At 41.1% G+C, this 288,358-nt stretch overlaps 4 protein-coding genes across 6 annotated transcripts; 2 read left to right on the top strand and 2 right to left on the bottom strand.

Annotated features, from left to right (window-relative positions):
- Positions 1–21,459: 21,459 nt before the first annotated feature.
- oxsm (3-oxoacyl-ACP synthase, mitochondrial) lies at positions 21,460–26,382 on the bottom strand. Its single transcript, XM_070984776.1, has 2 exons — positions 25,175–26,382; positions 21,460–24,175 (listed from the first exon to the last, which is right to left on the bottom strand). Exons 1-2 carry the CDS (start codon positions 26,164–26,166, stop codon positions 23,770–23,772), a joined length of 1,398 nt encoding a protein of 465 aa, XP_070840877.1. The 5' UTR covers positions 26,167–26,382; the 3' UTR covers positions 21,460–23,769.
- Positions 26,383–26,581: 199 nt separating this feature from the next.
- ngly1 (N-glycanase 1) lies at positions 26,582–34,867 on the top strand. The gene is made up of 12 exons (XM_070985398.1): positions 26,582–26,774; positions 28,244–28,358; positions 28,511–28,750; positions 29,187–29,349; positions 29,458–29,677; positions 29,917–30,038; positions 30,674–30,819; positions 32,109–32,219; positions 32,309–32,494; positions 32,773–32,958; positions 33,830–34,007; positions 34,105–34,867. Exons 1-12 carry the CDS (start codon positions 26,674–26,676, stop codon positions 34,278–34,280), a joined length of 1,944 nt encoding a protein of 647 aa, XP_070841499.1. The 5' UTR covers positions 26,582–26,673; the 3' UTR covers positions 34,281–34,867.
- Positions 34,868–35,052: 185 nt separating this feature from the next.
- top2b (DNA topoisomerase II beta) lies at positions 35,053–61,917 on the top strand. 3 transcript variants are annotated; one of them, XM_070984291.1, is made up of 36 exons: positions 35,053–35,566; positions 36,866–37,042; positions 38,949–39,039; positions 41,365–41,428; positions 43,837–43,982; positions 44,087–44,184; positions 45,398–45,610; positions 47,034–47,207; positions 47,304–47,405; positions 47,501–47,638; positions 47,747–47,885; positions 49,183–49,340; positions 50,356–50,481; positions 50,571–50,681; positions 50,984–51,089; positions 51,191–51,300; positions 51,918–52,010; positions 52,353–52,467; positions 52,581–52,702; positions 52,979–53,127; positions 53,335–53,566; positions 54,430–54,564; positions 54,737–54,937; positions 55,109–55,304; positions 55,401–55,492; positions 55,818–55,973; positions 56,075–56,158; positions 56,882–57,076; positions 57,159–57,285; positions 57,745–57,897; positions 58,775–58,979; positions 59,195–59,277; positions 60,050–60,145; positions 60,429–60,560; positions 60,656–60,741; positions 61,436–61,917. In XM_070984291.1, exons 1-36 carry the CDS (start codon positions 35,525–35,527, stop codon positions 61,598–61,600), a joined length of 4,812 nt encoding a protein of 1,603 aa, XP_070840392.1. In that variant the 5' UTR covers positions 35,053–35,524; the 3' UTR covers positions 61,601–61,917. The 3 variants fall into 3 exon arrangements, with proteins under 3 accessions (XP_070840392.1, XP_070840394.1, XP_070840393.1); XM_070984293.1 differs by having other exon boundaries at positions 35,055–35,566; positions 36,878–37,042; XM_070984292.1 differs by having other exon boundaries at positions 35,377–35,566; positions 60,432–60,560.
- A 7,193-nt stretch (positions 61,918–69,110) lies between these two features.
- On the bottom strand, positions 69,111–239,407 carry LOC139345849 (retinoic acid receptor beta-like). Its single transcript, XM_070984709.1, has 9 exons — positions 239,188–239,407; positions 175,457–175,837; positions 124,256–124,404; positions 103,433–103,574; positions 90,956–91,116; positions 81,980–82,156; positions 76,444–76,648; positions 72,534–72,692; positions 69,111–71,121 (listed from the first exon to the last, which is right to left on the bottom strand). Exons 2-9 carry the CDS (start codon positions 175,644–175,646, stop codon positions 70,739–70,741), a joined length of 1,566 nt encoding a protein of 521 aa, XP_070840810.1. The 5' UTR covers positions 175,647–175,837; positions 239,188–239,407; the 3' UTR covers positions 69,111–70,738.
- Between the last annotated feature and the right edge of the window lie 48,951 nt (positions 239,408–288,358).

Raw genomic sequence — 288,358 nt, 5'->3', positions numbered from 1 at the left:
CTGTACCTATATTTTGGCTATATATCTTTATATTGAGGCCATTTACAGTATTCATCACTTCAAATTGTGTGTAATATCCCTCTTAGCACTGAACTCCTTGATTTGAGGTGAAATAAGTCACTGAAGTGGCACATCAGCATGTTCAAAATTGCTTTGACTATTGGCGCGAGGCATCAGTCATGGGTTGGCTCAACCTTAACACTCCATATTTAACTCAGACTATTACTGGCTACTTTTAAAACCCCAAACTCCACAGAGTTAACTGGAGAAAAGATGGCATCATTCTGTATAAGTTTCCGGAAGTTGTAACGGGTAAGGCATATCGTCTGCTAATCTGAAAGGAGAATAAATCATTCTGTGGATTATGTTATCATACTTTGGACCAAATATTTTTATTGCAGTGGATCATCTGGATCTATGTCAATGTTACCAAACCATTTTTGGTGGAGTGTTATCAATCTGTAGGTCACAAGGGAAGTAATCAGTGAGTTACCTCAATTTTGTGTGAATCTTAAAAGCTGTTTGTCTTCTGGCATTTATTGTGCCACCTGTTGTGATTTTATCTTGAAATGGTTTGCATCAATGGACTCACAAGAATCTCAGCTTTCTGGCGATGTATAATATGCGTATTAATGTGAATGTAGCATTTGTGTCAATAGACAGAAAGAAAAATAAAAAATAATAAATGCTCTAACATGTTAGAAACAGTTGCTCATTCAGCATACATGTAGCAACATTAGCATTCATTCATTGTGTTTCTCATTATGTTCGTAAGTCCAATTTTGACTTCCCATCAAGTTCTGTTTTGGTTTTCAATAACTAAAGCTAAATCTGGCTCTTCAGTTGCCAGATGTTCCACTTTATATACCAGCTAGTTTCCAATTTGGTCATTCTGCTATTTGGTGCCCGCTAGGTAGTGTGCATTGGGTTTCTAAGAGATTAGTTTGCTGGAAAAAGCTAACTGCTGCTGCTTGAAATGAAATCGATGAGATAGCAGTTTGGGGCCAAAACCAAAACATAAAATATAACTTTATTAATCCTGCACTGTGGAAATTATATTGTTACAGACAGCAGTAATAGTAAGAGTAAAGAATAAAAATGAAAATCAATAAGTAATAAAGACATTTTGAAAATCAACGATGTATATATGTACATTATATACAAAAGTGTCTAAAAATTATGTTGTCTTTAGAAGGATGGCTCAGTTCTCAATGGAAGATTTTGCACATGGTAGGATATGGATGATATAAATACAGTGTTTTGTACTATTGCACAGTAGAGAATATATGATACTGAAGAAAGAATAATATAAGCACAGTAAAAAAGTATGTAATACTGCACAAGATATTTGCACGGATGTAGTGGATATTAGCAGAATGTCGACCCCTTTCACTCATTTGTGTTTCACTAGTAATGTAATGGTAGTGGCACAGAACAGACTTGAGCCCAAACCATGACACATGGAGCAGCGTAAAAGTTTCTGTTTCTGTCTTTTTTCCCAAAATAGGCAAAGTCAAAACTAGAAGGTCAGCCAAGAAACACAAACTTAAGACGAAAAGGGGGCAAACAAGGAATCGTCAATCCAGGCAGACAGAATAAGCAAGGCAGGAGATCAATAGCAGAGACGAAGTAGACAATCTGGTAGTGTACTAATGGAAATGAACCAGTATATAAACAACTGGATTTAGGGAAATGAGAAGCAGGTGAGTAACTGGGCGAGGAAAGTGAGCTGGTAGAGATGGTGGGACAGGGCTGGATCTGTCTGAGAGTTAGTGTGGCAGAGAAGCAGAGCAAGCAACAGGCTGAATAATTAGGAGTTGGATGGAGTTGTGACAGCAAATATGTACTCGACTAATTTGGTATGTTAATTATTATCTTTATTGACAGCTTTCAGTATTCAGTGTTATGTTGGCATGCTGCAAACGCTTCGGAAACAACAGTTAGACAACAGAATAAAAGAAGATCCCACTGAGAGGCAGCTTTATCTGAAAGTCTGAACTGCCAAAATGTCTCCTTATGATTAATAATGATGAAATTCATCAGATTAACTTTGCCCCCTTTCATCTGGTCCCCTGATTATTCCATCAATATGAAAAACATCTGTCTTCCATCCACACTGCAATTCCACCTCCTCACACACACTTGCTGATCAATCATTGGACACAAATTGGAATTATGGTCTCTTGATTCTACGAGTCAACTGTCATAATCAGATTTTCACCAGTCATCTACTAAATCTGTCTTGGGGAAGGAGCAATTTTTGTCCAAGTCTTTCTTGCTTTGGATTTCAACTGAGCATAAGTACAGTATGAAAGACTGAAGGGCAAATGAACTCATTTCATATTAGTTCAGACCTCATCTTCCCCTTATTACAGCACCCTGGAAGCAACACATACATCCTTGTAACACTGATATTCATAATGAGGATTTTCTGTCTGAAGGACTACTTCCTTTTTTTTCGTTAAGAAACTAATACAGTAGTCAGACAGTCAGACATTAGAACTATTTCTAAGTGCTCTGTATGAATTCATGTTCTACTTTAACCTTTGTTACCTCCTTGTCTGGTAGAGAATCACACAGTGAAATGTGAAATGTGATCAGATAAAATACAAAGTACAATGTAACAGAGATGTAAATTTACACACCCTCATCCCTCTGCCATCTACCCTGAATTCTGAGCTGAATACTGTTCTGATCCAGTCTACATCATCACCTGTGTGTATAAGAGAAGAGAAGCTGCACTCCATCCACCCAGTGTGTTCTGTTACCAGCCTTCTGTACCATGTCACTAAGGGTGGCAGTGTCGAACCAATTACATTATTGATGGCAGCATTTCATTCTCGTTATTAAATTCTGTTGAGTTGTTGTGGGAATCAGACTCTGTAGAGAGTGGAACATGGAGATATAGGAACAGAGTTTTATTAATCTCATGTACAACACCTCTGGCTGTGTTTGACAAACTGTTCCAAACTCATGGTCCACTTACTAGCTTCTTCCAGAGCTTCCAAGTGGTCCAGTAGGTAAGATTTTTCAGGACTTTAAGTTCTGGTGAAGTATTTTTACTAGGGCTGTCAGTTTAACGCGTTAATTAGATTAATTAATTACACTGCAAATTAACGCGCTATAAAAATTAACGCCATTAATCATGAGTGGCAAGTCAATGCGCAAGCATTTTAAATTTGGCCCTTTGAGTGACCCGTAGGCTGCAGTGGCAGGTCGCATCCTACCTGCGCCACTAGTAAAAAGCAGGGTGACAACAAACATGGATGCGACACCAGAGAGCGAGGCAAGCCTACTTGGACCTTTGAACGGCAAGTTTATTTATAAAAAGAACAAAGACGGGACTATGAATGAGAACGCAGTGATTTGTACCTTGTGTAAAAAAGAATTTTCCTATCACCGTAGCAGCTCCAGCCTGAATTATCATTTAAACGCTAAACATGTAGTTGCTGCTAGTGCCGCTAGTGCTACCGTGAGCTCACTCCGCCAACCCACACTTGCTGAGTTAGGAAAACGAATGAGCAAAGCCACGACAGAAAAACTGACAAACTCAATCGCAGAGTGGGTTGCTGCTGATTGCAGGCCGATTTCAATCGTGGAAGACGAGGGCCCAAAAGAGGCGTTTCAGATAGCGTCATCTGACTCTAATTTCCAGCTACCATCGAGAACTACAGTGATGAAAAGAATTCACCAGCTGTAATGTGAATGTCAGTGAATTGTAACGTCCTAGAATTCAAATTCTTTATTTGGGGACCTTTAGCAGATATGAGATTAAAATGCGATTAATTACATTAATTAATTACAAATCCTGTAATTAATTAGATTAATTTTTTTAACCGCCTGACAGCACTAATTTTTACGTTGTTGGGTTGGCACATTCACTTAAAGCTCCCCTCCAGTCAGAGGTGTGTTTTGTTCATTGGCCACAGCTGGTGGTCGCTCAATGGGCAGTTTGCACAGGTGTGACATGGAAACTTGAATCCTCCAGACTGAGAGTGGATTCTCACTGAAGATGTTTTGTGTCCAACATTTAAAATTCACAGATTATGGATTGTTCAATGAGGCCCAAAGGGTGGATGTAATTTTAAGATTTTTAACAAGGTAACTGAACCTTTCTGTGGAAAAACTATATTAGATACAGATTACTATTCCAAGCAGAGGATTTTTATTCGGTTTGAACCAGAGTGGATTTGAAACTAAAACCTCTGAATACGTAATCTGTTAGGGGGCTATGGGGCAACGATTTGCTGTAGGGCCTGTACTGGCTGCCCCCAGGGGCGGGGCGTATGGACAGGCAAGCCAGGCAGTTGCTTAGAGCCCCTGGCCACTAGAGGGGCCCCGGCCACTTATTTACAACAACGATTATTGATAGGCCTGGGCTTTCAGCAACCTCTGTTGGTCCCTGGACCTCACTTTGAGAACCACTAATCTATTTTTTCAGTATTCATCTCAAATGTCCCAGAAATTGTGCATTTATGTGTGCAAAAACCAAGATTTGCCGCATGCTCGGGTGGGTTGGGAGCCCGAGGGATTTCTTGCTTGGAGCCCCTAGAGACCCTAGCAACGCCACTGGCTGCCCCACCTACCCCCCTCTGTGAAATGTCTTCCCTGTTACCTTTAAGTTCCCATTATTTCAGTGCAACCATGAGTCCTATGCTGGACTCATGTTTTACTTGTATTCTACACAGCTTCATTAAGAATATGCACTGTGTGAACAATGAAGTTTCTAAATCTATCATGACACAAAATGGTATCTGTATTCGTATTTAGTGATGTAAATTCCCTAACAAATTTACATTAAATGAAACCAAATGACTTGCAGTAAAAGTCACAGGCCATCAGTAAGAGCCTCAGGCATAAGGCCACAGGGATGACAGGATCACAGGAAGGTCTGAATGAGAAAGTATTTTTGTTTACAGTATATGACAGCAGGCTTCTGGTGTTTTATTATGTACATGGAGAGGATTTTTTGAGCCTACAGTAAGAATCCATGATGAAGCATGTAACCTTGTGAGACTGTCCTCCCTCGAAAAACAACAGCCATCAGTCATTTAAAGAAATGCCCAAAAATTTGCTTCATTCAAATCACAAAGCCTCCAGCAGCTGTTGTAATTATGACTCTTGTCTGTTGGGAGCAGAGGGGATGTCAGGTAACAGTATAGCAACTGTTTTATTAGGTGCAAACATGTAAATCCCCAACAATGGAAATATAAGGTTTCCACCTTTCACCAACGGAAGTGTGAAATCTTGTGGTCGTAATATACACCTGAAACTGTTTTGAAAATTAAGGAGATTTATTCACAGTCTTTCAATTAATCTTCCATTTGATGTTTTTTGGCTTTGGTTGAAGTGTGGGAGACAGGAAAGATAAAGTAAGACAACCTTAACAATAAATCCTGTTATGTAATACTTGCAGTATATACTGTATATCAAGGATTAGGAGGAAGAGGACAGACTGCAGGCTCATCAGCACTGAAGTGAGAGTTTAAGAGGCTGTCCTGTCAGTCTGGTGAAGGTGCTGTTAAGGCATATGTATATAGTCTCTGCAACATCCCTGCACCAATATCTTAAGAGAAAGAAGTGGCAGCATAGTCCTTCTACAATGTAGTCCAATATGGTATTACAAAATGTGAGCATAAATGATGTTCAGTTGAATAATAAGCTAGAAAAATGAGTTAGATAATTGTCATCCTTGTCATTTTGTCTCAGGAAATAATGTACAGCTGTATTTTTTGAAATTGCAAATTATGTATCTGCAATTAGGAAAAAAGAGCAACATTGGTCATGATTATCCCCAGGTTTTACATGTGTTGATGCTGATGCTTGAGTCAAGTTGAATTTTAACAGAATAACATTTACAGAATTAAATGCTGAATTCTTTACTCCTTATTGTACTTATTAATACTACTCCAACCAGCTCTTTGTACAATGAAAATACATGATGACAAAAAACAAATCCTTGTTTTGCCTTCCAGACTGAAGAAAAAACTGATAAGGAGAATCTCTTTTCTTTCTAGTTCATATTTTGTCTGTCAGCCTAAACCAATCAATGAACTACAGGCCCCAGTTAACATGACACTGAAGTAATAAAGACCTTACAGCTACATTTTGCCACATGGTCATTCTAAAAATCAGGGCCAGATTATGCAACAGTGCAGGCGTCACCTTAAATATAAATCTTTTGGCTTCTTGGGGGCAGCACAACAAGCTGTAAACACAGCAGATGGGTTAGCAAGTTGCATATTTACACAAGCAGCAGACACAGAGCATTAGTATTCATTCGGAGTTGTGTTTGTGTCCACCTGGAAAACGTACATCCAGCATTCATTCTGTAAGTGAAGGTAGTGTACAATGGGTTTATCAGAGCTTTTTCAGCGAAAACTGCTGCCTGCTCCTGCTGGAAACCAGGCCCATCAGACTGGAGAAGGGAAATTAAAAATTAAGTCATAAAACCAAAATGAGCTAAAAATACTGAAACACTCTGTAGAGCTGAGGGGAACAGCAGAGCTGAGGGATAATTATCTGTGGGTGTATACATTCCTAGAAAACAAATGAGCAGTTTCTCAAATTACCACAAACTAATTGCCACATGGTGAAGCTGGAGGCTTTCGGCCCCCTGACAGTCTGACACAATTGCCCTCTTTCCCTGGTTGGTAATCCAGCCTTGTCTAGACTGAAGGCCTGGTCACACCAGACAGAGGCATGGCTGGGACATGCTAGCACTAGTCAATAGCTCCACTAGTTTATTTCCACTTTCACTGTGCTGTGCCTTTTACTGCCTCTTGTATCAGTGCTTCAATGGAAAGTAGCTAAAGACTGCTTGAAACGTCATGATGCATGATGCCATTTGATGCATTAATTGCACTGATTTGCGTTTGAATCACGTAAATAATTACTTCAAGAAATAAATCAAGCTAAACTTAACCACGTCTAACTAGCTTTATGTCAGATTAGCATCTACCTCTAAACTCAAAATTATTTTTTGAAGGCTGTTCTAAAGACTGTGGAACTGAAGTTTCATGAATAGAGAAGATCGAGAGGAATTAAGTCACTCTCGAAAAGTAATCAATTTAAATCATTTAGAATAAAAACAAGGAGAAGGAGTTCCCAGAGAAACAGGGGAGATCAGTGATTGGTTGTCTGGCATGTACATTCACAGTTCATTCACTCTCGAGTCTGGCTGATGATTGGTCGACTGAATGTACTGCTGCTCTCCCACACTCACTGGACATAAATACAGAAATTTGAGCACTACTGAGTCTGCAAGTCAACATTTGTTATGTTCATTAGATTTGTGTGTGAGGGAGGACCATAGCTATATTGATAAAATCATTAGAGGCTATGGCTACATTTGGAATGACAGCCGTTTCTCACTAGATGTGGCCCAAATTCAGTTCACTGGTATGAATAAGCTAGATGACAGTAAGGGGATCAGTTGGATTAGCAGAATTTATCTTAACTTCAATCTACAGTGCAGATGCACACGCCTACAATCTTTGAGAGAAGTCATGACCCTAACATCTGCATCTGGACGTGTCCCCTTGCAGCTTGCCTGTCAAATGTGGTTGGCAAGTGACCTCTTGTGATCTTAAGTGCTCAGAAGCCAAAACAGCTGGAGAACAATGAGAGAGCAGGCTCAGGAACTAGTGTGCGTATGATCAGGATTGCAGGCGAAAATGGGATTCTGACGGCATGAATCCACACCTTTGTGTTCTCAGTGGTTTACTTGTAGACTGAGTGGTGCTCAGAATATTAACTGTGCTCTCTCAAATCTTATACTTCTATATCAAGAGGCCTACAGACACAAGAGCACATTCACTGAGAAATATTGGCATCACTCTTCAAAGGAGGGGAGTCAGGGTCCACCCAAAGTAACTCGATTTATTACAAGGTGTTTTCTTGAAAAACAGTCACCATGGGAATCTAAAAAGTCACCAAATCTAGCAAGGCTAAGCTGGCATCATTTCATCTAATAAAGAATCTGATTCAACAGGGGAAAAGCTGTCAAGCTAACTGGCTTGTTAGCTCAGTCGCTAAGGGGACAGTAAGTTCACAGAGTTTGTTCAAAAGATGGGCGTGTACCATGAACTCCTGTCTCATAACTGCAAACAATGCCTGTTTTGTGGAGCAGTGTTTCTTCAAATGGAGGAGGTTAAATACAAATGGAACACAGCTGATAAGATATAATAGCTTCCTTCATTTGGAGTTTCCAGCTCTCCATTCCCTCAAAGGTCAGCCCTGTCAAGCCAGCTTGCTTGTTTGTTTAAGGGACAGAAAGGAAAGCTATTTGCCAGATTGGCAATTCTAGATATCTCCACAGAAACACAATCACACATTTGTACAATAACAACTATTAAAAGCGTGTGTCTCCTCATCCTGTTGTTGCCATGTGCTGCTGCTGGCTCTCAGAACAAGAACAGATTCACTATTTTACCTTAATAAGGAAGTGCTACCTCCACACAGGCATGGCTGCCTCATTTATGTTCCTTAGCTTCCTAAGTGCAGATGAGAAATGGATGATGGACAGTGCTGAGACTATAGTTGCCTGGGTAACATGTTAAATGGATGGAAACAGCCCTACATACCTGTATGTGTTCAACTATACTGAACATACAGTAGAGACAGTAAGATCTTGAGTGAACCATAACTCACTGTAGCTGTCCTTCATTTGCTTCATTACAGTTAGAAATCTATTCAAACTTAATTTACAGAAAAAGAACTGGCCTAAAAATGATCGTGCCAGCTATTCAGTCTGCCTTTCAATATTCTAATCCAGAGGAAGAAGTCTTGACCACTACAGGCTGGACTGCCAGTAAACTGCATGTTAAGACTGATGATCCCCAGAGGATGAATGCCAGTGATTGTGGTGAACCACCTTAATATCACCATTAGCGTAAACTATACCAAGATGAGCACTGTCATCCTAAAGTTCTGGTCCAGCAAGTCTAACCTAAACCTAATGGATAGATTTCAATGAAATTCAATATAGGGTATGATGGGAAAATATGGCTGAATCTGCATTATATAAGTTCTGGGTTGCTAAATTCCTGAGGTATGTAGGAATGCTAGCTTTAGCTGATTTTGATGATCTTCCAGTCTTTCCTTTTGCACCACTCTTACACCAAGTATTACAATTGCACATAAGGTAACACGTACTGGGCTGATTTGGTGCAGTGCTGCCTGACTGTGCTGGTGATTCCAGCACTGGTCTGGCCATCCTGACAATGAATGGCACATGTTTAGACTCCTGTGCAGCATGGCTCTTACAGGGTCAGTGTGCTTCAAATGATGTACTCACATTGTTGAACGGCACCTGAATTGCCCTCTGAATTTGAGGAGATGCATCTGGAAATCTACAGTGATTGGCCAGGTGTGCAAGTTGAGAAGGTAAGCATGGTTTGAAGCTCTCTTTTTCATTCCATACACTACTTCTTCCATGGACGTTCCCATATAACACCATGGATACTCGAAGGAAAGGTTGCCGTCCATTCTTATGGTTATTGCTCAACATCCTCTATGGTTTCAGGCTTTCCGCCCCTCCCTTTGTGGCTGTGCTTCTGGGATATAGCCACTGTGTTGTGTGCCCCAAGAAAACAAATGTTTTTGACTATATAATTTGACTATAATGTTTTTCACCATATCTACACATCAAAGTATACTTAGTTTGCACTTTCATACTACCATCCTTTCAGAATTTGAGTCCTGATCTAGCTCTGGTGCAAGTGTATGTGAGAGCTTAATGATTCAAGAAATTCAAGTGTCAGCAGTGTCTTCCTTGTTTTGTCCTGTTTTAAGAGACTGGTGAGGACTTGAGACTTCATGACTTGTGCATCTGGCTCACCTTGCAGTGCATCAGTGTGATGCAGGATAATAAATAGTGATGATGACTAGCTTCTGTAAATATTCTGGATAGTGTGTGATTGTGTTTATAAAATATTGATGAAAAAGCAAAAGACCTTTAAGTGTTGTGAGTGAAGACATGGTTTGTGTTGGTGATACTGGCTTGTGGCACAGTGTTTTGAGAAATGTTTCCATCTGTGCTGTGTGAGAAGCGTCTGTTGAATTCCTGTCAGCTCATAGAGGCTGTCTAAACATTCACACTACAATAGTGCAGCTCCAACAGTGTCAGAACACTGTTTTATGAATAGCAGCACACTGTCAAAAGCCTATTGTCATTCTCACAGAGAATGCAGATGACATTCCTCATCTTCCCTTTGTGATATAAACTTGATTCAAATGTGATGAACCTACAGAGAAGACAAAGTTTTACAGGAGCACAATGAAGAGACAGGTGCAGCAGCCAGATTTTGTTCTTCTATATACAAAGAAGAGCAGATGGTTGAGACGTCTCATCCTTCTCTCTGTTCACTGCAATCTGTTAGTCAAATGATCCACAGAGAAGAAGAGGAACATGTTTCTTGATGATATCCCAGAGAGAGCGAGCCATACAAAAGCAATTAGTCGATACAGGCTCTCACGATCTGCGGGACGAAATCTGATTGGGGTTCATTAGGCACTGTTTACAGAGCTATGCTGTTCATAAGGAAAATGTATTCTGCAGCCGGCTGGTAGCGTTTTATCAGTTTTCTATAATGACAAGACAAATAGATAGTCCCTGAGTGAAGGATGAATGTATGAGAGTGAGAGAATCCATGACAACGCCTCATCTGCAGCTGTTTCCAGACCTTTACCTTAATGGCATGGTTTAAACGTTTATCTGACAAATTACATAAAAGACACGACTAAATATCTGTTTCTCTAAAACAGGAATTAATCACTCTTTTAAAGCCGTAGCATAGTGTTGTCCTATTCATAGTCATTTGGAAATATCATAAACAAGCCTCCATCAGCCTGTTTCGTGTAAGAGTATAGGGTACTTTAATGGAGAGTGAGGGAGTGAGGATCTGGCAGCCTTTATGCTGTACTGCACATTGTTAGCAGCAGGGTCTGCGTGATTTAAATGAGCCACAGCAAGTCTGAAGTGGATAGTGTTCATAGTATTCATTCAAACCAGCAACACAAACTTCAGCAAATGAAAAACAACATCTTCCTTGCACATAGCTCATCATTCAATCGGTATATGTCAAACTTTTCAAACATTTATTTTTAACATCAGCCAACTTTAACATTCGGCTAAAATTCTCCCAAAGAACATAATATGAAAGACATCAGGTCCCTTTTTAAGAAGGAAAAAAAAAAGATTTAAAAAGTAATCAAAGCAAACAAATCTAACAGTGGGATATGAGACATGTGTAGTCTTAGTGTTTATCAAAGTATCACCATCCCTCCCCTTCTCCACAAATAGATCATGAATTGTTATTGTATTATAACTTGGATGTCATTTTTAAGGTGTGGTAGGAATTTAGGATCATAAAGGAATGTTTGAATTTATGCATTAACATTGACCTGAGAAGCTTCAGCGCCCTTCACACTTGGCATGTTTTATGTTGAGAGGCTCCTGCCTGTCTGGGGGTAACGATAAGATTTCAACCTCGCTGATGTTCCCAAGTGACTCACACATTGTCTGCCTCCTGCCTGGAGCCGCAACCATACCAGACTCTGCATGAAATTGGATACTCTGTATAAAGCTGAGTGAATGTAATGTTACTTTAAGCTTTTGGTATCTGACTGTGTCTATGTATGCATACTGTACCAAGACCTTCTGTGATGTCAGATTTTTGTATAATAAGCCCATATATTTAAGCAAGGACGACGAGCTGAATGAGTTTTGATTCTTTTACTCATCAAAGTGAAGACTGACCAGAAGTACAATCATCATGAGGTAAATTAGCCACAGTTGTACAGATGTTGCTGCTGTTTGCATCATTGAATCAAAAGTAGTGTCTAAGGCACCTCTTTTGCACATTTGGTTTACATCACAAAGCAGCACTGACGGAGCCGATGTTTTCAGAGCTTCTGGCAGGAGCAGATGGTGGACTGAGTGAACAGCGAACAATGGCATGGAAAATGTATGAATGAAGTAGATTTCATTTCTTTCTGATTGCACCAAGCTATCACTAACACTACACAATGAACCTTTAAATACTGTGCTGCACTGTGGATTACGCGTATGAGTTTTGTGATAATAAATATGGAGCTCAGTGCTTCTCTGATGACTTGATTTTTCTGGAGCCAGGCTGGAGACACTCATCATATTATGCAGAGAGATTTGCTGCAGTCCTTGACTATAATTGTGCACAGCAAAATATTCTCTTTTGGAAGATGATTAAGACTACAGCAGAATGCAGTACAGCACTACACCCTTCTCAAACGGCTAATTACAGTACATAGTGTACAGAGTGCATTTTGCTGTATAATGACTGATAATCCTTAAATATGAATACAGCTTGTTAACAGCTCATGTGAAGGTCATTAGGTTTGTAATTGCCATTGTAATGACATACAACAGCTGTTGAGGTTAAGAGACTGTAGAGGATGCACAAGCTCTGTTAGGGAAGAATAAATGAGGATAAATTATGTGACTCCAAATGAAAGTCAAATGTTTGGTTTTTTTGGTTTGTGACATTCATGCTTCAAACAATGTGGTTTTACAGAGCGCAGAATCTCTCAAAACATCTTTTATGCACATTTCAATAGCGTGATTTCAGAAGGACAACAACTTATAAAAGAGACAAGGTATGCCAGCTCCTGGTTCTGTGATTTTGGTGATCAAAGAAGGTCCTGTTCAATTTCAACATCATGAACAAAAAATGTACCCATGGCTTACAAGTTCCTGAAATCTCAGTATTTAACCCTGTGTCATGAACACATCATTGTGAGGTCCCCTGCATGTTTCTGTCGATGGACACTCAATGCTCTGCTGCTTGTTGCTATTTTTTGTTGGCTGTATCTCCACACTGGCTGCATTGGTTTCTGTGAAGTTTCTGTCACAGTTCCAGTCTCCATGTAACTCATGTTTGAACATGTTCCATCCCATTGATCATGTATACAGTATGAACTCCTCTCATTCTAGACCCTGTCATCCCTCGCCCATCCTGCCTTTCCCCCCCGTCCACACACCTGTCCCTCATCATCCAATCAATCTTCAGTTCATAAACCTGCTCACCTGTGCTTCCTGTTTGGTAGATTGTATACAGATGAGTTTCCAACACCTATCTCAGCCTGTCAGCTCTGGCTAGCCAGACACTGCAACCAGCAGCAATGATGATGCTAATCAATCACAAAATCAGTCATAAAAACTCAATACAGGATTTAATTAGTATTATTTATCAGCCACACAAGACGCAGACACTCTGGACGCTTGTTTATTTTTTTACTGTGAAAATTCTAAGCATAACAATGTGATGCATTTTCCATGCAAAGCCATCAGTCTGCAGCTCTATTAGCTGTCACAGAGTCCCACACTGAAACTCTCAACAAAGCACGGATCATAGAGTCTGAAAAGCATTCACAGTCTTCATCAAACAGTCATATATACGCAGGAACAGTGTGCTGCTTCCTCTCTAGGTTCTGTGTAAAGTTTACTCCAATCAGATCTCTGGAGCTAATAGCTGATTCTGCACTTTGAGCTAGCAGGAGGTTTCCTTCTTCGGATAATGAACATTTTCCACCCATTACTTTTTTGATTTGTACAGTTTATGGCTCAAAACCAATTGTCATGGCATTGAAAAACTCAGTCTACCGAGCTGACAATTAATGCCTCAAAGTGTGCTACTGTTGAGACTGAGACAAGAGTTCTTGGTCTTTGTCATTGGCAATAGAATATTAAAGCCACGGGTCAGCAACATCTCTCTCTTGCCACAAACAAGGAAGCAGCTTCATTTTGGGGATGGCTGGATTTCACCACTGCTTTCAACACCAGCTCCAGTGGTCATAGAAGACAGAGGCAGTCTTTCAAGACATCCAATGGTCACCTGGTAAGAAACATGTTTTGCTTAGTCCAAATTTTAATCTCTTTGTCAAATTGATGTGTCCAAAAGACCACCGGTGTCATGTGGCATGCATCAGCTGCACACTGTTCCCCCCACAGATCCATGATTGCATGCTGGAAAATGAAGCACTTGCTATTAAGTGGGCCCTTTACTCTCTCAAATACTATCTCCTGTGCAGGGACTTCACCCCAGAGACTGACCATAACGGCCTTCACTGGCTGGAAAGAGCAAAGGATGGTAATGGAAGATGGGACCTGGCAGCACTGCCCTTCAGGTTCACCATTCATCACACCCCAGGAAGAGACATAAATATATGAAACTGACACAGATGTTGATATTGCATTTAAGTTTATCAGCAATTTTGACATAAATTATTTTGAATTAGTGTGCACATTTAGTTCATTTTCTATTGTAAACACTTCTAAAATCTAAAGTTACAGTAATATAATTTTCTGTGCTGCTGTTCCTGAGGATGGCTGGCATCCATCATCAAAAGATGTGGTGGTGAATGAATTAAATGCTTTTACATTCACCTGAGTAACCAGGTTACAATTAGCTCTCTCGAAAACTAATTTCTTAATGTCATGTAAATGAGGAACCTGGCTTCTGAAATCGGGTAACAGGAACCTGATTTATCCACCATGATTTCTGATGGAAAATGACAATTTCTCTGCCATGTACAGTATCTATGCCATCTTCTTAAATGGCTTTTTTCAAGTACACATGTGCATAACAAAGACTGCAGACAGGGAAAGTAACAGCTGTGTGATTCTGTCACTACTACAGTTAGAGTCAGTAATCCATGCTTCCAAAGTAAAGTGTAGGGTAGGGGAGAGAATTGCTCACTGAACCATTCCATGTATAGTATGTATTGCTTGTGTAACCTGGTTTCTCTGAGTAACATGCTTACTTAAAAGAGTACTATATCAATTCAGTATTTCACTCTTTGCCAAACCTGGCATCTACATTACCCACAATTACTCACAATTTGGTCCCTGACAGTTCTGTCAGAGATTCAGGTGTGTTATACCAGTAACGGCTAACGTAGCCTGTAGCTTCTAGCCTGTAATTAAGTTGAGGAGCCATCACTGGCTCAGCTGAGACCAGGTGACAGGATTTATCAGTTTGATGCATTTGTCTGTGGCAGACCTCTTTCTGGGCCTGTTGTCATCAGTACTCACTTTTGCTTGACATTCTAATGCATTATAGTGATTATGATAAGATTATTACATCCTCTTACATCCTGAGGAAGAAAGAGGCCTTTTGGTATTGGTATTGAGTGGTATTTGAGCTGTATGTCTTTTTCCCTGTATGTGCACACATACTTGGCCAATAAAGCGAAATCTGATTCTGATTCTCCTTCTGGTGTTTCTGGTTCTTATACTTCTGTATCATTTGCCAGGTGGTAGCAGGTTGAATAGGCTGTTGCTGTTGCTCAAACATGAATGCTCATCCTTGTTTGTAATCTGGCTTGTTATGTCATCCACAAACTTCACAACAGTTCTCTCCATGTCAGAGGTTGCAGTGGTGGGTGTACAGTGTGAACAGGAAGAGGCTGAGCACACAGCTGTAGAGTGGAAGAGGTGGGACTGCTGGGGTGTGTTTGCGAGGGATTCCAATGTCCAGTTGCAGAGTGTGCTACTCAAGCATAAGCACTAAGTTTGCCATTCAGTTTCATGGGGTAGATTGTGATGAATGCTGAGCTGAAATCAACAAACGTTCTGATGTCAGTGTTGTTATTTTCACTCCTTCCTTGGTAGTCTGTGATGGTCTGGATGGCTTACCACATATATTTGGCATTGCTGGTGTTGAGGTCATTGTCCAGTCTCTGCAGATGTCTCTGCTTTGCCTCCTCGATGCCAGCTTTCTGTCTCGCTCACAGGCCTTGTCACCTAATGGAAAAGCAGTTTTTTGGCTCACCTCTCCATTCATCCAGGCTTTCTGGTTAGGGAATGATTTTATTGTCTTGGTAGGTACATCACTGATGATGTATATTCCTTAAGACTGATGTGGTTCTCTTCAGTAGTGGCATCTCTGAACATGTACCATTCTATGCACTCTGATGTCACACAGTTCTGATGGTTTGACCGTTTTAACCAATGGGGTGGCTGTGGCTCAGGAGGTAGAGCAGTGGTCCACTAATCAGAGGGTTGGTCATTTGATACTTGGCCTCTGCAGTATCCTTGTGTGATATACTGCCCAAGGACACTTCAACATTTTAGTATCTTGCACAAGTGCCATTGGGCAAGAACCCCAAATTGCTCCTGATAGCTGTGCCACTGGTGTTAGTGTTTGAATGATTATCACACACATGATGGGCATGTGATATTATGAGTAGGTGGTACCTTGTATGGTAGCCTCTGACACCAGTGTATGAATGTGTGGGTGGATGTTTGCTTGTGTTGTAAAGCGTTTTGAGTGGTCGGTAAGACTAAATGCAATTGATATACCTCGGAGTAAGTAGGCAGGAGAAGCAGGGAAGTTTGGTCTGACACACCAACATATGGATGGGGAGGGGCTTTATTTCTGCCAAGAAAGTTTGCTTAACATGGTCCAGGATACTGTGTCCATGTCCATGTCCATGTCCATGTGGGGGTAAGGCCAAATACCAACACATTGAACAGTCACCATAACTATTATAACTTTAAGATGACCAGCTGATCCTGGTAATGTGTAGGAGAACTGGTCTAACAGGCCTCACGGTGTAAATACCGTTAGCGGTGGATGTCTGTCAGACTGCTGTACATGTATATGCAGACATTTGCTCAAATACAAGTACAAGATGATCATAAGCAGCAGATGTCATTCTACACATTGCGAAACATTCCTACTCCCTCTGTAGACAGGAAGTTAAAAGACAAAATAACAAAAGAGAGAAGTCCAGAGAGTGCATGGTGCACGGTGTAAGTACCACATTTTTTCTGACTCGTCATTGAAACATTGAAAGCATGCCAACAGCAGCATGTTAAAGTATTTAGGGGGACACAGATGTGCGGTTTCAGTCTCGCTAATGGGTAAAAGCAGAAATAAATGATTATGAACCTGGCACTGTAAGTGTTGTTTCTTTAACACCAGAGTGTGAATGCGTTTGGGTTCAACAGTGAGGACACATCATTTATGTAAAATTAGTTTGTTGTTTTCATCTGAATGGTTTTCACACATACTCAAAGTCTGAGAGCTGGAGGAGAGGCAGTGGCTGTACCCTTTCATATTGCAAAATAACTTCAACTTTGATGTACATTGCTATTAACACCTTTTGTGAAGTTAATGTTCTAACTTCTGTCTGTTGACTCTTCTCTGGTATAGAAAAAAAAAGCTTTCACCAGAGGGAATGATTGGAGATGGGTTTGAATAAAAAGTGATGATTACAGTCGTAGAGTCAGTTATTATTACTCAGCTTTGTGAAGAGATAATAAACATTTCTTTTTGTTTAGGAAGCTGGTTAATTATACATGTGTCAATCAGTGATCACGCCTCCACTCCTACTGACATTTCATTCAAAACAAGAGCTGAACAGCAGACAGCATGAGTACTACTGATACCAGCGCTGGAAAAAGAAAAGTCCTTCATCTCTATTCACCTTCAAGGAAAACCTGATGCAACATCCTGTGGCATGTGTGGCATGTTTGCACCATCCTTGACCTCTCTTGTCTGCAGTGACCCAGGGTTTATTGTTATAGTACTTGACTATAATTGACCATTCTTTACATATCGTTGAAACTGTAGCTTCATTTGAAATGCACTGGGGTCAGCCTGTCATGATGTCTGCTCTCTGGAGAATGTGGCCTCCTTTTGCATACTAGTCACATGGCAGTGTGCCAGCAATGTGTGCCACATACAGGATGGATGACATTGTGCTTTAGTGCTGTGGAGACAACACATGAACACATGAAATACCTGCTCTAGGTATTTGTATGTAGACAAAAACGGCACACCTCCCAACTACGTCTGGGGCCCAAAAATTCCCCGTTGCATAGTTTGTCAATTAGTTTTGATAATTGGAGTAACTGCTACTTCATTAGGGAATTTACACAACTAAAGTACAATATGAACTGACGTGGGTCTTGCATTGTTGCTGTGCAACATTTCAATCAATGACATCTTCAAGAAATATTGTGGGAGCAAAGAACAGTGTGCACATTCTTTATGATGTTTAGCCCTGTACCTGTTGAAGAGGTTTTTGAATGTATGCATTTTTTTTTACCCTAAATAGCCAAAATAGCACAATATTTGGCACAGAAAACCTGGAAAAGTGTCTTTGTCTCCACAAATATTATACAACAAGAAACAATAAAACATACACAGCTTTGGAGCCCTGGGACAATTAATGATTTTGCCTAGAAAATGTCAGAAATGTCCCAGAGCAAAGAATTCCAAAACCCCCCAAAATCCAGCTTTAAAATGATATAAAACAGAAGAAACTGAAACCAGAAAATGTTTGGCCAGAGAGCAATGTTGTAATGTAACTCATTACTTTCAAATCAAGGTAACTAGTAATATGTAATACATCATATTTTGAAAGTAACTTACCCAACACTGTCTATTACTCACCTTGATCATATTTCATCCTGTCACCAGTATCTGGAGCAAGATAAACACATGAACACCCCTTATAGTTTAATAACACAGTATTGATTTGGGTCTGAACACCCACTGAGTCTGTGTTATATATGAGGAAACTGGAATCAGCCTCAGATATCAGCGGGATGAAGGCAAGATGTGTTTGATTCTTTGGGAAAAGGTCAACAGCGTTGTGAACTATGTGGCTGGTAATGAATTCACTGAAACATCCAAAACAACTAGTAGAGTCTGAGGAAGGGGTTGCTAACCTTTTTGGTGTTTGACCCCTTTAAATAAAGCATACTAAACTCGAGATCCCTTTCCAATGAGTGCTGTCAGCTCTTAAAACAAGTCATATAATAATTTCTAGAGAGGCCTGGAGAAAAAGAAAGTCAATATAACTGAGTGGCAAAAACCAAACAAACAAACAAACAAACCCCAACAGAATTTCATGTAACAGAAATATTGTTTTGTTAATTATCTCACAACCTCTCAGATTAACTGGAGACCCTTTCAGGGCTCCTAACCCCTAACTGCATCAAGTAATAAGATGTGTATCATTTCAATTGCATTATACACTGTATGTATATAAATATTATTGCTTAGCATAATGTATTACTGTAATATCCTGGATTCATTTCACGAATTCCAGAACTGAACAAAAGGCTAATGCTACAATGGTCATAGCAGCAGAATGAAGGCCATCCAACATGTGTCATGGAGGGAGAGAGGAGGTCTAATTTTAGAACCTGGTGATAAGCTGTGCTCCATGCGGGACAGGGTGATATCAAAGGGAATGCATGCTGACTCTGTTGCCATGGTGATCATAATTCAGCTTGGATATCTCTTAATTAGGAGGGAGGGATGTAAAAAAAAAAAAAAAAAAAAAGGAGAAGAAGGAATAACATGAACCAAAGTCATTAAATGACATCATTACCGCAATGGGAATCGATAGTTCCTGCCCAGCAAAGGCAGCTGTGGTGGAAAGGGTACACTGAGCTCTCAGAGTACACAGGGCAGTGGAGAGGCAGGGATCACGATGCAGTGCTGCTGCAGAATCCTCACCCTCCAATGCTGTTACACAGTTTTTCATATGTGCACATACACTTCAAATACTACATAAATGCAGGGAATCCCCTCTATGTAATGGCACACTTGATATAATTTACAGCTTGATTTTCAACAAGTCAGTGTGTGTAAGCTTTTGCTGCAGTGGTGCAAAACAGAGCGTGAGAAACTGCTGAAGAACACCAACACACATACATCAGGGTAAGAAACCAGAGCTGGACAGAGAGTGATGTATTAGTCCTGAGGCCAAAATATTCCCCATGAAGATGCCGGGCTTTCCTTTCTAACATGCCAAAATAAAATAAAAAAAAAAAGCTTGGCGCAGCTCATTTATCTATGTCAGATTATTTCAAATTTAAAAATGAATGAATAATTGATTTATTCATTAGCTGGATGTGACATCCAGAAGAGTTAATAAAACGTAATCTCTAAAAATGGCCCTGGAACGACATTCCCCAGTACAGTAATTCATCATCTGGCTCTGGCTTTACATCATGCTATTAAATTCAGCCAGACAGTACAATTATTCATCAAGTGAAATACAGAGCAAGAGGTCCACGCTTGCAATATATGGGACATGAAACAAATTTGGCTTTGTGCACTACTTACAAGACAGCAAAATAGAAAAGCATTGTGTACATATTGAAGAGATATATGAGAGCATGATTGGAAGAGTTCATGAAATAATCATCATAATCTACAAAAAGGTTACTGTTGTTCCTAAATGCTACTTTTGTCCACTAGCTGCAGGCTCTAAAGACAGTGATATTGGTTTGTTGATTCATCTGTCCAACACTTTGGTACAAATCAGGATTTTTCCACAAAGCTTCTGGTTAGATCACTGAGATATTTGGTTTGGATATTCATTTATTCATGACCCCCTGAAGATGAATCTTAATGATATGTTGATCTTCTGGCTTTTATTGCTGCACCACCACCAAAACAAGTATTTCCCATGATCACCACATTTTTCCATGACAGCTTATCTGCTAACCTGGCTCGTTCCATGACATTGGCTTTGGATATTCATGGTCATGGATGTTCTAATGTTTTTGGTGAAAGATAAAAACTTAATAAATGCCACTTGTCATGAAACGCCCTGAAGATGAACCATTTGGATTCTGGACACACCATGTTTTTATGATGTCATCCTTAACACAAACATTACCTTTCTTTGTTCACTACCTTTGGTCTTGTGTTTAGACTGAAAATTGAAAATTGAAAAGATGCAAGGGGCTGGATGAGTGTGTTTGTGTTGCTTCAGATAGTGGTCAGAAGATGAAATACAACCCAGAAAGTCCAGTTTGAGGAATAAATCCATGAGTCTGAAGGTTTATCAGATGCCAAAACACTGCAGTGACCAATTTTACAACTCCAGAGCGATCACTGTGACAATCATTTTCTCGTGCAGTAAATATCAGAACACTGTTCATGTTACAAAATAATCTACTATTGACTGACTAAAGCAGGGCATTGGCAGATTATGCCCATTGCATAGCAAAAGGTTGGACTCGTTTGGGACTGTCTGTATCACTGTGTGGGAGACAGTCCCAGGCTCTGTGCTGCTCTTCACTGCAGATGGGGAAGTTAACCACACATACCCCTGCCAAAGCAACCACTGAGTCCTCAACTCTGAACACTTTGTTCTTGTAAAATACTGCTTGAAAATGCTCTGGATATGACATAAATCTCAACTTTGCATGGCTTTTCCATGTTTCGAGTGTGAAAGGTGCTCAGTGTTCTCTCCTCTATGGTTCTCACCAGCCATAGCTGCAGTGGGCATTTTCCACCCTCCAGTCTCAGGGGGCAGTAATAAGCCTGCTCTGGTTCGGCGCAGCACATTGAGGCGAAGAGGACACCTCACTAGAAAACTTGCTTGGCCAAGCGACACAAATGTGAAACTTATATTTTTTCAAGTGTTTTTTCTTTTTTTAATTTTGAGCTTACTGTGTAAGCCTGGCGAGCAATTTTCATTCAAGTGATCTGAGGGAATGCGGTATGTAATGCATCCATGCTTATTCTCCAGGAAGGTCATTCCTCTGCAGTGCAGTCAGTGCAGTTGTAATAATACGATTAAAAAATAAGAAGTACTTAGAGCACTTAAAGGTGCCCTGTGGAGTTTGTCTCCTGGCTCCAGCTCCATAACATCACAGAGACGAGACTGGTATTGATGTTCCTATTGAACTTTCTACAAGAAAGCAAATACTTTAACACACAGTAAGTCATTCATTCCATCTACTTAAGTGCTGTGGGGTGTCATGGACAGGGCAGTCTGCAGGAGCAGCGTCTGAGGCATTAGTCTTGTTTCATGTCAGCCCACTAGCTACACTGTGAAACCAGTTTCTCTCCTCCTCTCGGTGGAATACTCCTGTCCCTCCAGTAAAATGTAAGATTTGTTTTTCATTAAAATGACAAAGTCTTACTCACTGAAATTTAACCATACATATGTTCTCAACCATCAGATAAGAGGACTGCTCAGTGTTCCCTCATGGTCATTGTCTCCCCAAGGATGCTGAAAAAGAACTGTGTGTCTCATCTCCCGTTTCAAGGAGCAGATTGTTGTTCAAACTCTTAAGCCAGCGAACAATTTGGAAAACTGTCCTTCTCCCTGAGGGGACTGTTTAAGCTATTACTTTTATTTCAACATGACATCATGCCATTTTGTCCCCAATTAACCTGTCTTTCTCATCCCCTCTGCTCTGGTGATCACTTGTTTTCTCAGCACTAAAGTGAAAGGTCAAACCAGACTGAATCCAAAGGAGAGCAGCAGAGTCAGAGGTCTTGCTTTAGAAACTGTAAGATAATACTTCCATTAGGATTATATTGAAGTCAGCTGCACACACCCACAGCGCCACTCATTTCCTAATTGCAATAAATTGTCCAAGCTTTCTGCAGTCCGAGTTCCTGTTTAAAGATTACATGAGTTGGCTTTAGGCAGCTAACAGCAGTCAATTATCGGTTAATATCTTCTAAATACAATTTTTCATATCAGCCTCTTCTATTGAATTACTTCCTCTCAATTTACTCTAATGGATCTAAAAGCCTCTTGTATCTTTCCCCTGCTGTTTCTCTGCTGAGCACTTTGATATTAATGCTTGTTCTAAGGCCAGGGAAGGATAATATGAACTGCACAGAGTCCTGACCTTTGACCTCAGTCCACTGGAATGCTTGTTAATGAGGTGTTAATTTTTCTGTTGTATCAAGGTGTCTCGTGAATGCCTGATATGTGAAATGAGCAGGAATGAATGAAAGCAACAGGCAGGACTTGCTGTGAGCCAACGCCACCTGGTGGAGACACAGAGAACATCTTGTTTCTTCACAACGAGCTCAATCATTATTCCAGGTCCAGTGGTGAAACGCTAATTTCAGCATATTCTGCAAAGAAGTTTAACATTTGTAAAGGGACTGGATCTAATGTGTAAGTAGTGGTGGAAAGTAAAAGAATACTTCTACTACAGTAAGGTAACTGAGTACAATTGAGAGGTATTTGTATGCTTTTCATTCTAATACATTGGACTAGTTATTATTTTTCGGATAAAGATTTTATATAAAAGCATATAATAGTCTTATAAAATAGAACACACTTAGTTAAATCAGTGACAGCCAACATTTATTTTTTGTGGCCCCTTACAAAAAACTGTCTGGCCAGGGCCTCTTGTCATATTTCACGTGTCTCTCAGTTGTTAGCAGTTCCACCTTTAAACTCTTGAGATGCTTTTGTTTAAATAACTGTTCGAGGCACAAACGTGTAAAGTTATCCAGCATTTGTGGAAAACAATGAAAACTGATTGTATATTAGACATTTGTTCTCTCTTCTGTTCTGCCTGATTAATAATCTCACGACCCCTCACACCTTTCGTGTGGCCCTTTGATGGGGCCCCACCACTGGGTTGAGAGCCACTTAATTAAACTCCCTAACTGTACATAAAGTAGTTCAAACTAGCTCCACCTCCAGCAGCTACAGCAGTAAAATGATGCTTGCTCATTGATGCATCATTCATAACCTAATCACGTGTACAGTGTTCATTTCTTTGCAAAGCTGTACTTCTACTTTTGATACTTTAAAGTACATTTTGCTCACCAAAAAGAGACCAACTTGCCGGATCATTACACAATTTACTCTGGCATTCCCTATTGTTTTCACCATTTTTATGTAAAACAGCAAACAAACAAAAAGAAAAACTCAAAAACAGTAGTCGTGTTGATCAATTCCATTGAAACGTATTCAGACGTTAAGAAAACAGATTGCTCATCTAATGCTGGCGAGGCACAGCGAGGCGTTGGTGCCACCAAATCCAAAAGAGTTTGAGAGGGCGACCCGGCGGCCATGAGTCTGCCATGGCTGCGCTGTGCAGGGGACATAATTCAGATCAAACTCTGGCTCGGTCCGGTCCAGGTTGAGTGTCGGGGGCAGGACCCCGTGGTAGCAGGCCAAAGCTGTAAATGCAGCTTCCAGGGCCCCTGCGGCCCCGAGCAGGTGTCCTGTGGCTCCCTTGGTGGAAGAGACAGCCAGGTTCGCAAGGTTTTGCTGGAACAGCCTCTTGATGGCGGCATTTTCAGCTGCATCGCCCAAAGGCGTGGATGTGGCGTGAGCGTTCACATATGTTACATCTTCTGGTGAGACGCCAGCATCTCTGAGGGCTGCAGACATGCATCTGTAAAGACAGTGGTCAGATATAATGGATAATGCCAATGTATTACAACTTTGATCTTCCTTGATTTCCAAAGCTGCTCAGCATACAGCATACGTGGTTGCTTTGCTCCCAAACCTCAGCACTTACTGACTTTGTAACATGGCCTGAAGAGGCAAAATTATCTAGTCATTCTTCCTCTCTTTCTCAAACACACACACACACACACACACACACACACACACACACACACACACACACACACACACACACACACACACACACACACACACACACACACACACACACACACACACACACACACACAAAGGGAACTGTGGCAGGAAGTGATCTCAAATTTAGGCTGGACTACACACGGTCTGGTCTTAACACAAGATAATACATGTTGGAACTATAACAAGGAAGTGGGCACATTTCTTCATGTTCTGTGGGACGGCCTCTTGGTATTGCCATCTTTGGAAAGAGCTGCGAAAAAAGAGTGGCTCAAGTAACGGCTAAGCTTATTTTATGTAATGAGATGAGCAAACAGAGAGTACAGAGTGGCTTAAACTCATGATGGAGACTGCTTGGGTGAATAATGTCCAAATCTGACATAACCTTATGACGTACATGAGGTGCAGCATGTTACAGAGAGTTCGGGGTGCATATAACACTGTTCTTTTTCACTGCCTTTTCTTTCTATGGCTGTCTGCTGTGCTGTTTTTATCTTTTTCCTCCTTTTTAAATTCTTACTGTGTGCACTAAAATACACGTTTGTACTGCCTTTTTGTATAATGTTAAAACAAATAAAAACCTGAATGAGAAAAAAAGTAAAAACTGGAGTAAAGTGTGAATGAATATATATGACTGTATGTGGCGATGGTTTTGTCTGAACTCTTATTCTGTTAATCATCTTGTGACCCCTCTGAATGATCAGCAACCCTGACCCCTGGGTTGGGAACCACTGCTTAAATAAATGGCAGCAGTTTTGTGGATTAATTAAGGCAATTTTGCTGTTATCACCTGTATGCTCCATCTCCATCTGCGGTGGGTGCAGTGATGTGGCTGGCATCCCCTGAAAGTCCATAGCCCAGAACCTCTGCATACATCCTGGCTCCTCTTTTCACTGCCTGCTCCAGCTCCTCCAGAAGGAGCACCGCTGCTCCTTCACCCATCACAAAGCCCTCTCTGTCTGGGTGAAAGGGTCTTGATGCCTGCGTGGGATTGTCATTCCATTTGGTGGCAAGGGCGCGCGCCCTGGCAAAGCCGGCCATCGACAAAGGCCCCACACAGGATTCTGTTCCACCTGCAATCATAGCAACTGCATCCCCGTGGGCAATGAACCTGGCAGCATCACCGATGGCATGTGCGCCTGTGGTGCAGGCTGTCGACACTGCATGGTTGGGCCCCTTCAGTTTGTGTTTGATGCTTATGTGCCCTGCAGCCATGTTGACAAGGATACGCGGCACAAAGAAGGGACTGACTTTATTGTAGCCCTTTTCTTGGAATGCAGTAGAGGTGCGAGCAATTTCATCCAGTGACACCATGCCCATGCCAACAGCCACCCCAGTGTTGAGTTGCTGCTCTGCAGTATCGGGGTACCATCCTGAGTCCTCCAGAGCCAGCTGAGCAGCTCCGAGGGCCATTACAGTGGCAGGTGACATGCTGCTGATCTCCCTACGAGACGCAAACCTTTCCTCCTTAAACTGACCCTCTTCATTCCCTCTGGGAACCAGTGCTGCCACCTTACAGGGAACTGTCTTATACTCCTCTGAGTCAAGGGCGACAAGCCCACTCTGGCCTTCAATCAGGCGGTCCCAGGGTAGAGCAGTCCCTGTGCCCAGAGGACACACAAACCCAATGCCAGTGACAACAACCCTCCTTTTGTGCTTTCCAGAGCTGTGGCATCTGGAGTCTTGGTTTGGACAAACACACACGCTCTTTTGAAGAAGTGTCCTTATGCTCTGTGGTCTCAGATGGAGTCTAGTCCAACGGGATAGTGATAAAGCAGACATGCTGTAATATCTGTCAAATTTGACACAGCTAGCTTGTAGCTTTGGTGACTCCCCTTTCAACTTATAAATAAATAAATGTATAAAACCAGAGAGTTCTCCAGAAGCAAATGGACTTAAGTTTAGAACTTACTTGGCCGAGCACTACTTCAAACTGAGCTAGCTGTCATGAAAACATCCATAAAACGACCCACCGAGTCCATCCTCTCATCTGCATGTAGCTATTTTTAGGTAGCAGTTCTGAACGCCAGAATCTCTTTACTTGTAAATATTACATGAAAAATTTAATTGGCCAATAGAGTAAGAAAATAAACAATAACAGGTTATGAAAAACAATCATGGTGTGATGCAATTAGCTAGATACAATACTTTTAAAGCTGCAAAGAAATATTCAGGCGTTGATGAGTCGGCTACACCCAGGACCCAAAGCCAGACCTCCCAAATGCACTATTAGCATTAGCTGTCTTACTGTAAAGTGAAAGGTTTTTAGTTTGTACAAGAAATACTAGTATGGCTGTGTCACCCGCAGTCACAACATTGTGTGAGAATTCAAATGATGTCTTTCTAGACGCCGCCAAGTTGTTGCTTACATATGCGGACAACATTTTAAGGTAAGGTTGACAACTTAACAACGCAATATACCAGCTGTGACATGTTAGCTAATCTGGGGTTCATATTAGAAATATTCTGTACATTATTAATAAATCAAAAAAATAGGTAACATCGTGTCATCATCAGTGTAACCGCTGGTCAAGTTGACCTCGCTGTACTTGAGTCCCGTTTTTGCTGTTAGCCCACAGTGTCAAACCAAACTTTGTTTCGAAAATGTGGCATTTTTATTTGTCCTTGAATATCAGCACACACCCATTCGTGGAATATCCTGACATAACTTTAGTCCCATTCGCCACGGCGTTGTGGTTCTTTCGGCATTTGAGTGAGTCACCAGGAAGCAGCTTTAAGTATTTAAAATCTCTAAAATCACCTCTAGTTACTCGTCCGAACATTGTCTTAAAATACGGAGTCGAACAAAGGCACCGCACAAACGCATGCTCCTCAAAAACAAGTCATGAAGACCAGAAGAGTGCAGAGCTGAGCAGGTTTAACAGACTTTTTAAGCAGACTTCGAAAGTGCTGATAGATCTTCGGCAGGATGTCCCATTCATTGAGACTGCAACTGAAAAAGGTGACGGCCCCAAATGTAATGCAGTGAAACAGTATGGTAAAGTCTCCTTTACAAGATATTCTGGACAATTCAATAGAATTTACTGAGCAAATATATACAAAGTTATGTTTGTGGACAAGGGGCCTACCCATGTCTGATTTCATAAACCAGACAAAAAAATTGCAAATAATCTAAAATTCTCGAAGTTCAGTGAACTGTATTTCTCAAGTACCCAACGGTGATGGCAATGCATAGGCTTTTTGTCCAGAGTTTTTAGAGATTGTTTGTATAAGGACTCAAGATGTCTCATGGCTGTTTCACCAGCCTGCCCTCAACATGAACTGCAATAAGACATACAGAAAAAGATCATGCGTGCTCAAATATCTCGGCTGTACCTGTGTCAGTCCTTTCACCTTTAATGAGAATATCGGCATTAGGGGGTTGTACCATAGCTTTTGTCTTGACCTAACACTGACCTTTACTTGGTAGTATACCTTCAGTCTCCAGATTTAAAAACAGGTGTGACAATGGCATTTTTCCAGTCATCAGGGAAGGTGCTGTGTTTAAAAGACAAGTTAAATAAATGAGTAATGGGAGAAGTAAAAATGTTTTGGTGTGATTTAAAAAGTATGTTGTCAAAGTGTACTTGTGACTCATTTGTCTGACCTGCCACATCTGTAGAAACAATGTCCAGTTTCCTTTTTGTACATTTTTTTCCAAGCTCATTTACAGAATCAAGTAAAAAATATTAAAGACAGAAGCAACAGCAATATGATCTATGCATATGTGTTATTTATGAACACATAGCTCTGGTTTGTACGTAGTGATTCGTCTCTCCTGCCACAGAGGAGCAAAATATTTTTCCTGAAAAGCCTTGAGATCAGCTCTCCATCCTCATATGGTCTCACCTCCCAACAGGTATCCCAATGAGGAAAAGTACAGATCAATCCGCATAGGCAATCCTACTTTCTCCACCAAGCTGTTGCCCATCAAAGGAGCTGTGGAGTGCCTCTTCGAGATGGGCTTTGAGGAGGTAATTATTAAGTAACTGCTAGATGGCTGCTATAATAAGTTAAAGCCAGTATTCATTTTGTACCACTTGCGTCATGGCCTGGAGTCTGATTTGGTCATCTATCATCTGTCTAACTCTGAGTAAATATTATAACCTCCTACACCTCTTTTCAGGCTGAGACCCACCTGGTGTTCCCCAAGTCTGCTTCAGTGGAACAGCTGAAGCTCATCAGGGAATCCATAGCAGCAGAGAGGGATCAGAGGCTGCGTGGAGGACCGCCTTCCCAACCTGCTGCTGAGACTACTGTGGCCTCAGCCTCTGCCTCAGCCTCAGCTTCAGCTTCAGCACCAGAGAGCTCTGCTGCTGCCTCCAGCCAGCCGTTTACACCACCTCCACCCCAACCATCGTCTTTGGTAAAGATGAGCTCAGCCTTGGTTTAAATGAGGGGAATTGTGGTTGAACATATCCGAAATATTCAGCTGTGTATCACTGTAGCAAAGTCACAGTGGACTTTTTCTGACCTAATCCACATTAGTACTGCTCTTTGTTCCTTGTTCACTCATGCCCGAGGCATTGTGTTTTTATCTGTCTGTCTGTTCTGTTCTCGTGAGCGTGGAAATGTCCTGCGGGAATTCTTCAAATTTGGGACAAATGGTGACTTAAGGATGGACTGTGGAAGGAAGGGCTTAAGGATGAACTGACTAGATTTTGATGGTCAAAGGTTAAAGATCAGTGTGACCTAAAAAAATCCTATCATTTAACCAATAATTGAATTGAATACCACCTGTCTCTACTTTTCATTACTTTTGGTCTGTTTGTAATCTGGGTCTTTTTTTGTCTTTCTGTCAGGAGAACAGCATGAGCTTCTTTGTGACTCTCCAGTCAAACTTCCAACACGTCATGCTGTATGAAAACGCTGAGCTGCAGCAGAAAGCCAGGAACTCCATCCCTCACCAGCAGCTGTCCTCTGCTGCTGAACACAAGCTGAACAAGGCGAAAACAGCAGATCCAGGTAGAGTCCTCTCCCTGATTCAAAAGAATCAGATGTACACCTGGATCATACTGAATCCCTCCATGTAAACTGTGATTCAGAGCAACTGACTTGCTTTCCTGTTTGTAGGATGTAAACTTGGAATAGAAGACTTCCTGGTGCTGGAGTTGCTCAGATGGTTCAAACAGGACTTCTTCTCCTGGGTGGACTGTATGCCCTGCAGCCGCTGTGGAGGCCCGACTCAGAACGCCAGCTCCCTCAGTCCCACCACCGATGACCTCCGCTGGGGAGCCCAGCGAGTGGAGAACCACTACTGTCAGAGCTGCCAGCTCTCCACCAGATTCCCCAGGTCCGTGTGTGTCGTTTAAACAGTGATATGCACCCTTTTTCACTGCTGGTACATTTCACTGTTAAATCACTGACTTTTGTTTTGCTGCTTTCACAGTTAACATATTTTAAAATGCTCAGAAGTAAAACATTTTTCCTCTGAACAGTCACAAAGAGTTTGAATGAATTTGACCACAAAACATATGGAGAATGATGGATTGCTGTCAGTCATGCTTGTTTTCATTGTGTTGTTAATACCAGGTATAACAATCCTGAGAAACTTCTTGAAACCAGGAGGGGGCGCTGTGGGGAGTGGGCCAACTGCTTCACAATGTGCTGCAGAGCCCTGGGCCTTGAGGCCAGATACATCTGGGACAGCACAGGTATGACTAACAGATGTGGCTCATCATTGATCTATTAGGAGGAAAAGCTGTTGGCTAGGATCCTGAAAACCAGTCAGTGTTATTATTTTGACGAGCTTGAGCTTTTTCTGGATCTTTCAACCACATCTCATGGTCATCATCAGCTGAATGTTGCTCAGCTGTCATTTAGGAGGTTCAGTGGTAACTGGTAGTGCTGCAACAATTGATCGACAAGTTCATCAGCAGAAATCTGATTGGCAGCCATTCTGAAAACTGATAAATCCTTTTGGGTGACATTCTCTGGCTCCAGCTTCTCAAATGTGAATATTTTCTTGTTCGCTCAGTCTTTTTTGAAAGTGGAGATCTTTTGTTTGCGCACAAATTAACTTCTCCACATTCTGCCTTCAAGAATAGAATTTTGTGTGACAAACTGAACCGATTTAAATATTAAAATAGTACAAATTTAAGATATTGAGCTGAACATGAGTGTTTGATATCCACTAGGGACATCACATTCACAAGGGCTTCAACACATTTCCAGCATCACAAAGTGCTGTACTGCCACATCTGCTCTGACATCGGAACAGTTCATTCCATGTCTAAAGTGTATGAAAGGCAAAAGGAAAATCAGTTCTGTTCTCTCTGTGTTGTTTCAGACCATGTGTGGACGGAGATTTACTCAGTTTCTCAGCGTCGTTGGCTGCACTGTGACTCTTGTGAGAACGTCTGTGATAAGCCTCTGCTGTACGAGGTTGGCTGGGGGAAGAAACTGGCCTACGTTCTGGCTTTCTCTAAGGACCAGGTCAGACAAATGGACACTACATACATATTACTACTAATATCAGTTTACTTTATTTATTTTTTTGCCTCATTATGATCTTGTTTTTGTAGATCAGTTAAAACAATAGTCAAATAAACAACAGAATATTCATCTGTATCCAATAACGACATGATGCTTTCGTCATGACTCACCTGTTACCAGTGAACCTGTTTACCTGTGGAATGTTCCAAACAGGTGTTTTTGGAGCATTCCACAACTTTCCCAGTCTTTAGTTGCTCCTGTCCCAACTTGTTTGAAACATCTTCCTGTGTCAAATTCAGAATAAATAGATATTTACTAAAATCAATGCAGCTGATGAGGTCATACATTAAATTGGGGTTTTGTATTGTTTTCAGTTGAGTACATGTGAAAAAGAATTAGCAAATGATCACATTCTGTTATTTACATTTTGCAAAGCGTCCCATTTTTGTGGAATCATAGTTGTAAAAGCACCAGATTACAGCCTGTATTAGTTTAACTTTATTCTGGCATGTAGTTAGAGGTGCCCTGTGGAGGCGTCTTATAAACAAACATGCTGAATCCATTTCCTTCCTCATGAAATATTTGCAAAGGTGATTTAAAGACTGCATTGACTGCACACACTGACTTCCTAGCAGTCTTCTTCACTGCCTTTGTTGGCACATCACTGCTACCTGTAGAACAATGCAGTAATGTGACAAGTGACTGGAGTGTTTATAGCGTCACATCCTCGTCTGTGTGCACAAGAGCAAAGCAGAACGCGGAACGAGGACGCAGCATTACGAGTGGTGAAAAACTCCAGTGGGCAGCTCAGTGGGAGATCAGAGTTTCTGATGTTTTCTATTAGTAGATCCTCCTTTTTCTTTGTTTCAGGAGAAAAAAAATATTCTTAGTGATAGTAAGAAGAAGTAGAGGATGTCTGAAAATATTATTCCAGTAATTTGTGTTATTACTGCTGTGCTGATGGTTTGTTTTGAAGGATTATGGGAAAGCCATATTATTCTATTTCTGGATCGGTGAGAGTTCTTTCATGGATTGTTTTGAGGCAAAATATGAAACACTGAGGATGTTCTGATGCTCGATGTGAGCACAAAACATATTTTCATGTTATTTGTTTTGTTATTTTATGTGCTAGTCATAATTTCCTGTTTGTCTGTTGTCTGTTCTGTATGAGTATCCCATTTGAGCCAATGAGCAAAAAGCTGTGTGTTGTTTACTCTTGTTTAGACAATAATTCTCTTCCAGCCTCAACAGACAGTTCATGTGCTTCAGCATGTGTGTGTCTGATGCAGGTGGTTGACGTCACCTGGAGGTATTCCTGCAAACATCCAGAGGTTTTGTTGAGAAGGACCAGGGTTCAGGAGGCCTGGCTGCTTCACACCATTAGCGGGCTCAATGCTTCGGTAAGTCTGAACCCTTTTAACTCTTTGGATAAGACTAATTTGTGTGGTGACTGATGTAAACTGCCTTCTGTGTGCTCTGATACCTAAAGAGGCAGCAGTCCTTGAGTCCAGACAGGAAGAAGGAGCTAACAGAGAGGCTGCTTGTCGAGCTGGTCGAGTTTATTTCCCCCAAAAAACCAAAACCAGGAGAGCTGGGCGGACGCAACTCTGGCTCTCTGGCCTGGAGGATAGCACGGGGGGAGACCCGCGGGGCTAATACAGGGCCATCCACAGAGGTGCAGTACATTATATATGTATTTAGGTGACCTCAACAATATGAATCTACTGATTCATTTATAATTGAGATGTTTGGCTAGGGGTCAATATGTTAGACGGTCACAGCTACAAAAGTGAAATGAATTGCTTTGCTTTTAATAAAAAATACTTTAAACTACATGTATTTTATTTATCGTTTGATTGAGGCCTTAGGGAGACTTTACACTCAGTTTCCAGTTTATTAGATCCACCTAGCTAAAATTAATACCTAATACTAATAATGTGTGTGTTTTCTCAGGCTGCAGGTTATGTGTTTACGCCTACTGAGAAAGAGAAGAGTGACAGGTTGCTGCATGTGCGATACAATGCCACCAAAGACCAGTACTGTCGAGTGTCCAACGACTCTGAGCTCATCCACAGCTGGGATCAGTGTGTGTGGAGAAAGGAGTCTGTCTTCAGAAAGGTGGAGAATGACTGGCAGATGGTACGCTTTTTTCACTGTGAATAGTTTTTTTTTTTCAGTATTCTATGTATTTATGTACCACATCCATGATTCTAACAAGTGCACAACATCAATGATGATGCTAAGCAGCACTGAAATGTTGACCAGAAGATGGCAATAAATAAAAAGTTAGAAGATTACCAAAGTTATGAGGACACAGCCTATGAGGAATGAATGTTTGCACATATTTTGTTCCAGTCCATTCCTTTCATGTATTTCAGTTTTAGTCAAGTCCTATGTCCTAAATTCATTAGGATTCATCCTCTGGGCACCATGAATGTCTGGACCAAATTTCATGGCAACTGATCCAATAGTTGTCAAGACTTTTCATTGAGAGCCAAAAATGTCCGCCTGTTGGAAACACTGGAGAAAAAGTCAGGGGACCACCAAAGTCTGTAGAATTGATCCTTTTGGGAACCATGAATGTCTGAACCAAATTTCACGTCTGCCCATCTGATAGTTGCTGAGATGTTTCAGTCTGGACTAAAGCGGAGGAGCGACAGGCTGATGTGGAGGAGGCCGAGCCGTAGGAACATAAGAGCCTCTCAAATAAAAAGTCCATACTTTGTTCCATTAGAATGCTAACAAGCCATATTTCCATTTAGAAAAATGTTGTATCAGTGTATGAGAACAATGTTGAACAAGCACTTTAAGCAAGATGCTGCTGTTTGAAAACTTTATTGTGAGCATGACTCACATTAGCAACAGTTGGGAAATATCTCATAACATGACCTACAGTGATGTAAAATGACGAGGAAGTGTTGGAAATGGGACTAAACTCTGTTCCTCTTTTTAGATCCTGGAGCAACACGCAGCAGTGGATGTGATGATCAGATTGTGTTTCTTTCTTCAGGTGTACATAGCTCGAACAGAAGGCTCCTCTGTGGGAAGAATCAGCTGGAAGTTTGATTTTGCTCCAGCGGGACTGAAGATAAAGTCTGTTTCAGTCATGGCCAGTAGCCAAACCTTTCACTCTGGGAAAGTCTGCTGGCACTTGCAGGCAGGCCAGATTACTACAGAGTTCTCTGGGGGTATGGTTATATAATAGACACTCTGATAAAATACACTAAACGTCATTGTGTAACACAATCTCTCTTAATAATTTCCTCTCTGTGTTTGAACCTACAGATGGGAAGATGCAGTCATTCCAGAGTCTGTCTGGCTCTTCAGAGTTCACTGTCGTTGCAGAGCTCCGCGGTGGAGAAGGAGAGACGTCGTGGCAGCACTCTCAGCTCTTCAGACAAAGCCTGAAGCAGACAGAGGAGCCTTCATTTGAAATCCTCATCCACTTGGACGATGCTTAAAAGTTGTTTTCACAGAACAAAACTGGACAGCTCGTTCTTTTTCACTGTCGACCGCTTTGACGAGTTCAGAGCTGTTTGTTTGGATGATAGTTTTGTTTGACAAATCAGTGCAATATTTCAATTTGTGGCATTCTTTTAAGATGATTGGATAAACATGGCCTAATGATAAATTAACTCTCTACTATCAGAGTACAAATGTTTTCATACATTTAATTTATTATTTGACGAAGGGCCAATAACATATGTGGTGTACAGTCTACAATATACATACCTGTAAAGAGTTTTAACCACAAAGCCATAGTTTTTGTAAACTTTGCCTCACTGTGAATGTGTCTGTAGTCTGTGATGCGTGGAGGCATTCCACACAGCAAACCAGGGCTGATGCTCTCGTCAGCTGCGGTTGCTCCAGCTCTCCTGCCGGTAATAAACTGTAAATATTGGTGAGTGTCTTGGCTGTGGTGTTTTTACACCTTGCCATGCCCAGTTGTATTCATGTGTTTAATTATAAATAGAGCAAATTAATGTGTGATGGAAAGGGCTGAATGTTAACAAATAAAGATAAATAAAGATATTTTTGCAGGCTGGTAGTCGAGTGTAGTTTGAAGATATGGCAAAGTATGCATTACATTGTACGCTGTGTGGTCGTTCAGTGTTGACGCTTCAGTGGATTTTTGCCGCCATCTTGCGTTGAAAGAGGAGCACGGGCCGGTTCGTATTGGTCGAAGTACCGGTGCCTCTGAAAAGCAGCCATCGGATTGGTCGATTTGTCTGCGAGAGGATTCGCCGTCTATCTTGCAGATGGAGGAGCCGGACAGCGAGTGCTGCAGCTAGCTAATATTCGTTTGTTTCTAAATGAAAAGTATTTAAGTATATCGTTTTCGGAGCATCTCTGTTAAACTCCTATTTTATTCTATTGAGTTTTCACATGGAATTGTAAACGTATTTAATGCATTTGTTTTGTACAGTATTTATTTTGCAGCAAGTAGCCCGGTTAGCATCTTTGTTGGAAGTTTAGGCCTACTGTGCCACCGCTTGTCGATTTTAACAATAGCCGCGATACACTCCCCTCCTCAGCTTGTTTTGCGACATTCAAAGGATTATCTTTAAGGCAAATGGAGAAAGAACATGGGAGATAAACAGGTTTGGGGACCTTTCAACAACTGAGACATTTGTTATGCGGACGGACTTTTAATTTTACCGGAATTTACGACATTTGAAGACAAATATTAGGATCACAAAGGAAGATGTCCAACGGCGCAGCAGGAAGCGGGGGGCTGGCTTGGATGGTAAGTTTGTCATACAACTCACTAACTTGTAGTTTTATCAGCTAAATTTCGCTTTTGTAACAGTGGAAGTGTTATGTTCGCCTAAGCACAATGAACCTATTCGCCAAAAGCACAAGCTAGCATTGAAGTATGTTAGCAAGTCCATATTCTCCGCTCCAGAATACGCTGGTTAAAGAGCAGTTGGCTGCGGTCTCCATTTAAATTCTGACCGGGTTTCAAAGGCTGGAGCTCCGCTGCAGCTTCCTTCAGTCCTCGGTGCTTACCGGTGAAGAGCAGTGGAGCGAACACACTGTGTTCATTCGTGCTGCTTAACTTAGTCAGTTGTTTTGAAGCTGACGTTACGTCTTGAGCTGAACTTGTTTAACTTGTGCAAGTCCTGGAAGTGTGCTATGAGAGATGTGTGCCGTTCCGAATGAGCAGGGACTTTCAATGGCGTAGGGGTCGACACTTCATACAGGAGTAGCGTCAGTGGTACACAGTGTTTGCTCATCATAGCCTCCTTATCTGCACCTTCATTAACATGGACAGAAAAACATGGACACAGGAGTGCGGTTTGACCTGCAGTTGTTTATGTGCTTTTGAGCGAGGTGACTAACAATGACTTGCAGTTAAATCCATGTTGTAAGTAATTACCCTCTTAAAACACAGTAGTGGAAAGAGGCAGTCATACCCCATCCACACAGCAGACGTGTGTGGGTCCACTGAACATGTGTTAAACCTGCATTGCACCCATTGTTCAGAGGCTGTTGTCACAGGTCATATTGTGTACACACCATTTAAGTGTGGGCACAGTACCTTTAAATCCACTGTTATATACTGTATAATAAGACAGTTAGGCATTAGAAACTTTGAAGAACAGCTTTTAGGCACTTTTAACAATTGGTATTTTGTAACGTTTACCTGATTTAGTGTTTTTTGTTGTTGTTTTTTGTTAAGATTAATTTGTGGTGCATGTTCAACTAAACTGTTAGTGTTTTATTTCACAGATGTTTACATTTTTGCATTCCATGAGGCAAAATGTTTTTGTTTCGCATATGAAATATTAAATGTAATGCAAGTCAATCCATTTTGTTATTGATTGTAATTACTTTTCTTTCACACTAAAGTGTAAACACAATATGATCCACCCTACCTTCCAATTACAGTATCATGACCAGTAGTTTGCCTCTGTGGATTATCTGTCACTGAAATCACAGAGCCATAGAGAGGACGAGGGCGTTCTCTCTATGTGAGCGCTGATAATCTGCTGTCAACAGCACCACACAGCAGAGTTATGTCTGTATTAATGACAAAAACAAGTCTGCCAAACAGGAGGCTGCGAATGGCAGAGGTGATGCCGGCAAGATGGAAGGGGCCAAGAAAGACAAGGCAGGCTCCAAGTTGTCTGTGGAACGAGTATACCAGAAGAAGACCCAACTCGAGCACATTCTCCTCCGTCCAGACACATACATCGGCAGTGTGGAGCCCATCACCCAGGTGAGCAGATGGCCTTCTGTGGTTGACTTCAGGGACAGACTGATGAGTCCTTTTCAGACGGACATTGTGTTACAAGAGAGCCTCTGGACATTTCTTTGTAAAAGTTGTTCTGGCAATCTGCCCACTGGGGACTAAGGAACAGTTTCGTAGCATCTTCAGCACAGCCCAGGTGTGATTAAGAGTAGTCACAAAAAGCTGGTTGATGCTTCAGCCACTCCAGAGTGTCATTGCAGACAGACAGATAATGTAGTAATCTTAACCTGTTAAAATAATTTTTTAACTCGTAATGTTTGCATGAGATCTGTTCAAAAAATACATATCCAGTTATAGGCTAAATGACAGACTCACTGAGGCCACACTGGGAAGAGTAAGTGTGTTTTACAAGACCAGTTGGAGGCTGTTAACGCTCTGATAGAGCTGACTGATAGCAGGAGGAAAAAGCCTTTTTTTTAAACTAAAATAAAGATGAAATATTATTTCAAAAAACAGTGTGTCCAGCACACACAAACATATAAACTTACACACATACACAGGCGCTCATTGAAGAGGAATGAGGATATTAACAAATCAAACATCTATAATTCAGTTTTGTGTGTAATGAAGTGTTTGTTACTGATGTAGGTCTGTGTTATAGATAACTGTCAGTGTAAAGCAACACCTCTTAGGAAAGAAAGGGTGATAAAGAATAAATTGATGTGTTTATTGGCTCCAAATAGGAATGAAAATGAGGTATAGGCCTCCATGTGCTTTGGACAGAGTAGCCTTCCCCATAATGAAGGTTAATTAGTTCATGTAATATGATTCATTCTCAGAGTTAGACAAGGTTGAGGATTAGGCATCTAGACAGCAGTTATATGTTCTGAAAAACTCATTAAATACTCCAATGTTGCTCCAGCAGGTGGGTCTACAATAGATGCTAGTAGCCACATTAGCTGTGGAACGCGCTAACGCTGAATTCAACAGGCTGATGAGCAAAATAAACAGTAAAGTAACATAAAAATGGAAAAACTTACAACTTCTAAGTTTGAAATTCATATCAAGCCATCCTTGAGCTTCAGTTTTGAAGTGAGTCCTGTTTTCTGTTGGACCGCAAAGCAGTCTGATGGAAAATAATTAGCACACATACAACATTAGAACAGTTAGCCTAAGAGATTTCCAGTTGCTATTGTGGGGACGTTTCCATCAAATGAATCCATTGAGTCTTCACTTTCTCACATGGTGGGAGGTGATGAAGACTTTTGTGTTGGTTCCTGTAGCCAAAAGAGAAATTGGCATGTGTTGCTCGTAATGTTACTTTCCAGTAACAGAGTCACGCTTATTGCAGCCACAGTAAAGCACATTGTTTTTCATATGCTAAACTTTTTATCACAGTTATGACGGTAATGTAAAATCCGTGTTGTCACAAAACATGACACCGGTGATGAAACCGGTATACTGTCCATACCAAGGACAAGCTGGAGCTGAAGGCACATTGTGGGCCAAAACAGATTTTTTTCATCTTGCAAATTACAACAGATTACCAAAAAAAACAAACAAATTTTTGCTGCTATATACCTAGAAGATGAAAACAAGACAGGCAAAATCTGATATTCTTAAATGGAATGGTTGCATGTAGCCAAGCATGAGATCGAGGAGATCTCAGCATCTAAAAAGAACTTTGGTCACAGATTTGAGAAAATGTTGAGATACTGGCCTGACACTGAAATTAGTGAACTGCTGTCTTTCCTCACTGAGGAGGAGCAAATAACAATACAGCTCATCTTTCTCATACAGTCTCATCTATCTCATCATCTATCGAGTTAAAATATTGATTATTTGCTTGCTTCAGCAGAATTTTTTATGCTCACTGCTGCTAATGTGTTGTCTACTCTGGACTTAAAATTATTGTGTCTTTTGTTTTTTTCAGCAAATGTGGGTTTTTGATGAAGACCTTGGAATGAACCAGAGGGAAATCACGTACGTTCCTGGACTGTACAAAATCTTTGATGAAATTCTCGGTGAGTGAATCCACACTCTTCACCTTCCTTTGGCACTCTGCTCTGCACACTTAATATAAAGGCTCATTTGTCATTTGAGATTGTCCCTCTATAGGTGGGATATTGAAGGCTCATTATTAGTATAAAAAAGCAGCGTCATTCACTGCAGGGCTGTATGGTCTGTGCAATGAATGAATTGCTGAAGCACGTGTGTGATACAGTGTGCAATGTGTGTGAGAAAGAGACACTTGATTGTGAGGTGAATTGATGGCACAGTGGTATTCTACTTGTATTATGGCCTTTCCAATCATTTCTCTGGCTGCATAGAGTCTATGCATCAAACACCAAGACACAATCCCTAAGAAACAGCCGCAAAATTGGGAATGTACTAATTCTCTTAACGCAGGACATCTGTCCACAATTAAAATCATCATAACTCACTGAATTTTCTGCTGATCCTTAAGCCGTTTGGTTTGTCACAAATGCCAGAAATCAAGTTTTTAAGATAGAGGATACTCGGTTAAATTAAAAATGCAGGGTTTCACATCAATATACTTTATCTTATTTCAATAGTAACTTAGGTTCACAATGCTGAACTTCATAATTAGTTTCTGAGCATATTCTGTTTTCTGACTGTGTGGAAAGTGGCTGCAATGATATAATTTTGTTAATTTTCGAAATAAATGAAGACTTAATTAAGTGAAGAAGACACAATTACAGCAAACACTAAAGTTGAAAGATAGAGTGCATTTCTGGCAGGCTGGCGCAGGCAGTCTTCAGAAGCGACTGGAGGAGACAGATGTCTGCCCACATGCTCTGTCGAGTTGTGTTAAAGAACAAAGAATTCTTTTGCATTCTAGTGTTTAGTTGTTACACCACTTCCCATGTTTGTTTGTATTAATCACTACTGTACCATCAGTAAGAGTCAATACAATTTATATTCTATGTATGATGATATAAACTTCCGGAGATGTGTGCTGCTTATTTGTATGTACTACTTGTATATAGTAGTATGTGGATGTTTCCCATAGCAAGATGTGTTATGTCTTGACCACTGTGGGCAAATATAGGAAATGTTTGTCTGAAAGCATTTCCTGTAAAGGTTTGGATGGTGCCCTGTTTGCAACATCAGTGTGCTTAGCCAGATTCATGCCTGTTAAAGTAATGAATTGCACTACTTGTGGTTGTTTTTATAGATGATAACAGGTGTTTTATACTGTTACTTCAATTTTGTGTCCTGCGCTACAAAACTTTCAGCCTCTGTGGCACCAGTGTTACATGCAGAAAAAAGTAAATGTGCAGCCCTGCACTGAATCCCAGCCTGTTATTGGCAGCATTGGTCCAGGACTCGGTGGAGATTAGTTTCCCTCTGAGCTTGTCTGTGTGTGCACTGTTTACAGCCTGAATGGAGACATTTGTCAAAAAGTTGACAGAGAAATAATTTCTGTGTTTGTGGCAGCTCAGTCAAATGTGGAGTCTTATTTTTGTCCCCTGGTAAAGAGCAAGTGCTCAGCCAGCTTTGCTCAGTTAAATAAAGGTTAATGAAACAGTTGTACAGCGTATCTGTTACATGTTAGTTTTAATGACTCAGTGAAATGTGGAGTTAATGCTATGCTTGATGCCTCTGCTAGTAAAGTGCACCACTGTAATCAGTTTTTAAATGACGCTCTTCAACACTGTGCTCACCACATGGGAGTGTTGTTAATGACTGCTTTCATCTCTGCACACTTGCCCCTCTTAGCCTGTGTGTTTATAAAGGTGTTTGATTAATGACACTGTTTCATTGTCTGGATATTACTGCTGCGCCTGTGTTATTACACAAGAGGCACAGGCCAGGAGCGGATATTTAAGGCAAATCACTCTCAGCAAAAAAAGGAAGTTCAGTTCCTTTTTTTTACTTTTAGTTTTAGTTTAATGTAGTACTGCAACAAATTGTTGATTTAATTGTTGATTGTCAAGTCCTTTTAAGTTATCGATCAAAATGTAAAAACAAGCAAAAAATGTAAAACATCTGGTTCCAGCTTCTCAAATGTGAGAGTTTTCTGCCCTTTTCTGTTCTTTAGAATTGTGATTTAAAATATATTTGGACTGTTTATTGTCCTGTTGAACTATTGGTCAAACAAAAGTAGATATTTGAAGATGTAACTATGGGATTAGTGAAATTCTGATGAACACTTTTTGGTGTTTTCTGACATTACAGACTAAGCAATTAATTGGAAAAACCGATGGGAAGATTCACTGATGATGAAAATAATCATTAGTGGCAGCCAGTTCAGTTAATGTGTGAGCACCATGTTGGATATGTCTGTATGCAACCTTTTATTTTGATGCTTTTTTCCTCGACAGTCAATGCAGCAGACAACAAACAAAGAGACAAGAACATGTCAGCCATCAAGATCACCATCGATCCGTGAGTACAATGATTCATAATTTCATTACAAAAACACAAAGTACCTTGATTATAAAAAACTGTCTGTGACCTCCACATGTTGGATTTTGAGTCAAAGTTGATAATTTCTTTCCTGTTCCATGACCACCCTTTCACCAGAATTTCATGTAAATGTATTCATATGTATTATGAGCTCATTACATTGTTAAAAAGTGACAGAGAGCTCCTTTTTGAAGGACAATGATTTTCCTTTTCTCAGACGTATTTTCTTTATCATTAAGCTGTGATGGTGACAGTCTGGCTGGAAGCGTGTCCTTCCCTGTATTGAGACAGCTGTCCTCTTTATGCCGTGGATGTAGTCGGGGCTTGCTGAATACATGCAGTACATGGAAGAGGTTTCAGATGTGGATCCAGACAAAGCTACAGTTTGATGAGCCTTTGCTGAAATGCACTTGTGTGAATCTTGTGTTTTCATGTGGTTCACTGTCAGCCCTGCCACCTGCATCCACATGTGAGCTGAGCTGCTGCTCTCTCTAACGTCTACTGCTGTATAAATGATACCATTAGCCTTGCTGCTTATGTGGTTTTTTACAGATGTTAATGCTCCTTTCCACACATCCCTCAGCCTGTTTGTGGTTGAGCATCAATTATTTTGAGTCACCACAAACCTAACTGCATCATATCATATCAGAGTTGGGGGAGGGCATGGACGGATGTCATATTTTTTGAAAAGATCAACTTTTTTGTGTGTGTTTGAACTCGAACCCTTCACATTTTAAAAAGTGCATTTCCACCCAGATCCAGACCTGCACCTCATCATCATCTCCTGACCATTGACTGTATACCTTCTCTGGCCTGGCTTCTCCCTCCCATTATTTAATAAGTTATAACATTTTGATGAATAAGCATAGATAAAACTTTAAGAGAAAGAACATAATAGCATTATTTGCAAGACATTATCAAGTGCTAACTCTTGTGGTAAAAAGACATTTCAATCATTCCACTACACTATAAGACATTAGGTAAATTTCGCAGCCCGCAAATTTGACAAGAATAGGTACAATAAATCAAACACACCCCTTCAGGCACTCTGCGTGTTCAGTCAGAGCCCATGATGTCACACACTTGATTAGACTGCTGTCCATGTTGTTTGAGTAAAAATGAACATGAGAAAACATCATGACTTATTTTGTCTCTACTTTGGAGAGTTGTGCAATAATCCACACAACTTTAGATGGTCAGCTACAGTAAAGGTTGACCCAAGTTCGGTAAAGTCACTCAGCAGTGAGCAGCTGAAGCAGAGAAGTCTGTGCTGGGCACAAAGACATTGGAACCGGTGATTAGCAATGGATACAGTAAGCAGCTGTTGTGTTGACCTAACATTAACAGTGGTACAAGTGTTTTCGTGTTATATTACTACAAGGTATGAAACATTACACGGCCTCAGAAGTTACTGTAACGTCAGCTCTTTAGTTCAATGCAATTGGCTACATAGCAAGCTAGCCACAATTACTCCAGCAAAGTATGTCATAATGAGGCAAGGCTGCTTGATGAGATGACTCCCTCAGTAACAGTCTTGTTTTGGTTTTAAACACTGTAATGTATGAGCAGTAGTTCTGAGCTTAAACTTATTTTTGACATAGGTGATATATTGGAATCCCACATCCACTCTGTTGTGACCATCTTTTCATTCCACTCACTGACTGTTCTGCAATCAGTGTGCTCTGTATAAAGTTTTACCAGCCTGGGCCATCAGGCCGTAACCCTAACCCTGCAGTTGCAGACTGACTCTCATTTAGTTTAGTTTCACTACATGTCATCTGGAGTGTATGTTTGTACCAGCAGACAATGAAGGCAGAAGCAACTTTAGCTCTCCCAATCTGATCATGGTCAAAACAGTGTAACAGAGCTATGAACTGCTAACAGCCTCAGCAGATGCAGTAGAGACAATGGAGAGATAGGACAGGGATGTTAAGGATTGGATGGGATGATGGAATTTGCCGCACTATGAATATTCTCCCAACCACTATGGTTCAGAGTAGGTTCCTGTAAATGCTTTCTCTTTGATTTTTGTGTCTTCAACTACTGCTGCAATTAACCCTATAGACTGTGACCAGAATCAGTAAAGTGTAATTAAGTGACTTCAGTGCAAATACTGAGCCAATTCACCATCTGGCTAACATTTGCACAATTATTGTTTAAATCAAATATGCTGTAATTAAAGAACAAGTAAACAGCACTCAGAGTCTAGCTATGTACTTGATACTGTTTGATCTCTGTGGTGGCCAAGACATATTTTGGTCAGTACCAAAAAAGTATTGAGATTCAATACCTGGTCTTACACTTGAGTGTATTTCAGACTGTGTGTGTTTACGTTCTATTCATGCAGCCTCTGTAACTCATCCTGCCCATTATTCTGCCTCCACCAGTGAGTCCAACACTGTGTCTGTCTGGAACAACGGTAAAGGAATACCTGTGGTGGAGCACAAGGATGAGAAGATGTATGTCCCAGCTCTCATTTTTGGTCACCTGCTCACCTCTAGCAACTATGATGATGATGAGAAAAAGGTCACAGGTGAGAGGAGCCATTGTACCATCTTTGTCAGTGCTTATTGAAGTTAGTTCAGGACAGTGAATGTTAATTGTTGTCTTCAATGCAAACTGTTTGTTTGGCCCCAGGTGGAAGGAATGGGTACGGTGCTAAGCTCTGCAACATCTTCAGTACTAAGTTCACAGTGGAAACTGCCTGCAAGGAATACAGACACAGTTTCAAACAGGTGAGGATGTCTTGTCTGTTATCTGCTTTGGTAGTTTGATTTAGTGAAGCCACAGAACAAATGACACCAGGGTTGAACGTTCATCATCAGGATTGATTTAAATTAAGACTAGATTCCTAGTGCTATCACAAAGAGTATGTTTACTTTATCAAAGGTGATCTTTTCCACTATACTAAAGGATGAACAGTCTGTGATTTCAGTCTGTTTTCATCATCTTCCTCCTTCAGTGCATATTTACTGGTTTGTGCTGTAAAGACAGTAAATGCAGCAGATTTTGTGTAAGTAGAACCTAGATGTGTTCACAGGCTGTAGAAGCTGCTAATGTGCTCTACTACAATCTTAATGTATTCATAGTCACCCAAGGCATTGTTTGCTTACACACAGTAACAGCTGACTTGATGTGATTGCACAAATACCAATACAGAATCCTGACAGTGAAGTAATTGCTGTTTTGTAGGGTTTTGATATGTGGTCGTATCTGAGGTAAGGCTGTGTATATTATCACCCTCTGGTGTTGAATGGGCACAATTATGTCATTGGGTGTTTCATATCACAGCTGTTTGGGAGATGGACTACATGCAGTCGATATAGTGATGCGGCCATTCTGTTCGGCACGGCTGCATTGCGTTACAGCTGCGATGCAGTTTTCTTCCGTACTCTGCACGGTTACTTATCCCACAAGAGCATTTCAGAAGCCCCTCTGAGTGTTTTGCATTGCCAGTTTTGTTGTTTTGGACTTGATGTCTGTCCTTCTACCATAGCTATGTTATGTATGTTAAATTATTTCTTTTTTAGTCTGTTTTAATTGTATTTATTGTTGATATATGATCAAGAGTATGCACATGGTGTTTTATTTTGAAAATTGACCAGATGCTCTATGCCATTATTGTGTCTTCCTGCCTGGCTTGTCTGCTCCGTTCAGCTTGATGTGGCTTCTGTCAAAAATAAACAGGCATATATGTTCTGTGGAGCAAAACAAAGAGCTGTTTCTGAAACATGCTGCAGCATTTCTAGGAAAATCACAAACATTTTCTGGAGTGCCACGTCACAGCCGGAACGCGACGCCGCCGTGCCTGATGGATTATGGGAGTGGTCTGAGTTTAAGAGGATCATGCATATACCTGTGTATAAAATATTAACAAATCAATGAAATTATGAATGTAAAATTAATCAGTGGATTTGTGGATATGTTACCGTGTTTTACTGTCCTCAGACGTGGCAGAACAACATGAGCAAGACTTCTGACCCCAAGATCAAGTTCTTTGACGGGGATGATTTCACCTGTGTGACCTTCCAGCCAGACCTGGCAAAGTTCAAGATGGAGAAACTGGACAAGGATATTGTAGCACTTCTTACCCGCAGGGCGTATGATGTAGCTGGCTCCTGCAAGGGGGTTAAAGTCACGCTGAATGGGAAAAAATTACCTGTAAGTCTCTTTCTCCATCTCATTACGCACAGTGTTTCTTTGTTTCTTGTGTTCAGCTTGATGTTTAATAGTCATTACAGTTTTCACAAGTGAATGTGTTTTTGAGGTCATCAGCCATCAGCCATTGTGTTTTAGTCCATGCCCAGAAATATTGATCAGATTTTATTACAGCAACAGAATCATGAAATATTCACTCCTCTGTTGCTTTGAGCTTCTATTTTTTAACACAAATACTGTTCCCACTCGCTAGTTAATTTTAGTCAGTTCTGCGTCTACTCTACTTCTACTTTCAGTTGTTAAAACACAACACCTCCGTTACCTGTGTGTTCACATTAAAAACCTTACCAGTTCTACCTGTGCTTGCAGGCTTTCAGTGTGAAATGTTTGGCGTGCAGTACTCACCTTCTCTGCTCTGTGGAGTGCCTCACATGGCGACTACTCTTCTAATAGTTATACTTTTCTAAGTTAGAATGGTCATGAAGTTCAGCCTCACAGGCCCGAAAGAAGAGGCATTGTCATGCAACACAACACTGTCGTACATAACAAAAATAAGTTGAAATTTTGAAAGGGTGAAGGTCAGTTTATGCTGCTGAACAGTTTTTGGGTTACCATTAAAATATGCAGAACATAAACAATTATTTTTTATTGGAACGACCTTCAAGTTAAACCGTGATTGCAAATTCAGACACCTGCATACTTGTTTATATGTATGAGTTTTCATGACAGTTGTACAAATGGTGACAGATGACGCCCCTCCAGACTTTTTGTTTTGATCTTTCATCAGTGTTTCGGCCTCTTCATCTATAATAATAATAAAGAAGTATTTCACCAGTTGCACAGAGGGAGTAAGCTCCACCATTTCTGTCATGGGAAGATATAATGGTAGTTCAATGAATTGTTACAGTTTTCTTAAATGTTTTGTTTTTGTAAACATTATTATCTAGAGTCATTTATAACACATTTTCTGAAGCTGTGGTCCATGACTTATGACAGGCCTGAGAGCATTTGTGATTTTTTTTTTTTTTTTTTTTTTTTACATTTTAAATGATGAGGATTATTGTTTGAAAGATTGAAAGTGAAAACTTGCCCCTTCCTCATTACCACCACTGCAGTGCCCTTTAGCAAAGCCCTTAACCTCAATGGCTCCAGTGGATCTGCTCCTTGGCCAGCAGAGGAGACTGTGGTTGTACTGGGCAGCTTCCAGGTGTGAATTTGTAACTGTGTGAACGCTGTCAGGCATTCTTGACAACGACAGGCCCCCTCTCTGTGAAGCTATAAATAAAAATTGTACTAAAACTTATTTAAAACCACTCTGATGAAACATTATACCACTGATTGAAGTATATATATTCTTTTTTTATTGTAATTGGGGATTTCAGCAATTACTTCTGGAACCTAACCTCTGTCCTGTCTGTCACTAAAGGTCAATGGGTTCCGCAGCTATGTGGATCTGTATGTGAAGGACAAACTGGACGAGACAGGTGTGGCACTGAAGGTGGTGAACGAGACTGTGAATGATCGATGGGAGGTTTGCCTCACTATGAGTGAAAAGGGATTCCAACAAATCAGCTTTGTTAACAGCATCGCCACAACCAAGGTATCTGAATATGAACAGGGAGAACTGACAGAAGCACATTTGTACTGTTTGCTTCCATGTTTCCTCATTCCACATCTAACGCTCTGTGTGTTTCAGGGTGGCAGACACGTTGACTATGTGGTGGACCAGATAGTGGCCAAACTTATTGAAGTTGTGAAGAAGAAGAACAAGGCAGGAGTGTCAGTCAAACCCTTCCAGGTGGGGTTGTGATTTTTCCATTTTTATGCATTTGTAATCCTAATCATTGCAGATGTGTGTTGGAATCTGATTGACCCTCCTCTTTTGTGCTTCAGGTGAAGAACCACATCTGGGTGTTTGTGAACTCACTGATCGAGAACCCCTCCTTTGACTCCCAGACTAAGGAGAATATGACACTCCAGACCAAGAGCTTTGGGTCCAAGTGCCTTTTGTCAGAAAAGTTTATCAGGGCTGTAAGGACACTTCTCTTTCGCTTTCATCTCCTCACTCTGTTTTTGGTTTCTCATGTAAAGAAGCTGGGCGCCAGTCATGAAAGGATTTCGTCTCTTTGTCACCACCAGGCAACCAACTGTGGGATCGTTGAGAGTATACTCAACTGGGTGAAGTTCAAAGCTCAGACGCAGCTGAATAAGAAGTGCTCATCTGTGAAGCACAGCAAGATCAAAGGCATCCCCAAGCTAGATGACGCCAATGATGCCGGTGTGTTAACAGCGTGATTATTTATTAATGTGTGCCCTGAATGTCCACCACAGTCTGAGTTGTGGTCGTCGCCTCTTAAACTGAATCGTAAATGTTGATGTATAGTACAGAGGGGGGGATGATAGACCACATGATTATTGGTCATGAAGTGCTGCTCAAAAGACATGAGGAGGCTTTATGAGTGCACTATTTGCAAATTGTGCGTATGACTTTAATCATGATATATGTGATACAGGGTTAATTAACACTGTTGGGGGTTGAATATGAAATATACCATCAATTTTTTAGTAGTGATCAGAGCCTTTATTTACCTCAACCAGGCCTTTATTTCTAATCTTCTGTTTTTTCTGAGTGTATTTTTGTATATTTTATTAAGACACACATCTCTTGATTCTGGCTGCTGTTAATGCAAATGTTTTTCATGTTTTATTCTTGTCATGATAAATTCAGGATAATGTGTATTTTTACACCATTAACTCCAATAACAGAGTTGTATCATGCTCACTGCTGTGCTGCTCTGGGTTTCTGTTTTTAGCACAAATACTGTTCGTTTCAGTCATTCTGCTTTGCTCTTTTTTCGTTCTGCTATCATCAGTGAAATTCAACACTTTATTCGCCTTTTCACATTAAAAGTCCTTGAGTCCTCCATATCCTGGTAGGCTTTTAATGTGAAATTTGCAGCAAGTGTTGAGCATTATTAAAGGTCATTTCACAGGCAAACAATGGCGAGGGAGCAATTGAAGTTAGTGAGGAAAACAGTATTTTCTGTTCATACAGAAACTTGGAAAAGCAGTGGCTGAATTCCAATTGGCTGCTTTAGTTTCAAGGTCCTGTTATTGTTCACGCCGGGTCGCTGTCACACAGTTATGAAGCAGTCCTTAATGTTTGGAGATGTCCACTGAAGTTAGATCCAGATCCAAGTCTTTTTAATACTGGGTATCTGCCAAAACCAAAGCTAATCACATTCTTACCTGAATGTTCTGTGCAGTGCTCTTTGCTAAGGAGAAAGAGAGGTTATAGTCTGAGCTCAGTGGACCAATGCATTTTGTCAACCTCTGTCAGAATTCAGAGCACCCAAATAAATGTGCACATTCACACACGCTAATTGTTACTTGCATATGCCATGAAGCACTTGAGCTGTAGGCATTTCATTACTGGCGCGCTGAGGTGGGTGAAAAAGGCTTGTTAGGTGACTTTTATCAGAGAATTTATTGAAATTTTGGTTCATGCCCATCCAGAAAATTCTACAGTGATACACGGTGATAAAGTTATTTATTTTCCCATTTCCATGTCGTAGGTGGCAAACACTCCTCTGATTGCACATTGATCCTCACTGAGGGAGACTCAGCCAAGTCCCTGGCTGTGTCTGGACTAGGAGTCATCGGGCGTGATCGCTACGGAGTGTTCCCATTGAGAGGCAAGATCCTCAACGTGAGAGAGGCAACACACAAGCAGGTATGACACTGGATGCTTGTGAAATTTCTCCCTAAGTAATGTGTCAGGGAAGGTAGTAATGACTACATCATCTGCAGATTGTGGACAAAACAACAGCAACAGTGTGACAAATCAGTTGTTGTAAGTTTTGCTTACAGACGGAGCTGCAAAGGTGAGCCATGTTAGAATGACTGGCTCTGAGCTTTAATTCTGATGAGCAGCACCTCAGTATGTCAGCTTTCATGGAAGCTAGAAACAGCTTATACAGCTCCGCACACAGCACACAGTTTGTGTTCACACTGGAGGAACATCACTCACACATCACTTATCCAGTCACTCAGAAAGCTGTAACACAATGAAAGGCTGCCATGTGGAATCTGGCTCCGTGTGAGTACAGTTCAGAAAGACTGATAACCAGGTAGAAGGAAAATAAATGTGACCCTGAGCAATGAAAAAGGTAATATGATGAGATGAGTGCTTCACTGTGTTCCTCAGTACTCCACACTGTCTGCAGCCAAAATGTTATACATAGCTGGGACTATAATGTTATGTAGAGGTCATTGTGCCCCAGCATGCTCGACTGAAAAGAAAGCCAGGATGAAGTTGTGACTCTCTCATTCAGTAGATCAAAACTATTAAACATTTATGGCAACTTTGAGAATGCAAAATGCAGAATTTTCTACATGTGTATTAGTACTAGTGCTAGTACTAGTGTTTTCTACTAGTGTATTGTTGAAGAACTGGATGTGACATGACACAGTGCAGGAACGAAGAGAAAGCATTTGAAGGTGTTCTGAAGGGGAAGTGTGGCCGCGCTCCTTTTTCAATCTGTCAGACCGCACAGTACCTTATAATCTGCTGTCTGTCAGCAAACAGGTGCACACTTAAAAATCTAACACGGGTATCCCCTTGTCCTGCTTCCTATCAATAATATTCCCTTTCACACCATCAAGTGATTCAACATTAGTAGAAAATCAAGGCTTAATGTTTATTATACTCTGTCTTGCATCTGATGTTACCTTCTCTTTGTCAACAGATCATGGAAAATGCTGAGATTAACAACATCATCAAAATTGTGGGCCTCCAATACAAAAAGAGCTATGATGACCCAGAGTCACTGAGGAGCCTGCGCTACGGCAAGATCATGATCATGACGGATCAGGTGACCTGCCTCTTGGACAATCACCGCTGTAGCATAAATAAAAGCTGTTCAACCAGTAGTTTTAACATTTCTCGTCTTCTGTCATCCAGGATCAAGACGGCTCCCATATCAAAGGTCTCCTCATTAACTTCTTCCACCACAACTGGCCATCCCTGCTGAAACACACATTCCTGGAGGAGTTCATTACACCCATTGTCAAAGTAAGAGAGAGAGGCACACACACACACACACACACACACACACACACACACACACACACACACACACACACACACACGCCTCCTGTACTTCACCATCTCAGCAAACATATTAAGTGCACCAGACCCTCTGCTGTGCCCAAAATTCGGATCCTTTCTCTGTCAATCATGAGTCTAGTAATGATGCAGAGTGAAATGCTAAACTGGGGAGATACTGTTTACATCACAGGTGAATTGCATGAAGTAAAAACATAAACGTACAATAAAGCTGTGCCTCACTGATCATGTTTATTTGTTGTGTGCAGGCAACGAAGAACAAGCAGGAGCTGGCCTTCTACAGCATTCCAGAGTTCGACGAGTGGAAGAAACAGACAGAGAAGTATAAAACCTGGCATATAAAGTATTACAAAGGTTTGCAACTCGCTGATTTGAATATATCAATATAATCTCCATTAATTAAAAAATCTAGAAATTCTATAGTTCCATGTGTTGTTTTGACATTTGCATTCCAGGTTTGGGTACAAGTACCAGCAAAGAGGCAAAGGAATATTTTGCTGACATGGAGAAGCATCGCATCATGTTCAGATACAATGGAGCAGAGGATGATGCAGCCATCACTCTGGTGAGTTTAATGCTACACTTACATACAGTTCTGTAGGGGAGCGGAAGTGTGAAAAACACCTTCCAGTGTAGCACACAGTGAAACACAAGGAACTCAGCTCTGCTCTGACATTATTGGCCTCTTGTAGGTGATATCTGTGGCAGGGATGCTCTTTTGGAGTGCTTTACACTGTATATGGCGTTCTATTTTTTATGTTACTTATTCAAGCATACGACTATATGGCAAAGGAGCAAGACACCTATACTGTCTGTGTGTGAAAACATTATGGGATGTTTTTTGCTATCGGTGCCAATATTATGCCTGAGATTTCTTAGCAAAGTAACACCTCACCATGTCAACAAAAACTTGGATCATTTAACAGAAAAGGTTCTCAAATGTCAAATGTTGTCTAAGCACATGCATCCATACAAACATGCTTTATTAACATAAAATAAGTAGTAAAATTGGCAAAATTGTGTTTTAACTCAGAAGGTGTCCGATCAAAAACTAAGCATAGACGAGTACAAAGATGAGCAGGGAGCTGGTGCTGACACTGTGCTTTAAACAGGAGAAACTGTGTTGAATAAGTATGTAGTAAATGGGGGCTGAGTGGCAGTGTTGTGGTTGTTTTGCTCCAGGCCTTCAGTAAGAAGAAGACAGATGACAGGAAGGAGTGGCTCACTAACTTCATGGAGGACAGACGCCAGAGGAGGATGCACGGCCTGCCAGAGGTTTGTGGCTTTACTCAAAGCTGTGGCAGTGATGAGGGAAAGAAAGTCAAGATGTGTGTGTGCAAAGATGTTGTGTTCTTGTGTGTGTGATGCTCTCATGGCAATTCTTTGGCCTGAGCTTCACAAACTCTGATTTGTGGAATTTGTGTGGTTTTCCTCAGATATCCGATGGATGGAAATGGAAATGTCCAAGAATCTGCAATGATTTGTGGATTTCTTGACATTTTATTAAACTTTAAGAGGGCTTATTGTTGTGCTAAAGCTAATCTAAAAGAAGAAATGTTAGCCCACTGATTAAAGTATGTGTATTCATTTTTATTTTTATTGATTTTTTTTTTTCAGCAATACCTGTATGGGACTCAGACCAGACACCTCTCCTACAATGACTTTATCAACAAAGAGCTGATTCTGTTCTCCAACTCCGACAATGAGAGATCCATTCCCTCATTGGTTGATGGTTTGTATAATCACTCTGTCTCTGTGTGGCGTGCTGCTGTGGGAATTTCTTTTCCTTAAGCCATACTGAAAGATTTAATACCACAAACACAAAAATGTGTGCGATCTTTCCAGGTCTAAAGCCAGGCCAGAGGAAGGTGCTGTTCACCTGCTTGAAGAGGAATGATAAGAGGGAAGTGAAGGTCGCACAGCTGGCCGGCTCAGTGTCTGAGAGGTCAGCCTACCATCATGGAGAGGTACAGTCAGCTCAGTGTCTTCCACATGTGACGCCATGTATTGAGAGTGGCTCTAATGAAGGGGGAGATGAGTAGTTAGCAGGCTAGCTTGAGATTTCTATCCAATATTCCACCCGGTGTAAATTAATGGCAATGGTGTAAGCTCTAAAAGACGTTTGGCATATTAATATTAAAATGGTGTGTGTGAGTGTGTGTTTATTAGCCGTTCTACATCCTCAGGCTCAAATCACAGCAGATCTTAATCTGAATCTACTCATTTCCTATTTGTCCCTGTAGCAAGCTCTCATGATGACCATAGTGAACTTGGCCCAGAACTTCGTGGGCAGTAACAACGTGAACATTCTGCAGCCACTGGGTCAGTTTGGTACTCGCATCAACGGAGGCAAAGATGCTGCCAGCCCTCGTTACATCTTCACTATGCTCAGGTAAAGCAACGACACTTTGGATTCTCATCTTTTTGCCCGTTGAGCATTTTACATCATCATCTTCTTCTTCTTCTTCTTTATGCCTTTTTTATGACAAGTTGTACGATTTTTCACAGAATTAGTTACTTGTCTGAAACCTTTATACAAACAATAGAGAAGATTCATTTGAGTATGGAAGTCTAATGACGGTGGCGTCATTTCCCACAGTCCTCTTGCCAAGCTGTTGTTCCCAGCGGTGGATTCCAACCTGCTCAAATTCCTGTACGATGACAACCAGCAAGTGGAGCCAGAGTGGTACATTCCCATCATTCCAATGGTGCTGGTGAATGGTGCTGAGGGAATCGGGACAGGCTGGGCGTGTAAGATCCCCAACTACGATCCACGAGAGATCGTCAACAACCTCAACCGCATGCTCAACCACCAGGACCCCCTGCCAATGGTAAACAGTCTAAGGACTGGAAGCATGACAGAGAAGACATTCATCTCTTATGTCCCCTTTATACTGTGATAGCTTTTATTCTTATCTGTGGTTGAAGTAGACCATAATGGCAGTGCTGCAAACCAGAACAGAACAGTTGTATGTCATTAAGGTAATCACAAGATGTCTGTGTGTCAGTGTAGTGACATACCTTTATTTGTCAGGTTTTCAAAGCTGTCATAAATATTCCATGTTAACATCTCTAGAAAATGTACCATATCACAGCTTTTATTGGATACTTTATATCAATGTTGCCATATAACAAGTTACATACGAAATGGTAGATGATTTACCAATAATTACCCAAAGTATTAACCAATCAACCAATTAACCAAGGATAGTTTGATAGACAGTGTAAGTTAGTTTATTAAACAGAATATGGACAGGAAATTATCTCCTGAGTTCAATGAGCCACCACAGCTTATGAGAGAGAGAGAGTCTTAGATATAAAAGATTACATGTCTCAATGCCACAAAGCAGCCAACAGTTTAATTAAGTCTGATTTCAGCTCATTGGTACATTGAATCTGAATTGTTTACTCCTGCACTGCTTGAAAGAAAAGTTGTAGAGAGTCTGAATGTAGTTTTGCTCAACTGTGCCTATTCCTAACTTTCAATCATATTGTTGTAGAAACAATGCAAAGGAACCTCTCTGGCAGCCTTGACCACATTTTCTTAGTTGATAAGCATGTTGGCAGTAACACAGATTGGCTGTGCTTCCTTGCTTGCTCATGGACATCCGTGGCTTGTTGTTTGTAGTGTGGATGCAGACAATTAGACCAGTATCTCACTTCTCCTCCCTGTCTGATTGCTTCCCCCAAACAGCTTCCCAGCTACAAAAACTTCAAAGGGGTGATTCATGAACTGGGTCAGAATCAGTACCTGGTCAGTGGAGAGGTGTCAGTCATAGACAGGAACACCATTGAGATCACAGAGCTTCCTGTTCGGACATGGACACAGGTACAGTTCAGCCTCTGCTCTCTGCGATATCTTATATTGGATTTTTTCACCGAAGCAAGAAGTTAACTGGTCACCATACGAAACACTTTCATTTCATGATAATAATATAATACAACAAAGAACCAAAAAGAGATAGTATTGTTAAAAAACTGTGTGTCTTCCCTCTTTGCAGGCCTATAAGGAGTCTGTGCTGGAGCCCATGCTGCAGGGCAGTGACAAAACACCAGCTCTCATCAGTGATTATAAGGAATACCACACGGACGCCACAGTCAAGTTTGTGGTTCGCCTGTCTGAGGAGAAACTGGCCCAGGCTGAGGCAGCTGGTCTTCACAAAGTGTTCAAGCTGCAGTCCAGCCTTACCTGCAACTCCATGGTAACCTGATTTCAGTTGAACCAAAGATTAAATCCAAATCATGGAAAGTGTTTTCGGTCTTCTGTTTTGATGGCTTGGCCTCCCTGGTTTGTCCTTTTTTAAAATCAGGCTTCTACTACATTTTCTGGGTTAAGTTATCAATTTCATTAACTTAAACCACTTGATCCTCAGGTGCTGTTTGACCACATGGGTTGTCTGAAGAGGTACGATTCTGTCCAAGACATCCTGAGGGAGTTCTTCGAGCTCCGCCTGCACTACTACAAACTGAGAAAGGATTGGTTAGTGGGCAGCCTGGAAGCTGAGGCTGCCAAGATTTCCAACCAGGCTCGCTTTGTACTGGAGAAGATTGAAGGAAAAATTTCAATTGGTAAGAATGCTGAAATCCCAAAAATATATCAGTCTCATGCCACAGTGAGTGATCGAATATGTTTTCTTTTTAACCTTTGTTTTTTCATGCTAACAGAGAACAAAACCAAGCGTGACTTGATCCGCATGCTGGTCCAGAAAGGCTTCGAGTCAGATCCAGTGGCTGCCTGGTCCAAGGCTCAAGAAAAGGTACTATTACAATGGCTGGACTGAGATCCGCACACACGCACGCACGCACACACACACACACACACACACTTTCACACTGCAACAACATGACCAAAAGTGAAAATTCATTCGGCTTATAATAAGTAATATAAATAACTATGCTCCAAAAACAAATGGCTTCAGTTTTAGGTTTATATTAATCTGTGCTGTAACTATTAACAAACACAAGAGGGAGCTGCTCCTGCAGCATGTCAGTAACTACACACTGATCATGGCAGAAGGTGCAGAAAGCAGCATGAGTTAGTTTCTGTTTGATGATGAGATGTTTGTTGTTTTTCTGTGACAGGCTCAAGAAGAAGATTACAGAGATGGAAATGACAGCGACAGCTCGGTGGACTCGGGCTCCTCATCAGGGCCAAACTTCAACTACATCCTCAACATGCCTCTGTGGTGCCTGACGAAAGAGAAGGTGGATGAGCTGCTCAAGCAGAGGGACCAAAAGGTATTACTAATCATCGTTTTGGAAGACCCACGGCTCCAACAGTGCTTTGCTCAGTTGACGTGATGTGCTGATTCACAAAGTGAATGTGTGCTGATGTACAGAGAGAAGAGCTGAGTGATCTCCAGAGCAAATATCCAGGAGATCTGTGGAAGGAGGACCTGGCCATATTCATCGAGGAGCTGGATGTAAGTTTTGTGTTTCAGCCATTTATTGTTTTCTCAGCACATAACACTTGCTGAGCTACAAGGGATGATATTTGATCGTCTACTTCAGGGGTTGATGTGGTTTGAGCCACTGGTTGCAAATTGTTGTGAAGTTTTAAACAACTGAACCTAAAACCTAATCATGAAAATGTCTCACATTCATACACGCTAGCAGTTTCCGGTGCTGGCTGCTTGTTGTAGCCTCATATTTAATGAACAGACCTCAGACTGATATCAGTCATCTTATCTAACTCTCCACCAGAAAAAACTTAAAAAGTAGAAAAGTATATTTCCCAAAATTATAGAACTATTCCAGCTGCTGTCAATGAGAAGCAACACTTATTGACTGTTTCACATGAAAAGCCTTCCAGCAGCTCAGTGGAAATAATCCCTCCCACTCCTAGAAGATTTTTAACTTGAAATGTCTTCAGGAAGTGTCGAGAGTCATTGACAGAACCAGACAGCAGTCCAGAAAAATTGGAAGTTATTGGAATAAATGAGGGAATGAAAACTGTATCTGCTACAAAAAGAAACTGAGCTGTGGAGTCTGACAGGACTGTGCTGAACTGATGGAATTCGTGTTGTGGGAATGTACATGAGGCTCTGCCATCAGCCATTATTTCAATACTGGCTTTGATTTGAAAATTTGCAGTGTTTAGAAAGTTAATTCATGTAACTTAAGAATTGCTGTGTTTTGTCTGTCAGAAATTGGAGGCCTTGGAGCGAGAGGAGCAGAGTTTAGGCAAGGCCATCAAACTGGTGAAGGGGAAGGTGGGCAAACCTAAAGCGAAGAAGATGAACCTGGAGGAGACCATGCCCTCTCCATTTGGGCGCAGAGTGGAACCTCCAACTCAGCCACTCAAATCTGATGCAGCCAAGAAACTGACCAAAAAGAAGAAGGTAACGGCGGCTGATGTAACACTTAGATGGAAGAGTCGGGAATCGGGGCTCCAGGTTTGTTACAGGTTGTGTTTTCCCTCAGGGTGACACAGATCCTGCGGTGAAGTTGGAGTTTGATGATGATGCTTTGGGCGGTGAGGGAGGAACAGGAGAAAACTCTGTAGCCAAACCAAAGGCTCCACGTGTCAAGAAAGAGAAGAAAGAACCTGGTCAGTGCTAAACTCAGAGCTTCAACTATTGCATCAAGGATGTTCAATTCATTTCCTGTTTAAGGTTTTAGTGATGAAGCGATTGCCATTTCTGTCCAAATGTGAAAGTACTGAATTAAAAAGGTCAAATAGAAAGATGCTAAATGTTTTTCAGATGAAACTTTGAAGACTGAGGTAGAGGGAAATGAAATGGGACTTGCAGTATCAGTAGATAAATAACTTATCTGCACAGGAACATATTTGTCAACTGGAACTATCCAGAAGTGATGCAGCGTTGTGTCTCCTAGACGTACTGTGTTGGACTGGTATGAAAGCAGCTTTTACCCCAGGCCTCTTTGATGCTTTGCAATGCAGTGAAGAAACTGAAATCAATTATTGAACTACTAGGAGCTCCTCAGTTCTAAGTGAGAATACAGACAGTCAACAAACAGTTGGGTAATCTTGTTTACTTCATTGCAGGTGCTCCGAGAGTGAGAAAACCTCCAGGACCCAAAGCTGCCAAGAAGGTGAAGAAGAGAAACCCCTGGTCTGATGACGAGTCTAAGTCAGACAGCGATGTGGAGAGCAGTGAGCCCATCATCCCCAGAGAGAACAAGTCCCAGAGGGCATCAGGTAAAGTTTGGCCCTCATTTGGGCCATTGATAGCGTTAAATGTAGTATGAATGCTCACTAGCAGCACCACCAGGCCAGAATAGTGCAGTGTTCATTGTGGCAGCTATTTTGAGGCTCTATGTTTAAAGGTAAATATTGTTATTTTCCACATTTTCCCTCTTGTGTGTGTATCAAAGCCCGATACATCTTCTTCCTCTGTGCCATAAAGCTGCACTGTTAGCCAAAAACTATTGAAGAGAGAGTGAGCCACGCTGTTGCACTGGGTGTCAGTACCATGAGCACACACACTGGAGTTTATTTTGACTCAATGCTACATACACTGTCCTGCTGCCTTCATTGACTCTTATTAGTTTCTATCACGCAGCCCTCAACAGGAGAAACTCTTACAGGCACCAGTAACTCTTTCAACATACACTTGGTATGTGAGAGAAAGTGAAAAAAGAACACGCTTATCCTTTAAAGGAGAGACAGTGAATCTGTTTCCTGTACTTAGTTTTCAAAGATTTTGAGTCAATGAAAGTTGTCGAGTCGTTTAAGACGTTCCTGAAATATTGTCTTTTTTCACTTACAGCATGCATTCTGTATTTCTCAGCCTTCTGTCTCTCTTTTGTACAAGTTCTTTGATATGGCCCACCGTCAGCACCAGGTGGCTGCTGCAGAGTGATTGGTAGCGTTTCATTTCAATTGAAGCGGCTTGGGGCCAAAAATAACTTGTGAGCAGGGTACACCTTTCCTCAGTCTGATTAGCCTCTGTTGGCTTCAAGTGTCTGAGGGCGCAGGCTGATGCAACCCAGCTGCAACATGAATAATTATTGTTACAGCAGAATCCACAGCAATAATAATGTGGTTTGACACAGACTCTGCTCCCGTCTTTCAGCTTCCAAGCCAAAATACACATTTGACTTCTCAGAGGAGGAGGCTGACGAAGAGGAGAACGGTGACGACGTGGCCTCTTCTCCTGTGAGGTCATTTAAAGACGACTTCGCTTCCTCTGAGACCAAGGAGCGCTACAATGACCATAATGATGATGACGATGATGACGACAACGAAATCTCCTACTCTCCCCCCAAGCAAAAGCCCACGTAAGCCTTCAGGCACAGTCAGGAGCTCATCTGAGCATGTTGAAGCAGAGTGTTTGTGTTTTCCACATAACCATAACGTCCCCAATGTCCAAATCTAACTTGTGTGTGTTGCATGTCAGTCCCTTGTCTCCCGCCTTATTTCCTGTTATGGCTCTGCTGTCTAATAAAAATATACAGAAGACAAATGCTGAATACATTTTTCTGCTCCTCTGAAGGTCTGCACCTGTAGCTAAAAAGAAAGAGACAACCAGCATCTTCTCATCTAAGTCAGCCTTCTCTGAAAAGAGCAATGACAGCAGTGAGTACAAGCTCTGTGTTAGTGTGCGCTCACACATGTCCACAGGTTTTTTCTTTGGGGTTAGGATTATTTAGTCTATGTGATGAACATCTGTCAATCAACAGTAATTGTCTATACTGCTTAGAGCTGCAGCAAGCAGTTATTTTCAATATTGATTATTTTGTCATGTATTAGTTGAGTATGTGAAATTGTGAATAATCACAATTTTACAAAGTTTTGTCCAGTCAGGAGTCCAAAACTCAAGATACTCAATTTACTGTCATTTCAGACAGAAAACCTGAATGCATTTACATTTTAGATGCTCGGACAAGAGAACTTCTGCATTTTCTTTTCAAAAACATTTTGTTGACAGTGCATACTCATTACTGGCTGCTGCATAAATTGCACTGAACTCTGCGTAAAATGAGAAATTTCTGTTGTAGTGTGTTTGATGCTGAACTGTAATAGATTCTCAGTGTCCCTTTAAAACAACAGTATCTGATTTCTTTGCTGCACAAAAGACTCAGTCATAAGAAAGGTAACTGTAGCCCAGGGGAAAAGCACTGAACCATGTGCAACAATGACAGAATGTGAGGAAAGCAAATGTAAATGTTCTGCTTTCACACAATATTAAAGCTTCATTTAAATGAAATTACATTTAGTCTCAGGATGAAATGTGCAAATATGAATGACACACTTTCCAAAATGTTGGCTCAGTCAGAAATGTCGTCATGCAGGAGTGATCTGCACAGAAAGAGCAGCAGGTGAACGTTGGCCTGTGTTTGTGTTGTAGATGGCTCCAAGTCTGACAGTGAAGAAGACAACAGCCCGGTGTTCTCCACTTACTCCAGCAGCTCTGCCTTCGACAAACTATCGCCAGCAAAGAAAGGTAGTGACTCACTGTGTTCACCAGAGGGAGCTCTAATGCAGCATCACAGCCAGCACTGTAACACAGGGGAGAGGGGGTGATATCTGAAGGGATTACTGACTTGCTTTTGAATTCAATGCCACTTAAAGCAAAGCTCGTTGAGTGTAATATGAACGTTAGAAAGGCGTTGTGTAACTCATCAAAGCATGATATTATTGCAACGTATGGATAACGATGGATAAGTCACTGTGTGCAGGCAGCATTTAACGGTCAGGTTTGATCGACCTTTATGTGTGATCTGCAGCAGCTAAGAAGCCCTCTGATGCAGCTCCCAAACCCAAGAAGCCACCAGCACCAAAAGCAAAGAAACCAGATAAATCCATCTGGGACTCTGACTCTGACACTGGGTCCAAGAAGCCAGCACCAGCTCTTAAAGGTACAGCACAGATTCTGAATTTTCTTACAACAAAACAAAGGAAATCAGCTTCACATTGCTGATAGTGAATGGACACTTTTTGTTGTGGTGTGCAGGTAAAGGCAGGGGGAGGAAGAGGAAGGGCTCCGGCTCTGAAGAGGATTACAGCCCGATGAAGAAAGTGACAAAACCTCCCGGCAGAGTGAGTATATCTGCAAAGACACCTATGTGCTAAGGACCTCTTTAAATTGGTTGTTAAAGAGTTGTGACCTGGGGTCTCATTTAGAACTGTTACACCCTAAACAGGCCCTGAAAGAGGTGTACACCACTTCTCACGCAATTGTTATGATCACCTGTATGTAAACAATTTGGACATGGGGGAAATTTGCAACACACACATTTTACTTAACATTTAATGTCACTTATAGTTCCATGTTATCAGAAACATTCAAAGCAGCAGTGTTATTTGTACTTGTGCTTATAGGGAGCCATTCTGTAAGCACGAGATATAAGCTGACTCAAATCTTAAAGCTGAATATTTCATCAGAGCTTTCTCAGCATCACATTCCCAACCCTCAGAGAGCAGGGGGGGGGCCAGACTGTATGGTAACTAACTGATGAAATAATTACCATCATCAGTCGTAGAAATCCAAGATTGCATCAAATAGCATGACTGTGCATATATCACCAAGTACATTTCAGTCCATCTATCATTTTTCTGCGTAAAATCAGTGTTTAAACCCTTCTAAATCCCATGCACTGGACGTTTAACCAAAGAATCTGAATATAATACTTCTTCTACCGCTGCAGTACACGCAGCCCGAGGAACCTTAGACAGCAACCAGTGCAGCGTTAACCTAAATGATAACCAGTGCTTTTACTGTCTCCCTGTGCAGAAACCTCAGAAACCTCCATCCGATGACGAGGACGATGACAGCAACAGTGTGAGTGTGATGAACGCCCCGTCCCGTGACAGACCGGGCCGGGCCAAGAAGGAGGTGAAGTACTTCGACGAGTCAGAGGAGGAGGAAGACGACGACGATGACGACATGTTCGATTAAAACAACCTTTGATCACATTCAAACACACTCTGCTTGTATGGAAGTTTCCTCCTCCCTGTGTTCCCACAGACTTTTGTACATTTCCTGTTTCGTTTTCTTTTCATTAATGGTGATGTTCAATGATTTTTAATGTGTAGGTGTTTTACACTTTTTATTATACATATACAGGTTTCTTTTTTTTAATGCTCATTGAAATGTTCTGTATTTGTCTGAAGCGGCTTTTAGAAGTTTAGAACGCTGTGCTTTAGCACATTTTAATTGTTAAAATACTATGTAACTTTTTGAACCTGAAGTTGAAAGTAAACAATGAAATGTCCATGTGCTGGCCTGATTCTTTCATGACTGAGCAGTGTTACACAGAGGAAGTCAGCTAAAATGATTTTAATGATAATACTTTGATAAATTTCACACAATGAGATTAGTAGTTAAAGGTCCCATGAAATGGAATCAGTAGTTCCTCAGTGAGGGTCAGTCTCAGTGTAAACCGGTGGGTTATTCACAGAGATGAAGGCAGTTTGAGGCTATTCTTCAAACAGGTCTAATCAACCAGATACAGACGATCTGCTGTATTTAGTCCGTTGATGGCTTTAAAATATCAGAGAGGGGAACAGTACAGTCAGAGCTGAAATGAGCAGCAGGTGACTTACTGCGGTTTGTGAGCAGCATGCACATCAGCCAGGTGAGCTGCCTGTCTGTGCAGTGCAGAGGAAAAACACTCCCAGCGCACCAGCATGGCCTCACTGCTGTTCATCAGACTAACCAGCCCACCATGAAAATGCCCCAAACGTTTTCATGCATGGGTCCACGTTTGGTTTATGTTTCGTGCAGTACAAGCTCACACAGACACACAAGGACACATACGTACATCCACATGGACTAGGAAAATGAAATGAACGGTGCTGGCGTCAAAATATTCCAAAAATCTGCCCTTCAAATGTTTGTGAGGAAAGAAATGTTTGTAAAGCCTCAGAGCCTCTTTAGTGAAGTTTACAGAAAAAGAATTTTAAGTTACTTCTAATAAAAGAGGAAATCGATAATGGCCGTGGTTAGCATCAGGCCAGAGCGTTCACATTTTTTGGCTCTGCTAGTTGTCAGTCGACTTTCATCTCTCAGGATTGATGGATTAGTTCATGCTTAGTTGCAATGGTAGCGGATGCTGTGCTGTCTTCAGGCTTCTGAATCAAAGGTGAAAAAACACTTCCTCACCAATCAGTTTGGAGGAAGTGGAGCCAGCGGGGACAAACAATGGACATTTTGTCCAGAGCATTCATATTAAAGAGACAAGACAGCACAGAGTGACACCCTGAAAACAAGCACAAATACTTTGCATGGCATTCTATTATATTAGGAATATAGAAATGTTTCTGTGTCCATCAGTGTCCCAGTCTAGATATAAAACAAGGTCTCTGTAGTGTAGAAAGACTAAAAAGTTGGATATTATGAGGCAACAACTTTTAACCAGAAACTAAACTTCAATACTCACAGAAGAAGTGCAGCATGATGCGTCTGATGTGAGGCGTCTGCAGCACTCAGCTCCTCTGTAGTTACACCAACAGCAAATATGTGATGTTAAAACAACAGAAGTCAGACCTTATCCATTTATTTCCTGTTCCGGACTTAGCATAAACTCAAAACGGTGTGTGTTGAAACCATTAAAATATACAAGTCTTAAACGCTGCTTTCAATGTTTTGGTTATCTTCAGCCATTTCCACTTTCCAGTTAGATTTACGTTTTACTAAAATTGTGACATTTCATTGCATCTCTTTACATTTGTTTTCTGCTATGATAATGCATGAGGTCATGGAGCCGCTTGGTAACCAGCTCTGTGAGAGCAGTCACGCAGGATTGTCAATGTTAGGTTCAGTGAAGCCACCTTAAAGCAGGGATGCCCAAACATTTTCCCTTGGATATATTTATGGTCCCGAGAGGATTAATCTCTTCATTCCAATGAGCCCTGGACCTTTTTGACTCATGTCTTTATCAGGGGAAAATTCCACCTCTAGTTTACACAAAGTTTTTTAAACTTACAGTACACTAATGCAGTTTGAAGCAACAATTCATCCTCAAAAACTGAAAAAACACCAGATGTTGGTAACTTTAATTTTGCATCCAGGGTCCTGTAGATAATTAGCCGAATGTGAACAATGTAACCAAACTTTAAAACTACAATAACTGATTGTTGTATATTCATTAGGCTAGTAGGCTACTACTGTTTATACCTGCACACACACACATGCACACACATATACAAGGTGTTATATATGTCATATATATACCTTTTCATTACTGTACACCTGCCTACCACACTATTATACCTCAGTCTATTATATTTCATATATTTTACTTTATATTCATACATCTAACTTCTGCAGTATTTTATTTCAAATGTCTCAGATCCTCATTTTTACCTTTTGTGTGTTTTTCTGTTCATTATGTGCACTTTGTGTTGGATGAAGCCTAAAAATTAAGAATTGCATTACCTATCACTGCTTCTCTGTAATTGTTGTGCTATGACAATTCATTACTTGAAATCACTGATTCATATTCTGCCTAACATTTCTACATTGTATTTACAGTATTGTATTATGTTCCCTGGGTGATGTTAAGTTATGGAGGCACACGTGAATATTTTAAAATAAATATATTTTATTACTTTGCCAGGACAGTTCATGGTAAAGTTAAACAGTATATGAACATAAAAAGCATATGTTAATGTACAAACGAAGACAATATTTAAAATGGAGAGCTGGAACAGACTGAAGCTCAAACCTCAGAGCAGCTCCTGAGGTCGACGTCACCCTATGGGCCGGCAGCGGGGGCTGATGGGATAAATCCACAACAAGCCTTGAGCCTTCCACCCTCACGCCCAGTAAGATGTGACCATCATGTCTCATTAACACGACTATACAACACTGCATATGACTGGTGGTGGGGTTCTCTGATAGAGATGGAAAAAAGGCGACAGTGGACAGTTTGTGATGTCTACCAAGAACACCTTCAGGACAGACAACAACAGAGCTACTGTTAATGACTTATATTGAAGTTCACAGTCACGTTTTCTGGCTCCTAGGTAAGGTGGTTCATCTAGGGTTAGGCCGATATGTGAGGCTGATATTGAGTTTGTATACCTGTAATGTTTTTGTGTTTTCAATTAGTATCTAGTTAATTAGCAAACTGATGCTGCTTCCATGTCATATTATTCAGGCTGTCACACGAGCCTCCTAGCCTCCTCCTAATATCCACGGATATTGAGAATGTCTGAGACTTGGTGGAAAGAATTACATAAGCGTCAACAAATTGATGACTAACATAATAAAAAGATCTCATTAGACTCATATGGTGTGATTACAAGGCTAGTAAACTGGTTAGCCATGAAAAGTCAGATCAACAGAATATCACTGTCATTAGCATTCTTCCCGCTCTGCCAACGCAGTGCTAATGGTGGGCTTTTTTTTGTAAATGGGGGTGAAACAAACAGATCTGAACACCATGTAGATCCTGTTAGCTGTGATGTTTCAAGCATGAGGCTGCTCAGAGTTCGATTCTGAGGGTTTTGTGATAACTTTCAAATTGTAATTTCATACTGTAATACTGTAGAAAATATTTATCCAGCTTTAATATGTGCTCAGTGGAGGGTGGTTGTCTGGACATTGTTGAAAGGCATTCTGGGAAACCTAATTGACAAGCCAGGTGTAAGTACCCCAGGCTGATATCAAGTATCTGAAGATCGATCTTTCCTTTGACTGATTATTGGCTCAAAACATCATCTACAGCCCATTAAATCTAAAAACGTTTGCCAGTTCTCAAAACCCCATATCGGTCGAACCCTAGTTCATTAGTTGACCTGTTAACCAAATAGCTGTCGATTGATTGGGTTTGATTGATTGACGACAGCAGATTGGCTTCCTGGCTGAGGAGGGGTGGGGGCAGCTCTGTTGTTTGACATGGAACAGGAACAGAACATATCAACGATATTGATCAGGTGCTGAGGTGACTTGGTCGTCCATTTCTCCCAATCATGGGCTTCTCTTTCTCATTGTCCTAAATAATGTACATAGATGTGTGTCTTGTTTGGACCACGACCTGGAAGCCCAGATCAGCCCACCAAGTTCCAGTTCCTCCTCCTTTTTTTTCCCACTCTTGAATGTGAGTTGATGTTCCCAAGGACAAATAACAGAGCATCTTTTTCCACAGAGCTGCCAATTGGAATGCAAAGCACACACCATTTATATAACATCTCTGCAGTGAGCTAGATAGTAGAGTATTACAGTTACGTCGGTACAACATTCAACAGAAAGGAACAAGAGTAATTCAGCATTGTGAAGTTGTGTCCTAAAGGAACATAGAACAGTCCCTGGTGCGGTCAGGCGCCTGAGGGTTGGCCAGGCGCTTCAGGGGCGGATGTGGACATTCTTCGGCTGTGAAGGTTTTCCAGCTTCAAGAAAAAAAAAAAGAAAGAAAGAAAGAAAAACACCAAGATGCCTCCCTTCATCTCTCACCAGGAGAGCAAGACAGAGAGAGAACCAAGGGAGAGCATTTGCTATGTTACATTGAGATAGAAGTAAGTATTCCTTAACACTGCATATCATTCTGACAGACTCCATGACATTATTCACATTCAAACACGTTAAAAAGAAAAACTGAAACAGCTCTGGTTTCCCTTATGATATGTATTTCTGAGCAGGGATAGAATGTAAATGGGTTTTTTTATGTGCTGCTGAGACCCAGAACCCTTCACTGCCCTAAAGGGTTGTCTTACTTTCCTATTTTGGATCAAATGCGAGAAGCTGAGTGAGTCATCCAGTCACTGCAACAGTTTCACACACGATTTATATCTCTGCAAGCATTGTGAGGCATGTGGAACAATATGTATGGGAAGATATCTGTGCCAAAAAACAGGTGGCAAATGTATTTCCATTGGTTTTTAATCAGGTTTTGAACTTGCATTTGTATTTGTAACTTGCATCTATAGTTTCAAGCAAACTTTATCTGCTGATGACGATCATGTGGCTGCTGAATGATCCAGAACATGGTGTTCCCAAGGTTAAGAAAGAGCTGTCGATCCTGACAAAACGTTCAAGAAGAAGAAAATTGTAATTCAATGAAATTTGAAAGAAGTCAGATTTGTAAGATTCGAGGTCAACTGCAAAACAGCACGCTCTCATGTCATTTCACATCATCTTTTTGAAGTTTTAATTTAGTTAGTTTAATTCAGTTTGGTTTCAAACCCGTATGTATAAAGTCAATGCAAATTCATTTTTTCATCCAATCAACTTCTGATCAAATCAGAACTTGACATAAATGACAAAACACAAATTCAGATGAACAGTCAATACGTGCTGGCACAAACATCTTCCCATGAACCTCCTGTAGTTTGAAAAACTTTCAGACTGAGACGTCTGTCGTGCTCCAGACCTACAGGACTTCCTGCATCATTTCATCTGTCATGAACTAACTTTTGTGCTTAATTTCTTTAAAGCTAAACTTTGGCCTCCTCCTTTGGTTGCAGAAGTTCTTCTGTTTGCCTTCATATTGTTCCATTTCAGGACTACAGCTACGTTTGAAAAGTTCAATATGTTTAAGTGCTTCAGTTATTTGTCCCCTGTGCTGGAAGTGAACAGCAGAGTGAATCATTATTCAGCCATCAGGGGCAGCAGGGTAGTGAGGGATCTGGGTCCTGTGAGAGGATAGAATGGAGTTTATTTCTTATTGTTCAGTAACATGTGTGACCTCAGCTGTGGAGAAAAGCAGCTTTCTAGGATCATCTTTTAATTTCAGCGGGACCACCTCATCTGATGTAAGACACACCGCCTTCTTCCCCGTCAATGAGATTAAAAGCTTAGTTGGATCTACTGTCCAAGGAGAAGCTTTACTCAGGGGGGTGAAAGGTCATCTGGAATCTCCTTTGCATCATTAAATGTAGTTTACACTGTCAAGTCTGAAGAGCAAGGCGAACGTTCGGAGAGGATTTGTGGATCCAACCCCACCGTGTGCTTTCTACATAAGTGTACAATCGTCCTGACCCACATGGTCCGGTCATCAGCGTGTTTTAAGGATTGCATTGCCCCCGTGTTTCACCAGTTCAAACAAGACACTTCTGAAAAGGGAGAGAAAAGCGGGTTGAGGAGCTCTGTTCATAAGGCCATAACAGAGCCCATGTGCGTTTGTAGAGCCCGGTTAGTAGTACATGCTGTTAGCGGTAGATACACACTCATTAGGCTGACATTCAGGTGACTGAAAAGTCAAGCTGTCACAGGCTGTGATCAAACCCCAGCATGGCTAGTTAGCACAGAAAGCTGTAACTTAAAGGGCACGAGCAAGCGACGCAAAGCAAAAAAAGGGCGACAGAAAAACTACGGTTTTATTACAGTTTGGGTCTTTTTTGGTCATTTTGGCCATTATGTCTGTCTTTGATTAGTGTCACGAAAGTAATAGCTGAGAACTCAGAACATGATGACTTCACAAAAAATTGGGACGAGAACCACAATCAGCCAGATGATCAGACAGACTGGAAACAAGACAACAGTTTTTCCAGATTAGCTGCCTCTTTATTTAAAACTGTGCTGCACCCATTAAGTGGCTGATAGTCCCCAACTTCAAAAAAAAAAAGAAAAAAAACAGGAAGTTTGGGTAATAATTTTACTATTTTCCTTTTCTCTTCAAGATAAATTTAGCTGTTATGCGATCTCAGCCATTACTTTGGTGACTGCAATGTTCTTACAAACCACAGAGCCAAGAGGCAAAGGTAGGAAAATAAAAGCTAGTCTTTTCTAAACTGTACTTTTCCTTTAAGGTCAAAACTCAGAGGATGATTCTGGCTTATTAGAACTTGGGTCACATTTTTTAGCATTTCTGTCGTCAATAACACTACTCATCAATTTAACTGCCGAGATTTGGGAACATGGCATCACTACAGACTATCAGGCAGGTTAGCCAAACTTAATTGGAAGACAAAAACAAATTGCAAAAATTTGGGGTCAAACCATCCATTGTAAATATTCATCACTCCACGACTTCTTGGTTTAATTGATCTACCATGTGTAACCTAATTTTGCATGTGGACAGTTTTCCTGTGCAATTCGCAACATTTCTGGTGTGTTCACTTTCCAGTTTTACCTGCGGGGGTTTAGATAATCTGGCTAAACCGTTGGCTTGTTTGCAACCTGTCTGATCATCTGACCGCTTGTTTCTTTCCTGATCAGCCTTTGTTGAAGCTACATTGTCACGTTGCCACACCTTTACTCTGGACTTTACTGAACATTGGGGTAACTGATAGAAATGATGACCAAAGCTATAAAAAAGGGACCAAAGTTGTAATAAGAGTATTATAGTATATATGTATTATGAATCTGGTTGAGGTTATGTAACCTCTGAAAGCCGAATTAACACATTCATTCTCTTACAAATGAAAAGCTAAACTCATGAGACACACCGAGTTGAATACACTGAGCGGTTTTGTTCACACAGCCTTACTTGTTCTGGTACGACCTGTAGCTTATTGTGGCTTCCGCTGGCTGATGTTAGCTGACATTAGATTGTTGCATGTGTTTGACTTTATGACTGTGTTTTAGCATTTAGCATTACGCTGTACTGCCTTTTGGGCTGCTGTTCAGCAAAGTTACACAGTCATTTTACAGCAGGATGGAGGCTGCGCTTGTTAACATGCTGGTCTGGAAAAAGAGGATGTAACTTGACGACATCCGTTACAAGAATTTATTTTCATTTCTGTTTAACTGTTGTTTGCCAACATTTACTTTCCCTTGTATTCTCTAATAAATTTGCTTCCCTGGCAATGAAACCTTTTTTTGTACTTGTACTTTTTCCACTGAACAAAGCAATCACGTTAGTAGAAATTAGATTCACAAACAGCAAGAAGACTAATGGTGACGCCAGACATCTTCCTCATAGAAGCAGCAGACACTTGTGGTTTGAGACCAGTAATAATAAGCTTCATGCCTTAGGGAAAGTGACTTTTATGAAGAAGCAAATTGCGGCACAACACTGGCATATTAAACCTCACTACTGACCAGATAATAAAGTGCGACACAGTTTAAGTTGAATCATGGTCCAGATGAAGCAGCCCAATGCGGTAACAGGGAAATGGATAAAAGAAGCGCTCTATATGATCACAGCCTGCTGCAGAAAAATCTCTGGCATCTATCAGCAACCTAATTTTCCCAATTTGTTTTGACAGTGAGGTAAACTGATTTGCTGAGGAGATACAGCCACCAAATGAGTTGATTTCATAGACTGGCTTATTCTAAATCTAATCTTGTACGGTCTCGGCGGTTCATGTCGAGACTGCGAGTTAAACAGACGTGGCCAATCTGATGAGTGTGTATCAAAGGCTTCTGCTGTTGCGCTTCCCTCCTTTGAGGAAACAGTTGAACAGACTCGGCTGTCGATATGGAGAGAAGCTTTGCATTCTGGCGGTGTGGATGTACACGCATTCATGTAGAGACATGAACCAAGAAGTGTTATAAAAGACGGAAACAGTTTTAAATATAGGAACAAATATAAAATATTAGACTTCCATAATGTCTATATGCAATAACATTCTAGATAACTTTTTGAAGGACTTACAATCAGTCCCACTTTAAACCTTGATGTATCGCCTCAAAGATAATATTTAAGACAATGAAAAAAGCACCACAAAATTCATCATAGAAACAGAGATCTAACCATACAATGGTATGTACAATGAATGTATGCCAACAATACAAGAGATGAAGAGATGAGTACAGAGAAAGAGAGAGAGAAGAGTAAAACCACTTATCAAACTCCCATCATGCAGATAAGAATTTACACAGGAGACCTGAGGAGTATCATCTCTGGTTTGTAGGGCCACGCCCTTCCTGTGACGGTGCCTGTCCCAGAGACACCACGCCAAATAAGAGCTCAATTCAGAATTATACACAAAGCACTGATCCTTTGAGGCCTCCGTGTTGACGATTTTCTTTTGAAGGGAGGGAATTTTAGGGGAATGGGCAGAAAAATAGGACGAGGATATAAAGATAACGTAATACCAAGCGAAGGAGTTGGGGTAAAGGGGTTATAGGTGGTTGGTGCCTTGCCAGGCTGTTCCTTCTTTGTGCAAAGGAATGTCAGAGAGTTTCAGGGGCACCTGCAGGCGCCTCCTACGGCTCGTCGCTGGGCGGTGTGGCCGTAGCCCCCTCGGCATCCAAGGACTCTGGCGACTCAACAGCAGCGGTGTCCTCGTTGGGACTGCTCTTACTGCTGGGACTGGCCCCCACCTCAGCTGAAGTGCTGTTGCTGCTGTTGCTGCTGTTGCCGCTGTCACTGCTGCTGTTGCTGCTGTTGCCGCTGTCGCTGCTGCTGTTGCTGCTGTCGCTGCTGTTGCTGTTGCTGCTGCTGCTGCTGCTGCTGCTGCTGCTGCTGCTGCTGCTGCTGCTGCTGCTGCTCTGCCCATCTTGGCCCTCAGAGTTCTCCAGCATCTCCTGGATGAGTGGCGGCATGGAACCTGGGATCTCCATCTTCAGAGAGATAACCCGCTCTGCTCCTGCATGAAGACGGCAAAACATGGGGATCAAAACTGGAGCGTGAAATTTCATTCTCTTCGTTGTTCTTGATCAGGATGGATGGCGTGTTAACATCACACTTGTTGTCTCCCCCATATGCGACCACTTACATTATGTAAGTGAAGTTCAGTACTTCTTTTACAGTAACACTTTTTCACATGATGATGACAGATACAGTATGTTTCAAAGATATTTTTAAAAAAAATCCTTGTCAGCAGTTAATCCAACATCCAACAGCCACATGAAAACATCTGACATTAAATGGCTTTATAAAGTTTATAAAGTGGCTATGACATGTCATACAAACTAGCTTGTTCGAAGCATTCTGAGGCCTTTAGCATTCATGTGGAGTTATGAACAACATAAGTCTAATATTCATTCTCCTTTTTGGTCTGTTTTGGTCTCCACCAACTCCTAAGAAAAAGTATCTGACTCTTATCTGTCAAATGTTTCACCAGCTATTTGCTAACTGTCTTTGTTTGGTGTTGGGTAGGTAGTTTAAATAGTTTATCAGAGCTTTCTCACTTAAGAAAGCTGCCTGTGGCTAAAAGCTGGATTGAGGGCTGAGTTTGTGGGCCATAAAACAAAAACAAAGAGCTAAAAGACACTAAAAAGTCCTGTGTATCTGAGGGTAATTGCAGAGGTCTCCATTACATTGACTGGGTTAGCTCAAACAGGTAAACTGAGAATTACAGTAATAAAGATGGGATGACATAAAGTCGTGTATGACATGTTCTCAGACTGCTCTCCACACCATCAACAGTGCCTTTGTAGCATTCAGTCGCAGAAGGGACTTTTTTTATCAAAGTCACCAGAGGTGTGGCAATTGTGGCAGAACGCTACAAAACCGACCCACAAGAACTTACAGACCTCACCGTGCTGCAAATTCACATCAGTTACAGCTAAGTAAAACGCTCCTCTCTGAATCAGCAGTATAAATAATGAAGAACTGCTTTATAAAATATCGGGTCCTTTGATAAAATGTCAAAGGTACAAGACCATGAACCTAAAAAGCTAAGGCAAGCAGTTATCTATGATTCATAAGGTGCACTTTTAGAAGAAACATCCACTTCTCAAGCTAATAATTCAGCCACTCTGGCCCTGTTTTTTGTTTACAACACCAACAGCTAATGTCACGAATTCCCTGCTGGTCTGATTCGTGCCTCTGACTGTCTTCTTCTCTACAGCAACTGCGTTCCTGGCTTATGGTTATTGTAGTATTCAGAGCCATCTGGCACGCCAGACTACTAAACAAACTATAATTTCTCAGAAACAAACTCTAACATAAAGCTATAGCACTGTTTCATTATCTGGGAGACCTCTGTGTTTCTCCTTTAGGTAGGTTTTTGACTTTAATCATCTGATGGAAACAGTAAGGCGACTGCATTCCTACCTTTAGCGCTGATACTGCGCAGGTCTGTGATCTTCATCAGGGTTTTGGGGAACATGTGCGGTTTGCTGGGCCGACGCTTCCTCACATAGATCTTCAGAGCTTCCAGGAGCGGCTCCTGGAGCTGGTCTACCTTGGAGGGCTCCTCCAGGTCCTGACGGTCTGAGACACACATGCACACACACCAAATCAAGTTAAACTTAAGGCTCAACAATGATGAATCCCCGTCTTGGTTTTATCTGATTCAGACAAGCTAGAGGCTAATACATGTATCACAGCATGAAGCCTGGTTTGATTAAGAAGGAGCAGTTTATCTCTTTATGTCAACTCATTCGCTGCAGAGGAGATATTGCAGAGATGGTTATAATTAGATAATTTGAGCAGGAAACTCATTTGAATCCTTTTGTTGAGTCGGAGTGTTAAGCTCTGATAACTGAGGTTTTAAAGTCATAAACAGCAGGGAAGCAACAACATATCACATCCAATCAGCAGACGTCGTATTCAAAGCTATGCGTCTATTCAGAGAGCACTTTCCTGCACTCCAGTGATTATTTGGATGACTCAGTGGTCAAATGCAGCGGTGCCTCTGCTCTCTGCATCAGGACACTGGCTCGTATCCTCCATCAAACATGGACCTTTTAGTGGGCAGCTTCCTTTGACTCCACAGTCCCTGTACATTCATCATGTTTATGCCTTCTCTTTTACTTTATTATAGGTCATATTCACCCACCAGCAATGCGGAGGAGAACAACTTCAATTTTATTTTCATCATCATTATTATTGTCCACCATTTGAGATTATACAACCCTAACTAACTGTTACAGGTGAGAGATGGAGCATTTTAACCTCCACCCATGGAGGCAATATAACATGTACAAGTAACATCCTCAAGCAGTCCTCACCATGCAGTTTTCTCCTTGGTACGATTACTTAACACTGGGGCTGAACAGATTACAACTCGAGTTGTGTTCTTGTAGCACTGCCATGCTTACATTGGTGAAGGTAATCGTGTACTCGGTGAAATAAATGCTGAGATCTGAGAACTAAAGAACTAAAAGCCAGTCCAACAGGGAAAGAAACACGAGCAGTCAGGCAGGCTCTAAAAACTGCCTGGTTGGTCAAACTTAGCTGGAAGAGAAAACAACCTCAGCTTGTCAGGGTTGTGCTCACTCCACGGTTCCCTGTGAAATGAAGGATTATCGGCCACGTTACAGATGCACTCGTTCGTGGTTTAACTTCCAGACATAGTGGTAGCTCATCTAGAAAAACTGTCAGCTTGTTTACACCCTGTCTGATGGTCTGACTGCTTGTGGTTGTTGGGCCTCATCTGCGTCCTGAGATCTTTCCTTTTGTGAGCACAGGGTTATCAGAACTGATGGAAATGATGGCCAGAGCTCCAAAATGAAACCCAAGCTGCAATTAACTGTGGTTCTCCCTTACGGAAATCCATGTTATTCCACACTGTCAACACTGAGAGAAATATTGAAAAAGTACTTTTCCAGCTGCACCGTTCCATCACAGTGAAATATTCTGGATGCCTCTTGCAACATTTTACATGTATTTCCCCAAAAGTCTGCTTCACATATTGCTCTTTGGAAACTTTGGAACTAAATTAGAATTTAAATGACAGCTTCATATTTTTTTTCCCCAATCTGTCTTAAAACATTATTCATAAGCCCTCATGTGCATATACATAAACACACGTACAAAGACCTCTGGCTGTAACTTCAGTGGAGTTTTTCATTCAGCAAAAATGCCAAACATTCTGTGTCTGAATGAAGATGTCACTTTGGGACTTGAGCAATTGTGATGGGAATATTTCACCATTTTCTGACATACAATTAATAAATCATTAACTAACTGAGAGTAAATCTCATTCAATAAATCAGAACGTAAACCTACTTTAAACAAAGTAGACTGTGCTAAATATAAACAAGGTGCTTTCCAAATGATGATCTTTAAATAAGTTTTATCGTGGTATGATGATGTTTCAGACTCCCACACTAGAAGCTTTCATTTCATGTTGGGTCTGATTGGACACACACTCTATTTCATCAGGCCAGAAGGTGGCAGTGTGTGCACTGAAATCAGCAGCTGCTGGACCTGATGTCAAGGTATGTGATTACAGATGCAATCGGAGGTGTCTCACACTGTCCATGGATTATGCAAGAGCCTGTAATATCTGCCAAGGCTCTGGGGATTGAGGATGTAAATATATAGTGGTGAATGAAAATGCAGCAGCGACGGAGCCTGAAAATGACGGGTAGAGGGGAAAGTGATAATGAGAAGTGAAGCTGTGTAACCTCTGGTGGACTACAGTAAAACTTTGTGAGTGTGTGTGTGAGAGAGAGAGGGAAGAGGACAGAGACTTGTGTGTTAAGGTATATGTAGCCTGACATGAACAGGCAGGATAGACAAACAACCAGGGCAGGATCATTTCCTCAGAGAGGGAAGTTCAAACAAAACAATCTGCGAGTGACGCTGCTATGACATACCTGTACGTCTCCTCTCCTCTCCTCTCCTCTCCTCTCCTCTCCTCTCCTCTCCTCTCCTCCCCTGTCTCCTCTCCTCTCCTCTCCTCTCCTCTCCTCTCCTCTCCTCTCCTCTCCTCTCCTCTCCTCTCCTCTCCTCCCCTGTCTCCTCTCCTCTCCTTTCCTCTCCTCTCCTCTCCTCTCCTCTCCTCTCCTCTCCTCTCCTCCTCTCCTCTCCTCTCATGTTTGGCAGTCAGTATAGTGCTGCCTCACTGATAGCAACCTGTGGTTGACCTGGTTTCAGACTCCCGTGGAGGCTGGCTTACTTTCATCCCAAACTGGGCTGCAGCTCCACTCAATATTTAACTGGAAGAATCAATACGGGCAGAGTATGTTGAATGGAGTGCAGTCAAGCACGGTTTGAATGTGAAGTGAATCAGTTTATTCATTCCACTTGATGTACTCCAAGACTATGAAAAAAAATCTGTTTATATCTTTAAATCAGAATTGATGCTAAATATATGATGTAATCAGGCTACAAAATCCTTTAATTTGATATATCTATCTTACGGAATGCAGATCTAAATCTGAGGGGTCACAAGATGATCAGGTAAAAAGAAAAAGCATCTAAAATGTAAAAAAAATGAACGAGACATACTGCTCACTTTTATAGTCCAAATGAAATGAAATTACGTTTTTTTTTTCAGGTACAGCATGCATATTTGATTGATAATGTATAGCTTATTTGTTTTATGCCATTTGCATACATGATTGAGACCACTGTTTTTATGTCTTCAAAGAAAACTTCTACATATATGCAATCAAATCATTTCATTCTAAAGCCAGTCTGTGTAAGGTTTGCTGATCAGCAGCCACAGGTGGTAAATACAGGATAATTGCACCCTGAATTTCCCTTAATTTCCCAAGAGTCTCTTGAATCAGTTTCTTTAAAGATGTCATCATTAGGTGAGCTGACTGACAGTCGAATGGGACCACAAACAGGAAATAACAAACCCGTCTCCTCCTGGTGAGATTTAGTTGTTGGTTTACTTTTTGTGATAAAACCTTTGAAATGTTCTTCTGAAACGCAGTGGAACAGGAGGAAGAAGGGAGGAAAGTCATCAAGTCATCAAAATTAGATCAGTAATCAATTAGATCAGTCAGTTACGCAGCCAGGTTTTCTAAGACCAGCCTCTGTAAACTGCTGGTCATACCATATCGAGTAAGACTGTAGCACAAAATGTATGAGTGTACTGCACTGAGTAGGGTATGTTCAGGGTTAAGTTAAATTCTGTACTCTATGAGTCACATAAGCAACATGTGATGACGGCTCTAATATTTGCATCCTTTGCTTTCTCTGTGAGTTACATTCTTATCCTCTCCCCTGCTGTTCCCTCCCCTCCCCTCACTATATTCCCAGCGCTCTGCCCCGGCCTGCCCACCTCCGGAGATGAGACAGATGGCGCTGAGGAGGCCTGTCTCTGTGTCGTCCATCTCAATGGGCAACAGCTGGTTGGCAAAAGTGAACACCAAGTCGGTGAGTGGGCCGAAGCCAGCGTTGTGCATCTGCGTCCGGTTGAGGGTCAGCCCGTCTGAAAAGGTCATGGTGTCCTGGTCAGGGGTGTACCTCGTACAGATGCGCAGAATCTGATGAGCAGAGAAGGAAGTCAGGAAGACGGTTAGTCATCAGGGATTCAGTGGGCAGGAAACTTACAGTGAACACCCCCCTTTTTTCTGGGTTTCTCCCATATTTCAGGGCCATCTCACAGTACCCTCCAGGGGAACTCTAACTTGCATGGTCCTCAAACTTCATAATGAATTACTCTCATACATGGATCCATAAGTTTTGTATGGTTTTAAGTTTTGTTTGTCTGACATCAGTCAAGTTACACAATCTACACACACAATCCACACAATACATGCAAATTCAACCCATCTGTCAACCTGGCAACCCACAACCCCGTTCAAGAGGCGTGTGTGCTAACAGCTAACTGTTAACTGATGTCAAAATGTCAAGGCAGGACGGAGTTCCACCTAAAACATCTAAATACTACCCCCACCCCCCACCCCCCCAAAAAAGTATGTTTGATCAAATTTGGAAACAGCAAAGTGTTTAAGCCCATGTCTAAATCTGTCAATCTGAATTTCAAAACCAAAGGAATTTTTTGACCTGTAATAAATCAGAAAATAAAGCACAATTTGATGCTTCACGTTCTTATGAGGCATAACTTTTAACAACTACTTATAACTATTGGCTTTATAAATGGTTACTAAATAATGTATTCATGCTGGTTCAGCCTCTCAGCACCAAACAGCAGACAAGCTGGGAAAGTTACTGGCTGACAAGTCAAAGTTAGCAGCTAGCTGCTGAACAAAGTGGAACATTAGCAGCGTTGTGTGGAGACAAGATGTCAGGTGACGTGTTTCCACCCCCCCGTGGGTAGCCAAAAACGCACTAGAAAAACTTGATGTCAGCTTGAACCACCTGATCCACTTAAAGTGATGTCTGATTTTCATTTTCAGAGCATTACTTACATCTGCTGCATCATTCTGACTGGACCCATTACTGACTCCAGAATGAGACTCGATGTCAGTCGTCTGAAGCCCGTCTGACAAGTTTCTCATGAAGAGCAGCAGCAACAAGCACGACCACAACAATGACCTTCCACACACTCAAAGAGAATAACCTTTGGGTCTCCCTGCTGCACTGCATGTGTGTGTTTGTGTGTGTGTGTGTACACCTAATGAAGCAACTGCTTGTGGATGTGAAGCCTACAGTAGCCTTTGAAGCTATTTGAGTGGGCTGGCTCTGACAGTGAGTGGCAGGCGTGTCTGCAACATGAAACAGAATAAAACATGGCTACTGGCGGTGACTCGCACCGGCTGGCCAGGCCTGCGTTTAGACACACACACACACACACACACACACACACACACACACACACACACACACACACACACACACACACACACACACACACACACACACGTTTGATCTTTCTTCTGACACTCCCTCACCCAGCCATTGTGCACAACATCTACGCCCTTCACCACAGAAATGTGCTGGTGAGCGGATGCTGATGGCTGAGCGAGAGCCAGAAAGTCATCACAGCTGGCCTTCAACTTCTCACCTCTCTGTCCCTGGGAGTTCACTTTACTGCTTTGTCACATCTGACAAGTATGAATTAGTCAATACAAACTCCACAATCCATCCATTCACACAGTGCTGCTACTGAAACTGTACCAGTTAAAAACATACACACACTGAATAACAAACACGACAAGTGCGGCAAACTAATGCTCATTTTCATCAGCATTCATTTATTTTGGATATGAATTAGCTGCTTTGCATTTACACCTCACATAAATATGCATCTTCATGCATAAATCATTGATTTTGCATTCCCTCACCAAAATGCAGATCACCCTGAATCCTCTACCTCTCATTTCGCACGTCCTTTAAGGGCACATAAACCAGACTACAAGGAGAATTTCTTAAATTCTAGAAAAACACCCTTTCAAAGTTTGTAACTAATGGCTTTATCAAGGGTTAATAAATCATTTACTAGTACTGATTAATAAGACAGTAAACATTTGGGTTTCCAGGTGGTTAAAAAACACCTTTAGATGGTGTTTATCCTTTTTGTTATAAGAGAGTTATAAGTAACTATAAAGGCTTTTGAAATCAAACCAACTCATAAATGTTAATAAGATACTAATTCAGGTTTCTTAAACATTCAACTAACAAACTCAGTACTTTTAAATGTTAATTTAGTGACTAATAAAGGGTTTTTATGGTAAATATGCATGGTTCATATGATTTATAAAGGATTAGTAAATCATTTATTAATCACTACTAAGTATCATTAGTTAGTCAGTTAATTTACAATCCCCGTATATTTTTATTTAGTTTGCACGTTTGCAAACTTAGTAAAGATAGAGACAGGAAATGAGGCAACAAAGCTCCCTGGATTGAAATGAATTAGCATATATATAATATTAGTACTGACCATAGGTAAGTAAACTATAGTCTTTAGTTTTCTGAATGTGTTGTTCAAACTTCTAAGCAGGCATCATTTCTGTTCACTGCACTGAAATATGAAAATCATCTTCTAGACACACGAAACTTCCCAAATCACGACAGTGTAAATTAGCCATGCTTCTATTTTTGTCTGTTACATAATCATAGATTTGTGGTAATGCATGTGAAAGTGTGGAAAGAAACAGAATTAAAAGTGTGTGTTTGTGTAAAGGCAACGTGGAGCTGACATCAACCCAGACGCTGGAGGAGCGGTGCATTCATGTGCACCTCTGCCTGACTTCTCTTAAAAGAGTCAAAAAGCTACATCATAATAATGAGATGCAGGAACACATCGTTAGCTAACCTCTAACGTTCACTTTGTGTGGTGACATTATACAGTAACTGAAGAGAACAAGAGAAAGTTCAACTCTAACGCTCCTATCAGTTATCCCAAATATAAGACAGCTGTTTGCAAAGTCAAGGAGAGAAGGTGTTTCTTCTAAAGAAAGCTGGATGGTTCTCCACAGAACCAGCTGCTGCTAGCTCCCTCCATCAGATGCTAGACGTGGAGTCTGAGCTCTAACTAGCCACACTGGGTTTCAAATTTCCACTTAATTTAATCTACAAATTAGAACAAGAGAGAGACAGTCTTGGCAGGTTGTATTACCACTTGTGCACCATTTGCAAATAAGACCGTCTTCATGAAGTTTGTATTAAAAAACTTAAAACTATATATAATTGATGAACACTTTCTAACTTACGTTATAAGCCACTGAAGAGGGATAAAGCAAAAGCTGGCACCTCTCTTCTTATTTATGGCTTATAACTGATCTATAAAACATGAGTAAACAATTTATTAAACAATTAATAAAGCCATTAGTTACAGCTGTTAATTGAAGTTGACTTACAGGAAAGTGGTACCAAGACTTTAATGTTACTGAAATGTCATTACTGTTTTACTCATTTTGTTATATTTCAAATGCAGAAATTTATACAGCCTGAAAAGTCTTCACATTATCACACAGCAGATACTGAAACTGACAATGTTCCCAGGCTTGTACACTAAATATGAAGCTAAAACCCACAGATAATCTAACACATCAGCCGCTCGTACCAGCTTAACTTCTAACAGCCTGCTAGTATCACTAGCAGACTGAGTTAAACTCTGAATTGCAGTACAGTCACAAGTCATCCCTTCTCTTCCTTCCTCTTCCTCTGCTAATCAAATCACTGCCCCTCTTTACCCCCACAACAACCAACAGCCAAGCATGCATGAGAGGAACAGAAGAGGAAGAGAGACAGCCATTTGTCTTTTTCCATCTCATTACTGTGGCTGCATTAGCACTGTCCATTGCTCCATTTAACTACTCCTAAATAACAAACAAACGCCTGGCCGCCGACTGCGTGCCTACAGTCTGTTCCACATCTGTACCCCATAAAGAACACACAGTGTCATTAACCAATGCAGAACCAGCAAATGCCCAATATTAATATATTAATATATATATATATATATATATATATATATGTGTTTGTGTGTGTGTGTGTGTGTGTGTGTGTGTGTGTGTGTGTGTGTGTGTGTGTGTGTGTGTGTGTGTGTGTATGTGTAATCTAATCTCCACTACAGACTGCTAGTCCACACGAAGAATCAACTTGACTGGCGCGATCAATTAATCACACCTTCCTGGTCGTCCAATAAGGTTTAAGAATGGGTCTAATGGGAGCTGGGCTTGAGGTTAAACCTACCACTGCCCCAGAGATCTGAGCCTATTGACCCACCGCACAGTCTAAACGAATTAATGGATTCTTACGCACCGATGAACAACAGGCAAAGTAGAAAATAAATATTAGAAAACAGTGAAGTACACAACCCCCTCTCTGATACAGAGGGGTGTTTATATAACTATGTTATGTCACGGCTGTGAGCAGCTCTGGGAAGGTTTTTAGCTCATTACTAAATATTTTACAGAGCTTAGACTCTACAGAGGAAGCATCTAAACTGTGTATCTTAGTCTGTTAAAGGTAAACTGCTTCACAGTATGATGACTAACGTACATAAAAAAAAGAAGACCTGGACTGGAACACTGTGACACATACAAACATGGGAATATCATTTTGTGCATGCCAAATTTGACGATTACAGGACTGACCTACAAGCCATTGATCGTATAGTCTTCAGATATTCAAATTTCAATTTGGAAATCGATTGGGGCAGACACAGTAACTAATTCAGTTTGTGCTAAAGAATCAAGAGAAAAATGAGCAATGGAAATTCATGCTTGACCTTTGGGAACTGTGAGTGTAACAACTCTGAGCTCACTCACTATATTGTGTAGCTTTCCAAATGATTAAAATAATCAATAATCAAATAAAACTGATAAATAAATAAGGAAATCCAGCATTTCAGAACTTACTGGTGATAAAGAAACTTCTGAATTGGGCCAAAGGTTATATGTCTGGAGTACTCTAAACCTGTTTTCTTCATTATTGCAGTGACGGGCTAGAAAAATGTCCTTTAGTCAATCCGCCTTGAGTCAAAAGTGTGTTTTGCTTCCTGTTCCTTCACTGTGCTGCTTGAGCTTCACTCTGCAGAGTCTGTTTTCACATTCATCTGCTGAAGAGAGAGTGTTTCTCTCTGGTCTTAAGCCTCAGTTCAACACAAGCAGAATTTTGTGACATCACAAGTAGCTTGGAACGAATCAGAAGAAGAATTTCTAATAATGTAATTGAACTTTCTTGTGAAAGGTACATTTCATATTGTCTTTATTTCAGCCTGAATGTGCTGCTGCTGTAATACAACGTTAAGCTAGCAGCTTGTTTCATCTTGACTGGCTAAAGGACTGATGCTGATTGCAGTATGTCAGAAACCATTATGCAGCCACTTCAACAACAGAAGGGCGAGTCGGATTCCCTAAACAGCAGTTGTTTTCCTCCAGAATAAAAGCACCAACACCCACCAGAATGTCCAGGCAGGCAGCTTTCAGGAGCGTGATCTGGTCCGCGATGGTCAGCCCTGTGAAGCCAGGCACTCGTTTGGCAAATTCCACGATCTTGATAATGCACTTAGTGGCCAGCTCGCTGAACTTGTCCCACAGGCCCAGGTCCAGCCTCACACGGTGGTCTGCGCTCGAGTTCTGCAACACGCACACACACACACACACACACACACACACACACACACACACACACACACACACACACACACACACACACACACACACACACACACACACACACACACACACACCAAGAATAAGGCATCAGGTGAAGAGGCAGCTACTTTTGTCATTGCACAGACTGCTGCTAATGATCTCCTCAGTGCACCCTCTTCACTCTGCTCTATATGTGTCACACTTACATACAGTAAATAGGCTCCATAAGACCTGAGCTCTCAAAAACACTGGCAGGATTGTTGTTGTGAATACGCTGAGCTGTGGCTGGGCCCTGCAATAATGAGCATAACAGTGTCAGAGGGATGCTTTGGCAATGATGGGATGCAGAAACAGAGCTGTGACAGGTAGCACAGAGTAGTTTGAAGCCAGAGGTGCCATTAAAACAGCTATACGGTCCAGAACCTACACAAACACCCGAGGGGAGTGGGGATGGGTGGAAGCCAGGGAGCAATGAAGACATAGCCACAGATCGCAATCTGCAGAAAGAGGAAAAAGTCGAGTGGAAATAGTAAAAGTGACACAAAGACACCAGGGAGAGGAAAGAAAGAGAGGAAATGACAGATGAAAGGGTGGAAGCTAAGTATGTGGGAGCAGAGAGGCACTGTGGGAGTGGGGAGGGAAGAGAAGTTGCTGCATGAATCCCGGGAGTTTCTCTCATGGGAGAAGATGTGAACGCTAAGGTGAGACCGATGCATCAATATGTCGATTTATGGCCTTTGATTAAAAATCACATGACGGCCCGTGTCGTCCACCTCTGATCTGCTCTTTCTGACTATTGTTTCGCTGCGTAAAGCTTCAGGGCTTGGCTCAGGATCAGGCCGTTTGAGATGAGAATGAGAAAAATTCTTCTCTTCAAGTGTCTGCAACACTAATTACCCAATGTTATTTGTCAGATTCATTGTAAAATACCCTCAGTCTGCCATGAAGGCTTCATTTAGATGTTTGAAACTTTGGTATTGATTTGATGGATTCAAACACAGAAGCCAACATGGGTCTATGTGTTAATAACAAAAGACCATAACAGCTGCAAATAAACAAGCTATCAGTGTGCAAGTGTAAATAGAATGCAAGTCTCCCATGCAGTCGATGTGTTGCATTAGCCTGGTATGTTAGCTATCAGTAATGAGCAAAAGCAAAAGTTAGCTACATGAGAGCTTCGCCGAGTCCCAGATTATTCAGGAGAGGCCTTTGCATTATGGAAACATGATGACCTTGCTGTGACAGGTCATGGCTATGTAGAGACTGCATTACTATACATAGTTCTGTTGTTGATCATGAGTGTTGAACTGTTAAATTCAGATGGGAAAGACATTCATTGTGGGTTTATCAGTCACGTTCATCTTGGAAAAAAGCCTTTCGGTTGGACCGAAGCAAGCACATCACTTCTTCTTTGAAGCAGTCAGAATAAAAATACAGCCACAGGCCTTGTGTTGGGTCTGGTCTTCAAGGTGTGAGTGTGGGCAGGGTTCAGATCTCCATCTGACCCTCAGACTGCTTACGTTTCCATCATTACCATCATTGAGCTTTTTCTTAGTGATGCCACTGTGTTCCCAGATCTCAGTTGACAACTTAGTGAGTGTAAGATAAATCTTACCAACACAGGCAAGGCGAGGCAAATTTATTTGTATAGCACAATTCATACACCAGGCAATTCAAGGTGCTTTACAGAAGCATAAAAATACATTAAAATCATACATTTCAAAGAAAGAGAGAAAGAAAGAAATTAGAAGAGAATAGAAAAATAAAGATAAAATACATTTAAAGGAAAATTAAAAACAGAAGCTGAATGATTAAAAGAATGATTAAAATCATTGAGCAGATATATTTATTTTAAGTAAACCTGTAGCAAATAATAATGTTTTCAACCCTGATTTAAATGAGCTGACAGGTGTGCAGGGAGAATGTTCCACAGCTGAGGAGCATAATAACTGAAAGCTGCTTCACTGCTACACACATAAATGAAACTATGAAACTATGAAAAAAGTCTGCTTACTTTTCACCTTGACAAGGAGTGGAATCCTCACAGATATCAAGTTTTTTGTCATTACAATAAACAAATATGTCTTAATTCCAAAAATGTCAGCTGGATGATTTTTATGAAAGAATGCATAAGTAAGGCATTCTGAGGTGATTCTGCAGTGGCTGTGACTCACTAAGGATTTTTTCAATTATCATTGTTTGTTGATGAATTTTGTGATTCATCTGAAAATGTTTCATAAAAAAAAAAAAAAGGTCTGTACAATGTTATGAAATAGTGAATAATGATGTGAACTTTCTAAGAGCCAAAGGTGACAAAGTGGAGTCATGAAGAGGCTGATTTTCCATTCAGGGATTCAATGTTGTAACAAATTTGCAGATATTTAAATGTTTCCTCCGTCTGGTCAAAGTTGGAAAGCCTCAGAAACAGCCGTCAGACCACGATGGGACATCCAAACTCTGCAGCAATAACCCAGACTTTTGAAATTCTTCCAGTTCTCTTCTGAAACTGAGATATCAGCTTGACCTTATTTTTGAGTGAACACTGAACAGGAGCTGCTCTGAGACTGAAAGGACAGGAAGGAGAGAAAGAAGGCAAGAAACGGCCGTCGGAGCAGAGGATATTACGATGAGCAGACTCAGAGGGACAGAGGGGAGAATGAGGAGCAGTTGGGGAATTGTTTGGGTGTAGCGAGGGGAAAGCCGTGGTGTGCTGGCTGATGGTGGCGATGGAGCATCTGATGATCATTTGTTTGTTTTCTGATGGTTTACATGGAATGGCCCATCTGTTCTCCATGAGTGAGCCTCCACATGTAGCAAGGACATAGCACACACACTCACAGAGGAGGAGGTGACACACTGAGGAGGGGCGGGCCTTTACACAATGTGTACGCAGGAGAGATACCAAAAAAGACAAGACAGGACTAAAATGTGCTCGCCCTGACCTTTACAACTGGTACATCTGTTTTTTTTCTTTTCTTTTTTTTTTTAGGTTTTGACCATTTCTGACTTTTACAAAGCCCTCAAGATGATCAAAATCACATGAGAAAACTGTATTTTGACCTGTTCTCCAATCTATTTCAGTAATTCAGCTCAATAATGCAGCTCTGTCAGAGTGTATTCCAGCACTGCCGTGCTTTGAGCTAAATGCTAACATCCCCTGGAGGAAAAGTCAGACGATCAACTCAGTCATTTGGATTCATTGAGGGTACCACAAAATTTTGTGTCATTCCAGATGTTGAGATATTTCCGTCTGGACCAAAGTTCTGGACCAACCAACCGAAAGGCCAACGTGCTGCTAGCCTGGCTGAATGTGAGTTTAAACTTTAAACTTTAAACTTTAACCGTCCACTGTTCCACCTGTAGGAGGTTAGCGATATATTAATATATTACATTTATATTATATTATATTATATTATATTATATTATATTATATTATATTATATTATATTATATTATATTACATTTATATATATATACTCTTATATATATTACATTTATATATATACTCTTTCATCCAAAGAGACTTAGAAGAAGCAGGTATAACACACTGTAGTACTTTTACAGACTGCTGCTGTTTTGAAAAGTACATGAATATGAATATTTGAAAGTGACAGTTTATTCTTCACCTTCAAAATATGAGTTTGACAAAATACCAAATCAAGTCTAATCTTTTTCAGTAGCTGTCAACCCATCAGAGGATGGAGTTTGTTGCCATGGGGATGACTCAGAGCATCCTTGAACAGAGATGGTGACGCGATCCCCCCACTTCATATATGACCATGAGCTATCACGTTTTTTTGTTTTTTTTTTTAATCTAATTTCTTGTTATGGGCAAACATCTAAGCACAAACTGACTTGTGTGCACTATCCTAACACTATGTATCAGTTAGCCACTCGTCCAAACCAGTGTTTGATTGGAAACATGCTTTTTTCTTGTAGTATAGGAGCTTTTTAAAGTATCTGTTTTCCTTTTAGAGTCAACTGCTTCGCCACTCTGATTTTTCCATGATGTAGCAGGGCTAGAGCTCAAGCACATAAACAATAAACAAGTATATAAAAAGTGCTCTTGACAGCATCAAAAAGGTTTGTGCCACAGCCTGGGCCAGCAGAAACATTGTGAAATGTTAGGAGTGTACACGGTATGATTCATCGGCCTCGGGAGAGATGGAAAAAAGCCTTTGTGCGGCTGTAATTGACTGTTGCATAGGCTTTTATATTCAGATCATAAATACAACCGCAAAGAGACACTGACAAAAAGGGCATTGTGTCTCCAAACAAACTCCTTGTTTATTCTGAAATTAAGTCAGTAGCATAAACCACAGAATCTCCACTCAAACAGGATGTGCAGACACACAGAAAATATTGCCTTTATGTATTTTAGCGAACACTATCCATGTGACCTGTTTCAAACTGCACCGTTCAGTTGTGAGACTTAACTTGGTTATATCAGACTTCTCAACTTTTTGTTTGGAAAACAACAATAAATCCTGCTTTCCATCTTTGCAATTTTAAAGTGAGTATTGTATAAACAGATAAATAATGCATAAAACTGACAGAAGAAGCAATGGACTCTGGGAAAAGAAAGCATTACATAACTTAAGTATATCAAAACTCAGACAAAAGGAATATTAAAGCTGGACAGGAATAAGAAAATCAGTCTGCAGCATCTCACAAGTCAATCTTAAATTCTGATTTTCAAGTTTTCAACGGTCAAACTGAGGGAGCGTTCAACCCTGTACCCTGCAGCTGTCAGAGGAATCCAGCTAATGAAAAGACAGACTGTAATGTTTCTGTTAAAGCTGGTCACAGGGGTGTTGTGTAATCTATCCATTTAGGCCAAATATGATGCGATTTGTTTGTCTGTATTTTCTTCTTGTCAGGGTAGAAGAGCATCTGGATCATCATTCCCAGTCTAAGGGAATTCATGTATGCGGTCTCCTACACATGATTTGAATCAGACTGAAAATGTAATTTTGTTCTTTAGACTTCATGTCATGCAGGACAATCATACAACAATGTGACTATAAATTGTAAGACTTATTTCCATTGTTGTAAGCAAGCCAACACACACACACACACACACACACACACACACACACACATACACACACACACACACACACAGCTAGCTACACCTTGCTTCATGTGCTGGTTTTAGCCAAAACTGTGATGTTACTGTCAGAATTTTGATTAAACTACATTTGAGTGTTAATTGTTTTTTTCATTTGCATGAATGTAATGGCTCTTGTAAGAAAAAAAAAAAAAATAGTGATATTTATTGGAGGCTCTAGCCAAGATTTAGAAATACGAAGTTTCCCCAACACATCGCTTCATTTCTGACTAGCCACCAAAAAAAGGGCTTTCCTTTTCTCTTAATTTTATCCTTTCACTTTTTCATATTCAATCATTCCATTAAATTTGTGTTAAACCATTATGGTCACATTTGAATTTGGTTACCAAATCCTGCAAAACCCCCAGATAATTACAGAGGACGTGATCTCTGGACATCAAAGCTCAGGCTTGTCATCTGCAGGAAGGTGAGCCAGGTTTCAACACCCCTGAAGCTAGTGAAGGACAAAAAGCAGATGAAAAGTCTGGCCGACTAAAATGACATCCATTGCTGATAATCCGATATGTACTCAATATTTTGGCAAGCTTCAGCATCAGTCTAAGCCCAGCCCCAGAAGCTCCTTCAGTGTGAGGGGACTTGAATGCAGCAGTGCCCAACAGCCCCAACCAGCACACTGAAGAGCCTGTGGAGACAGCTGGAGCAGCCCTCTGCACCACAGCACATCAATCCGCCTGAGGTTGTTAAGGGGAGGCAGTTAGCACCGCGGCTGCTGGACACTGTCATGAGGAAACAATCTATTGTGTGGCCACCCGAGAGAGAGACGGAGATAAAGGGAGACGGAGAACAGCAGAGAGAGAGAGAGAGATCATTAAATATGATCTGGGGTTAAGTGAGAGGCACATTAGGGCCGTGCTTAAATCACAGACAACGAGCTACAGTCGACACAACAGCACTACGGACGCACATTCCACTGATTGACGCCCGATTTGATGGGGAACGAGGAGGTGCCAAGACATGAGTGTGTGTGTGTGCTAGACAGAGAGTGTGTTTCCACAATGCACATATGTTGGGGGGTGGAGGTGGCTGATATTAAAGCAACTTATCTTGCTCTTCCCTCTGGGTGGAGAGGGAAAGGGAAGAAAAAGGGGGAGCTGAGGAGGAAGAAGGGTGAGATAATTCGCAGTTGGATTTTTTTTTTTCAACCCCCCCTGCAATCTCAGTCAATTACACAAGTCCCATAATTCAATAGAGCGAAACAAGGAAGTTGCCGGGGAATTCTAATTTCATTTAAGAACATTTATCTAAACAAATTAGACAAGTTGCGACATTAGAAAAGAAGCTGGCAGTGTAGAAATGAGCAGTGTGCAGTACATCAGCAGGCTCGTGTGTACAGATGCAGAAAGGGAGAAGGCAGTAAAAGCAGCCAGCACCTGTGACGAATAGCAACGGCAGACAAACTGCAATGTGGCTAATATCTCCAGGCTGGGCCGTGTCCTGTACAGCAGCAGCCGCCGCCGCCGCCTGCAGCCGCCGGGCCCCGCCGAGCGCTAATGTTTTATTTTGTCTTTGAAACTGCCAGGCTCGTTTTTCATCACCATCACTGTCAATGAAGCGTTATTCATAGTCGAGCTAAGCCCTCTCACTCTCGCAGCTATCTCCGCTAACCCAGCAATGAACTCCTAAATCACTGCAGACTAGGATTTGAATATTTCACCACATAATTGGAGCTTTAACCTAATCTAGGGGCGCGGGAGCTCCTCTTCTGTTTCCGACGAGGAGGACTCAAAAGGCGCATCAGGATCCAATCGCTTGTAATAATGAGGAACTTCTCACAGTCTGTGAGCAAGCATAATTACCACTGATCCAGATTAAGGCTTTATCTTAGGCCCGACTGCCACTCCAACAAACAGTAAACACTGGCTTATATCACAACCAGGGAGCAAGATTTTTGCTATTATGTCCCACTATTTTCAGCTGTGGATTTTACCTCAATGCCGACTGTTTATTTTGTAAAATCAGGAAGTGTGTCGTGGGAGAGGGAATTGGATGAGGGTGGAGTACAGAGGGGTTACAGCGATTAGGAGCTTTGTGCTCAAATTGAAAGGGGGGAAATAAAGAGTTATGGAGATGGAAGCTTACTGTACATTGAAATGACAGCCGCAGCAGTGTACAGCTGCACGCAGTGGAAAGCTAATAGCTGCACTGCATACCAATTTGCCCTATTTTAGCATCTCCGCTCCAAGTTTATTGTCAGTGACTGAATGATTTTCATCAGTGCGACAAGAGAGATATTACTGCACATTATGGCAGCTCAGTGGATTTGTTTATCTTAGTGTAAACAGTATTTTACATGATTGACAGGTGTCATGAGATCTCCAAAACTAGCACCAAATCATTAAACATACACCTCCCTCCTCCAGCTCTCAAACACTCCCCATAGACTGTTTGTGGAGCGCCAGTGTCAATCACAGCTCACTCCCGCCGACTGTAATCTATATGTAAGTCAGCTTAAAAACAAACACATTAGAAGCTGTCAGCTCTGTGCACAATGCTGCCATGCCTATGTGTCAATCAAAGTGCCGCTATCTCTGCTTGCTATCCAGCGATCAGCCATCCTGCAGCTCCAACCATTTGCGTGTCAAAGCATCCCAAAAGTCAGCCGAACACAGCTTTACAGCAACATATTCGCTCTGGAGGTTTTCTCGACATTTGTATGACCTCCAACTTTTGCACCAAGCGTTGACAAGTGAAGAACCGTCCCTGAGGGGTAAGAGAAGCTTGTTGTCACTCAGATGAGGGGACTACACTGTCCTTTACAGGGTCGGCTGCTTTGAGGCTGGACAAGCAAGGGTCTAATGTGTCCAACTGACAAGATTCTTCTTCAAGGTCCTGCGTGGATTAGCATCCCCTCGCTATCTGGCCTTTCATGGGTTGTTAGTTTAGTTTGAGGGAGGTTCAGGGACGGTACAGAACTCTCAACCTTGACGTCTGTGGGGAGATGACAGGGGGAATAAAGCCCTCACAAACCCTGACAACCATTCCTGACACCCAGCTTAGCGCTGTCGCATATCAGCACACGAATCCGTCACTTCCACACGTGTTCCGATTCACAGGAGCAGATAATGACGCAAGTTGGATTAGCCACATTTTTTTTCCACTTTCAGAAACCTCAAAAACGAAGCTTGAGTTGGTGTCTGCTTCTACCAAACTGATGGGCAGCTGCCTGGCTGGTAAGCATTTCCCTGATGAGGGTTTGATGTTGGCAGCTGCATCGTCTTCCAGCTCTGACATCTCTCTTTTGCTTTCTCCTCTCACTGTTGCAACATATAAAAGCTGGAGAAAACAAACTCTGCTACCATCTCGCATCCATCGCACCAGAGGGAGCCGGAAGTCATGATGTGTTGGCTGCACAGTTCTATTACGATGCATGCAAGTGTTGGTGAGGATTTGCTTGGACAGTCAGGGGTGTACCTCTGAACTCTCCAGCTGCATTAGAGGGGGATTTAGAATACAGTACAAGAGATTGATTATCATTATGAGATCTGCACTCACAGCTAGTTTGCAAGACCGGATCAAAGGAACATATGGCGCCATCGGCAAACAGAGTCATGGAGTCAAACAAACATAGCAGCTCTGTATGAATCAAAAAATGCGGCTGAACACTTTGACCTACTGTATAGATGTCTGACACCTCAAGACAGTGAACTCACCGTGGTGTATTTGCCAAGCTGGCAGAGGGAAGGGAAGGTTTCTTGATGGGCCTTACGAATCTTTTCAATGATGGTCTCCAGCTCTGCCGTCAGCTCGTAGCTCTCTGCCAGCTCCGGCTTTGGGCTCTCCTTCTTCTTCTTATTCCGGTCATTGCGAACAGCTGAAGGAGAACAAAAGATTAGGATTAGCGTCCACAATGTCTTGCAAATGGATGACTGATCATCGAAGCAAATGTGGATGTTGGCGGATTGAAGCCAAAAAGACAACAGAACTTTGCTGCTAGTAAGCATTTCTCTTACTTTTGAGAGATGCAGCAAGTTGTCAAGTTCTAAAATGAGACCTTGCATAAGGACAGAAAGTTTCAAGCTGCAGTCTGCTCTGTCAGCTCAATCAGTCTCTGTCAGCTTAGTGCCACTGGCACAAGTCTCCAGAAAGGGAGAAAACAAAAGTGTCTGTAAAAAAAGAAAAAGAAACTCAAGTGCCTCACAAATGGATTGTGTGATTTGTGTGGCCAGTCTCAAATAATTACCTTCATCAGTTTCCTCTTTGAGCTATTTTGGTGCTTTTCTATGAGATCTAAAGTGTAATCTAATATGACTTTGGGAGTAGGTTTTAGTTGGAAGGACAAAATTAATTCTGGGGTACAATTCTGAGGTAGTTTCCTTTTTGGATTTCCATTTAATGCTATTTTATTCTACCCGACCCCATGTTTTTTGTACTCTGCTATATTTAGCTGACATCTACAGTTATTTTGAAGGTTTTATACCCAATTGAAAATTCTCAGTAAATAAGTTAAGTTCTGTGTAAATTCCTTCCAAAATTTGGCTTTGTAAATATCTTATGAGGAAGGAAATGCATTTATCTTGTTTATTTAGCATCAAGGATACACATGTTGCATTATGGGAAGACACAAAAAAAGCAAACCTAAACTGTTTATTTACAGAAACAGTCCATGTGGTTCCTTTGATATTGCTCTGAGGGTATGGTAATGATTGAAGGTAATCTATATGAGCATATGAACTATTATTTATCAACCTAAATCATCTCATCTTCATATGGTTTATGGCAGCTGGACTGTAAGAAGACAATTAACCTTGCACTGAATAACACACTAGTTGAAATGCTTTAAGAAATCCCAAATTAACCAATGCAGAAAACCTTTGGAGAGAGTTCCCAGCTCTTAACAGGCAGGAGCTGAAAACACAGGCTGTTGTGCTTGTTGTATGTAAAGTGCACCCTGAGAGACCCGAGTCCACAGAGTCCTTTGCTTCATTAGGTGCAGATCTTTGAAGTCTATCACAGCAGGAAATTCAAACAAACCGACCGGGTTTATTACTCAACACACAGCATGATCATCCCAACATCACAAGTCTGATCAGCTGCACACTACCCTTTAAAATAATAAGGAGTGGAGCTGGAGAGAAAGAGCTGGGCCCACTGTCAGTGCCGAGGCACCCAAGGGACCTTCGTTGGTTGACAACAGTCACATCCTCTGCCCTAGTTTGCAATAAAACCCTTTATATTCACGCACTAAAGCCAGCTTGTGATCCCGCATTGCACTAACAGGGTTGAATGGGAAGAGAAGAGACCTGCTGAGTGTGGGTTGGGGTTTAATCCTAGTACAGAGAGACAGATACAGGTACGTGACTATGAAGAGCTTCAAGGTGTTCCAAAATCTGTGAGAAAGCCTTCATTCCATTTTACTTGTCATATGTTCTTTTATTTAAAGAACACACCCACAACAGCACAGAGTTATTACTCTGCAGGTTTTTAGCTAGCTGTAGTTATTGAATGACTCAATTATCATAATCAGACTGTTTATAGCCATGGATCAAATGACTTTGTATAACGTGAAAGGTGTTGCTTGTGGTCACAAACGGCTCCCCTGAGCTCCGTCCTTTAGCTCTGTGTTTAAGTTTCCCAGCCTGAAATCTCTGGGTCAGGTTGTTGAGGAGTAGCATTGCTAATACTGCATTCACAAGATTTTAGATGGCAGAGATAACAGCAAAATAAAAATGAACTATTAAACTTACAATTACAACTAAAATACCTTTTCACTGGAGCAGTGTTTTTTTCTGTTTCACTAGTTCAATCATTGAATCCAGATTTAAGATATGTCTATGATAATAAATAATGAAATCATTCAGTTTGGCTGGTCAACATCATGGCCGTAATGAGAGTTAAATAAACTCAGGTCTACAGCAGACTCATTTATCAGTCTACTGGCCTGATAACAGACTACTATTTTTATCTTAATGCAGTCTATAAACTGAATTCTCAGCGTGTCGTGTACTGACTCAACTCTCTCTTGTCATTAAGGATAAACAGACAGATCTTCAGAGGGGGTTTGACCAAAGCTGTTTTCTCTGGGATTTTTGAGCACTGATGGTGAAATATGCTGAATTAGTTAATGTTACACTTGAATGTTTTCACTTACATAGTTTTGTCTTTGTGGTAGAGTAGACTAAGGACACCGTGGACCTATTTTATCTCCGAACTGGATACAAAGACATTTGTCCAAACTTGGGTGAAACTGGGTATGATCAATATTTACAAAAATATTGGCATAACTGTAATTTAAAGAAGTGTAGCACACTGCTTTCAGCTCAACATCCAGAAACCACCATCACCACCAAGACTAAACAGAGTGTTCATGGTCAGAGGAGTTATGATATTGACCGATTTCTTATCCCCATAATCAGGCATTAACCCCAGCTGGAGTCAACCTCAAATATCTCCTCTGATTTATCAACACTTTATGTCCTTAAACTAATCTCTCCTGGTTGAAAGGATACACATTAAATGTATCAGCATCATTCAATAAAGTAGGAAAATATCATACTGTGTGTCAGTACTTTGAACACATATAGTCTCAGAGCCAAATCAGTCACAGTCTGGGAGTCCATATGCCGTATGTATCTGTTAATGTCTCACATCTCACGCTCTGTCTCCACATCATCAGACCATCTCATCAAAATCCAAATGAAAGAAGAGTCATTCAGTCTAATTCTGTTTCAGAGAATTAGACCAAATGTTTTGGTCAGTCATGACCTCATGCTGATTAGTGTCACTGCCGAGAGGCAGCAGTAAAGTACTGACATTAATCACTCCATACATTCTGACCTACATCTGTGACCTATATGTTCATTATATGGGCGAGACTTTCCACTACATCAACTGTGATCTCAGACAGTTAATAAAGCAAACTTTGACAGTGACGATGTTAATGACTTCATTGGAACACATTAACATTTGATTTCAATAAATAAACAAGTACAACATTGAACTCATCAAACGGAGCAAAGAAGAGAGATCTTGGACACAGAGTGGAGCAGCTTTTGGTGATACCATCAAATGTTAATGGTATTTCCTGCTCCGTGCCTGGCAATGATAATCTTCAAACATGTAAAATGAAACCAGTGATGGTAGAATTGATCCTTACCTTGTCTGTCATCAGGGTTTATAGTGTCAGTGTAGGGGCAGTGGGAGGGGTTTGACTGACAGAGGATAGAGAGCCTTGGGCTCTGCTGCTCCATAGAGAAAAGCTGCTATCACTGAAGACAGCAGCAGCAGATAAAGCGGACAGTTAAGTAGTAGATCAGACTGAAGCTATAGAGACCTTGGAGATATCTCTCCAGTGCACATGGACAAAACAAGTATGGTTCCAATAATGGCCCACTATAAAATCAGATATGAGACAGAGAAAGCCAAAGAATTTTTTTTTTTTTAAAGACAAATATTATCTTGTGGTGATGATAATACAGCAATACATGCATATGAAGAGCACATTATGTTTCTAAATGTGAAATATGATATTTCACATGTGAAATGTTCAAAAACCAGATATGTTTACAGGACAAAGTCACACATGAAATGTTGTTTCACATACACCCTGCATCCCTGTCTGTAAGATCCATCAGATATTATATTACACTGTCTAATAGGTTGTTTGCAGTCACGTGACGTTAAATCCAGGAGTGAAAAGAGTGACGTGATGTTTTTTTTACATGTGAAACATCTGAATTATCACATCTGACATACCATGTGTTTGAATCAGTCACATGAATTATGACACATTATGAAACATATGCCTCTAAAATCACGTGACTCTTGCTTCTACATTGACACTTAGGCTGACAGTAGCCTTCATCAGAACTGCTTGTCTGACATTCAAAATCCTCAAAAACCCTGATTCACACCCACTGCATGCTCTGGTTTGCCGTGTGTGGAGGTGAGAAAGTAAGCAGGGTTTGGACTTCACTCCCTAGCTCTCTTTTTTCTTCTTTACACAACTATTTCCATCTCTTTCCATGTGAATAACCAAGAACAACACGATGAATGCCTGCCAGGAGAGACTGAAAATGTGCAAATGTTATTGCGCCTCATCCCTCTCCACTAATATATCCATCCCAGGTGAGTGATGGAGGATTTTCTTACGATCATGGCACAGCAGAAGGCATATTTTTTATCTTGATCACAATGCTTAGAAAAGAACACCAGCTGTAGAGTGTCATCTAAACGCCTGGCCTGTCTGGGTTAAAAACTTCAACAGCAACAGAGAACAGACAGTCATGGTGGAGGGGCACAGACAAAACCAGGTGGTCCATGAACCTCTCTTTATACACACGACATGGGAAAAACACTCTTTGCCCCATGGAAGGGGGGATGGTGCAGAATAATGGTATAGAAAGGGGGACGACCCACAATCTGTTCAATCTGTGTGTGTGTGTGCGTGTGTGTGTGTGTGTGTGCATGTCATTTGTCATAGTGAGGTGACAAACTGTGTCTGGCGAGGGGGTTGCGGTCCACACAGAGGCTGGCGAGCTACGAGATGTGATTTAGGAAGACAGCGATGTGGCAAGTGAACCCCCCACCCATCCAGGGCAATCAATTACCACTGCACTCCAAGCAAATTACTGCTAGCATGAGCAGATACATCCAAATGATGCATCGGACATGAGGCCATGAAAATATATGGCTTTTTAATACCCACAAAAGGGGCAGAGGGAACCCATGCAGTGTAGAGACTGTCATCATAATGAAATGCCTGTGATCACTACACTCACATGAAAGTATGTATGAAAATTCAGACACTTTTTTTACTGGTCTATACATGTGTGTTTGGCTCCTCAGATTCTATTTTCTCAATAAAATTCTTTCATTGGTGGGGGCATGTTGTTTCAGGTCCCAGTGTGATGACAACAAATGATCCAGGAAGTCCAGTTTGAGTATTAGATCCATGAGTTTGGAGGCTTGTCAGATGCCAAACACTCTGTGTTGGCATCCTTATTCAACCCTCAGGGCTGTGTTTTGTTACACTGTTGTCTCTCTGAACACAGCTTTACTACCCCGGCTTGTGCACGGCTAAATGACTAAAAGAGAAATAGGGGCTGCAAATATTAATGATTGATTTGTAGAAGTGTTTTTAAAATCTATTTTCGTTTCCTACAGAAGGCAGTAAAAAGTGTCCTCAAATAGCTTGCGTTGTCTGACTAATGGTCCAAAATATACAACAGACAAAAGTACATTTCTCACATTTGAGAAGTTAGAACCAGCAAAAGTTTGGCAGTTTTGTTTAATCTATGACTTAAAGCACATTAATGCGATATGTTGGCCACTCAGAGTCACAACTCCACAACAAGCTCGACATCTTTACCCCATTTACACCTGGCATTAAAATGTGATTTGTATCTGGATACGTTATCTAGATGAGGGCTCACGCTGATCGGATGTCAGCGAGGTGTGAATGCAATGCATTCATTCCTAGATTAAAACCTGGGTCTCCTAACTCCACGTCTTCCTGCTAACTCAAGCTGTCTTACAAAAACTAGAAGTGATCGCAGTAGATAGCAAGCCTTCCTCACAAAAACAAGTTAGAAATGACTGACGACAGACGATGAAGTCTGCCAGCACCATCTACCTAACATCCACGCTGAGACCTGATCACAGTGCAGGCAAAATAGAAATAATGAAAATTATTAATACCTGGTGTAAATGCAGACTGTCCATGGATCACACGTTATTTTTCAGATAATGTATCCAGATACCGATCACATTAAATACCAGGTGTCAATGGGGCCCATGTCACACATGTTTGACACATCATGACCTTCTAAAGTTGTTGTGGCTAACATGTTAGCAAGTCGTCAGTTACACATCCAGTAGACATAAAGTAACATTAACATTTAGTTGGAATTGTTTTATGGGGCCCGGTTGAATCTGGGTGTTGATTTTTTATGTTACTAAAATTATATACATATGTAGACTCAATTTTGAGAATATGAATTTGACGTCCTGATGTAAGATTTGCCATTGCACAGACATGCCTCTTTATAATTACAGCTTATATTACATATTACACATTACAACCTGGATGTCGTTAACTGATACTTTAACAGATGCTGATGATGCTTTGTATAAAGGTTAAACGTTCTCCAAATATCAGTCCAATCTGAATACACACACACACACACACACACACAACACCCCCCCCCCAAAAAAAAAACAAAAAACAAAAAAACATAATCTCTTTTCACTGGCGGTCACAATATAGGTCAGAAGGACTAACTCAATTGAAATGATGACACCTCCACCCAGTCACTTTGTCAGGCTTTGAGGGAGTGCTGTGAATGATCGAGTGTCGAGTGTTTCTGAAGTGCTCTCCAGAGTGTTAGACCGAGGTATGAAGGGTCATTGAGTGGAGTTCAGACATGCTGTTAAATACACTCTTCACAGCGATGCCTACTGTCACACTCCCATCCCTCGGCTTTCCAAGACACTCATCTCCCCCTCCTTTGGTCAATGAGCAATGTCCCACCCTCTGTCTTTTGTCCGCGTCTTTATTTCTTTTTCATGGCTGCCTCTAGCCCTCTTGTGCAGCACAGTGATTTTTTGCGCTGCTCTTTATCAGGGCGTTCTGTGGCTGGGCAGCAGCAGGCGTGGACGGCAGCCGGTTTGAGAAGCTGCTGGCCAACCATCTGCGTGCTGCCAAGCTCTGCACAGTGTCTCTTTCAGCAAACAGATGCAGCGGTAAATAAACACAATCTATCTGGAGTCCACGTGGTGCAGCCCGGGAAGCTTGCCACAGCACTTAACATGGCAGCTCCCTAACACTAACCAGGTGGGTGTCGAGCAACGATGATAATTCTTCGCTCACACCAGAGCGTTGAGTTTAAGCTAATGGCCCTGATGGGACAAGGGGACGGAGGGGAGAGGGGGTTGTCAGATGGGAAACCTGCAGTGGGAAAATCTGACCTTGGAGCAGACAGGGGACGTGTGGTACATCCGCAACTTAGAAGTGATAAGAGTGTCTCATGATGGTCTCACTGCCAGCTTTTTAACAGTGACAAGACTAAACAAAGAAAAGGACAGAGTAATATGCATATTTGGCCTGAAACACAGACTCAGATGAAAAGATCAATATTATATTTGATCTATGTGCATCCAGTATAGAGAGATACACTACCTTGATCAGAACTAAGCAAGGCTAAGATCGACAGCCACGCTAGCTGCTCTGTGAGGTTGTACCTCGGCACAGTGGTGGTTTGAGTGAAATGCTACTGACCTCATGCACCCTGCCCTTTTATTGTTTCTTCCATTTCCTGTTTTGTCTCTGAGCTTCTAGCTGCTTTTGCTGGCTATAGTAATACAAGTCAAAAGTCAGAGTCCTGACTGGTTCAGAAGGCCTGCTATACATCTCCCACAGTTGGAAATACAAGTTGACATTTCAGAGGAGGTTATGTGAACTGAAATCATGACGTCCACCACAAATATTAGATTCAAAAGACCTGTCTTTGGTGCAAAGTTACATTCAGCATGAGCAAGTAGCTAGCTCAACTAGGCAACTAGCTCAACTAGGCCACTGTGTGTTGCAGCTGCAGCTTCTTTGTTTCTGTGGTGAAAAATAGTTCTGATGCTTGCTTACTTATCAGTATGATGATGCCGGTTATCAAACCATTATCAACCTATGTAGCCTAATATATCATATATGTCTTATTGTTACACAATAAGAAGCTCATGTTATGGAACACTGGACTGTGTGTGATAGTGGAAGTAAAACTGTAGATACTGAATCAGAAGCTTTACTGCGTCACTTTTCCCCTCAAAAATGAATTTCACTGATTTCATCTAATTACAGACACACAGTGTATGTCCAAACTCTCTTCCCTCTCCCCCTCTTCCCCTGCAGATGGATCACATCACATCAGTAGGCTACTCATGACCTTATGAGACTCATGATCACTTACCACTTAAAAAAAATACAAAGACATAACTTGTGTAATCACGTACCTGCTGGTGCAGCATAGACGCACAAACACACACAGACAAAACAATGCTCCCTTTGTGTTCCACTCTAAGTAGCCGTTCAGTTATCTCCAGAGGCACATGATAGCATGAGTGTAGTGTCTAGTGTCCAAAAGCAGATGTTCAGTTCCATCTTCTGACTCAGGCCTAAGACTGAGCTCTCAACACCCTGCTTTCATTATGAAAAAACTAGCTCTCCAGATGTTAGCTTTCGGGTGATATATAGCCTGTGGTGGCCATGTTTGATGTCTTTAACCCTGGGGACAGTAAGAGCTGAGAATGGTTTGTAGTGTTCCTAAACACACAACACTGGGATTTTCTGTACTGTGTGATCATATCTTTACATGTCTGTTTGGCTGATGAATTAGCCGTAGCATCTGTTAGCAACTGTCATCATCTATCTTGTAAACAAATTACTGACACTTAGCTAGGCTAATACAAAAATCTAGTATTAATTGACAAATCACTGCACTTAGTAAAGCAATATAAAAAATGTATTCTATTTGACTTCTCTTTGGGGTAAATTAAAAGCAATGTTAATTCATTTTTTAACAAGAAGTTGCCAAAAATTTGCACATCCTGCAGACACAGCAACATTAGCAATCACTCTGAGTCATGCATCTAAATTAAGTCCGATGTTAACTCTCTTTCAGCTCTGTTTTGATCTCCACCAACTCAACTCTTTAGTTAAAAGCTCTGCCATGTTCACCAGCCAATGATCCACTTTCTGTTAGGATCTTGTTTTATTTTGGTAGCCTTCCCTCTTGTGTCTTTGTTTACTTTACTTCCCACCCTGGTGATTGTGTTATTGTGTCCACCTGTGTCTGTTTAGTTCCTCATCTATTTAAGTCTGTCTGTTTCTTTTGTCTTTGTGGGATCATCCCCTTGTGTGTGGTATTCTTGTTCCCTGTGACTGCAGTGAGTATTCTCGCCTAGTCCTTGTTTTCCTATTTGGTTAATGGATTGTTGGTTTTTCTGGCCTTACCTTTTGTGTTTTTGAATTTTTGTCCTGAGTGGATTTTGTTGGCCTTTACATTTTGTTAAATAAATCACTTGGACTGTTTTTGCTCAGCCTTTTTGTGTCAAGTCTGCACTTTTGGGTTCACACCTTGTTTTTGCCATGACCACTAAATACAACACTTTGTCCATCTGCTTTTTTATGAGAGTGGTGAGACTGAACCAAAACAATGCAGTTGTGAGCCATAAACCAAAACAATGAACCAAAAGACAATAAACTGTGTCATAGAACTGAAGGGAACAACAAAGTTGGGTAATCGTTTCTTATTGATTTGTCACTACAACCAACCCTGTTAACATTACTCACAGTCATTCTATCCGTTGTTAATATAAAAATATTGATCAGTGCAGCTTTAACAAAGGTTGTTTGCATATTAGCCCTGCTAGCAGTGGTTCCTAAAGGTGGATTAAAAGTATAGTTAAATTAATTTTAGTGCTGGTGCAACTGCATGGATAAAGTCATTCTCTTTAGCTGGTGCAAAATGAGGCAAAATGCCCATTCAAGTAAAATTGCTTCAACCTCGGACTCATACCCAAGATGCATACCCCACGAAACAGTCTGGAAGAAAATGTGAATTTCAGTCCCTGGTATGTTTTGAAAGGCCTGTACAGTAGTTGCAATGACTGTCGCTCTGGTATTGACATTGTTGCTGATAGATTTGTGACACTTTGGTAAACCTTGTAGACCCTACAGTGAAAGCAGCATCCTGCCGGTATGGCCCTTCTGGACTCGACCTTCAGAGCAGGAGGCTGAAGACACCACCTCATCTCCTCCATCCATGAATATAGCAAAAAGGGAATTTACCCCTTTCTCATCAGCGGCCCTGTGGGGGGGTTTAGCCTGAGGATATCAAGGCATCATCTTTTCCATGACTCCTCTGCTGAGGTGTGAAACAGCATAAGAGAAAGGAATGGTCCCCCCCTGGGGCTAATGGAGCATGAAGTGGACCTGAGCTATAAATGCTGATGCAATCAAAGGATGCCAATAACCTGTGAAATGCAAACTGTTCCTATGGATGACAGTGGAACAGGGGGAAGATGAGGGCATTGACAGCAGCAAGTCATTGGGTTTCCTAAATACAGACTGTCTGAAAAGTGATGTCATACACAAATGTCACATATTTGACTGTAGATTCAGGCTCTGCATCCTTTTTTGCTTTTAGCGGTTCATCAAATGATTCCTCGGATCCCACTGGGTGGATGTTTAACAAAACTTTGTGAATAATAAATCTCCCCCTCACTGGCTGAAACATTGGCAAGAATAGGGAACATAATAATAATAATAATAATAAGAATAATAAGAATAGTCACCAACACTACTGTCACAATCACGATCTGCAACACTCTAACTCAGATGATCGATTATTTCCACATCACACAATGATGCTGACACTGATAATCCAGTGTGGCTGCTGACCGGATCAGATTTTATCTAGCAGATATAATGCTGTCCACTCATATTAACAGAACTTTTCACACCTTTTCCTTGCCTCTAATACATAATATGCAAACCACTAGATATTCATTAGGAGAACACGGGACATTTTCAGCCAATGAAATCATCCTGACAGTGAAAATCACCATGTGGTTTAAACACGGGTGTTATTAGAGTGTTTTTGAGAGTAATTCTCTCAAAGTGGTAACATTTTAATAATTGATTTTTATTAGACAGGCAGGACTCATTATTTTCACTTTGGTTTTGTTTTGGTTTTTTTCAGAAAAAAAATCCTGGTATGTATTGACTAAGTAGAAACCAGATAAAAAGGTTAGAATAGAAATGTAGATCAAAATCCAACTGAAATGCTCTTTGCAAAATGCTCAGTATTTTTCTCAGTGCCCTGAAACGCTCGGCTTCATAGTCATTTGCAATTCATTTGCATTTAATATCCAGTTCTCTCATCACAATCTATTACTAGAAACACTTTGTTCAGTGAGTACTGTAAACAATGCTGAACAATGTCTTCATGCAACAAGAAACATAAGAATGTGTGGGCATATAAAAACTGGGGTTTTGACTATTTTTGAATGTTTTGACTTGTCACAGCAGGAAAAACCCAGGTGCTACGAATAACATTAACTATGACTCAGTTCAAGTGTCCCAGAAACTGAAGCGACATTCAGTCATCATTCATTTTCTTATTTATACCTGTGTTTCTCCTGCTGTCACAGGTCAAACTGTGTTGTAACCGAAGCATCTTGATTGAAACCAAATTGCTCCTTTAAAAGCCCTGCAAACCCTTGGCACACCCTCACAGACGTTGCCTGATTCAGCACTGTGTGCGTCTTTACTAGAAACCACAAAAAATGCCATATTTTTGTACATTTGTTTTGATCGGTGCTGTTATATCATCTCCCCCTCTTCCCCTGCAGTAGTATAATGGGACCTGTTGATCCCACATTCAAACGTGAATGTAGGTGCTTTTCCTGTTAGGCAATCTTATCTGGGGAAGGTCAAGCTGAGCAACAGCTTTGTCCTATTTTCATCTTAAAGTCACAGTGCGGATAGGGTCGGGCGTGAGAAAAATTCCCAGTTCTGCTTCATTTCTAATTGTTTCTAGAATGTTCTTAAATCCAGTGAGAATAACTTGAAATAATGCAGATCACACATAACATTTACAGTTATCACACTCCTTCATGTATGAAAGAAAGACATTTCAGAAAGTTGAGTTATACAGAGCCTAAATTTAAAGGCCTGTACGGATATTTTACACTGAAGCTGCCTTTAGCTAGGACTTGGTATCAAACCTCTAAATTATTGAGCACTGACGTGACCTCAGCTTATCAAAAGTCAGTAAGAAATATTTGGTTTTAAGGTGCGTTCAGACAGGATTCGTTCTGGAATAGGAACTTTTTTTTTTTGTGTAAAATTAGAAGAATTAATCAAAAGCAGTTTAATATTCCCCAAACTAACATGCTGAAGAAAACATCGGCTTGTTATCAGTTCGGAAACTCTCATATTGTACTGGCACTAATATTGAAAACTTTTCAACTGATACCCAGCTCTACCCATAAATGACATTTTGTATTGGTATTCCAAATTAAATGTAATAATTTTCATGGTGGATGAACCTCTGAAACAGCAAAGGGCAGTGGTCAGTCAACCCCTCCATGTTAATACTAATTCTATATCAGTGTAAATTGGGTCTGAAACTCACACTCTTTGGACATTCCCACTCCAAAGCACTTCTGCAGGCGGCAGTACTGACAGCGGTTCCTCGTCACCTTGTTGATAATACAGTTCTTGTCCCGGTGACACGTGTACACCATGTTCTTCTGGATGCTTCGGCGGAAAAAACCCTAAGGAGACAGACACACGGACAAGGGGGTGGTTCAGGAAAGAGGACATTAACCTCATTTTGCCTCTAAGCTTCAGTAGTTGCCCATTTTCTCTAAAACATCCACACAGCTCTGCTGAAATTCTCCTGCCATTGGATATCATAATGTCACAACAGTCTCTATAACAATGAGCGAGATTTTCACTGCCATTAAGGCTGAGAGAAAAGAGAGCCGGTGTGTCCCTGCTGGGAGCTCCACAGAGCTTCAAATGCTGGATTTAAGCTCAGAAACAGACTACGAGTGGGAACAGAGAGTGAAGAACCTCAGGATATCAAACAGAGGGGCTGCTGGTGCAGTATGGAAGAATAACTGATGGGGGGGGCACCACGTCTGAACTTGACAAGGTGACATTGAGCTTCTGTGGAAGACCAAAGCCACTTTTCTTTCAAAAGATTATTTTCATATTGATTTAGCAATGCAGAAGTTAAGTTGTAGATCTTACTTGGGCTCATTCAGTGTTTTAGAGTTAACAGAGTAAAGTACAGTAAATGAGTATAAAAACCGTGTTGCTTCATCAACATGTGACAGTGGAAGAGCTCTGTGTGGAGAGGAGGGACTCAGCTTGGTGACTCACATCAAGCTCAGGAGATTAAATTTTAAGTCCTAGTTCACTAAAAATGACAAGAAAAATCAACTAATATAGCCAGAGAAATCACATTTCCTGCACTGGTTACAAAGACCCGTAACAGAAGACCGAATGTCCTTGGCTTCTACAAATACTCAGTTATGGTTAGGATGTATAGTATATGCATAAGCCTACAAGCATATTCAAAGGCTTCACATTTTATCATGTGTGCAAGGCTGGCCCCTGCACACACTGAAACAGGTTTTACTTGATTAAATTTCCAATTACTTCAGTGATTAATTGGAAGTGTGCTTGGTAATATGCCCAGCTTGATAATGAGACTGAATTGCCATTTCATTCGAAATTGGAGAGTTGGACATTCAGAGTTCTGGAGGAGGGCAGTGGTGTGCACCATTACAGCACAACATGAAGTGAGATGATAAATACTTTATATTGGAATTTCAACTTCTAATCCTCTGTCTTCTGGCAATTATATGGCATGTGTGTGTGTGTGTGTGTGTGTGTGTATATATATATGTATATATATATATATATATATATATATATATATATATATATATATATATATATATATATATATATATAGCGAGAGAGAGAGAGAGAGAGAGAGAGAGAGAGAGAGAGAGATCTTTCTTTTATTTTCCTGCCAAACATAATTTATTGTTAATGAATCATATTCAATTTCGGGTTTAAACATATGTTTATCCAATCCAACGTGATCTGGGGCAACAAGCTAACATCACAACAGACTATACTTTTCCAGACCTGTTCATGTCTGATTCATTCATTTCTCCCTCGCCCTCCTCATCCTGATGATGGGTAAGGAAACTGTTGGTGGAGTCCAGTAGTACAGGTACTAAGACAGCAAACCCATGGTTTTTCTTGGTTTAGTGTTTATTTTGAGTTGTATAGAAAATGGAATGACCTCATTAAAACATTTGTAGCATAAACTTTCTTTCCCTGTAGCTTATTAACATTTTCTCATAGCTTCTTTTCTTTTGTGTTTCCTTATGAGAAGTATATTGTGGCCATATGATCCCCACACGAGCGCCTTGCTATACTGTCACGTGTTATGAACTGTGTCTTCTTGCAGCAGAAAACAACTTTTTAAGGATGAATATACTTCATCATAATGAAAATGGAACACAGTGTTAGTGCTATATTTGACACATTTCGTGGCTTATTGTAACAATGTGGCTTTACTATATTTGTCTGGTTATTTTTGAGCTTCTGAATACCTGTCAATCAGCACGGTGCCCTCCATCAGAATCTGCACAAAGCCAACACAGTATGCACACTTTTAAATTCATTCCGTGGCTGTTACACTTGTGTGATGCCAGACATGACCTTTTGAGCCCTCTTCATCTAAACCCAAATTTCATCATTGGCTGCCTGCTTGAAGGAGAGCAATAAATAGGCCAATGTGGATCCTCCTTGACAGTCTTGGTATAGGCCAAGCTCAGCTACATTTGCTGTGAAGCACACTGACAGAAAGCAGAGGAGCGTCTATAGGAAGTCTTCACGGATTTTTTTCCTCTTAATATTAATTTGCCATTGCTTTGGGGTTTTTTGCAATGATCGTCCATCATCCAGGCCCTTTTGCACATGTTTGCAGGCATTTTTGCCTGAGGAGATTTGTTCAGTATGGGGGGTGGGGGGTTAAAATTCCATTTACCATAGCTGCCTGTGACGGATGGGACCTTGCCTTTTCATTAGTGAGGCAGGATGCATGATGGGTAAGAGATTAGATCACGGGACTGAAACGGCTGACTCTGTAGCCCATCTTGCCTCGGCCTCGGGCATCCGTCAACATCTGGACCGCCCCCTCCATAGCACAGATACTAACCAAAAGCAGCCAATCGTGTCTCAGCCTGATGACATGTGACTGGTCCGAGGTCACCTCCCCTCAATTGGTATTATTCATTTTCTTAATAGAGGCCTTTATCCTGGCTGATGTAAGCTGAGTGTGTTCATAGACATTACCTGGGGGGTCTGATGGATGACCATGGAAGCAGCCTGCATCGCCATCAGCTGCCATATAAGTGTGTTCAGGTTGGGTGCAGAACCCAAGGCTACTCAAGTACTTATGTCATCCAAAGCTGAGAGCATGCAGGTCACTTAGCCTTGGAAATCTATGTGTGTGATAAGTGCTGTGCAGTGTGCTAGGGGTTATACTGGGAGCTGGAGCCGCAACAGTTTGTGTAAGTGCAGACTGTTCACCAAGATAGATTTGCATTTTGTGAGCTTCAGCTATTTGGGGAAGGTTTGTTGACAGTTCAAGGCCCGAGCTGCAATGCTCCTCATTTGAACTTTCCTCAGCCACATTATGGATATATGACTTTATATACTGATGGAGAAAGGGAGCAACATTTTCTGGCATGAGAAATTTCTGGTTTGTGTGCTCTTACCAGAAATTTAGTTTTATGCACCACGACCAGCAATGTTGCTTTTGCTGTTAGTTAGTTATCTTGTCTTTGCTATTAAAGGTCATTAGGTGAAGTCTTATCTAATGAGGTCCAGCTGGAACAAAGCCTAATTAGGTCACCTTTAAAACAGCTTGTTGTGTTGCCTGGACCTTTATCATTCTCCATTTTTATGCTACCTCTAGGTCAAATCTTTCAACATCAGTTTCCATTTTAATACGGATGACCCCCAGGTCAAAGTACAACCTTACAGATGGTAAAAACAGCCTATTTCAAAACGTCCTTCAGTTGAACTAAATAAGAAGCCATTATCATAGGTTCAGACCCCTCCAGCAAGTAGTGCACAAATCTGTGTGTTATCTTTGAAAACAAGCTTAAATTTTACCATCAAGTGAAGTCAGTCATTCAAATATGCTTTCTGCAACTTTATGTCATAAATTTGATTTTTTTTTTTATCCACTAAGAATTTGGAAATGTGTTTCATTACATACGTTACATATTGAAGACAACTGTATCTCCCTTAATTCCCGTCTTACAACCTCTCCAACCATCAGCTAGTGCCAGAACAAGACTACTCACAAAATCCAATAGAAGTCCACATACATCTATTTCAGCATCTCTACATTGGTTACCTGTATGTTGTAGAACTGAATTTTTAATAATTGCTTTAAAGCACATTTAGGGTTGGCCCCTGACAAGCCTGAATGGAACCTGAGACTCTCCAGTCGAGGTCGGCTGGCAATTCCTATGTCAAGGCTAAAAACCAGAGAAGATTGAGCCCTTAGAGTCATGGCAACAACTCTGGCATGTCCAGTCGGAGAAGATCAGACAAATATAGCTCTCTTAATTTTATCTTAAAAACACACTTCTCAGAATTGTTTGTCTTCAAATGATTATCAAAGGAGGTGCAGGGAAACTGGAGCCCCTTTCAGGAGCCCCTTTCAGGAACCAGACCTGGGAGGGGAACTTGCCAGTGAGCATCTGCAGGCTGGGTTTTGGCCCATGTGGCCCATTTGGAACAGCCAGGGAGGAGAACATGGAGCCACTTTCCTATGGGCCCACCACTTACAGAGATAGGCCTTGGAGATATGTGCTTTGTCAATTGGATGAAAGGCAAGGACAGGTACCTTGGCACTGCAGGCTGAGTTAAGCAGAGGAGAACTGCCAACCCTGACTAGGTATATTGTGGAGTGGTGGAAGGAACCCATAAAGTCCTACACGTCCTCTGCAGAGTAGTGTAGAGTTTGAGGATTCGCTGAAGCCTCACTCTGGAATGATGGAGGTCTTAGAAGTAGAAACTCCTCAGCTGCAAGGCATCAGATGTGGATCCGTAAAATTCACTTTGGCTCTCTAATACAGTGCATCCCCAAACTTGATACTCTGTGTCCCAAGATTTTAACCCGTGACTGTCTTGTCACAAGACAAGTTGTCAATGTATTTACAATCTAAGCAAAGTCTATATACTGTATACAAGCTCTAGTTGTGTATGCGTGTGTAGAAAATGCTTCTGTGTAACACTGTGTATCTGCAATGGTTTCTCAGCAGCAGTGGTGAACAGATGCCACGACTCAGAGTACTTCATCTCTACAAGCCTCTGGGGTAACACGAGTGTCTGACACTGAGACTCACACAGTCATCACCAAGACTCACACAATCAACACATCTGCTCTTCAGCCTTGATTTTTTCCTTTAACTCCCTCTCGTTTTTTGCTCATCCGTATTTTCTCTTTTCTCCTTCCTCTGTCTCTTCTGTCTTCCCCGTCTTTTCATTCCTCTCTGCCGCCACAGGACAAAAGTGTTGACCTGAGACTGCAGACTGCTCTGATATTTGCTAGCGCATGTCCTGCGGGTTTACTCATTTGAAGCTTATAAATGTGCAACCAAAGGACACCCTTGAGCTCAGTGTTGTACAAAGGTGTTTACCTAGGTAGAGTGCAGCAGGGGGGAGGGGGCTGCTGCTGGGCTAAATAAATGATAGGATCAGAGGTTTCAGCTGTGGGGACACACAGAGAATGAATCACACCTTGAACACAAGGATGCAGAGGAGGGCAGAGCTGCTAAACTCAGTTTACCCTCCAACAGTACCTGTCTGCAGAAAACAGCAGTTCAACTCAAATCAGTTCTTCAAGGTTGTGGTCATTTTCTTGTATTAAAGCTGCTGAATGGCTTTTGTGCCAAGACAGTACTTCTTTTAAACATCATTGCAATCTAGTATTCTTCAACCTGTCCTCATTTATCTGAATACAAGAAAAAAAGGACCATGGACCATAGAAGGATAATCCGAACAATAAAATATATTCATGTTTATAGGAAATCCAATTTAGAGCTACTCAAGGTGAAGTGCTTGCCATGCATAATAGTATTTTACTAACCTATAATGATTTAACTATAAGGTATTGACCATTTATTTTATTTATGGGTGGAAGATAAGGCAAAAACAGCACAGGCAGTCAAACTGAAGTTGTTCCAATTAAAGCCATACAACTGATTTATTCCATGTAACACATACTGAGTTATACTGACAAGTGTTTATTCTATTCTATTATCTTGTCATGCTATTTAAATATCAATTATGCTTGGCTAAATAAGAGAAACACCTTTCTGTATAATGCAGTACATTTCAACATAATACAAATGACATCCTACTAAATCATCACACAGTTGAATCAACACTGAACATTATAACCTTCATGAATTGAGGATTTATTGCTGGACTGCTCTATTCTTTTTAGCAAAGTGTATCCAATAAACTAGAAACTGAGTGTATTTTTTCTTATCAGATACTACCACTGTAATCCTGGAAAAAAAAATGCCTTGTCCTCCAAATTAACGGATAAAACATATCCTTCTTCCACAGCCCCTGGAACAGCGCATACAAGATGTTCCTGATCTGACGCCCAATTGGCAGGACAACATCATCCGACTGTGCCTTCCAGAAAATACAATTCACTGCTGAGAAAAAAATCTCTTTCATGATGCGACAGTGCAGAAAATCAACTTGATAATGGTTTTGGAAAGATTCTTGTTTGGTTTACTTGAATATTTTGTTATGGTTAGGGAAACATCGATGTTTTGCTTTCAAACTGTGTCCCTAAGATTCATTTTCGCATCTACCAGCCAATCAGAGGTATTTTTAAAAGTATGTTCCATGGTCGTGTACAGCTTTTTAAAAATGTCCAGATGTATATAAAATACTGTGTTTCTGATATGCTTTTTCTAATAAAAAGTTCTATTATTTTGCTAAAATCCTTAAAATGACATCTACTACTTCTCTGATTATATATTTATGCAAATGTCATTTCCAAAGTTTAACTGCTTCACAGCAGCGGTCTCCAGCTTTACTGGAAAGTCAATTCTCACTGTTTGCACACTGCAGGTTTCAGGTTTCTGCATCACACCTGTGTAGGTTGAACATTGGACCATGACTGGCCTCCAGACTATCTGTGATGTCACAAATCATGCTCATGGCCCCGCCTCTTTAAAACTGGATTTTCATTGAGAGAAACTTTCCACTTTCAGCAGATGAATGTAAAACCAGCTTTCTAGTGTCAAACTCTGTGCATCACTGTGCGCCATGCAGCTCAAATATCGTAGGAACAAGAAGAAAAACATGAGTGGAAGGAGACTTTCATAAATACATCAATCACACCCCTGAATCTCTGATAGAATAGAATAGAAATCTTCTGAACTGTACATTATATAACTGAATATCATTGGGTTTCACTGAATACCTAATCAATGCTTTCTTGTAAGTTAACTGTCTTCATGCTTGTACTGCACAGTGCTCTTCATACCAGAACTCTATTGCTGGAATGCTGTTCTGCAGATAAGGCCATGTTGAGATGTAATGTCGGGGTATAAAGGGACATGGGCCCAGCCACCTGGGAGACAAGGCCACTTCCCCCTGGACTGATAAACTGCACCTTAACCAAGATCATTATCCAACATCTTGTTATCTTAATGGGCCAGGTATAGGGTGTCAGAGCGACGGCCCCGCCATCTTAGGCCTTCTCATTTACAGATTAAAAAACGAAAGTGCTGCCCATTAATTATTTAGCCACAATCCAACCCCTATCACCCCCCACCCCCCACCCCCCACCCCCCTAATCCTACCACCTGGCCTCCTCCTCTTTCTCTTTCCCTGCCTCTCTCTCTCTCTCTGTTTCTGCCATCGACTGGCAGTCCAGCTCTTTGGACTTGGCTGTGGCGTTTTGTGTTGCCTGAACATTCAGTACAGCCGAGGGGAGAGAGGCAGAGCGGCGGATTAGCTTTCCCTCTTAATCGTGTCGACATCTTATCACTACCGTGGAAAGTGGAGAGGACACTGGAGACCCTGGGGGGTTCCAGAAAAATGAGGAGGAGAGGTAGAGTGAAGAGTAGGTTGGGGGTGGGGTGATATTTATCCAGTTTATCCAGTCCAGGCTATTACTTACACCTGCAGTTCACTGGAAAGACACGGCAGAGTTCAGGAAGGGGACTGGGCTGGCAGAGTGAGAATGAGCAAACTAATAGACTAATAGAGAGGGAGGACAAAGAGCAAAGCAGGCTCTTGAAAATCTTTGTCCCGTTTTAGGAGATGAAACAGGAAGAAGTCACTGACTCCATAACTCCATACTCCAATTTTTGGGATTTTCATCAAAGGTGCACTGTAAAAAGAAAGGAATGGCATCAATAGATAAAAGAAACATTCTGCAGTGTGCTAGCGTGCAGCAAAACAGCTGCTTTTGTGCAGCAGAAATTCTATCCTGTTAACAGTCTTGTGACCCCCTGAGACTAAATTTATGAGCCCTGGGTGTGGAAATACCCCTTATTCTGTCTCTTGATACAGCATTATGTTTTTTTTGTTTGTTTGTTTGTTTGTTTTCTCCAAAAACCTAAGGGTTAGTTCCAGTGATATTATTGTAAAATAAATGTCCATATATTTATTTTGTACATATTAATTTGGTATTTTAATGACAAGGTAAAAGCACCACAAGGAGAATTTAAGGTTAAGACTTTGGTATGGTACGTTCATATATTAGGTTTTTAAGCTCTTATACAACTTAAAATTTCTCACTTTGGCACCCCCGTCGAAGCATCAACAACGGACAGTAACACACCACGGATCCGACTCAGGGACACTGAGATGAATGAAAGCAACACAGAGATTGCTTTGTATTTCCACCTCTAGAATAATTAGAGAGATGTCATAATCACATAAAAATTATACACACCCAGGGGCTTTTAAAAGAGATATTGGAAATCTATAGACACTCAGCTGGTAATGGGTCTCTGCAGGGCCCTAAGCATGTTGAATAGCCTTGATGTAGATTGTCAAAAGTAACCATGAGACCATGTGTCCAAAATGCACAGCTGGTGGAGAGCAGCTTTAGCATTTAAGTGAAACTATGAATTTCTTGAAAACAGTGGCCACTGTGGCCAAAAAGCAAATGCAGGATAAAGATTCCCTCAGATAGTTGCTTTACACATCGTCAATAGATAACAACACATTCTCACAAAATAATGCTAAGTAAAGCCACGTAGTAGTAGCCACAAATTGTTTGACTGTAAAGAGGAAACATCGAACATGTCCATATAATATTCACATATTTGTCAGACGCTAAAACTTGTGAAACAGCAGCACAAGTAGAAAAGTCAGCAAATGGGCTGATGTGAAGTTGGCTAACATTAGTTAACGTAACAGCCCAGCATAACATAAGCTAATGGCTAGCTGCTGCTACTGAAATGTAAATTGTAGCCCCTTCATGCTACGCACATAACATATATACAAATATTTAAACTCGGAATAGAATACAAAACAAATCTTGAATTTCATTGTGTAACAATGTACTTTAAAATCACAAATAAATGACCTTGATTGAAAGAAAAGCTGGAACACGGCAATGTTTCTCAAAGTTACATAGTTTTGCTTTAATTGAAGGCCTATGCTCAGCTATGGCTTGAAGTCTGGAGGAGTCAAAATGTAATAGTTATCAAGCTTTTCTCAATTCAACCATTTCAAGATAAAAGGGTTCAATCAACAACATTTTTGTGAGGCTTTTCACATAGAAATTTTTCTCCGGTGAACACATGAAGGACTGAGCATCTGTGCCAAGTGGGTTTTGTCAAAGCTAAAAATGACGTTTTGGAAAAACAAAATGGGGACAGCGGTAATGTTGTGGTTTACCTGCTGTATCAACTGTAGGAACAGAACAACAGGACAAAAAGGAGCCTGGCCTGCACAAAGACCTGCACTGTTACTGTGGCAAATGTGAACCCTCAACAGATAAGCACAAACAGAGCGACAGTCAACAGCTACAACATGGAAAAGAAGGAAAGCTCTCTCAGACCCCCACTCTTCTCTTCTGTTCCTCCTCCTCTATACGCCGCCCCCCGAAACCCAATCAGTGCTTATCTGTCCATCCGAGCACCTGAAGAGCACAGATGGACCAGGAGATACAGCAGAGATTGAGAGGCGAATACAGGGGAAGTAGAAGGGAGAGGGCAAAAAAAGAGGAGGAGAACAAGAGGAGGAAGAAAAAGGAGAGATAGCTACTGAGAGGCCAGAACAGAGGAGCTGTGTGACTCACCCAACCTGCTCTGAATAGCTGCAGAGACAGAGAACCGGAGACCGAGTGAGAGGCATAAAAAGACAACGGAGGAGAGAATGAGGAGGTTTCAGATCACCCAGTCCTCCACAGACGCCCCACTGTGGCTCTATTCTTCAGGTTGCCGCTCGCCATTCAGCGCTCGTCTTTCGGCCCCAGACCTGGCAGGGGCCCCCGGAGTGATCCGAAGCTATCTTTAAGCTCTTTTGCTCTCCGATGGGAGGCCTCCATTCTGCTCACTTACACACAAACACACACCACACAGAGCCAGACCTGTTGCTGACCTGTCTGGACTCACAGTAACAGTGTCACAGTAGTGAGCACATTTTTCCAGGTCTCACTTCTTCAGGGGGTTATGTTTATTCCTTTATCCTACAGTCTTTCTAGCTCCCACACAGTGGTCACAAGTTTTCCTGGGGTCTTAAAACATTTATTTTGGTTTGGTTGGGTAAAGGTTTAGAAATTCTGTCAGTATTCCTCAGCCCAAAGGCAGTACGAGCTAGAATAATCTAGTACTGCATTTGCATTAGAACCAAACACGTAACGAGTCTGCTAAAGTGGTAAGGTTTCCCCACAACCGCTGAGCTGTCACTGTGAGCCAGACAACAAAAACAATGAGCTGAAAGACACTGAAACGCATGGTAGAGCTGAGGGGAACTGACGAGCAGGGTAATAATTCTCTGTGGGTTTGTCACTATGGGCTCTACTTTCAATTTCACCGCTGACCCAGTGCAGGCTGCGCACCCCGCACAGTGGTATTTTCGCGCAGGAAGGCGCACAGCATACAGAGGTGCTCAGCTGTGTCAAACCCACTCCACGCCTTCTCCCCTCCCTCCTTCTGAGTTGCGCTGCTGGGTGGGACTGAGAGGAGAAGGGGGAGTAGATGCGCCAGCAGCGCAGTGCACGAAAATATCAAAGTCTGCTCCACCACGCCCCATCGGCGAAGCGGACCTGACTTTGTGCCTTCTGCCGGTGTTTCAGTTTCATTTTGCAAACTGTGAACTTGTGGAGGCACTTGTTTACTGGACAGCGTTTTCAGGTATTTTTTTCTGTGTGCCAACATATCTGAGCGCCATTCTGGGTAGAAACTGGCTGTTGTTCAGCTTTTCACTGGCCATCTACTGATGACTGAAAGACTCAAGTATCAGCGGTTGAGCAGCAGTTCGCACTGCAGGGAGAGGAGAAAGATGCCGTGGCACAACAATCATATCTATTTCCCGTCACACCTCTATAGCGCTGACCCTCTCCATTTGATTTTTCTCTCTCTATTAGCGCTCAGGCCTCTTTTATGTTGTACAACGTTGACAAATCACATTATGGAGTGTGTGTTAGCGCCGGGGGGAGCTGTATAGATTACAGTGACAGGCAGAACGCAGGCAGAGAAAGGGCCCGGCAGATCCATGTCCTCTTTTCACTCTCTATCTCTGCAGTAAACTGTCAACTCAACTGGGCTCTTCATCATCGCCGTCCTGCAACAGCAGCAACAGCAGGGAGTAAATAAAGATATGAAAAGCACATGGTAGGAGGAGGCTTATGAGATGTGAGGAGGGTGCTGCTGGGCCAAGCACTGCTGTGAAATGTAGTCGGGGGCGTAGTGGGAAATAAACAGGAAGGATGACGACATGAGATTGAGAAAAGAACAACATTTTTTAATGTTTTTTAATGTAAATGACTACTGAATCTATATTTTATCACTGATTGAAGCTACACATATACTATTTGTACAAAACCCAGGACCAGATACATAAAACCAATTGCAAATATCTCAGTGGAGATCTCAAAATCAGTGTATCGTGTGTCAACACAAGCAGAAATATGCATATGCGATCTTGTTACCAGATTTATAAACTCCTGCATAATGCATTGTTACACCAAAGAGTTTTTATTTTTAGTCGTGTATTTGTGTTAGTCAGCAGGAAATCTCAAAACCAAAACACACCCTGACAAAACAGAGAACCCCTGCATCAACAACACATTAACACCGCGAAATTATTCATTATACTGAGTGAAAGAATAAAGATATTAGAATGTTATTTTTAAGCTTAAGAGTCGGGTTCATTTTGTCTTAACAACCTGTTATCCTCAATGATCTTTATGAGCTGTTAATATAAGACTTTAGTTATCAGCTATTAGTCATTTCATCAATACCATGTACTGAACACAAGATCAAATTTATAGTGCAGTAGTAAATGGCAGTAAATGGACTGGTGCTTTTATCCAAAGTGCCTTACAATTTGCCTCGCCATTCACTCACAAGTCTCACATCCATATGAACATATATTTATAAATGCCTAGTAAAGTCAGCTGTATATGAAGAGGTATAGACAAACAAGGCTGATTATGAATAGAAAATGAATGGAAACAATGAAATGTTTAACGATGTTTGAATATGCTGTGTAAAATAATAGTGATTAAAAGAAGAAGCTGCAACAAAAGCCTGGAGCGGAGCTTTGTCAGTGGCAGATTTAGCCACCATTCACATCCACAGTTGCATTTGTCTTAGTTCTTGTCACGAAGTGACAAAATTGTATAGAGGGCCGAAGACGCTCTGGCATTATCTGTTCATCAGTTGCTACACAATCACTGGATTATTCATCATCTGCTTGGTTACCAGCTGATTTGTAATGCCCAAGCATATTCATGTAGATGTGCAGCAAAGCCATTATAATCTGACACTTCTCACTATTACTATGCTGTGTTTGTTAAGTGGGATTAGCTCTCCCAAAAGAAACCCCCTTTCAAAGAGCAGAGCCTTTTCCACCAGACTCAATTCTATAACCATGTGCTAAAAATTCCTTGGCATAGGCTAAGCATCTGACTGAGCTGTTCCGTGAAGTGGCAATGCCAGAGTGCAGTAATCAGGTTTGATGAGAAGATCGATACCGCTGTCATCTGTGTGTGTTAGCCTTGTTTAGCAATATACAAAGTGTTAATTAGTGAGCTTTTGGTGCGTTGGTGTGTGTATTTTTTAAGAGACAAACTAACAGTTTCTGTTCTGGCTGTGTTCTGGCTGCTCTGATTTCTGCCCCCATTTCCCCCGGGCTGGAGCGTGGCAGGGGCGGGGCCGATCTCCTCTGAGGTGAGCGGCAGCTGGACACACCTGTCTCTAATTGGGCTCATCAGGACTCACCCACTACTCTGGTGCCAGATGATTCTCCCACGTGTCGCCTGTGTCTCGCCACAGACAGTTCTCCTGGTCCCTGCCACGTTTCTCTGGAAGACAAGTTGTGGTCGCCTCTTGTTGTCTCTTTTGAGTTCACCTTTTGTGCCAGCCTGAGTGCTTCTTCCCTTTACGGTGATTTTTTGTTCTCTTCCAGCGGTCGCTGAGTCCTCCCCTGGCTGAGGTTTTTTGTGTTTGGTCTGTCTGTGTCCATTTTTCTCCCTAGCGGTGATTTTTGTTTTCTTCCTAGTACGCTGTTGAGTTGAATTCTCCTTCAGCTGAGATTTTGGTTTATCGTCCGCCTGAGCTGCAGTTTTTCCCGTTTGGAGATGTTTGTGTTTGATAAGAAACTGTTCTACTACCACTCTGCATCCTGGGTCCTCACCTTCCCTGCTGTCCATAACAAGTTTCCCCCTCCTCCCAGTCTTTATGCTAAGCTAGGCTAATCGCATCCTCACTACAGCTCTGCACTGGGCCAACACATCCTCATACCTATCATCATACGTCATATAAACACCTCTTTCTCTTCCACTCCTGTGTGACTAGTTCACTACAGCTTTAGCAGTACATCTGCCGAGCATGGCACAGGGTACGGGTACGTAGGTACATAAGCAGTTTTATTGCAGGCCTGTAATAAATCCATCAAATCATTTCATCTGGCCCAAATGAAGTGATTGTATGGGTTAATTACAGGACTGTAACAGCCACAGATAACAGATTTTCATTTTCATAGCATTTGATTCATTGCTTGCTATCAGCATGTAAAGAGAATTTCCACAATTGTAACAAAAAATGCTTCTAAAATACACTACTTACTCTAGCTTTAAGTACTCTGCTTAAGTCAAAATAAGACTCAAAATGGGACATGAAAAACATCCTACTGTGAGAAAGGCCTGTGTTTGTTTGACCCATGCATCCACCCCACCTTCTACTACATGCAGACCTTCTTGCTCTTTATACTACGTCACCCGACTTCCTCCTCTGCTCCTGTGATAATTACTGCACCCAACAATAACCATCAATATGGGTTTTAATAACCTGCTTGCACATGCAACCTAAATGGCAGATTTTCTGCTGAACACATGAGACTGGTATCAGACTTGTCACCCCACTCTCAGACAGAGTAAAAGCAAAGGTATTTCCCATAATCTTGAGCTATCCTTTCATGCACATGCATAAATAGATAAATAAATAAATAAATAAATAAATAAATATTAAAGCTATTTTTATGTGGATGGTAGAGTATGCATCATTTTTGTACATGCACATTATTTATGTCAGGCCCCCGGTGTCAGGTAAACGCTTCCTGGGAATAATGAAACATTCTATTGAAGAGATTCTGGTTTGTTAAGAAATCAGATTTGTAGGTGAATCTAGGTCAGTTTATTCATCCATTCCATCCCTGCCTGTGGGCCTGAGGTGGAAAAAGAGCTGAGAGGGCTGTGGGTTCAGAGAGAGAGGAGTGTTTCTTTTCCAATGTGAGCATTCTGAATTGTGTTTTATTCAGAGAGGTTATGGTCTCCCGCTTGTCAAACCAGTTCCATCAAACTAATCCTGCTGTGTCAACGCCTCAGGACCCAACAACTAAAAGAGAGAGGGGGAGGAGTGTTCACGGCGCAAAGTTTTGTCTTCATCCCTAAAGGCCTGTCAGCGCTGGCGACACGCGTACAGATTCAAGCCGTCTTTCTTTTATGGACATTTCAGGGCTTATGCAAATAATGTTAAGATATCATTTTCTCCACTGTTTTGCATCCATTCTATCCCCTAACTTTACCACCACTTATATGTACTCATACAGATAGCTGTGGTTTTATTTGTCAGTGTTTTAAGATATCTGTCTGAGATTTCTCTCTTCACCTCAGTACAATGGAGGTGAAGCAAGTATTGTTTTTTACTACACTCGTCTATCTGTTGAAGTGTGTGATATTGCCCTAACATAATATTTCAGAGTATGTCTGCAATGACATTCCTGATGATGTGACAAATAGAGTTCACCCTGCCAAAGACTGTAGTTTGTCTGCTTGGTTTAGAACTCATAATAGCTGCTGAGCTCTCCTTGCAGGATTTCTAGCTCCCCTCAGGTGCTTCCGCTTGAGAAGTGAAATAAGTTTGCTGTATTGCCCCCTTTTGTTGTTACAGCCTTGTTGCGCTTCTTCCATATTACCGTGTGATCTTTTGTAACCAAACCACTTCCACACTACTATAGTCACTCCCCTAAATCCTGCACTGTGGAGCTGATAGCAATGTTACTTTTGCTTTCTGTCATGCTTGTTGTTGATGCATAGGGGTATGACATCATTAAGTCAACAAGTTGGAATATAAACTGTAAAAAAAGTAAATAATTAATTTGGAGTAGTGTTTCTGTCCACTCGACAAACGTCCAATATCCACTCTTTTTAAGTCCTGTTTTTGGTCTCCACCAACTCTTAATAAAAAGTATCTGACTGACAAGTTTGATGAGAGATGTGAGTCGACCAAAACCATAAAAAAGCTACACATTTCAAGTCATTTGATTCACTGTTACTTATATTACTTAGTGTGGCTTTAATATTTCTGTTATTTAACCATGTGCTAGACTACCCATGTGCAGAAAGGCTCGTTTTAGCAAGAGCTTTGTTCCTACAGCTGTATGTGCTTTGAATAAGTAACCTCCTCTTAAGCTACAAGAAATCCAGATGGTGGTTTGTAGACTGTCAATCCATGTTTACGTGTCTGTTGTGAGATCCCTGTAACCTACGTGTCTCTGTAAATCCTGCATTTTGAAGAATTCTGTGTGTCTTATTTATTTGTTGCTATGTCTGCATGTACTGTGTACAAGAAGTTCCTTCTGGAAGACAAATGAATTATCTATCTATTGATCTATCAATCTATCTAAAAATTGCAAGCACATTTAAGGACCAAAATGCATGTCTGAAAGGGGCTTTAAACATTGCTGCATTACTATCAGAACAACTCTGGTGAAGAAACAGCTCTTGCTGAAATGTGTTGACAGTGTTGTGTGTTTGCACACACAACACTGTCAACACATTTCAGCAATACTGTTACCCAAGAGAAATGTTGTGGCTCAATTTGATTTGTCTTAATTTGCTTTACTATGAGTTCCCTCTTCTGTGAGAGCTCTGTGCGCTTGATTAGGAGCAAAGTGATAACAGCAGTATATAACTAGTACGCAAGTTACTTCGACTTTCCCTCATGTGTTCATCACTGGAATGAACAGCAGAGTGAGTCAGTGTCAGCCAACAGTGCAGACATCATGCTCAGCTAAAGTTACAGGAACTTTAATCAGATTCCTTCTGGCATCTTTTAAGATGGTCCCATGGTACCTGAGACAGTTTGTGGAGCTTTCATCGGGAGTGTTCAGAAGGACGCAGCAGGAAGTATAAGGGTGACTGAATGTGAAGGCTGCATCGACTTTGGAAGATTTCTTGACTTTGGGTCAGCACAGATGAAACTGTCATCTGTTGCATATGCATGTGCTTCTGGAGGCCCATATGCCTGCACCCTGTTTTAACAATTCAAATCAGCTCTGTCCACGCAGCAAATCTGCCGACACCGGGCAACACACTAACTCAGTCATACTGGAATCAAACCCTGCTAAAAGTGCCACTACTGGCTGCTATATTAATGCGTGTTTTACTGTTGTTGTTTGTACATTTGGTGTCCTGCAGGAACATTGATTGAGAAAAACAATAACCAACCATTTTAATAATCAATTAATTGTTTCTGTTTTACAAAATTGCAAATATGTGATATTTTATAGATTAAGGATTTATATTGCATATTCAGTTATATAAGGTAAATATTAAAATCATATAATTATTTGGTCTATAAAAGAAATAGTACACACAGAAAATAATATATTGCCAAAAATGTTGCTGGTTGATTTTCTGTCAGTCAAGTAATCATTCACTTCAACAGTCAATGGCCAGTGTCGCTCTAATGGAAGTTAACTTATATTGACCTCGTCCACAGCAGATATTCTTAGTCATCAGTGCAGGAAGCGCAATGGCTAGTGAGTCGGCTTTAACAATACCAGGACCTTGAAACCAAAGATGCAAAAGCGAAGAAGCCATCATTCATTTTATTATTCGAACATGCTCTCCTGACTGTGACGTGTCAAGATGTCTTCTGTGAAAAGTCCTGGGCTGTGTCTCAAATCATTCTCTGGGTGCTTTCATGCTTTCCCCTCTTACAGGGAGGATCCACAGGTGTACCCTAGGTGGAAGTCTTTTACTGGATGGTAAACCACTTCAATCAGAATCTGCTTAGTGACTGGAAACAGCCTTATTATAATATATTTATAAGACCGCATGTGCAATACTGTAGATCAGAAAAGGTATATGTGGATTGAGGAATAACAGTGGCCCTAACATTATTCATGTTTATCATTATACATTTCTGTGTACCTTTCTTTATTTCTTCTTTACAAAGCCAAAAGGCTGTTTCTTTCCTTCCTGTTTTCTCTTGTTCCCTTCCAAGTAGACCTTCGCTCAGGAAAAACAAGCCACTATACAGTCCTATACAGCTGCACAGTCAAGGCTATCTTTATAGTCCAATAATATAAACCACAGCCTGCAAAGGACGTCACACTTACCTGTGCTCTTTCAAAGACCACTTAAATTCTATTCAGAACATTTATAGCTTAGACATAGTTTTTATTGCTCCCACATTTCTGCACATATTCGACAGTCGAGATGTCATGCATCATTTGTAATTACCTCCTAAAATGATGATGGATCCTGCTTGGTGACTAGAATTCCTCCGTCCTCACCGAGCAGATGTGCAAGCGAGGAGGCATCTTGAAGGGAAAGCATCCCCTGTTTACTATACAGCGCACTATATTTACTGTCTGCCATTTTATTTGAGAGTCTGAGTGGGAATTTATGCAGTACATACTGCTCTCAAAAACACCACGATCGAACCAAAGAAAGTAGTGCCCAGTGTCTGATGGCTAAAACATCACATTTACTTGTATAAACCTGGATTACTGCCATTTCTGGGAAAACCTCTGCATTAGTTTCAAATTCTCATTAATGATTAAATGTTTCTGTGACAGATGAAAAAAATTAAAACAGGTCTGGACACTCATTAGAAAAACAATTATTTCCACAGCTGGGACCGGCCTTGTGCGCAGTTGTTATATAGCTGCATGTGTGCACCAATGTGAATGTGCATGTGTTGTCTTTAAGAAGTGCTTCACTCATGCATTGACATAGCTACAAAGCACACACACTCTCTCCAACATTGAGTCTATTTGTGGCTCTAATTGGCACATTCGCTGGGCAGTAAAAGGCTCCTCTTGCTAGCTAAAAGCCTACTGCTCTACAGCATGCTTGGTTGCATCTATCCAATAGAAGGGGCTTGCCCCTCACACCACAGACAACAATGGCTTCGCCATGGACACAGAAATACAACACAGGGGAAAAAAAGCACTATAATCCGCTGCTTAATCCTCTTGAGTCAGGATGTTACAAAAATCAGGGCCATTCTGCCATGAATTGAACTATTTTTACATCAGCGCTCTGCGGAGAGAGCGGATGGATGGGATGAAACTCTGCCATGTTGTCTGTATTCTCAGAAGCACTCTGACAGTGATTTCACTTTATTCACTGTCTGCATCTGTCATTAGCGAAGCACAATCTGCACTCAGGGTACTCAATCCCATAGTCATCCGGTGATGTGATGATGATTCTTTACTTATCTGTCAGCATGTCTGAGCCAAAACTAAGCTGTTATGAACCTACTACACACTTAGACTCATGAAAAGCGCAGATACATTCCATCGTTTTTTAGAGGGTTTCCCTTAAATGAAGGACAGAGCAGCGAGGTCAGAGGTCATGACAGACCTTTACGATGAGGCTTATATTGGCACATAAACACCATGGCAGTCTGCGGAGAACTTGGTTTGACCCAGAGCCCAATGAGTGAGCCGATCACCACCTCCCTCTGGGCCAAAAACTCCAAAGGATTCCTGGCATACCACTGCTTCAATTACAGAGGCAGGGAGGAGAGAGGACATCACACCGCAGCCTGGCTGCATGGGAGAAAACGGCATCGCCTGGGAAGGAATTATACAGGCTGTCTGCAAGGAAAACATGTGCAGTTCTCAAGAGGGTATTACTGTAATCCATTCCTGTTCATACAAAGTTTTACTTTCTCATTTTCAGCTGTTTTATATATAAAAGTTACACAATTATTTAGATAAGCTTTGAATCGTACAGTTTACTTAGCAGCCTATTCATCACCTATTGAATGTTGTTTATATACAGTACATCTATGTGCATGCGGGGAGTGTGAGTGGTTGCCTAGCAACAGCTGCTGTAAGTGGGAGAAGACAGACAAGTGTTGGTGGGGCAGATGTTGGAAGGAATTTCTAAAAGTAGAACCTTTGAGAATGGCAGACTGTGACTGAGAGGAGGTACTGTCATGTTTTAAAGGAACAGTCCACCCAAATATTCCAAACAGCACACCACTCAGTTTTAGTTTTGCTGTATTTGTATGTTTTCTGCAGCTGCCTCAATATAAATAGAATGAATGCAATTAAGTTTGTGTTGCTCAAAGCATTTAAAACCTGTGCAAATAAAACCAAACATGTCTGCATGACTAATCAAACACAGACAATGTGAGATTTCTTTGCAAACTCGGTGAAGTGACGCTTCATTGAAGCACTTTTTCCTGTTTCTTTTATTTTGTAACACACTCGTATTCATTTGTGATGGTAACTCAAATAGCACTTTTTGTAATTAATTTAATGATTTGGTAGCATTGCACTGTATTACCTCTGTAACACAGCCATTTACACTCACAGTGTAATCTGGTAGATCAGCCCATTCTCACTCCCAACGCATCAAATATGGTGTCTTGGTCAGTGGCCCTGCACTTCAAACTATGACATTGTGGGGTACCTCTCTAACATTATTTGTGAAGGCAACCCTGTAGCACAACGTTTTGATGTGCTGTTGAAGTCAGGTGACGTAATATAAATGAGGTGGAAAGTCATAACGTACATAACTAATGACTAACTAATAACTTTGAACCCAAACCATGATCATTTCTGAAAGCTAATCAAGTAGTTTTGGTGCTTAAACTTAACCAAACTGTGATCGCTTCATAACATCAGCCATGTCCTTATTATTGTTCTCAGCCAGCTTTATTTTGAAAATCTAACTGGATGCTAATAATGTTAGACATTTAGTCTTGCTGACTGACAACTGAACACTACAGGTGTACATATGGCGTTTGAAGCGTGGGGTCACAGAATCAAAAGCAAAGTCTCATCTGATGAACTTTCATACTAAACTCAACATATTAAGAACATACACACTGATACATTACATCTGTAAGCTAACACAGACCAGGTAAATTGATTGGTCAGGCTCTAGTTTAAAATCATTGATTCACCTATAGCCTGCATGTCTTTGAACAGCTGTAGGAAACGGGAGCCCCTGGAGGAAAACTATGCATGAATGGGGAAAGCAAACCCACACAGAGAGGTTCTTTAAATCCTTCTTACTGTGAAGCAACAGTTCAAAATACTTGGCCACTGTGAAAGGCCAGCTTTCAAAAGATGAACAGACAAAAGTTCACAAAAGAGAGGTGATTTTGTCTTTTGAATGCAGCTCCTGGATCTTTCAGGTGGCATACCTGTGCTTTTGCTCAATGTCTGTTTTCTATGGTCTGACTCTGGGAAGGACCTTGGTACATTGTTGGTACAAAACCTTCAACATATAATTCAGACTGTGCTGAATCTGGGTGATCATATCAATTTCAGATCAGCAGTATAAAAAGAACTCCACAATTTGGTTTAAAAAAGCTTCAAAGAAACCTTGAAGAACACTTCTTAGTTCACTTAGTCTGACACAGTCTGAGGGGAACAGGGGTCCTACCTTGCAGCCTTCACAAGCACTGACACCATAGTGGTATCCGGAGGACTTGTCCTGGCAGACGAAGCAGGGCTTGTAGACTCGGGGAGGGGGTGGTGGGGACGGCGGGCTGGGGACGAGCTCCTCAGAACTGGTGCTCTGTGTTTCAATGGCTGCCAGAATGCAGACAGAAGAAGAGAAGAGAAGACAGAAGATGAAGAGGCTTGTTTTCAAATGACTGAATAATTAATTTAGACATCTGGAACTAGAAAAGGACATTCACATTCAAAACCAGGAAACAAGGCATGATTCAAAAATGCCACATCGCAGTTGTTTTCTCAAAATGTTACAGGCCCTGACACCTTCTCACACAAATTCCTGGATGGTATTAGTTAGTTCAGTCTAAATGTCAAAGGGGAGCTCCACCTATTTCACACTTCAAAATCAGTTTGCAGGAAAGCCCATGACTGTAGTAAGTGTGTGGTTTGATGCTGGTAGGTTGACTGGATTGTGACTAATCAGAAGGAGCTCCGTGCTAACATTAGATACACCCACTTGTCCTGGTTTAATGTGAGATAAAATGTAAATGTAGTCTTATATTCAAAGTCTAGTGGAACTTCTTGTTAAATCTTTGTGATAGGCTGGACTAAAAGAGACACGAGAAATCACATGAAATTTTGTTTTACTGGGTTCATAAAACTAAACTCTCCTCTGGTCTTCAGAGGTTGATCCATCAACATCAACGTTTTCAGCCATGCTAGTGGTTCTGGGGATTGTCATGCTCAGTAGATCACTCAGTCACTCAGTTTGCAGATCTAAAAATATGGTCCAAGGGAAATCTGAGCAAACATTGGATGGATTGCCATGACACACCTCCCCATGATCAGTTGACATTGTCTAATTTCACTTTGTCCAATACTAGCAAAACTAACACTCAAGCCTCCTTTGCTAATTAGAAAAAGCTAGCATGTGTTAGCATGCTGTGGCATTCAACTGAAAGTACTGCTGCACAGCTGCTGGTGGCTCTTTCTATCACGTTATCCTACAGCTGTCCTGTTAAGTTTTCTGGTCAATGAACAAAGGTTTCTTCAGTGTTTCTCATCCAAACCTACAGTGTGCATCCTTGAAGTCTAACTAATGTGTTCCTTTCTCATAAATCAATTGCAAATTTGATTATTGAAATAAATTGCGTTGTTTTCTTCCATGCTACCGCCACCACCTGTTTATCAGTGGAATAGCATGAAACCTGTGAGAGGACGGTGTGTATGTGTAATTAAGCACATGCACGATACAAACAAAACAGGGACCCACTTGTACAATCAATACTCCATAGCATCACTGGTATCAATACAAACTCAACAGTTAGTCAGTTAAGTGTTGCAGAGATACAGGATCTCTAAAACCCACCTAAGAGTTATTGTATACCCAGTACCCATTGTTTACTGCCAGGTCAGACTTGGCTGTAAACCTGTTGAACCTTTTCATAGCACAGACCAGGAAAAGGGACCTGAGACCTGCTCCTGAGGCACAAACTGAGCTGCAGCTTTCTGGTAAAGACACATGAAAGAATAAGTGAAAGGCCACAGTTGGATTGTCCTTCCAGATGCATTTTTTCTGTCTTCCTAGAGAGCAGGTAGGAGACATTAAACACTTGTGTTTGTGGGAGGTGTGCTCTTGATTTGCTGATACAAAAGCACTAACAGTACTTCAAGGTAGAGGCAAAGCAATCATAACACACTTAACACTGAAGTGAAAATGTACCACGCTTTGAATCTACACAGAGACCAAACCGCTTCCACATGCACATAACCTATCTGCATAGAAAATGGAGAACAGTCTCTCCAGCATCTCTGCTGATTAGATTACTTTCTTCCGTACTTCGTCAGAGTAAACTCAATTACTGATGGTAAGGATCAAGCTCTTATAATTACTGGACCCTCGTCCTTGCATGGAATTCCCTGGCGGTTTAATCTAATCTTCCACTACATTCACCCTGTGTGACTTTTTGCGCATGTTGAATTTGTAGCTTTGCGTTTGGCAAGTTCAGTGGCTCGAGGGAAGACTTAACATGTCTGCGGCACATACAGGCCTGTGCATGAGGATAAGTGTTACCTCTGTAATGAGGGATGAGGAAGTAAGATGACCACCAAGGTTAATTAGAATGAGATGATTTATAAATCTATCGATTCTCACTCTTATCTGGGTTTGAGGAGCATTTCGGGCAGCAAGGAGAAGTCTCTGTGACTCGTTATGAAACAGTGACTGTATCAAGTGCTTAAAAGTTCTGCGGAATATTTAAGTAGACTTGCATAAAGCTGACATAATGGTGCTGTGTTAGGATTTAGAAAAGTTTGCTGCTCTGAATTTCAAGTGGTATTCATCTGAGAGTAAACAACTTCAGTAGGGGAAGTCAGCCATGTTATTTCTCCCTTCTTTAAACAACTGTAGCGCGACCTGGTTTCATTGATAAGGACAGACAGACAGACAGACAGACAGACAGACAGACAGACAGACAGACAGACAGACAGACAGACAGACAGACAGACATTTGTTTTCACTGAAGTCAGGTCATCTCATTGCTCCAAATGCTCCAAATGGTTTCCTTCTGTCGCTGGCAGAGAGCAGTCAGAAGCAGCTTGCACATAAAGCAGATGTATGGTGAGACCCCATATTGGAGGGAAGCCAGTGGTCTGATACACAAAGCCATCTGATCAGGAAGAAAGGAGGAACATAGACTTTGTTCAGACTGCAGGCAAATCTGATTTTTTCCTCAAATCCGATGTCTGAAACAGACTGACTGTATGGGTTGCATGTCCTACGCTGACCTCATGGCTTTCCAACATGGAAGCGCAAGATATGGAGATCCTTCGTCTAATCCAACAAACAATCACACTGTCACATTACAATGCAGAGCACTGTTGTTGTCTGTCTTGTCCTTTACACCGCTCTGCAAGTAGCAGCATGGGTTATGCTCCAGTGTACTCCTGTCACCCTGGATTTGTTGTGCATTGCATTGCAAGTGATGCAGAAGACACTTTGAAATCTGATTTGAGCAGCCACGGCGTCCAGACGGAGACGTATCTGTAGAAATGGAATGGCATTTCAAACCACCTCCAAATACAGCTTAGATCCGATTTGCAAAAACTGCATTTCATGTGGTTCTACTGCTTTTCAGACTTTCTAAAATCAACCAGATACAATCTGGATATGCCAAACACAGATTTTAGCTGGCAGTCTGAACAAGGCGATAGATCCTGTTGCATTTTGTGCATCTACACACGCATATAACTAATACACATAAGGTGGAGTTTCAAGACCAAAACAACACTTTTTTCAAAACTTGAAGGAACAGAAACATGCTTTGTCGTTCATTGCGTTCATTTGATCAAAGGTCATGTTCACACTTGTTTCAAGTCTCATCCACATAACATCCAGATTCATTCTGATAGACTTTTCTTCATGCTTGGCCTCACGTGTCTGTTGGCCAGATCTCAAGTGATAGTGATGTAGAGCATACCTGTCCCTGCATGTTGACGGACCAAAAATCCAGATTATATAAAATGTATAAACTATATTCAAAGGAAATCACTTTTTTATATTTGTAATTATTTTAATTCCTGAATTTAAAACACATATAAATGTGATCATTTTAGGTCTGACCTATTAACTTAAATATTAATACCAGAACAATATCCTCTACGTGATTCACAATCGTTGCAGCTCTGCTAGCACTTTATTCATGTGCTCCCCTCTATCACTGATTAAGGATAATCCTCGATCCAAATCTCTGACCTCATAGTTCATTGTTTGTATGGATGCTTGGATGAAAGAAGAGGTTCATCCCTTTCTCCCCTCTCACACAGAGAAACCACACAGTCACATCACAGCTCGTCCTGCGTCAAACATGTAATAAGTGAAACAAGGTATTCACCTGAGACGATGATGAGGATGTATGACTACTAGAGCACAAAAACAATGTATATTAGCCTTTCCCCAGGTGGTGCGCCACACTTTAACATACATCTAGAGGAAAAATACTTTTGCTACTGATATGCCTTTGGAGCATTTGTGACGGCTGGGTAGTCCCACACTGAGGAGAGGCAGCGCCAACAATTCAGCCCTGCTGCCTATTTGAAACTCATGGCTGCGTCCGGGAGGCAGCGTGACCACCTGCAGACAGATGGGACGCATAAACGTAGATTCATTACACCCCTCAGAGTGTGTGTGTCTGTGCGTGTCTGTGTGTGTGTGTGTTGGAGGAGGCGGAAGAAAGGGGCGGTCAATGGATACCTGTATGGTGGTGTATAGGCCCTATCAGGTGTAGGAGAGCCTTTTTCCATTTTCTGCGTGATTAAACTTTGAGTCGACTTCCCTGCATGTTAACATACACAGAAAGCTCCATTAGAGGAATAAAGGCTGGTGACAGACACACCTAGAGTCTGGCTTAAGAGCAGGATGAGAAAAATCGGTGGCTGCCGTGGCTGCTGAACCTTTAGCCTCTGGCTGAACCTGCCGCTGGGGTCAAACACACTCCCTGCTGGAGGCAGCAGGCAGAATGAAGGGAAAGACTAGAGAAAACAGCCACTCTGATTGGCCTGTCCACTGGGACAGAGCCTACTGACACCAGGAAGCACACCGATATACAGGACCGATACTTGCTTTCATTAAGTGTCAGCCTGTCAGTGTGAGGGATGAGCTCAGAAATACCCACAGATGATGAAACTATACATGAAATGAAAAACTTTCCACTGAAGTTTGAATTTGTTTTGACTGATAACACTATGATGTGGTCTGATAATCACTTCATGTCTTGATCAGATAGAGGCACTGGTGTGACTTTATCTGATCAAGTCAATCGTGAGCCATAACTACTGACATTTACCACAGTTTCAATATTCAGTGATATAACCTAACTTGTGAATGAAAATTTGAATTCATGAGCAACAAAGCTTTTACTTGGTCTGATATGACCAGTGGCTTATTGTGGCTAATGGCAGCAGCAAGAAATGGCTGAGTAACTAACATTACCTCACAATCACTTCATGGACATCTGTGTCCTGCTTGGGCTGCTATTAGGCTACATTTAGCATTACCACAATCCTGTGATTGTAACGTCTTTTTTGGATTGTGGTTTATCACAACTTGAGTTTATTTCCTTTATTCTGGTCGTCACTGAATTTATATGAAGCTTTAGATCAACTCCAGCTGAACTTCAGAAATCATTTTTGCACAGAAGCAGGACTGGGGATTTTGTCCTCCATCTCTTGCTGTAGACCGTCTATAAAGGATCACTTTATGGCCAGGAACAATTAAATCAAGTAAATGTGAACCCATCCTACAAAAGTGAGTGTACTAGAAATGCCATGATAATCAGTCCTTGCACAGGTAAACTGTGTACATGCAGATCAAACTCAGCCTGGGCTCTCTGACTAATGGAGGTTTGTTTACAGCCGGTCAGAGTGTTCGTGTTTCCATCTTTTTAGCAATGTCCAGATGTTACCAGATCTCTTAACTTAATGAGCCCAATGTCATTACTAATAGTAACGATAGCCACTTGACACCTGAATTGTAATACAAAACGCACTTCATGTAAATTGGCCAAAATGTGTGAGTGACAAGTTATTATTGTGCACTTATCTTTATTTGCTGAAATGAAATTATCTTTGTGTGATAATTCCTCTAATTCATGTGTGTGCAAAAAAAAAATCTGTGCACAAAATGTGCCGCTGCATATTCAGAACTGAGGCACAAATCTCACACCATAGAAAATGGTCATGGCCTCAAAAAACATACAGTTGGTGCCAATCGGCTTGAAAAACCTGAACACTTACACTGGTTCAGCCCAAGCTGCGCAGTGTGAGGCAGGATGTGAGGTTACTTGTAGGTAATGTACAGATAATCTGCAGAGCTGCAGCATCATCCATCCATTGTATCCGCTACATTCTGAAATCCAGGTCCTCCAGTCTGAAAACCAGTGACATGTAAAACTCTCCCCACATGGTCCACATGACCAACAGATGGCAAAGAACCTGAAGCAAAGTCTGTCGCTGCACACAGGCAATTTAACACAATGATGCCGCTTTCCAAATTAGGACAAAGCTGCTTTTCTGCTGCAGATATCAGTGAAAAGGTGCACTTAAAATCTTACACTTAATTTTAATTTAAATAAAAATCAATTGAAAGCAAGAAGCATAAATCGCAGTGATTGAATTAAGGCTCACAAATTACGGCGGATCCCTAGAAACGGGAACCAGCAGAGAAAAAGAGCAGGGGGAGCAGAAAGTGAGGCATTTCCTGAAGCTCCTCGGGGTATTTGTGTGTTTGGTTTGCGTTGAGGAGAAAGCTGTGGTGATTTGGGTGTGGAGCGGTGGGCATAGCCGGGGAGGATTAGAGGAATATTACTCCCAGTAGGTGGATCCAGCTCCTCTCCTCCTCCACCTCCTCCTCCTCTTCCTCCTCCACTCAGCTGACGCTCCATCCAGTCTGGAAGTGTTTTTCCTCCAGGTTTTCTCTGCAGGAGTGCAGCGTGCATAGCTCACATACAGAAGGCCCAGTCAGAGGAAATGGTCAAAGTTCACCCAAAGTACACCAAATTAGAAGCAGCTTTGTGCTGCTTTTCAATGCGTTTAACGGAGAGGGATATTTAGGAGAGCTTTAAACACTCAAGGAAAAGAAAATAACAATGAGGAGCAGTCATTTGACTTCATGTCTGGTGGGGAAATGGAAGAGGAGGGTGTTGGGGAGAGGTGAGGATCTGCTTTTCATCAGGGCTTCCAAATCTATTCCACATTTGACAGAAAAAACCTCCCAACTCTGACTTTAGTTCTAGATTCTACTGTATGTGCCAACAGGGTCTTATTAGGTAACTAGTGTTTGGGTTTAGGGATTCCAACGCAGTCATGTGACCAAACCCTCCCCTCACCCCTCCTCTTGACCCCGTGTGTGACCTCCCAGCAACCCCGGGGTGACAGCAGCACCGAGGTCAGACTACACATTGACGGGAAGCAGCAGCGGCAGCAGCGGCGAACACAACAGGTGCAAGCAAGCCACTTCAAAGCTTTCATAAAAAGTGGCCGAGAAACTAAGACAGCCATAAAAGCAGACGGCAAGGGAGAGAGCTCAGGGAAGGAGTGTGGGGAAAGAAATAAGGTGGCTGAAACACGAGAGGTTTCTGTTTAATCCGCAGGAATTCGTGGCCTTAGAAGCACAGTGACGGTATAATTTTATTCTCCCCCTGCCAGCACTTGTAGATGTAACTGGATTCTGGTGTCAGCTCTGTTAAAAACAGTGAAAAGAAGTGAAGCTGGGAGCTCTGGGATGGGTGTGGCAAATCTAATTCAGCAACGAGAGTGTTTCAGCTCAGGGACAAATAGATAAAAACTACCCACAGAACTGTGAGTTCTAATCAGGTACGGAAATGTAGATAATCGTAATAATCATTTAAACATGAGGGTGAAAATACAGTTTTATGTTTGCTTTCATAGGCTGATATTTTTTAGACTCGATAGATTTGTTTATTTTCACAGTGTTCCTGCTGGTATTTGCAATCTTAAAATTGTATAATTTGATGCCAAAACACATGAAGTATTTAGTGGTAATTTTTACGAGTGTGGAAACAGCAATTATACCAAACTCCACTGGAAAAATGCTCATTTTAGAGGCATGGACACCAGCTACAACTACACACTGACTCTGTTCAATCTGTGGTCAGGCCTCACATTCACTGGTGAGCAAAGCCTTTAACTCTACACCTTGATAAAACAGCCTGTATTAAAGTTAATGTGCATAAAAGAAGTCCATTTAAGGGTTAAAAACAACTTAAAATGATCCTCAAGAGACCAAAGTCAAGACCAAAATGATGCAGTATTCTCTGTTGCCGGCTTTGATTCATGATTACAGGCTAAATATTTCATTCAAGCTTTGTTTAAGTGTACTATCTCTTTTTGAAATATGTAGGAAATACACAGAAATACACGGTTTATATGAGTGAGTGTTTGGACGGACAGTTTTTAAAGGATGTTTTGCCACTACTCTACTGGTGTAAAGACTTTAAATAAGGTTTGGGTTGTTATGAGCAACCAGTTGTCCATGATAAATTATGAGACAAAGCTGGTTTAAAGCTGTGACTTCAGGCGGTTAATGACAGGACGACATTTTCCAGGTTTCCTCACTGTTTCTCTGCAGCTGAGGACAAACTGAACCTCCATCATATGACACACCTCTCTCACTTGGTATCTGACCGTTTCATTCAAATCAGCCGAGTGTCACCTAAACATAGAACAAGCATCAATGGACATGTCTCAGCAGGGCTTGCCCGTGCTTTCCTCTTCAGCAGGTTTGACTAGTGTGAGCATGTCTTTACAGGACTCTGAGACAGCTGCAGCTGGTTCAGGACGCTGCTGCCACAGTCCTCACTGAGACCAAGAGAGCCGAACACATCAGTGCATTTCTCACATCACAGCACTGGCTTCCTGTGGGCTGGTCAGCCGCTCTGGTTCATGCCTGTATTCACTCTCTACTCTCTCTGAAACTGGATATCTTTTCAATCGAGGATGCCTTTACGTCCTGCGTTTCTCATTTCTAATCAGCATAGAAATATTTGATATAAGGTTTTTAACACGATAATGTCAGATACAAGGGAAGTTTGTTGGAGGCTGCTGTATAAACAGATAATCACTGAGAATATAGTGAAAGATAATTGGAATAATGTAAAATTATTAATAAGAGAAATTATAATTGTCAACTAAAACATTAATAAATTTAAAATTGTCTTCATGTCTACTGACAACTACATTAGAACGACCTTTAAACCATTTATCCAATGTTTTATTTTGCTAAGTGTTTTAAATTTAATCTGGTACTATTTTTTAATATCTTACACCGCATGAGTTTTTAAATTATTTTGTTTGATTCCATTGTGGTTTATTTTCACCCTCTATTTTATTTACTTACTTATTTGAAGCCCTATTTATATGCATCTTTTAAAACGGCCTTTTGTTTCTTTTGAATCGTGTCCTCATGTCTTTTATGTCTTCTATCAAGCTCTTTGAATTGCTTTGCTGCAGAATGGTGCTGTGCAAATGAACTTGCCATGAATTGGCAAAAAAAAGTAAGTGTTTTCTTTTTCTGAGGGTGGAAAAGCCTCTGAAGCAGCAATTAAACCATCATGAGAATGTTAACTTCTCCACTGGAACCAGATTAAAATAATATATAGAGAGAGTAAAGCAGCTTTTTCAAGCCGTCAGCTCTGACTCCATGAAACATGAGTCTTGGAATTATTCATTCTTTAAGACATGAAACATGGAGAGATGCCTGTTCTGTCGCAGTGTGGAGCAGGAGCCTATGGCAGACATGGCGTTTTGATAATTATTAACAGGCCAGTATCAGTGCAGATACATAGTATCAGTGTAACCCTGGTGGGACCCTAACACTGTCCTAATCATGTCGATTAAACATGCCTGGCATCAGAGAGCTCTCCTTTCCTTTCACTGTTGTACATCGCTTTTCATTCCCCCCCATCCGCCTTTCATTTCACACGCCCACTAAATTAGCTTGGTGTGCAAGCTGTGCTAATGGCCTTTCATGTCCATATCAGAGGCGCTTCAGCCTTGAAGACAAAAAGGCCCCAATTATCCCATAACACACATCAGCTGTACAACACATATCACGCTGGAACATCACACTCTGTCTTTTTAAGTCACAATAGCAGCGGTGTTTATGCACAATCACATTTCCACTCATTTGTCTGATAGCTTTTGGATTTGTTTTGATGAGATAAAATGACTTGATGCTTTCAATGTGAAATTCATTTGTGGCTTTATTCAGCGAGGGTATCGTGCACAGCGGCTCCTCAGCCACAAAGCCCATTTTATCTGTGTAAAGAAGGTCCTTGATCATTCTTAATTAACATCTAAACTGGAAGAGGAAGTGCATTAATGGTCGGCTCGTTGTCAATGTGGCTAATTAACACCCAGGAGGTTTCCACTATCCTGAACAAATAAATTAATAAACCAACATTTCAATGACCCTGCGAGAGGCTTTCTCAAATCAAAGTCTTATTTAAACAGCATCTTATTCAAACAGGAAAAGGGCAGGGGTGTCCTGTCTGACAGCACAAAAGGCCAACGAGCAGCTTTACGGGCCGAGGACAAATTCATCGACAGAAAATCAACAGTTTCTGCTTTTGTCCCTCGTAGTGCTTCATTAGTCCTGTCGGAAAAGCCCAGTGTGAACATTTGTGTTAAAGGCTTCTGGTTGCCGTCCTGCATCGCCAATCAAAAGAGTGCTTAGAGTGCTTCTGCTATTATTTATGGAAAATGTCTTTATGTTGGTTTAGCAATAAACACCAAACATTGTATGCTGAATATGTTAAAAGCCTTGAGAGACAATCCAGGCTTTCACTTTTACTGAATTCTAGGATGACTGAATGACTAAATAAAGAAAATCTAATCAAACAGGCTCTGCAGCGTCTTCAGTATTAATGACAAACAGTGCAGGGCCGTAGCTGCGAACGAGGACGTCACTTTTGTGGGAATTTGAATTTTTTTTTTTTTATAACAACCTGTGGGGGATTTCTAATACAGTAATTACATCCTAATATTTACCACGTGTTTATTCTATAGGCTGATTTCAGTGCTCAGTATTCATTTTGTCTATGTTTAGGCCAGAAAATAAGTACATGTTTCTGTTTTACTCCTGGCAGTGTGAGGAAGAGAGCATTGTTTATGTAAAGACAAAAAAGGAAAAAAGAAAAGAAAAACATTCCTCTTTGGTACTGGTTTAAATGTTCTGAGGGGGTGTGAGGGGTGCATGGAGGGACCTGGTCTTGACCTCAGTATTGTTAGAATTCTGGTCACGACCCTGTTAAAGAGCAGCAGCTTTTCTGTCAAGTCAATCCACACCATTAACAAGCTGCTCTACAACTGTTTCCACCTATGGAGTCACAGGTCCTTTCCACAGTTTGACCCATAAAGAAGTCATTTAAGAAGGAAAAAACAGCTGGAGTTGATCAGACCCTGAATCTTTTGCTGTCCTCCTCAGTCGGCTCATACAGTCCTCATTATGTTTTAATAATTTCAGCTTATTCTTAAATGAACTGTACCTTTTAAGGATGATAATAAATTCATGTTACATTAACATATGTTTAAGTGATTACGGTCATTTTAATTGATGTTTTTCTGAAATTTCTCTGTTTCTATACCTGAGGTAAAAATGTTTATAGATGTTATGACCAATCAACATGAAAATAAGGTAACTTTGACACGATTTGAAATATTTAAAATAATACACAAATCTACGACCTGAACAATGAACAGGCAGCATCCAGGTAACAAGAACAAAATGAAAGACTTTCTCTTTGGTGTTTGCTCAAACTTTTCTGACGGGATGCACCTCAGTCATGCACAGCCCTGCCAAAGATCCTCTACGACACAGGAGTGTGTCTGAGAAGCTGGATGGTGAGAGAGAGGAGCTATCTTAGCAAACTGAGAATTACTGTTTTCTTTAGTCTGAAAAGTCTAAAAATGTTTCTGGTTTTCCAAATGCATTTTTGTGCCTGACCTCTGGCTGCACACATGATGTAAATACACATTTTTGAAGTTAGAGAAATTATTTTCCGATCACTTTATCTGCATGCACGTTCTCACCAAGTTTAACATCAGGATTACCACGAAGTCACAAATTACATACAGCTCCTGATCGTATTATTGAAAAGCTGAAATGATTAAATGATTAATTTATTAGTGGAAAATTCCTCTGCTGCAATTTACATAATGTGCCAAGCACAAATGTTGTAACTTTGCTGGTTTCAGCTTCCTGTTTCTTGGACAAATGTCATTTAAAGATGCCACCACGACCTCTGGACACTTGTGATAGGCATTTTCCCCTATTTTCAGACATTTTAGAGGAAATAACATTAAAACGGCAAACAAAAACTAGATGAATTTATCAGGAAAATTTCTCAGATTTTACTATGAGATGCCTCTGTGAGCTGCAGCAGAGCGGAGGGTGAGGCAGCTCAGGTTAAAGGTGGCAGCTGTCACCTCTGCACTTTCCCTCCACTGATAAGAGCCTCTTTTGACTGAGTGCCCTTGAGCAAACACTTCCTGGGGAATGACAGCTGGAGACCGGTCATTATCAGATGAGGATAAATCACGGAGCAGCAGCAGGGTGACGGAGAAAAACAAACACTGACAAGTGCCTCATGAGCACACGGTTAGAGGATTAAAGTCCTCCAGATCTGCAGCTGGTGACACATATTTTACAATAGATTTGAGGGTATTTCATGAGACTTTAATCAGGTATTTTAATGCGTTTTTCTCATAGGACTAATCTTAATTTCACAACATGTCATTAAATTGTAGTTTGTTTTTTGGTCTCATTATAATAATCATGATTATTTCAAGATCAAATGAAGTCCTCATTGTCTTGTGATTTCCATTTTTTAGTGTCACATAAATGTTAATATTGACTCAATATTTTTTTTTTTTTTTTTCCTCTCTCAATTTTTCGTCAAAGGAGGAATCACTGGCATATTCCTCGGAATGCAACTGCCTTTAAAGCATCCACTTAGTCTCCTCGACAAAAACTAGCAGCAGTCCATCCATCAGCCTCGGCCAATTCACGACGCGAGAGGCTGACATGTTCCGATAGCAGCCCGCTAATCTTGTTGAAAAGTCCGCGGGGTCATTTATCTAAATCAGTGTCAGGGAGCGCAGGTCGCAGCTCGTCAGGCCGCCCCTCCTGTCATGTGCGGCCGCGGAGGAGGTGTGGAAACGCCGCCTGTGTTTACTCTCTGCATTCCTGCAGCCTGCTGCTCTCTGAATTGAACTGATCTGAGACAAGCCATACATCAGCAGGTCGGGGCTGCTTCCACTGCTGAGAATTTATGAGGGCGCACGGTAGGAGTGAAATATGACGTTTGGGAGAAGGTTCTGAGGAGTTTTCTGCTGAGTGCAACATCAAAACAAACTTTTTTTTTTTTTTTTAGAACAAGCATCAGAAAATAATTTCTCATGTCACCCAGCTGCTCTAAAAATATCTCCCCTGTCTATTAAAAATTATTTCTCCTGATATTTAGAAGCGCCTGTGACGCATTCATGCGCCCTGGTTCTATGCTTCCTACGATTCTTCTACGACACTTCCCTAATTTGTCTGATTTGAAATGAGCAAAAGAGACTTTATCCCATCATCAGTCCTACAGCAATGATCAGACCTGCAGGACCTTTATGGCAACTTGTTGTGAATCATGTGGATCATGGACTCAGCCTGCACTGGCCCATCATCATTTCGAGCTCTGAGTGAGGTAATAACCACAACAGCAGCAATAATAACAGATGATGAGAAGTTGGACCTACAGTGTGCGCTCCGGCGGTGCTGCCACTCTCTGTGCGCCAGTCCGCTGATGCAGGCTTTCAGAGCCTTCTCCTGCAGCATGCAGGAGGACGGGCTGGACGTGTAGAAATCCAGCATCTGCCCGGGACTCACGGCCAGCACGTCCATGCAGTCAAACATGATGACGGCGCGTCGTTCAACTAGTCTTGTGCGTTATGGATAAAAATCACCGGCATAAGCGCACACAACTCCATCAAACTCCGCTGTTTTCCCCCCTCCTCCCCCTCCTCTTCCTCCTCCTCCTCCTCCTCTTCGCCCTCTTCTTCTTGGCACGGAAGATTTCGCTCCTCTTCTTCTCCTTCGTCCCGCACCGGAATCATGAATTATTTCGGACCAAAATGCTCCACCACGTCTTCTAAATGCTCATTTGGCATTTTCTCGCACCGTGTCCAGTCAGCGCGCTGCCACAGACGTCCGAACGGGACTCCTCCATAATAACAGTCACAATAACAATAATATCCCGACGTGTTTTCTCTGGATCACTCCGTCCCGGTTACGGACACCAGAGCCAGCAGCGGCAAAGCCCGCCTGAACTGAGGGATCTTTCCTTTCTATTATCAAAAATAACACGGACGGCGTTTAAAAGCACACGTTCTCCTCTCCGATGACGAATGGGTTATCCGTCCCCCCGTGCAGCTCATTTCCAACTAGTTTTGCCACAGAGAATGAAAGATTGAATTGCCTAATATATGCGAGTGAACTTTGTATGAACCCTTCCGAGGCTGCTGACCTTCAAATGACCCAGGCAGGCTGACATCACAGCGGCTCCGCAGCGCGGAACAAGGCGGAGAGGAGAAACGCAGGGGGAAGACAGTGGAAAGATTTTTTTTTCTCTCTCTTGGAAAGAACAAAATACACGACGGTCCCCAAAATTTGAAACGACTTTTTTCATTATTATTATTTGAAGCTGGGGAAGTATTACTACAGCTCTAAGTGTGTGCTCTCTGAGGGAGCTGCTTTTTACGCACAGCGACAGGGAAACGCTCCATTGCTGCAGACATATATGACCTTGTACAGCATCAATAGTAGTGATTTAGAATTTCTTAAATAGCAGTATTTTACTTTAAGTAAAGACAGAAAAAATCTTATCTCATTCACCGCATGTCTGTCATGTCAGCATTGACTGATGACTGACATGTTATTATCTGGCCAGTGTGATCAATCAGGAGGTCAGAGAAGTGCAATTTCAGAGGAATCATTACTTCTGAATGTTTTACTAATGAAAACTTTATTTTGAAATTTCTAGAGCTTCCTGTTTGTTTTTTCTCTTTGCTGAAATGACACAAAGTCATGATAAAAATGACAAGATCGACATTTGAAAGGGTTTCACAAGGTTTGAACTCAACTGGACTTTGTTTTGACGTTCGTGGTTTTTGTTGTTTATTACAATAATTAAAAGATTTAGATCAGAATACGAACCAAACACATATGTTATCTTCTTATGTTATTATATTTACAGTATAAATAAATGAAGGATAAGAAACTATGGAGACATTGCCTGTGTGAAATGTGTTACTGCTATAAGCACTGATGCTAATTGACCTGAATTCTGGATGACTTTATAACAGTACGAAAACCTTGAAGACAAAAAGGCACCAATTATCCCTTAACACAGTTATAAATAAAATGGGAGTCAATAGGGCTTTGAGATACTGGTGAGTAAAAAGACATCATAATAAGAAGAAGAACAGAAAGTGAGCAAGACAGTTTTTAATTATACCTTATCTTCTTGATACTAAATAGTGAATTTTACATTTACTCCAATAATATACTTAAATACAATTTTGAGGTACTTTTACTATTTGAGTACTTCTGTTTTCTGCTACTGGTACTCCTTAACATTTCATAGGGACCTAATGTGTCTTTGAGGTGAGCACTTCCACTTGTCATGCACATGCTATTTTGCAGATCATCCTTCTGTACCTCTATTTAGGCTGAGGACCTTTAATTGATACGGATTATTTCCTCACTGTGGTGTGGCTACTTTTACTCTGAGCTTGAAACACCAGTGTTAAAAAAAATGAGACATGAATATGATGCCAGGTATGAGCAAATTTGATAGTCGTGAAAACACCCTCCTGAAGCTCTAAACTGTGGGTTGTGGTTAAAGACCATGTGTGGTGGAGTCCAGGGTCCAAAACCAAAGACCAAAAGGTGCATAACTTTGCTGCTGCTGATGTGAACGAAAAATCTGTTGTCTCATATGCAGTTCACTCCCTTTAATAGATTAAAACATATTTACTTTAAGAGCAAGCGGCTAAAAAATATTTCACTCTATATTTTTGGTAGGTTCTAAAATGTAAAAACACCAACTTCTTGTCTTTGGCATAAATATGAATTAAAAGATGTTAGGCTGCGTTAATTCTTTCTTAATTTAAAGAAGAGACATGAATTTCAGGTAACAAAGCAACTGAGTCTTTATAACTTAATTTAATCCATTCAGGCTACTTTATACTGCTGAACACTGTGGAATCCCAAAATCAATTATATTAATAAACTCTTTTTTAATTGTTAACTCAATATTAGGTTTATCATTTTAAAGTCAGGTCATGCTGAATCATGTACTTCTTATATTCAGAACTGTTATGATGTCTCAGATCAGTCACACATCAGATCAGAACTGAAACAATGTAAACCATGCTGAAAATATCCACTTCAACCACTCCCTGCACTCTTTATATATTAGGCTCTCCAGTCACGGGCATCATACAGTATCTATCAGCACTGATAAACATGATAACCATAACTGAAAATCAATTAGAAATGTTAAAAATTCCACGTGGGCACAATGTACAGATTTGAGTTTGTCCTACTTCGAGTAAATAAACAGAAGTGACAATTAAAAGTTGACACATTAATTTTTTTCAAGTTTTCTCATTTCCCAACTTGTTCTCAGTCCAAGAGTATCAAATATGCACGAGGTACCCTTTAACATCTGTGTGAGATGCCAGGCTCTCAGCTAACTCCAGTGTAAACCCATCCATGGTAAAATTAGACGGCTATCCAACATGTTCTCATCCTGGTGACACACAACGCCTTCGTGCCAGAAAGCCTTTCTAACACATGGTTAGTGCTTGCAGTTTGGTTAGATTTAGGCACCAAAATTACAAGTGGTGGTATTTGATGCTGTGGGACTGAGACCAGGCTCCACTTTTATAGTGTACTGCCTACTCTACCTCATTTCATGCACTAACCTCTAGTTTACCTTAAACAATATTTGCCTTTCTTTTCATCATTAACATTGCAGACACAATATTTTCTGAGTTGAAGTCAACATGCTCCACACGGTGGTGCAGCTGCCATAAGTGCTTCATGAGTTGAAACATTATAACACCATGTTGTAGCTACCATTGGTTTTGTTTTTATAATATATGTTTAAATGCGGCTGCATGGTGGCGCAGCAGGTAGTGCGCCTGCCTCACAGCAACAAGGAAGTTTGCATGTTCTTCCTGTGCATGCCTGGGTTCTCTCCGGGCACTCCGGCTTCCTCCCACAGACCAAAAACATGCCTAGGTGTGAGTGTGAGTGTGAGTGTGAATGGTTGTGTGTTGCCCTGAGATCGACTGGCGACTGGTCCAGGGTGTACCCCGCCTCTCGCTCCAGCACCCCTTGCAACCCCGAAAGGGATATGCGGTATAGTAAATGGATGGATGTTTAAATGCGGTTGTAACAGGTGCAAATCTTACAGGCCCCAGATGCAGATGATGCAAATATGATAACATGCTGGGAAAGTTTCTGAGAGTGATGCTGGTACTGCACACTAATTTGCAACACATGACTCATGTTTTAGGACTGTAAACTCCATGAACTGAAAGTATATACAAATACAGTAGCTCTGTCACGTCATCATTTCCTCTTTTGAGCAAAGTAGAGTTTGATTCATGTGTCAGTGTAAGTCACTGACACATGACTTACACTGGAATGCATTATCATCAGATAAGCCCGTTAGTAGCAACGATAAGTTTCTTTGAATGTAATCATCAATCCATCCATTTCCTATACCGACTATCCCTTTCGGGGTTGTGGGGTCAATGGGCGAGAGGCGGGGTACACCCTGAGCCGGTCGCCAGTCGATTGCAGGGCAACATATAGGGACATACAAACATTCACACTCACACCTAAGGACAATTTCATAGCCACCAATTAACCTAATGAGGAGTACCCGGAGAGAACCCACACATGTACAGGAAGAACATGAAAACTTCACACAGAAAGGCCCAGCCTGACCTGGGGATCGAACTGGCGACCTTCTTGCTGTGAGGCAGGCGCACTACCTGCTGCCCCACCGTGCCGCCCTGAATGTAATGATCAGAAAATTATTTTAATATTATACTGTTCAACACAGCACATTATTTTCATTATATCATGTGATCATCACCTGATTGTAATAATTACCATGCACTGATAAGGCATTACATGTGGTGCTATTTAATGACTCGTGAGGACCATGACATGACATGTCATGTCATCTGTTTTGTACATTCATTCTACTTACTAGCATTTGTAAATGTGTGTTGCTTGTGTTCAGTTAAGCTGCAGTCAAAATAGGTAGCCAAATGACAGTACAACATATTCATGACAGTCTGATAGACATTTGAACAAAACTTATCAAACAATGATACAATAAGATATCCATCTGTGCATGCTCCCATTCTTTTGAAACACAACTTTCTGTCCTGAAAATACATTACAGGAAAATTGAGTCTTTTAATGGGATATCAGATATCAGCTGGTCAGTGTTTCCCATCTGCAGTATGACAGAGGTGAAAACTTTGAGCAATGTCTGTAAAACCTGCAGTCAGACCTGTCTAATTCTGCCTTTTGAAGCTGTTAAGCCACCTCTAATGCCTTCATTACTATGACTTAACTGTCCAGGCCCACACATGACTGTCGGCTGGGGACAAGAATACATTTATTAACGACTGGTTGATATTCTGGGTGTAGATAGAAATCCAGCTGTCAAGGCTACATCCAGGGCTGGATTAATCCTCTGGGGGCCCCTGGGTCAAAAAATGAACTGTAGGCCAATGTCTCTAAAAATGATATTTACATCTTCTACCAATGCACCACCAGTCCCTGTGGTCTAAGTCAGAGAAAATGTTTGTTCTGTACTTCAGAACAGACTTTGTTAAAGTTGTAACTGGTTCAACTTGTCAGCATGGGACACATTTGAACAATGGCTAAAAAAAAATCTAAATATTTTAATAACTTGAACGAAGTTGTGCAGCATATTCTCTCAAATAGGTTTGTATTACAACATAGCTAAAAGCTTGAACATCCAGCACGAGTTGCAGGTATATTAGGGCTTTAAAAAAAGAAAAAGTAACATCAGCATAGTTTGTGGAAGTGGAGTATTTTGCAGTATTTGTGTGGGATGCACTGAGTATAGAATTTAACAACTGAGAGCTGCATTATGTTACACATCTGAGAGATTTGAAACATATTTTCATATTGTTTTGTTAGAAATTGGAAACTGCACCAGTAACAGCCAAGTTAGCGGCTCTGTGAGACTTCATTGTGTTTGTACAGAATTTCATGACATTTCATTCAACAGGCCTACTCCCTGAGATGTTTGAGCCTGGACAAAAGTGGTGGACTGCACGACTGACAAAATGATCAACAGAACAAACAGCCATTCCTAGAGGACGGCCTTTGGCATAATGGCTAAAAACAAAAGTTAGGTATTTACAGTATTTAATGCTTTAAAATGGAAATGGTACCTGGGAAACAATTCCCCAGGTACCATGTGTGGATGAGATTCACCCTGAGATGCAAAAGGCTCTTCAACATCACATGGAGCTTAGGTTCAGCAGAATGGCAGACTTTGGTGGTGGTACCCATTTTTAAAGGGGGGCTTGAGGGTGTGTTCCAGTTGTCGTGCCAGGGAGCTGGAAAGGAGGCTCCAAATGACTGTCAAATTCAGGGGGAGCAATACAAGTTCCATCCTGGTCATGGAACAGTGGACCAGCTCTTTAACCTTGCAGGGTTACTGGAGGGGTCATGGGTGTTTGCCCATCCAGTTGAAATGCTTTTTGTGGACTTGGAGAAGGCTTATAACCATGCACCCTGGGGAGTTTTGTTGAGGGTACTGCAGGAGAATGTAGTACTGTTGCCATTGCTATGAGGCATCCAATCCTTATGTAACTGGAGTAAGAGCTGTCTCCATATTCTCAGTCGGTGCCGCGCTCCACCAGGGTTGCCCTTTGTCAACAGTCCATTTGTGATTTTCATGGACAGGATCTCAAGGTAAGGAGGGAGGAGAGCATCCTGTTTGGGGACTTGGTAATTGCTTCTCTGCTCTTGGCAGATGATGTGGTTCTGTTGGCTTTGTTAGATCATGACCTTCAGCACATACTGGGACAGTTTGCAGCTGAATGTGAGGCGGTTGGGGTGAGACTCAGTGAGTCCATGCCACTATTCTCTGCCAGAAAATGGTGGCTTGCTCCCTCCAGCTTGGATGTGAGTTGCTGCTCCAAGTGAAGACGTTTCAGTATCTTGGGGTCTTGTTCATGAGGGAGGGTAAATGGAGCACCCGATCAACAAGCAGACTGGTGTGACTTCAGCAGTACTGCATGCACTGTACTAAAGTGTTATGGTGATGAGGAAGCTAAGCCAGAAGGCAAAGCTTTTGATTTACCAGTCTGTGTTCCAACCTCATCTATGAATAAAGGTTTTAATTTTGACACACTTGCTGCTTTATAGTGCATTTCACTTGTTTCACTGCTTAGCTTTCCGATCTGGAAACAGGTTTAATTGTTTTGCTTCATTCTTACTGGTCTCATGACAGGCAGCCATTTTCAGCAAAGAAGCTCTAAAAACCCACTGTGCACTACCTGTTCAGCACCAAACAGCAACTAGCTGGTGAATATAGTGGAGCATTTAGGAGCTAAAAGCCAGATATCTGCCTTAGAAGCTGGTAGAGACCAAAACCAGAGCTAAAAGAGAATTAATATTGGAGTTACTTTCATCAGGTGGCCAGACACCAGACTCAAAATGAATTGTAATGTTGCAGTGTAACTGCTCGATGTGCAAATAAGCAACTGTTTGCTAACAACTTTGACCAGTGACTGTAAATAAAGATGGAAGACGTGTCTCCACTTCCTCCCACTATACAAAAATGAAAGCAAAATATCTTGGATACAGGCCTTGCCATCATGTGTCTGGTGACATCATTTGGAGCTGGAGTCTGAGCAGTAGTGACTGGGGGATGGAGGCGCAGTATTGAGGTCCCGCCCATACACACGCCTGACTCAATCGCAGTTCAGGGCTTACTGTCAATTATGACATTACACCCCTTTTTTATATCATCAAACTTATCAGAAAAATTAACACTCAAAGATACATCAGCATGATAAGAATTAATTAGAAACCGTCTTTGGGAAAAACGTATGTGACGTGTACTTAGATTTTTCAGTTTTGTCCATCTTTTAACGGGGATCCCAATATTGACATTTTCAATCTAGAAACACTGTATCACCATCAGCTTCATAATTCACGTGAGAAACCTGCTCAAAAATGAATGTATGAGGAAAGCGATAGATGATGATGATGATAGAGTTGGAGTCTCAGATACACCAAATATGGTACATACAGAGCAGTCACAGTTGTCAGTGTGCTGAAAGCCAGATGCACACTAACACTTATGATAGTGTTTGATGTAGTAACAAAGGTAGTTTGAGAGGGAGAGGCGGTCTGAGCACTGCACAGCACAGTGATCCCCAGAGAGCTCATGAATATTGCAGAAAGCCTACAGCAGAGCTGAAACAGGAACCCCTGGACCCCCCTGACACACACCAGCTGACCCCCTGCAGTTCAGCCGGTGTAACAGTAACCCCCGGACTCACACACACATACACACAACCCCGGTCAGTGCAGGTAATGAATACACCTGAAAATCCACCTGTAATTAGAAGGTGATAATGAACCCATCCATCAAGATAAGCCGCTTTTTGGCATCAGTGCTCTGCAGCTCATGGCCTCCGCTGCCAAAACTCACCAGGCTGTGACAATACACACCGTAGCTGATCATTTAATAAGGCCGGGTAAAGCCTGACAGCTTCGAGGACAACACACATGCAGTGGCTGCTATTTTCACTCTGTACTGAGCTTCAACACAGACATTAAGTGGATAATTTAACCACCTAATCTAACTTCAGGTACCCTTTTAATTCCTATTTCTTCTTCAAACGAAATCCTTAATTTATATCATATTTATGAGCACAGCTGAATTTGGTGCTCACAATTCATCGGTGGGTCAAACCCCGTTCAAACAGCTATATTTAGTTACACTTGCACTTAGCCTATTGGTAATTTAATTGACGCTGTGTAGCAGAAGCAAATATATTTTCCACTCGCGTTGTGTATCATGCCAAAGTGTTCATTGGAATTATGCCTTTGTGTAGCAACATGATACACAGAGTGAAATTGAAGATTAGGATTAAATTTGGTCTGCATCATTAACATAAATTTTTCATATTCAAACAGTGAGGGAGCATTTAAATAGCCTACCTTCCCATTTCAGAAATAGTTTATCTTATTAAAAATGAATTGATATGTACAATTTGTATAAGATTTAAAAATGTTTAGAATCTATTTGTGTAAAGCATATGAAGAAGCGTGAGCAGGCACAGCTTGTTCCCAGCAGGCTGTGTTTACAGCATTGACTCATGTTCAAAATAGTGAAAGCTGACCAGTCAATCAGTGGATCACTTGAAATAGGCTCTTTTTACAAAACAAACACTGACCTTGTATAAGAAGTATTAACATTCTTCCACAATAAATGGAGCACTTAAGCTTGTGTGCTATATTAACCCCTAATACTGTCAAGAAAAATACACAAGAAAGAAAAAAATTCATTAAGTAATCTGGTCCGGCACCATCATTCAAAGAGCTTTTCCTCCTCTGTAAGACTCAACAAAGCTGCGAGCCAGAATAAGGCAGTGAGTCTGAAGAGGCACAGAAAACACAGGAACCCTTTATTCTGAAAATCACAAACCAAGTAAACCCAAAGGGCTGAAAAAATATTTATCACCGGTTCACTACATTTTGTTTTTTCACAAAATAGCAGGACTACATATCCTCACTTTGACAGCGTCTCCCAAAAGTTTGTGAAATAAGCACTTTTATTTTATTTTTTTTAAAGAAAGTCAGAAGAAGTCCAATTTCCCATCAGGAAAAGATAATGTGAAGGATACACAAAATCAGGAAGTGGTTTGACATTGAGATGCTGAGGAAAGTGTGAGTGTGGACGTCAAATGGGGTGTGTGTGAGGATTTGCATTCAACTCCAACTGACTAGACTGAGTAACACAGTATAATTTTTACTTTAGTAAACCACAACAAAATGGGCAAAAGCCATAACCAAAGGGAGCAATTAATCTTCAACTGAAGGTCGTTTCAGCTGTATCTCTTGGTCTTCATCAGAGGACAAAATTGAGGAGCTAAAGGAAAAAGCGAGTGAGTGGACCATGGTCAGTGTCATGGGACAGGTAGAGGGCTTCTTCGATCGAATTTTCTTCTAATTAAAAAATTATTTTATAAAATCAACAATCCAAAACTCACGTTAGAAGAAGAAACATAGAAAATACCATTTCTAATTTGTTATTTTCTGTTTACTTTGTGTCTGCATTCTCTCCCCATTTTTGTCTTCACTGATGTAAATCAAAAGCATATTTCTCTGCTTGGTGGCACGGTGACAACACTGTCACCTCACAGCTAGAAGGTCCCGGGTTCGATTCTCGCTGTGCGCGCTGGGGGCGTGTCCTCCACCATGCCTTCGGTGCCTGCTCGAGGAAAGGGGCCTTTCTGTGTGGAGTTTGCATGTTCTCCCCGTGTTCACCCGGGGTATCCTCCTTAAAAAATACCCCCACTAAAAACATGCAAGAAGATCACCACCTGACCAATGATGATGAAAGGAACTGGGTCCCCGGGCGCTCCTGGTCTGCCGTGGAAGAAGGACATTCCAGGATGGGATAAATGCGGAGAAATAATTTCACAGAAGCATGTCGTGTGCAGCCCCCCCCCCCCCCCCCCAAATCTGCATGATGTGTGAATTGTGACAATAAAGGCTGTCTTTCTTTCTTTCTTTGAGCAAAGCGTGATACAATGACCTGCATCGTCTATGATGATCAGCTGTGCATAAGGTTGCACCAGAGACTAAGTCAGTCAGTGGGATACATGAAACTCAATAGCAACACCAGTGGTCAAAAACCTGTAAAGTCCAACTAAAATTAAAAAAAGGTTCAGTAAGTGTCAGGAGAATGCACTGTGAAGTCTTCCCACTGATTGTGTGTGTGTGTTTGGTTTAGTCACTGCCTGATAACAATATAGGAAATCAGCTCTAGTGCTACAATTCATCACCTCTCTGTGACCCCCCGACCCCAAGGAGAGCTCTCAGCGTCCCCTTCCTCCTCACTCAGCGGAGGACTCAGAGACAATAATACATTTAAAAACAATAAAAACATTGACTCAATGCTTTCAGTTGATCTCTAATGGACAGCTATTTCCCCTCCTAAACTACTACATTATTGTAAAATGGTGCATACTGTGATTGAGCAAAGCCTATTCAAGCTCTTTGGAAAGAAAGGTAGCCTTGGAAACCTCTTTTAGCACTTACATGAAATTCTTTTCATAGTGTACTGAGTCATAACAAGAATCATTATGTACACATGTTGTGTGTTCATGATGGATATAATCAGAGCATTATTCTGATACTGTCTGTGGGGAGCTTTTGGAATTTGGAATGTGTTTAATGCAGTCAAAGGAGGGTGAGATGTATGCATGTATATACTTAGCAAAGATGATGCAAGATGCTGTAATGGCATTTTTTTTTTTTTTTTTGTCTTGGCTTTGGTGCATCATAGTTGTTGTCCTCATAAAGAAGTATAGGCGTCTATGTTTTTCCCTACTCGAAATGTCCAGACACACAAGTGCCACACTGAAATTAATCTTCACGAAAGCTGCTGCTGCTGCTGGAGGCTCATTGACGTACTGACTGCTTGCACCGTCAGTTACATTACAGTTAGATCACATTAGCACAGTTAATTCAAGGGAACGTATTCGTATTATCCATTCCTGTCTTGCATCTGACCACAAATTATGCCTGTTTTGTAGAAGACTGGTGTGTGTGTGTTTACTGTATTGAGATGGCGGTTTATTAAGCATTGCTGTGAGTGCTCCGGAATTTCTGAGCATCCAGCTGCTTTGTTTAATGTCAAGCAGACGTATCAAGATCATTTCAATTTCATTCATTTCATTTTCAATGGTATGTCTGTTCAGCACTTTGGCCTTAAATAAAATGAATGAAATATATTTACATAGAAATAAAATGTGAAATTTTGTCCCCAGAGGATGAATCCTTATGTTCTGGTGACCCTTTGACCTTTCATCTAGTGCCACCATCAGATCAAAATTGCTGCTTCAACACAGAAAAAATATCAATGCTGGTGACCAGCATTGATACCCAGTGCCACTACACACAGTCCTTCAGGAAAACCAAGAGGATTTCCAAAGAAAGATTTTGGCATTAAGAAAGTCAACTGGGAGCCATACAACAAAACTCTATCTAAACATGCTTAATATATCACTCTTAATCACTGTAGGAACAAGTTAAGAACACTGAAGACACCACCACCAAGCTTCTTTGGTGTCTTTACCCAACCCAAAATGTCAATCAATGCCTTGAAAAATATCTAGCACATTCATTTTACCCAGAGGATAAACCCTCTCCATTTTGGATACTACAGGATAAAGTGTCAACTTGCATAAAATGTGTCAACTTTTGAGGGTTTAGCAACCCTCAAAATTGGGTTTTGACTAGGGATGCATCGATCCCACTTTTTTCTAGTAAGAGTAGTGTATGAGTACTTGCATTTCAGTACTCCCCGATACCAATACTGATTAGTTATGCCATTACACATTAAGTTACTACTTTTTACTGATTTTTTTTTTCACATATCATCTGTACAACATTCCTCAGTAGGTTTCCTTGTACATGGGTGACAGTGAAACTTCATATCATATACTGAGTGAATACTGAGTCTGACATTTATTAAACAAAAGTGCTTTAAACAAGGCACTGCCACACATATCACCAAAGAACCTGAGTGCAAAAATGTCACTTTCTGTCTGTGTTTTTAACAGCTTTGCCACATATTTCACGTCAAAACTTACACAACATATTCATTCAAGAGCCAACATAAACCTGAGGCTGAGTATGTCTGTGTTTTTAATTGGGCTTGACACTGCTGCTCCAAATGCCCGTAGTGAAGTTTAAAGTTTTAACATCATGCAACAGGTTGTGAATGTGTTTTTCATGAAATCGCGCAGCTTCGGGAGCACCCTGTCCGTGATATGGGTACGGCTCGGGATCTCATACCTTGGCTCCAGTACACAGAGAAGACGCTGGAATCCCACATTATCTACCACGGACAGTGGCTGGTCATCCAGGGTGATATACTTGGCCAGAGCTTCCGTGATTTTGACCGCACGCGGGTTGTCCCTGGACATTTTCTCCCACCTAGCCAGCATCTGCTGCAAAGTTGGTTGTCGCACGTGAATTCTTTATACTCCACCTCGTGCTGTGACTTCAGATGTTTGATCAAGTTGCTTGTATTGTAACCCATCGATTTTGTTCCTCCTCTTCAAAGTTTTGCTGTACATAAGTTGCAGTCTGCCTTGTTTTTGTTGCTCTCATTCACCCAGAAATATTTCCACACTGCTGACATCATGATGACTCCTCGCTGCCCGCCTTGCAGTCAACTGCTGTAAACCGCGCGCTGCCATGAAGTGGTAGCAGTGTCTTGGTATCGGTGGCAATTTTATGAGTACGAGTACTTATGCCCGGTATCAGCTTGATACCCGATACCAGTATTGGTATCCGTGCATCCCTAGTTTTGACAGACACATTTTTCTCTATAACTTTCAATAATCATGCCTAAATAAGCAGCACGTTTTGACATAATACAAATGAGCTAATCTGCTTTAGCAGGAATGTGTGGGTGTTGTTTTGTCAGCTTTTATTGATAGTTGTCTGTCAGCATAAGCAAACAACCCAACAAACATAAGCAGATTTTGATTCAGATACTGCACAGTTCTGATTAGTCCATGGAAGTGACCTTTTCCCAACCTAGTCCTGCCCATTTTAAACCAGTGGGAATTATTCCACTTCATAAGGAAAACATGTATGCACTTCCACATGGATTATAATGCACAGTAATACAGAAAAATAGCCCTGTGCTAAATTTAGTATGTAGTTTAGTATTTTTTTTTTTTTTTTTTTTGAGTCATAAAAATTAAGCAGCTGCTCTGTGATATACAGCAGCATGACAACAATGTGATGTTTGTGAAAAATTTGGTGTACTAGAACACCAATAAAAGTGTTACTGATAATTGTCAGAACTAAAGAGAACATTCATTTATTGCACCAATAACTATGGTATTTGTGGAAATGATAAACAATGCAGCTACTCATTGTAATAGTAACAGTATATAAATGTTAAAGACCATAAGTCAATAAGACTATTCACCCTCCATGAATTTGTCTGCTTGTGAACTACAGGACCATTTAAATTTCATGATTCACGTTGTTGTCACTGCTGCACTTTGAGCTGCTTCTCTGAATGACCTTAAGATCGATCATTTCTATCCTCAGCTGTCTTCAGCAGGTCAAACTGCTGGCAGTTCTGTGAACCTCAAAATTAAAACGCAAATGATCTCCTTAATGAGCAAATCCAAGAGACAACAACTAAAAATGAGCAATTCATGAGGCTGGATCCAGAAGAAGGCGGACTGTCGGAGGGTTTCATATAGAGAGAAGTAGGACATTTATGCATTATTAAGCTGTGCTTTTCTATAGACACACAGAGCGCTTGCTCCTTCTGAAAGTTTTAAAGTAGTCCAAGCTAAATTAATGACCATACAAATCACCAAGATGAACTTGCTTGCAAACTCTAGTTACATTCAACATATAACACTGATATCAGTGTCATGTCTGTGTGTTAAATACACTGTGAGCATGACGTGTTTAGCTTATCTTAGCATTGGGAATGGAAGCAGGATTAAACAACTAGCCTGGCTCTGTCCAAAGTAAATAATATACCCCTACTAATAAAGCCAAAATTTGACAGTTATCATGTTGTATCTGGTTTGTTTGACCCATTAATAGGAACAGAAACATACAAATAAGACTTCACTAGGTGATTCAAGAGGTTCTGTCATTACAGAGAGGTTGCCAGGCTTGGTACCATTATGCCTGTGCATCTATTCAAAACGCCATGCTCGCATAATCATAACATACTTCCAACTCCCGCTAAAACCATAACCTGGCATTTGAAATATAAGGGTTAATCAAGCAGGATATACTGTGTTAACTACTGAGGTTCAGAGGTGTTGACAGGTGCTGACAGGTTAGTCTAGTTAAAACTAGACTAACCTAGTTAAAACTAGACTAACCATGTCATAACTTCAACTTCATATTCAAATCACAGACATGATATTTATATCAAGCCTCAAACAATGTTTGAGTCTCTACGAGAGGCTGAGCGTGTTGGAAAAATGATGATAAAGAGTCTACAGCCATGCTGGTGGTGCTTTGAACACTGACACTCTAACATGCTCAAAATGGCAATGTTAAACGTACAGAATGTAATTTCTACAGCTAGAGGTGTCTCAAACAACAACAAAAGACTCCTCACTCTTTGACATATCATCTGGTGTTTTGCTGGAAAATGTAGCAACTAGGCTACAAAATGAAATTCACCTCTAGCTTGCATAAAATTCCATATTTCTCTCAATGTGGACATTGTTGGCAGCATTTGGTATAATGAAAATACACACAACAACATCACATAACATAGGTCAAGGAAATACCACATATACATTTCATATGTATTATGGTATTAGGTCAGCTTTTTCTAACTGTTATTAAGCACACCAGCATGCTAAAATTTTCTTGGTAGCACTGAACGCAGAATACAGCTGAGGCTGATGGGAATGTTGTTTTGCAGGTTTTTGGTCATTTTGACCTGATGATGACACTACATGTAAACTCAGAGGATCACCAAAATTGTACAGTTCATCTTGTAGGGATCATAAATGTAAAAAGAAATTTCACTTGAGGAAACTTGAGGAGTTTAGCGTTGGTGTCAACCTGTGAACTTGTTTCTGGCTGTAGGCAAGATAGATTTGTTGGTGGCTTAAGACCACATCCTGAGTCTCTGCTGCTACTGGTTGTCGTTTCCCACCACCAACATCCATCTACCTGCAGGCTCTGTTTCTTCATAGTTCACCATGGCAGAGTGGTATTGATCTCTCCCTGCTTTCACTTTTTCTGGCTTTGAGCTTCACAGGAGGTGACAGAAAACAGAGCCTTGACACCAAAATACAATTTAGATTCACATTTATCATTCGTTAATTAGCTGACCTACAGCTTGCCCCTGATCTTTGTAGCTCATGTTTGCTTTCAAGAGCAGAGATAGGACAAGATCAGATGCGCATTTTTGATAGAATGCAGGAAAATTAAAGCGTCACAGCAGCAAAGAGCAAGTACAGATGGAAATACACCAAAACTAGATAATATATATTACATTACATTTAGTATTAGTTAGCTAGTGGCTGTCAGTTGGTTGCTCAACCATCATTGCCACCCCCACAGGTCCACAGCTAACGTAGCTACTAGTGTTAACATGTTAGCCTGCTGGGCTCGGGCTGGCTGAGTGCAAGTATATCACAATACCTGTTCAGAGCTTCTCTCTGTTGTCTCTCTTTACTCCAGCCTGGCATTTTGTTGTTATATTTACAGGTATGTATTTACAGTATCCACTGATGAAATAAACCACCTCCACTTCTCAGCTGCACAGTTGGAGCTTGAACTATACTAAGTTAAAGTTGTAAGCCCAAGCCTCCCATGGTCATGACAGGGAATTTCAAGTCAAGTGCACATTATTGTCTGCTCTGTACAAGACAATAGCTAATAAACATTGACTGTGCAGGCTGATTGCGATTGGTTAAAGACGTGTACCACTGGCCAGAGGTATGGAAGAGAGACCCATTACAAACTAGAAGGCAATAAAGTGAGCTCATTTACTTCTAACAGCCTAAGTACCCTCAGCAATGGGTCCCCTGCTGGAAATTTGGGTCGATGGAGAAGCAGTAATTACACTTCTGTCTAAGTGTCTTAATGTGACTGCCTCCATTGTTTACTTTTCTGTCTCCTGCAAAAACACTGGCTGATGGATCATTTTCATTTCCAATCAAATCTGTGAGTGTATGTGTGTATCTGCATGTCGCCACATGCATACACATGAGTGTGTGTGTGTGTGTGTGTGTGTGTGTGTGTGTGTGTGTGTGTGTGTGTGTGTGTGTGTGTTTGTGTATATGTATGTGTGTATTTTTTCTGCATATTAACAGGTAATGTTAATGTTATCATCAGTCTAACACAATTTTGCTTGCACTACAGCACAGGCTTTCGTGGAATTTTGTGAATGTGATATTCTGTTTATATATATATATATATATATATATATATATATATATATATATATATATATATATATATATATATATATATATATATATATATATAACCTGGCTTCAGCCTGGTGTGAAATACAGATGTCCCATCATGTCTTGGTTATTGGTCAGGTCCAGCACCACACTGACCAATTCATTGACCAATTGCAAACTCTCAACAGGACTGATCTTTGAAAAAAATGGACAGAATAAAACAGTATAAATGGTAGGAAGCCATGCTAAAAGCTGTAACTCACCATCCATTTTGGTTAGTTATCCAGATCCAGCAAGCAAGGCAGCTGAGATGTCCTTTTTTTCCCCTAAACTCCAGCCCTTCCTGGGGGATCCCCAGACCTTCTCAGGCCAGATGGGCAATGTAATCCCTCCAGTATGTTCTGGGTTTGCCCCTGGATCACCTCTCAGTTTGACATGCCCAGAAAGCCTCCAAAGGGAGATATCTATGAAGCATCCTTATCAGATGCCTGTAAACCCTCAACTGGCACATTCGACAAAGAGGGCAGTGATTCTGGTTCTAGTTCCTGCCAGATTTCGGAGCTTCACCAAGACAGCTGGTACAACTTTCTGCCTCTCAGTGTCAGACAGAATCTTAATATCACTTTTGAACAAGACCTTAACATACCTGGACATTTGGGGCAGCAACTCACTGCCAATCTGATGTGGGCAATCCTCTGACCTCTGAGTACTGCAGTCTCACAATTTTATATTCCAAGAGGATAAACTGCTCTAAAATGAGACATGTCATTTTTCCAGTCAGTCATGAGACACAAGTCAATGGTAGAAAGATGTTACCTTGAATTAATTGTATTAATGTACTGTATGTTACATCACCAAGCTTCCACCACCACCTGTTTCACTAGGACATGCCAGTGACTTTCTCCATGTCACTTTCCAGTGTGCCCGAGATTTTAGAAACATGTAAATCAGAAACAGAAGCAAAATTACTGTGGATAAGGAAAAGAGTGAGGAGCTCAGATGTCTGGAATGAGTAGAACCACTGCTCCTGCATATTGAAAAGATCCAGTTGAGGTTAAGATGTCCTAATCAGAGGGATGATGGCTCGCTGTGGATGGGATACTGGGACAGATACAAAACACAACGGAGGGAGAACACATCCTATTTAGTCTGGGAACAAGTTGGGATTCCCTAGGAGGTGCTGGAGGATGGTGATGAGGAGACAGATGTCTGGGCTACATTGATAAGTTTGCTGCCACCATGACCAAGAACCAGATAAGCAGCAAGAAATGGGTGGATGAATGGATGGGTTGGATATAATAAAACCCAGTGCAGATACAAATGCAATGTGGAAGACATAAAATTTAAGTTGGGATTTCAAAATGAAGTTTCGGAATTGAGTTGCATTTAATTTGGGTCTTCTTAGACTCAAAAGGAGTCAAAAGTCTAGAATTCCAAGAATGGGTCCTTCTCAGAGAGTCCTTCTGGATGCAAGGTGTCAAAAGAATAAAAAAATTCTAACCACTGATGAAGACTGTGAGATACAGTTGAAAACCAGGGTCAGTATGCAGTATTGTAAATGTTGGACCGTCTTTCTGACATCAGAATAAGTGGTGCGTGTCATAATTTCTATACTTTCCAAAACCGACAATCTGCTAGGTCGGACGCAGTGATTGAGTAAGTGTGAGTGTGCGTAGGTGAGAAACTGGTGGGACAACATGACAAATGTCGTATGAACTACTGAATCTCAAGCACACTCTGGTCTCCATGATGTTTTTCAAAACAGCTCAGATATGGGTTGAACCACTGTTTTACATCAGTTAACGATAATAGATCAACACATAAATAATGCGCAGATACTGATGGTGCAAGAAGTGTAATTAATCTATTTCTATGAAAATTAGACAGGTTTTGCTTTAAATCCATCTACAAAGAAAGCTGGACAAAAGCAAAGTAAACTGCTGTAATCCCAGTGGCTATCTGACAGCAAAATCAACTTTTTCCTCAGCTCTCGCCACTAAATCATAACCTCAGCCCTCACCTCCTTAACCCGCCTGTAGTCTTTGCTGTCCTGGCCATGATGAACTGTTTTAGGGGCAGAAGCCTGGTGTTTGCAGTGAGGTGAGCTGCCCATCAGTCAGGCGGGCTTCTCTGTGGCTCTGGGAGGGATTACTGGGCATTCAGGCGGCTTCACACGGTGAGCCACAGCCTGTCTGATCAGAGAGGCACTCGCCTATCTCCCCACCTCACCCCCGGGGCCCGTGATTTCACAGGGATTAGCACACAAAGTTGCCTAATCTCTCCCTCCACTCTCTTTCTATTGATGGCCATCTCAAACACTGGCTCTCACACACTCACACATAGAACCATAGTTAAATGCAAAAACAGTAAAATAAAATCACTGTCAGAAAAAAATAATCAGCAAATAGTGCATAAAACTGTATACTTCTGTAGAGCAGCAGTCCAGTCAGTTTTCTGTAGTGAGTTGCATGAACCATCTATAGAAATAGCTCAACATTTTAGGATGTGCATTTGTTGACTTTCTTTCTGAGCTTGAGATGAGAAGACCAATATCAATCTCACATCTGTGCATTAAATACAAAGCTGCAATCAGGCCATATAGAAAAAGAAATGTATAGTCAATAATTTGAGGTTGCAGGAGTAATTTCGTGTTGAAGCCATTTGCTGGCCAATGCACGTGTTCTTGCGCATGTGCATGTGTCAAACAGGGACCCGCTGGTAGAATAAGAGCTCCAGGATGGATAGAGGTTTAAAACTCTAAAGGGAAACTTTAAAACCTGTGCCATGTGCCTGTATCTGTCAACCAACACTACAGTCGCAGACACTACACGGAAGCACTTGGGGGATGGATAATGTGTTAAATAGCCAGTTTTATAGGTGTTGCTTGGTGTATTTTTGAAGTTTAAACTGAGCCGTGGTCGTTGCTCAGCCTTGTTTGCAGTCTTTATGCTGCACTTAAATAACTGAATTTTGATTCTAGGCCTGCTAGTGTTTCAGTGTGATCACCTAAAGTTTCCTACAGATTTCACCTGAAAAATTACAACCCCATAGTCCAAAAAAGCTGGGGCGCTGTGAAAAAAGTCATTTGCAAACAAACTGTGGTACATGTCTTTAGCCAATCGCAATCAGCCTGCACAGTCAAAGTGTCCCTCAGTCCATGTACTAATCTCCTTCATACAATCATGTGTTCACCTCTCTGCATCCTCGCTTATGAATAACCAAGCCTTTCCAGGATGCTCCTCTCATACCCAATCATGATACTATCAGCTGTTACCAATCCACCTGTTTACCTGTGGAATGTTCCAAACAGGTGTTTTTGGAACATTCACAACTTTCCCAGTCTTCAGCTGCTCCTGTCCCAACATGTTTGAAACACGTTGCTGCATCAGATTCAGAATAAACATTACAAAACTCTGCTGAATTAAACATTAAATGTATTGTCTTTGTACTGTTTTCAACAGAGGGCTTTTCAAAAAGGATTAACAAATGATCATCTTCTGTTTAAGTTGTTTTATACAGTGTCCAAACTTTTTTGGAATCAGGAGTAACATGATTTACACAAAAGATAGCTATCTTTAGATTCTTTCTGTTTACTCCTTTATCTCCTTAACTCCTACAAATGTGTTGACCGTAACCATTTTCTGAATTAACTAAAGCCCAGGTATAAGTAATAAGCTTAATTAATATTGACTGAATTCCATTTAGCTCCTTCAGAGTCCTGGCATCGTTCATGTTGGTTCACTGTCACACTGTCATGGCTTACAGAGAAATGTTTTGCTTGCTGCAAGTTATCTGTGAGTCAGTTTTACTTTGTAAAATTTATTTGCCCATGTTCATTATGCAATATCACCTTCTATCTGTATATACACACACTCTGTACATAGATAGATGTATGTATACTGTACTGTAATCTCAGCCAAACAAGCATACATGTGCCTCAGAACCTGAATCCCATATGAAATCTGCTGATGTATTATGCGTACATGCAGTCACAGCACGGCTCGTTAGGAAAAAGTAAACAGTTACATTAGCTGTTAGAAAGCTGAGAGACTCTTAATTGCTGAATTCATGAAAAGCAGCATTGTTCATTTTTTCAAATCTGAGAACAGTAAATAACTTCTGCCCCCATTAAGTGTTGGGAATACTTCAGGCTGGTACCAAATGGCAGAGCACAGACGCCTAATTCAATCAGAAAGCCCTTGGGCGACCGAGCATGGCTAACTACATCACGGTTAAGCATCTTGATTTTGTCAGAATTATAGAAAATGACAAGTGAACTCAACATGAACCAGAGAGTCGGGGTGGAATCCTCGTATTGGCATTTCTTAATCTAAGTAGGGCAGTGCCAGAAAATCAATACTTTTCAGCCATGCTCCTTTGCTGCCGTTTTCTCCCCATGAGTCTGAAGAAAAAGACTTCCAACATCACAGTACAGTAACACAATAGCAAATGTTGTTAACCCACACATTATGTCAGGAACTCTTGTTATTGGCCAAGTAGTTATGTAAAGACAATTAAGTTTCCCACAGGAGCAATAAAGTATAGCTTAATCACTTGCTTGGCATGTTAAAATTAGCAATGGAATGATTGGCAAATATAACCTGTGTTGTACTGAATACATTCAAAGAAACATTTCTTTTACTGTAGAAATCCAGTAAAGCTCACATCACAACATGTTGGAAAAGGTGTAAGTGGTACCCAGGGATTAAAATTTATATTATACCTCAGAATATGACAGTATTAAGGTGATTAGTATACACAATTTTGCACCCAAAATCCAAGGAAAGACACAGGATTGTAGATACATTAGATGCAAATTTGCGCACAACTGGCACAAACTGAGGAGAAAAGGAATATGCACAAGTTCAAAATGCTTATGAGACTACAGTATAAGTTTCATATTCAACAGGAAAGAGACCGGATGATAATAATGGAAACAACTGGAGCTCTGGACAGACAGAATAACGTACATCAGCAGCTTTATGGGCATTCCCATCACAAAAACTGTGATACTGGATTTTTGGAATTTTTTTCTCCTGTGAAACTCCTCTTTCAACAATTTTACTATGCTTCATTCTTTACATTTACAAGTATAAAGATTTATGACAGCCTCAAACGTTTTTGCTACAAAAACAGGCTTGGGTTTCTGTTCCACTGCCTCCCTGTATGTGCAGTAGTTTCCCATTCCTGATACAAACAGAGGGATATGGGGAGAAAGCAAAACACAGTGAAAAAAAGTGGCCGAAAAAGGAAAAACTCAGAGAGACTCCTTTTAGTGCAAACAAACTTACTTTTCATCAGGTGCTATTACACGTCCCATTCACACTTATTGGATTGAGTCCATGCAGCATAACCAAGGTGCTGACAGGGGCTGATTACTCCAATAAGTCTTGCGGCTGTAGAGGAGGGGTCACCCAGAGGACAGGAATGCAGAAGGGCCTTCCTGAGGACCAACAGTGACCCACACTACAGCCCTGCCCAAAGGATGGCTAACATCCCCTCCCCACCTCCACTCTGAACCTCTCCCTCTGCTGTGCTCATTCTTCTCCTCTCTGGCTCCCTATCTTCCAGAATTCCTGCTTTCCTATAACTCTCCATTTTCCTCATGTCACTCTTTTTTTTTTTCACCATTTAGTTTGTCAAATGCCTCAGACATACTGAACTGGAACTGTACGTTAGACCACTGGTTCCCAACCTATGGATCCGGCCCCCCAAGAGATCCTTAGGTAAATCTGATGAGTCATGAGACAATTAAAGAGATACCAAAAATATATATGTATATATTCTTTTTCTTTTGAGTGTCAAAAGTTAATCATTGCGCCTGAGAACAATAGTCGACAAAATAATATTTACTGAAAGCCCACTAACAAGCTTTTCCAGGTTTTCAAACGCATTTTGCTGTGTTTGTCAGTTACCTTTTGCTCAGTTTTAGATATCATCACATGACCTAAGTGTGCATAATCGTTGAAAGGTGAAAATATTTGACAAAATATTTTCTGACTCTCCTAGTTGTTGCCTTTTCTTGTAAACTACTTTATTTGTTCCTCTTTTCCATGTCTCTTAAAATTCAAATTAAGGAAAAATCCTTCATTTGGTTGAAGTGCTCACGTCCCTTATTTCACACTGAGGTCATAATTGGTGAAGACTGGTCAGTAGACGTTGCCTCATTTTAGGGGTCCAAAAGCCAGAAAGGTTGGGAACCACTGTATTAGACCACTATTTTAATTTTTACTGGGACATTTGTGCCTCGGCCAACTGTATTATTTTAAACTAGAGATGCAAACTGTCTGCAACTGTAAAGTCTATGATTCTGACCCATGAGTCATTCCAGTATATTCATATGTTCTCTAATTGCAAACATTATTATTATAGTTAGTTGGAATAGAATGAAACATCATCTGATCTTTTGCTGGAACTCTCTGGTGTATACTCAGGCTGGTGTATACTATGAACTTTTTTGTCCATAATGTTGTCCGACAATGCTTAAACTCATAAGTGTATATAATTTTTCCAAATGGGCAGACTCGACAGCAGGGTGAAAGGCCTGCGGTCATAGAGACGGGTCAGATGCAATTAATATATAACAGTGCAGCATTTGGAGCCTCTGGAGTTGTAGACAAGAATTAATGTAATTTTGTTAAGAATGAACTGTCAGAAAAGTTTTACACCTGTCCAAAGCCGGCCGACTGCTGCGTGATGTGGTCATGCTTGCTGGATTGTCTGTATCAAGTGGCCAAAATTGTTAGACATAACCCTTCAAGTCCGATATCAGAAAGGTGTGCTGGGCGTGAGTTTCTATTGCACTTTGATGATCTGACAAGCACCTTCTTTGAACACATGGCTGTGGAGGTATTACCTCATCATATAGCACTAACAAACTTCATGTCCTAGGTCCCCAAAGTTAAATGCACCCAAACATGAGGGGTAATAGTCACAATATCACTGCAACCATTTTGATTCAAAGTTTGTCACTATGTTGGGAAACAAGCAAAATCTAGTGGTTCTAGCTCATGCTGAAACTACTGTGGAGTAACAGACAGCCTTATAGATTCTCTGTCAGAGGTTTTCTCATTCATGAGCCAGCTCAGGGCACCGGGTCAAGTCTTTTGCCTAAGGCATTGAGAGTCCTTCGGAGGGAGACTAAGACAGATGAATAAAGGGACTTACTATCTCCTAGATACAAAATAGCTTGTATGGCCCAAAAAGGTTTTTCCTCTATGAGATTGTCCTGACATATGAAAATTGCACAACTTCTGTACCATGCAAAATCAATCAATATCCAGTCAATATATCATTCTTTGGTATTTCTTTTCCTTGTCTGTCATTACTCTTTTAAATAATTTAACGTCTATTTTGAATGATGTTGAACCAGTCGACTACAATGTTGTTGCGAGTGAAACCATCAATCTGTCAATGAGCTGTTTGTTCTCGGTCTTTTGTCTCTCTCTGCTGTTTTCTGCCTCAGCTCCATACATCCAGTGGTTGTTAATCATTCACTGGAGCTCTACAGTGCTGCTAACAGTGCTTTGCAGAACCCAGGAGTATGTGGCTTAGCGCCTTTCAAAGCCTGCCTGCCTGCATCGGCACAAACAGACACAGCTAACCCAGATCCCTCTATGAGAGAACAGCCTCCACACATAAACAACCTTTTGTTCATGCTCTAAACCAAAAAAAGAAAGGCTCCACAGTCTGCTGGCCTTCCCCCAAGACAAACTCACTCGATTAGAGGGATCTGTTCATGGGTTGTGCATGCTGGTGGAGGCCAGGAACCTGAAGCCAAGTAGCAAATGGAGAGATTGAAGAAAGCAGCTTCTATGTGATGGCCCTCCAGTCCTGATAATGCTATCTCTTCAGCCTAACACTACACCAACAAGCATTCTTCCAGTAGCTGCATGCTCGCTCAGTATGCTCAGCCTAATGTAATTGATGAGCTACAAGCTCAGTTGTGACTAGAGGCTATATATAGCACTGTGGCTATACAAAGGGCTGGACCGAGGCAGACACACTGCAAACAAAACTGCTTGGTGTGTATGTTGAAGCATAACAGCACAGCAGAGATAACAAGGTTCAGAGTCTCTGTTAGTGCATTTGACACTTCCAAATGTGACCATACTGCATGATCTGGCCATACCGTATGATCTCTGCATTTACTTTTTTGTGAGGGACAGTACAAAAAGATCAATATTAAAAAATAAATCAAGCCCAGTATTCCCATGAATTACATTCATTGGAGGAATCTCCACAATTTACATCATCTTCCACTGTCTAGTGCCAATGTAGTAAGCAACATGCCTTTTATACTGTGACAAAGAAAAGGGATTTGGGTGTGGAGGTAGGCGCAGTGGATCGGTGTGTAATTCATCCAACTGTCATGCAAGAGAACATGGTTCTACCCTGCAGAACCAAGTGTTGAACATTGGCCCCAGGGCTGTGCACTCAGCCCTCACCTCCTCACGCTGCACACCCCTGACTACAGCCAGCAAACATGGAGAAAACTCTGCTGTGAAGTTTGTGCATGACACCATCGTCATCGGTCATCTCCCAAGCATTGGTGAGCTCAGTGAGGTGAGATGCCTGTGCAGGGTCCAAAGGATATCAAAAGAGAATCCCCTCCCCAGCCACAGCCTGTTCATCCTGCTGCTGTGTGGTAAGTGATACAGAAGTATCCTCTGCCGCAGGGTGCGAGACTCCTCAACTCATCCTCCACCATAAAAAATGTGCAGCTTAAGGGGGAAACTTGCATTTTTTTGTGCAACCCTGTGTTGTAGAATGGCAAATAAATGAACCTTGAACCTTGAACAAGCATTTCATCATTACCATCATCTTTTTGCTATTTTCCAAACCTGACACACCAAATGATTTGTTACACAGAACAAACCAATGAACCTTAAACCAATCAGAACAATGAACTATATATTGTAGTAGGACTCTAGCCAAGAAAGAAAAAAAAACATCTTTTCCATGGAGAAAAGACTTCAGTGCCATTCTTTGCTCTTCTTTCAATGAAGAAATACTTTCCAGTTCTGATGTAACTGGTGCTATAGGAGAATCTAAGCCAACCCTTTAGGAGCAACCACTGTTGCAACAACAAAAACAACGCCTGCTCATAGCAGCCAGTTGTTCTTCATAGGACGCTAATTGCATCACTGTGGTTTGGCCACAGAATCACAACGTGAGGCCTGGTACGATGGATTCTCTGCTTGGATGATCTTGTGTGATCTTGTGATCATGCTTTTTCAGCTGCCTCACAAGGTAAATATTTCCCTAACAGTAACAAAATATTTTAGTCTTAACCAAACCGTAACCATAACTTAACCAGTGTGAGACGAGAGTGACAATAACAAGGACAGACTCTGCAGTGCTGCAGTGGAGGTGGGGTGTTTATTATACTATATAAACATAGCTTTCAGGTGACCAGTGTGTCAGCAGGTATGAAATCAAGAGAGTACGCAGTGCACTCATTGGGTGTGTTGGATTCATAGAATTTTATTTCATTGGCAATAACCCCAGTCTTTCCTGAATCTTAATCAAAGTCTTCATGACATACAGCTTATTATAAAATATCATGGAATAGCTCATTTAACCTTTTTAACCTTGCAGAATTGTTTAGTATGAATGTTCTTTTCAAGTAAAGAGGCTCAGTAGAATTTTTTTTTTTTTTTTCTTTCAATGTCATTTCTGTTTGTATGCCATATGATCCCTTTGATCTGGCAATGAGGCAATATCTCGAATGAATTCTGATGGGGGAAGAAACACATCTGGTGAGAGGATCAGACGGGTTGTAACAAGCCACCAGTTTAGCCAGATTATCTAAACCAGTGTATTTGTACATGAAACTGAAACTAAGCACATCAAAAATATTGGTAATAATCACAAGAAAATTATGTGAGAATACAACTTTGGTAAGTAAGGTCAGTGGAGTTTAACCAGGAAGTTGGTTTGTGAGATGCAATAAATGTTGACAATGGACAGTCTGGGTGTTTGTTTTAAACTTTTGGCAATGTCGCCATGTTCCAAGATTTCAGGAATAAAGTTGACTAGTACAATGTTGTTGTTGGGAATGATGCCCAAAACTGCAAATACAAATTAAAGCTGAGTACATGAGTGTTTACACACTCACATGTCTGTGTGTGCCTTTCCATTGATATCCCCCATGTTTTTCTGTCTCTCCGTGTATTTTAGAGTCAGGCTGCATGTTGTGGAGTATCCATAGCTCATTTAGCAGAGTAAAGCGCATTGGCTCTATGAATGGGTGTGAACATCCGTCCAACTTATCTCTGAGTGCAGACTTGGGCTCTCTGCCTCATAATTCGCAGGTTCATACACACAACTCACTGACACACATTAAATAGCTTCTTTGTGGGTAGCTTAAGAATACCACTCATTTCCCACCCCCTTTTTCCATTTCTGAGACCACATCAAATGAAGGGAACCACAATGTGAAAACTGGACTCCTCATTTTACTGTGACTGTATTTGCATTGCCACTTAAGGCTCTTATAAAAACTTCAGTTGCAACAGCAGGATATATTTCCTGTGATCATTTATCTAAATCTCAAGCTTTGACCATATTTCAAAGTGTTTGCATCCTCTGCTGGGTACAAACCTGAGTGCAGTGAAGCTTCCTATAGATGGGAACCAAATTTAGCGCAGGAGAGTTCATGCTGGCCTGTGTTTGACTCCTAGATCTCGAGCTCCACCCGACTCTCCCTGCCCCCACATCCCTTCCTGTGATGAAATCTACCCCTCATGGTTAGTTTCGGAGCCCCTCCTCCACTCCCTTGCCACCCACTTCCACCAAAAAAGAAGCAATCTTTGAAGCGAGCCGCATCTCTGCTGGCCCTGTCGAACAATGAGATGCTCTCCGGCTGCTTTGTGCTGCGGGCCTCTCAATACAAACAGACCTCTGAGAACTGCTTTTTCATTGTCTCATCTTCAAGCGGTAATAAATAAGAGCCGGGACAGCTAGACAAGCTGCTACAGGGCAAGAATAAGAATGCCGTTGTTAAAAAGGCCGGCTTTCAATCAAAGTCCATTCAAAGAATAGTTGGGGTTTTGTATGGATGCATGTTGTGCCTATTAATGAACATACAAAAGGAGCCATTTTCTTGATTTATGGGCAGCTACCATGGAGAATGCACTGTGACCACAGGCAGGGGAGGCCATACGTTAAGATGTGCATTTGGATATTTACCTCTACCAGCATTGCCTTGAGAATTGAAAAAGTTTGTTTGCTGACTAAGAAGTCAATTTGTTTTCCAAAAGAGAAATCTAAAATGAGCTTGGACTCAGTCCCAGCAACAATCTCTTCCCTGTTATCGAGCATATCCTCATGGCTCGGAGACACAAACATGGCGCAGAAAAGCCCATGGTCTGTCCACAGGTGCAAGCCACAGAAATCATATCAATAAACTACAGTAAGCTCTGTAATCAACACAGCTTGGATCACAGGTTGCTTATTGCTGTGGGGAGTAAATACCATAAGATGCATTTCCAATTTGAAGCGTTCACCAATTAGTTTTGCTCCATTTTTAAATGTTGCCCTCCCCTCTTACAGAGTGTTATCATTCATGTATCGACATCGCTTGGCTTTTGCCAGAGAGGAGATGAGGGTTGAAGTCTCTTGACAACTTGAGAATGAAGGGGATTGATGGTGGGCTCGAAGTTAAGAGTCAGGCAGACTGAGCCTCTCATTAAACAGCTCCAGATGTGTGCCAGATGTCTGGGGGTCTCTCCCATAAAAAAACCCTGACTACAAAAAAAAACCCCTCCAAGGCTGATGTGTGTAACCGCTGTTGCTTGCAGCAGCTTGGGCACCTTTCCAAGCCCTTGACAAACTGTAGATCATGTCATAAACACTGCTTTGGTCTATGTGTGGAATTTGGTGCAGCATGTATGCATAGGATTCTCTGAGTGCTACATGGGGAAGGTGGGGGCGGGCGGTGAGGAGACTCCTGGCAATGTGAACTATGGTTGAACTGTAGGAGGGAGTGCACTGAAAGGTTGGAAACAGTGGGGGTAAAAAAAGCTGCAGCCCCTTCTTCAATCAGTCATACGGCCCCGACAATGGTCTTGTTTCAGACATTCCTCTATGCTTTGTCGATGACCAATCTTTCCCTTTCCCTAAACTTTTTTTGTTCCACGAGCCTTGTTCTCATCACATTCAGCCCTCAATGAATGAAGACACACAGCCTCTCGCAGACAGCAGATGAAACATGTGTTGTATTTGGTAAAGGCTCGGTACCTGTTAAAATAGAAATGCTGTTAAACCTTTAGGGTACACTACGAGAGCCTCGCTCTCCTCGCTTCTCTTGCCGGAGCGGCTGGCGAGTTAGCTCTATTCATTTGCCAGCCACTTGAGTGCACATTGATTTTCAATCCAGAGGGTTAGCACATGGTGTAATGAGAGAAGTCTGCATTATTCATACTTTGCCAGGGCAAGAAACCGCTTGTGACCTAAATACTTTGCGATGGATTCTAAAATAACAACAGGGAAACACTGAAAGACAGCCAGGCAGACAGTGACTTGAAATGAACACTGCAGACAAATGTAGCGAATGAAGAGGGGATAAGTATGGGGGAAAGAGATGAACGTGCAGGTGTGTGAGTGTGCATTTGCCAAGTTTGAGAGCAAACTGACAGCTGAGTCTCTTTTAACATTGGTTGCTGTGCAGACATGTTGTATCACTCTGTTATTAGAGTGGCACAACGACAGCATTAAAGCAAACAATGCACACAGTGCATGTCCATGTAGTCTCATGTAACATCTCTCAGGCCTGTCTGCTGCACTGATGGGCTTCACTGCAAGTACACTTACAGCAAACCTCCTCATTCTGTAATTGTACAATGAATGTCTGAAACTGCTCCCTCAGCTCATGTATCATCTCTTTGTTGTAGCTTTGTAGGTGACATGCAGCAACATATTATCGTAAGATGTGATGGCAGATAAAAAGGTGACCTCCAGTTAGTGATCATCCTAAAAAAAACAACCATCCCTGAAGCAAAAAATGTATCATTTGTCCAACAAGCAAAGGAGATGCAAAACACTTAATGAGTAGATATAGCAGTGTTGAGTTTAAAACATTATATCTGGAGTATAGTGATATATCTGGGAGGGTTGAGTTTCAAGCATTGTGTAATTGAGCATTTCTATTGTTTTATTCATGGTTGTTTCAATTGACATGAAATAATCAGCCTAAAGCCAAGCCTTATGTGAAAGGGCCTTAATTCTGTATTCTAGTCGTCTTTTTATGAGACATCATTTCATATTAAGCGCTCTGCTGTTCTGAGTTTCTCTTTGTAACAAAAACTGTTTTCATTAACTGATTAATTCAGATTGCTTCTTTGATATTTGTTCGTTCTGCGTGAAGTTACTATTACTGAACTCAACATGTCCTGCAGATGCTACACATTAAAAGCCAACCAAAAAAAAGTTACTTGGATTATCTCCTCTCTCATTTCATTCTCTCATTTTCATTCACTAATTATTTCCAGTTGCTTTGCCATTTAAGCTACCAGTAATGAAACTCAACACTTCCTGCACAACTATTTCACGTTAAAGACTTCCAGCTGCTCACAGGACTAAATCCCTCCATTTTCCGGTGGGCTTTTCATGTGAAACATCTGCAGGAAGTGTTGAGTTTCATTGACAGATTGAAACTGAATGAAAGCAATGGCAAGGTAGAGATTAAAATTAATTGATAATTATGTATTTTTCTTAAAAACAAGAAACTCACAGCTGTAAATTTGTGAATATGATATGATGTTATTGTTGCACAGATGGAATTATTGCTATGGAAATGAGCATTATACTGACCATGCTTTACCATGTGAGCTGTTATATGACCACCACTTAACTTACTGGGGACAAACCTTAATTAAAGGTCCAGTCTGTAGGATTTAGTGGTATCTAGCAGTGAGGTTACAGATTACAACCAACTGACTACCCCTCACCCCTCCCTTTCCAAGCATGTAGGAGAGTCTACGGTGGTGGTGAAACTCATGAAAAATGTGAAAGGCTCTCTCAGTGTTTGGTATGTCCATTCTGCATACCTGTCAGCACTGGGATTTGAAAGTAAGGGAAATGTCACGGCGCCCCTCCCTGGGCCATCCCGCCACCCTTAGCACATACTCCTAACATTTAGATAAGGCTGAACAGTGAGAGAGTCTACTGGCAAGGGAGACAGTTGGTAGAAGAAGGTGATTGTGAAGATGGATGGATGGATGGATGGATGGATGGATGGATGGATGGATGGATGGATGGATGGATGGATGGCAGAGACAGTATATATACAGTCATTGGTGAAGCATGTTTCTGCGCCTCTTGGGTGAGCTTATGCATGGCAGATTTGTCGTTTTTGCCTCTGTTTAATCCACTAAAATCCATGTTGCATATTTTACAAAAGCATGACTATGGCCAACACTGCTCTTCATTAAGTATGGATGTGCCTCCTCTTATTTGGTGAGATACTTTTAGACTTTTTGGCATGCACTCCATCCCTCTCATGTTCATCCTTCTTCTTCTTCTTTGTCTTGTTTTATGGGCAGGTGCCACTTGACTGAATGACTTTTCATCACTAGATGTAACATCTTGTTCTACAAACTGCCACCGTATAATCTGATGTAATCTTTAAGTAAAGCTGGGCCTGTTTATTTGATTAGCAGCTTTTATTTGAGAATTTAATGTATGATGTGGTAGCAGATAAAGTGATAGCTTACCTATGACCTCCAGTCAATGCTCATGTTCAATCAGACTTAAAATCAGTAATTATTCCAAGAGGTTGTTCAATTAAAGGGCTGTTTCACCCAAATTACTTTTTTTTTCTTTTTTATTTCATTTTCTTCTAAATGTATCTGGTCATTACTTTTATTCAATGATGTAGAAACAGAGGTTGAAAGAGTCCTGGCATATTAATCTCAAGTAAATGTACTGTTACATTGAAGAAATTTTACTCAAGTAGAAGTATTTGTGTAAAAGTAAACTCCTGTGAGCCTGTGAACATACACACTCTACATGTATGTTTTCTACACTGTCAGCTGAGGGCAGAGTGTCTCCTCTCTGGACATGGAGCTCTCTGGAGCGCTGCCATCCTGTAGCTGCAGACAGACAGACACACAGCGGAACAGACAGACAGGTGAACAGACAGACTGGTGAACAGACAGACGGGTGAAGTAGACAGACGGGTGAACAGACAGACAGCTGAACAGACAGACGGTGAACAGACAGACAGCTGAACAGACAGACGGGTGAACAGACAGACAGGTGAACAGACAGACAGGTGAACAGACAGACAGCTGAACAGACAGACAGCTGAACAGACAGACGGGTGAACAGACAGACGGGTGAACAGACAGACAGCTGAACAGACAGACAGCTGAACAGACAGACGGGTGAACAGACAGACGGGTGAACAGACAGACGGGTGAAGTAACGCACCAGCAGTTTCTTTTCTGCTGCACACGCTGATATGGCTCCTTTCTTTTGTTCCATTCTCATACTGTTTATCAGAACTTTCTCATGTTATTTATGCTCATTTATGCTCACAGCATTGAAAGAGTGCATTTTTAAACTTAACAATTTAAGTGGTTTGGATAAAACCCAGACCTCACTGTGGACAGTTTGCATTCAGAGTAACTGGGATGCTGTTTACAACTGTGTAAAACCAGATGCCACTGAAGGTAAGTATTTTTTTTTTTTTCATTTTAATTTGGATGAACTCAACCTTACAACCACACATACATTAAGACACACCATCTTTCTATGATGTAGCTTTACCGCAAAAGCATTTATGCAGACTCAAATACAAGTCTGTTTAGAGCAGGTGACACGATGCTCTCTCTGCTCAGGTTGATGCTGCTGTGTGGATTTCAGGAGGAGACAGAAAGGATCATTTCCTGGGAGATAGGGCAGGAATGTTTCCGTAAGCATCTCTGTATAAGATGAGGAGTGTGTCGACAATCTCGTCAGATGAAGGCTTTGATAATCTTTTGTAGTTGTGAGCAGGTAGGACACTGACAGGTTGGAAGTACACGTATCCCCTCCCCCTTCCCCCTCAAGGCCAGACGGGAGGAGACTGTGGGGAGGTGATCCGACAGATGGGAAGAGGATGGAAGTGTGTGAATGACAGGGTCTATTAACCAGCTCACTGACATGTTTGTGCGTATGCTAATGATGCCTGTACTGGGTTAGGGTTAGATTTTGTTTCCAACTAGTCTTTTTTGTTGTTGTTGTTGTTGTTCGTTTTTTTGTAACTTACAACCCAACAACAAGCGTGTGTGTGGTAAGTAGGCATGATTTGAGATCAAATTTTCACTTTTATTTTAACTTTCAATCTTCACACAACTGCCTTGTCATTTGTTGTTTGTGCAACTGAGTGGAACACTATGAGTGTCCAAAAGTGTGCACACGTATTCCCATTGGTATGATTCATTTAGCCAAGACTGTAAATGCATGCACAGGAAACAGGAGTTCTTGGAGTGAAATCAGGGAGGCAGTGGATGCAGCAGTGAGGATATATTACATGGCAGGCTTTTTGTACCAGCTTTCAGAACAGATTTGAACACTTTAGCGCCATACATCAGTCATGCTAATCGATTTGAAGCATGGTGAATGAACAACATTTGAATGCCTTTAAAACCCAGTCAAGACTGGAACTGTGGGGCTAACATCAGCTACACAGAAATGTGTTTAGAAAAGGACAACCTAAAATTTTGACAGGTCAAAATAATGTTGGTATGATCAGCAAATGTGTCAACAATAATACAGACACATATTAATGCACAGTAAGTATGCACTGAGGATTAATGGGCCATTTGCTGAAAATGGCCTCATGGGTTAAAATATTTCACTTGCATGGGTTTAAGTGAGATAATGATTTCAGAAACAAAGTGGATACAGTGTTAATGGGATATTGGACTATGGAAAACATTTTTGTGAAAGTTTAACGCCGCTTCGTGTGATATAACAGTGTGCAATTCTGAACCTAAATGTGCAACTATAAATAATGTATACTTTGCATGTTTGCTGCTCATTTTTAAATGCCTTAAATTAATTTACATGTAAGTAAGTATGGAGACTCTCGACACTGGCTTGAGTTGTTTGATCCATCACAGTACTGAAACAAGAACAGATGGAGTTAAAAAATCTGCAATACTTTGCATCATAATGATGGAATTAAAGGAAACAAATGGCTGCCTGGAATACAGAAAAATTAACTCAAATATGGAAAACACAGCAGCATGGTTTCAGTAAGAGTTAGCTGTGATGTTATGCAAGGACATGTGTTTTGTAGTAAACTGACTAAAACATGCAAAACTACTGGTAAGGTCCAAAAAGAGACATTTAGGATGTAAGAGATTAACGCTGATTATTTTTCCAGTGTTACGAAAGAGAATGTTCTAAACCAATACTGTTCAGAGATGCATTTTCAGTCCAAAGTACAAACAAAACAGGCATCAGCCTTCAAATAATCAAATGAGTAGAAATCTTGCTGCGTATTATGGAAATAGATGCAATGAATGTAAAATTCCTGTGAATTAATGTATTAATTTATGTTCACTTGATCATCATGTTTCCTTTGTCTTTATGTCTTCTATTTATCTCTGTCATGCAAACACACACACACACACACACACACACACACACACACACACACACACACACACACACACACCGGGTCATGTTTCCATCACTTCTGGGGATATTATACAGACTTACATTGATTTCCAGGAGACTTTCCCAAACCATAACCCACAGTGTGACAGTAAACAAATTTATGTCCACACAATATGAGTAATACAGGTCCCCACACACACAACCACGCATCCCTCAGTGATGTTGACTGGGCCACTGACGTCCCCAGGAGGTATGTGATGTTTGCAGTAGAACACAGCTTCCTTTGTAAATCCCCCAGTGGAGGTAGAATGCAGCAAGCAGGGCAAACCGGACCGCTGACCCAGCAACAGCGAGTGTTTGAGTTTGTCCCTTGGGACGCTACCGCGGCCTGGATCATTTGTGTGAATCCTCAAATCACACTCAACAGCGGCGCTCATTACCTTATTGTTTGTTTCATCTGTTTTTTTCTTGATGTCCAAAGTTCAGACGCAGTCAGGCAAATCTGTATCAGACAGCCTCACATTTATTCTTTTGTCTCTAATGTTGAGAAAAATACAGTCTCTGCCTTTGTCTATTTCACATGCCAAAGGATGATCAAGGAGAAGACAGCATCTGTACTCTTTTTATCTACTTTTTGTTATTGTTTTTATTTTTTAGATGAATAGTTCTGCATATTTCATGTCTACACTCTGTCCTGCACTAGTCAGAAAGGTGAGTTCATATTAATGTATTGACATTCTCTTCATCTTACTTTCAAATGGATGAACTGACTGTATTTTAAAACACAAAAGAAATTTTATATGGATCTGCTCTAGGTATACTTGCAATATGAAGACACAATCATCTGTCTCTTTGATTGAAGTGAGATGTGTTGTTTATGAGAACATAAATTGCTTGAAGCTCAGGAATGTGTTTAGATGCCACACCAGTGCACATGCAGCCTGCAGCCTGTGATAGAAAGTAGTTGAAGTACTTGATTGTACTTGATTAAAACCTGAAAAACTGTTAGTTTGCCTTTGATGTGAAACTGTGTATGAGTTAATGAGTTTTACTAACAATAAATCAAACAGATAAGAAAAAATAAATCAACTAAAATGAATGCCATAAGTAGAAAAGAGAAGTTGTACATGTTATGAATTTATCAAGACATGTAATTAAAATAAGAGCAGATCAGAAAACAGAGAGGCTTCTTACTAAAATATGAAGACTTGAAATGTGAGGACCTTCCTGTCTCTAATTTAAGACTGTTTCAAATAAAGGCCTGGTTCTCTCTATACAAAAAAAGGCTAAAATATCACGTTATACTGTAAACTTTCTGGACTCTCTGAGTTCAGCAGCACACAGAGCTGCACACAGGAACCCCTTCACTGGGAGAGGAATCCCCCCTGGGTGAACCTGTCTGCTGGTTTTCATGTCAGAGCAGATTATAAGGTGATGGAGGGAGGCTAGAGGGAGGAAAGGAACGAGAGTGAGTAAATATGTGGAGTTGAAAGTTGAAAACAATAGGGCTCAGGATTTGGCAACATAAACCAGGGCGTGTCAAAAGCATTGCTACAGTGGTGTGAGACAACAGGGGGCCACTTACAATGAGGAAATAATCAAGGAGCCATGAAGTTTTCTGGATTTCTTACTATTGATTGAGATCATTATCATCCTTCTCTGTCTGTCTGAACACCTCACACTTCAAGAGTGTTGTGGAGATGGATCTGTTTTTTCTTTCTGATACTAGTACTGTACATGCTGATTTACACTGGCAATTTAGTATTACACTTCCATTAAATTAGGGAACTCACAGGAGACAGAATAAAAACTTGAATGTTGAAAAACAGTCAAAATTGAAGCAGCAGATATGAAACATGTCAGAAAGACTGATCTTGATATGTAAAATTGGTGCACCTTTAAAAGAGCACTCCACTCCTATAACATAGCTGGACTCGAGATTGACAGTTTAAAATCAATGCAGCAGAGATATATCCTTATTCCACACAGTTTTCTTCCTTGTCAAAACCGGGAGCCTGTGTTACCCACAATGCAACTCAACCAACTCACCAAGAAGGAGAAGGAGTTGGTGTGGCTGTAGAGCACAGTGTTTCAAACTTCAAGGATCGAGCACTGAGTCAGTGCACCAGCCACAATGACATACCTGCAGAGTTTTCCAGGTGCACAAGCATTTGCAAAGTCATGGCAGAGGACGCTTGCATGTTTTCCACCAAATCAGATGACGTAGCAATTAAAGGCACCATCAGAGACAGTCGTTTCCAATAGGAAGTGTTTTCAAAGTGCATTTGAAGAGAAAAAGAGGAAGAAGGAAGATGCCCAGTTTAAGAAGAGATTGCCTAAACTGACTTTTCTTCTTCTTTTTTTTAAATAAAACAGACAGATACTCCACGACAGAGGAGCAACAAGTAACTGATGTTACAACAGGTGTAATTTTGGTCGAGGAAACTAAGCTAGCTAACATTAGCTGTCTTACCCAACACACACAGTGCTGGGAATGGCTAAATGTTAAAATGCTCAAGACAGATCCTCCAGCAGGGACGTCTATGTTTGCTACACTGCTGAGGTCTTTCTGCAGTTTTTGGACTGCAGAGACTATTTCAGTTACAAAATGTCTGAAAACTCTGAGGAGGGCAGAGGGACAGAGAAGTGGACTGGTTATATTGGTACCCAGAGGCTAAGTGGACTGGTTTCATTCTGAACTGAGAATGGTCAAGCAAAGAAGTTGAACCAAGAGCAGAACTGCTGACTGCACAGTGCACAAGGCTCTAAGACAACTGACACTGAGACAGGTACCAGACCCAGCAACATAGCGTTTGTGTGTACTATGGAGTGTGTAAACACTGTGCACCACTCTTTGCTTTAACGTGTGTTTGCATTGTTTATACACCTCTGTGTTGATGTTTTATTCTGTTGCTGGATTGAAATTTAATACATATACATAACAATGTGAAGATAAAATTACAGTATGCATACCCACTACAATAAACTAGACTACACCACTGTACACAGAAACAGTCAAATAAAACCGGCAACATCTGCAGATCAGCCAAGGGTGAAAAATCAGATGGCATACTCATCAATCATTGATCTGTTCTTCAAGTTGATTGATTATTTATGACTGGTGATCATTTGAAGCGCTTCAGTTGGAAAAGTTAGATTTCTCATTTGGGTCTGTCCATTAGTTCTGTCGCTTTGTTACCTGAAAAGAGCTGCCTCCAAATACTATGATTGTGTTAAGGTAAAACGGGAAAGGCCTCACATTGGCCTTTGCCTGGGGTCTCCAAATCATCAAAACCACACCTGCTGCAAGCATTATGTCCCACAGCAACGTTTTTAAGATATTTGCTTTCTATAATGTTTGGATACTGCAAAATGATTATGGTTCAGGAATGATTGTGTGAATGATTACACCATTAATACATAAATCACAGGGCTGTGACCGTACAGAAACTCGTCTCCAGCATGAAAGTTAGCACTAAGTACTCACACTGAACAGCAATGCTGAGGTGTGGAAACGTCCAATGGAGACACTGTAATTCCTCAGCTTTGCTGATCTGGTGCCTCAATTTGTAGGACAAACACACTGACACCACTTTTTTCAAGTATAGGCCACCATTACTACTTGGATAAGGTTTATCAATCATGGAGTGATAGCGGACATTGGAATGGGTCAGGCACATACAGCCAGTATCAGTGTAGGTGCAGCAGAGGTACTCACCAACAGGGGAGGGTGTGCTGCCACTGCTGGAAGGCTGCTGGATCTGTAGCCTCTGCGGTGACGGTGGTGGCAGCTGCGGCAGGGAGCTGATGATCGATGGGAACAGGAAAGGATACACCCCTGGTGTGTAGCGCCTCATCTGGACCAGTGGAGGACTGCTGCGAGGCTGGGCACGGCTGGCAGTCTTCATCACAGCGGTGGACCAAGGGTGCACTGAGCGCTGAGCAAACTGAGGCTTGGTGAAGCTGGGAGGCCATCGGGTGAACCCTGCCTGCAGTTAGTGTGTCTGGAGCAGGTGTGGTACCACCTCAGCACTCCAGAGATGCATGGTGGTGTAGTTTAGTGTCACCCAGGCTGACTTAGAGGTTTGTTTCGCTAACCCTGCAACAGAGACACACATTGATTATGAGTTTGTTACATCTCTGTAGCTCTTCCAGCAGGAGACGATTAATTAAACAGTCTAATGAGAAATGGGTAATTAGCATGGTATAACAAAGTGTAGCACTGTCAATTTGTATTTGTCTGCTGATCTTTTTCTATTTTTCCACACTGAGTTAGATGCAGGGAATTCCTTGCATATGCCCATTCCACATTGTTTGAAATCTGCCTGTTCACTGTACTTGAGTCTATACATATGGACAAATGGATAACTAAACATGGGGGGGGGGGGCGCTTTGTAAATAACTTATTTATATCATCATCGTTCAATTGTCTTACTGCTCTCACTACCCAATTTGGGTATATTATACATCCCTGAGCCAAACATCAATATTAAAAGTCAATATTGAGCAGATATTAGCCCTGCTGGTTGTAGGGCTTTAGGGATGGCAGTGTTGCAGTTGAGTGGCAGAGCGGTTGGTTGGTCCTGCCTTAAATATCAGTCAAATCAAAAACCTATTGTACAGACATTCCTAGTCCACAGAGGTTGAGGCCTAATGCCTTTTGTGATCCTATGACTTTTGATGTTGTGCTGCCATTACATAACATGTTCGTTTCAGACAGAAATATCTTGAAAACCACGACATGCATTTCCATGAAAGTTGGTACAGACAATCATGTTCCCACAAGATATACAGGACAATAAAGTATACAAATACAGCTTTATAACTGCAGAAGTCCTTTGTCCATTATTTGGATTTATGAACAAATACATGTGAAACAAAGCATGTTTCCATCAGCCTCAGCTGTACTGTACTGCAGTGCTAAATATGTGTTATCCTGGATACTATATGTTAGTATGCTGGCTGCCATGGTATACATTAAATCTGCTACACATCAGCATGTCAGCATTGTCAATGTGAGCATGTTTGCATTTAGCTCAAAAGGCTGTGTCTAGCATGGCTGTAGACTAAAAACAAAAGCTAAAGCCAAACAGAATGCAGTTACTGGATGATTCTGAAAAATCTTGGATGGCAACTAGATCATTGTAAAAATACTGAAACCCAGTCTCTTTCCCAGGTCATCAAATACAGCAATACGTTTTGTCACGCTGCTCATACAGATGTACAAGGGTGTTAATATATAAGTGGGACAAGTACTTGACCTTGCTGCAAAGACAGACTGCTTGTTGACAGGGAAGGAAAAAAAACTTGAACTCTGTACACTATGAATGTGGTTCAGTAGCTGGAACGGATAATTCCCAGGTTTCAAGGGCTTCCCGGGATATTCCCAGCAGAAAATTTACCCTTGTTCACCAAAATTCTCCTCATGCCAAGGTAGCTGCTGTCTGACTCAGGGTGCCAATGAAAATTAGCAGGGTGGAGCTGAGGTGTGATCAGTCCTCACTGCTGAATTCTGTTTAACAGGGTTTTAAACTGCGATGTTATAATGGTGTTCATAACCCTCTAATCTGCAGTCAGAGGCCCATTAAAGTGATCTGTAACCACACTTTGTAATTAACAACCACCAGATAGTGTCCTGCTGGTGTGCTGTATGCCACTGAGGAGGGTAGAGACTAAAGAGAGGTGAGAGCAGAGAGAAGGATGGGGATATGGTATTCAAATAAGATCTGTGTCTGGGTGTCCTGTTCATAGTATGGACTATGACTTGAATTGAATGGGATCCGCTGGCCCACTCTTAAAGCTCACAGGTGAACATGAAGTCTATACAATGTTTCCAAAGGTGTTTTCTAGTGGTTAGAAATTGGATTGTTGCATCCAAAATCATCATTGACACTTGTACAAATGTTTTGTCAGGTCTGTCTCCATGAGTGGAAAATCATCAGGACAAATAGAACCATCAGTGATGGAGGAAACATCATCACTGTGGAAAAAAACATTGCTGTACAAAAAACAAATATCACTACTGGATATGCCACTTCATCATCATAGTGAATGAGAATGTTATCAGTGCAGATACTGTATAAATATTAACACCTGCAGTTGGAGCATCATCCACAAGTGTAAACATTATTTCTATCATATCTTGGTTTTCAGAAACACTTTCATCAACAATGCAAATACATTTGTGGAGTGTAAATGAGTCATTATTACCGTACATTTGCTTGAGTGTGACGTGTTGTTTTTAGCTTTATTTATTCAGGTATTTTAATCAGGAATGCCGTGTTCACACAATTACATACATGAATGCCTGGACACTGCCCAGTAAAACTACACTCTCCATTGCCATCTTCTCCCTGAAAGACATACAATGCTGCCCTGCACACACTGAAGGACTTTTTCTTAGTTAGTTAGTTAGTTAGTTAGTTTTGTCTTGTCGCGACATGTACCCTTACAGTGAAACTTTAATCTGTAATATGAATATTATTCTCGCTGCTTCCTGTGTGTAAGGGTTGAGGGGTTGTGTGGTGCCTCAATAACAGGTTGCAGGAGTGGGAGATAAGAAATGCTGCAGCTTCCAATGGGATGAGAGCTGCTCCTTGTTTGGCTCCAACAGTCTGCTACCGTCACACACAAATTACTCTAACAGTTTAATCAAGAGGGACAGTGAAAGCACACACAGGGCAAGTTCTACTCTCAATCTTGAAACTTCTGCTTTCAGAAAAAGCTGTTCAGTACAGTCAGTGTGGAAGAAAGGACCAGTCATTATAATAGAGCTATTTACACCTCACATTACCACCTTCCACTGTATAGAGGTACCATGACAAAGTTTGAATCGTGGGATCATGGAAGACTTAGTATTGCTTCATTAGGATTGTGTCAGACTGAAACAAAAGTTAAATGAGGTATTTCAGGAATAATCAGACCATTCTCGTTCCCAGGTCATCAAATACTGATGTCACGGCCCTAGACGTCTCTTACAAATGCACAATGAGAGACACCACACAACAAAAACAACAAAAGCAAAGACCAGAGTATGTGTATGCAGTATGCTGCATGAGCTTAGTGAATATACTCAGCTGCCCCACAATGCATTACGTCTCTTCAGACTGCACAACGTCAGAGGCTCTAAATATGTCACTTTATGTGGTAATGTGGTCAGTTTATCCAAACAACACCTTTATGGAAATTTGCAGCAACATTTTTGGAGATGTGAAGGAGCCGCTGGCAAGTTACTTTAAAGACAAAACATGTAACATTTAATTTCAAAATGTACTGATACATTTCATTTGGTCATCTCCAGTGGAGACACTGGCGTCAGCAGGTGATACTGCAGAGAATGAGGAAGGAAGTCACCAAACTGGACCAAACATGCAATCAGACTTAAGGGGCAAATAAATAGACAGATCCACAGAGCGCTTCAGCCTTTGAGTTTTCTGGATAAAAACATCAATTGAGGCCAGGAAGGACAAGCACTCCCAGCAAAGATTGTATTGTGCATCTTATGTACTTTGAGTGCAGTACTTTGCAGCCCTCAACAAGTAAACAACCTCTCGAATCCAAAAACACTCTTTTCCATTGTAATGAATTAGTTCAAAATTAGTCTTTTTGCAGAGATGAACCACTCAGACACAGGTCACCTGTTAATGGCTTGTTTATCTGTTTTTAAGAGTATGATTGTTTCATTAGAATGAATTATTTAAATAACTAAATTATCCAACTGACCAGCAGATAGCAGAATTATTAAAGTCCTGCTAATAGTAATTGTCCAGATTGTGGGCTCCACATTTGAATTCTGAAAAGAATGAGCTCTTTCTATCTACAGAGGAAGCAGGTCTACTTCTACTAGAGACAGACCTTCGCGTTTTTTTTGCAAGTTTTGCAGCCACCACATTTTCTCCCACATGCTTGGATAGGGAGAGGTGACACAACCTCACCACTATATGCAACAAAGTCAAACTGGTCTTTTAAAGAACACACTATAACTTCATAACAATACATGTGGATGGATAAACAGTGTTACTTTAAGGATTTTAAATAAAGATAATGGAGGTGGAAGGAGGAAACTAGATTCTTCTGGGAATGTTGTGTGAGATGTTTATACTGCAACAAAACTTTCTACAGTCTGGTGTTATTCACACAGCAGTGTGATCTGCAGATGCATCTTTGGTCTTACCACTTCTAAACAATCTCCTGTAAGAAAACTTCCTGCCTTTATTATAGTGAGAAACAAGAGGCAATGCAGTGCAAGAATAATTCATGAGGCTTAATTTAGAAATGTAGCTCCCACTACCGTCGCAGATAGAAACCTGATAAGAGCACAGCTACAGAGCACCGGCTGAATAAAAATAGAAGACATTAAAAACAACAAACTAGTTCATATAGACATGACAATTTTGTGGAGCCACTCATATGTACTACTGCGGTACACATAATGAGATGTACTCACTAATTTGTGTTTTGTGGGTTTTCTTTTTCTTTTTTTTATTTCCAGCCTCAGCTTTGCTTGAACTGTCTGTGTTGCAGCATCTGCTAAAAACTAATGTTCCAGTTATGTTCAATGTGATATGATCAATGTGATGGCATGGTGAAGTTTAACTGATAACATGTTTTCCATGCAAAGTATTTTAACTGAATGAATTTCAATGAGACATTTCAATCTGACAACATACAAAAGGGAATGAATATGAATAAAAATCCAAACATACAAAATATTAATCTCTAGTGTAGTCACTGATACATACTTGTACAGTTGTATACTTCATTGTACATGACATTGCTGCTACCTTAATACTGTACCCTCATTGTGCAGATTATACTGCACAATGTTAACCATTCATTCAACGTTAGTCATCTGTGAGTGGTTAGGGATATCATATTTTTGGTATGATTGTGTAGAAGGAATAGTATTCATGTACAAGTCTTGAATTTTATTCTTTTTTGTTTTTGTTTGAGTGCTTCAAGCAGTTTTGATTCCATTTGATTTCAATTTTCATTATAAAATTGATTTTCAACAACTTTTTTCCCCTCCCAACTTTGCATGCAAATACATAATTGCTGAAAAACTATTTTCAGAGGTTAATCGCAGGTCATCGTGCAATTTTTTCAATAGGGGTATTTAAACCAGTGCATGTTTTGTGTTGATATGCATGAATTTACACACTGTGTGTGAGTCCCATGAACCCAATGCTGATTTCACCCAAATGAAATACTATGGCAAAGGTCTTGCAGATTGTCAAATGCAACACCTAAAAATGGCCTGACCCAAACCAGTACTCAGGTCCACACTGCAGGTCCAGGTCCAACTTCTGTTTTTGCTACAGGCATGAAGAAGGAGTCTGACTGAACAACACATGCTGCATCTTCAGCAGCTAATCAAAATAAAATGCTATGATTAAAATTGGTCACAAAATAGCTAGATTTAATGTAAGCATTTAGAAACAGAATATTAAAAACAACAATTAATGATTTTAGAGGTAGTTCCATGAACTGAATACTTCCTGGGGAATTAACAGCCAGTAGCTGCTCCTTTACAGTGAGTTTACCAGGTTTGATAAACTGGTGTGGAATGGATTAAAGAAAACAATATAAACCATGTTACACAGTCAGAGGTTTGGTAGGTATCTTTTTGAACTTTGAAACTGACCCTGCATTATTACTCCTGTAAGAAGGTAATTGAGTCAATTTCCCAAAAATGTTCAATTACTTCTTTAAAAGCCATGTAATACTGAAGTGAAATGGACAATGGCTGTTTAGAATGTACTGGTTAAGAGCCAAGAGGTCTTTTGTCAGAGGTTTTCCCAGTTGGTTTGGAGCTGGATGACAAAACAGACCAAGCTATGGACACAAACCACAGGCTGCTAATCAGCAAATGCTGAGCTGGCAACCATTTCCTCAGGCTCTGTGCAGGCTTCTGTCCGGTTGCTTTGGGGTATTTCTTCTTTTATAAATGGAAGACATCCACCCAATGCTCCAGGAAGATAGTTATGTGTCTTTCTTTAGGCCAGGTACCAATTTTTGAACCATGAAATATGTATCAACGTTCAAACATTCTCTACTGCATGTCAGCATCCGTACAGTACATTCTGTGTTTATCCACCCTCTTGTATCTCTCTTCCCACACAGTGTAGCAGCTCTCAGCTCCCTGTGATAGATAGAGGTTCCCTCGATGCCGACCCCTGGCATCTGGATCACAGCCATAATGACCGGGCCAAGTGGCGCTAACATGCCTCAGAGAAAGGTCAATAGACCTGAATGGCACTACAGGTATCGACAGTGTCATCCATCAGAGGCTGGAGGGGCTCAACAACGACATGACAACAATTGATTGTACATCAGTCACTCTGGGATCAATTGCAAAATCATTTCTGCATCATTTTCAGGTGCAGGGAAATCAAAGTGAGCAGCCCCTGCACCCTTAAGGGACAAGATACATGACAGGCTCTCACCTAATCAGACAAACTGCACAAACACATTACCTTCATTATACATACAGGAGCAGTGAGGGTTTTTTTCCTTCCTCCATGTGCATTATTCATTATGCTACATGAAGGGACTCTCTGCAGTAGGGTAGACATGCGGGGGAGCTGCTGTTTCATGTTGAGCATGGAGCTGCTCCAGCTGGGAGTCTTGGGACCCACTCTGTGTATCAGGTCTTATGAAGACACTACAGTACAACTCTATTCATTAATGCACATGCACCCATGGTCACACACAGGCACAAGCACATAGATATGCACACATGAAACAGTTCACACACACATGCCTGCACTGCAGAAAATATCAGGGATGTCGTACATACTCATTATCTTGTACTGTAACTCTTTGTTTGGAAAAATCCGTCTACGGAAACAAAAGGTAAACCAGGTTGGTACAGCAGTCAGAGATTCACGCAGGGAAGAAGAGACTCCTTCATGAAATTACTATAACAAGAGGAAATACTTTTACAGGGAGTGAATTTAATATTGCATTTCCTTGAAGTAATAATCCATAATCTCATGAGTGGCAGATTATGAAAAGAATAGTAACAATTGAATGTGAAGATGCAGTGATACCCTGACTGGAGCCCACATTTCCCAAAATACTTTCAAACTTGACCCCCGCAGGCTTTCTGTCAACATTGCAAACCCACGCCATCTGATGACATCATCAGGGTTATAGTGTTGCAAAGTGGGACAGTTGAAGACACTTTGTCTCTCATCCAAGAAGTGACTTCAGCTCTGACTGGTGGGGAGTTCCTGGTATTTAACCTCTGTGGGGTTGTGAGCAAGGTCATTGATACCACCTGGTTGGTTAGCTGTCCTGGCTGTTGTAACAGCAGTTAGAGTCGTTAAAGTCACCTGAGGCCAAGGATAAATGACAGTCACTGAGCAGTCAGTCCAACAACTGACAGTCGACCAGTTGCCCTAGAATCAACCCTCCTTCCTGTTTTTTTTTCTTTCTTTTTTTTTTAGAAAATGGAGATCTGATCATTTTATATTATGATATAAATATATACTCTTCTAATTACGTCATGGATTATACCTCAAAAAGTCCCCCCCCCCCCCCAAACACATGCAGAAAGCACTCTGTTGTGCATCAGTGCTGGAAAAGCTTTAAGCTATCTTAACGGTATGTTTCTGAAGTTTGTACTAGAGCATCAATCCCAAATGTGTGAACATGAAATGCAATTAGTGATACACACATAGTGGCATAGTTTGCTTTGCAACATGTTGGCTAGTGTCAGCTAAAGTTAGTAGCCATCCATCTAGCTGGCTATTTAGCCTCAGGCTTGCTAGCTAGTCATGACTTGTGATTGATGGTCATTGCAGTTCAGGCAGAGAGGACCCTGAAAGTGAATGTGGAGAGAGTTAGAAATTCCTTTTGGAGTCTCAGTGTGTGTAGGTGACGCTCCTGCTCAGTATTAACATAAAAACACGGGATTTTTCCAGATACTGCAACAACCAGCAGTTTTAATTAATTCAGCATTCTGTCTGAGAAGTCAGATTTCTGCATGACGGGATGTTTATAAAAACTACAAAACCCACCAGTCGCAGCCACTGTTGCTATGGAGAAGAAGGATTTTCAGTTCATTTTTTGCTCCATAGTTAACACAAAATTTGAAAGTGAAAAGAAAAAATCCATTTTCTCCACAGCACAATCTTTAGCTTCCACCCACTATTAACAGTGCACATAACACAGCTTAATCTTGGCGACTGGATCTCGTTTTGCTGATAAGCACCTTTAAAGTTGAAGTAAACTTCTCCCCCAAAGTCCAAAGTTTTTATGTACTCAAGCTTTTACCTTCGACTTTGACTCAAAGTCCCAGACACAGTTGTTCATCTTTTGTACTAATGATTCAACTATGAGAATTTCATGCCAATCCAAGCGAGAAGTTCTGGGAAAATGAGTGGGACGTTTACTTCCAGAACCAGAGGTGCCCGAAATAGCTCCTCCCACTTTAAAGACAAACAGATGTGTTAAAATGATATGAAGTAAACTTGAAGGGTTGGTTTAAAAAATCAGGAATAGCTGTTTAGTGAATGAAATGTCTTTTCTGATTCAACAAAAATCTTAAATTTGCTCTAATTAACAACTAGCAACATAATGTTCATTGTGATGTCTCATGTACTGTATTTAAAACAAGTTTTAAGTCAGCAGCCTGATCACTATCGCTTATGGAAATGACAGAAAATAAGTACCACTTTGAAGGCAGGATAAAGTTATGGTATGCTTTGGAAAACAGTATGCAGTTATAGAAATGATTCTAGTTCATGGGCTAAAACATACAACATCAGTGCACTGGCCCTTTAAAGGCTGGAGAGCGACATGTTTTGCAGTGAGCTCACATCCACAAATACAGATACCTGACAGGCTCAGAGAGGTGTCCAAACTGAGGCTGTACCTCTGGGTGTTATTATCTCCACACAGAGGCACACTGGGAGAATGTCTGAAAGCTGCTCCTAATCATGCTAAGTGTGACTAACCAACCCTGGCCACTTTCTCCTCGGGACACACACGCACAGACGTATGGCTGTGATGATAACTTCTGAAGGATATAGTGCTACAAGCAGCCATTTAGTCCTCTGTCACTGGTGTGATGTGTACGTAGACCTATCTACTGCAGCAGGTACTGCATGTATGCTGTATTGTAAAAAAGTGGCAGCAAGTTACAAACACTGTAACAGACATGGTTTCCATGGTTGTTTTAAACAGCATTAAGGAGGAGTACAAGTAGACATAGGACATTGCATTCAGTATAATTTCATGTCATTTAATGTGCTGTATCTAGAGACAAACTAACTTAACTCAAGGTCTGCTGACATGTTGTTTTTCTTCTTTTCTTACCAGCTTGTCTAAGAGTCTTAGACAAGCTGTGTGTGTGTGTGTGTGTGTGTGTGTGTGTGTGTGTGTGTGTGTGTGTGTGTGTGTGTGTGTGTGTGTGTGTGTGTGTGTGTGTGTGTGTGTGTGTGTGTGTGTGTGTGTGTGTGTGTGTGTGTGTGTGAATGCTGCTTCATATTGTAAAGCGCCTTGAGTGGTTGATAAGACTTGAAAAGTGCTATATAAATACAGTCCTTACAGGCTTGTATCACAGCTTGTGGTGACTGCTAGCTGGCTGGCTGATCTAAAAGATTCTGCTTTTTGGCAAATGGTTGGGAACCCAATAGAATTCCTTTACAATTTTATGCAATGCAAAATGTAGTGTCAAGGCAGGCAGACACTGATAGTTTTTTCCATAATGGCCTCATTTACACAAATGGCAGATGCTGAAAAAGAATGGTGCCATTCTGTTTCTAAGCCAGTCCCAGAGCCCACAAGGCACAGCCTCAAACATCACAGAATGATGCTTGTAGACTGAATAATAACTGAACTGTCATCTGGTTGTATTAAATGAGTTGTGTTATGTTAGCATAAGTTAGCATTTCATCAGTAAACACCAGTTTGGGTGCTACCATTCTTTTTGAATAGTCTAGAGTGGACATTGCCCCATTCAAACACTAAAGGTGTGCTCAGACCAAACAAAGATTATAGTCTTTTATTATTAACATAATTAACTCCCAGCAGCCAGTATACTGACTGTATAGACATAAGCTGGACCTAGCCAGCAAACTATGCACTGATGAGGAACTGCATGAAATATTTACTCAAGCTGAAACATTTTCAACTCATGCAATAACATTTTTGCTTCAGTTCACGCCAGCCAGGGTGAATGTGTGTCATCTCTTCATCACATTGTATTGCATATGGCTTTAACACACCTTATGAAATTCGGGCAAACTACACTGCTCTGACAAATAAAAAATCTGGCAACTGCTGCAGGAGTGTAACAAATCAATCCAATCATTGCATTCATCCAAATGAAATGATTTGATGTCTTCCTACTAACACACCTGCTTACCTGCATGCACTCTGCTGTGCACTCATTGTGCATGACTAGAGTCTTACACAAGGCTAGACAGATATATTGCTAAAGCTACAGCGAGATAGTCACACATGAATGGCAGAGAAAGAGCAAAAGGTGGGCAAGGGAATGGAGAAAAGGACAGAAGAAAATCACAAAAAGCATAGTAACACTAACTGAGAGATGAGACCATTATCTGGCAGGGCGGAGATGGCAGAGCTGAGCGTATGCACATCTTGATTATGGTGGTGAGATGCAGCTGGTGGCACTGGTGACTCCAGCACACCTGCAGACAATCACGCAGACACGCTCAGACGAGAGACAAGCTCTGAGAGGTTACTGCAGTTCAGATGATGTTCCGGGGCAGATGTAACACACCTGCCAGGCCAGGTAGCCAGTACACTGAAAAACTGAAAGGTCTGTCTGTGACTGCTATGTTGTTTGTGTTAATATGATTGTGGCATTCAACAGAGTTGTTTATTTATGGATTTATGAAAAGAACCCCTTTTCTCATTTCTGCTTTCATGGACTGGTCCTCCAGCAGTAGTTCAGCAGTGTGTGTCCATGTGTTTTAAGGGGAGTGGCTTTCATGACATGAAGGGAGCCGATGTGTCCGGTGTACACTTTCAAAATGTAGTTTACTCTTGCTGGTTTCTTAAAAGTTACAAAGTCCAGGTTGAATGTGCTTGTCAAGTACTCACAACTACTTATGAGCACCAACAGAAAGGTTCTAATACTCACAGAGCAGTAACACATAAGTTCATGTTTTTCAGATTTTCATGAACATCATACTGAGTACTTGGCCAGTCATGTCATGCACAAAATACACTACAGTATACACTACATTACGAATGCAGTTTAAATCTGAAGAAAGAAGAGCTCAGTCCAATCTTAAACTGCTTCTGTGCACCAAATGTGGATTACAGCTTTTAGCAATCCCCTTCCATGCAGCCTGTCAGCCTTTATCGCTGCTCGGCTTTGACACAAAACGGAAGCAGTATTCCAGAAGATACTAACTGCTAATCATGACATATATTTTCCAGCTTTAGCTCAAAAGAAAACATGCTTAATGTAATATGTGATTTTTATCAACAGTGACAACATAACTAGAAAAATATGCTATCTTTCTTTAGCAACAAGCAGCTGACAGACAAACAGTGCTTCCATCAGGACTCTGACATCTAATATGCTGAGCATTATATTTCTCATCAGGGCCAAAAGACGGGGTCATTACATAATGGTGTAATTAGTGGGGTTTGGTATAAAAACAGGCTCAGGAAAGCACAGCGCCTGATAAGATGCCAATAAAGAGGAGAGCCGCAGCATGTTAACACCAGCTCTGAGGGATATAAGCCCCCTTTCAGATTTGAAGAGAAACACTTAAAGACCAACCATCACAGCTACATCCTCTGCTGTTTTCATAAACTCGCAGCCACCCTGAGCTGTCTGTCCCCTTGCTGAGCCTGGAGCCAAGCCAGCCACAATATTGTTTCATTTCTCACCGAGGCTCCAGAGGAAAGAGGCCTTTTCTCCTCCCGCCTTCTGCACACTCACACATCTACAGACTCAGCTCTTTATCTCAGCTTTATGCAGACCACTTAAAAACTTATTTTACATCCATATTGGGCTTCGCATGCCTGTTTTCTGTCATCACTGAGCACGCATGCTCAAGTTAGAGAGCCGTGCTCACACCCTGAGGCAGTCAACCAGCTCGGCTCATCACCTTGTTTGTACGAGCTGTGCTGGCAACAGTCACCAGGCTCTGTCTTTTGTTTCCTGTTCCCCGCTCAGCATCCTGTTGTCTGCTTTGCATGGAATAGCCTTGTCCTCAATAGCGCTGTTGTCCTGATTAAGCTCTATCCATCCAATTAGCTCTGCTTGCTCATTTTCTCAAGTCTGAGAAACAGTTTCGGTAACACTTTGCTTGAGGAGCATGGTGATGCATTACAAGCAGATTATAGATCCATCTGAAGTAGTGATAAACCTTTGGGTAGTTTGGACCTAGACCCTAAAAAAAATCAGTCGAACATAAATGCAGTGGTCAACTGTCAGCAGTGTGGACAGTATGGAGTATGAAAGATTCACAGTACCTATAGTGTCACTTTACATCTTCTCTGCCGGTCATCCCTGCTCTGTCAGTCTCCACTCTGCTTGTTCAAGTTAAATTGGGGTGTCAAGTTGCTCTTTAAGTCCACTCTCTGCCAGTGTCTTTACTTGTTGGGGTACATCACCATATTTCCCCTATTTCCAAGCATCAATGGACATCAGCTTTTCAGAAGGGACGCAATATTATCACATCTGTTGCCAACATTGGCAAATATTGGCTACTACTCCATAGCTAAGAGTTTTGGCTTTGGATTGCTAGGTGGACAAGAAAATGTAGTATTTTGAGAACAACATGTTGGGCCGCAAGAATGTGCGATGGCCATTATTCACTGTTCTCTGACATTTTACAGACCTACAATGAACTGATTAATGGAAAAGTAATTGACAGATTAATCAATAATGCAACTTATCATTGGGTGTCGCCCCAATACAACATTTGCACTATAGGATTATAAAACACTCAATCTGTGAGTCCCTGAAGAAGCCTATGTGATAATCCATAACAAAATGTTTTGACAGGTCCAGCATGAATGCAGGATTACTTCATATAGCACAGACAGTATGGGTGGAGTTTCATGCAGGAAAGATTTAGTAAACTGTCAATACTCCTGCAAGCTGTAAACTCAGGAGCTCAGCAAGTTATTCATTTGTCAAGTGAGTGAAAGGTTTTCCCCTTCTCTGGCTCCTTCTTCACACACCCACAGTGGGTCTCTGAAAATTTCGATAATACACACTGACAATCTAAAGGCCATTTTCAAACTGACAATAGCTCCCATGACAAATCATCAAACTGACCTGTAAACATTCTGCAAAAAAGAAAAACGTCACAATAATAAAGCAAAATATTGTACAAAAAGAGATGTTTGAACTTATGAGATTATGGGTTCATGGCCTACAGACTGGTGGACAGTCTGGCAAACAGAAGAGGGCTTAAAAGGCAACCTGTTTTTTACCCAGGAGAACAAGCGCTACCAGCAGTGGACTGGTATAAAAACAACAATAACAACATCACCATAATGATAATAATAATAATAATAATAATAATAATAATAATAATAATAATAATAATAATAATAATAATAATAATAATAATGTGTCTTTGGAAGGCACTTCTCAAAACCATCATTAAAAAGTGCTTTATACCACAAAGACAAAGATACAGGAATAAAATCTTGATCACATTAATGAATCTCTGTCAAAATAATCTAGAAGTGACCATGAATACAGCCTCTTCACCCAAGCATGAGTGTGTTTACAAAAATATTTTATCTGAAAATAAGCAGGATTGTGTTAAGCCAGTTTGATTTGCATATTGTTTTCATATGGCTATTGTAGTAGACTATAATAGCCATGGCTAACATTTAGGGATACATATAAATTAGCAATTCAAGACATCCCTATTGTCAGATAATTTGAAAAAGGTAAACTAAAGATAAAATATTAATAATAAAACATTAATAATGATCATTAAAAATGTCACGATTCTCTTTTCTTTCTATTTTTTTTTTTTTTGTCTCACATGAACACAAACCTCAAATCCTACGTTCTTCTTCTCTTAATCCCCTGTAGGATCCACACAAATACACAAGCATCCTTGTTTGTTCCATGTTTGTGTTCCTTATGGATTATTCTTTTGGATGATTTCTGTCTGTGTGTGAGGCTCTTTTGTTTGCTCCTGACACTCAGTCCCTGTGGCTGGTTGACAGTCACCAGGTTCCTATACTCATATTTATATGCAAATGATGACGAATGGAATCAGAAAAACCGAATGGAGTGGAAACTGCACATTTAAATTAAAATTTATGAAAAGTGTTCAAGTTTGTACATTTCTTGAGGCTAAACATTTCTAAAGCTAAATTGGAATGGACATGCATTTGTCAAATACAATGACGGAATAAACGACGTTTGGCAAATTCAGTCTGATGAATAGCATTAAAGCTGTTTACAACAGCTAAAAAGTGGCTTTGGACACAACTTTGCAAAAACCTCCCTGTAATGTCTCTATTTATAAGTGGATTTCTTTGTTCATGTCTCCGGCCTGTGAAATATGGCTGTAGAAAAACTAGCTGCTTCTGGACATGAATGTGTTTTTGACAGTCAGGGAGCTAGTTTAGATTCCTCTACTCAATCACATCATTTTTTCTGACATGATGATGCTCATTATGGGGCTTAGACGCTCAGACACCAGGCAGCGGGAAAATAAGGGAAGAAGCCAAGCAAACTGTGTTGCCTTCAAAGTCACTCAAAACCATGGCCACAGAGTGGCAGTGAAACAAGCACAGTGTTTTGTGACAAGCTGCATGCAGATGGGTATTAAGTAGCCTCACTCAGGATTAGAGGCTGGGCTCTGTGGTGCGGCAGAAATCTGTGCTTTAAAAACTGAGCTAAGCCCCAAATGATGCAACAATCATGCTCAAAAGGGTCTTCAGCGCTGGGTGCCACAGCTGCAAGCGTGATGTGTGGGACAAGAGGTCGTTTTTGGGACCAACCACCAGACTAACTGAGAGAGTGACTTTTGCTTGCAGTAAACAGTAAAGCTATCGTTCAATGTACAGCACAGTATGCTGATGCCACAGCAGCATCCTAAAGGCCAGGGCTGACCCACCCTTTTTCAGAGCTCTAAACATGACTCCCTTTGCCACCACCCGCCCCTCTCATCTGTCAGATGTCTAAGTTGGAACAGTGCTTTTGAAATAATTCAACCTGTAATTTCCATACAAAAAAACATCTAAAAGATTTTAGCATGAACTTTGCAAAATGTGCAGAAAGACAATGAATTAAAATCAAAATCTCCATAAATGGCAGTCAGCTTAGCAAGCGGCTTTGTGAGGCTGTGTGTAGGTGCAGCACTGCTGTGAGCTAGCTGCTAATGTCACAGTGGCAATGTTGACATGCTGATGTTAAGCAGGGTCTGTTCAACATGTGACTGTCTCAGTTTCACAAGTTAGCATGCTACTGTTTTGTAATTAGGAGATAATTTTGCAACATTTGGTCAAAAAGAACCAAAGGTATTGAGTAATTCTGGGTGAAACAAGAATGTCTGTACCAGATTTCAATCCATCCAGTAGTTATTGAAACACTTCAGTCTCGAAAGTGGCAGTTTTGTTTGTTTGTTTGTTTGTTTGTTTGTTTGTTTGTTTGTTTGTTTGTTTGTTTGTTTGTTTTTGGCATTTAACCATCATTAGATAAAGAGGGCAGAGATATGAACATGGACCATGGTAGAGAGAGGGTGATGGGTCTACATGCAAGAAGGTTTCTCAGCTAGAACTGCTTATGTGACTTCTTCTGTGGTCATATACGCCTTTCTAAACCTACACAGAGAAGGGTGTTGTGGGTAACTCTTGGTTGCAGAGGCTGACAGAGGAGCACAGTTCAGCACCCAGATCTCAGCAACAAGCAGGGACCAACGCATCAGCGAGCTGGTTGGTTGAGCCAACATCCTGCTGGAAAGTTTCCGTTATTTTTCCCTTAAATGTGTATTTCAGCATTATATTTCCACAAGTGATCTTCTGGGAGCAAAGCGGAAACTTTATTCCACTTCAAGACTTTTTAATATAGTTGCCCATCTTGTCATTGTCCTATTTGTTTAGGTTGATAAATGTTAATTACTTTATTTTTGTTTCATAGATGGTGTGGTTTGTTTATACTGTAAATTCCTGATTTCTTACATTTTTGTGTATTATGGTTAGTTAAACATGACACTACTTCTTAGTGGACATGTCCGAGATAAAGTATTAAAGAAACATGACAGAATATGTCTGAAGGGCACCTCACCTCGCTTCCATACAGCCTGGAGAAGCGTAATTCCAGCCTATGGATCATATTGCATGATCAAAATGACAAAACCAGGCTTGGTTATACGCAGCATATACACACCATGGTAACACTATTACAAACACAAATAGTCAACAGGCGTCCAGCAGGACCCCAGTGAATCTCATACTGTTTGTTGCTGCCCCTTTTCCAACAGTAGGAGTATTGTCTGTAACATACAGCACAGTGCAGCACAGGCCAGTCAGGACATGGATTCACCTCAAATATCAGGGATCTGTAGAAACCTCCTATACTGGCAGCCTCTGGTAAAGCCCATTGTTTTACTCTCCACTCCTCTTAACCACTTCTCTTCTGATCTTAATTGCTTATTTATAGCGCAAATAATGGTTTTTCAATCTGTCCTGCTTCCACATGAACAGGCTATAAAACTTTATTTAAAACTACACATTCAGGTGGAGGAGAAAAGTTTCCGGTTACACACCGAAAGCCCCGATATGGCAACAGCACTTGGGAGGATGATGGAATGGAGGAGAGTTGCTGTGTTGGAGCAGAGGTCCAACGCAAACATCTAGAAAGGAAATGTCTTGTGGAATAATAGTAGCGCTTTGTGATTTTTGGCTGAGGAGCAAGGCTCAGTGGCCTTTCCTTCTGATTCTTGATGATTCTTCCATCACTGAGCGAGTGAAAGTGGAAGGAGGTAGGAGGGGTGCTGTTGTGTGTCTGGAAAGTTTTTATTTCAAAGTTGAGAACGGATCATAGAATTTAAACAAGTGCAGTTATGCCAGTTTGTCAGATTGGTTTTCTAACAAAATATGTGAGGAGAAACTCCAACATCATCTTTCTGACTTCTGCAGGTACTGATGTGCATATCAAGACCTAACACCATTAAGTAAACGTATGCTTTTTGCATTGAAAGAATGACTAGTAGAAATATGGTAAAAACGTTAAAATAATCAATTTAAAACGTGGTCTTGTTGATGACTATCAGATAATCAGATAATCAACATATTTAGGAAGTCTAGAATTAAAAAAAGGCAGGAGTTGTGTTGTGATGAAATGTCATACAAGTAAAGTTTTTATTCACATTTGATGGAACTTCAGGAAGTCTTTCAGATGCTGTCAGTGTCAACAGTGCATGTTGGATCTCATTTAATCAGGCTAAAAGCTGACAGAGACTTTCCAAGTTTATGTTTCATTATAGGCTAATATGTCTTTTGATACTTATTTTTCCTTCTATAGTGAAGTGCCTTATGTCCACAGGAGCTAGTGTCACATCAGGACTGGATCATGAGCAGTCACTGTCTGTCACACATCATCTCATCAGTTCTTGCTGGTGGGAAAATGTCAGCCTTGTTTGGACTCCAGATGTAAAAGTCAGTCTTATGGCTTTGGGGTAGAAGAGAATGAGCAGTGAGTTTGACAGCTTACAGCACCAAGAGCGATCAAATGGTGATGGCAGTACTCAAGATCAGCTGATTGAGAGAAGATCGCTGTTTGACTTTTCTCAAAGTTCAGTTCTGAACATTCTGATCTGGAGTTATTCTTACATTAAAGTCCCTGTGTGCAGAAATCTGTCATGTGAGCAGTCTAGCTCAGTATCGGTTGGTTGATCAACTAGTATGATGACATGCTAAACAACAATGATCAACATCATTGTACACGTTAGCATGCAGAGCACCACTGTGCCTAACAGTGAAGTGTTTTCAGACACAACACAAATTTTCCACCTCACTTACATCACACAAATGTGACCTCTGGTTTGTACAATTTGTTTCAGTTCACCCCGCACAGCCAATGTACAGACATTAGATGACACACCATCTGTGTGCAGTGTGTCCGTGTGTTTATGTCACAGCTCTTAAATGTATTTTTTTTTATTTAATTACAGGGTTTATGTTTTCACTCCCTCATAAAGAATGGAGAGAAGGCTATAGTCCAAGGAAAAATGCTGAAAAATTGCAAGATTGCTTATCATCAGTGGAATCTTAGCCTAAGGACCATAAGTTTGGATGCAGATGTTCTATCGTTGGCACAGTGCAGCACTCACTGCAGCTGTTTGATATTGCTGTAGTCACAACTAAAATGTTTTCAAAATGTACACATCCAAGTCAAGTCAAGGTCAACTTCAAACCCAGAGCACTTGGCAGATTTTTCACGTTTCATTTCCTCACTGTACTGGAAGGTGACTGATGGTCACACAGTAATGACATTAGCTGCTGCGTTTGTCTCGGGTAGTTTAATCATGCACATACTGTATGTGCAGCACATCAGTCAAGTCAAATCAAAAGCTTCCAAATAATCTGCACGAGTACAAGAACACACCCTGCTCCCATTTCCACAGACGTCAAGCAGTTAAAGTAAATATCTGCAGGATATCCAGCGTCAGGAGAACTCATTACAATATTTTTGTCATTTTATGATAGTTCCATCTTTTTCTTTTTTTTTAGTTTGTTGACTCATTTTCATGCTTCATTTATGATTTGAAATCAGCCAGCAAAGTCCCTGTAAATCCCCTCATTCTGTCAGCGAGTGACTCTCACTGACTCGACAACACACTTCATTTGGTGATCATCTTGGCCATCATTATAGGCCAAACAAACAAACGCCACAGTGTAATGGATTAGATATGCAGCAAAAACTGGGCCAAGTGGGGCGGGTGGAGTTTGTGTTTAAGTCAGTGTGTGTGCGTGTGTGTGTGCATGTGTGTGTGGGGACGGGGGGTGGGAGATGCTGTGATGTGGCATAACTGTGGTGGAAAAAATCCTTTGAAGGTGTCAGAGCATGGACAAATTAGAAGCGAAGACGACTCCATCCCATCCGATTCTATTAGGAGACAAAAGGAACACTAAGTGATGCAGATTAACATCACGCACGTAGGAGTAATAACCATGATCAAAGATGGAGAAATGGGGCTTTTGGAAACATCTCCACTTAACTGCGGCTCCTGCAAAAATCTGGGGGTCGTACAGCTGTCACGGCTCTCTCTCTGTCTCCCCGCCGCCTCTTCCCCCTCTTCCCCTCATTCCCCTCTTTTATGTGTTTTTTTCCCCCCGATCCTCCGATGCCAGAAGCACACAATGCATGCTGGAGCCCTGAGGAGTAGTGCATCAGCTCAGCGCCAAAGCGAAAACACAAAAAAACAACAACCAGGCAGTGGGAAGGAGATTAACATATAACACAGCAGGGAGAAAAGAGCTCCATTCATCAAACATACAGAGTTTGCTGCACTAAAGAAGCAGACAAGCACACTGTACAAGCAGGAGTGCACACTGCATACAGTATAAACACCACGACACTCCATAGACAGTGTGGATACAGTGATATGACACATAAAGGGAAGAAGAAGCTTATTTTTAAAGATGCAGGAGATGATGTTAAATGGTGTTCTGACTTTGGTTCTTTGGTCATGCTTTCTGCACTTCCTCATCAGGTTCTTTAGTGAAAGACACACTTTTACATTTTGGATTTTTCTTTGTTGTACGACAAATAGCGGGCCCCAAGTAAGACATGCTGTTTGATCAAAACAGTTTGCTAGTAGCAAATGTTGTGATTTGATTGTCAGTGTCTGACGCAGGACTTCAGAGTGTTGCAGTACGTTTCTCAGTCACGGGTTGAGAGTTGGCGGGTGTGTGAATATCCCTGCAGTGTGTGTGAATACAGGACTTCACCAGGGTCAAGTTAGCTGTAGATGGACATCAAATATTTCTTCACTGTAAAGACTGGATCCAGTGTGTGAGGGTGGGGGCATTGGAGATGTTGCACTTTTCTCTGAAGGGTACACTATAAAACATTTCATGCTGGTTTAATTTCAAAATGTTTCCCTATTGGCTTTAAAATCTGAGTTAAAGGACCAGTATGTAGAATTTGTGTCCTCTAGTGGTGAGGTTGCAGATTGCAACCAACTGAATACCCTGGTTACCCACAAGACAACATGGCAGACTGTGTGGAAGACATACAGAGCTCATTCTTACACAACCAAAACACAATGATTCTAATTTGATTTCAGGTGATGATACAATAATGAAGACATCATCAAGAATATTATATTCCAATAGATCTCACTGAATCCTACACACTGGAGTGTTGTCTTATGATTTTTGAAAATGTAAGTCAGCTGAATTTGAGAAAACAAATCAATGAAGCTGAATAAACATCCATTCAGTCATACAAACAAACTAGCAATCTCCATCGTTTGGTTTATAAAACATAATACCATTTTCCATTTACCATTAGATTGAAGCAGACATCTCAAAGACTTTCTTTCTTTTTCTGAGGTGGTAATTTGTGAGTCCTGGTTCTTTAGTGTCTCTGCATACAAGCATACATATTCTTGCTTCTCTTTTCTCACACTTGAAAGAAATGAGATCACCGCAGACAGCACAGATATCAGCTGTTCATCATCTTTCAGAGAGTGTAAAATTACTACCTCAAGGCCCAAATGCTAAAATAGACTCTACAATGTCCGACGGATGAACAGCATAGTGTAGGTGAAGCGTGCAAATGTTGCTGAGAATAATGCTGCACTGGCACAGGATGAACTAACCAGCATAATGGATCATCATTCTCATTTTCGTCCAAGAAACAGGCGCATGCAGCTCTGCCGCTTGAGCCCAGTGACTCATAATCCATGTCGTCTTTCATTTAGCGGGAAGAGCAGTTGGCGTATTGCGATATGGAAATAAGAGGAGCTGATCAAAGCTCTCCTCCCCTGGATGAGCTCCTCATCTGTCTCTCCAAGGACTCCCAGCCTGCCAAGCGCCGCAGCTCCTAATACAGACGTTTCAGCACTCATGCCCAACCACCCGCCATCATTAAAATTTCATACTGACACGCGGCATACAGATTCCTGTGAGCCCTACAGGCTCCGCTGTATCCACCTGACTGACTCTGGCGCTCTCTCCTTCTCCCCTCCTTGCTTCTGTCGGCTGATTGGACCAGTCTGAGGTCTAAGAACAGACGCGAATCAGTGGATGACTGATTTATTAGGGCAGTGTACAGAGAAAGAATGATGGCAGCAGAGGTCCAAATTTAGATATTTATCAGCTGATCTCAGCTCGTCTTGTGTCTGCGATAATCGGAAAGTGTTGAGCTGAGAGGCTGCACACAGAATCTGCAGGAGGATGTTGGCCATGTTTCAACTTTCTGAATGAGTGAATGACCAGAAAACTGAACTCAGCATGCCAGATATAACATTTTAACACTGATCTATCATCAGTGTATTAAGGTTGAGACTTGGGAATAATTAGAAGGGATAAAAAGATTTGTTTAGTGACATTTATCAGCCAATATTTGACTTCCACTTATGAATCAGAGTCTGATTTATAGGTGCAGCTAATCCACGACAGGATATGCATTGATCCAGGATGGACTGGCTGTTCCCAGCGTGTTTAGACTCATACTGATGTTTATGCCCTTCATGTTTTAGATACATATACAACAAATTTATGTCTAAAAATGGTCATGTTTTTTGGAACATACGGCATACATCTTGAAGTCATTTCACTGCTTCTTATGGGATCTGTTAAAGGCGAAGTTTTATAAAAACCTGAGTCAACATATTCTCACTTTTTCAGCTGGCCACATGGGGGAAGGGGAAACATATTGTGAACACAACACTGACAAAAAATCAAGTTGCTATGGTGAACTTGTCAGCAAATGGTTGCTTATATCCACATCCAGCAGTTCAGAGCAACGTTACCATTGATTTGGGCTGGTGTTTGTGTCCAGCTGATGACTCTCTTTAACTCAGCTTCTGGTCTCTACCAACTCCAGAGGGAAACGTCTGGCTCTTGAGCTGCTAAATGCTCCACTGTGTTCACCAGCTACTCTCTGTCTGCGTCTGTCTGCTGGTTGCTGCTGAGCGGGTTGTGTACAGCTGCCTGCTGTGGCCAAAATGGTGCTAAGAGAGTGAAGCAAAACTGTAAACTTTTGCTTCACTCGTTTGATAGCTGTCCCAGAAAGATGTTTTTGCTCACAAAACAAGCTTTCATCAGTTATGTTATCAGTTTTCCAACTCGTGACCTCTCGTGTGGTGAGATGTCACAGAAGCATTTAACTCTGTCACTCTCTCGTAGCCTTTCACAAATATTCCTCCAGCAGCTAAGATCGACACTAGTCTTCCCAAATGTTGTGTTATTGATGCGTTGAGGAAAAGGAGATGACTACTTTGATCATCATTATGTACAAATGCAAATTCCCACCGCGGGGGGAAGCGGCACGTGGCACCTCGCTGCTCTGCGCCTTCGCTGATTGTATTTGGGGGACACGGGGTTGAAAATGCATCAAGACGGCGAGAGAGGCGTTCCATCTTCCTCTCTGTCGTTATTCAGGCATGGCAGAAATGAGCGCAGAGACGCCTCCGGTCCTATTGTCATTCAGCTGCAGTGTCAGGACAGAGGGGAGAGGAAATGATGCAGGGGCGCCAAGGCTAAATTTGTGTCATCTGCCAAAACTCTGTTCTAGCACGATACACCCCGTTTAACCAACTTGACTGGAAACAATTGATTTTGCCTATTTTCACAGAACGCAGCGGGAAGTTGGAAGCAATGAAGGGACATGAGAAAAAGAAAGTTAAATAAAGAGAGCTCTGTCTCCTCTCTTTCCCTCGTCTCACACATCACACTTCACACTGTAGATTTGATGCAGCTCTGTTCTGCCCAGGAGACAAATAAGAAATCAGCCTGACATGTAAAAAGGCACCTGTGTCAGGTGTGAGGGGGAAGGGTGGCAAATTTAGATGGATGGATGTCAAAACAGCTGCAGGATGATAACCTCACATGAACATTGTTACAGTAAAATATTTAGTGTGCTCAGTGATAGCATATGTGTCCACTGATAAAAACATTTAATTTGTTATGTTACTGCAGCCAGGGCCGTAGATAGCATCCAAGTTGTGTCCGGGGTATATTTAGAGGAGGATCTGGGGGCTTTGGCAGTGTGGGAGGAATTACAGTTGAAAACTTTAAGGCGGTGGGTAATTCATAGCCTGATTTCTTATTAAAGCCTGATATTTATAGACTCAACATTGTAAATTTAGCATGACATGCGCTTGCATCTGCATGTCCCATCCATTTGGAGCACCAATTCAGATGCACATCATGTTTGAACATATGATTTTTCAATAGTTCACATATGAAATGTAAAACATTACACGGGGAAAACATCAATGTCACATGTAATACCACGTGTGTAACACAGTTTCACATGTGAGGAAGTACTCACTTGCATAAAAATACCACAGTGCTGACATACTCTGCTACTAATAAAAGTCCTGCATTCACTTTACTGTTACAGTATACTGCATTAATATGCTGTTGGGGAGCTTGTCAGTTTTCAGTCTCACCTGAATTCAGCCCATAATTATGTATCATAATAATTCATTATTATTGATTATTATTTGTTGACTATATTTTGTATTATTAATCTAAATCCGTAAAAAAAAACTAGTGACTAAAATTATCAAATACAACTCAAGTATTTTCCTCTGCAGGCATATTAATTATAAAGTAGCATAAACATTAACACACTGCTTTTATCCAACTTTTGCCATGTGGATTTGAAAATAGCTTACATTAAATGACAGCTCATAATCATAAATCGTCAAACTAGTAATTCACACAGTCATGGTTGAAATGCAACATTTAAATTAAAATTTAAAAATTAAAATTAGAAAAGAGAAATTTCAACATGGACACACATGCAACCAGCTAGTAAGAGATGTTTTTAAGCCTTTATGTCAGCTTTAAGCCTGATTTCTATGACATTTCGATTATTACGTGACATGTTCTCAAATCTCCTGAGTATAATAAAAGGTAAAATTGTTTACAAACATCACCGAATCTTATAGAAGTGTTTACTTCTGTCTCTGACTCTGATTAGCATAAATTGACCATGTGAAATGAACCGCATGTGAAAGCGTAAATTTCTGTCTATTTTTATGAATATGAATAAATAAAGGATGCACTGTTTCTCCATCAGAACTTAATGCATGGCAGTGTGGACACGCCTTTGGATCTTTATGTTGATAAGTAACATTTACAAAAGAAATTTAATTGAACAGCTAACTGAATGCACAGCATCTAAAAAATCCACATAATTACTAAAGCATTTGGCGGGTGCACTGGGGGGAATCATGACCTCCACATTTCTATGATCCTGGTTACAGCCCTGACTGCAGCAACGCTGATGTAAAGCTTCAAAAACAAATGTGATGGCAGCTGTCTGCAGTGGATAGCAGTGCAGCAACAGACACACTTCCTCCTTACATTTCAAAACTGCTGACTGCTTCTACTGAACCATAAAATGCCAAGATAGAAAACTGACGAAAGGCCAGTGAGTTTGTTGAGACATCATCAATAGTACAGCATAGCAGCACCATTTAACATAATGTGAATCAGACTGGTCACTGATACTCATTATGGGCTGTGTCAAGGCTCCAAGAGAAATCAATACACACATAAATTGGTCCAAGAGGAAAAATGCTGAACATAACTCCAGAAAAAATAAGACGTTAGAGTGACTGTACAGTACATGGATACGAGACTGGCAGTTGGAATATTGTTAATGCCTCCATGCACACAGCACTCTGCAGACAGACATGCTGTAGCTGCCCAGTGTAATTTCGGCTAGCTATTTAAAAATAAGGACAAACACTGATGGTTCTCTATTGTGCAATCCTTCATTAAAAAGCAATAACAAGAGCAATCTGTTGATGATTTCCCCTCCTGTAAATGGATGTTTCTTTGTCTACCAAGGTCTTTCTGGAATAACATCCAAACAATGCCAGGCATTGTCCTGCAGGGTGGAGGCGGCCGATTGTGTACGTAGTGTTGATGTTTTTAGAGAGCTTCTGGGAGCACATGACTGATTTGTGGGGTCCAAATGGAAAGCAAAACAAAAAACAAAGATGTGAACTTCCTCCGCCAAAACCGCCGTCTGCTAAATCATGGGATCTTGTGGCCTTGAACACTAACTCACTGTTTCCAGGTCAGCCTTGGCAAATCCGGACTGCCGTAAAACTTTTAATGTTGTTTAATATGTTAAGTGTGCTGCGGAGATAACAGGAAATATCCTTGTGAATTTTAATCCATGCATTTATCTGTGTTGGATCCACTTTCTCCTAATGAGGTCTAAAGGCCACGAGCTTGTTTTACCATGATGAGACAGATAGTGAGCAAGTGTCCTGCAGGGCTTTGTTCTTTGAACCTGGAAATGTCTGTGTTTTTCCTTATCTTACAAAGATGCATTAAAACTCAGACTTTTTTTTGTCTTATCTTTTTTTATTTGTACTCTTGCTGCTTCAAAAGGCAAATTTGTTTTTTAAGCTGCCACAGGTGGCAGGAGGGTTAAAGTAAAGTTATACTGGCCAAAGTATGAAAGCACAATGGAAATCCAACAGGGACAATGTTATCAGATTTTTTTAGGTCTTCCCAGCAGTATATAACGAGCTCTAATTACGCAATTAATTAGATTTATGCATCCCGGACCTTTTCTAAACCCAACATTTGTCCAGTAAGATGAGCTTCCTAGCTGCTGCAGCTGCTCTGGTGACAGTGTTTGCTGCAGGTCCGATGATGCTACTGAAACTCCACAAACCAGAACTGAACAGCTTCCTGCAGAACAATCCACCGTCACAACAATCCCACGTTTAGGTTAAAGCTGTAAAACGCATCCTGACAGCCTGAAATCACACAGAGAAACATTTGAGAGCTAACATTACTGCTCACAGCAGGCAAGAGACTACAGTTAATTTAATTTAGGAATATTTAATACATTCTAAGGCTTATTTTGAGGAAACTAATTTCAATGCTTTTTAAGACTTTTCAAGTCCTGCGAATACCCTGATATATATTATCCTGATAAATATTATTATGTGAGCACAACATAAACTAAAATAATGTTTAAATTACATTTTGAAATGGGGCCAGAGAGTGCCACAGGACTACTTATTAATAGATTCATTGATAGTGTACTTAAGCTGGGCAACATTATATCTAATAAAGTTGCCAAAAGCCAGTGTCACACAATAAAACCTGGGGGTCTGCATGCCCCAGTTACCCATCCTCATAATCCAGCCTGGAGTAGAGCAACGATGCCAGCACATATACATCATTACACTCTGGATTCATAGTCAGCTGATACTTGTCACTTTCAGTCATGATTATCTTTGAGTATAGTATGTTCTGTGCTTTGGCAAAGATCCATCATACAACTTCTCTAATTCAGTTTTTAAAGTCACATAAGTCTCCTCAGTGTCAGCGTCTGCTTATCATTTGTCTTTGGATTTTGTTTTACACAGCACACAGAACTTATGAAAACACATCTGATTAGCAGCTCATTCAGATCAGTGTGTGAATGTTTAATACCAGACCAGCAAATAAAGCCATGCACTCAACTGCATTTCCACACAATCATGATGTAACTTCACAAAGTAACTGCAGGCATGAAGCTAAATCTCTGGAAGGTGACTTTCAGTAAGTACTGATGCAGCCTGCAAAGTACTTATACTTAGAAGGTGAAAAATGCCTTGATTTGAGAAGAAAAAAAAAAAAGAAATTCTCAAACATTCAAATTTGATAGTACACTGGTACACAAATCATGCACACTGTTTATTGAGTTGAGGTATTTTTCTGCTCCAGTGAACATTTACATGTTTGATGCAAACACCAGACACAAAGGAAAGAGGTGAAAGGTAGAAACATGATTTCATTTCGTGATCAGATCACTGTATTGCTCTAGTGGAATTTCACTGTTGGGTTTGCTGATGTGTTTGGCTAAATTGCAGTTACATAGTTCAAATGCACTTCTCAGAAAAAAAAAAGGTAAATGTTCAATGTGTGTGTTAATGGTGGATGATTTATTTGGAGACAGATGAAAAACCTTCTCTATGGTTTTTCAATGGATTCTTCAGCCATTCTTCATTAAGGTGATGAGCAGTTCATGATTAGTCCACATTTTTGTGCAGAAAGCTCAAACACTGCTTTATAATTTTTGCTTTTAAGCCTCAAATTGTCATTTCCTTTGTGAAAGAATTTACCAGCAGTTTCCATACCTAACAAAAGAAGTTTGAAAATGGGTGTGGGATGAAAAAAAACCCCAAACTGTTTAGTACAGATTTCATTTTTCATGACCTTAATGTAATTTAATTCTTATATGCTTGTAATAAATATAATAACATGGTCAGACACAATGTTGACAAAGCTGACAAAGGCAGCAGCAGAGTTTGGTTGAGTATTACACTAAAGTCAAGGGAAGATCCAGGTCTTGATGGCGGGATAATCAGCCTCCAATCCCTCTCCTCTTTGATCGAGCCCTGCCGCCCCAGGGCCTTGATCCAGTCCTAAAGATACTCATTAAAACCCCAGCAGAGAGTCCAGACAGGCCCTGGCACATCATGTCCTTCTGAAACTCCAGCCGCAGTGCACAGACAGTCCATGAGATGAAATTCGCAGAAATTGGGACTTTTTTAGCACGTCTTTCTCATGCTAAAAAGATAAAGTTTTATCTTATCGTATCTTATCTAAATGATCTTAAACTTAACGTTTTGATTATCAGATTGTGAGTGACAATTAACCTTCAGTATTTCTTTGAATGCTTTAAAATAGGGAGTATCTCAAATAATTATTTTCAGGCCGCTTAACTCATGCTATATTCAGCAGGGTTATCAATTAAAAAAGCATCTTACCTGATCCTAAACTACATGGTAAAATGGTCATTCCGTTCATTCATGGTGCCTCTGCTCCCCCCTTGACTGGAAAGCTCAGCAAAGACATTACTTCTAACCACAATTTTTCCATCTGGGATGTCGAATCTGTAATTCCTGTGTTCAGCACGGCTAGTTTTCTGTCTCACTTTAGCAAAAATGGTGACACTAGCTTAGTTTACTGGGCAGAAACACAGGGCTTATATTGAATCAGAGTGACAAAGCATCGTACATACTGAATAAGTATTCACATCATTTAGTGAAGTAAAAGTAGCAAAACCACAATTAAAAAAAATCTTATATTTTTACTTTGAAGTTAAAGCTCTGCATTCTAAATTGTCCTTCAGTAAAAGTATTATCTGTCTGTATATGTTGCCCTGCGATCGGCTGGCGACCGGTTCAGGGTCTACCCCGCCTCTCGCCCGTTGACAGCTGGGATAGGCTCCAGCCCCCCGCAACCCCGAAAAGGGATAGTCAGGTATAGACAATGGATGGATGGATGGATGGATGGATGGATGGATGGATGGATAAAAGTATTATCAGCAACATATAAGAGAAAAGAAACACCCGTACAGAAGAATGTCTTGTATATCATTTCATATATCATACATGTTATAGTATGTTTTATTCTTACTTATTTTAATGTTGGATCATACTGATCCATTATTAGCCTGTTACTGGTGTAGTTTAAACTTGAATTTTAAATGCTTATTGGTAGTTTATCTATGACAATGCACCACATGTAATGCTTGCATTGACATTAATGTGGCCATTGTATGTAAAATCTTAATACCCAGCCAGCAACTATGGCTGTTAAATAGCAGAGGATTGAACAGCCATAATGGAGGAAAAACTATAACATCTCCCTCTGAAGCATAGTGGAGTTGAAGTATAAAGTAGCTGATACTGCAATGCTAACACTGAAGGAAAGTATAATTCCATAAAAAATGTATGGAAGTAGAGTAGTTGAGTAGGCGTACTTTGTTACATTTCACCACTGGTTTATTTTGAATCCCATGGTCAAACTGTAGTTTGAATTTTGAAGAAAAAGGCCTTCGTTTTATTCTCTTTTACCTCCTGTCTGCTGTCATGATTCAATATAACACAGTAGAATCAGCATTCAAAAGTAGTCAGGCCACAATAAAGCAATGCACTTGATATGGAGCATTTCAGTTGTTCCTGTATTTCTGCACAAGATGCCATTCATGCCTGCAGAAAATTAAAAATGACCTAAATGAGTCACATACTGAATGTCTGCAGCCGGGTACATATCAATCTAGATGATTTTTACAGCTGAGCGGTAGATTTTCATCAGCCCCAACCATGGAAGGCATCTCTGTTTTCAAGCTGTCCTTCAGTGCAGCAGCTACAGAGCTTACATCCCACTAGAATATTATGAAACTGACCTAATTTCCCAAGCTTGCTGCAGGCAGCGATATGGCTCCTTTGTACTTTTCATTTTAGCCTAAATAATTGATTCAACCCTCCTTTGCCTGTAATCTTTCCCATAAAATACCAGCCAGTGATAGACTCATAGCTTGCACCATTATAAATTCAAATGGATAAATATGTAATCACTGTTGTCTCAATCCAATCGCAAACTCATGAGACATGCAAAAAACACATCCTTTTTTTATAAGCCACTTTTTGGTCATATTTGAGCAGCAGCTCTACTCCTCCTAAAGCAGCCAGCCGAATAAGTTTCCATTTCTATTTTGAAAGATTAGCAATTTGAGAAGTGTGGGGCTCCAAATTTAAAATGCAGCATGGTTTGTAAATACTTCTTTAGTGATACATGCACCCACACTCAAGCACACAGGCACATAACAACTGTGCAACTGGAGACATGCCAGCCCAAAAAAGGCTTTCTAGCCAGCACCCCCCTCAAATAAAGTCCCCAATACAAACATCTTCCAGTGCTGATACACACAATGCCTCGGGACTTTTCCACATTCTGTTTGACACCTCTAGTCAAGTGCTCCCCGGCAGCCCACAGTCTGATAAAACATTCAGAGCAGGAGCTGGGCGCCCAGTGCTGCTGCTGCAGCGGCTGCTCCTGTGATAAGGGCCCTCCTTCTCTAATTAAAGCCAAGTAAGCTCCTGCTGGAGCTGCCTGCAGTGAGAAACCTGCAGAAACTGCTGGGGATGGCTGTTTGAGGAAGCCTCTGAAATATTAAGACGCTGCTGACAAATGGAGACTCAGGTGAGCATTCTGCTGTCAGCCTCTCAGCTTCACTTCCATCACGGCTCATTGAGACGGCTTACCAAAGAGGCTGGAGGGTTCTCAACTGGGTTTGACCAGTGAAGGGTTTAAAGAGTCATACTGATATTTTTTGGCAGAAGTAGCCACCTAGATAGCTTTAAACTTGACAATTTTCATGCCAAAAACACTATGAATTATACAAGTACTACATGTCAAGGCTGGAAATATGTAATATTTTTCTTACTGTCAACAAATCCCATGAAAAGACCAGAACTAACTATGAAGTATTCTTGTCATTCTATGCAAAGTATTGCTGCTGTCCACAAACATCTGTTCCAAAAGAAATAGTTAGTGATAATATAGATTGTTAGAATTCCAACTTGGAACATAACTATTCTCAGCAGTGATCACTCCATATTTCTACCATCAGTGAATACAGAGAATGCAGCTAAGAAATGAAGGCTAACCTGTTAATGATGGTCAGCATCACAAAGGATCTGAATTATAAAATGCTTCAGCAAACAGAACGTACAGTTCAGACAGAAACCAAGGACGATGTTTTCCTCAGAAAGACAGATGGAAGTAAGCCTTGCTTCTCAGCGATTGCACTGAATTAGAAAAGCAAGTGGAACAGAGGCTAGCCAGGCAGTGACATTAGGACTTCGCCTCTCTGTTCCTTCATTACAATGAACTCTGGCACTGTGCAGTATTCCACTTGGATTTAAGCTCTTTTTCTGTAGAGCCAAAAGCGTACTGATCCACAGCTAAAAATAGTCCCCAGCAAATACAACATTTACTACCATTTGAAACAAGAGCTAAAAATACAGTGACCAGCTGTTTCAGTTTTTACTGAGCTTATGTTTTATGTTTATTTAGTTATTTATTTTCTGGAAACAAAACTACATATTGTTAGTCATTTTCAACGACTTATGTCTTCTGTAGGAACCAATAGGCTTCGGGCTGGGAGCCGCAGAGAGGGCAGGAAAGTATTGGGAGACAGACTAACGGTTGGCTTTCAAATGGATTCTTTGACAATAAGAAAAATCTCGATCAACACTAGCATCATCTACTATTATTAAGTGTTTCTTAACAGATTTGTATTGTTGTGATAAAATGGCTTCACTATGGGATGCTCAGCCTCTAGTAAAGCATTTATGCAAACATGTGCCTTGTAGCTAGAGAGCCATGCTTAAAGGCAAAGCACAGCTTTGTACACAGCATCAAACAAGCACCCCTTCAAATGTAAGGCCTTGATTTAAAAAGCAGTGAATAAACATCAATATTCTATTTCACCCTGTAGGCAAAACATTGTGCTGAGACATTCAAAGTGAAACCCATCTGCGACAAAAGGGGAGAAAAAACACTTGTTACCAATGATAACTGACCTGAGAGGCTCACAAAGACGGAATAATTGGCTCTCATATTCTGTAATGAGATTCTTCATTCGATCACAGCTAGACAAATGGACTGTGGAAGTATTGACACATAATGAATAACCTTTCATTTCATGAAGGGAGGGAAAGCAATGGGAACCATAATGCCAGGACCATTTTCTACAGTTATTCTATTTTCAGAGTAATCATGCCATTAACAATTCATTACCTTTTTATGAAATCAGAACGACAGGGCTGAGAGCAGCTAATATTCCTCACAGCGCATATTTATACACAAAATGTACAACTCATTTGGGGTATGACTGTATGGTCTAATCCATGGCTCTGATGACTGAAGTCATTAAGCAGGCTGCTGATGACGGCATTAGTCATTAGTGTCAGATTAAAGGTGTCATGGAGTCAACACATTAGCAGAATGATGTAGGCGAGCGTGGACGAAGGGATGCAATCGTTCCACAGACATTATGGGCTTTGAGTGGGTGTGGCAGTGTGGGAGAGATGAGGGGTGTGAGGTTTAGGGGGGTTCTAATATCCAGTGACATCTGACGGTATAAAAGAAAAATCTGCAGTTTCTGTGGGTGTGAATTACAAAAACATCTCATTAAATACTGCATATTGTGCATCTCAGTTACTGCTAACAAGCAAGAAAATGCCGTGGAATCAGTATGAAATGGCTCCAGTTGTTTGATTTTTCCTTTAGCCACCACTTCAGCCAGTTCAAAACAGAAAATGCTGACACAGATATCTGATATTTAAATTAACTGTGGCTACATTAAAGGGCCAGTTCACCAAAGTGACGAAAAAACAACAACATATTTGAACGCCTGGAAAAAGCTAGTCAATGGAACTCTGCGGAAGTGGAGCTCAGTTCAAGAATTTTACACTCAAGCTGAAGCATGATTAACGAACATAAGAGGGCAGAGGTATCCTACAGCTCTAAAATGTAAAAAATACATGTATCAATTCAGATAGTAGCGGGGTTCCTTTGTTGCTGTCTCACCGTGATTCCTGTATATCTAGGTTGTAACTATCAATAAAAAAAAAAAAACCTGAACCAAAGAAACATGAACAACATGAGAGCAACATTCAGCTCAGAGCAAAAGGGCTCTGATGACTTGAGAAAGAGTTGTGGATATACAGGTATGCCGGCAACAGAGGAGCCAGCTCTTGCTCACATGGAGCTGCCGGATTTGTGTGTGATTTGGGGGTGCTGATTAACCAGACTCCACCAGGCACATCTCAGTGACATCCATGCTGCGTTCCCAACGTTTCAGAAGCAGAAGCAGTCACTTTTCCGTGATATTGTGCTTCTACCATGCATGGGTAAGTAGGCTTCAGAGCTAAATGGTTTCCTTTTTTGTCTGTTTTAATTGCGTTTATTGTTGATGTACAATCGGGAGACTGCACTTGGTATTTTATTTTGAAAATTGACCAGATTCACTGCACTGCTCCTGTGTCTGACATCCTGTCTCACTCGATCTGCTCTGTGCAGATTGGCATGTCATCTGTCAGAAGCAGACTTGGTGTGTACTCTACACGGAGCAGAGCTTAGATATGCTTCTGGCATGCGTCTGAAACTTGGACATTACACACCGGTGGAATTTGGGGTTATAGGTTGAACAGCAGCTCCAGCTTCCATCTGTGCTTGGCCCAAGTACTCACGTCTTCTATATTGATCTTCAGGCTTGGAAAACAGTTGAAACATGTTTTTCCAACTATATCAAATATATTGCTCTAAGCCTGGTAAAAATAGCTTCTGATGAAGACATGCTTAACTTATCAAAGCACAACAGTCATGTGGCTTCAGGGTGTTTCCTGATCTTTTTGCCTTTTTAGCATTTTGTCACTCTCATTTCAAACAAGACATTTCTAAGACAATTCAAGTAATAGCAAGTCTAGAATGAACATTTGCAGCTTTGTGAGACTTCTAAATCTCAAACTCATAAATCCCTTTGTTTATGGTGTTTGGCTTTATTTTTTTTATTTTTCAGCTGTTTTTTTCTTTTTTAAACCACTGTGTCCTCGATGTGTCAAGCGAGAAAATGTGCCCGGGTGAGGCTGCTCATAAAAACAGTGAATACATTTCTAAGAACTCCTCAGAGGGATTGGAGAAAAGAAATCCCAGTTGTGGAACAGCGGGATATTTCTGTGAACTTCTATTTACCTCATGTTGAACTTCATCTCACTTATTTACTTTTTTTTATTCTGCATCATACTGTACATCTTTGAAACAAGCAACCATTCATCTCTGTGGAAGGCTGGAATTACAGTTTTTTCAGTTAAGTGCAGCATTCATAGTATTTCTCATTTTGGCACATTGATATTAATGCACTCATAAAAAGTGTAACACTTTATCTCTGTCACACACATACGCATACAAACACACCGTTATAATATCCTCTCACTTTTTCCCCAGCTTCCATTAATCTCTCCTTCCCTCTGTCTTTGTCTGTTTCTGTCTCTGCACAGGATATCTCTGGCTCTTTCTCTTCCTCCACTGACCTGCGTTTCACTCCTGTGGAAGACCCGCATTAATGGAATCTACAGTTACTGTACAGTCTTTGAAACTTTATTCACCATGGCCAGAAATTAGGCTATTTAAACGGCTTCTGAAAACACGCTTTAGTCTAGTTGGAATGTCGGCGATGGCTTCCATATGTGCTGAAAGCAGATCAAAGTTTTTCCTGCTTCTTTCTGGCCTCGATGAATTAAGGAACTAAAGTCAGTGTTCCCTGGGTTGCAACCAAACTTTATATAATATTACTCCTGATGTGTGACTCAGAGGTTTTTCCCTTTATTTCAGTTGAAAGATCACATTCATCTTGTACAACAAAGCCTAGCACAGTGCCCCCAGTATAACAAACACATCAACAACAGGTGCATCTGTTTCTTGATGTATGTATGGCATTAAAGTGATGGTGAACAGTGATAATAATAGAGTCAATTTTTCAGACCACATTTGACACATGAGTATAAATAGCGTGATGTTTATTATGTAGCAACAGTTTTAAAATCCAACTGTACATCACACTCTGACTATGCATGTTATGTTGCCCAATAATGTCCAGAAGATTGTAGGTTGGAACAGCAGCTCATTGAAACCCACCCCAACACCAAACCTAAACAAGTTCAGTGCAAAGCATTTTATTTAAGCTGCATTTTACACAGAGTTTGCATCTAGCTCCTCCTAGCTTTTCCCATTTAAAAGCCTGAGCCAGCCAGGCTTCATATTTGGGATTGTCAAGGCAGCCCTCAGTTGTATTTACCCATTATGGTTGTTAAGTACGACAAACTGCTGTTAATAATCATCTCTGCTCAAAGAGGAAGTAAACTAACCAGTCCCCTTAACATATTGAATAAATAATATTATATTACTGTTCCTCTGAAATTTCTATTTAAAATGAATTTGTATTCAAAACTCATCCGAGCCTCCTTAAAAAGACATCTGTCAACTAACATGATGCATAATCCAGTGAAAAATGGCATCTAGAGACAATAATAACGCTTACAGAGACTACAGAAAGTAGTGAAAAATGAACTATGAATGTCCCAAACCATCAACGGACACACATGTTAAAAGTACAAAGTCCCTCACATTCGTAATGTTAGCATTGGATTACTGCTGTTTGACTGCTGCACAAGTAAAGTGCAGACACACTCATTCTGGTTATTTTAGTATTAGTACATCAGCCCATATAAAAGTCCTGCTGTTCTCAAAGTCAAGATGTGCCAGACACTGGTGTGTGAAAGTCGTATTACAGATGATAGAAGAAAAGCTTCACTTAAAAGAAACTCATATCAACACTGGATTGAATAAGAATTATTGATCATAAATCATGATGAAAAAAAAAATGCTGATCTGATCACCAAAGCAGTGATCACAGAGTCTGGCAATTGTTTTCCATTATTCATTTAACAGCCTTCCATACACAGTAACAGTCTGAGCAGCTGTCTTAAAACAGGTGTTTCTTCCTCCTCTAGTGCCTTCATGAAGTCCAGGGCTCTGACCTGATCACTAAAGCTAATAACTATTCTGCACTCTCAGCTAACAGGAGGTTTCCTTCTTAGGACTCTGAACATTTCCCTTCCATCATTCTTGTGATTCATGCAGTTTTATGGCACAAAAAACATGTACATCTCATGCCATCATTCAGAAACCTGTCTAAGCTCTATGAGGCTAAGCTTGGCAAAATGTTTACAGGTTCATTTTACGACATTGTTAATATGCTGATTTTAAGCAGGTATAATATTAATTTTCATCATTTTGGTTAGCATGGTAATGCTGCTAATCATCAGTAAATACAAAGTAGCCCATATCTGAGTCACAGTTTGGAATAGTTTTACAGGTCGTAACTCAAGGTACTTTTACAACTTGAAATATTGACCAGATGTTGGTGTTTGATTAAAAGTCACGTTATTAAAATCCAATTCTGTTGGAACCATGGATGTCTGTACCAAAGACCTGTGACACCGTTTCCTTCTTAAATAAAACATCAACTTCAGAATCACAAAGTTAGGATTCATCCTCTGGGGATCATAAAAGCACCATATTAAAGACTGGCTTATTCCCTGAGATACTGTATTGTTTCACTGTGGATCAAAGTGGTGGACTAACCAACTGACTGACTAACATTGTCTCCATCATGACCAGAAACATCTTTGCTGGTCTCGTCTAAGTTTGCTACTTCCTGGTTTGGAGGACGACGTGGCATTGCTTCCACTTGTTCGTCTGTTCTCACTGGGCTTCTTGTTTTCTCTCAAAACAATTACCTAAAATCTCATTCAACAAAGGGCTGCTGCCCTTTCACTACAGACCATGCAATGAATGCATTTTATAACTGTGTTTGTACAACAGATCACAATGGACGACTTGTTTTGTTGGAACATTAGCACTCTAGGGAGGCAACCCTTGGCGTTCAAGTGTTCAAATTAAAAGCAAGCAGGCCCGTCTTATTGCACGATGCAGATCTCTTGTGTCAAGTCTTTTCAGCATATAGTTTGCTATCTGGGAGGTTATTGCTGTTTCACATATCAACAAGGATATTGAACAGTAACATGCAGATAACAGGACAGGAGGAGAATAATGATTGAAATAGTCAACCAATGGCAAGCTTATATCAACTGTTGATTTCCTGTAAGTCAGACTATCCACAATGCTGCACCAACATAATTCTTACAAGATTTTTTGAGGGGAGCAGAAAGTAAATTGTGGAAGTGGGCCAACTTCTACTAGTCAGTGACATATACATTTCAATACAATTGTGTACAAATAGATGTGTAAATAACAAAACTACTTTGGTGACTATATGTATAATTTGTAAATTTCCTTCCGAGCTAAGCAATCACAGCACATTCAGTACAGTATTATGAATGTGTGTCAATAGTACTGCAGTAGAAGGCCAGACATGCTCCAAAAAAATCCCAGAAAATCAAACTTTTACACAAAAAAATGAGGCAATTTTTATGCATCATGATGAAATGCTCTAGTTTGTTCATCATTTACATACCAAATGAAAGATTGAACATGATTTGAAAATAAATCTATGGCTGACATTTGGAATGAAAAATAGGAAATGTATCAATTACGGAGCTATAATTGCTTGGCGATCCCTCCTCCCTGTATTGATTCACTTTGACAGATTCCTTCATATTGACAAATCCATGCAGACGGAGTAGTGTTGCAGCCACCTCCAGGGTGTCATCCATCTCCCACCCAAAGTCCCAGAGCAAACCCCACGCTTTAATGCTCATTTAAATGGGACACCAATCATCATCCAAGACAAATGGCCTATATAGATGTAGTGTAGCATCAGCAGCAGCAGGCCCTCTGCAACAGCATGAAACTGGAGCACGAACGTCACTGAACAACTCTCAATCATGCAGCTGTGTGGAAACTGATACGCAGAAAGGCTCTGATTTGCGTCATTGGGTTACGTATCTATGTAAAACTAAATCTCAGTGACATACATAGATCAACATGTACTGTGTAGTCATACCTTTGAACTGAACTGAATTTTTAGATGGATTAACATAAATTAAACCATTTCTAAAATAATAATCATAATATTTCTTATAATAATACAGTTTATTATATCCTTTATTGATCCCTATATGGAAAGTTGTTATAAAGTGGATGTAAAAACAGACAGAACATGCAGACTCCACCCAGAAGAGCTCTGCCCTGGTCCTATCTACAACACCACTGGATATCACTAACTACAAGTGAAGCTTATCTCAAACTGGGGCTGAACAATTAATCCTTTTTATGTGGAACTTGTGATTTGACAGGTGCAATTTTCTAATCATAAGCGCTATGATTTTGATTTGAAACTACATAGTGACATGTGTTAACAAGCTGTACGAGGGGAAAAGTAGGGAAAATCTGTAGCTTATTTCCTGACAAGTAGCCAGAAGGTATCAAGTGCAAAAAACCAGCTGGGGACAAAGAATGTCATCATTTTAAGCTGAGCAGTTCTGACCTCTGGGACTCAGAGCTGTAAAGAGTACAGAGCTCTTTCTCAACTTCAGTAAAACTAAGAGATGACTGTGGACTACAGCAGACAGCAGAGGGGTAGACACCTTTCCATCCATAATGGTGATGCTGAGGTTGAATGGGTCAGCAGCTTCAAGTTCCTTGGTGTGCACATCATTGAGGACCTCTCCTGGACTCTGCACGTGGACACTGTGGCCAAACAAACTCACCAGCACCTCCACAGCAGCATCCTCTACCAATGCACCATCAAGAGCTTGCTGACAGGCTGCATCGCGGTGTGGTACAGGAACTGTTCTGTCCACAGCCACAAACTACAGAGAGTGGTGGAAGCAGCACAGCACATCACTGGCAGCAGACTCATGGCCATTCAGCATATCTTTCACCAGCAGTGACTGTAGAAGCCACACAGCCACCCAGCATGCAGACTGTTTTTGTTACCGTATGGCAGACGATACAGGAGCATTACTACACCACCAGACCAACGGAGAGATTTCACTGTCAGGCTTCTCTACTCATTAACCTAAATACTGCACTTCACATTTCTGCTTGTCTGCTGTTGCTATTGTAGCAGGACTGATACATACCCTTTGTACAATACTACTGTATATATTTTTACACACACGAACCCTAATTTTGATAAGAATTTTTCATCTTTTTGATCTTATTTAATCTTTATATGACTAGTGCTGTTATTGCTCACCTAACACATTTCATTGCATTGCTAACCTTGATATGACTAATAAAACTGAAGACTGAAGACTGAAGACTGAACTGAAACAAATGAAAGACTGACCAACATGAAGCAGAATGCCCTGTCAGGCTAACATTACCATAGGCTTCAGCAGCTAAAGTGCAGAGCTGTAAACATTAGGGGTCAACAGTTTAATATCAAATATTTTCAGAAAAACTGCATACACATGTCATAACTGGCCATTATTAACTTAACTGGCCAACTATGTAGCTCTTATCAATAAAGATAATGATAGTGTTACATGATTGTATTTTAATATTGATTAATATTAATTATACCACTCATGTAATATATAACATATACGTACATTATATGTATATGTTGTGTACTGTATGTACATAAATATCTATGTATATCTAATAATTATGAGCTAATTTGTTCTGTTTTTCTATAGAAAAGTACATACACTTGAAGTTTGCATTTCTCTGACTGTATCAGGGGTTTTTTTTGTTTGTTTGTTTGTTTTTTTGCTTGTTTAAATCTATAGACCACAAATACAAAGTTGAGTTTAGTATAAAGAATAGAGCAAATTTAAATCTTAATTGCATTCAGATTATTGGTCAGAAAAATCATTCAGCCCTATTTCAAACTAAGAGCAAAGCAATGCTGAGGCTCTGGCTCAACTAACTAAGGTGCTCAATCACATCAAACGACACAACTGAGCTGTTTTCTTAATTAACCAAGCTATATACACAGCAACTGTAGAGGCCATAAAAGACAACTACACCTTGTAGAGCTGTAGAATGTACTTGCGCAGTCAGATCAGAGCTCTGTGTTCTTCTAAACACAGTTTGCTATTGCTTCATTTTGATTGCAAGTGCTATAAAAATGAATGAGTGACAGAAATAATCCATAGCTAGGTTCTAAAGCCAGCTGCAGCAGTTGTTGTAAGGGTCAATAATTCAGACTAGATAAGACTTGGGGTTGATTTTAAGGCACCAAGTGACAAAAAAGTCTTACCCAGAGGACATATCACCACAACCACTGCCATTGCTTTAAACAGTAAACAGAGCTTGCTACATCTGCCAGCGCACTCCACATGATTTTGATATTGCATTGCTCTTTCATCAGACATTATGAAAGCATGGAGGAAGAGTAATCATTTCACTCCGAGTTACTCACAGTTCTAGGGATTGTGGGTTGGGGGGGTGGGCTACAAAGCTGTAGGCAAGCCCTTGTCAAGTGACAGGTTCATTGGCTTGACCGCCAGGTGGGACCTTGGCACTGTAACCTCCTGTCCATTTTCCTAAGCATGCTCTCATCGTAAAAAAGCAGCTGTGTAAACACACGGGGATGAACATTTCATTTTAAACCTGCAGACAGCCTGGACGAGAGGAGGAGCTTGGAAGCTAAGTGCTGAGGGGAACACATAAAGAGAAGGTGGACATTGTAAAACCAAAAAATGTTTACATGGTCTGGCATGTTGAGAGTGCGGCTGCCTCTTCCTGCAGGCAGAAACTGAGGAAACAGTGTGGAGCATCTTTCAGCTCATTGTTTTGTTTTTCCATGAATCTAGTGTTTTGGTTCAGTCGCTCCCGTTCAAGCTCATTTCAAGCTCACTCTCACATAAACACACTGTCAGCTGCCCAGCTTTATTAAAAAGCTGATATCAGCCTGAGAACTCACACCCACATTTGGAAGCAGGGGTGCAGAAATCCCTCAATCCCACAGGGGCGGCTGGCCCATAGTGGGCCACACGAAAAAAAGAGAGAGAAAAGAGTTTATTTTGCTGGTGTAAGTCTTAATGTTATTGTCCAATCAGCAGCCTGAACATCACTTTCCAACCAGAAGCCCCGCCCCCTCTGGATGATTTCAGTCAGATTGAAAATCACCCCAGGCGCTCTCATAGACTTACATGTTGAGATTTTTTTTTTTTAAATTCTTGACCCTACAATTCATTTCTATGGGCTCCGAGAGGGCTTGCCCCAACGTGATTTTGTCATGATGCGTGCTCGGACGATACGCACTGCTATGGCATCCATGGTGCCTATAAATTGTAGACTGATAACAGTGATTTTACGGGCAACCTAGTAGAAGATGACGATGTATCTGTTGATGGCCACAGTGGAAGTGTTTTATTGTGGAACCTAATTTATCGTATTTGAGACATTTAACTTGATATGGCTATACAAAAATACTGTACAGTATGTACAATTCATGTCTGGTGCTGCCATCTAGTGGTTGAACAGGAAAACCAAATTAAATAATACAATGTAAGACAGCTATCTGACTTTTATTTAATATTATTTTACTCATTGAACGGGTCATCTTAGCCATCATCGCAACAGTTGCCCTCCCTGAGAAATTTGTCAGGAGCCGCCACTGCTATCCCATTGTGTCAGACTTCTGTTGGACTTGTGGGGCTCGGGTTTGGAAACTTGAGTCTCTTGTCCATAGAATTTAAATTCAGAGCAAGCAAGCAAGTCTCCATGTACAGTACAATGCCAACTTCAGAATATACATCAGAATATATTATGCTACTGATGGTTTCCTGGCCTTGGTGTTAGGACTCATTTTTATCAGTTTTGTTAGTCTTGACTCAAACCCAAGTACGTTTTGGATTCACACTGCTCCATACTGCTCAGTTTTGGACTCAACTTAAGTGGTGTTGACTACAGTCCAGCCTGTAGAGATCAGCTGCTTATTAAATTTGGTGAATGCATGCCAACTGTTGCTGGTCTCCATTGTGGCCTTCTTACACAGGTCACATACAGGGCATATCCATCAATCTTCTGTTTATTTGACAGCAGCAGCTTGATGTTTAGGGTTTAAACCTACGCTTTCATTCCCCTCAACAACTCAATCTCAACTAGTAACAAAGAGGAAGGCATGACACTGGAATAAGAGGCCAACATGTTCTCTGAGTGTGCAGCTGGAGATGTAAAACAGGGAGAACTACACCTAAAATCTCATTCTATTTTTGAAAAATAGAATAGCACATGCATGTGTAAATTACAGTACAGTCACTTCATTACACTATCTATTGATCCTGGTCCCATTTTATAGTCTTTCTTGGAAGTTATTTTCCATTTTCCAGAGAAAATCCAGTCATATGCACCCTGAACCTGTGATACACATATACAGCAACCCACTGTCAGCAGTGAGAAGAGTATGGATTACAGGAGCATGCAACTGAGAGTATCTGCAGAAGAGGAAATACAGCAGTAGAGACAACTGAGAAACATAACTGAGCAAACTCCATCCACTGAAGACCATGAGATGTCTTAATAACAGAGCATAGAAGCTATTAAGTGAACCTTGAGTTAAAGCTGGTTTGTCTAAAACACAACTGAAATTTTTGTCATAGTTTTGCTCATAATTCTTTAAGTATGCTTTTAATTGCTGTGATCTGGTAACATACAGGGCAAGAAACACAAGTAGTTAGCTAAACTTATCTGGAAGAGCAGATGAAGGCAATGAGTAAACTGTCCATCAGTCATACTTAACACAAACAACTTCCTGTTTCAGTTTTGACTTACTTCCTGTATTTCCATGCAGACAGTTTTCCTGTGCAGAATTGTTGCTGACATATTGAGTGTGCATATTTTTATAACTTGAACCTTCAAGTTCAAAATTGTAATTTTGAGAAAGTGTCGCAAATAAATGTATAACTGCTGTGGGATAGAAGCTAATTCTTTCTCCATCATATGATTTGTTTAATTTTAAAACTACTACTGATTTGGCAAAACATGCTGTTACAATATTCTATGAAGCGCCTTTACCTGAACAAAATGAAGTAACATTACATTTTTGAGCAGGCGCTGTGAAATACCATCACCCTGGCTTCCCAGTGTGTGGATTGATCTCTTGAAACCTGCACTGAATGTGGTGAATCAAAGTGTATGGAGCAAAGCATCCTGGGTAAAGAGCCTGAGAGCACATACCAGCTATGACAAATGCAGCTTTGGTGGATACAAATTGAATTATTCTGACTCAGAGGCATTGGGCTGGATGGGAAAAAGATCATTGGTTTGTGTTCTGGTGTCCATCTTTCATTCTGTGGGACAATGACAACAGCAAAGGCGAAACAGAGGTCACCGTCTATCATCTGCTGTAACATGCAATTAATCAGCATTTTTGTTTTCCTGGTGTGTATTTGTGTGCGTGTGTGAGTGTGAGTGAAAGCTATAGAGTGTTGGGGGTGGGAGAGGGAGGTTCATTTCAATCTGGATTTGATCAATGCCCCACAATAAATTTGTCTGACTCAGTGTGAGCAGTGAAAATCGAAGAATCGGCAGCAAGGTCAAAAGAGCTTACTGGCCTACAGTACACCCTGCTTTCTACACTACAGTACAATACACACACACACACACACACACACACACACACACACACACACACACACACACACACATCTCCGACACCTTTGGGAACATTACATAGACTTACACTGATTTCCTGGAGACTTTCCTAACCATAACTATTACCATAACCATCACTTGCATAACCCTAAAGCTAACCTTAACCACTGACCCACAAATCAGACATTTTCCAAGTGAGGGCACAGCTGTCCTGAGTTGGCCACGCCGACCACAATTAACTGGTCTTTAGTCTGAAAGTGCCAGGAAGTAGCTTATGTCAGAAACACACACAAACACACACATACTCACACACACTCACACAAACATAGGTAATGCTGCAGTTAAGCAGTAGGATCCTAGCTGTAGCTCCACAGTTGTCCCAGACTTACAATTACAGCAACATTAAAAACACACTATCAGACAGTAGCTTGAAATGAAGAATTATATCTTGTGTTGTGTCATTTTTTGTGAATATCTATGTTAATTGAACTTTTCATATTTCATAACAGCACATGTTACGCTGTATGTCCCAATTCTATATATTCATATTATTAACTCGCAACAATGTAATACTAATGTTGATTAGCATACTGACAAATATACTTCAACTGTTTTGGCAATGATTTTATTAGTCAGTCAGTTACTAATGGTTTTTTACATTTCTTTCTGTGTTTTTGCCAGTACTGGAGAGGCAAACAGCTTATTTGACATTTGCTTTAGACATATTCCTGCTGACATACACAGGAATTGACCGAACATGAACACAAAAATGTTTATGGATCTCTTTCCTGTATTCTTCCATCATTCTTTTTGTCTTTATGTTTATCATCATTTTTAATTATTTTGTTACTAATGCAAGACTTTATTCTACTGTTATTTTATACATATATACACATTCTATCTATCTATCTATCTATCTATCTATCTATCTATCTATCTATCTATCTATCTATCTATCTATCTATCTATCTATCTGTATGTGTGTGTATGTGTGTGTTTTCCTTTGTTTATTCTTATTTATCCTCTCTTTTGTCTTCTCACAATTTGCTGCAACAACCTCAGTTTCTCACAGGGATCGATAACATTTTATCTAATCATTAATCATATAATATCTTATCCTCTCCAGACTAAATGCTGTCGAGGGAAAAAAATGAATAGAAAGCTAGTGTCTGTTGTCAAGAGTTCCTCTATACAGCACACAGCAGATCATTGCACCTTTGGTGCACATGAGTTACACATTTCTCCAGGGCCTGATATGATAGTATGCATTTGTATTCTGTTGGCCGCCCAGTCAGCGATACTCTCATTGTCCTTTTTTTCCTTTCTTTCTTTGGAAGGCTTGGCAGAGTCCATCTTACTAAAGAGGTGGAAATCAAACCACCATTTGAAAGGCTCCTCATATCCCAGCATCATTTGCTAGATTGGTTCAGCATTGTGAAGTCCGAAAGCTTTAGTGCGGATTCTGCCTCTGAGAAGCCGGTGCTGTCTCTGTGAGATCAAAGCAGCTGAGACCAGATGATCTGTGCAGTGTTTAAGACAGCTCTGAGGGCCTGCAGACGTGACTGGACTGCCTAGACCAGGTCAGAGGCCTTAGAAGAGGTGATGGATTCCATCAGCCTCGAGGTGAGATGGATGAAATGTGAAGTGATGGAGGCCTGTTGCCTAATGAAGGCTTCAGAGGAGAAAGAGCTTTGAACGTGGTGGGGAGAGCAAGGTAACATTTACGTTCAAGCATCTTACTAGAATAATGATTACAGGTGGAACGTACTTGACGTGCTATCTTTAACATGAATAAAGTGTGCTGGTTTGAGTCTATGCAAACAAGCCTTATAGACTAATCCACCCCCGGATTTATGCACAATGCTCTGCAGAGGTGCCAGTATTACTGTGGAGGCATACTGGAGCTGAAGGCATCTTCTGGACTGTGAAAGCACTCGACGATCCCCCTCTTCAAAGGGTGGATGTAGCTCTCAAACTAGTCGACCACAGTAGTGGTAAAATTGAGAGAAAAATTAACATTAATGTACCAATTAACATCTAACCTCCATACAAAGGATGGGAGGGACCATGTAATAGATCAGCATTTCCTCCAGCATTTCTTTCTTTGGTGAAAACTGGAAATACACAAGAAATCGTTAAAAGTGGAATTTGCTTCTTTATGGGCTGCAAGCATTACTATGCAGAGAATATAGCTTTAATGAAGCATTAGACTTGTTTTTCTTATGGCCATCACAGTATTTTACACTCTCTGAAGTACATACTGTGATTCTTCTCAGATTTCAGTGAACACAGCTATGCAGGCTATTGTATGTAGCCTTTTTTACTGACATTTCCATTTATTCTGCTGCTACAAAAATATATTGTCATTGGTGTGCAAGCAAGTGTACCAAATAGTATCCTAATCTGTGAGTGAAAATGTAATAAAATGGACTCCAATATAAAAATCATACACTGTAGCAGCAGAGAAAAGGCCTATGTTGTTTAAAACAAGTGTAGGACTGCCAACATTTCAAGCACCCAGGCATTTATTGAATCTGTTACAGGAAGACACCCACCTCTCACAGCACAAAATGAAATAAAGTTTGCTTCTATTCATTTTTTTACTGAAAATGAGTAAACCCCTTTCAAAGCACTGAGGTACAGCAGGTAACGCACAGCTGGCTCCTAATGATTAGAGCAATACTCTTTTATATTGCTTCTGACAATGAGTAAAATATTTAGAAATTCATCCTGTAACAATCTTAAACAATGCTTCTGTGACTGGAATGTGTTAAAATCTGCTGACATCTACTATTTGACTGTCCTAAATCAGTCCTGAGGTTGCACTGTTGGCTACAACTTGGTTTTCCACTACAACAACACGAAAACAGATACTGGTCACAGAGCATCTTGTCGCTTTCACTTTTGATTTTCAGCATGAACGCTTGGAAAACTCATATGCTATCATGATTCTCTCAGTTGTATTAACTAGAAGACATAACTGCTCACTCAGGGGTAAAGGGAATATTGTGTAAACTGGTTTATTCATGAAAACAGAGAGTGGCTGACTCAAAGGTTCATGTCGGTAGAATCAAACTTGAGCCTGAGTACAGACGACAGCTCAGTGTGCAAATGGGACTTTAAAAGGGGCACTGCTTGGCTAAAGCTTCAAAAAGCATTATCAGATCATCACCTGTCAACAGCATGACCACACATAGATTAGACTGAATAAGCTTTATCCAAGTGCTAAAAAAAAGTGACATCAGATTATTAAAATCACAAAGTTTTCATGTGATAACAATGTGCTCTTAACTAAACTGCTATTATTACCATCAACAACCATTAGTGGTGAGTATTTCCAGACGTCTTTCATGTTTTTTGTTTGGTTTCCTATCTTTTCTGCTTCTCTGGGTAATTCTGGGAACAAGTAATCTTCTCCATGACGATAACCACGTTTTTACAGTAACTGCATCAGATTCAATTCTTGTAGAGAAAGCCTGAACTAAAACTATGTTATTTGTCACTTGAGACACCACATGTACACCATCAACTCCTAATTCTACATGATCCGGGAGAATAACAGTGCACACAGAGTGGCACTGACAGCTCGATACACTCACACATGACAGAAAACAGAGAGGAAAAGTCCTCTCCTTTTTTTCATCTATTCTCAAACTGAACAGGAATGTCAGGAATGTCTTCCCCAGGGCCAGAACTGTGTATTTACAGCGAGTGAAATGACCGAGCCTAATTAGCATTCCAGTTCTCTGTTAGTGATCACGCTTCCCCCTCTACTGAATTTCTAACTAAATTTGGCAATAAAAAAAGCTTAATGATGCTCATGTGGAATCACCAGGCACTGAAATCACATTGTGAGAGCATGATAATTATTCAACTCAGGAAATGATACAATGTGCCATATGTGCAAAGTGGGAGACAATACAAACCTACAGCGAGTCAATGCTGAGCAATTCCTCAACCTTTCTTTGTGGTACACAATGACATTATCCCCATCACTCAGCCTGTAAGTTACAAGAATAGCTGAACATTCTTTCCATTGGTGATGAGGAGACTGATACAGATCTCTGTGACTGGGGGAGAGCAGCTTTAACTGACTAATTATCAGGCAGACAGCAAAGTAAGCTATGGATGTAAATACTGTTCTTTCTGACAACCAATCCCCATTTCATTCCTGCAGAACTCTTTCTCCTTCGTATTTGTTGTCAAATAACATTCATCTTAGTCCCATAGCCTTTGAAAAAAGATGAAATTACAGGTGGACTTAGAGACATGTGTGGTGATAGCAGCCTGAATAAAATAATAATAGCTGAATAACAATCAAGTTAGTTAGAGTCAGTTGAGCTTAGTTTGACTATAATTTATGACAATGTTTTTAATCTTTTAAATGTTTACTGTGTTATAGAAATGCAAATCTCTGCATAATGTCTTCATATATAAACTAGCACATGACAGTGACTTATTTTGACTTTTCAAGTAAGCAGTAGCTAACCTACTTCCCACTGGAAATAGTTTGCAATAATGATTTCAGTCAGCAATGACTGGTCTCGCGTAGCATGAAGACTGGAAGCAGCTCGCCAGACAATATTCAAAGTGAAAAAAATTCAATGATTAGAATGGCCTATTACACAATGTATACTGTTTGCTTAACCTGTACTTTAGCAGAAATGTAGTAATGACATTCAGTTGTGTTAAATGTATGCTACAAGCTAGAATTATTTCTTGGCTAACAGCAGCTGGGCCCGTCACTGTGCAAACCACTTTTGGTATCATTGTGCACGTACAGAGACCAAAAACTGTGGCCACTGACCATGTCTGACAACCAGCACTGGAGTCGACACTGCACAGAAGTACTGCATGTATGGATAAATGACTATTCATCAAGAGATATTACAGTACACTATTTTCAACTTTGTGTGTTGGTTAAGCGATTGAGAAATAACTTGTTAATAGTGTGCTTTAAGGCTGTTTGTCTGCACACTTATTAACTTTATGACATCCAGACATAAGATTGATATCAGTCTTCTCAGCTTTCTGAATAAAATGGACTGTAAATTGTCCAAAATGTTGAACTATTCGTTTCTTGATGTATATAGTCATCACCCTGCTTTGTATTCTTTTAATATTGTTTTCAAGTATCTTATGGTATGTCTATGAGAAAAGTGCTTCAACCATGTTTTTCAGATATCCATCTCAATGTCTGATGGAACAGGTACTCTTCTGTTTTAACCAATCCAACAGTTTACGCACACAACACTTCAAGCTTCTCTTTGAGCACTGAATCTGCTACTCTGCTAATATGCAGATGACACAGTGTCTCATGTGAACACAAGGTGTTCAAAGTGCAATTTCTAGTCAAATGTTACCACAACACGTTGTCATGAGTTTCTTGTTGACAGACATTTTAGCACCAGAGTGATTGAAACGAGCAGAATTCATTCAGTTACTTCTCATGCAGTCAGGCTGCTCTACTGTATATCAGCTCTCACAGAGGATGCTGAAGCTACACAGACCTAACTCACTGACAGGGCCATGGCCTGGCCTGCTGCGTCCCGACAGGAAGAGGGAGGGAAGGTGAGCAGGAAGGAGAAGCTCGAGGAGGACAGGGTGGGGTACAGAGTCATGTCCTTGCTTTGAACCAGCTTCCATCTATGCAAAACTTTCCAAAAATAACCCCTGGAATGTCGCGCATGTGAGGCATAAATAACCCTGAGTGACAGTTAAATACCAGGGCGACGCTTGGTGATACAGTGCTCCCTCTGCTCGTCTTCATTGAGGAGGATTTTCAGGAAAATATTGAATGGCTCTGGCTCCACAAGCTGAGAATCTGAAGAGGATTTTCACACCCTGAACACCCCACCCCTCCCCTCTTATCATTGTCGTCTTTGAGGAGCAGGAGGGCAGGGGGGCGGCGAGGTGCCAGGGACACCCCCCTCGCCAGACACAGCGAACGGGTACAAACGCTTGGCACTGTGAGGCAACGAATTTGCCAGCAGCCACTCTGGCAACCATCGACTCTGAAGGTTCAGTGAGAGGTGAATCATCACTCACCAACAGTAAACACAGGAACACACTGCATGCTGTACAGCGCACACTGCCGCAAGCTGCAACTGCCAATATCATCAGCTGGAAATTACAAAGCAAAATAATGAAATTCATGTTAAGTAGTAGCTATTGATGACAGTTGTGTGTCATGGTGAACCAAAGCTGCTGCTGGAACCAAGTGGTTAAAAGTAAGTTTATGCAAAATATTTTCAATTTCTGTCATCAGTTGTTACCTACATGTTGAATATATGTTTCATTAGACTATTTTGCTTTCAAATAATTGAAAATTAATGTCAAAACTTTGTATTTTCTTAAGGGCCCATACTGGTGGTGTCACATGTACCCAGGCAACTACAGATATTTGAATTACTGCTGACCAGTAATTTAATTGATTTCCATGCTGTCACTCCTTGCTGTTGAGTGTCAGGCTGTGACAATCATGGCCAATCACATGCACTACTTTCATCCGCCTTAAACACAGGGCTGTCCTCGTCACACAATAACAGTTCGGGAACCCCGTGGAGAGTTGTGCTCAGAGGAAACGTATTGTTGTCTAGGATGTGCAGGGATTCAAATATGAATACAACAGCTCAAATACACTGCCAAGAGTAAATGATGACTTTTTTTTTGTTAAATCCACAGTTTTGGATGTGCTGAAGATGGAGTGGTCATCATGTTGTCCTTGCAGAATAGTGCATGATTTTGTCCTCACAATATAAAAACCATCTACAGTTAAATACCACCATAATTCAAATGAATGTAGAATGAAAATGCAGATTGTTTTTTGTTTATTTCTATTTTTTAACTATTTTTAGAGTTTAACTGAGTTAGATTTGACAGTTTTACATGCAAAAATGATTGCGAACAGTGGTTGCCTGATTAATCATCATCGTGCATAAAATCTACAAATAAATACTTAAAATAACACTCTTTTGTTTGTGGGAACACAACAACCACACACTTATAGACTTTTAGCCTAACAATCTCTTTCTAGACTTGCTAAAAGCAGATGTGCGCAGCCGTTGCCCTGGCTACCTAGCATTATGGATGGAGAGACCAGAGGGGGCCTGACGGGAACCATCGGTCCAAAGACAAAGTTTTAATTTATCTACTGCTTTTCATGAGACTGTGTGAACTGCTGATTTTCAGTTGCAAACTGCATTAATCAAAGTTTGACGTGCTTTGTGGTTATTTTGCAACAGTTCTTGTACTGACCAACAAATATGACGTATGTAACTATTGTGGTTATTATTCTGGCTGGCTGGCATTGATAGGATAACTGGAATACAACCTTTTCTCATCCGGTTGAAAAAAGTAGAGAAATCCCATGAGGTCTGTGAATCAGGATAAGAAATGCCAGTTTCCCCTCTGCTAAGTGTTAAGGAAACACAGCCACAAACTTAAGATAAGACAGTGTGATATACAGTACTTAAAACACAGTGTTTGATCTACTGTAATTCAATTCAATATGCCTTTACTCGTCCTGCAAGGGGAAATTCCAAAATAAATCATCCATCCATCCATCCATTTTCTATGCCGCTTATCCCTTTCGGGGTCGCGGGGGGCCGGAGCCTATCTCGGCTGTCTACGGGCGAGAGGCGGGGTACACCCTGGACCGGTCGCCAGCCGATCGCAGGGCACATACACACACCATTCACACTCACACTGACACCTAGGGGCAATTTAGAGTCACCAATCAACCTAATGAGCATGTTTTTGGTCTGCGGGAGGAAGCCGGAGTACCCGGAGAGAACCCACGCATGCACGGGAAGAACATGCAAACTTCACACAGAAAGGCCCGACCCTTGCTGCGACCTTCTTGCTGTGAGGCACGCGCACTACCTGTGAGGCACGCGCACTACAGTACCTGCTGCGCCACCGTGCAGCCCAAAATAAATCAAACTAAAGAAATGATTCAGATTCACCATAATTAGTGACTTGACTCAGCTCTCAGCAGGAAAAAGAACTTGTGTGTAACACATGTAAAATGACATGGAGGTGTCAGAGCTACTGGAAAACAGCATTCCATACATATTTTTACAGTATTAAGTTTCATGTAGACTATTGATTTTTTCCTTCCATGTGGTCTACAGCTGTATTTTCAGCAATGCTGGAGGCATGACATTAGGGATGGCAGTGTTGGTTGGTCAGTCCACCTCTTTGGCCCAAACTGCAATATCTCAACAGCAATTGGACAGATTGCCAGGAAACTTTGTTCATTCATGGTTCCCACGGGACAAAACCTATCCTAGCACCATCATTAAGTCAAATTTAAAATAAGTCCAATATTTCACAGTAATTTCAATGACACTACCATCAGCCTCAGCTGTACTTTGTGTCTAGTCTGTTAGCATTCTAACACATTAAGCTAAGACGGAGTGAACAATGTGATTCAGTTGCTGAACAGCAGATCAAGAAATGAACACATTCAGAGAATCTTTTTGTATGACATCTACTTTTTGTCTTTTGGATTTGATTTTACAAGAAAGCAGCCTATCTCAGCTCTTCTCTAGACAGCGATGCGACTTCAGACATTTGAACGTCCTTGAACACACGACCAAGGAGAGTTTTAAAAAACACAGTGCTTCCACCCCCTGTACAACACAGACAACAACAACTGTGGAAAAGAATAATACCAGCTAAATGTTGAATTATGTACTAAACCCATAAAGCAATTTTCAAGTCTCTGTAAGATGCTTTTCAAAGCTCACTAAGATGAACAACTGCACATATGTGAATATGAATATCATTTCAAATATATGAATCATTATTCATGCTATATAATTCAGAGTCTGTCTTATCTTTGTCCTGTCAGGTGTCTTGGATATTCAGACGGCTGCAGGGGGAAAACAGGCATACAGGCTGTAATTAACCAGAGGATCAAACTAAAGAAATGATTCAGATTCACCATAATTAGTGACTTGACTCAGCTCTCAGCAGGAAAAAGAGCTTGTGTGTAAGCAGCATGAGTGTGTTCATCTGTTGTTAACTAGACTTACTCAAGTGTAGTTCATTAAGGCAGCCGACTTTCTGCATATTAAAAGGCAGTTAAGCCTCACTGCTGAGTGGTGAGTGCATTTGAACATAATTTTCCAGTGTAGTCGCTTTAATTACTTTCAGAAAGGCCCAGTATAGAAAAAATATACTGAAAAAGTTGAAATAAAAAAGAGAAAAAGAAGTAAAAGGAAGTGAGGGATGATGTTGAGGGAAACAGAAGCAGGAGGGAAAGACCTGAGAGAAAATGAGGGTTTGTCTCTGCTCTTGCTACATTCACCATGAGACCATTATGTCATATATAAATCCACTTGAAAGTTTGACAGCAACTTTGCTGCTGTGTAAGACACCACCTGTACTCTCCCATTTGGAGACAGAAACGACAGCAGAAACGATGAACTACTGAGCTAAAAGACCTTACAGAAACACCCCAACAGTAAAGGAGATGTCCGGTAACTCTGCAGCACTGAACACTGCCTAATGTCTCTCCATTAGCATCTGATGCTCTGCTTTGTATTTGCTGGTTCTTTAACTGTGTTCAGTCAGAACAAAAAGCATACTTTTGGGGGTTAAAGGTGTTCTAGAAAAGAAGGGGTTTCTCAGGCTATTTGACCCAACAACCACTTCTGATGAGTGGCAACTTTAGATGTGACTGCAACAAAGTCAGTGAAAAGACTGGAGCTCAAATTGTATGCACTGTATTATAACAGTGTAATAGAGTTTACTATAGGGTTAGCATAGCACACACTATTCATTACATACTGAATTACAAAAATAAATCACCAATTCAATGCATCAACTGGCAAAATCACCCAAATTGACCCAAGTTTGACAATCCCTGTCATATCTGCCACCGCTGAGCACTCATCCTCCTCAGCTCAGAATGACTCATAACTATCTGAGGAGTGCAGTGGTATGAGGAGGATGACTGGACTGGTCATATAGGTATATTTATAAGTTGTATACTGCTGAACGTGTAGTTAACAGTTGCCTTCAATTGAAAAGAAAATGAGTCTGAACAAAGGGCTTGGGGTAGCAGTTTGCACATGGACATAGCATGACATTACTGTGCCAGTGGACTTCTGATAGATACTATGTATGATGTGGTTTATTTAACCCCCTTCCATACCTGTAAAATTAGACCAAATGTCTATCCAAGACATACCCAAAGTAAATTGAAAGCTGTTCTTGAACCATTTGGAGCACATCCATGGTTTAGAATGCAACACTCTGATGGTTTATCCCCAGCAGTCAGAAAAACTGCGAGTGCTACTGGCACTGAGTAATAGAAGTTTGAAGACACTGAAGTAGAAGGTCCCACGTGAATGTTTTTGTGCAAATAGATGCCTGCAGATGACTATATCCAGACCTATTTGCTGAAAAAACACAATGAGACCACAGCATGATACCATACCCAAGTCCAAGTAATCTAGATAAATAGTTATATTTCTATCTATATTTAGGCCATCTAAATTCAGATTTGTGTTTGAAGTAGGAATTTCAATATTGAGGTCATTTACTACATTTATCATTTCAAACACTCGTGTAATACCATTATCAACACTGAATTCCTTGATTTGGCTGTAAATTACTTGTTTTTGGAAATTTTACAAATAACTCAATCTTTCCAAAAAAGAAGAGAACAAGGCACCTTTGTTTGTCTGGACCTTTGCCAATGTAACCACAGCATATTTGTCAGTATTGTCCATTGGGAGATTACGATGAGAGTTGTGAGATGGTGTGTATGTGTCGAAGTTGTTTGACCTTTTAGCTCAAACAGCAGTGAGTGAGAAGAGACTGACAAAGAGTACAAGTGATTTACCACAGCCTCCAAAAGACACATTACAGCACATGAATATGCCAGAGTATTAGGTAACCAAGAGGATTATTCAGATGAGAATGAGAGTCATTTGCATTGCAAATTAAAGCAGTATTTAAAGCAGAGTAACATGCCCTTCAAATAACTTCTGCTGCAGAAAAATCCCAGTTCTCCTCCCTTTTAAAACAGTTATAAGGTGGGAAGTGCAGCACATGAAAGAGTCAGCGCTTCCACTGAACATCACTATCACACTGAATTATCAACGGCTCGGCCTCCTCTCTTAGATATGGCAGACTGTGTCATAATCATTTCATGGACAGTTTTGAGAGGGAATTCAACATGTGATTAATTCATTAAAATCACTCTGTGTTCCTCCCGCAGGTTGAATTGCTTAAAGACTCAATAAGCCCTTATGATGAACTGTGTGTTGCTGAAAGTGTACAGGGAAGCAGAATGAAGATGCAAAGTCATGCAGTGTGCAGGATTGTGTTTGTATGTGGGTGATTTTATGTCTATGCCGCTGGGGATGTTGAAAGTAATAGAGAAAGAGTGTTGTACAACTTGATGATTGATAAAAAGTTACAAAAATGTTCAAACGTGTCATCAGGTCAGAATACTTTTCCCATGCATCTATGCATGTAATTGATATATATGCTATCGGATCAGTGCTTAAAGTGGGTCAGTAATCATGGTATGGACTACTGGCATGTTCAGTTTCTGCCCTGTAACCATCACTCAGCGCTGTCACTTTCTAATGAATGGAGGGAATCATGGTGTAGTTACTGTAATGAGTAAAATAGGACTGCTCAAACTGCTGCAAGAGGAAGCAAAAATGTGAAGTTGCTGTGTGAGGTACAACATGTTATCTAACTTAAGCTGGGCTCAGACTACAGGAGTTTTAAAATCCTGACCGATTTTGAAATCCGGTTGCATCATCAAGGGGAAACTTCACAGATGTTCTTCTCTCTAATCTCAAACATGCACACACTACAAAATCTGAAAATAATCATGCACACACTCCAGGATATTATTAAGATTATCATGGCAGAGGGAGCAATGCACCACCTCACGTGATCTCACATGATCTCATCACACCTCAGCATTGGGATTTGAAAACACAGGGAATTCTAGCACCCCACCCTGGGCTACCCCTGAGCACTGTCCACACACCCCTAACATTTGAGACAATGAATTCTAAAATCATCATGAGGCCACCACTTGCTTTAAAATATCAGAGCAACAAGGATTGGGTTAACTAGTTCCTTCATTAAGTGACTACAGTTCCATGGTCAGACTCAGATATCTGATTGAAAGTGAAATGCTGTGAACATCCCTGCATTATATAAATGAAAACATAAAAGTGCAGATAAATTCAGTACTTAGTTTATTTATGTGTTACTTCAAGGATATTTACACATCATTGACACATTATGATTCAGCTGTGATTTTGAGAGAGGCTACTGGCAAGAGAGACAGTTGGTAGAAGAGGGTGATTATGACAATGGATGGCAACATAAATACAGTCATTGGTGGAGCATGTTTCTGCACCTATGCTAGGCAAATTCATCGCTTCTCTCTCCATGTTAGAAACTAAAATCCATGTGGCATGTTTTACAAAAAGCATGACAAACTTTTAGCCTTTAGGCAGTTGCTCCATCCCTCTCACTTCATCCTTCTTGTTCTTGTTCTTCTACTTGTCCATCGATGTTACAGCTAATATTTTACACACACACACACACACACACACACACACATATATATATTACATACATTAAAATCGAGGACGGCAGGAGAAAGGAATGAATTACTGGAGAATCCCAGGAAAAATGTAGACATAAAATGTAGAGGCAAATGTAAAGAAAATGGAGACTGCCATGGTGCAACAACTTACTGCAGTAATACTTTGTAGTGACAGTAAACAAAAGCAGGAGCGGCAGCAATAAGTCTGCAAGCAGTTCAGGAGTTTTAAGGCTGGATCTGTAAAGCCCTTACATTAACACATAATCTGGGCCGATCATTGGGACCAACCAAAAGCCCAAATCATACTTCTCTTCACTAGGCCCAAAACTACCGCAGTCCAAGCCAGGCTTCAGATGTCGGCCAGCATCCCTTTTCCATTAAGTTATGTTTACATATTATGCATTTGGAGCACTAAATATGTTTTCAAAGAAAACAAATGTAGCTAGAATTTCCTTTTTTTTTTCTTTCTTTCTTTCTTTTTTTTTTGAAAAATGTAATCTTATAAACCTAAAAATTTTCAACCGGGACTTAAGGTATTTAGGCGATTGAGAAACTTGTCAATTTTAGAAAGCTACGTGTTATTTCAGTGTGTTAGAGATTATTATAGCAGCAACTATTATATCAACATTTAGATAAAGATCAGATCATACTTAAGATACACAATGTTAGTGGACTCAGCTCTGGATCAAGGACAGGAGTATCATATGACCAAAGTATTTTCTATATTGAAATGTGTAATTCTTATGCCTCCCAAGGATGTACTGTATATATCCTATGCAGGCTTCTGGTGAGTACTGACACCCTTGCTATTCCAATTCAAGCACTATCAGACAGCAATACAAGAACCTCCTGTAAAAGTACACCTCATCTGGACAGACACTGGTGTATTCTTTTTCACAGAAAACAAATAAGTCCTTTTTTCTGTTAGGACACGATTCAAAACAATTAAAGTTGGGGAAATAAGATGCACAATGTCTTCTTTTGGGGTTATTGTTTCGATACCCCACCCATTTCCCCCTCCATTGTCATCAGCGCCAGCTCCTTATCTGGCTAATGAAGCATAGCAAACATGCTGATGCAATTTTTACATAAGGTTCACGGAAACAAATCAGTATGCCGGTTAAGTTCAGTCTTCTACTGAACAAGATATCTTTCATTCATTATTGATGTTGTGTGAGAGGAGCTTTCCCCTGAAGGCACACTAGGATTCCCATAGCCAGACTCGGCATCAAAGGCTTCTCTATAATCTTGTCTTCTCTTTTCCCACCCCTCCACTCCCTGACTCTCCACATTACATGGTCCATCTTACTCATTTACTGCTTTCCCTCGCCATATGTGTTTAATTATGCTATCACTTGTAGTAGATAATATGATAGCAGGATGAACAGTGCAACGTCTGCTATTTATGATATCCTTATTAAGTGTTAAATTTCCATGTATAAGAGCATTGATTGTACATGGATGTATGGCACTGTGCAGCTAACATTGTTTCATCTCTGCATTATCTTACTAATTTACAGTGCACATTAGCACACTGTGCACGAGGCAATATACCCGCCAGGTTTGGAGTTGGACTCTGTAGACTAGTGCACTTAAGAGTCAGGTATACCTCTGCATGAAGGTGATGCTGCCGCAGCAACAGACCTGTCATTTGTGTAGAACTCAAAGATTCTGTTTAGACCTGTACTCACCTAGCACGGAAACACTACAGATTTAAGTGTCAGTCCAAATGTTTCCAACCTGTGGCTACAATCTGATGATGTGACGAAATATTAAACTTGAAAACTTGTTACTCACAAACAATAATTAGCTTGAAAAGCTGAATTTGCTAAAGTTAAGTGGCTCAAAGACTTACCAATTAATTAACTTGATAGCTGATGTAATGTGCTGCAGGTGATGTTTTTCATTTCAACCAGTTAACAGACGCCCAGCTTGAGAAGCTTGCTATCATTAAGTGAAGGAATTGATTTGACTTTATCTTTACCAATTCTAACGAACGAGGAGAGATAAAAGATCTGAGTTATTATTATTATTTATTACGAGCATCAGAAATTTAGTGAATCCAAATGGAAAATAGAAGCAGCCATTGGTACGCAGGCTGCCTTTATGCATCCAACTGTCATGTTCTGAAAGGTTCTACAAAGGTACAGTATCCAACGAATGCGGCCTTCTTTTGCCAGGATTTTAAGGACATACTTGTGCATCCTTTGTAGCTCTCAGTATTCCAGAACACCATCAGTATATCACAATTTGTCCACTACTAAAATAACTGCAAAACTAATGACGTTCCGTCAGCCTCAGCTTTACTTTGTGTTTTGTGGAAATGCTAACATACCAAGATGATGAATGTGGTAAACACTGTACGCGCTAAACATCAGCATGTTAACATTGTTAGTGGCTGTAGACTCTTAGTCTGGGGTCGGCAAACAGCTGCATACCATGGTTACTGCAGCGTCCAAATAGCCTGCATAGTCTCCAAATGTGTCTATGCACATACAACACTGGTACCACAGACACCACAGACTCTGAACATTCAGATGCAGAAGAATTGCTTCCAGAGTAACGAGCTCCATTACTTAGAGCAGTGATAGAACAAACCAATTAGCTTCTGGTACTTACATACTGAGTAATGCTCTCTGTTTAAGAAGAAAAAACTTCCTTGCAGGTCTACTGTTGAACGGGCTGTCCATGACTTACATGGTTGGGCTCACGCCACCATAGTTTGGAGTTCCATTCTCAGGAGCAAGGCGCAGACATCGCCATGGTTCTCATCCTGGTATGCAGGGAGCGGGAATGTCTCTAAATTATTACATAGTACTACTGTTAATAACAGCCTACAAGACATATTCATCATTAGAAGCAATTGCAGTCAATCTCTTTCTGACATAATATTTGGCTTCCCGACACCTCTGCTCCTCCTCTTCATCTTGACATGTGTGGAGAGGAACATGTTACGTGGAATTTGTGAAGCAGTGAGTGGAGGCTCTCAGGGGGGCAGGCAGGAACTGTCACCCCCTCACAGACAGTTAGCCTCAGCACACACCCTGGGAGCGAACACAGCTGCCTCAGCAAACAGTGGGCAAAAATAGGGAAGTGAAAGGAGGGGAAAAGAATTGGAAGGGTTGGAAGGGAAAATTCATGATACTGTACATACGCTATAGAGCAGGGGTGGGAATGTCTGGCCTCCGGGCCGTATTCTGCCGAGAGGCTGTTTGATCCAGCCCACAAGGTAATTTATAAATACACAGAGCAACTCACAAATACAAAATAATGTCTAGACAGCAAGTTTTTTCAGCGATTAAAGAAAATAGCATAACATAGTAGACTAACACGTCTTTCTGAGTCGTACCTGAACGCAACATAGTCATAGTGGTTACATTGGTTACAGTGTTATAAGCGTCACCACAGCATACATCATGGCGGCTGTCAAGAAAACAAAAGTAGATGAGGAATGTCACACTTTCCAAGAGAAAGTTACAAAAGTCTGTGTGATTTGACCTTCATGGTGGACATTATCAAGAATGTCTGAGAGCTGAAGCTCAAGCTCCAGTCAGCTTCTCAGCTCTCTGCTTTCAAATGTGAAATCATTTGAAGGGAAATTAAAGCTGTGACACGTGCGACTGGAGAGAGGAATTTTTCTACTCCACAAGAACAAAAGCTGCTGTGACATCTGAATATGGTGCTAGACTGCTCACAGCTGACTGACCCAAACCTGGAAAAGCAGCTGCAAGTAGTATCACCATCCTCATCATCATCACTACCATCTGACGCCTCATCAAAGAGAAGCAGTTCCAACCATTGTCCGAGAGGTTAGTGTGATATGTGTTCAGTAATTTAGTACGGCCCTTGTAGGATGTTCTATAAATTGAAATGGCCCCTAACAGTAAACAGGTTCCCCACCCCTGCTACTGAGCTTACTTATAAATGTAATTTGATTATTAAATTATTTTTTATGGGATTAATTCTTAATTTTAATGCACCAACATATCCAAGGTCTTCCTCTCTGTAAGGTGTATTATTCTTCACCAAAGAGCAGCCACCCCTAAAAGAATTTCATTAGTCTGGGTTTCAGAGTCTCATTATAGCCTACATGTTTTTAAAAGGGTGTTTTTAAAACGCAAGATTCAGAAGGAAACTGAATTTATGTATTTTGGAGTCCCAAATCCAGACCAAGCTAAACTTTATGTTTCAAGTCCTAAACAAGTCTTTGGCCTAATTCACCAAATGTATTTAAACAGCAATAATGCAGTGAATTTACAGAAATAATGAATGCTGAAAATGTTCTATTTATACTTTAAGATAACATTAAATGGAAATTATCAGACGTGCCTTGGTGTTTAAATCCTGTGACACAGCTTCACTTTGTATGTGAGCTGAATGTTTCTCACGTTTCTGTCTGTTTTTTGTTGAGCGCAGCAGAGTCATTAAAACAAAATGTGATAATCTGTCATGTCATCTGTTCTCTATCAGCTGGTCTGCACTGTCAGCGTTTCCTTCAGCCCAATGTGATTGGCTGCTGCTGGGTTGACTCAAAGTCTACCCGTTGTCAAGAAGATAAATATCAGTTTTCATCACAGGACTTGGGGAAGATATCATTATCAAGTCCAGATGACGTCATGTGCCACTGGTGTTCGCTTCAGACTCATGACGCGAGTCCAAGTCACATCACATGAGCCCACTCTGCTGCCTATCTGGAGCTTTGCTTGCTATTACCACATTATTAAGGTGTATTATTAAAAATATGATTGCAGGACTAACCTGCCATAGGGTAAAGACTTTTTGTTGAGCTTTTCTATCACACAGAAACAAACTTAAGTGCATGCATTAGTTCAGTGTTGTTGACTGTGTAGTTGCTATGGCTGCTTTGACGTTCATGTTCAGGTCTGTCCTAGTGTAAAATCCTCTAAAATACTTGTAACTTGTTATCAGTAACTACTATATAGAACTGATCCTGACCATATGAATTAATGCAGAAACCACTCAGCATTTAGTATGACATCATTTTCATCTGGACTGAGTTTCTTCAGCATCCCCATCTCTGAGTTTTTCCCAGCGTTTTTGTGTACGTTTCCTTCTCTGTCAGTATGAAAACAAGTCACTATGCTACTTCAAGACCATTTTCACACACAATGACTTTATGTTGTTTATTATTGTAATTTATACTATGCACACACATTTTTAATGTCATTTCTCTAACTGTCTGACCCCTGATGGGAATCAATACATTTTATCTGATCTTAATTTAAATACAGCTTTATTGAGAGGCACAAGATTTTCTAATAATATAAACACATTATAGAATATTTAAAAATAATTTTGACAGAGGGCCGACAATAACTGAACACTTTGGGGTTAAGTTAATATTGTACTTTAGTGGAGTGGAAATTCCGACAAATCTGTAATTTAGGCTTGACAGTTTATTCTTGACCTTGGAAACAGCAGACAAAACAATCTCCCCTCAACTTCCACTTTCTCACTTGCTGTGGCTCTTTGGGTGATGTCACACTTTTCTAGTTTGCCCGATTGTCATAGACCTGATTATCCATTATTCATTAGCGTCTTTAGGATTTCTTGTCAAGTTAAAAATTTTACTCAACTTTAAGCAGTAAGAGGACTTTGAATCTCAACTTTGTAATTAATCCAATGACACACAAGCAGTTGACACACAGTGGCTGGAAATCAAGGCTTAAAACGCATAAGGAACAGCTCAAAATGGAGCATCAGTGTAACCCTAATGTGCATCTCGCTATATGTTACATTGTAGAATTCAACACTTACTCCTCAAACACAGTTGAGTCATTTGAAGTCTAGACTCTGTGACAGTGCAGTGGAGAAAATTCTAGCACTGTAATAAGGTTGAATCTGTTTTTTAAAGAGGCCTGAGTTTCATCCTCAGAAGACTTAAATGAGATGAGACAGAGAAGCAACAGCGATGTCTTTGAAACTCAGCTGAGCATCTCTGACTACAGTGAACTGCCCTTCAGAATGTCACACAGCACTGTGATAGATCTCCTCTTATCCCTGAGAGCATTTTGCCACCTACTGACTGTTAGTGGTAATCACATGACTAATCACATTTCACACACACTTTCCTCACACAAGACATGCAGGGTGCAGTCGCAAAAGTTTGTGTTATCCATGATTAAAATCACATTTGAAAAATCCATGATGACAAATGTGAGGAGTCAATGTTTTCCTGTCGAAAAATATGTGGATACTGAGCTTTGAAAGGAACGATGGGGAAAAAAAGCTTGGAAAAAGAAGAAAACCAGGCCCACCTCTGAGTAATGTAAATCATGAGAAAATAAAAATGTATGGAATAATTAAACGCTTTGATTTGGGCACAAGGCTCAACATGAAAGCAGTAAAGAAACACTTGAATCACTGATGGAATTAAGCACATTATTAATGTAGTCTTACTTCAGGCTATTGCATCTCTGAGGTTCATCCTTTGATATCTTCCAAAGTCATTAATATTGCATAGTGTAGCTGAAGTCTTAATCACCAGATCCACCAGTGTATAAAGCACTACTTTTTATCCTGAGAGAAGATTTCTCTCAGAAATAAGTTGCAGACAATATCAAACCAGCAATCATAGAAGCACAAACTGCCATTGACTTTGAAATCCCCATTGACAGCATGTCATTCTGTCATGGCTTCGTTTCCCCCTGATGGCATTTCACAGAGGACAATGCTGCGGTGCGCATACAAGTGGGTTAATTAAAAGATTCATAAGTCAATCAGAGAACATTAACATACTCGAGAGTGGTTTCAATGCACAGGGTTCAGCGCGAGAAAACATCAAAGGGTTTAAACTGCAGGCATGAAAGGCATGGGAAATGAGCTTTCAAAAGGAGAGGCACTGCCAAAGCCTGCAGGAGGAGAGGAGCCTCTCGCTGACTCTCAGGTACTCTGAGCCTCACACCCCACCGGCTGCAGGAGGAGGGGGAGCAGGAGAAGAGCTCAAACAATCATGTCTTGTTTTTTGAAATCATCCTCTCTGTTTGTGGATCAAGGCACATTATTGCTTCTTATACCCAATTCTGATATGTATTTCTATAAAGTGTTTTCTGTGCTGCCGAAATATGAATAAATGCATTAAAACCAGTTCTCCTTTTTTGAACATCAATCGCTTTTTCATCAAACACTACCATGAAAACCTACACTTGCAAAGCATGAATGCTGCTGTGGATGCTGTAGTTTCGTTTAAACAGTGCATGCTGGGTGTTTGTGCTGTGCAGAGTAACAAATATCCAAGATGCATCACTGCACTTTGCTGGACTTTTACCCAATTTTACGCTGGTCAGTTGTGGGTTGCAACAGGTAAGTACCATCAGGTTCACACCCATCATCTTCATCATCATCATCATCCAAGCTGTAACCGCCAACGCACCGCATTCATTCTCGATGGCCATGAGCAGCATTGCTGAATCAAAACTAAAAAGGCAAGTGTGGTGGCACTGAAGTTGGCTGGATGTTTGTGGCTGCACGGTCCAAAGCTCTGTCACTTGCAGACGCACCAAAACAAACCAGTCAGGTGCCTGGATGAAAGCAGCCACGCGTCATAGCCTGACCCACTTCACCCATCGACACTAAGCTCCGCACATGACAACTCTGATGAGCTGCAGCATATTTCCACGTCGCATAAGTTTTCTGGTGTGTTTTCAACATAAATCACAAATATTTATACAACACAAAGAGTCATCCGCCCCAGTATTTTCTTAATCCAGACATGACAGCGTGAAGAAACTTACCCACATCCCGCAGCTGCTCCTGACATCTTAATTTCAAACTTGTATCCTTAGTTGGTGCTCCTCGCCCTCAGCAGCTTAACCTTTGCCCGAAAGCAGCCGCGCGAAGAGGAGAGTCGCCGATATTTCCTCTTGGGAAGGTGAGGTGAAGTCCTTTTGGCACAGGGTACCCGACCCGACGGCGCGCAGCCGCTGCTCTCACACCGAGCGCTTTATTATTTCTAACGGGCGCGCGACCGCAACACGGCAATACGGGGTCTAACCCAGCGTGATGGGAGCGCTCGTTAAACTGACACTGTTAACCACATGACACGAGCATTTAGGTGGCGCTCACCCACACAACACAGTTCGTCTTCACTGTGACTTCAGCGCGGAAACGTTACAGAATGTCTGGAGTGCAGAACTATGGGCTGAATGGTGTGAAATGGGGGGTTATGACATAAACGTTGGAAGCATATCCACAATAATAATAATAAAAATATTAATAATATTAATATTATTATCGCTGCTGTTTGCTGTTTCAGTAGTTATAGCGGGGACGGGGAACGTGGGGAAGGGGAACACAAGCTGTACCATGGCTCGTCTGTGCTCCACGTCCTGTCTGAATGGTGACAGCATCACACTCCGTTCGCGTAACATACCTGCTGCTGTGAGCGGGGACGATAATTACACACTGTTAAAGTCCCAAGACGCCGGCAGAGCAGGCGTAGAATATCTCAATGAAACACGACGGTGTGACCAGAGGAGGGTATCGCATTACGCGCGGGTGCGCACAGCAAGCGCACCTCCACATATGCACACACAGTGAACTTATGATGGAGGAGCGGTAGGGAAGACCATTATGTACTGTGGCAGTCTACGAAAAACTCGTGCAAATAAGTTATAAGAAAGCCTAGGCACGTGCCAGCGTACTGTGCATGCAGGCTCTCTACACTGATGGCTGTGTGTGTTCACTGTGCGCGCTCACAGCCAGCAGTGTGTCGCTGGTCGTCCAGCACGTTCAATCGTGGACGAGTTAACAGAAAAGTCAGACGAATCAGAGTGTACGCCCGTGATGCTGCTGTATGCATGCTTTCCACGGCCATTCCTTTGAGGAGAGCAGGGGAGGAAGACAAAGCTCTGTGGGCGAACAGCAGGCGGGGGGTCGTCCCCTGCTGCACGTACCTGTGTGATATCCACACACAGCCAGTGAGTTGTCAGAGAACCTCCCTAGAATGAGGTTTTTATTATTTAATATTTGTACCCTCAATGTCCTATGACTTTTGATTTTTTAGTAAAGGATTGTATTAAGGTTTCATGAACACGCATGGCATCGGCCATTTTTATTGTCAGAATTATAAAGATGCTTTGTGATCATCATAATCTTTTTTCTAGTGTTCTTGACAGCTCCATACTTCTCTAACTTGTAATTAAAGCCTTGAGTTGGCCTCATTAACAGCTCAGTCTAATCAGCGCTGCTGTGTTGGACAGGCTGTCCACAGTGGGCCACCACAAGGAAGTGATACCTGTGGAAGAGATGAAGAAGACATCCCTATACTTAAAGATTTGAAGATGTTTTTTACAGTAACAATATACAAACTAATTTATATAGTCTTGTCTTACTTAATGTCACTCGACAAGACAAGGGATAAGACTGTCATTTATTTGTGTGCTCATCCCACTGAGCAGGCATCCAATCCACTGAGTGTCCTTGAGCAATAAGGCACTGGATCCAAATAACAGAATACATTTTAAAAGCACATTTTCACACACAAAAAAGATCAGGACAATAACACAGCCAACCTGACAGTTAGAGAACGCCAGTCACTGGGTGGAAGAGGCTCAGAGAAAAGACTCGGAGAGGAAAGCAGGTGCACACAAGCACAGGCAGGTTCTCTGACAACAATTCTATCTGGACTCCATTTATTTGAAATCTGTTGCTCAGAAACTGGACAACACTGGACATTTTTAGAGTTGGGAGGGTTAAATTACTTTTAAAATTCAAGAGATTCCAAAATACTTCATTGTACACAAACACTCAAAGCACAGCCATGTCCACATACAGCAGAGGACACAGAGGGGACAGAGAAAACAGAGGAGGAGGTGGAAATAACATTACACTAATGTGTTCTCCTACATTGTGTCTAGTTTTAGCATTTATAGTGTCCAACGTGCCTCCATGCACACTTTCTTTGATTTAAGATGCCTCTGTGAATTAAACCCACCCACACAGAAGTAAGAGTTCCCATTGGTCAGAACAGGAGGGTCCTTTCAGCCTCCAAATGTCCTCCATAGCATCAACCTCACTGCTTCAACACGGTGACAGAAAACGTAGAGGCAAGATAAGGCAAGTCGTACAGAATGATTACGTCACAGAGGTATTCAAAGGTAAAGAAATGCGTAAAAACATCAATCAAAAACACAGTAAAAGGGGAGATATAGAGGACCCTGTGGCTCAGTGTTTGTGTTTATACCATACAGCTGCTACGTCCCTGGTTTGATTCGAGCCATGGACCTTAAAGGCGTCTCACTGGTGCAGCAATAGCGCCCTCTTTGATGTCCCTATGGGGCAGGAAAATGTGATAAGTGCCCTTCTGATGGAGAAAATGTGACTTTTTCCTTTTTGTATCAAACTAAACATTTAAAAAAATACTGCGATAAATAAAATATGTTAAAAGTAATTACAGTGGTTACGTGTGTATTTGTACACATGTATACAGTTAAAGCAAGAGTAAAATTTGTATCCACCGAAACAAAATTGAATGTTTTCATGTCAGTGTAAGCGTCTCTTTAAAAAAATAAAAGTGCATGATAAGCCCACTCATACGTGGTTTAGATTAAGGTTAGCGTTGGGCAAGTTATGGTTATGCTGAGGGTAAGTCTCCAGAAAATGAATGTAAGTCTATGTAATGTCCCCACAAGTGATGAAAACCTAACATGTTTGTGTGTGTGTGTGTGTGTGTGTGCTCTCCCATGCCATCACATGTGGGGACAAAAAGGAGTTAGCCCACCAATCTCATGGGGACCACTTCACTTGTGGGGACCAAAATTCGGGTCCCACAAGTTTTTTTCTTTAAATCAACTCAAGAACACCTCCAGAATGCTCCAGCAAAATTTCAGAGGGGGTTCCATATGTCACGATTTGGCAGATTTGTGTGTATCAAGTGTGTATGTCTGCTCCCTCTAGTGACAAGAGTTTGCCATTACACTTTGATACACACTTACGGAAGTGTGTATGACTAGCCCCGCCCCTCCGCCCATCCAGCCAATGCGAATCGTTCTACTGCAGCCGTCAGTCCGGACTTAAACTTTTCGCGGACTTAAATGGAAAAGTTCATGGTTACTACAGGTAAGCACATTTTATCAATTATTTTGTCATTAAATGCATTCATAAAGCACGAGTGCCTACTACCATTAGTCCTGTGCTAACATTGCTGATACTTTGAACTGTTTACTGCTAAATGTTAACAAACGGAATAGTGGCAGAAGTAACGATTACGTGTGATGTGTTACCAGTGATGTTGCTAATTTTAGCCTCACTTAGCCACGTCCAATATGCAAGTTATTTTCAAAAGGACAAATTAAATTAACCACTGTGTGTCAAGAGGATGCAGCAATGTTTTTGCTAAATCAAACGCTACGTTTATGCCGACAATAAACGTGTTGACATTGAATTAAAAAATATGATCTTGTGCAAAAGGGGATGCTAAACTAGGAAACCGAAACACCGGGCTGTCGGGCTTATTAAGCTCCGGCTTCCTTTCATGAATAACATTGTAGGCATGTGGCATACCCACAGAAAGCTCAGAAACGCAACTAGAAGCTAATATAAACCATGACCATGACCATCGAAAGAACACTGAACGATCAAAATAGCAGGGGCCGAAAACACCGCAACGGCGTACATTAGATACACAGAAAAGCGACCAGCACTACAGCTGTTGCGCGCAGACAGCAAACCAGCATGGGTACAATCAGTGATAGCATGGGACAGTAACACACTCATGAAACCGCTCTGTCAGCGTTAATCATATGGTATCTGAGGTGAGTCGTGTTTGTGTTTCGTGTGTTTTCCAAATAGTAGAAGACGAAATGACGTGACTTACACAGCCTGGAGTTAGCCGTTAGTTGCCACCGATCCCTGCTGTTTGTTGCCAGTGACAAATTCATGATGCCGTAGTCACCGTTAAAATAATACGCCGACGATTTGGGAGTTATGCCCTCTCTCCATCATTTTCATAGCGAGACAACATGATCGATATCTTTTTAGTGCTTGCACGTTAAGTGGCTGGGTCTCAACCGTTAGCATTGTGGCTTAATACATTGAAGTCTATGGACGTCCGTAGAGTACTCGTAAAAGTAAATAAATAAACGTTCCAGAAACCCCGAAGTTGGTATTCCTACATGTGCATATAAGATAAACATGTTTAGATGTTAATTAGAAAAACGACGGTCCTTTTTAGTCGTTTTAGAAGACGTTTGATACACGGAACTATAGTGTGTTTACGTTCCGCGCGGAGGGATACACCGGTGAACAACAGCTGCAGCTGGCTCTGGGACAGGTACGCTAGGTCTCTCGGTAAAAGTAAATAGACGACACCGACGATCAAACCTCGAAAATATATTGTTGCAACTTGCAGAAATATTCAAGGCAAAACTACAGGGAGTCGTTGGATGTTTCAACAGTTTCCAGCCCGCAACCCGGAGCAATTTCGAAAACCGAGTAGGATACTGATCCCCATAGACTTCGATGTATTAAGCTAAGCTAAGCTGCAATGCTAACGACTGAGACCCAGCCACTGGTACAGATACAAAAAGATATTTATTATGTTGTCTCACTATCAAAATGATAGAGAAAGGGCATAAGTCTCAAATCGTTTATTTTAATGATATACCATCTGATATGAATGATAATTGAATGATAATTATAACCACATAAGGTTAAGTACAAGTTGAATTGTATCTTGTGTTTTTTTTGTTTTTTTTTTAAAGCATTTTATTGGGGACTCATATAACTTATCTGGGGCTCCTCTGGTGAGATCACCTGTGAGTCCCAGGACCCACAATGTTGAAAACCTAGCAACATCACTGGAGAATAATCATTTAAAAAATTGTGGAGTAATCAGTGTAATTATAAAATGGTTGAATCGATCCTCAGTAAGCCGTGTTTTAATTTGGACAACATTTTTTTCATAAAGGTCCAGAGGATGAGAGGATGACAGGAAGAGAGAAGAGACGGAGGGTCAATCCAAAAGCGGATGCAATATCTCACATTAAGGACAAGTCTGACAAGTTGGACAGCCTTGAAGCACTGTACATTAATGATGAAAAAGGTGAGTAATCTGACATGTCACAAAAGCCAGTAACAGAGAAAACAGTGTTTGACCCAAAAACTGACCAAAAATCTGCCAAACCAAAATTTCCCAACTTAATTTTTATGTTGTTATGGCTGGAGGTATAATGATAATGATGATAATGATGATGATGATCCTTATGTATACAGCACTTTTCATACATAGAGTGCAGTTCAAATGGCTTTACACTAAAAGAAAGACCACAGAAACGAGAAGATAAAACAGAAAACGCTAACTGCCGCAATTTGGCAATGTTTCTTTAGTGATAAAAAAAGACTTGTTATATTTTTGAGTCTCTAGGTTTAAATCTGAGTCCAATATTACTAGTATATCAATAGTATACCAATCAATGAGCCTCACCAATGATACTGAAGTCAGGGAGCCAGGTCATATTATTTTTTCCCCTGACCCCTGCATAAACTTTTCCACTTTTGTTACAGGGCGTGGAGTATTCGCCAAAAGACCCTTCAATCAAGGTGACTTTATCCTTGAGTATAGAGGCGACCTTATCTCTGACACAGAAGCACAGAGGAGGAGAGAGGTGTACACACCTACTCAACGTGTTTTCATGTTCGACCTCGCTGGAAAGTCTCTGTGGTAGGTTTACTTCTCACTCCACCAGGAAAAAAAGGAAAATTTTGGCTGCAAGTTCTCAACTTATATTTCATAATAGTGGGTTCATAATTTATTTCATAACGTGCCCATCTTAAATCCACTGTTTTGTTTTAGTGTTGATGGTGCCAAAGAAGATGGATCTCTTGGTAGGCTCGTAAACGACGACCACAAGAACCCAAATAGTAGGATGAGGCTAGTGGAGGTTGATAAGAAGATTCACATTTGCCTCTTTGCTATCAAGCCCATAAGTATAGGCGAAGAAATTTCCTATGATTATGGAGGGAAAGACTGGCCATGGCGAAAGGTATGTATCAGTTTGTGCAAGCTAATATACTATGTTTTTGCAATGATTTCTCAGATGTGCAAGGTTAAGTGGTTCGTGCAGTTCTTAGGCAGCAAGTGAACAATTAGTGTTTGGCTTTGTTTCCCTTCTTGTTCAGGCAGAAACTTGTTTACTCTCACAGGGCAGTGTCATAACTAGTGGGGACCACATGCTTTTGTATTGTGTTTGCAGAAGCCAGCAGAGCTTCTGCCACGACCCCAGTGTGACGTGGTCGCTGGCTCAACTACAGAGTCTGCTCTGAGCACTCCTCCAGCCACTGTTGGAGGCGTCTCATCTTGCCCAGAGCTCTGTGACAAGGTGGGACATGGATTCAAGGTCTCAGCCGCTATGCAGGATTCTTGTCATTTTTGATAGATTTAAGACTTTCTGGATCAGGGCCCACTCTCCTAACTATTGGGGAACACATGTTTTTGTATTTGCTTTACAGAAGTCAGCAGAGGGTCTGTCAAGAACCTCACCTGACAGTCCAGTGGTGGACAAGGTCCCTGTGCCTATTGAACAGCCTGTGGAGTCTCCTCTGAGCACTCCTCCAGCCACTGTTGGAGGCGTCTTATCTTGCCCAGAGCCCCATGACAAGGTGGGACATGGATTCAATGACTCAATCGCTATGTATAACTCCGGTATTTTTTGTTAGATTGAAGATATATTCGGAACATGGCGTACTTTGAAATCTCAAAAGCTTTTGCAGACCTTGTGTTAAGTGGGTTATATAGGTAGGTCTCAGTTATTTTCCAAGGATGTTAATTTTGATGATTGGATATTTCATAAAGGCACAGCTTAAGAGCCCCAGTTTGTGATTTCGCCACCAAGTCTGTGATACCACAGCAAAACCAGAATATAGGTTTAGAATGATAATGCCTAAACAACATACAGTAGTTCTGCACTGTGGTAGTTATTTAGGAATCACCATGCGCTCCTCACATGCTCCGACAAATCACAGATTGTGACCTGGCTTAAGAAGAACTTTCAGTCATGAGTTTCTCTTTCTTTGTTTTACCCCTTGCAGAAGAGCATGGACAAAAAGGCGACAGAACAGACAAAACGGAAGAGATTAGGAGAGCACCAGAACATTAAAAAGAAACAGAAGGATGTACGTCCTTTGGAGGTTGAGTATGAAATTCACAAATTTATTCAGTAAAGCCTACTTTATACTCAGTATGCAAAGCAGTCTCACACAGACAACAAGCAACCTGCAAGCCCACAGCGACACGTGGTGGGGTTGTAGGTCAAAACTCGCACGGGAGTATGAATCGAGCTGAAGCCTCCCAACTTGAAATCAGAGTTTTAGGTTAACATTCAATCTAATGCAGAGGCCTATCAACTGATATGACTGCTATTCCTTTTCTTAGATCAGCACATGGCGATTCCAACATGCATGTGAATTGACTTGATTGATAGTCCAGTTAAAATCCACTTCAAAGAAGCCCACTTGGTTAGCGCATAAAAGTAGAGTCCAGACTCTACACAGTTCAGTTTCAAGTGTTCTACATACATCTACTGATTGTGCAAGGCATGTATCAGTTTGTGCAAGCTAATATACTATGTTTTTGCAATGATTTCTCAGATGTGCAAGGTTAAGTGGTTCGTGCAGTTCTTAGGCAGCAAGTGAACAATTAGTGTTTGGCTTTGTTTCCCTTCTTGTTCAGGCAGAAACTTGTTTACTCTCACAGGGCAGTGTCATAACTAGTGGGGACCACATGCTTTTGTATTGTGTTTGCAGAAGCCAGCAGAGCTTCTGCCACGACCCCAGTGTGACGTGGTCGCTGGTCCAACTACAGAGTCTGCTCTGAGCACTCCTCCAGCCACTGTTGGAGGCGTCTCATCTTGCCCAGAGCTCTGTGACAAGGTGGGACATGGATTCAAGGTCTCAGCCGCTATGCAGGATTCTTGTCATTTTTGATAGATTTAAGACTTTCTGGATCAGGGCCCACTCTTTTAACTATTGGGGAACACATGTTTTTGTATTTTGCTTTACAGAAGTCAGCAGAGGGTCTGTCAAGAACCTCGCCTGACAGTCCAGTGGTGGACAAGGTCCCTGTGCCTATTGAACAGCCTGTGGAGTCTCCTCTGAGCACTCCTCCAGCCACTGTTGGAGGCGTCTTATCTTGCCCAGAGCCCCATGACAAGGTGGGACATGGATTCAATGACTCAATCGCTATGTATAACTCCGGTATTTTTTGTTAGATTGAAGATATATTCGGAACATGGCGTACTTTGAAATCTCAAAAGCTTTTGCAGACCTTGTGTTAAGTGGGTTATATAGGTAGGTCTCAGTTATTTTCCAAGGATGTTAATTTTGATGATTGGATATTTCATAAAGGCACAGCTTAAGAGCCCCAGTTTGTGATTTTGCCACCAAGTCTGTGAGACTCTACACAGTTCAGTTTCAAGTGTTCCACATACATCTACTGATTGTGCAAGGCATGTATCAGTTTGTGCAAGCTAATATACTATGTTTTTGCAATGTTTTCTCAGATGTGCAAGGTTAAGTGGTTCGTGCAGTTCTTAGGCAGCAAGTGAACACTTAGTGTTTGGCTTTCTGTTTTCCTTCTTGTTCAGCAGCCTATTTCTGTTAGGTAGAAACTTGTTTACTCTCACAGGGCAGTGTCATAACTAGTGGGGACCATGTGCTTTTGTATTGTGTTTGCAGAAGCCAGCAGAGGTTCTGAGAACCCAGTGCGACAGTGCGGCTGGTCTCAGCACTCCACTCACAGCAGAACACACAAGACGGAAGACAGGACAGCACCGGCTGCAAACCAAAAAAAAGCAAGATGAGTTCGCAGTTGATCGTTCTTCAGACAAGTTGGAGTTGGATGGCACAGTGGATCAGTTGAGTGATGAATCAGAATGGGATTCCTCCAGCGTAGACATGGGAGATGAATATATACCTCCTAAAGGTGAATGTGAGGACAGCACAGATGATTCTGATGACATGATTGATCTGATATCCAAACAGAAGGCTAAAGAAAATAGGACCACTAAGAAAGGCCATACAGTGTCATCACAGAGCAGAGCCCCAGGTTTATGGAAAACAAGAAGCAGCATCCCTACCACATCAGAAAGTCCTCCTGGTACAGAAGATGGTGATACAACACTGTCTCCTCCATCTGTGTCTGTTCCTGCAGTCTCCAAAAAGTCAGATGGGAAAAGGGTGTATGACAAAAAGCAGTACTGCCACTATTGTGAAACTTCAGTAACTAAATATGCAAGACATCTGGAGCGTCATCACAGAAATCTGGCCGAAGTTGCCAAGGCTTTCAGTTACAAGAAGGGGTCAAAGGAAAGAAAACGTCATTTGGATTTTCTAAGAAGTAGCGGCAACTTTCAGCACAATGCATCTGTACTCAAGAGTGGACAAGGGAGCCTCATCGCAAAGAAGCGACCCAGAACACACAGTTCGGAGAAAGAATATGTGCACTGTTCCCACTGTCTTGGACTTTTTGCAAGGAAACTGTTGTGGAAACATCTTAGAAAATGCGACAAACGACCATCTGAAGAAGGGGCACAGAAGACGTTTTCTAAAACTCGAGTGCTGGCCACTTGCTCTATTGAACAACCTTCACCTTCAGACACATCTGAAATGTTTAACGATCTGACCAAGACCATGCGTCAAGATGATGTCACTGATATTGTCAAAACCGATCCAGCGATCCGGGGTTTTGGCTGCCATTTAATGAACAAGGTCATGGGTAGTAGTACTGACATAGTTGGCAATAAGAAGACTGTCACACAGCAGCTAAGGAGTCTTGGTAGGATGATAAAGGCAGCAAGAGAGATAACGACTATGAAGACAATCCAAGACCTAGTGAGCCCTGAGAATTTCAAAGAGACAATTAAAGTTGCACGTCACGTGGTCGGTTTCAACGAAAAGACTTCAAGGTCTGAAATTCCAAGTCTTAATGGTAAATTGGGTACTGGATTGAACAACGTGGCAAAGTACTTAAGAGCTGAAGCACTGCAGAACTTGGATCATGCAGAAGCAGAGCAGTACCATGCATTTTCCACTATTTATGATAGTCACTGGGCCGTGTACATGTCAGGCCATGGCAGGAGGGACCTCAGGGAGGCCAAATTTAATGCTCCCAAGCTCTTACCATTTACAGAAGATGTTAGACTTCTTCATGCTCATCTAGATAAAGAGGTAACCGAAGGCATCAAGGAATTGAAAAAGGTGGTTTCAGCAGCTAACTGGAAACGGCTGTGTGAGGCTACTTTGACAAATGTCATACTGTTCAACCGCCGAAGGGAAGGTGAAGTCTCTAAGATGGAGTTGAAGTTCTTTCATTCAAGAAAGAAATCAGCACCTATTGAAGAAGTCAGACAGCACCTCACAGCCAACGAGATGAGTATGTTCTCACATTTCACTCGGATTGAACTGCCAGGAAAACATAGCCAAGGTGTTCCTTTACTACTGACTCCACAGACTGAAGAAGCACTTGAACTGCTGTGCAATAAACGAGAGGAGTGTGCCATTAAAAAAAATAACATCTATTTGTTTGCACGTCCGGAAAAAGACACCTATCTCAGAGGTTCTGATTGTATTCGAAAATATTCAAATGAATGTGGTGCCAAAAACCCAGAAGCCCTTCGCTCCACAGAGCTGCGGAAACAAATTGCAACGTTGTCGAGTGTACTGAATCTCAAAGATGCAGACCGTGATCAATTGGCAAGGTACCTCGGCCACAATATTAGGATCCATGAAGACTTCTACAGGCTCAAGCTGGACACCCTTCAAATTGCCAAAGTCAGCAAGCTGTTACTTGCTATGCAGCAGGGGCGGATTGGAGACTATATAGGGATGAATCTTGACGAGATAGACATCTCCCCAGACGGTATATACACAGCATTTCTATGCATGACCCAATTGTTTATTAATTCTCTGAAATAGACTGTTATAGGAATGTGCAGCATTTACCAATTTGAATAACATTGGAATACCATTGGAATAGTGTACATTTAATAGTGCTATTTTTTTTTTTTTTTGCTTAAAAAAACAAAACAAAACTTTTTTCTTAAAGGGTTAAAGTTCTATAATGTGATGGCAATCATTACTATAGAGTGTTTGATCAGAACAGAGGGCTCTCCAGCTCCAGAAAGTACATTGTATACCTGAAAGTACACCTGAATAAAATTAATTTTCGTTTAGTAAAGAGCTGCAGAGATATCAAGACCCCTGAACACAGTATAGAAATATAACACAGTATAGTGCTATTTATTTAACACTTACATTAACAAAACAGATTCACTTATATTACCCTCAATTTTGCTTAATCCCATAGAGTCTGTACCAACACTGATGCCTGACAAGGAAGAGGTGCAAGGAGAAGACGAGATGGGGGAAGAAGACATTGAGATCAGGGGAGGAGAAGACAGCGAGACAGAGGGCATGTCAGGTATGTGTTGTCAGTAGTGATGGGTAGATGAGGCATCATGAAGCATTTCGACACATTGCCAAACTGTACTGATACTATGTCGATATTGTGTCACTGAATACTGACAGCTGCTGGGCTGGAGTGCAGAGAAATTGTAAGGAAAGCCGGAAGAGGTTTGGATAGATTGTCTTTTGGTTGTCCCAGTATCTCATAGGATCCTGGGACCAGGCAATATTACCCTCTGCCAGGTATCTCTGCATCCCGTTGACAGATGCGCTTCCTTATAAACACAGTTTGGCGCGTCAGTGTCAGTTAGAAACAGTTACTGTATCGGTCACGTGACTTTCTCAAAGCAATACGCACACCGACACGAGGGTTTGCTCTATGAGCTCGACGCGTGCGCCGACGCATCAGTGTTGCCGGACCCATCACTAGTTGTCAGGTATATGTGACTCTTATAAGTAATGCAGATGTGGGTGAGATGTGGCTATTCCTACAGTGACTAACTTAGCCTAAATACGCTAGCTGCTCCTAACAGCTGTTCACATAATGTATTTGAGCAAATGTTGCAAGCCCTGATGGTATCACCTGCGAAGCGTCAAATGTGACACATTGTGATTTTTCTGATGTGCGACATATTCTTACCACAAGTATGACTTATGAATCAGAATCGGAAAACTTTATCATCACATCACAGGTTAACAGCAGTAAAACAATGTGCAAAATTGTTCAACTCCATTTACTCTGCCATTGTAATTGTCATGAAATATAGTAGTGTACAGGTGATATTATATTACATTATACTTTACAATATATTATAGCAGCAATACCAGCACTGAAAAGTGTACAATGGAATAAAGTGTCCAATAGAATAAAAGTTAAAAAGTAAATTTTAGTTATAGTCTACTTCAAAGTAATCCACTTGGTTAAAGTAAAGTCAGTCCAGTTATTGTCCACTTCAAAGTGGTTCATTTGGTTAATGAAAAGCATGAACGACACAGAATGCATGATATTCCCCATCTAAGTGGTGTTTCTCTGCATAGTGTGTGGAGACCCAGGGGTCTTTGTGGAGTGTAACTGACGTTTTACTTGGTTTATTTTGTATCCCCCCACAGTCAAAATTAACAGGGTCCCATAATGATTAATGCTTGGGCCCTTAACATTGATAAGGTTGAGAGCTGCTTTTTCTAAAGGGCTAGGCACTCACCGCACTACGTGGGCTTAACTTACTTTAAATTAATGCATCCACAATAACAATAGAGTATGATGCTTCTCAGACAGCCCCCTTTGTCTGGTGGCTTCGGAGGAAAGGAGAGAAAGGAAGTGCTGAGATTTGAGGCGGGCTTACATCACCTCAGGAGGTGGAGACGGGCGGTTCCAACAGTTTGGAATCAGGTCTCTTGTGATTTTCAACAGTAAGGAATTGTTAAGTAGATGACAGCGTAAATTTATTATTTTCTTAGTACTGACCTTTTAAATGTTTTTTATTTGTAGAGACCAGACCGAGCAACACCCTGCCCCTGGAAATCCCAACCCAAATGGAGGTCTCATCCAGTGGTATCATTTCTTCTAAAAAAGGTGAGGAAATATTCAAAACAAGGTTTTGATCAAATCAGGTAATGGGGTTGTAGGTCTCAAGGCGCATTTAACTGTTTTATTGTGGCTGTCTCATCTCAAACTCTACCACTATTTCTTCAACCCACAAAGGCTAGTCAAGTGTACTGACATTTCATTTTAATGTATTTGTGTATTTGGGAGGGACAGCATGTGTTTATAGACAATACACACATGATGTGCTGTAGCTGAATGGGATCATTTACTGCAGGAGTCTCAAACTCATTCCACAAAGGGCCGGTGTGGCTGCGGGTTTTTGTTCCAACCATGCAGCAGCACACCAGACCTGACTCAGTTAATCAACTGACCTCAGTCTTCAGACAGCTGACTGGAGCCACGAATCCCTTTGTGGAATGAGTTTGAACAGCTGGGCTTGGTACTGGAACTCAAATTATAGACATAGATAGACAGGTAGAAATAATTTAAATGGTTCTCATTTCCATATAGATCGCCGCCCAACAATGAAGAAGCCTTGGACCAAAGAAGAAACATCAGCTGTTGATGGAAGCATGGGCCAAAAATTCATTAAGAAGTTTGTAGTGCCAGGAAAAAATGACTGCGTTGCTTGCATCAATGCAAACCCGGAAGCATTAAAAGAGCGTGACTGGAGAGCAGTCAAATTCCATGTAAAGAACAAGATCACAGCTCTCAAGAGAAAAGCCTTTAGCCATTGACCCTGTCTCGGGGGCTTCGGTGGTATTTACTGGTCTGTGGCAGACTGTTCATGTTTACTTTCCAGTCATCTGGGACAGACTGTTTGTGTTTTTGAGTTTAATTTTTAGTCGTCTGTCTAATTTTTATTTGTTTTATTTATTTTGATTTTTGCACAATAACCGAAGGAGTGTTGGTAGGAGCCACAGATTAAACTAAAAAGTTCAATTTTGGTTGTTCAGCAACAAAAGAAACCAAACAAAATGTAATGTTCTTGTACAGCAAAAGAAATAAACCATGTTCTAGTTGATATCTCATGTTTGGATGTGAATTTATTTTTAATATACACATTCTAACCAGCGTATTACTATTGGTGTAAATGTTGAGCGTTTTTTCTGTAGGTTTCCACCTGATGAATTATAATCTGTTTATAACACTGAAATTGCAATTATAAGCACTAACTACTCATCATAAAGCATTTTATAATAACAATAAGGTCATGTATAAATGTTTTGCATCGGCTTATAACACTGTATAATTGCAGTTAGATGCAACAGGTAGGAAGAAAGCCCCTACTCCCAGGCGAACAAGAAGTGTGATCCTGTGATGTACCTAGTTAGAATTATAACTGGCTCATCAACTGCTTTCATTGAGACAAACCCATTACAAACTACTCAACCAAGCAATGCCTTTGAACAAAGAGAGAGAGTTACACTTGATGTGGGGGACGCAGCCCAACTTCCCTGGGTGGAGAGGAGGGAGAGAGTCCAGGTGAGTAACAAACATTACTAACTTTCCACATGGTTCCATAGTGGTGTGGGGTTCATCTAAGTTAATCAAGAGGTTCTCAACAAGCAGCAGGTTCTGCCTTGGGCCCCAGCCCCGTCCCAAAGCACACACTGGCAGTCAGGCTCACAGTTTCCTTGCGCAACAGTTCCAGCTGCAGACAGAGCAGAGAGGAGACCCTCACCAATCTCTGGTTAACCTGAGGACAAGACCTCTTCTGCCAGACACCTCTTGACCTTTGACACTTCTGAAGATCGATCGGGTCCGAAACTCAGCACACGTGTCACACTCCTAGTCACGATGCACATACTAAACTTTCAGCCCTCTGGCTCTAAGTGTTAATGAAATATTAAAGAAAAGCGGTTTTCCCTCCATTTTTGGAGATTTGTGACTTATGGGGACCTGTTCAGTCCCCTGTCATCCTAGAGACCCCACACAGTGTTGCCAACTGTAGCCAACGACTTTCTTGCTAAATCTGGCGACTTTCCAAATCTTCTTAGCGACTTTTTCTGGTGTTTTGGAGACTGACATAAAAACCTCTGTCACTCTGCAGTTACTGTTCTCAACATGCAGCAGGTTCTGCCTTGAGCCCCTCCCCCGCTCCACAGCACACGCAGGCAGTCCCAGCTGCAGACAGGGCAGAGAGGAGACCCACACCAGTCCATGGTTTTAACCTCAGGATAAGGCCTCTCCAGCCAGACACACCATGACCCCCTGACTTTTGACACTTCTGAAGGTCGATCGGGTCCGAAACTCAGCACACGTGTCACACTCCTAGTCATGATGCACATACTAAACTTTCAGCCCTCTGGCTCTAAGGGTGAATCCCATTTCTCTTTTCTACCCCTACCCCTTAGCCCTACCCCTTGTCCCTTGCCCCTTGAAACGGAGTGCCAAGGGGTAGGGCCGAAAGTCAACCCCTCCGAATTGGGACACCCCTTCGACAATCGCGCACGTCATCAGTAGTCGCCGCTGCCTCTTACGTAGGCAGATGCGACAAGCTAATGCTACCGTCACATTCGATTTGTGTATGACATTCCTGCATGTTGTATCCTACAACGCTGTCAATGTAACTGAATACCAGCAGCGAGGTTGCCAAAGTTATTATTGATAACGTTATCACTGCAGATTATCAGGCTGCCCACAGAGCACCGCTAGTGGCATTCAGCCTGGCAACGGTAACCACGTAACTGAAGCCTTGACTACTATCGATTTTTTTCGGGGGGTTTTTTTACGAGGAAAATGACCACTACACATTGAAACAACGTTAAAATAGACAATAAAGTGGTTTTCGTACATTTTAAAACTTCGTTCATGGAGAAAATACCGGTCTTGCGAGGCATTTTGAGAAATCTGTCGTACCCCTCCGTTTGGAGTGTGCCTCGGAAAAATCTCCGTTTGGAGGGGTACATAGCCCTACCACTTCCCCCTACCCCTCTGTCATAATGGGAATTGGGACACCCCTACCCCTCCACGTGAACGCGCAAAACGGAGGGGTAGGGCCAAGGGGGAGGGCCAAGGGGTGAAATGGGATTCAGCCTAAGTGTTTATGAGATATTAAAGAAAAAGCGGTTTTCCCTCCATTTTTGCCAACTGTAGCCAACGACTTTCTTGCTAAATCTGGCGACTTTCCAAATCCTCTTAGCGACTTTTTCTGGTGTTTTGGAGACTGACATAAAAACCTCTGTCACTCTGCAGTTACTGTTCTCAACATGCAGCAGGTTCTGCCTTGAGCCCCTCCCCCGCTCCACAGCACACGCAGGCAGTCAGACTCAGTTGCCTCACGCGGCAGTCCCAGCTGCAGACAGGGCAGAGAGGAGACCCACACCAGTCCATGGTTTTAACCTCAGGATAAGGCCTCTCCTGCCAGACACACCATGACCCCCTGACTTTTGACACTTCTGAAGATCGATTGGGTCCGAAACTCAGCACACGTGTCACACTCCTAGTCACAATGCACATACTAAACTTTCAGCCCTCTGGCTCTAAGTGTTAATGAAATATTAAAGAAAAGCGGTTTTCCCTCCATTTTTGGAGATTTGTGACTTATGGGGACCTGTTCAGTCCCCTGTCATCCTAGAGACCCCAGATTCAGCACAGAGGATGCCATTGGGCTCCTATACAAGACTACAAGAAATAAACCCCTCAGGTCATTTAGTTTTCTTAACTGGATGTCTCACAAAGTCAAATTTAAGAGGGTGTCAGGTGTATACACTCTAACAGCCTCTTCCACTTCTGGCCAGTTTGAAGCAAATGCTTTTCTAATGGTCATGGAACTCTGATTTTTTTATATGTCGTTCAGTGGCCTGGAATGAGCAGAAAGGTGTCAGTTTGGTGCTGCTCTGACCTGTACTTTATGATGGGCGGGCCTTCAAGTTATCGCCTTTTGGAAATTTCAAGTACTTGCCATTTGCACAAAAATGGACCAAATGACTTGAAACGTGGTGTGTGAATTTCATTTTGGACATAGATTTATGACCTTGAGTCTCAAGCCGGTAGACCTTTTGGAAAGCTAAGTAGCTTTACAGTGGTCATATTGCAACGGGACCAAAGAATCCACGCATGAAACCCTTTGTTATGCATCATATTAAAGAGTGGTCAGGGTTAGGGTGAGGTCAAGGGTTAAACGGTTAACCTCAGGATAAGGCCTCTCCTGCCAGACACACCATGACCCCCTGACTTTTGACACTTCTGAAGGTCGATCGGGTCCGAAACTCAGCACACGCGTCACACTCCTAGTCACGATGCACATACTAAACTTTCAGCCCTCTGGCTCTAAGTGTTTATGAAATATTAAAGAAAAGCGGTTTTCCCTCCATTTTTGGAGATTTGTGACTTATGGGGACCTGTTCAGTCCCCTGTCATCCTAGAGACCCCACACAGTGTTGCCAACTGTAGCCAACGACTTTCTTGCTAAATCTGGCGACTTTCCAAATCTTCTTAGCGACTTTTTCTGGTGTTTTGGAGACTGACATAAAAACCTCTGTCACTCTGCAGTTACTGTTCTCAACATGCAGCAGGTTCTGCCTTGAGCCCCTCCCCCGCTCCACAGCACACGCAGGCAGTCCCAGCTGCAGACAGGGCAGAGAGGAGACCCACACCAGTCCATGGTTTTAACCTCAGGATAAGGCCTCTCCTGCCAGACACACCATGACCCCTGACTTTTGACACTTCTGAAGGTCAATCGGGTCCGAAACTCAGCACACGCGTCACACTCCTAGTCATGATGCACATACTAAACTTTCAGCCCTCTGGCTCTAAGTGTTAATGAGATATTAAAGAAAAAGCGGTTTTCCCTCCATTTTTGCCAACTGTAGCCAACGACTTTCTTGCTAAATCTGGCGACTTTCCAAATCCTCTTAGCGACTTTTTCTGGTGTTTTGGAGACTGACATAAAAACCTCTGTCACTCTGCAGTTACTGTTCTCAACATGCAGCAGGTTCTGCCTTGAGCCCCTCCCCCGCTCCACAGCACACGCAGGCAGTCAGACTCAGTTGCCTCACGCGGCAGTCCCAGCTGCAGACAGGGCAGAGAGGAGACCCACACCAGTCCATGGTTTTAACCTCAGGATAAGGCCTCTCCTGCCAGACACACCATGACCCCCTGACTTTTGACACTTCTGAAGATCGATTGGGTCCGAAACTCAGCACACGTGTCACACTCCTAGTCACAATGCACATACTAAACTTTCAGCCCTCTGGCTCTAAGTGTTAATGAAATATTAAAGAAAAGCGGTTTTCCCTCCATTTTTGGAGATTTGTGACTTATGGGGACCTGTTCAGTCCCCTGTCATCCTAGAGACCCCACACAGTGTTGCCAACTGTAGCCAACGACTTTCTTGCTAAATCTGGCGACTTTCCAAATCTTCTTAGCGACTTTTTCTGGTGTTTTGGAGACTGACATAAAAACCTCTGTCACTCTGCAGTTACTGTTCTCAACATGCAGCAGGTTCTGCCTTGAGCCCCTCCCCCGCTCCACAGCTTACACAGGTAGTCAGACTCACAGCTGCCTCAAGCAGCAGTCCCAGCTGCAGACAGAGCAGAGAGGAGACCCACACCACCCCACGGTTGATGTCAGGATTAGGCCTCTCCTGCCCCCTGAACCCCAGACCTTTAACACTTCTGAAGGTCACTCAGGTTTGAAACTCAGCACACGCGTCACACTCCTGGTCACAATGCACATACTACATTTTCAGCCTTCTGGCTCTAAGTGTTGAAATATTAAAGAAAAGTTTTTCTGCACCATTTTTTATCATGACAGCACAATATCATGATTGCATAGTGTTTAGGCTACACTCAACGCAACTGGGAAGCTGCGCCATGCTGTTGAACAGAGCTGAGCAAATGAGTGACAGACATGCAAATGATCCATGTCAGGACCTATGTGGCAGGCATTTATGCATGGTAAATGTATAATCCCATTAATACATGACATCAATTTGAGTGCAACATCATAATTTGTAAAACAAGGGAAAGGCAAGCCAAGGCAAGGCAATCTTTGCCTTGCCCCGTTTATCGCGGGGTTACATTCTAAAAATAACCCGCAATAAGCAAAATCCGCGAAGTAGTCCGCTTTAGTGCCTCACAGCAACAAGGTTGCCAATTCAATTCCCGGGTCGGGCCTTTCTGTGTGAAGTTTGCATGTTCTTCCCGTGCAGGCGTGGGTTTTCTCCTGGCACTCCGGCTTCCTCCCACAGACCAAAAACATGCTCATTAGATTAATTGGTGACTCTAAAATTGCCCTCAGGTGTGAGTGTGAGTTGTTTGTGCCCTGCAATCTGCTGGCGACCGGTCCAGGGTGTACCCCGCCTCTCGCCCATTGATGGCTGGGATAGGCTCCAGCACCCCCGCAACCCCGAAAGGGATAGGCGGTATAGAAAATGGATGGATGGATGGATGTATATATACATATATATATATATATATATTAAGGCTGTAAAACCCCTCACCATACAGTTTATACACTTTTCTCAGACAGGCATTAACATTTTCTCACATTTCTCTCTTGTTTAAACACGCTCCAAGTTCAAACCTTCTTAAGAAAAATAATTACAATATTATAGAATGAAACCTAAGATCAGGAGACACGGCACGGAGGAGATTGATTGACATTGGTCTACAGTCCCTTAGCCAATCAGGACGCAGATCACAACTCATGGGTTCTCCCTTAGTCAATCAGGACGCAGATCACAATGCGCATTCATGCGCTGTTAAAAAAAAAAAAAAAAAAAGCATGTAAAATTGCACTAAAGAAATCCGCGAAACAGCGAGGCCATGAAAGATGAATCGCGTTATAGCGAGGGATCACTGTATAGCCCGTCTTTTTTTTTTTTTTAAACAAACAGTTTTTCTCGGCAGCAGGTGCGTTTTCTTCAGCCAATGACAGCGTTGCAGGGTCAGTGGGGACACGTCACATCTGAACTGCTGCTTGCGGGTATATAACTACACAGCTTGAAGAATAAAGGTGGAGGCTGTCTGAGGAGCAAATAACGTTATAGACCTACTAGGCTCTCCACTAAATCCGGAGATGTTTACGGACGGGAGGAGTTAATATGTTTGTTTCTTTTTTTTACTTTTTGGATCCAACAACATGTACGCTACATAGCAGCTACCCGCTAGCATGTTGCTACTGGAGGAAAAAACACAAACTGGGCCACCGCGCCAACTTATCTGGGCAGTAGGAGTTCTCTCGGAGCTGTTTACGGGCGAAAGGCGTTTATTTTTTGAATTTGTTGGATCGACAACCTAATGTCAGCCGGAGCTAACCTGGAGTCACAGACCCTCAGCTCAGGAGTCACACTCAGCTGCTGCTGAAATGCCGGTGGCGGTGAGTTAACCATAAAATTATGCAGTGTGTAGGTATTTATACATGTAAATAATAATGTCGCTGTCATATTTATACCTTTAGATGACGTTGTTTTGAGTGCGGATGGAGCAGCTAAATTGATAGTCCTGACCGATCTGAATTCCATTCAGTGAACAAGTATTATTAAAGGTGTTTTGCTTGTAGACATGCTGACTGCTCAGACAAAGTATTAATTCAGACTTTTTACGAATCGGCATCATGATGTATGTACAGTAACTTAGCCTTTGCGTGTACAGTATGTCTGCTCTCCTATGCCATCACTTGTGGGGACGAAAAGGCATAAGCCCACTCTTGTCGTGGGGCCCATTGACTTGTGGGTGTGTATGTGTTTGTAACATGGAGAAAAAGAGATACGGTTGTGGCAGTAACCATATGCGTTACTACTACCTTTATTCATTAAGGTCGGGCCTTTTAAACTACAGTATTTCACCATCAATGAGAAATCAATGCTTACGTGTGTGCTGTATGAACAAGGAAGAGGCAAAATCAAGTTTAGAAACTTTAATTTCTGTTTCACCAATAAAAGAAAGCTCTCTCCCAGCTCAGTCCGCTTCTCTGTAAGCCTGCAAGAGACAGAAAAGACGATATAAGCACATAACTTAAAGAAACAATCAAGTCACTTCATCGCCGTCTTTTTTTTTTTTTTTTTTTTAGAATTATAATTAGCTTTTAGCCGGATTGAAGGCTTTGGGTCTGTTACTACGCTTAATTTAAGGTTAAGACGGTTAAATAACGGCAGCTGTTTGTTTCGGATTACCCAGCTATTAACAAAACTGCGCGTATGAGGTCTACAGATTCGAAACTAACGTTAGCAACAGAGTCGGTCTATCTTGGTCTGTGTCACAGCTAATGAATGTAAACAACACCCATGACCCCACGCTACTCGTGACGTCATCGTGCTCTTACTGAAGCGACAAGAGACCCGTACGTTTTTAATATATAATTTGTATTTATGATTATCTTTGATACATATGTTTTTCTATATTATTTGTCCAGTTTAATTTCTTTTTAAATGTGCTGTTGTCTATCCATGTGTACCTGGTTAGTTTGTACATTTGTATTCTTCAATTTAAAAAAATGACAGAGACCTCTAGTAACACAAATTGGTACTGTGCACTGCAGTGTATCAAGCAATTCTGTCCCCTTGCTTGAGATTATGATCTGATTAAAATGGGAAAAATATAATGAAAAGTGTCCCTGTTACTGAGAAAGCAAGTCCAAGTTGAAACCAACAGTATTTAAAGCATGTGTCAGATGCACTGACAGAATTCATTTTAGAGGAAAATGACAACAGGCTGAGTACACACGTGGAGAAAAACCACAAATTGATGCCACAGTAGGACAGCAAAGTAACCAATGGCCCTGGACTGTTGAGTTTTGTTAAATTTTACTGGAGTGTGCCATCGCTGAAAGTGACAAACTGACACCTGATGCTCTCTCCCTCTCACTCTCTGTGTGTGGCTTACACAGTCTCACTTCATGAGGTGAATGGTTGTACAGATGTTGCTAACAGCTGTATTTGAGGATATTTTGCAGATGGACCAAACTCTGCACCATGGCAATGATATAAATACATAGAAAAGTTGCTCCTTTCCTGCTGTGTGTCTCTTGCTACAGTTATTAATAATTGCTTTTTGCTGTTGTGAATATCAGAATATACTCCATGCACCTTCTTAACTACTGCTCCCTTCTCATTGACTTCCTTTATGTTTGGCTTCTATATGGGTGCTGTAAAGTAAAATGCTTCTTACTTGAGTCACAGATATAAAAATGTGTTAGCATGCCAGGGTGCTTTTTTCTGTTGTGTTGTGTATAGAAGAACATTTAAAGAACTAAATGGTTGGCTCTGTTCTAAGTACTAGTACTAATAACAATGATAATAATGATAGCAGCAGCAGCAGCACCAGCATTATCTGTACATAAATCAACTTCTACTGGCATGAATTAAAAAAAAATGGATGTTTTGGTCCTCAGTTTGGCACAAATCACATACTTTGGCTGACAAAGTACTTTCACCGAAAACCAATTGAGGAACCCTGCCCTGGATTTTCATGTTCAAATAATCTTAATACTGTGATTTATATTAGCTAAACTAGCTAATGTTAATGCTATCGAGATGTGTAAGATAGCTGTTAGGGACCTGTGCTGGTAACTTGCACCGAGTTGTGCCACTCACCAGAAACATTTATATGTCACAGAATAAACGAAATACCTATTTTCTGGAAATTTATCTCGTAGCTTACCTGAAACCCACTGTGACGAAACGTCCTGCTTCGGCGGTGAAATGAACTGATGTCTCGCCTACTGTGGCTACTTCCGTATGTGGCCAGGTATGGGGCTGACCCAAAGCCGACGTAAAAAAAAATACATTTGACGAGCTGAGACAAATTTGAAGATATTTGCCCATGTGGCTGATGCTTGTCAGACATTATAAATTAAGGGCTGATGTGTTGTTCTTAGGCCAACATCAGCCATGCTATGTGGGCATGTTGACCCTAGAAGGTTGCCGTTCGTCAGTGTGAGTTTGTTAAGGCGTACTGGGTGCTGTCACATGTTAAATGGCTGTGAAGGGACTGTCATGGGGTGAGCACCTGGGTTCTTGAAACCACAGCCTGTAGCGGCCAAGCATGTCACTCGAATAGGTGGTGAAATTTCATGACCAGCTTAATTGTGGCACAGTTCGATTTTGTTTCCATCTGATTTCATTTTGCTATGGCTGGCTCTGTGCTGTGGTGGAATTGAGTCAGTATTATTTAAAGTGTGTGTTGTTCCTTCTTCATCTTGTTCAGACATTTACAACCAGGCTTTAAAATCACACATCAAACATGTGTTTATCTCCATAAATAGGACTTGGATCTCATGTCAATTTGGGATTTTTGCAGACATGAAACAGATCATCAGGCTGTCTTTTTTTGCTTTTCCTGCATATTAATTTTGGTGTGATTTTGCCTGTAACTTTTGCCAAGGTAACTTGCTTCCTTAACTTGCTTTTTTTCTATCCTCAGTAAGAATTACACCACTATCTTAAAACTTAATTCTTAAGTATCATTCTGCACTAGCCCAAAAATCTAATGATTATTAATTGGAGGTATTAATAGCATAGTGTCCACAAGTGATAGTTAGAGAAGTGTATAACAATATGGGTCCAATAAGTGACATAGAGAAGTGTGTAAAATGGGTGCAACAAGTGACAGAATTAGAGAGGTGTGTAACAATATGGGTCCAATAAGTGACATAGAGAAGTGTGTAAAATGGGTGCAACAAGTGACAGAATTAGAGAGGTGTGTAACAATATGGGTCCAATAAGTGACATAGAGAAGTGTGTAAAATGGGTGCAACAAGTGACAGAATTAGAGAGGTGTGTAACAATATGGGTCCAATAAGTGACATAGAGAAGTGTGTAAAATGGGTGCAACAAGTGACAGAATTAGAGAGGTGTGTAACACGGGCTCAAAAGTGACATTGTAAGAGAAGTGTGTAAAATGGGTCTAACAAGTGACAAAGCATGAGAGTGGTCCCCAGTGGTGACCACCCTGACTCCTGTGATTTTTTAAATTTGTAATTCTGCTCATTTAAACAAACTTTTGTAATATCTGACTGTTGCTGATTATTGGTGATTTTTTCCAGAGCTGTACAAGCCCTGGAAAGGGTGGTCCCCGCAGATGATAGTCCTGAGCAATGGTCTCTCAAGTTATGGCGCGGGAGTATGTGTGTGTGTGTGTGTGTGTGTGTGTGTGTGTGTGTGTGTGCGCGCGCGCGCGCGTGCGTGTGTGCGTGTGTGTGTGTGTGTGTGTGTGTGCGTGTGTGTGTGTGTGTGGTCTGTTTCTCTCTCCCCTTGCTGCCTGGGAGAATGTGCCTACTGATTAACTGCACAGATTTAATAAGCGACACCTGTCCACTCAGGAAAGGAGAGAGGTGATTGGCCTAGTGTCTGGGAAGCGGGGGCTCTTTGTTATGGGGTTCGTTTTCTTCTGGCAGGTGTGTAGGCCTGGGCACGAGGTGAAACGGTGCAGAGACAGACGGCGTGCAGCCAGCCGAGGCCGTGAGGGGAGTCAAGAGGGAGTGAGACCAGTGTAGCTGAGCCAAACAATCCCCGGTGACCAGAGCACGGCGGCAGAGTGCCGCAGGGGTGCACACGACCGAGAGACCAGAGGGGCTGAGCAGCGACCACAAGTCATGGAGCCTCTGCAGCACATCATTGTGGGCGCACACCTGATGGAGTGAGAGAGAGGTGCTGTGGGATCTGTGGAGCTGAGCACCTCCCCTTAATTCTACGTAATTTCAGAAGTTATTGTGCCAGCTTTCTTCAATGCAGCCACAAGGGAATAGCACAGCAGCTTAAAGTCACCGTATGTTTGGTTCAAATAGCTGTTTGTTTTAGTTTCTTAGTTTGGTTTTGCTGTGACTCATTTGTGCTTGTTTAATTTAAATGATGAATTAATTGACCCACTGCATTCTTAAATATCCCTGGTTGTATTCTTAAGTTGTTTATTTAATGCACATGTGAGAGGCATCAGGAGCCACCTGTGAAAACGATTGCGTGCTTAAATTGGTTTCTAATGGATCCTCGTTATCCCTAACTCCTGGACATGGCCTTGTCTGGCTCGACCACATGGAACGAGGACAGGCTGTTTCATGGTGTTCTAACACACTGATATTCTGGTGGACAATTATCTTATAGAGACTCCAAGCCTGGACAGTTTTTTTTTTTTTAATCAGTTTTTATTTTTTATCAGTTTTTTATTTGTTGTTCTTAATAAACTGTATTTTTGCAAGAACTTCAAGCTATGTGCTGTTTTTACTGGTTAGACTGATTAAAAAACAAACTGGGGTTGCAGTATTCTGCAGACTTGTTTTATTTCTGTTTACATGATGTGATTCAGAGAGCGCTGCCAGCTTGTAATGGTCTCTGAGTTGTGCTCGCTGCTGTTTCTGTTCATTTGAGACGCTATTTATTTCTGTTTATGTCTGTTTACAGTGAATGCTATTTGATGACTCTTCCAGTGACTGTCATTCATGTGTTGTGCACTTTGAATGCTTATTCTGTGTTTGCTAATTGATAATTGCTAGCCTATTACACCATCAGTCCTAGCAGTAAGGTCTGTATGCAAGCTGTTACTGTATTGATGCTTATGTCTAACTTGGATTCACCTTTACCAAAAAAATGTATTTCCATTTTTAAAAATAGGTTCAGTAATTTCCTAGAAGCTCATCACTGTAGCTTTCATCACATGTTGTGTATTATGACTGCAGGAGAGCATAGATGAAAGAAATACATTAGAATAAGGGTCGAGGGATGAAGGGTAGGCAGGACGTAGGGTGGGAGGGATGAAGGGATGAGTGTCAAGGGAAGGAGGGATGAAGGTCGAGGGATGACAAGATGATGGAGTAGGGGAAGAGGGATGAGAGGATGAAGGTGGGGGTCCTCTGGGGGGAGGGGTGCAAAGTCAAAGGGCGAATGATTGAATTAGGTGAGCTTAATTAGATGTGGAAATGGGATGTGTTCGTGGTGTGGTCTTTATTCCTGAACTTTGTTAAAAAACTTCACTCCAACAGGAGGAAAGTACATTTGTCAGGGACTATTTTCAGCTGCGGATTAATCCACATTCAGTGCTGCCGTGAGTAGTTCTGGTAATTGGATGGTGTATGTGAGATTAAGTCAAAATAAACTACAGTGTGTGTTTATTGTAATGAAGCAACATGTCACCCAGTGCAGCAGTGCTTTGATAGTTTTTGGACAACAGTGGAGCTCTGCAGCACAGAAGCATGTGATATATCTGGCTTTGTTACACGCACAGTACTTGTTAGTAGGACACATTCTTTGTTGGTTTGTTTCTTTTCATGAGCTCTGCTGTCAATAAGAAAATACAGAATATTGTCAGCATTACTTTTTAACAAGACAGAATGGGGTGGGTGGAGTTACGTCAACATCATATTTGGTATACACTGACCTAGTTACTGGAACATCACAGAGATTGCACAGAGCCTCATTTTCCCACCACAATTGGACTTCCTCTTATTGATGCCTGAAGGAAATGTATAAGACAAGCAATACATTTTCATATTCCAGAGCAAAAACAGATCAACAAAAATAGTAATTGTGCCTTCTCCTTTCTATCTAACATTAGTCACCCAGACAACAGATGATGTTGTGGCACATTCAACAGAGAACATTCAGAGTAGCTGACACTGACATAGTTAGGCTGTAGTTTAGTCTCCTACAGTGTAAAAACTTGCCATCTGTCTGTACCTTCGGTAGGTTTACATAAAGACAGTGTCCTTGTTAATGAGAGGTCACAAATTAAGAACTCACATATTGTGACTTGTAAATTAGAGTTGCATCAGCAACAAAGGTTAGACGCTGACAGTCTGAGCCTCAAAGAGTGCTCTGTTTAGACCTGCTGCATGTCTCTGACTTGCCTTGGATTTACCTGCCTGCTCAGAATGCCTTCCTGTTGCTGAATGAAAGGCTGTTTTCTGACTATACTCTCTTCTGAGTTCCCTTTAATTCAGCCAGTTCTGCATGTGTCTGCATTTAGGTCCTCTTCCCTGTTGTATTTTTTTTACATCTGCAGTGTGAAAATCTTCTTATTTCTAACATTCACTGTGCCATTAGTGGGTCTGCTATATGTGACATGTCCGACTTGACTAAATCAGGCCATGCATGGTGCAAGCTCCATTATAGCATCAAGGATGCAGAGCTCAGTGTTGTATGAAGACTGAATAAGTACCAAATGTTTATATGGACTTGCCATTATGAGAGATAGGTCATACAAGCCTGATTCCAGAAAAGCTGGCATGCTGTGTAAAACAGAAATAAAAATAGAATCATTTGCAAACAAATTGTGTTTACTGACAACGGTTTCAAGTGTTCCCAAGCCCATGTAGTAATATCCTTCATACAATCATGTCTTTTACAAAGTGGTGAACCTCTCTCCATCCTCGCTTGTGAACAACTGAGCTTTTCCAGGATGCCCCTTACATACCCAATCATGACACTATCACCTGTTAGCAATCCACCTGTTTACCTGTGGAATGTTCCAAACAGGTGTTTTTGGAACATTCACAACTTTCCCAGTCTTTAGTTGCTCCTGTCCCAACATGTTTAAAACGTGTTGCTGCATCACATTCAGAATTCAGAACTTTTGTCTGATGTTAGGGCATTTAGTGATGAGCAGGAGCTGTTTTTGCCAATGAAGTGTTTCAGCTGCGGTTTGAAATGTAAAAAACTAAACTAATGAGTGAAGGGGGCTGCAAGGCCTCTGGCACTGAAGGAGGCTGCAGTCATACAAGAATTCTCTGTGGGTTGACCACAATCACTGACAGCTTTCAAATCACACATAGCAATTTGACTCATTGTTAGCATAAAAATATTGCTAAGTTATTGGGTGATTAGCAATGAAAGCTCCCACATCTGGATGCTAAGGATCCTTCATGGCTGACATAGCTTGATGCCTTTTGAGCTTTAGTCTGCCTCTTTTCCCACCTCACTTGATCACTAAACATTCTGTCAATATTATGTATACTGTAGGAATTACCTCGAATGAGTGCAGCGTACAAATAAGATAAAGTAATACTAAACCATGTGTATAAATTGAACCTTAACTAGCAGCTTATTCAGTGCTACAGACTGATATCAACGTACAGTAAATATAGAGATATAGAGTTGTGGTCCTTGGCCTTCACTTGGCCTCATGGTGCTCCTCTAGCTGTGCAGAGCACCTCAGACAGCACCTCTCCCCCACCCCCCACCCCCCACCCCCTACCCCCCACTCCCGAACAGCCCATTCAGTGGCAAAAGATGATGTTGTTATCAGCGCTGAGGGGTGAGTGTGCATTCCTCTTCCTGAAGATATTATCTGTGCCTTTCTTTGCAGACAACCAGAGAAAGGAGAGAGTGATGGCAGTGGAAGAGTGGGAGACTCCTCTTTTTGACACCGTATCAACTCAGTGCTCCTTATCGCTTCCATTTGCTGTTGAGCCAGACGATTACCAGAGTGGCTTTATTCACGCAACCTCGACACTCAGTTAGTCTCCCACACCCACTTGCTCTGTGAGCTCTCAGCGGTGGGGACCCACAGCAGCAGGCAGAAGAGCGGGAAAATGCAGATGAGTTGAGCCACATCCACAGATCGAAGTTAGCTGTGTTTTAAGGAAGATCCGCCCCTGACCTGATGTCTTAGATAATGATTTTTTGTGTAGCGGGAAGGGAAAGAAAAAATACTTCCTAAGTACTCCAGTGTTTTGTTTTTGCTCCTCTTCAGGAGAATGGTATGAGTGGATATAGATGTCAGTCACCCCTATGGCTGAAGAGAGCAGCTGGAAGTAATGTGTCTCTTTACTCATCTTGTACAATGCAGTAAATTATAACCATATAAAGTACACATTTTGGAAAATAAGAGTTGTTTTTTCTTTAAGCTTTTTCCAGACCTTGAAATTGACACCTACATTTCTAATGATTTTAGTAATCATTAGTAAAAATATGTTTGGTGCCGTGCCCAGTAACAGTTGTTTCCCCCAGTTGGAGCTTTGAAGAGAGGGATAAGTATGGTGACGTAATCTTCCTACATAGCTAGTTAGCAGCCAAGCTACAATCTGGAAAAACAGCGCAAGAGCAAAATTATCACACATGCCAACAAGTTTGGATGAGCTTGTCAGAGTTCCACAGATTGTTGTAGGCAAACTTACAAAAAAAAAAAAAAATCAACATAGTTAAATCATTATATCTCTTTGTCATGGACATTAAAAGAAGACTCGACCTGCTGGAAAATACACTGATTCTGTTGCTCAGAGTTGGATGAGATGATTGGTACCACACTGAAACAGGGCCAGCAGAAGACGAGCTTATTTTAGCAAAGAGACTGGAAGCAAGAGGAAACATTCCCCCTGCTAACAAGATGTAGCGTGTTAATTAGTTGACTTTAGAGCTACTGGTAGCTTTGATACACCATTAGACAGAGCCAGGCCAGCTGTTTACCCATGCTGCAAGAGTTTGACATTTTGGCTTGAGTTCATTTCAGGCAAATAGTGGATTGTGGCTTGAATTTAATGCAGTTGTCTCAAGTGTAAAAATGATCATTATGTGAGGAACAAATTTGGACAAGACCACTTCATGAGGTTTTAGTGCTTTTGTGTTTCTCATTGATAGATTGTATTTGTGTTAGTGGCCTTTCCGTCAACTTTAAAAATGTCTCTAGTAACACTTCAGCACTTCCCTGCTGTTCCTTCACCTTTTTTGATTTTGATACCAAATTATAATTACAATCTTTCAATGCTATTAAGGCCCCATCCCTGTGGGCCATAAATCACATGCCCCATGGTGACTTGGTGACACTGATCAAAGTAAATCCATTCATGATATAATGTGATTTTCAATTAGGAACGTATGTTTCAGGTGAAGATGCATCGAATGCTGCTGCGCCCTGTTTAGAAACCCTCATTGGTTCACTCCAACCATGACACTATCCCCAACAAGTGTGGACAAGTACCTGTCCTAGATCACCAGGACTATGAGGGGCCTCAAAAGCCCCATATGACAATGCCATTTGATGAAAGCCACTGCTGTCTACTGTATGCAATGTTAACCTGTTCAATTTTACCATTCAAGCAGAGGTCACTTTTCTTTTTTTTTTCCTTTTTCTCAGTGAGCTTGGTTGAATCTGAGAGTTTACATCCAAAGAAGACTCATACGTCTCATAACACTTCCCCAGCAATGAGTGGTGGAGTCAGGTTAACAGTGAAAGATCTGTAATTGCTGGACAGTACTGTAGCTTTGAAAATAGTTTTTTACAGCTGTCATCCCTGCCTGAGAGTCCGATTTCAGTCCCTCTAAAAAACAAAGTGCATCTTTATCAAGTCTGCATGTGCTACAGAAAGCCTCAGTTAACCTCAGATAAAGAATTAAGATCTCAATCTTTCCCAGTCTGACAGGTCATCAGTGATCTCAGGCTCAATTCAGCTTGTACTGTAAGAAATGTCTTCATGTAGTTCTTTCTCTTGGTTTACAGAGACTAAGTTGCTGTTAATGTGAAGCATTTGACAGGAAATGCTGTCATTTGTCCATCTATTGACTCATGCTCAAAGCGGAGAAGACAACTTTGGTTCATTTCCCAGGAGCTGAGAGGATAAATGTTCCTTACCTCAGTGCTGTACTGCTCCAATCACCAACATAATTACACAAAGTCTATTTGCTGGGGAGGATTTGCCACAGCACTGCTTTTGATAAATGTCGGCGCATGAAGGCCCCGAGCCGCCTCCCTGTTACACTTACTGTACACTTACCTGTCACAGTCAGCTCATCTGTTTCTCGCTGTTAAATTCCTCTGTCCTGTTTTTCTTCACACAGCACATATTTACAGGGTTGCATCTTTTTTTTTTAAAGAATGTTAAGTCAGCAAGCGAGGCCTAATGTCTGTCATATTTCAGCGTGATGGGCATCGATGGCACAGCATACTCCTCTCAGAGACTTTTGGATTATTGCAGTCAGCTCGGCTCCTTGCAGACACAGTGATGCTGACTGAATTTCACACACTGAGGAGATGCCCCCCCCCCCCCCCCCCCCCCCCCCCCCCATTTCATTTGTGTGTCCGTTCATGCTTCTTTAACAAATTTCAGTCAGTGGTTGTGTGTTGCATTTATATTTGAATTGTACCTCCTTGCAGGCACAAGCAACCAGTGTAATATGTGGAGATGCATGGAAGCACAGTATTAAAAAATAAAATAAAATCTGAGGCGGCACGGTGACACAGCAGGTAGTGCGCGTGCCTCACAGCAAGAAGGTCGCCGGTTCAATCCCCGGGTCGGGCCTTTCTGTGTGAAGTTTGTATGTTCTTCCCGTGCATGCGTGGGTTCTCCCCGGGTACTCCGGCTTCCTCCCACAGACCAAAAACATGCTCATTAGGTTAATTGGTGACTCCAAAATTGCCCCTAGGTGTGAGTGTGAATGGTTGTGTGTATGTGCCCTGCGATCAGCCGGCAACCGGTTCAGGGTGTACCCCGCCTCTCGCCCGTTGACAGCTGGTATAGGCTCCAGCCTCCCCACCCTCACCCCAATCAAAGGGATAGTCGGTATAGAAGATGAATGAATGAATGAATGAATGAAATCTGAAGTTAAGGCTAACACTAGCTTTTTCTGGAGCTTTCACCATGGCCTTTTTCAAAGAATGACACTTACAGAGGAGTTATCAGGTGACCTAAGTACAGAATTTTGATGACTCCAGTCATAACTTCAACTGGTAAAATCAGTGGACAGGCAGCAAACGACCAAGATCATTCACATCTGAAAGCATCCTTGAAGAGAAAAAGGGGTCACAATCTCCCCTTACATACTGCTCGAAAATTGTCCAAAAATTACACTAGATTATTCCTTCTTAAAGAAAACCAGATATTTTTGTATATTATGTCCATAAGAGAGCAAACTAATACAAGAAGAGACATACTACTTATACCATTTCAACAAAAAGATGTCTTTTAAAAGATCTACACACCCACACATTACAAAATAAATATATCAAATGTCCTATACCACGTTGTTGAATTATTCATTGACATACATTCCTTTTTCAATCAATGAAAGTCATGCTGTGTGCTGTTTCCATTCGAAAAAGAAATTCTGGTCAAATGATATCTGATGATGGGCCCTTTTTCCAATGTTTCTTGCAGTCAGGAGCCACAAAATGAGCTGCAATGTAATCCCTCCGTGCACTTGTATACCATCAATGTACGTCCACTAAAAATGTCACTTTCCAACAACATTATGGAAAGGATTCCTACAGAGATGGATCTTTTTGTTAAAGAGTGAGACTCTTTTTGTCTTACCAGAACAAGCCATTAATGTTGCTCTTGACAAAGCCCTCTCCACTTGTACAAACAATAATTTTATCATTGCAAAACACACTACATTAGAACTTGACAGAAACAAAAATCAACAAAATCAACCAGGAGAGGAGCAGGAAAGAGGGCAGACGTCAGACAGCAGTAGATCTATGTTATGTTCACATTTAACTCAGGGACTATTTTCACTGGATATTATGACTGGAGGAACTTAAATAGTCTGCATATTTTTACACTTGGTTTATATATTCAAATTTAGAATATATGTTTACAGCCCCAACGTGCTACCACCTATTATCTGAATGAAGTTTGACCTTTGTTAATATGATCGCATCTGACCACACTCTGTCTGCTGAAGTGGATACAGTTGAAAGTGCTGGGAAAAGCAGGTAGGTAAACCTTGAGTTTAGAATATCTTATCAGAGAAGGTATAGTATTGATTGAATAATCAATTCTGAAATGTTATCAATTATTATTTACTATTAATAAATTACTTGTTTAAGGACATTGCTTTACAATATATCACAGCATGACAGTTGGAAATGTTAGTTTTCACTTTCTTTTTACTCTATTTTCAAAATTACAAGACTAATCCCTTGTATGTGAAAACTTATTAGGCAACAAACTCATTGAAAAAGAATCAGATGCTGAAAACAAGTAACATTTTAACATGCTAGCAATGCAATGAGTGATGTCTAAGTTTTGCCTCTTACTTATACAACCTCCCACCCTCAGCAGGGCACTTCCAGCACTCCCTCACTGGCCAGCTCCTCATCTACGAAACCCCCAACATCCACTGGTACTATACTTAGTGACTGAACAGTTTTGATGCCAGCAACATGTTTCAAAAAATCCTGTAGTGTGAAATGTGTTAAATATCAAACATGTTTGATATTTCTGACTTGAAATCCTGTAGTGTGAAATCAATAGCGACAGAATATCGAGCAGAAACACATAATAGCCAATGAGAGCAAGCTGACCAGGAAGTATCACCAGCTGGATGTTAACATTTTTTCCAACTTACCTTCAGCGTGCTCTACAAAAATGTATAAGCCATGCTGGTTCCATCTTTCAGCAATGATGTCATCCACAGTTTTTTTGTTTTGTTTTGTTTTGTTTGTTTTTTCTGTTTTTGTTTCCAGTTCAGAATTGTCATTCTGAAATCATTTAGTATAAACCCACGTTCTTATAAATATAAAATATCAGTTAAATCTGTTTTTATGTCAGTGGTCTCCACATTTTTGAAATTAGTTAAAATTTTGAAAATCCTCTAGTGTGTACCACGCATACGTTTCACCTAACTTTATTCTGGACAGATTTCGCTATTCACAGACAAAGTTAATTGATAGGCACTGTGATGATGCCAAACCTGCTGTCCTTGCTGGCCAGCTGTACCACCAGTTTAACACGTCCTAGTGACTCACCATAACTGACTGCTTAAACCTGTCAGTATTGCTGACTACTTGATAAATTATTATCTGTGCCAAAGTGATTTTTTTTTTTTTTTTTCAGTTGAAGGTGATTAGCAAATCAGTTTCTCTGTTAGACTGTGAAGGTTTAATCTTATTGTGGACAAACTTCCATGTGCCTTGCTCACCCATATGTCCTGCGATAGAAACAACAGGCATTAAGTGGCTACTTTGGCGCTCCACCACTTACAAAGAAAACATCAAACCAAACTCAAGCAGAAGAAAAGATGCATCCACATATAGCAGACAAAACATGTGCATTTTATGTGGACTCATAGAATCATCAGCCACTATTTGATAAACATCAGAATAGCAAGGAGCACATGAAGATGGCAAAAGCTTTTGCTAACAAACAGGCTAGTCAAGTGGAAAGGTGCAATCACCCACCTGCTGAATGGCCATACAAGAACAACTGCAAGATGTGTAATGTTTTCGTCTGAACATTTCATAAGGCCAAACACACACATCCTATCTCTTCCTATGCTGAGGGCTTTGCTGTATTGGAGGGGCAAGTAGTGATTGTCAGAGGTGCATATCATTCACATGAAGGGGCAACACAGACAATGCAGAACGTTTGACAAGCTATCAGAGGGGTGTTTAAAGCAAACTTCTCCAGACACGTGAGGCCACACCAAGACTTCCCTGCGAGAGAATGGACAAAGCATGCAAGCAGGAAAAAATCTTGGCAGCATCCTCTTAGTATGACTTACACAAGCAATCCAAATAGTTACACCAACACCAACAAGATGGTTAAATTGTCTCTTCCACTGCTTTTGAGCAGTGCAGCAAGTGAGAGGGGATTCTCACTTCTAAACATCATGAAAAACCACTCACTTGTCTTTCCACCCTGAGTCATATTCAGCTGTCGAGGATGACCACAGAGAGGCTTGACCAAGAGCCAGCTGCTGAATTATGAATGGAGACAACTAATCTTCATCATCCACCTTACAGGACGGTGAAGGAAAGGACAGTGTGAGTATGACAGGATGATGGTGTGCGTGAGTAGTTTTGGGGTGGGGCTTTTGCATGATGTTACATTGACCTGAAAAGGTCAGTGTGTTGTGACTGGTGCACTGGGCTCTGTAGGGGTGTTTCCACCAGTCTGTCAGGTATGCAGTGTGCCAACCAGGTGAGAAGCAGAGCTCACAGACTCCAAGTCTGGTCTCCTTCCCAGAGCATCAAATACTTCCGCCATGTCACTCATCTCACACAACTGCACAGCGTACCCTTCAGTGTCTGTATAAGATGCACTGGGCAGTCAACTCCACTATGAACCCATCCATGGCAACATTAGACACCCAGAGCAATGTGATGTAGTGTGAAGAGGGGGAAAGGCCGCAAATTGAGGAGGGTGGGGTGGATAGGTTTTTTTTTTGTTGTTTTTTTTTTATCTTTATAGCATTCAGACCAAAGTAGTCTATGCATGGACAGAGGGACTTCTTTGGAGATGAAAAAATCCCTGCACCGAAAGGTGAAGAAGGATGAGATGGCTAGTGGGTAACTCCAGGAAGGATATCGGTGGGGCACTCATGGCCAATGAGGAGGTAGTGAGAGGGTTAGCTCCTTGCTAAGCTCCTTGCCCAGATCATGGTATTCCTGGGGCACTGTGGACAGGTCCAGTGGCCTCTTTGCAATCGGGATGGAGGGAACTCTCTCAGGAAATGGAGCAGACTGCAGACAATGAGATAAACAGAAGGGACTCCAGTCAGCTACATCTCCTGCCATGGCCCTGCCTGACATCCGCTGCAACTGCTACTACCACTACTAGTCATACTTCCATTATTATTACATCCATGGTGCTGTATTACAGTTATACTATCTGTTACCAATATGTACATACAGTGTATATCACATACATAAATATATCATATGTATATAGTATGCTTCCTCATTACATCGCTGTCTGTATACAAAACTCCACAGCCGAGTCTGCCACACTCTGGGTTCCCTGTCTCAAACTTAATAGTCACCCAGAGACAACCTCCGCATGGTCTGGATGATCAAAAACATTTCGAAACCCAGAAATGAACATTTCAAAAGACATATCGTCCAAGTGATGCTTAATATAGAATGCAGTCTTCCCTGGTGCGTCTGGGCTTGCTGCAGACTCTCAAAAACCAGGAGTCAGGAAGGCAGGCAAGCAAACAGGAAAAAATGCTTCACGTTAGTTGGAGGAGTCTCAGTTTTTACCACGAGGATGAACAGATGATTCAATGAAAACTGGCTGGAATGGGTGCTGGGTGCTTATGTACTGTGGCAGCATGTGAGCCTTGATTGAATGATTGATAACAGGTGTGCTCAGGTGAGGAGGAGGCTGGACCTGATCTGCCAGCCATTCCCTGCAGTAAAACACACAGACAACAGAGCAGAGAGATAGACAGGAGACAAAGGGGAAGAACACAACTCAAGAACACAACTGCAGACCCTAACACTAAATGTAATATGTTGTTCCTTCACTAATGTGTTCTCCTACATTGTGTTGTGAGGCTAAAGAGACCCAAGCCTCTATTGTTTCACTTTCCTTTGCCCTCTGAAATGTATTGGTGCCTGCCATCCCCATCAAGTGATATCTTCACAGCAGTGGATATCAAACACAAGCCTGTACCAGACACCATTGTACTCAAAGACACTCTCACGGTATCAAACAGCTCTCAGTCTGTTCCCATTATTTTCTACTGTTCACTTCAGGTTACACAAAAAAAAAAAGCATAGTAACAAGAAAATGAGAAATATTTAATTATGTATGGATAAAGACTGAACATAGGGGAAATATTTCCCACAGTGTCTGAAAAGAAAGGAAAACTTTTTTTTTGGCTCCTGAAGCATTTCCTTCCTGCTTCAAGTCTTCATGTATCTTGTTTACCGAAGAGATGAAACTGATATCTATCTTTTCTTGTAACTGATGCAAAACAAGCTTATTGTGCAAAATGAGTGTCCTTTAAATGGTCCCATAGTGGATAATTTTCCATAATACCTCACTTCACGTATTTAGATACAGTAGATGACACAAATTGCATTTTATCCAATTTACAATGAAAGTCACTCTCGAACCCTTTTAAAGTATTTACTGTAAATGCCTGTAGCCTGTATTTAATGAGGTGTTACAAAGCTCAGAGTGGTTCTGTCCACATGAAGATGAACATGAAGCTGCTGGAGTGCATCATCTTCCTTTCATTCCCATTCTGAACGATGCTCTAGGACCAGATGCTTATCTGTCTTTGAGACAGCACAGAGGGACTTATGTGTTTTTTACATGTTTACCTCAACACATTCCACACAGATCAATGCTCACTTTGTCCCAAAGCCCAGGGGGCTCTTCCTTGCCATTGATTGACTGAGGGAGACAAGTTGCCAGGCCTGTGCCAGAGAAAGAAATAATTATTGACCTGCTGTGAGAGGATAAACTGTGGCTCATCCTGGCTTAGTGGACATCTATACAGTGAGAGGAGCTGGTGCTGATAAACTGCATGCCCTGCTCACATTGAGTCATGTAACTGACAACTGTTGTCCTGAGGGAATGTTGTTTTTTCTTGTATAACTTTCATTTCAAATTCTGTTTTTCAAGGGAGTTGCAGAACACAGTTTGTGCTAGCAGCAACAGAATCATATCAAACTTTGAAAAAACATTGTATGAGTACAGATATAGAGGTGGAAATCAACAATGCCTTTGCTGATTCAAATGACAGACTCATAGCCACTGACTCTGTAGTTTGTTCACTTTTTTCCCGAGGTTAAGTGTACTTATCACTGTTCAAATGTACCTCAGTATATGAACATCAGTTCATAAACACCATTCAAAGGCACTTCAGTATGACATGAAAGCTGATATGAAATGAAAAATGACTTTTTAACCTTTCAGATCACATCCATGGTCATATTGTGCACCGTTTTATATGCCAAAAAAGTCAGTTGCTTTGTGTAATACTGTCATGATCTGGTCTGTTCAGTTTTGTCACTTCCTGTTTTATTTTGAAGTCGTCCTTCAGATTTTACTTTACCTTCTATGTTTTCCCGCCCTTGTGATTGTCTGATTCATTTCACCTGTGTTTAATTAGTTGTTCTACCCTGATACTCAAAAATAGTGTGTGTGTGTGTGTGTGTGTGTGTGTGTGTGTGTGTGTGTGTGTGTGTGTGTGTGTGTGTGTGTGTGTGTGTTTCTCCAAAACTTCAATAAAAATACCAAAGCCATGAGGTGACTAAGCGAAACAATAAACTGACAAGATGGTTGAGAACAGAATTCACTCTCTTTAATGTAGAAAGGTTGGGTCTGCTTATACACACCACCAACAAGGCACCTGTGAGAGACAGCAAGCCCAACACCAAAAAGCATGTATACCAAATATCTACAATATCAGTAACTGAATGTACCTTCATCAGCTCTGAGCGTGGGTACAGTTTGGAGTTCTGGAGGGTCTGTAAGCAGCGAGCAGGCCATAGATGCATTTAGGAGCTACACCATGAAGTGATTTATAGGAAGAGAGCCAGTAAATGACACAGCTGTATAGGCCAACTGAATTGTCTAGTCTACTGAATAAAATGTCAGCTCATTCAGCAACAGACTGATCCATCCCACTGCACCACAGAGTGACAGAATTTATTTTATTTTATTTAATATTAGAAATAAGTGTCTGCATTTACTCCTTCTGGGGCTGCACGGTGGCGCAGCAGGTAGTGCGCGTGCCTCTCAGCAAGAAGGTTGCCGGTTCGATCCCCGGGTCAGGCGGGGCCTTTCTGTGTGAAGTTTGCATGTTCTTCCCCTGCATGCGTGGGTTCTCTCTGGGTACTCCGGCTTCCTCCCACAGACCAAAAACATGCTCATTAGGTTAATTGATGACTCTAAATTGTCCGTAGGTGTGAGTGTGAATGTTTGTTTGTTTGCATGTGGCCCTGCAATCGGCTGGCGACCGGTTCAGGGTGTACCCTGCCTCTCGCCCATTGTAGCTGGGATAGGCTCCAGCCCCCCGCAACCCCGAAAGGGATAGGCGGTATAGATAATGGATGGATTTACTCCTTCTAACTCTTAACCCTTTCTTGTTTTTCATTTTTATTCAGGGGTTTTTTGTAACAAATGAATTTCCATTTCCATTTGATAACTATTGTTCAAACTACTACAATAGTTTCTGTCCTGCAGGCTAACAGATACCAGATGTCACTGATAGCTAAACCAGTAGGGGTTGGACTGTAAATGAGATGCAGTGAGCAGCACTGTGTTACCTGCCTCCCCTGGTAGGTGAGAATCTTTCCGGCTGGATTTCTCACTAAACTAGTTTGAGTGGCTACATTCAAATGGCCACATCTTCCTCAAATTCAGATTTTCCATGTGTTAGACATCGTTGGAAAGCTTAGAAACTACACTTTCAGAATCTGTAAATAACTCAGAATGCCCCCAGGGAGACTTGTTGCTGGTTTTCTCGTGGCTGGTCACAATTGTTGTGGCAAAGGCTGCTGTCAGTTCTAATAATGAATTTATTAATATTCTGCTGGCTGCATGGGATTGTAGTGGGCTGGATGTGACCCACGGGCTGCCAGTGGACGACCATTCGGTCCAGATGTAGACTGAGGTCCAGACTTTGAGAGGCCTTGGTGTCAGGGATTCAGTTTTACACTTACTACAAAACATTCAAAAGATGAGAAAATTCCAAGAGATATTGTTGAGGCTTAAATGATCAGCAGAAGGTAGCCACTCCCCTGCCCTTCCTGTTGATCTGGCGTGATGTATGAAGTTTATTTTCAGTTTCTATATCAGCTCTTTGTTCCCAGTGTCATCCAACCAGGCCTCAATGAGCATAATGCAATCAAGTTTGTTGTTACATATAATGTCTTACAACGGGTGTCACGGCGGAAGTGGTAACACTGTCACCTCACAGCTAGAAGGTCCCTGGTTCGAATCCCGCTGTGGGCGCTGGTGGTGTGTCCTCCACCATGCCTTCAGTGCCTGCTGCTTGAGAAAAAAGGGCCTTTCTGTGTGGAGTTTGCATGTTCTCCCCGTGTTCACCTGGGGTATCCTCCATAAAAATACCCCCACTAAAAACATGCAAGAAGATCACCACCTGACCAATGGTGACAAAGAGGAACTGGTCCCTGGGCGCTGCCATCAGCTGGCAGCCCACCGCTCCTGGTCTGCCGCGGAGGAAGACTTACCAGGATGGGTTAAATGCAGAGAAAATAATTTCACAAAGCAGGGCGTGTGTGCAGTCTCCTCTCTGTAGCATGTGTGTGCAGTGATTAATAAAGTGAAATCTTAATCTTAATCTAAATCTTAATCTTACAATTAAAGATTTGTTGGATAAGGATCTGACATTTAGCAGTGCCACCTTTAAACTTCTATTAGCAGCAGCAGCCGCTGGACATGACATAGCAACTTTAACATGAACTACATTTTCCAAGTGAGCACCATGATGGCTGACAGATTTAGTTACAGTATGTCTACTGTTGATTGTATAGCAATAGTGCATGGAGGTGTGGTATTTTCACGATGGGACACATACAGTATATCAACTCACTAGCCTCGGTGAATGCTCTGCAGGACAGAGTGATGTGATGTAATGGCGGCAGGAGTCACACATAGCATTATTCAGAGGAGAGTTGTATCGTGCTGTCATCTGTCTGCTGCTTCTCTGCTCATAGACTTAAAAACATTGTTTGTGTGAAAGTTGTGTCTTCAACCATTGCTTTTCAATTCAGTGGACTTCAGTTAAAACTTGATTGATCCATGCAGCAGCTCACCTCCAAGATCAACAGATACACAAAGGAGAAGAAAAAAAAACACTTGCATAACTGGAAAGCTAAAAATAATAATGAGATAATACTTTTTTATTTGTGTTTGAATTTTGTTTTTGTTTTGAGATTGTGTTGCTTGTGTGTTGTTTATTTCTATGTGTCTATCTTTATCTGTGTTTGTCTATTTGTTTTGTGTGGAGTATAGATTATTATCTCCACCAGGTGGAAGCCTGGAGCACACCATGCGTTTGGTTGTGTGTGTATCTATCTGGACAGATACACACACATATGTTTTGTGTACAGTTATGACTGCATGCTCTTCATGGTTGCAGTGATTCAGCAGTTTTTGAATTGCCTACTATATTGACTGCTCTGTTTTAGACCATCACTGACTGCCCACTCCTCTTTACTGGCCAGAAGGGGCTGCAAGACACTGGCTTCACTTCTAAATGTTGCTATTTTGGCTAGGGACAACATTTGTGGTGGTTTCATTTGTGTTGGCTGATTCTTTTGTGGGTATTTTCACTTTCAAATTGTGTTTTGGACACACATACATTTTGGACATACACATATACAGCGGACACACAGCCTGCCCTGCACTCCCTGTTCTCCACCTACATCCACGGACATCGTGGATAATCCATGGATCAGGCTGGCTGCGTCATAAAAAATGACATTCTGATTGATAGGGGATGGGTTATGGGTGGGTGAAATAATACATTCATGAGTTGAGTTTATTAAATACCTGCAGTGAGTCCCCCACAGCAGAAACAATAAGTGCATCTCCCTATTAGGAGAGATGCTGTACACATTTACGCACAAGGCACAGCAGCATAACTTGATTATTCAAATCTCCCAACCTGCTGAAAGGATCGGTCAGGAGTTCAAGATAATTAGTGCTCTTCCACACATCCACAAGGTCACACACACAGTCCAGGTTCAGACACTTTGTAAAGCAAATCCTGGAAATCCTGAGCTCCATCAGAGCTGTCCAAAAAATCAGAAGCTTCAGAAGTTTAATTCTGTTTTCTCTGTCCTGTCAAGTTTCTAACTACTGTTAGTAGTTTTGCTGCTCAAATGTCCCACGATATTTGCTGCAGTGACAATAGGCTCATGCAAACGTTTGAAATTACTGAAAGTCAATCCTTAAAGAAAACAACACACAATAATCAATATCAATATCAATCACCTGGAAAGCTTGTGCTGCTGGACAATTTAGCCAACAGGGACTGTTAGAGGTGGTTAAATGTCTGTATGTGCGCGTCTCTAAATTGGAGAAAGTAATTTTTTAGGGTGGTTTGAGGGTGGATGCAGATTCAGATGACGTCAGTGCTGATCCACGCATCATCACACTCAACCCAATCATCAGAATAAATGTTGGCTTTGTATACGTCCATAAACCACAGATATGTTGAAACTTTACATTTCTTTATGTTCATATTTTATGTTTGTGTACATTTTACATTTTCAATTTTATGTTGTGGCACCGCTGTGGTTAAAGTCTGGTTTGGTTTAGGCCCGAAAACCACTTGGTTGGGGTTAGGAAAATATTTTGTTTTGTCATAAATGACATGGGTCTATCACCAGAAACACGGCTGGAAAATGTCTCGACCTCTCATTAAAAATACCCAGTTTGTTGTCACAAACAGGGCTGGAAAATGTCCCAATCTCTCATTAAAATACATAGTTTTGTCATGAGAAACATGGCTCGAACAGTGGCCTGCTGCTTGGCAGTGGTCACGCCAAGCTGTCAGCGCCACCATCCCCGTCTCCTCCTAATGAGAAACTGAGCTAATATACACGCAGTGGTAATCTGAACTTTGATGTCAGGCCATTTTGATACCCTCTGTAGAAATGTTGATATGACACATATAAAACAGAAATTTAAGATGGTTTTCAGAAACATACAATGCCAACATTTTATTTTGGTAACTGGGCTGCTACTCTGGACACATCTGACTCAGCGCACTCTTCTAGTTTTGTTTATGTATTCATTTTTTCTTTTTGGTTGTTGGTTTGTGTGTTGGTTTTTGTCTTTGAATGTGTCTTTGTTTATCTATCTGAACGTTTGTGTGTGGATTTGCTTGTCTATCCATCACTTTGTTTAGCATGAAAATAATCACATTTAAAGATATTGAATATGTTAGCAAAGCAATCATCTGTCAGAAGCTCAAACCCTTAAGTATGTCATACCAGCGCCTGCTGTTAACTCCCTGCAGCTCCAGTTCTCTCCTGATCACACAGTCTTAATCACATTAGATGTGAGGGAGGAAAATCACGAGAAAGTTGTGAATTTGATGGATGACTTTGTGCCATGGTTTCATCAAGCCCTGGCCGATGTAATTTGATCCACTGGAGTCTCTGGGGGGAAACGCATGAGAGCAATCAGGAGAGAAGCCGTCCAGAGCGTAGAGAGTGGCCCTCGAATGCATCATTGCAGAAACAGAAGAATTTATCACTAAAATATGAAAATACTGACAGTGGAGGTTCATCAAAACATCCAGCATTCATCATTCAGTCTCAACTTCAAATGCCACACAAGCTCTTCCATCCTGTTCATTCCCAGGCTTGTATCGCGAGCTCCACGTGGGCCTTCCAGAGGTGCCCTGATGCTGTAGTTAAATGTAATGTTCAAAGCGTTTTTGCTGAGAACAACACCTCTCATTTCAGATTGATGGAGGTCCGCGTTCACCCTGTGGTGCATGATTTCTTATCTCTGTCAGCAGGCAGTGGCGTAAGCTCACCAAGCCTCAGAGGACTATCTATCTGAGTTTGCAGCGCTGCTCAGGGGAACTATTGAAGGGGTCAAACTGAGGGCAGCTCAGGAAACAATGACATGGAGTAGATAATGACACAATACAATACAGTCGCCTGAAAATGGCTGTCTTATCATCAAGGATATCATATGTTGGGGAATATTGTGACAGTGATATGAAAAACAAGTACTCCCTCTAGTGAGCAAGTACATTAAGAATCTCATCAGCATGACTAACGTTGGGATAACTAGGACAACTACACAAATACTGAGATCCTTTACTCAAGGAAAAGTATAAAAGTATACTCTAACAGCAAAATATTTTGAGAGTATCAAAAGTCATAATACTGCCCCTGTAATACTGTTCTGTGTACTATAATGTGTATGAAGTTTGACCGTTCATTCTGTAATGGTCCATAGTTTACAGACTGGTCATATGTTTTGTATAGAAAATCCAGTGGCTGAAAGTAACATGTTACATTTACTTAAGTAATACTTATTTCCATTTTGTACCACTTATTATTATTATTATTATTATTATTATTATTATTATTATTATTAGACTATGCTGCATTTCAGAAGGAAATATTCTACTTTGTAAAATATATTATTTAATGATTACGTTTCGCAAAGATATATGAGCTGTATTCAGTTAATTTAGTGTACTGGGACAGACTATGTCTTATCTCTTTAGACTTTTTCCAAATTTCTAAAAAAAATAGCAACAGGTTAACAAAATGAAGAGGGGGGAAAAAAAGCTCTGCTTAGTTCAAGTCACTACATTACAATTAATATACAAAGTGATAATTACAATGTTAGATATCTGGCTTTCATTTGGTCTACTTACAGTAAAGACACTATATTTTGCCTGTTTGCAGCTATATAAAAATGTGTTTTTTGCTATTCATGAACTGGAATATTATAGAATTCTTGAAAATGAACATGAACATATCTGTGAGCTGGGAAGTATGAGGTTTAATAGGAGACCACTTTTTGACATGCTGACCATCAGATGATTTTATTGAAAAATATTTTCAAAAGTTACCTACAAAAGTTCCTCAACACATAAAAAAAGGGCATAAAAAACATTCAACAATGCCTACAATTCCAAAATCTTCAGCATTGAGCTGCCAGACGTGGCAGTTCCTGCATTTCTCCACTTGATGGCAGAGGCAGACTGTGGAGTTCATCTTACATAATTCGAACACTACCCAAACTTATTCTACCAATCAGATAAAACCAAAAAACTAACACAAATATAGAGCAACTATTGTTTTATATGTGTTCTTGCATGTTGTGAAGAAAGACGCTGCAATAAAGGGCCCATTTCAAAACCACATTTATCAGTGTTGTGGGAGAACTGCCAGGATGCAGTGAAATATTTGGATTTGGCAGCTGGGAAAGGCTTCAGGGTAACACAGGGAGAGACTGAGGTTACTGTGTATGTTTAAACTATCTAACCAGCTGTTGGGATTACACACTTGGAGAGCAGAGCAGTGAGTCCAGAGAAATCTCAAGGAAGTCTCTAACAGTACGGACACTCTAGTCTCCTTCACTGAACCTTTGGCCTGAAGTGAACCTGGCAACACTCACCAGGTGTTAGTCAACTGCTACTAAATAACACTGTATAATAATATACTGTCTTTTGTTTCAGGGTGTGTTTATGGCCTGTTCTTTCAACTTATCAGAGTTCTAGAACATAGTTTGGAGACAAGCCAAGTTTCTGAATTTGCCAACTCAAGATGAGTGTGAGCTGCAGACTTTATGAGTCTTCATCCATACATGTTTATTAGATGAACCACAGGTCTTTTCTCTTGAACAGGATAAGGGTGCAGTAAACACTGATAAAGATTTCAGTTCCGATCAGTTATATTTCATTATTCTTAACAGTCATGAAGGTGGAGACACATTGTCAAGATTCTTTTGTGTCACTTGCTTTAAAGACAACATCATTATGGCAGGCTCAGACTGCGTGATATCAGCCCATCAGATGTGGGTTGTCAGGAATGACTTGAATGTGAGAAACACTCCTTTTATCTCATGTTGTCGGTGCATTTCAAAGAGGAAAACTATACTTTTTACTTTGCTACATTTATTAACATTTATTTATTTACTACATTTAGTCAGTAGTTACTTTCAACATTAAGGTTTTACATTAAGAGTCACAAGATAAGCATATTGTTAAAGTTTAAACCAGTGGTTTGACCTGTTTCCCACTTACAAAAAAAAAAACACAGTGTGCACTTTGTCACATTCAGATGTCTCAGAGTTCTTAGCAGTTCAGCTAAAGAGACCCTTCTCGTCCAATCTTTTCAGATCTTTTCGTTTAAGTAACTGGTTGAGGCAAAATGAGGTAGCATTATCCATCCATTTTCTGTACTGCCTATCCCTTTCGGGGTTGTGGGGGGGCTGGAGCCTATCCCAGCTTCAACAGGCGAGAGCCAGGGTACACCCTGAGCCGGTCGCCAGCCGACTGCAGGGCCACATGCAAAGACAACCATTCACACTCACACCTAGGGGCAATTTAGAGTCACCAATCAACCTAATGAGCATGTTTTTGGTCTGTGGGAGGAAGCCGGAGTACCCGGAGAGAACCCACGCATGCACGGGAAGAACATGCAAACTTCACACAGAAAGGCCCCGCCCGGGGACCGAACCGGCAACCTTCTTGCTGCGAGGCACGCGCACTACCTGCTTGCACTACCTGCTTGCGCCACCGTGCCGCCCGAGGTGGCATTATTTACACAAAAAAGCAACAATTTAGTTTAAAGTCCAAAAACTGAAAAAAAGATTTGTGAACTAAACTAACCATTGAACTAAACTAGCTAACTGGATATAAAGTTTCAAAAGTAGTTCAAACTCTACAACAGTAAAATGTTTCTCACACATTTATGCATGAGGGGAAACTGTGGTGTGATCAAGCTGGTGGAAATCGAGATGTAACCTAGGAAAGTGGTTTTAAGTGATTTCCATGAATGACAAGAAGCTTCAGATGGCTCACCCGTCACCATATCATATTACGTCTCTGTTGGGCAGCACATTACATTTAATACATGACCTTGTCTATGATGCAGCATATTCTTGAAAATATCTTATCTCTGCAATAATCAGGGTTCACAACCAAACAACCAGAGGCCATGCCCAGAGCTGGTTTCACTCTGTGGTTAATATCAGTTCACCTGGATGGTGACCTGTTAAACAACTGGCTATGAGATGTGTGTGTGTGTGTGTGTGTGTGTGTGTGTGTGTGTGTGTGTGTGTGTGTGTGTGTGTGTGTGTGTGTGTGTGTGTGTGTGTGTGTGTGTGTGTGTGTTTTCATGTGCATGCTTGTGCTTGTGTGTGAACTGGTCTGAAGGACTCTGTGTCGTTGCTGATCGTAACTCTACTTGACAGCTCCCAGAACAAAATGCCCCAATTGCCAGAGGGAGCGGGCACTCAACTGCACACAGATACTTTATTTATAGGTGGAGAAGATCAGAGAGAGGATGGGTTCACCAGGTCAGCTGTTTGTTTTTTACATTGTTGGATGGCATTTCAGACAAACCACAAAAATGAGACTAATGCTCGTTGAAGCAGGCACTGCAGATTGATGTAATTTTTGTTCAAGAACTTCTTTTACTAGGAATGAAGTACTTTAGTCCGGCAAAGACATGTTCATGGTCTAGAATAGAGTATCAAATTCAGCATGCATGAAGTTCCACATTGGTCACCTTTGAGGCAAAAACAAGGCAATCACTGGTGTAAATAAGTGAAATATTTTGGGCCTAATACACTGGAAACATTTCAACACAAACTCTACAATAACAGCATCATGCAGAAACAAACAAAAATGGCAAACTGAAGCAGATCAGGAAACAGAGAGGTTTCATTCTAAAATATATTCTGATATACTTATAATGTTATAAATACATATACTTACTCAAACCACAAAGAGTATACAAGGCTGTCCCCATAACCAAGCTTGGCCTCTCCAACCACATCACTGTTATGCTAAAGCCAGCATACAGACCACAAGTAAAAGTCACAAAACCAGTTCAGAAACAGATGTGGCCTGAGGGTGCCACCTCTGCACTGTTTTGAGACCACTGACTGGGCCATGCTCAAGCAAGCAGCGACCTACAACCAACCACACTGAGACTGTGACAGCTTAAATCATTAAATGCATTGACGATATGCCATGAGGACCATCACCACTCAGGTTAATCAGAAGCCATGGCTGACAGGGAAGGTTCACAGGCTGCTGAGGGCCCGGAACACTGCCTTTAGAGCTGGTGACGCAGTTGAACTGAGAACAGCCAGAACCAACCAATCGCATGGCATCAGGAAAGCCAACCGTCTATAACCATAAAGACAACCATTCATTTCAAGGACAGCAGAGACACACAGAGCATGTGGCAGTCATCCAACCATTACGGATTATAAACCTCCACCACAGGCTTGTGACAGCAACATCTCTCTACTGAACAGAACAATTTCTTTGCATGTTTTGAGGCACCAAACAACAGGTCTGCACAGAAAACACCACCCCCCTCTCAACAACCAGGTTCTGTGCATTTCCCGAGCCAACTTGAAGAAATCATTCTCCACGATTAACATCTGGAAGGTTGCCAGTCCAGAAAACATACCTGGTCAGCAGTGTCACACTGACCTCCACCATTATGACGTGCTCACTCTGTCACTGAATCCTAGACTTTCTCACTGAGAGTAAGTCAGTAACCAAATTATAGTTCCAACCTCACTGACAAGTTTGCGATTGACACAGCTATGGTGGGTTCACCAGCGACAATGATGAATTGAACTACAGGAATGAGGTACACCAACTGGCCACATGGTGTAAAGATGATAATCTTTCTCTAAATGTAGGAAAAGCACAGGAGATTGTTATTGACTTCCAGAGAGCCCCCACCTAACACCCAAGTCAGACCATCAATGGTACTGCAGTGGAACAGGAGAACAGTACCAAATGTCTGTGGAGGACCTCCTGGCCTATTAACATGGCATCACTGGCCAAGGAAGCCCAGCAGTGTCTTTACTTCCTCCAGAAGCTAAAGAGAGCCAGATTACTGGCACCCAACACGTGCTCCTTCTCCCTACGCTCACTGATGCCTCACTTGCCTCCCTCCTGGACATTTACAACACCCACCTAGGCCGCAAAACCAGTAGCAGTGCAATTAACCTCACCCATCCCTCACACAGCCTCTTCAGTCATCCATCGAGGAGAAGATACCGGAGCAACTGAGCATGCTCCACTAGACTGTGAAATAACTTCATACATCTGGCTATCAGGATGCTGAATACTCTACTCTCTACCTCCAAAAAGTCTTGATTATAACTTACTCATCCCACCCCTTACACATCCAACAGCACCAGCCATTAGAACTTTTTTCAAACAAACATACATGCATATACACACTCACTTTGTACAAAACACTACTAAAAACTGCTGCTAATTACTCATCATGTGGATGACATATATTATTATTATTTGTCCATCATTTTATTTTCATTCATTTTCATTTCACTACTATTTGCACTATATTTGTTATCATTATAGTTTTTGTTCTTGATCTGTGCCTTGTCATTGCACCCCCCCCCCCCAGCTTTAATACTACTTTTAGTAATTTTTAATATTTTAATAATCCTGTACAGAATTGACAATAAAGTTGTCTTTGATTTTGATTTTGACTTGACCTGTCTCTGACATAAACTACTACTTGGTAACAGTTAATGTAAATAAAGACCTCTATTTGGGAATTCATTTTTTGATCTTTGGGAACAATACTTGGTGAAGAGCATCTTAGAGCAAGTTCCATCTATCA

The sequence above is a fragment of the Chaetodon trifascialis genome, chromosome 17, assembly GCF_039877785.1.
Source record: "Chaetodon trifascialis isolate fChaTrf1 chromosome 17, fChaTrf1.hap1, whole genome shotgun sequence".
Taxonomy (NCBI): Eukaryota; Metazoa; Chordata; class Actinopteri; order Chaetodontiformes; family Chaetodontidae; genus Chaetodon; species Chaetodon trifascialis.
This window is presented reverse-complemented; position numbering and strand designations above follow the sequence as displayed.

Coding starts and splice junctions, on each gene's coding strand:
- oxsm (XM_070984776.1), bottom strand. CDS start 26,166: ATGTCTGCTTTATCACTATCCCGTTGGACTAGACTCCATCTGAGACCA. Junction 24,176..25,174: donor GATGGAGATGGAGCATACAG/GTGATAACAGCA, acceptor CTGTCTTTACAG/ATGCATGTCTGCAGCCCTCA.
- ngly1 (XM_070985398.1), top strand. CDS start 26,674: ATGGCTGTGTCACCCGCAGTCACAACATTGTGTGAGAATTCAAATGAT. Junction 28,751..29,186: donor CACCCCAACCATCGTCTTTG/GTAAAGATGAGC, acceptor TCTTTCTGTCAG/GAGAACAGCATGAGCTTCTT. Junction 29,350..29,457: donor GGCGAAAACAGCAGATCCAG/GTAGAGTCCTCT, acceptor TCCTGTTTGTAG/GATGTAAACTTGGAATAGAA.
- top2b (XM_070984291.1), top strand. CDS start 35,525: ATGTCCAACGGCGCAGCAGGAAGCGGGGGGCTGGCTTGGATG. Junction 54,565..54,736: donor CTGTTCGGACATGGACACAG/GTACAGTTCAGC, acceptor CCCTCTTTGCAG/GCCTATAAGGAGTCTGTGCT. Junction 54,938..55,108: donor GCCTTACCTGCAACTCCATG/GTAACCTGATTT, acceptor CTTGATCCTCAG/GTGCTGTTTGACCACATGGG.
- LOC139345849 (XM_070984709.1), bottom strand. CDS start 175,646: ATGAAGACTGCCAGCCGTGCCCAGCCTCGCAGCAGTCCTCCACTGGTC. Junction 103,575..124,255: donor GTGCTTGTGAAGGCTGCAAG/GTAGGACCCCTG, acceptor CTGTCTCCTTAG/GGTTTTTTCCGCCGAAGCAT. Junction 91,117..103,432: donor AGTGGGAATGTCCAAAGAGT/GTGAGTTTCAGA, acceptor GTTCTCCTTCAG/CTGTTCGCAATGACCGGAAT.